The 243,471-nt window shown below is 39.8% G+C and overlaps 13 protein-coding genes across 27 annotated transcripts; 7 read left to right on the top strand and 6 right to left on the bottom strand.

Moving 5' to 3' along the window:
- The first annotated feature begins 29,990 nt into the window (after positions 1–29,990).
- On the top strand, positions 29,991–51,954 carry cabp7b (calcium binding protein 7b). The gene is made up of 5 exons (XM_063480656.1): positions 29,991–30,251; positions 50,736–50,879; positions 50,966–51,078; positions 51,375–51,522; positions 51,619–51,954. Exons 1-5 carry the CDS (start codon positions 30,143–30,145, stop codon positions 51,744–51,746), a joined length of 642 nt encoding a protein of 213 aa, XP_063336726.1. The 5' UTR covers positions 29,991–30,142; the 3' UTR covers positions 51,747–51,954.
- A 4,059-nt stretch (positions 51,955–56,013) lies between these two features.
- On the bottom strand, positions 56,014–62,444 carry zmat5 (zinc finger, matrin-type 5). The gene is made up of 6 exons (XM_063478555.1): positions 62,297–62,444; positions 61,040–61,211; positions 60,848–60,910; positions 60,350–60,430; positions 58,508–58,616; positions 56,014–58,402 (listed from the first exon to the last, which is right to left on the bottom strand). Exons 2-6 carry the CDS (start codon positions 61,164–61,166, stop codon positions 58,255–58,257), a joined length of 528 nt encoding a protein of 175 aa, XP_063334625.1. The 5' UTR covers positions 61,167–61,211; positions 62,297–62,444; the 3' UTR covers positions 56,014–58,254.
- A 19-nt stretch (positions 62,445–62,463) lies between these two features.
- On the top strand, positions 62,464–63,164 carry LOC134630840 (cytochrome b-c1 complex subunit 9). The gene is made up of 2 exons (XM_063478557.1): positions 62,464–62,635; positions 62,822–63,164. Exons 1-2 carry the CDS (start codon positions 62,495–62,497, stop codon positions 62,867–62,869), a joined length of 189 nt encoding a protein of 62 aa, XP_063334627.1. The 5' UTR covers positions 62,464–62,494; the 3' UTR covers positions 62,870–63,164.
- Positions 63,165–65,479: 2,315 nt separating this feature from the next.
- gal3st1b (galactose-3-O-sulfotransferase 1b) lies at positions 65,480–66,834 on the bottom strand. Its single transcript, XM_063480262.1, has 2 exons — positions 66,713–66,834; positions 65,480–66,617 (listed from the first exon to the last, which is right to left on the bottom strand). The coding sequence occupies exons 1-2, from the start codon at positions 66,832–66,834 to the stop codon at positions 65,480–65,482; spliced, it is 1,260 nt and encodes a 419-aa protein (XP_063336332.1).
- Positions 66,835–70,499: 3,665 nt separating this feature from the next.
- On the bottom strand, positions 70,500–82,169 carry prodha (proline dehydrogenase (oxidase) 1a). The gene is made up of 14 exons (XM_063478554.1): positions 81,740–82,169; positions 81,295–81,503; positions 79,582–79,616; positions 77,886–78,035; positions 77,667–77,731; positions 77,191–77,307; positions 76,995–77,074; positions 76,777–76,858; positions 75,503–75,595; positions 75,241–75,387; positions 74,297–74,472; positions 74,113–74,211; positions 73,749–73,837; positions 70,500–72,081 (listed from the first exon to the last, which is right to left on the bottom strand). Exons 1-14 carry the CDS (start codon positions 82,082–82,084, stop codon positions 71,891–71,893), a joined length of 1,878 nt encoding a protein of 625 aa, XP_063334624.1. The 5' UTR covers positions 82,085–82,169; the 3' UTR covers positions 70,500–71,890.
- An 835-nt stretch (positions 82,170–83,004) lies between these two features.
- Positions 83,005–90,770, top strand: srsf9 (serine and arginine rich splicing factor 9). Of its 8 annotated transcripts, none has more exons than XM_063478551.2 (6): positions 83,005–83,641; positions 84,345–84,641; positions 87,873–88,294; positions 88,471–88,640; positions 89,586–89,758; positions 89,847–90,770. In XM_063478551.2, exons 3-6 carry the CDS (start codon positions 88,137–88,139, stop codon positions 90,069–90,071), a joined length of 726 nt encoding a protein of 241 aa, XP_063334621.1. In that variant the 5' UTR covers positions 83,005–83,641; positions 84,345–84,641; positions 87,873–88,136; the 3' UTR covers positions 90,072–90,770. The 8 variants fall into 8 exon arrangements, with proteins under 8 accessions (XP_063334621.1, XP_063334622.1, XP_063334623.1 ...); XM_063478552.1 differs by having other exon boundaries at positions 84,309–84,641; positions 88,115–88,294; XM_063478553.1 differs by having other exon boundaries at positions 84,309–84,641; positions 88,091–88,294.
- An 863-nt stretch (positions 90,771–91,633) lies between these two features.
- On the bottom strand, positions 91,634–107,423 carry sgsm1b (small G protein signaling modulator 1b). Of its 2 annotated transcripts, XM_063478545.1 has the most exons (25): positions 107,268–107,423; positions 107,125–107,168; positions 104,810–104,885; positions 103,913–104,075; positions 103,587–103,739; positions 103,204–103,271; positions 102,976–103,118; positions 102,749–102,880; positions 102,429–102,553; positions 102,271–102,338; positions 100,695–100,858; positions 100,458–100,587; positions 99,845–99,971; positions 99,698–99,762; positions 99,432–99,577; positions 99,174–99,302; positions 98,910–99,083; positions 98,714–98,779; positions 96,476–97,702; positions 96,264–96,388; positions 96,086–96,168; positions 95,866–95,975; positions 94,572–94,668; positions 94,307–94,474; positions 91,634–94,033 (listed from the first exon to the last, which is right to left on the bottom strand). In XM_063478545.1, the coding sequence occupies exons 1-25, from the start codon at positions 107,272–107,274 to the stop codon at positions 93,945–93,947; spliced, it is 3,879 nt and encodes a 1,292-aa protein (XP_063334615.1). In that variant the 5' UTR covers positions 107,275–107,423; the 3' UTR covers positions 91,634–93,944. The 2 variants fall into 2 exon arrangements, with proteins under 2 accessions (XP_063334615.1, XP_063334614.1); XM_063478544.1 differs by lacking the exon at positions 107,268–107,423 and having other exon boundaries at positions 107,125–107,187.
- Positions 107,424–109,681: 2,258 nt separating this feature from the next.
- git2b (G protein-coupled receptor kinase interacting ArfGAP 2b) lies at positions 109,682–132,355 on the top strand. Of its 5 annotated transcripts, none has more exons than XM_063478540.1 (20): positions 109,682–109,910; positions 110,497–110,630; positions 110,806–110,918; positions 113,146–113,251; positions 114,820–114,906; positions 115,007–115,137; positions 117,266–117,360; positions 117,733–117,778; positions 117,999–118,047; positions 118,163–118,235; positions 118,338–118,435; positions 118,538–118,649; positions 119,095–119,246; positions 119,352–119,504; positions 124,807–125,016; positions 125,172–125,261; positions 125,849–125,931; positions 127,020–127,175; positions 128,579–128,642; positions 129,170–132,355. In XM_063478540.1, exons 1-20 carry the CDS (start codon positions 109,859–109,861, stop codon positions 129,377–129,379), a joined length of 2,214 nt encoding a protein of 737 aa, XP_063334610.1. In that variant the 5' UTR covers positions 109,682–109,858; the 3' UTR covers positions 129,380–132,355. The 5 variants fall into 5 exon arrangements, with proteins under 5 accessions (XP_063334610.1, XP_063334609.1, XP_063334613.1 ...); XM_063478539.1 differs by having other exon boundaries at positions 117,996–118,047; XM_063478542.1 differs by having other exon boundaries at positions 109,892–109,982; positions 117,996–118,047.
- Positions 132,356–132,550: 195 nt separating this feature from the next.
- On the top strand, positions 132,551–136,191 carry LOC134632068 (glycolipid transfer protein-like). Its single transcript, XM_063480655.1, has 5 exons — positions 132,551–132,720; positions 133,152–133,210; positions 133,314–133,447; positions 133,542–133,692; positions 135,558–136,191. Exons 1-5 carry the CDS (start codon positions 132,618–132,620, stop codon positions 135,738–135,740), a joined length of 630 nt encoding a protein of 209 aa, XP_063336725.1. The 5' UTR covers positions 132,551–132,617; the 3' UTR covers positions 135,741–136,191.
- A 1,708-nt stretch (positions 136,192–137,899) lies between these two features.
- LOC134630834 (protein FAM222A) lies at positions 137,900–161,683 on the bottom strand. 3 transcript variants are annotated; one of them, XM_063478536.1, is made up of 3 exons: positions 161,532–161,683; positions 150,387–150,552; positions 137,900–140,499 (listed from the first exon to the last, which is right to left on the bottom strand). In XM_063478536.1, exons 2-3 carry the CDS (start codon positions 150,514–150,516, stop codon positions 139,091–139,093), a joined length of 1,539 nt encoding a protein of 512 aa, XP_063334606.1. In that variant the 5' UTR covers positions 150,517–150,552; positions 161,532–161,683; the 3' UTR covers positions 137,900–139,090. The 3 variants fall into 3 exon arrangements, with proteins under 3 accessions (XP_063334606.1, XP_063334608.1, XP_063334605.1); XM_063478538.1 differs by lacking the exon at positions 161,532–161,683 and adding an exon at positions 160,552–160,857 and having other exon boundaries at positions 150,387–150,555; XM_063478535.1 differs by lacking the exon at positions 161,532–161,683 and adding an exon at positions 160,552–160,857.
- A 9,586-nt stretch (positions 161,684–171,269) lies between these two features.
- cplane1 (ciliogenesis and planar polarity effector 1) lies at positions 171,270–190,407 on the top strand. The gene is made up of 50 exons (XM_063478534.1): positions 171,270–171,357; positions 171,703–171,831; positions 171,913–172,048; positions 172,141–172,260; positions 172,646–172,878; positions 173,000–173,103; positions 173,219–173,375; positions 173,476–173,579; positions 174,082–174,264; positions 174,398–174,647; positions 174,722–174,922; positions 175,033–175,820; positions 175,960–176,150; positions 176,363–176,443; positions 176,529–176,702; positions 177,722–177,889; positions 177,982–178,213; positions 178,354–178,490; positions 178,593–178,810; positions 178,897–179,061; positions 179,350–179,497; positions 179,586–179,695; positions 179,788–179,937; positions 180,035–180,146; positions 180,424–180,736; positions 180,826–181,941; positions 182,240–182,391; positions 182,500–182,573; positions 182,665–182,729; positions 182,885–183,149; positions 183,232–183,558; positions 183,711–184,340; positions 184,430–184,611; positions 184,698–184,776; positions 184,890–184,968; positions 185,307–185,441; positions 185,598–185,654; positions 185,764–185,849; positions 186,223–186,430; positions 186,529–186,794; positions 186,922–187,021; positions 187,222–187,395; positions 187,655–187,697; positions 187,817–187,948; positions 188,039–188,210; positions 188,304–188,359; positions 188,438–188,605; positions 189,271–189,410; positions 189,520–189,776; positions 189,995–190,407. Exons 2-50 carry the CDS (start codon positions 171,751–171,753, stop codon positions 190,139–190,141), a joined length of 9,666 nt encoding a protein of 3,221 aa, XP_063334604.1. The 5' UTR covers positions 171,270–171,357; positions 171,703–171,750; the 3' UTR covers positions 190,142–190,407.
- Positions 190,408–191,167: 760 nt separating this feature from the next.
- On the top strand, positions 191,168–233,753 carry LOC134630831 (WD repeat-containing protein 70). Its single transcript, XM_063478532.1, has 18 exons — positions 191,168–191,232; positions 192,356–192,415; positions 192,531–192,614; positions 192,700–192,799; positions 192,934–193,147; positions 194,301–194,360; positions 194,867–195,000; positions 197,179–197,332; positions 200,759–200,835; positions 207,205–207,379; positions 216,665–216,764; positions 217,226–217,310; positions 217,418–217,556; positions 225,124–225,224; positions 225,420–225,499; positions 228,687–228,803; positions 231,298–231,460; positions 233,045–233,753. The coding sequence occupies exons 1-18, from the start codon at positions 191,208–191,210 to the stop codon at positions 233,127–233,129; spliced, it is 1,953 nt and encodes a 650-aa protein (XP_063334602.1). The 5' UTR covers positions 191,168–191,207; the 3' UTR covers positions 233,130–233,753.
- Positions 233,754–237,392: 3,639 nt separating this feature from the next.
- gdnfa (glial cell derived neurotrophic factor a) lies at positions 237,393–242,873 on the bottom strand. Its single transcript, XM_063478533.1, has 3 exons — positions 242,272–242,873; positions 241,185–241,418; positions 237,393–238,585 (listed from the first exon to the last, which is right to left on the bottom strand). Exons 2-3 carry the CDS (start codon positions 241,390–241,392, stop codon positions 238,020–238,022), a joined length of 774 nt encoding a protein of 257 aa, XP_063334603.1. The 5' UTR covers positions 241,393–241,418; positions 242,272–242,873; the 3' UTR covers positions 237,393–238,019.
- Positions 242,874–243,471: the final 598 nt, after the last annotated feature.

Here is a 243,471-nt window from a genome sequence, read left to right as displayed (position 1 = left end):
TCACTGTTCGTTATCTTGTCCCCCTTTTGTAGTGTTTTTGTAGTGCTGTCCAATCAATCGACTGAAAACATGCCACAACCTACCCTGAAAACAACAGTCTCTAACCAAGATTTATCTGTTTCATGAGACAAAAAAGTGTCTCATGTCTCGAGGAAAATGATCTTAGTGGTGTCTGGATTTATTTTTAAAGTTTCCATTGTATACACTGTTCTTATCGTGCTCTGTACATAGACTTCCTCATAGTGAATGAAAACAATCAGAAGAGATGAGGAAAAAGAACGGCGCTGGCAATATTTTACAGGAAACTCAAATATCATGTCAGGTTATGTGTCACTGGAGACTTGTTATGCACAAGTACTTTGTCACTGGATGAGAAGCTTTGTTTACACACAGTTTATGATATACAGCTGCAAAAGATCACACAAATGCACAGCACTCCCCGCAACCTAATGCCTGTTATCTGCAGGCAACAGCTTGAAAGTTTGATCCCTGCGATTCTGCGTCACATCAAAGAGGAGTAAATAAAGGGAAATCACGGGTGGTGGCTTATTTATTAGATATGTCGTTCTGCAGTGTTTACTGTTCAGTCAAACAGGTGACAGAGAAGGATTTCCTGCACGGTGACAAGAGTGTTCTCCTGACTGTGTCATCCTGCTTTTAGTTTTCTAAGCAAGACTTCAAGGATGGCCCTTCAACTATACAGGAGGAAAATCCACAGTGTGTGTGTGTCTGTGTGTGAGTAGGTAGAAGCACAGCAGGTTCTTTTATACATCAGGTTTCAATCTGGATTAAAAGCCCCCGCTGAAAAAGGACGATGGGTCTTTTTTTTGGCATATTTAATGCGTTTCATGAATAATTTCTCATTTTTCTTTAGGTGAGGAATACTTTTAGATAAAGCACTAAGGGAGAAAAATAAGAAACTTCTTTGTCATCAGAATTAGAAATGCTGTGTTGGCCAAAGCAATTTAGTTTACACTAGATGGGATTTACCTCGGGTAAAGTGAAATCAGTTGGAAGGATGTAATTTTTCACAAACAGCTCACACAGTAGCACACCAACAAAAATACTGGATATTTCTCTGTGTACCTTCTGCATTAAAATGGATAACACGGTTATCACTGAGATAGCTTTCCTGTCTGTATCACAAAGCATTATCTAAAGAAAACCCACATAGGCACATTAAACAAACACAGCTAAAACTCCTTCAGCGTTTGCTCATTAATTCACTTTAGCATCTGATGGTAAGACCAGCGTAACCCACGGTTACAGAAAGAGGCAAATGTGAAATGAAGGGAAGTGCTTTTCTATTAAAGCATGCATGTGTCCCAATAACATTAACTGTTGCCAGTTCTTGCCATAAATAGAAAAAGTAATAGAGAAAAATTTTCATATGTGAAATATTTCTTTTTATATGACCATTTAATGGACAGCTCCACTCTTGTTTCATCTGTCCAAACGACATTGTTCCAGACGTCTTGTGGTTTGTTCAGATCCAACTTTGCAAACCTAAGAAGAAAAGTGGCTTTCTCCTGTCAGCCCTTCCACACAATCTAAACTTGTTTGGTCTTTTTCTAATCATGCTGCCATGAAGTTTAATAGTGAGTCTGAGGTGGAGCTCTTGGGTTTTTTGCAGTTTCTCTGAGTATTGGACAGTCTGACCTTGGGGTGAATTTGCTGGCATGTCCAATCCTAGGAAGACTGGCAGCTGTCTTGAATGTTTTCCACTGGTGAATAATCTTTCTCAGACCTCTCTCAGTGTGGAAATAATTTGGAAATGACCCCATGACCCATTCCAAATTGATGATCAGCAACAACTTCTTCTCTAGGATCATCTCTAAGACGTCTTTGCTCCTTAGCTTTGTGTTAACACCTGAATGCTCCAGACTGGCAAACTGTCAAAACGTCTGTTTTTATAGAGGCGCTCATGCTAGTTGATGATCTGTAATCAGGCACATTTGTTCAGCAGAATCTGGCCGGCTGCTTACGGGACGCTTTCAATTCCTAAGCAATAGGTTTAGTTAGGTTTTAGCATTTGACTATGTTGTTTGTTTATTTGTTTGTTTGCCAGGATTTGTAATATATGGAAGGAAGGGTGGCGATCTAATTTATCACCTAATAATAACAAGCAGATAAATTACCACCCCACCCTGATGTGCTCCTCTAACTCCAGTATGTAGGTAGAAGAGTTGCAAGAAAATTCACCCCATTCTGAGTTGTTATGAAGGGTTAAACTGTGTTTCGTACCCAGCTTTAAAGTTGGGAGTTTGACCATGGACGTTTACAGGGACGGTCACTCTGGATCCTCAAGTGGCCAGTAGAAGAACTGCAGTTTTTTGCTACTTCGAAGTTGGCATGACTTTTTGCGCTCTGAAGGTTGCTTCTTGAATCACATACAGTTTCTCATAGCACGTCTTAAAAGTGTTTGAAAATCTTTTGGGGTTTGGTGTTTTTAAAGGCATTAGATGAGAAAAAAAACATAATAAGAATCCCCAAATGAAATCTAGGCATGAAATCCTTAAGTGCAACGATTACATTTGCACCTAAAGAGCCAATCAGCAGCCAAACTGTTAAATCTATGAGCCAGTCATTTTGTTGCACTGTTTTTATTTAAGCTGTGTGATCTCAAAAAACCCTACTTATTATTGTGTTAAAGCTGTTTTTAGTTTTTAATCAGATTTTGCTGATAATGTCATTCTTTCCAATTTATTCACATTGGGACTTCAAAATAACTGTGCAAATATACACTGAGAGGCATTACCAACATGGCTGCTGAATGGCAAGCCTTGGAGTTTGATGTAGTCCATCATATTCAATAGAAATGGAGTCTGCGGTGGCAGCAAATCAACCCTACAGTACTTGTGCAGATGACAGATGGAGTGCGAGGAGAGGCAGTGACCCCCTCATGTGTTTAGAGGGAAACCACACTGTTGCAGAGGAAAACAGACTTTCTGAAAGACAAGTTTTGATTCAATTAGCCGGCAGAGCAGAGCTGCATTTACTTGGAGAGGGAGTAAAAGAAAGTGACTGTTTTTTTTTTCTTGCTTTGCAGTCCACTCATATTCAGTTTAGTCATTATCTCACCCAAAACTAGTGTGAAATTCATCCATTCAGACAAAAGTTTTGGGGTGTTTTTTTTAAGATACACAGTCTCTGCTGTATTAGACAATGGACTGCACCCACTGGCCCTATTAATTCACCAGTCTAAGGGAGGAACGATAATTATTGTGAGCCTCAAAACAAACTGCACCACACTGCCTCTGTATTGCAGTTAAAGTAAAAGATCGTAATATTTGTGAGGAGATGGTATATTTTCATTGCATATTTTTATTTATTTTCTGGTCAGCTTTGTTGCGATCGTGACTATGCAAAAACTTCCACTGCAAATCTAAAATTTGCTGGACAGGGGGAAGAACATGTTGAATTTTATTGCTCACGTGGCTCACGGGTTATGGCATCGTCCTTGGCGCAGGATGCGCTGTCCAAGTGTCCTTCTAGTTGTTTTTGTTATTTTTAATAGAGGAGCACTCTTTTGAACCTTACATGTCTTTGTTTCATATCACTCACAGAAATGAAACAACTGACCTCAGTCAAGTGTCCTGATGCAAAAACAGGACACTGAACGAATCCTGCTGCATACATGCATTCCACGTAATTGCAACGCACAATCAAAAAGATTAAAAGAGCGGCCACGATCTGGGGAGCCTAATCTCTCCATGTGATGTCTTGGTTCATGTGCATAGGAGAGATTATTAAGACAGTTGCAGTGACAGGCCATATTCATGAGAAGTGGTTTAATAGCCCTAATATATCTAAATCAGACAGCTTCTGTCGGCACATAAATCTTCCCACTTCAACAGGGCAATGCCGTGTCTTAATTGGCAGGGCAGTATGGGGAGAATATAATCACCTGCACATTAGACAATTAAAAAAAAAAAACACGGTCTGTTTGCCTACCACATATGTGGACAGCTAAGTGGCGGAGTGTGTGACTCTTGAGTGATTTGTATTTAAGATAAATACGTAGCAAACGTGGAAATAATGGAAGAACATGTATGGGAGTAAATGGTGCAAAAAAGGCATGAAAAACAAAGAGTTAGTAAAGAGAAAATTAGAGACAGAGAGACAGGTGTAATGACTTATCCAGAATGAAGTTTCACAATTGTTATTCATAGAATTGCATGCTTGGATTAGGAGAGGTGTCTCACTCACATAGCGTTCTCATGGCCTGAAATTGCCACTTAATTCAATGATGGGACAAAGAAATCGGGTCTGATTAGAGGTGGGGAAAAAAGGCTTTTTTGGTAGAGCGTGGCTAGAAGGTGGATGGCATAGGCCTATGGAGCTGATTTCCAAAAGCGATAAACTAATGTTAAAGCTGACGATATAGAGTATATATGTATAATAAATGAGAACAGCAATTAAATCTTGTAGGTTTCACAAGTACTGTTGTGGAAAGCGACTTGAAACACTGACAATACTCAAACCCACATGATGATTTCATGGTTTGCGCCTCTGCCCAGTGAGTCTCCAGGACATCATAATCTATTTCTCAGTGCAGATCCCCTTGAAATAGAAGGACCTGTTATTATCACCTGCTGAACCAAACAAGGCTCAAAATCCTCTGACAGCAAAATCTTAACGCATCTTTAATGATTATACAATTCAGCTTACTCCATATATATGATTGATGTCTTGTTCCTGTAGCCTGCGGTAACAAGCACAGTCTTGAGTGACCGTGTATGTATTGATGTGCACATTAAAGCATTGAAAATGTGCTGTAAAGGTACTGAAATGGCAGTCTTGGCAGCAAAGTATATCAAAAAGGAGTTAACCTTCACTCAGTTCGGCTCATTTGTGCAGATCCAAGCAGTGAAGTGTCCTCTTACAAATAAATCTCAGCTCCAGTCAAACATGGTTTTGCTTCTTTTGATAGGACACAACACGGTGTGTAAACTCTGTGAAGCTCAAACATGACCAGATAATCTTTGCTGACCACGAGTTCTGGCAAAGCATCTGATCCCTCCCTGCGGGTACCCATGGACGCCGTCCTATCAACAACAGTCTTCGTCCAGAGGCGTGATCCTGAGATAACAGACCCACAGGAGAGTAGCGACAATAAGCAGATGAAAGGTCTGGGAGGAGCTGAATAAACACTCAGCTCAATAATATTGAATTTGTTGAACAAACTGCATCTCAGAGAGCTGCTTATTACCTGTGCAGGAGGATCTGCAGATATACTGTACATAAATCAAATCAGTGATTCAATATCCTAACAAGAACAGCACAGCCACTGAAGGTAGTGCTGTTGACATGTCGCCGTTGCCAAGAGATGTCAACACGTGCGTGCCTCTCCGAAACCGCTTTGATACTTTCTCCTGCAACCATGAAATTAAACAAACGAAGGCGAAAAACACTCAGTAGCATTAAAACTTGCCTACAAACATGATAGATTAAAAAAACTAAATAAACTAGGCTTACTCAGTAATTAAAATAAAGAACCAAAACCAGTACTCAAGCAACTTACAGTGACTATGAAGAAGAAAATGCATAACAGCAGAATTTCCAAACATATTTCAGTGCAAAAACAACAAATTAACTGTTGGCATAGAAATGAACACAGAAATTCATCCATGCATAAATGCAAGAATGAATAAACCTTCCCCCCCAAAAAACACATTGTCCCTTCAAGCATTGTCAAAAAGAAACCTCCCAAAGTGATCTGCATATAAATGTGATCAACCAAAGAGCTCATTCAAAGCTGATAGATGTCTGTTCTGTTCATAACGAAGAGCAGCAACATTACACTGCTGCATCTGCTTCACCCGAGTGTCTGCTGACTGCAGCAGCACTGTCGGGATTTCCTTTCCTGTTTCACTGTGGTAATTGAAACTGCAGGTGTGAGGCTCCGTGCACAGGGACTTCATTAGTAAAGAGAGAGGTTTTACCTGACCTATTTTCAGAATACCTGGAGTACAGATTGCTTTTTTTGACATCCCGACTCCTGTTTTGACTTAAAAAAAAGAAGGGTTATTGAATTTATTGCTCGAGCACACACACTTCTTTTAGTCATAACCCAACCTTCAGTCCCAGAGGTCTCCAAAGCCAAGGTCAGTTAGTCTGATGATCGGTATTAATATTTCAGACATCGCCCAATTCCTGCTGCAGCTTTTTGGGAAGAAGAATCCAAATGTCCTGTAATGCTAGCATGATTAATTCATGAAACCGATGTTTGTTTGTGTATTTCACACAAAAAAAAAACATAATGAGGATACGTTCAGAGCTTCAGTGTTCCAGTCAAGCTGAGTGAGACAGCTGTAAATCTTTAAAAAACAAAAACTTCCTGCTGATAGATTCATGCAGACAAGTCCATGGAATTGTCTAGTTTGGAAATCACTTTGCTGTCAGCCGACTGTCCGCTCACTGGAAGATTGTAGGCAGGCATGAGCAGAATATCAAGTTTTGCACAGATGGCTGTAACAGTTTCTGTTAGGGTGGGTACAGTATCTTATAAAGTTATGCTAGGAAACGTTCTACAAATTTAAATTCCCCAAAAGGAGAAGCAGTGAAGAATTTAGCTGGAAAACAGACATCTTTCTCCTCTGCAGGGGAACGGGTTGGTTGAGGATGACCTCTTCTTTGAAGAATAACAGTTATGAAAAAAACCCTCTTAAACTATAGTATGCATAACAGAATAATTTTAAAACAACCCACAGAAAATGAAGCTGCTCACTTGATGAAGATTTAAGCACATATGGTACTTACAGAAAGGTTTTTTTGTGCTTAACTGGGAAGCGTGACTCATTATAGAGAGGCAGGAAATCAGGCATCAAATAAGTGCATATAAGGATACATGGCATTAAACTGCATTTTATGAGCAGAGAGTTGTGTGTGCGACAACTCTTTTCCCATTGTGTCTGCAGGCTTAACAGGATCATGATTACTTTCAGAAGTTACCTCCCAAAATCTCTCCGTCCTATTAAGGGAAAATAGTGAGTTTATATTGATATTCAACACGGAGATGTGCGACAATTATTCTTTTCCAGACAGCAATTGTCAGCTGTGACCAAAGAATAATATTTGAAGCCTGTGAGTTGTTTTGGTAAGCAATGATTGTGATGCTGCTTCGTCTCCAATAAAATTGTCCTGGAGTTGTGTCCGATCCTTAATGAGCCTGGAGGCGGCAACTGGCACAGACGTAATGGGTCATGAAAAGCTTATTTCACTCTGTGTCAACTAGGGAGGCAGATTTTGATTCATCCTAAATCTGCATACCCGATTTACATTTCAAAAGGAGGCAATCCTTTTAATTTCCATGAAATTGGGTGTCTATTAGAGGGTGACTTAAGTACATGGAATACAGGAATCAGTCCAATAGGATTCTTGCTCAGAGGACATCACACATGGGAAATAACCTTACAGATTACTGATGTGTTAACCTCCTCTTGTGTTTTTTTTTTTTAATCACTAATCAACATTACCTTCCAAATCTTCAAACCAACAGATTATCGCAAAAATAAATATTTAAATACTTTGATCCTTGATGCTGTTGATTTTTTAAAGACAACAGCCAGAGGCTTTCTGGTGTACAAGTGAAACCAAACTTTCATCTTTTTCTTATCGATTGTTTTCCAATTTGCACATATTTGTCTTACAAATCATTTTTGAAATTACCCCCAGTGGCTTACTTGCAGTTTTAATCATAGCTCAAGTGTTAATGCGGCTTAACATGATGCAGCTTTTTACTTTTACTTCAAAGTGAAAATTATGTAACTCCTTGTTCTGCTCTAACTGATCTTCCTCTGATGTTTCAGCATAGACAGAAGTATTTTGTGACCTAATTCTCCAAATACACAATTGAGTGGCTTCAAGATGGATCTGTGAATGTAGGTCAACATGCCAGTTTTTGGGTCAGTCCTGCTGTGGGGCTGGACTGAGAGCTGGAGCTGGTGTGTATAGGGAAAGTACACAGCAGCTTTGTGGCTGTATTATTGCGGCGAGACACCCCAGACTATGCAATATTTTTTCAGAATAACATCTCAAAGGAGTTCAGAGTCCATCTATTTCCTGCTATGAGGTCTGAGACAAATTCCTTTCATTTCAAACAAAGGAAATTGATGAGGCTCAGGATCACTAAATCCTGTCTGCACAGAAGCTGCCTTTAATACCTGTGTCCCACAGGCTGGTACCGATGCATTTTCCCTCATAAAATTACCTCTCGCATGAATTTGTCTTTCTTATCTTCAGACAATGTCACCACAAAACTGATCAAAGAGGTCACAAATTTTGTTTTGACTTGCACGTCATCTTGTCTCACCTAAAAGACATTTCTCATCTTCTCTTTTTAGCAAAAATGTTTGAGAAAATTTTTTCTGATCTTTTAGTCAACTAAAGTCAAAGTCAAACAGTTGTTAAACTTTAGCGTGATATTCGCTGAAACATTACCTTTTAAAGTTGCTTTTATGGTAGGTAATTCTCTCTGTGAAGCTTTCGATGCAATATCAAACAGTAATTTGACTTTTTGTGGAAATACAGTATGTTTAGTTTTCTCCTTGCTGTGGAGCCACATGATCAATACTCTCATATTGGTCCCCTGCAAGTCCTTTCACCTGAGAAACCATACAGGTAATTTGTCAACAGTGTAATACCGGAGGGAGGAAATATAGCACTGGTGTTTTTCATTTCTCTTTGATTTGGTTTAGACACAAAAACAGCTTTGCTGTGACCAGATTTGGGGTTCAAATAGTTATTAACATTGTTATAACAGGATTTGATGTGTTCAAAAATAGTTAATAAGGTTGCTTAATGTCGTTGATATAATAATAAATATTAAATCAGTGGTTTCAATTCAGTTCAGTTTTATTTATATAGCACTTTATATTGAAAACTAAAGATCCTGCAGTAATATAGAGAAAATCCCAACAAGCGAGCCCTCTTTAAGCAAGCACTTGGTGACAGTGGGAAGGAAAAACTATCTTTTACCAGGAAGAAACCTCAGAACCAGACTCAGGGTGCGGCAGCAATTTAGGAGGAGGTGATTGGAGAAAAACAGGAATAGAAACATACTGTGGAAGCGAGTCAGAGATTAATAATAACTAATGATTAAATGCAGATTGGTGTGTAAGCAGACGTTTGCGACAGTAATGACAACAACACATCTTGACTATGCTTTAAACCAGAACCGGGTGGAGTGATTTGTCATTCCATCTGTTCACTTCTTGTGTAAAATATGTTTTTTTCCACTGTGATGTCACTCACTGGATAGTCGAGTGAAGCCTCAAGCTGAGCAATTTCTATACAGCTGAAAGTCTTTATGGAACCAGGGATCTCCCCCTGCTGGCCATTAGAAAGACCGCAGGTTTTTGAGACAGGAGCTGCTCTAATAGCAATATCCAAAGTAACAGCGGGACATCTGACCTTCACTCACTTCCATTGCAAATGGCGTGCATGATACTGTTTAAACCATTAAACGAAGGTAATGTGGAAGTGCCTTACACCTGCATTCTTTATGAAAGCCACAAGACAGCAATAGCAGTAGTTGCAAAGGGGCTTCTGGGCTTATAGAAGTCTATGGGGAAACAGGCGTTACCTGACTGGACTTCTGTAAGGTCTGACTGATACTTATATAGAACTTTCTCAATACAGCCCATTCACATTACCACTTTCTTCTATGCTTAGGTGCTGTCTACCAATCACACATTCATTGCCCATGGACATTTGGCATGCAGACTGAAGCAGGCCCTCCTTAACACATCCAGCTTTTTTGCAACCAAGATGGCAACAGTGAAAATGCTGATCTCTAGGCTTCAAAATGGGACTTCAGAAACATCATAAAAGCAGTTATACTGTTACACTTTTATGGTTAAAGCAAACCAAATGACAACAACTAAAAGGATGAGGAGTTATCCTTCTGGAAGTGAAAAAGTAAAGAAAAATATTCATGATAAAATAGCTAATATAACCTTAACTCTGGAGGAGAGACTCTTCAGGCCTTGTGTTATTTCTTTTGTTTACATTGATGTTAAACACTGTTACCAAAATAAATATAGTCTCTGCCATTTGTAGAGCATTTTTTTAGTTGTTGTTGTTGTTGTTGTTGTTGTGTAGGAATGCTGCTCTTGTTCTCTGCATTAGAACATTTATGACATAATTATGATGAAAGCTGGTTTGAGGGACCTTCTGTAGATTCTTCGGCCTAGAGTCCCAACAGACTCTGAAAGTGCCACTGGTGGCATCCACCTTTTATGCTCTCTATAGTATCACTGTAATTTACTGTGATAACTGAAATGAAGCTCTTTCTAGGAAAGGGTCAAATTGTCCAAAAATATTATGTTCTCCCTCCTTTTCCTAATCGATTTTCCTTAGCCTCAGTGGAATATAGGGTTGGGTGATACAGCCTAAAAAGTATATCACAATATTTTACAAGCATTTGCAGAAGCAATGTTTCTAATGATATAGAAAAAAGATATTGAACAACATTTTATTGATGCTTGCAGCTTGGCAGGAAGCAGCATTTATAAGTGTAAGTAAATGAAGGGCATTTTCCACTCTTTTGTTCTAGTGTCATTGATGACATACTCCCTAATTTGAAGAGCGAGTCTATTGAAATAAGGTGACAACAGGAGCAGCATGACAGTGCAACTGCAGTGACAGAGATAAAGCATAAGTCAGTAGCGCTTATATCTATCACACTGTTAAGCACTATTACGGTATTAACAAGCGCTTAATTCATCATTTATATAGAAATACTGTTACACCATGTACAGCTATCACTGCTATTCCATCACTGCTCATAATTATCATAATGTTAGTCATAATTACATATCTGTATTTATAAATGATGAACTAAAGAGCACTTGCCAATATCTTACTAATACAGTAAAAGACATTGTTTTACTTTTATGCAGCTGCTTTTCCACCATGTAACAGTAATTTCCATCCATTTGCTCTTGTTGTTGTGTGCAGTGCAGTTAGAGTGCAGTTAATGAGTGATTCAGCAACGCTTTGCGGAGTCATTTGTTTACTTTTGGGTCAAGCATCACCAGCTGCTAGTATCTAATCCTTCCCAGCCTGGTTGTACTTTTTTCCCTCAAGTGGCAAAACAAGTATGCAGTTTCCATCTTAATTTGGACTAAATTGTACTAAATCATCATCATCATGGTTGATTCCTGCTATATTTAAAGTAAAACTTCCAAAACATGGGTCCCAAAATGTGCAACTTACTCCACCCTAATGCGGTCTTGCTGTGTTTTTAGTGCCCCCAAAGCCTGAAGTCTATCCCAGCTGGCCTGAGTGGAAAATTAATTTCATGACAATCCTAAATGCCAGTAATAAAACAGAAGACACAACTAATGCATACTGAAATATAGCAAACCATAAATGCACTCTGATCAACTACTAAAGCTTGTAACCACAATTTAGCTTGATTTAGAGATTATATATAAATCAATGTTCTCCACACAAGGCAAAAATTTAATGAGATAAGCATATTTTAGCACATGTTATTACATGTGATCTTCTTAGTTCACCTGTGATTTAACAGTGTGCTGATGGAAATTCAAAATACATTTTAGCGAGTTATGGTAATGAAATGTTGGCTTTCATGAAAAGTCAGATGATGCAACGCTTTGAATTGTGGGATAGCATCTCGTCTCCCTTTGTAAAGGATGGTTCAGTGTATCCTGTGGTAAAGGAGGTAATATAGAAAGTACTGAAGCACCTTTCTTTAGTAGCATTTAGAGTTATCAAGCAGGTTTTACTATTACTGCTTCACAGATACTTTCTGATCACTTTACTCATTTAAGAACCTTTTAAAGTAAAACTAAGCGTTTGATCACATCCCAGGTCACCTTAATCCTTAGTAAGTTCTTTGTCTATATATTTTTTTTAAGAAGTCTAGCGTCCTCCATGCTAAATATGAACTACAGACAGTAGCAGGAGGAGACAAATATATAATCTGTCCTTTGATATTTTCCACGATTATATGAGATGTTAATTTCTGGATAATTTCAAGGGTGAAAAAAGGCTCACTGTTTCCTATTTTCAGTTAAATTATCAGTTTTTCAATCTGAACCTTGCATGATTAAAACAAAAGTGCTAAATTAGCTATTAGTAGCTTGTGTTTTCTCATGATGGAAACTATGAATTGGTCTTGCTTGAAGGGCAGCAGAGTGGAGAAGATGTTGGGGAGAGATTGAAAACAATCAAAGGAAAATGAGCCCTGCTTAAATAGGAAATAGAGGTTAACTGGTTTGTAACACAATAAGGCCTTTGTGGAGAATCTAAACAATGTTCTATTTGATTTTCCAATTAAATCTCTTTAACAAAGACGAGCGATGTCGAAACAGAGACAAAGACTGCTGTACGAGATTTTTTTAAAACCCCAAAGTATGCAATTAAAGAGCTAATTTAAGAAAATTAACAGAAAGTCTTTATTTGAAAGGTCATCTGTTGCCCAAAACTAAATTAATGACATTGTTTTCTTCCTCTCTTGCTTTTAAGCTCTCCCTCCTTCAGACATATTCTGAGACAAACCGTCAAAAACACGCCTGAGGACAGAGGAGTCGCAGGTGCTTCTGTTAACATCGGCCAAAGATTCAGGGGGGAAAAAATAAACAAAGACTGACAGTCAGACAATTTGGGAAAAGCAGCTGAAGTCTCACAACACAAAGTCCACAATATTTACACAAATAAGCAATTAAATGGTGCAATTAGGTGGGAAAAACAGGCAAACAGGTGTTTTTAGGGTTGAGGAAAACAAGAGGATGTTGATTATACCATAATAAGCAGATTATTGTTTCCATCAGCCTGTTCACGCACACACTTATGTCTATTAATTTCCACAGCCTTAATAGTATATTTCACAGCTGACAGGGAAAGTTATTAAGTCTGTGTCCTTCAAAGATAGTTTTTGCACTTTTGTCTTTGGGGCAATCTGTTTTAAGAGGACGTGATTACTGACTATGATAAGAGACGAAATTAAATATGGGGAATGTCCTTGTCTGGCCAAACAGCTACGCAAACTCTGGTACTAAGAGCCAGAGGGATCCTTGCAATGTGAAAGGCAATTTAATGATTTATGACTCATTTCTGAGAAGACGATCATTTAATGGCAATAACTCAGAGATGGAAATTTAAAAGCCTTTTAATTGAACGTATCCTGAGGCCGTCTTTGGTTTTGCGAGTTGTTTAAGAAAGGCATTTGATTTAATGTGGCGAGACAGAAGAGGTTTGAGTTTATGTCAACACGAGATAGCGTTTGATGTGTAAAGTACGGCTTTCCTTTCTTATAGCTGAATTAGACAGCAGTTTTAAATTAGCCAGGATGTTCAGAGCTCTTCTCTGGTTAAAGGTGCAGCTTTAATAGAGATTTGCTCCCTTGCTCCAAACTGAATTTATTTCAAAAGAATTAAGGCTGTCTAAGAGAGCAGTGATTTGTCCAAAAAACCCGAAGCTATGTGGTGTGCACACCTCAGTGCACTGCTACTGGCATCACTGCTCATTAATCAAAAACAAGCATCTTAATCTTCTGAACATTTAGGATTTGTTTTTAGCATGTATGCTGACTTCTAGTGACTTTATTAAAATATTTAAATGTGAATGTGCTGGCTCTTTATGGTTAAGACATAACAGCATAAACTGCTCCACAGGTGAGTTTAGTAACAGAAGTAAAGGCCTATGTTGCGTCTGATGTCCCTGAGTCATCTTTTATGTTATTACTTGCTTTCCCTGCTATCACAAGTCAAAAGCCAGTTGTGCTACAGGGCTGTATAGCGAATCCAGTCATGACCAACTGTTCCCTTCAGGGGTCGTCACAGTAGATCATCTGCCTCCATTTCATCCAATCCCTAGAATCCTCTTCTGTCACACAAACCATCTGCATGTCCTCCTTCACTTCATACGTCAACCTTCTTTGTGGTCTTTCTCTTTTTCCTCCGGGCCGGTAGCTCCGTCTTCTTTTGTCCAATATATACACAATCCCTCCTCTCCATATGTCCAAACCATCTTCCTCTCTGAGCTGTCCCTCTGATGTATTCATTTCTAATCCTGTCCCTCCTGGTGACTCCCAAAGATCTTAGCGTGTTCACCTCTGCCAACTCCAGCTCCGCTCCGTGCCTTTCTGTCAGTGCCACCATCTCCAAGCCATACATCACAGTCATGGCCAACTGCTGCTAACATTACTGCTATTAGTTACACCACTGCTATATTTTTAAATTTGTGCTCTCCATGCTCTTTCTCAGTATGTTTGCAGTGTGCTGAAATAAAAAGAGGCCTTCATGAAATGTACTAATACAAAACAGCAGGCATAATACAAAAGGTGTCACTGTTGGAAAAAGATGATTTACATCTGATAATAAAAGATATCATGAATTGTATTATTTTTACCTTAAGTCTTCGTGTGTTTGTTTGCATCATCAGGGCAAAATTTGGTGATGACCTGCAGATATGTATAAGTATTAGAAATGACAAAAAAGTAGTTTGGTGTGCTTGTGGAACATATCTGTGTGTCCATGGACAAATTTTGCCAAAGTATCAAAAGCTTACACAAAATTATAAGTGTGTATTTTAAATCAAAATTAAGCTTTGACATTTTTTTGGTAGATTTCTACTTATAAAGGCTTTATAGGGCAAATGTCCTTACATTACATGTCCTTCTAGCAGCAATGTTTTACCTTCGATCTCTTTCAAGCAGCCTGGCTTCAGTTTAGCCCACTGTGTGAAGAAATGAGCTCAACATGAGTCCAAGTCAACTGGACATTCATAAAAACATTTCAGCTTTCATCTGAGAATCTGATGGGAGTACCAGGTGTTCTGAAGAGTTGGACAATCTCTGTCATCATCTGAGTTATCAAGGTCACCTGGCTCACATGGACCACCTCACTATGGGTTCAATACCTAGTACTCCCCATTAGCTTTTAGAACTGTATAAGCTTCTCAGATGAAAAGTGAAAAACAACATAGGAAAAAGTCCAGTTGCGTTCAACTCAAGTGCCTACCAGTCATGGTAAGGATTTGAACTTGGCTGATTGAAAACTTACACAGAGATTGACTATATTGCCAAAACTATTTACTCACCCATCTAAATCATTGAATTCAGGTTTTCCAATCACTTCCACAGGTGTATAAAATGAAGCACGTAGGCATGCAGGATGCTTCTACAAACATTTGTGAAATGGGTTCCTTCCTGCTAAATATTCTACAGTCAACTGTTAGTGTCATTATAACAAAGTGGAAGCCACTGGGAACAACACAACCTGAGTCATGAAGTGGTAGGCCATGTAAATCACAAAGCGGGGTCAGTATTACATCACCAAGCACAATCGTTGGATGCAATTATGTAAAGCACGCCATCACTGAACTCTAGAGCAGTGGAGATGTGTTCTCTGGAGTCATGAATCATGCTTCCCTATCTGGCAATCCAATGGACAAGTGTGGGTTTAGAGGTTGCCAGGGTAACAGCACTTATCTGACTGCCTTGTGCGAAATGTAAAGTTTGGTAGAGGCGGGATTATCTTGTGTTGTTGTTTTTCAGGAGTTGGGTTCAACCCCTTAGTTCCAGCAAAAGGAACTCTTAGTGCTTCAGCATACCAAGAGATTTTGGACAATTTCATGGTCCTAGTTCTGTGGGAACAGTTTGGAGATGGCCCCTTCCTGTCCCAACATGGCTCCAGTGCACAAAGCAAGGTCTGTAAAGACATGGATGAGCGAATTTGTATGGAAGAACTTGACTGACCTACACAGAGTCCTGACCTCAACACAAAAGAGCACCTTTGGGATGAATTAGCGTGGAGACTGTAAACCAGGCCTTCTCGTCTAACATCAGTGTCTGACCTCACAAATGCGCTTCTGGAAGAATGGTCGGATTGTTCTTTTCTATGCAGATGAGATGTATTTGTTTGCACTGTGCACGTTTACCTTGGGAAAACCAGAGATTGCCCACCTAGAAATGTGTTAACTATGAGAAGGACCTTGTAATGATGGAATATTAGGTGCATTTTAAATTTTATACAGTTACACGAGAAATCATAGTCTAGTTGTACTTCAACAATACTGTAAAAAATATTTTGTGCTTTTGAGCATTACAAACACAACAGTTTCCACAGTCTGCCTCCAGTTCACAGCACCAGTTTGTGCCAATATGTTAGCAATTCCTGAGAAACGCACAAAAAAGAGGAACATGCAAAAATATTGCAAAACTGCCGAATTACATCATCACATCATCCCGTGGTTTTGCATGCTTTTGAAGGAGGAAATTCCCCAAAGTGCTTACGTCCCTAAAAAATTTCAGTTACAGCTTTCTATTTCTATTTACTCAAAAGTGCTGACGTGTGTGCTACATTATCACAAACATTTTGCGAAGAGTAAATGGCTTTCAGTCCATCTTGTAAGAAACTTTCAATCTAATCTTTTTGTTTGAAGTCAGCACAATCTTGCCAATCCCGAATATGTCCTGTCACTCATATAGGAGGTATGCTATAACATATGGGCATTAAAACTGATCCTTGGGACAAATACGCTGGTGCACAGTGGTAAATGTTTTCTTTCACACTTTAAACTCATCAATCTGGAAAAGCATCTTGGTAAACTCTAAATGACCCCCTCGCAGTTGTCTGTTTTATATTTGACATACTGACAAGAAGAAGGCAGTTATCACTGAATCCCTGGGTTCTAGAAACCCTTCAGATTGGATGTAGAGCATCTGCTATGTCATTAAGAAATCCAGCCAGAGGGTTTGCACCATGAAGAAGCAACAGTCCCCTGCAGAGTTTTCAGCATGAACAAAGACAGCTTTGTTTACATTTCTCAATGCTTTATGTCTCTCCTTAAGGCCTAACAAATAGTTTAATAGCTTTTTAAACCTAATTAAAGATTTGCAAAGACAGTGTTAACAAAACAATATTGTTTACATGAGCTACAGTTTTGTAACGTGTATGTACATGGAAAACACACAGAGAAAAATACAGGGACATATTCATTAATTATTGCTGTTTTACCCTTTAAAGGAGACCATAGTTTTACAAAACCACAATATATGTATTTTAACATCTGGTTCACCTTCTTGGCTTTTCCAAGGACAGACGGCAACATCTTGGCTCCTCTCGTGTGATGGTGATTGGCTGTCAGCTGACTCCATACTGCATGGCATGAGGGCATAGTGGAGGACCGAACCGACCCTGTACAAACAACCATCTGTTCTAACGCCTTGCATTGAGACAGCAATGATTCATCAAGATTAAAATCAAGATCTGGTTGTGTCTGGTACCACACCTGACCCAAACAGATACTGTAAAAAAGAAATCTCCCTAAAATTCAGATTATCTTGCGGCTGCCGTTGTAAGATGTATGAATGTATTTTGTGACAGAAAAAAGGCTTAGCCTGCCTATTATTCAAAAAAAGTAAAGAGTAATAGCTTCTTTAAGTCACAGTGAGCTAGCTGATCAGCTGTAGACTAGGAAGTGTGTCCATGCCCAAGGGATTAACAAACATATTGTCTTAATTTTGCCACCAGTGACGGTACAGCTAAGACTGAAGGATGTGAGGAGAAAACAGCTTTATTACTCCACAGCCAAGCGACCCAGAGAACTGTAAAATTGGTCACAGAAATGGTATTGATCCTGCTTTTCAAAGAGCTGTTGTGACCAGACTCATAATGCTCCTGCGTAAATGCTCCCTTTATGCTCCGTCTTTACCCCACTCTGCTGGCGACATGTGATATTATTATTAAGTGTAACAGACAGGAGCTACTGTTGAATTCATTAACATGTTGTAATAGGCAAAAGTCACTTTCAAACTCTATATGGAAAATAAATACTACTTTTTAGGCACTTTATTCACATCAGAAATTTTAAGAGAACCCTTTATTGAGTATTTGAGTAAAAGAGGTGCCTCTGCAAATATGAAAACTTTCTACGATTGAACCTGAGTCACGCAGCTGTAAATGTTTGGGACTGCCCATTCACAGTGCAGGGTGACCTTGTCAGAAACAGGGATGGCCCTTATACAGATCCCCACCTGGCCTGCACTGTAATGGAATGGTAGATGAGGAGGATGAGCCAGTACAACCAGCTTGTGCAGACAATGACTGATCGTCTGGGGAATGTTACCCAACATAATGCATTACCGCAACATAATTGACTTTAGTGCAAGACAAGATCCCCAAGGGCTAACAGTTTAGCCTCAAGGTCACAGATTTGGACAGAAGGTAACGTAGGTACGAGGAAACAAAGTGGACAAAAAGACTAAAGAATAAGCAACAAAGAGATCCATTATCCTCGACCTTGCTTACAGGAGCGTGTATAGAGTGCAGCCCTCCACATCTTACAACACCTATGGATCCTATATAATAAAAGCCTTGCAGGCAAAGACAAGCTTCTCCTTTTCTCCTTCTCTTCTGAGTAATATTTCATTTCTGAGAAATTTAATTACTCTTTACAAGACAGCAGAGAGATTTTGCTTGAGAAAATGCTCAAGTGAAATCCAGAATCTTTTTTGTTCCATTAGGAAATGTAAAACCAAAGCTACTTCTGCTATTTAACGAGGCCTGCTGACTGTCTCTGGCTCCAGTCGCCGGCCAAATGACAGCATATTTAGTGTCATCACCCATCAAGCATCTGTCACTCCGCTGTGCCTCGTATCCTGACTGATGGGCACCCCCTGGTGTATAGTGAACTGTGAGCCATATGACCACCGTGCCCCTATCTGTGGTTAATGACCCGCCAGAAGGCTTCCATGACTGAACAAAGAGCAAAACTTATCAGCATGTCATCCCCAAGAGTCACAAATAATGCAGTTTAAACACACAAACTGGGACTGTGCATAATACCTGCAAACCAATGGGTAAACAATATGATTATTAGAATTCACTGTGCACACTACTGCTGGTGTTTATGTTCATATGCATCGATTATTTCTATTATCCATGACATTTATCTGTGAAAAGAAGGATTAGCAAGCCTGAACTAAACTTTTTCCGGCAGCGAGGTGCAGTCTGGCATTTTATCCTGGGCTCAGACTAACACAATAGATCTTGCAGGAGGATTCATGTATTTATTTATTTATTTATGTTAAGTGAAAGCCACAGAACTATATATTTGTATTCAGAGTATGTGATGAATGTGCACTTAATGTTCACTCTTGGCGATGGTTATTAACTGCCGTTAATGTTTCATTGTTAGGTGCAGCGAATGAAGACGATGGACTTCAAGTGCAGCCACTCAAGTCCAATAACTTGTGCTGCTGGCAAAATGTTTATCGACAGGATAATCTAACGCTGCTTTGTGGAAAGAAGACATTATGCAGAGGCTCAAAATGAAACCGGGGAGGGGTTTTATGAAAAAAGTAATGCTCCAGTTTTATTGGTGTGATATGAAAGTACAAAGCAAACTGAAGGTTTTACAAGAAAGGGGAGAAATGTGTCTTCTGTCATCTGTAAAATGATCTGAAACCTGTAGTCTCTGTTGGATAATTCCTGTATCTGTCCAAGGGTTACAGACGGGAGACTAATCTCCAGTTGGAAATGAAAAGCAGCACAAACCAATTTATTGGGGGTTCGCAGCATGAGATCTTTGTTCATATCAAATGCGAAATAAATAGTTATTCATGTTGTTCCCTCTGTGGGTATAATATCCACTTACTGTATCCATTCTAATAAGCTACATGAAGGGTAAAAGAAAAACAATAATAACTAAAGACAGAGCTTCTTTTCCCTATATATCCTCTCCAGATGTTTCTGAAGAGAGCCATCTTCCACTAGGGCCTCACTATTGAACATGAAGGGCCCTTTAGAACCTTTTTCAACCTGTCAGGCTGTTTTTATCTGCTGGGGTGGCAGTGGCCATGTTCCACTGATTGTGGGATTAAATAGATGGGGTAAGGATTGCAGTCTTGAGATAGCAGCGGCACTATGTCCTCAAGAAACCATGATAAGAGCGGTGCTGTCTGGTGTAGAACTTGAAGGTTCAGTTTAACTGGCAACTTATTTATTTCTTCCTCCCAACAAACTGGCCTGATATAACATGTTGAACGTAGAGGAGAGACAAATACTTGCAGATTTGTGCAGCCAGCATCAGAATATCATTCACCAGCAGTCACAGATATGCAGAACAATCTGATACATTCTTTACATGATTTGGAAGCTTAACTTTTTGAATTCTTTGGGGGTAGAGGGTTGTGGTGTATAGTATTGTCACCTCACAACAAGAAGGCACCGAGTTCAACTTAACCAGCCAGCTAAGGCCTTTCTGTAGAGTTTGGATGTTTTAACTGTGTCTATGTGGGCACTTTCCAGGTACTCTGGCTTCCTCCCACAGTCCAAAGACATGTAGTTAGTGGGGTTGGGTTAACTGTTGATTCTAAATTGTCTGTAGGCATGAACGTGAGTGTGAATAATCTCTCTGTGTTAACCCTGCAACAGACTGGCAACCTGTCCAGGGGGTACCCAGCCTCTCGCCTGATCACAGCTGAGACAGGCAACACCCCGGTTGCAGCCCTAAATTGGAAGGATGGATGGAAATTGTTTGCTGAATGAAAATAAATAACATCTAATTTTATCTGCTAGTGCCAGAAAAATCAAGATATGATTGGAGTACAGACATTCACCTTTAATTTAATCAGATTTAACAAAAAGTTTATAATAACTGTTTAGGAATTATATTTTTATAGTCATAATTATAATATATAATAAGACATTTTTAAACATAAAACTCCCATTTTGGGAGGTTTGAAATTAATTCGACAAATGAATATAATTTTCAATATAAGGACTGTTATTAATACCTGGATGAAAATCTTGTGCAGTCAACGACTGCATGAAAATATTGACAACACCAAATGCTGTTTTTCCTTACTTGAGATGCTGTGCTAGGTCTTTAACTGAAGAGCTTCTCTATTGGGCCGAAAGCAGGTGACCGACTTGGCCATTGAAGAATACCCCATTTCTTTGCTTTGAGAAACTCTTGGGCTGCTTTTCCTGCATGCTTTGAATAATTAGCCATTTGCACTGTGAAGCACGGTGCTGTGGATTTAGAGAGTACTGTTACTTCTATCAGCAGTCACATGGTCATTGATCCCACTCGTAGTCATACATGCCCATCCTATAACACTTCCTCCACCATATCTGGTATGCTTCCTTCTCCATACTTTTCCTCTTCCCATCATCTGGTACAAACTCATCTTGATTTCATCTGTCCACAGAATTTTTCTCAGAGCTGTGCAGGCTCTTTTAGATATTTTCTGGCCAGATTTACTCCCTACCAGTTTGTCAATCTTCTGTATTCACATTCATGAAGGCATCTTTTGGTTGTAAGACCTTAACAATTATATGCCTACCTCCACAGGAGTATTTCTCCTGTTTTTCTTAGAAATTTAAATAAATCTGTCTTCCTGTACTTTTAGTTATTTTCTATGGTCTTGCTGAGCTGGTGTGTGAATCCCTTCTTTTTAAAAATGTACCAGGTTACTGTTTTGGCCACTAATTAGGTTTTTAACCAACTTCAGATGTCGTGTCTGCGTTTTTTGTTTGTTTTTTTGTCATGGAATAATGCAGGAACAAGTCTCAGCTGACCAGGAAACTGCCTGTGAGTCTATTTCAACATTCAGATATTCAACAGATAAAAATAAGGACTGAATACACTTGGTTCAGAATCAGTTTTAGATAAACAAAATATAATCTTTTTTTTTTTTTTAAATCACGTAATCATGTAAAAAAACAAAAACAGAAAAAACATTGTTTATGTGCTAAAAATGGGACTTAACTTGAGTATGTGTAGCCTGAAAGATAATGACTTGCTAAAGTTCTTCTTAGCTTCAGTATCTAAAAAGATTTTGTCTTTTGACTCACTGCACTCTCTGTGCTGGCATGTTGCTGTTTTAGACACAAAGAAAGGATCAGATTCTTTCAGTATAAAAGCATAATAGAAAATCTATTATGAAAAACCTTTAGATTTAGATCTAAAGAAGGAGAGTGAATATTCAACTCTGTCATGTCGGTCAGTTTCTGCTGTCCAGGACCGGCTTAAATAGCTGGTGGACGTTCAAAAATACCAGCAAAAAGTGAAGCAGCATATCAAAATATGTCGAGCAGCTGATGTAGCCACAACATTAAAACTACATATCTAATAGGTGCCGATCTCCTCAGCAGATCCTTTGGGTGATGTGGGGTGGGGCTTCCATCGACTGAGGTTGCTGTGACAGTCTCGGGAGTTTCACGGTCAGATCAAATCCTTGATTTCTTTGTCATGTTCCTCGAGCCATCCCTGAGCATATTTTGCAGTCTGATATTAAGCTGGGGAAGTGCTGCTGCCACATGGGGGCTGTGAGTGGTCTGCAGCAGTGATTAGGTGGTGGTGCATGTCAAGGTAACAAGCAGAACAGAACATTACATGCTAACAAGATGAGCTGTTGTTCCCTTCACCTGTCAGTGGTTTAACTGTTGTTACCCGATCAGTGTATATCTTTTCTTGTGTATTTTTTTGCGCGCTTTTTATTTATGTATAGGCTGACACTTTTGATGTCAGGTCTCTATATGTTTTGTAAAATTAAAGTAAAGAGCACTCCATCTTTGTGTCCAGACTGTTTTAGTTAAAAAATGACTTTCTGTTTGTTTCTGCTAGCCCATAGTTTGACCTTTCCTTGGAGAACTACAGGAAGCCACTAACATCGCAGTCAGCCAATCATAACCAAAAATTTAGGTCTCGCACCGATGCTGACCAATCCAGCACTGTATTGTAAGAGATATTCAGAAAGCTATACAGCAATTGATGTTCTCATTATATTTCAATACATCACTTGAATACGTGATGATGTAAAAATTCAATAAGCAGTCTTACGTGCTCCTCTGGTCCTCATTTAGCCCGCACGCGGTGTGAGATGAAATGAATTACATTGCTACTGGTCATGAAGTTGCCTGATGAATATTTCATCAGGATGCTGAAGAATTCTCACGATTGCTGTTAATGACAAAGTGTGCCATCTGCCACAGCAACAGGTAATTTAAGGAATCCATCATAATCTACAAGCATGAACAGAGAATGTTACAGTAGCAGTGCAAACAGACCACAGACAGCATCCAAACGTCTCAGATGTCTCGTTTCCAAAAACAGAGTCAATTTATTTTCTAAGCTCGGTGTGTTGTTGTGTGGCCTAATGTCTTCTAGTACAAAACATGACTGTATTCAAGGACTGCATGCTGTCAACACGTTTTAATTAAACATGTTATACAGGAGGATGATGTCATAACCTTCCTCAAACAGGCCAGTGCAGTCGACCCTTCGCGTTCCTATAAAAACAGGAGCGTGGTGCAGACTGACCGAATGAAGGACAAATTAGCGCCGGGGAGGCTGACCGTGTCAGAGCTGGCGCTTATGGTGAATGTGAATTGTGATAATGCATTTTACCATCAAATATTCATGAATCACTGCACATTACAACCCGTGGTATATGCCAGTGTCTAATTGCCAATTACACCTGCAGCTCACGGAGCTCGATGTTGAAAAGAATAGGGGGGGTGGGGGGACAACAGTATCATAGTTTTGCTGTGCTTAAAATCACATGACAGAGCATTTTAAAATACTTTTCACAAAGAAAAACAATAGAAAAACATCTTAATGAATACGTTTTGATGGAATCCTCACTGTTAGAAGATAAGGTGACCCGAGACGAATTTAATGGGGAGCACCACATCCATCCAGAAAAAAGGAAAGTGAAGATTAAGAGACGTGTCAGCTCCTCTGACATCATTACGAATATGTTTCCTGGTAATGAAACAAGAAAAACGGGCATCCTTTGTTGCCTGTCTGCTTCCCTTTTATGTATATAACATTAATCTGCAGTAAGATACCAACATTATTGCACTTTTTCTTTGTTTGCTGTAAATGTTTTGATTGGGATTTACCAGGGTCTGTGTCAAAATAACACACCTGAGATTAGACTTGTGGTGTCTTTGTACACAGAGCCAGAAAATACACCAGGTAGTCCATTCATATGAAAAAAAAATGAAAGCAGTGTACCTGTAAAGCCCCTGTGTTTTTAGCTGTGTAACAGTGCTTCTTCAGCCAAAGGGGATGGATGTTCTTATTTATTTGTAAAAATCACATAAATTTGATTTGAAATCTGTGTCTGTGTTCATACTTGAAGACAGCACCCATCCTCTAGCAGTTGCTCTTCCTGTGATTTGTTCATTTTCTGTATTTAAAAGAGGTGTTTCCCGCCTTATTTGAATTCGTGACTGTGGGCTGTGTAAGTAGCACCGACATGATTTAATTCTTCACTGAATAAACAGCCCCCTCCCCACAAAAAAAAGAAAACAAAGGGGGGCAGCGGCTTTCTCTCGTGTACCTCTTGGAGATCGGATGGGATTCTGGTCACACAAAAGCCCGTCATGGTGTGACCTCATCGTTTCCAAAACCAAAGGTTCTGCAGTCAATTACAAAGGCAATCAATAATCGCAAACGAATATTTGACAGCAAGTTGACTTGCTGTAGGTGTCACTGATGAGATTTGTGGGAATTTTTTCTGCATTGTTAGCCTGAAAGATTGAATTTACCATGTAGGGAAAAACTGTTCCGGTTTGTTGATTTTTTTTAAATAACCCATGTTTTTGCTTTAAGATAAATATAAAATCCCATTAAAGTCAACAGACAGACGTCTCCTCAGCACTTAACAGAATTTAACGGTGGACAAAATGTGAATGATTGAATACCAAATAATCAAGCCTGAAAAGTAAAGGCAATGGGGACTACTGCCTGTTATATGTTTTACAATCATCATGAAGATCAATTAAAAAAAGGCCAGCAAACACAAATGTCTCAATTTTAGATCCTCTGGTGTGTTTAGATTTAGAAAATTCATATTTCAAATAATGCTGTCTCATTCTTGACTAATGTGGTGTGAATTCTCGGTTTTATCAAGCTGAAAAAAATGGATGAGTGAACAGTTATGTCATACTACTCAAATCGAGCTTTTGGCAAGAACGTTATGTCGAACATTAAAGTTATATTAAAATTAGATAGAAATCCAATTCAAAACTTATATAGAAGCACATAATAGTACGAAGAAATGTGGACCATCAATCTTGAAGCATAAATGGGCTTATAGCACTTTTCTACTCTAACTGAGACTTTCTACACTTAAGCACCTTGTTTAACATTCATGCACACACTCACATGGATGCATCAGGGGCAACTTGGGGTTCAGTATCTTGGTAAACAACCTGCTCTACCTCCTGAGCCACAGCCACCCAACTGGAATGCTGTGATATTAATATATGACAGTACTCTGTACTATTAACTCATCGTTCACACTCAGAATATGCAAATAAAATTTAGGGATGGCAGTTTTTCTTTAATATAACTCCCAAAACAAATCGGTTTTCCCCACTTTTTTTCATTTGTTCATCAGGTTGCGACTATTAACATGGAAATATCTGCCTGAGCTCAATTAGCCTCGGCATAAGAAATGTTTGAAATACGTCACTCTGTTTTTGTGCAACCGCCTAACTTCCGTTAGACAAGTCTAAGAGAGAAACACACATATTGATAACACGTAATTAAAATGCAATGTAAAATGCAATGTGACCTCGAGATATGTCGACATCTTATCAAGTGTTGGCAGAAGAAATGAATAGGGGAGATATGAAGCCTGTGCCTGGAGAGTGCCACAATAAGATGTATGTGCTTAAATATACATGATTATAATACAGGTGCTGTGTATTTAGTTGATCCTAATGCTAACTGCCATGTTTGTCTGGGACCTTAATCAGGATTGACTGAGGGAATCAGTCCTTGCCATTTAAAATATTCCTCTTCGTAGCGAGGAATACTTCCATCCTGGCTTCCTGGATGTCAGCCCCGTAGGTATGTCTCTTGCCTCCTATTTTTCCATCTGCAGACAACTCCTCCCGTATCCCTGACACTTAATTTATTAATAATGGGACGGATGTCAGGTTAGGTGCTCTCCACCAGTGGAAATGCCCCACTGGCTCGATCTTCCTCTCCAGGCACCCACACGCTGGATGACAACCACTGCTCCCTTTTCTCCCCTCTGAGGCACTTTAGCCTCACATGTCTGCATGGCCATCCACTGCAATGCGCAGTCAACTCTCACAAACCTATTTCACGAAATATTTTACTGTATGTGTGAAGAGAGTGAGAGAGACTGAGGTGCTCCCAGAGATTTTCCAGGTTCCTGCAGAGATTTTAAAAAATGATTAAATAGATAAAACGGTTATCTTTTTAAAACTAGTCGAATCTTAGCATTTTATCATTTGTTGCAATGTTTTACTTTAAATTCAAGAAGCTTTTGTGTGTCTAAGAGCAGCAAATATTACTGAAATGAGTATAAAATGATTGTACTATATGTGTGTGCTGCAGTTCATCACGTGGTTCCACATTTCTAAAATGATTTAGGTGTCAGAAACTGAGCCATCACATATCCCTCATATTGAGTATCAGAACAAAGCCTGTTATTCAGGCTTTACGAAGTTTGCTTGTCTGCACACTGAGGCAGCGGGAGGCTCAGGTGCAGCAGAGAGAGACAATCCCTTCACATTCAGATGGGAATAGACCTGTCAGTCCTGTAAACCCTTGAAGAACCAACCAGTGGAACCACATGCAGCTCTCTCAGCACACGCCACACTTATCTGGTGTGAACCAGGGTGGAAAGATACTAATGCAGGGCGTCATCTTTCAAGATGCAGGCATTCTTGGTGGATAATGATTGTGTTTTCTTGTGTTGTGGATCTGGATGCATCGCACTGAACATTCATAATATTTCAGTGAGTCACACAGCCGGTTCTGAACAACAAATAGAGCTGGGGGGAGGGGTGGTGTTTCTTTGTTTCAGGTTTAAACAATCAAAAATGTGTGCTGCCTGTAGTCCTCTCTGTGTGCTCACTGCCAGGAAGATACTTTGGCCATTAACAAATTCAGATTTCCCCTTAACTCTTTAAAAGGTAGCTTATAGCGTCTAAAAAATGATTGGCCTTAATAAGAGTCTGTCTGTCTATGACTTTCGCTGCTCTTGACTTGCTGTCAGGAGCTTGGGTCATTTTAAATACTGATATAGTGAAACTCAGAGTTTTCAGTCAATAGTTTCATAATTGGGGGAATAAACCCATTTGCTTGCTTTTATTGTTGTCTGCTTCACAAGAATCTCATGGAACATGAGTTAGGCTATTTTATCAGTCCAGCTCTTTGGTCTATATTTTGAATTGCAGAAGGATTGGGAAATCAAAAGATCCTTCTTCAACACAACACCCCAGTACAACACCTGCATTGCTGTGGATGTAATGGCTGAAATGACTGTTTCACACACAGTTTCAAACCACTCCACTACATGCTGATGGTCACGATGAAACCAACAAAACCACATCATCTGCAGAAAGCAGGGATGTTATTCTATGGTTCCAAAACAGAAACCCTCTTCACCTCAGCTACACCTTGGGACCCTGTCCATTAATATAACAAGAGGATTGGAGACTGGCAGAGTCCATCCACTGGAAAAGTGCTTCACCTTGTGCCAAGAGCACAGACACAGTTCTTACTTAGATTATACAAGGCCCATAACAGCAGGCCCAGAACCCCATACTCCTTTATGCACTCCACAGGTGCTGCCAGGGTATTATGAGTTCTTATATTCCACAAAAGCATGTGTAGCCTCAACACGCAAACCTTTCCAGCTGTCCGGAATTACCTCCCTCAGGAGACTGAGTAGTGTGGTTCTCTCTTAAATGCAGCACACCCTTTTTGAAAATGATAACCCCCACCTTTGCCACTCCACAGGCCCCGTCTCAGGAATCCCATCCAAACTGAGCATCTTACAACCAGGGACCTTCTCAACTACTTTGGTGACCACTGCCAGTGTATTTACAAAGTCTTCAGGCTCTGCTCCACAGAGGATGGTCTGGTTGTGTAGGAGTTGCTCAGTGTAGTCAATATCATAACATAGCCTTTATTTATTTATTTATTTGTTTATTTATTTATTTATTTATTTATTTTTAAAAAGCCTCGTTTTCCTTTTCTGAGTCACCAGACTTTGTTGACATCAATTTTAGCTTCTGCAACCGGCAGTTGTTTTCACTCTAAAGGTACCCATCTAGTGCTTCAGGAGACCCCACCCCCCAAAAAACCCAGAAAGCCAACTTCCTCATTCTGTCTGCTAAGCTGCTCTTGAATGCCTACCACTTAACACTTAGCATCTTGTTCAGTCTATCCCCACACAAAAGTAAAGTGCAAAAATGACTGTTTCTTTCATCAGAGACTGTATATAAGCAATGGAAACAGCACCCATTAGACAAAGTCACACGAACTCGAGAACCACCTTGAGCACCCTTGCCACCACTATTTAACTTACTATGTTTATGCTTGCAGATCAGTGACCTGTCACTGTCACAGGTTTCTACATACACTCCGACCTCTTTTTTGTAACACGTGGAGTCGCCTCCTGCTGGCCATTAAAAACCATAGACGTGTATGAGTGTATGGGATTTCACATAGCTCCACTTTTCAGACTAAGAAGTTAGATCCGTGTTTGCTGCAGGTTCAGGCCAGCTTCACAGCTTTAACTCTTTGATCATTTATTTTCTTTCTTTTTGTGCCATTTTAACGCAGGCACTGCCAGCCCATGAGCAAACTGCACAGCTAACTGCGCATTCAACATTTTGGCCTGGGCATAATGCATGCTCCCTCCTGCATGCTCAGTGTAACAGCCCCCAGAAACCACCAGATGAATTAGAGAGTCTTAAAAGTGTTGGTGAAGGGATTTTTTTAACCTTCTGGTCAGCAGCCGCTTCTCCAAATCTTTGCTATACTAAGCAAACCGCCTGCAGGGCGATAGCTTTGTAGTCACTAATGCATAAGCTACTCTCAATGTCTGTTTCTCCAAAAGAAAACTGTTCTTCACTAACGAGCACGGCATTTATTCCAAATTCCCTAGAATATTCTGCATCTCACTAAATTCACGCTTCAATTCTCCCTGATTTTTTTTCACTTGCAGTTTTTCACTTTTTTATTCCCAGGCTCGGTGTAGCGAAAAATGAGAAAAAATGCAAATCACAATAGGCTGACTGGGCTCAAAAGCCACACTTGTTGCTCCATTCTCGCTGTTTTGATCCGTTAGACATGTAGACCTTTATATTGTGTTAGCACTTATACAGACTGCCGGAGCACAAAGAATAAAGATAATCGCATTACAGGCGGGCAGTTTGGAAGCAGTCAGAGGCTGCGCTTTAATGGAGGCGATGGCAGTATGGTGAAAGCGTGCGTGCACGTGTGCGCGCGCTTGTGTGTGTGCTGCTTTGTGAGAACCAATTGAGACTGAAGCAGAGAGCTGGAGAGAGAGGATCACAGCCTTATACACCGTGTCTGTGTCACATGAGAGGGGGTCACCCAGGATTCCCTTCAAGCTGCTCTTCAGGAAAAAAAATGTTACAAGATTTGTTTCCCGCCTCGTTTACCGGATAGGATCAGCTCGGCAGCGCTGCTGCTTTATCTTGTGTTGTCGATTTTTTTTTTAAAGAAGATGCCGAAACGGGGAAGAAAAGTGAGGCAGACTATACCGGGAACAGACTATTTAAAAGATCAAGACTCCTTATAGGAATCAGTAAGAAATATTATAGGTAAATTATCTTTTTAGGGTAGAATTTTTCTCCCATTTCTTTTTACGTGTTTCTTTTCCTCGTTTTAATGCTGTGATGCAGGAGCATTGGAAGAATTGCAAATTAGCCTGTTTATCTCGTTGATTTGGATCTTGACTTTAATATAAGCCAAATATTTGCTCGTTTGAGGCTTTATTTAGGGCTCTAGACATACTGTCGCTTTGCTCAACAGGCTATGAAGTAAAAGTTTTACACGCCAATTTTATTTGCCTTTTCGCCTCGTGTCTTGATCACAACACGCTGCAAGGGGCTGTGCACTGAAACCAACCGCGATTTACAATCTGCATTTTCAGTCGAGGTGATTTTACTCATGTTTTCTGCCCTCGCCGACAATAAGGAAGGTTGAACTCCGCTGAGGGAAGGTTTACCTTGTTTCATTTGCTTGAGTTTCTTTTGCCTAAAAGATCAAGGACAGTAGCAAAGGATCTGTCAAAACTCCGGAGAGCGAGGCTATATGAAGATCGAGACACAGTTGTTGCTTTTCCCTCGCAGAAATGCCAGTGCGTGCTGTGACCACCAGGTTCATGTACAAGGGACTTTGCACTATTCCAGATGTCCTCACCTACCGGACCCCTGTTAACCTGCCTGAGGATGAGGTGGAAGGTGAGGCTTGTTGTTTTTTGCTATCTGTCTGTTTGCTTGCTTTGAGCATGGTTTCAACCAGTGACAGTAACGATAACAGCAGTAACTCCCGAATTTGAAGTTCAGCTGCCAAATCAGGACCCTGGAGAGCTCCAGAGGGTGTGCGCTGTATAACCTTTTCAACAAATCCGACACCAGATCTCTGTGTGTAAGATCTAGATGGTTTATAGTTTTGTGCTGGGGAAAATACTGACAAACTGTATGCTCTTACTTTTTTTCTTGCTTATGATTTTTGGCACAAAATTAAGCTGTAGAAATAGTTAATCGTGTTTTTTCCATTCATACATCAACCAGAAATTTCAATTTATCATCTAATCACAGCGACGGGATATTATATTGTGAGTAAACTGCATGTTTATACACTGCATTTCTCGGCTGTACCCCTGACCTCTATGAGACTCCGTTGCACCTGCTGTTATTTACTCATCCAGCCAAGACTGAGACACAGACTGACGAGTAGAGGGACTCTAAATTTTGTTAAAAGGGAAAGATCCAGGAATGGACAAAAACACTATAATGAATGTCAAACTCATAAATATAAAACTGCAGATTACTTGAAAATCGAAGGCAGACAAAACTCATCAATGAGATTGAACGATGGACTCATTTTGATCCATAAATTGCATCATCTCATCTTTTATGAATTGCATTAACCAGAAAAGAAGAAGAAGAAGAAGAAAAGAAGCTTTCATGCTGTACGGAAAGGGCAAGTGAAAGATTCACTTAAGCATTAAATTCACACTTGCTATTGTAACTGTAGGGCCGAGTTGTTAAAAATGGAGGTTTTGTTTTGCAAAAATGGTCCTCACAATGAGAATGCACACTTGGCAGCGATTTGGAACAAAGCCAGGCAGACTACAATAAAGAGATAAGTCAGATCAGATTTGATATTGCCAAGTCTTTTATGCATAGGGAATTCCATTTCCCCTTTCTTCTGTCTGTAGGTTGCCCGGGCCTCACAAGTGGCTGCCTGCCCTTGCTTCGAGCCACTCATTTGACATTGAAAATCCGCTATCTGCAGACACAATATAAATTAAATTAAAAGATTGACTATGGAAAAGCAAGAATAGAACAACAGCAGTAAAATGTTGGCGGGTGGTGTCATCAACAGCCATGCAGCTTTTCAGGTATTGGGAGAGTCTTTCCAAATTGTAGTTTACTAATTGAGTCATTAAATATTCAGAGTAAGACAGACCACTGAACCATGAATGTATTTACTGCAGGGAGGATTCACTGAGCACGTAATGCACTGCTACGTTTGCATGGCCTCACACCCTAGCAGTGCCCACAGTAAACAAGTAATCTTCCTGTTTTCACCTGCTCCAGTGGCAGGTAAAATGCATTAAAGAGCACTGTAAGTTGATGAGGGAGGCAAGAGAGTTTAAGATGAACCTCTCCTGTTTACCAGCACAGAGCCAGTCCAAGGCTTTGAATCTGCAGCCTCCCACTTACCCTTTATACCACTGCTGCGCCACCTTAACGCACTCTGAGGGAGCTGCAGCACTGCCTAAATGAACCTTTTTGGTCTGCTGCAGTCCAGGGTTTCTGAAAAATCCCCCCTCTCTTCATAGAGGTCCGAAAATCAGACTATAAATGTTGTTTCATCCACAAAATCTTTAATTATATTGGGGCAGAAGTTCCCTGATTGCACAGCTCACGTAATTACTTTCTCTAATCATATTTATGATAATCTTTTTTTTCTTGCAAGGTGCACATATATACTCCAAGTGCAACTGGACATGTTTAGAATGATCCTTGATTCAGTGAGTCTGTCACAGTCAGAAAAACAAACCTGATAAAACACAGATAACATTTTATGCTTCATAAAATGTTATCTCACTGTGCCATGCTGCCAATAACTTACGCAAGCCTCCATTTTGTCTCTACGTGTATCCTAACATCTAAACTCATCATCAAGCTCACAGAAACTATAATAGCAGTAAATCAGTTTTTAGTAGTGAAGAGCATGCAGGCGATGAGTTGTGCAGTTAAATCAATGGGACTTTTTTCTTGGTGACATTGTTTCAGGCACGTGTCGACTGCCACTTTGGAATACACAAAAAAAAAAAAAAAACACAATACAAGGACAAGAGGACCTTGCATCCTGTGCAATGACACGTGCTGCAACATGGACAGTACATAGAACAACCCGTCCCAGACAAACAAGTTAAAGAGTTTCACTTTACCTCCAAGTTTTAGTGTTGATTGATTTTCTCCTGTACCAGTAAACCAGCAGCATAAGAGCTGCAAGATGCATTGTCTAAACAACCCCCCACTCATTAGCTGAAACACAGTGACCCCTACAGTTCAGGCAAGATGGGGAAAAATGTTGTGTAGTGGATCTGCAAAATGGAACTGAGCACTTAGCCTGTGGGGGGAGTTTTATCTGAATCTCTGGTGTAGCCACTAGAAACTCAGGCCAAGACTTTTTGTTTTGTGCGACGGTCTTTGTTTGCGAATGCAGATATATTTTTAAAAAGCTCCAAAAAATAATATTATTCATCTTCACATAATATCCAGTACCTTTGAGATTTTCTACAAATGTGACCTTTTCAGAGGGTTTTAGAAAAAACCCCAAATCTGTTCAAACATCACTCATCTTTAGAACTTTAGAGGGATGTACCAGGGGACTGAAAGTGAAATATCAGATAGCTTGTTCTCTGTTCACAAGTTCTTCATATTCATATGCAGAAAACTGTTAATGATTTGTGGGCATGAGGTGAGATCTGATTTTCCAACAGCTGTTCAGTCACATATTTGAAAAAAGGTGGGCAGCAACAGATTTCAGAGAGGATAAAAAACATCACCCTTTGACCTCCATCCTTCATCTGAGTTTAAAAATGTATAGCTATCAAACACCAGATTTTCCCATTAACAGAACCATCAGTGGTACCACAGAAGCACCATGAACTGCAGTGCCTCTGTTTTTTTCATTGACTAAATATTATGTGCATTAAGGTTATTTTACGACAAGACCTAGGGACCTTAAATGAGGATATAATTTACTATGATGTAAGGAATGACCTAACTTCTTTAAAATATAATGTAAAGTTTAAATTAAGAACAGCTGAAGATGGCATTAACTTAAAACTGAGTCAGATACTACAGAATCACGTGTTGGCTGATTTTATGCTGCAATTGGATGAATATAACCAATAAAATGAAAAAGAAGTTCTAATTATTTCAGTGGTAGAATCAACACTCAACAGAGATTATATATAAATCTTTATAATCCTGTCATCTTAAGACTTTGCCATTTTAAGCTGCCATTTTATTTGGATCACAGTCTTAAGTGCAACATAATGACATCCCTTCCACCCCTCCAACAACCAAACCAGGCAGTAACTGACACTGTTTCTTGAAAACTATACGAGCAAGTAAATGCATCAGTAGGAATGACAACAGTGAGGATTACAGAGACTTGAATGGAGAGGACATCCTCTGGACTGGGTGAAGTTGAGGGAGGCTGATTAGGGGTGGTAGCTCTTAATGGATATGCAGATTCCAGGGAATGTTTTTCGAACAGATGGTTGCCTAGGTGGGCAGAGCCGGCAGCAAGGCTTCCTACCCTTTTCTCTGCCCTTGTGTCACGCACTTGTCATAAAGCCTGATATGAAGCCACACTATTGTAAAAGCAGCCGTACTCCCGCCTCTTAGAAATCAGTGCGCATTTGTATATCTGAGATCTGTAGATCCCTCATGTAAAACTGGATCGGTTTAACTCATGATTAAATCATCTTTTAAAAATCCTAATCTGGGCAATGTGGTGTTGGGTACGCTCTCTGTATCCGTGGAATAAAAAACTGCCTAATTCATCACAAATTATATTTGATAATTAAGCCATTATGTTAATGACATGGCAGCAATCACTATATTTAATCATGTCTCTGAAGAAACCCATGAAACATTTATGTGTGCGTTTATCCTGTAAACACTGTTAGGTGAATGTCTATGTGGACATTATGCAGTGCCAAGTTTCTCTCTATTTAATAAGCACTATATTAAATCCCAGGTCCAGAGCCAAGTGCAGCTCATTATACATGACCGACTGGGATAACCTCTAATGCTCATATTGGAATTGATCCAATTCATAATTACACAAATAAATAAAACACTCAAAAATGTATATTGTATACAGCAGTATGTACATGTACAATACTTAACAAATTTATTAGACCACCTGTCAAAAGAATAAGTAAAGAAAATGTTTGTTTTTTTTAAAAACGCCTATACAATTAAATATTATATTATTATTATTATTATTATTTTTTAGGCAAATAGCAAACTGAATCCATGTTTTTATTCCCAAATTTGAGAAGTTAGAATTAATCAAGTATAAAATTCAAGCGCTAAAACTAATTTGTCTGTTCAGGAATGCACGTAAGTACCTGTAATTTGGCATCTTAATTGAAAATGATAGGGTGATTTACCCTTTTGTCTGCTTTTTTGTATAACGGTAAATTTAAAAATTCATGAATAACAACAGTAATTGTGTTTTAGCATTAAGGAGCTTGCACACACAGGTGGATTAACTATTAAAGCAACATAAAAAATTATTGTATTAATTATCAATGCTGTTAATTTATGGCAGCTGTGGTGTGAGCCTTACATTGAGTGGTGCTCTAATTAATTTGTTAAGCACTGTACATGAGGTAACAGACAGAGTCTGTGGGTCTTTATTGACATTTTATCAGCATTTATGGATTACCAGAATGAAATATACAACATTTTCTGATAATTATGCAAATTATCATTTTATTAAGACATGATCTTGCAATGTCAGTATTAAAATGTCTAAAACACACCCCATAACCCAGAGTAAACTGGTGCTTTAACTACACATGTGCTGGCACAGATAAGACACTCTTTTTATGGCTGAAAACAGCCGTGACTTCCTGCCAGTTAAACTCTTGGAGGTCTCTACGAGCTTGTATCGTTCCTCGGTGCATCACCGACAGAGAATGTGAACAATATTTATAGATCGCAGCCAGCAGGAGAATCCCCCAGACGTCAAGCATTGTAGTGGAGTGCAGGCCTTCTTCCACTTTGTATGCAAAGCTGTTGTCTTTTGTGCTTACAAATGGAGTTCCTTTTTGCTGCAACATTGTAAGCAGGCATTATATGTGTTATGTTGGTTGTGTTACTGTATTGCAGGTGCCTAATTATACACATACAGTGACAGTGGTCAGGACAGAGGCTGGACATGCTCTGTACATATGCAGGTAACGCTTTGTAGTAATTCCATCATTTATAAGCTTTAATGATCATCATTTGCAATACATTAATATACAGAGTTGTATTAAGAAATCATCAAGCCATCTATAAGTTTAAATTAGAACATGACCATGAACAAATTATGACTACATCGTTAATAAGTGATGCATTGTAGGAGCCTCCCTGGCAGGTCACAGATGGTGCAAAGGTTCAGACTGAGGCCAGATCCCACTTGACACAGAACCTATGTGATGAATTTCTTTAACACTGACACGTTACAATCTGCTGGCGTTACATCATTCATAAATTTAATGTAATTTGTAGGTAAATAAGTAAGTCAAATTGTCTTTCTGTAGCACCTTTTAAGATAAGCATCTCAAAGTGCTTCACAAGAAAATGCCAGAATATTAAAAGAAATGTTTTAAAAAGACAAACTGATTTAAAAATAGCACAATCATTTATTGTGCTTATAAGAGACTAACTTAAAAGTAATAGCTCATCAAAAAATAAGCTTTACTCATGACTTATTCATCATTTGTTCACAATAAAATTGTTATAAAGAGACGCTACAGTTAATACTCACATCCGACTTACAAAGAATTCAATGTCTGAATGTTTTATTTTTTTAATCATTTGCTAATAATTTGTTCACGATCACAAATTTCACTTACAACAGATTTGTGTTGGCACTTATCAAACATCCCTAAACATAATGTAAACTGTAGTTCATTGTTAACTAAAGTCTTATGAATGAGTTATAGCTGAACATTATTATCAGGTGTTACACTTGTAAGCAATAAGGTTTAAAAACAATAATCATGAGCTGTGTGTTTAATGTAGCTTTCTGCGTGGTCAAAGATCTGGTCATTAATGTTGCAGCCGGACAGAGAGATTCACAATTTCAAATAACAACACTATCACAAGACGTTAATTATGAAACTGCGTCCTTAATCCCCCTTGTCTGCCGCTAGGCAACAGCCATATTTCATTCACATCATTATACTGAGCTTGGAAATGCTCAAACATTGAGCTAATAAACACTCAACTGGTGGCAAAAATATACTCTCACTGGTCACTTCATTAGGTACATCCTTCTAGTATTGATTTAGACCGCCTTTGGCCTTCAGAACTGTCTTAATTGGTTGAAGCACACCCAATGGCCAGATTGCTTCAAGCTGATAGGATGGCAACAGTAAGTTGCTGTGCTGAACCGTGGAGAAGATGGGCTACAGCAGATCTCCTGTTCCACTACATCCCAAAGGTTATCTATTGGATTGTGATCTAGTGACTGTGGAGGACATTTGAGAACAGTGAACTCATTGTCTTTCAAGAAACCAGTTTGATTTGAGCTTTGTGACATGGTGTGTCAGCCAGCCGGAAGCAGCCATCTGAAGATGGGTACACTGTGCTCGTAAATGGTCATTAACAATACTCAGGTAAGCTGTGGCATTTAAATGATACTCAGATGGTACTAAAGGGCCCATGATGTGCCAAGAAAATATCCCCTACACCATTACACTACCACCAGCAGTTTAAATTATTAATGGAAGGCAGGATGGATTCATACTGAATGTTGCAGACTCATCGGAGCAGGTAGTATTTTTCCAGACTTCTGCTGTCCAGTTTTGGGGAGCGTGTGTGAACTGTAGCCTTGGTTTCTTGTTCTTAGCTGACAGGACTGGTACCCGGTGTAGACTTCTGCTGCTGTAGCCAATCTTCTCCACGGGTCAGCATTCAGAGATGCTGTTCAGCACAGCAACTTACTGTTGCCTTCCTATCAGCTTGAAGCAATCTGGCCATTCTCCTCTCAACTCTGGGATAAACGAGGCATTTTAACTGAAAAATGCCACTCACTGGATATGCTCTCCTGGTTGTGTAGTGCAATGGTTTATACAGTTGCCTAACAAGCAAAAGATTCCCAGTTTAATTAGACGAGGAAATACAAATCCCTTTGGAGTTGCGTCAGGAAGAGTAAAGATCTGCCAAATCAAAACATCCGAAGCTACCCACTGTGGCTCTCTCATGTGACTAAGGGAGCAGTTGAAAGTAGCTTTCACCATAAACCCTAGAGATGGTTGTAGGGAGAAATCCTGGTTGCAGTTTCTGAAGAAACCATGCCACTTTTAAAGTCACTTCATTCACTTTTCTTCCTTGTTTTGTGGGCTCAGACTGAACTTCAGCAGGTTGCCTCTACGTAAATTGATCGAGTTGCTTTCAAGTGATAGACTGATTTGCATTAATCTAATCAGGTACCTAATAAAGTGGCCAGTTAGCATAATAATTCTATGTTGTTGTTAGTAGAATCCTACAGGTCGAGTTAAAGGTCAACGTCAGTCTTAAATAACTTGAAATGGTAAATTTTGTCCTAATATGACCCAGCAATGCATCCATATCACTGGAGGAGAAGTTTGCATATTCTAAACAGTAAAGTTAATCAGTCTGTTTGTTAAAAACTCCACTTTCCTTTTCTGTTATTATGAAAAACATGAGAAAATTAGTAATGACAATGTGTATAAAAACCTGAATATCATTAAACAGCATGGAAAAAGAAGAAAAACAAGATAAGGGCAGAAAATCAACACTTCCCTAACAAAAGACATCAGTTGAAGACAAATCTGTGCTGTCTGTCTGATAAGTTCAAAACAAAAGCTAATAAAGTTAAGCTGTAATTCTCAATAATTTTCCTGAAAGAAACCAGTCACATGTTTTCAACTCAGCCCACAAAGAGCTGCAGGTAGTCATTTTAAGTACTTTTACACAGCAGGAACTCTCATACATGCCGGGCTCGTGCAGGGCATCATCACTGTGTTCGGTGATGGCATGTTTGTGTAAGTGTAACAATACATGCAGGCTACAAATCTGCAGAAGCAAGTAAGTAGATTAAAATGTTGTAGTTTTATAAGGTGATTTGTGTATTAATCCGTCTCACTGCTGTACACTATGGGGTTAGTGCATCTTTTTTGCCACATCACAATTGATCGTTATCATATTTTTGAAGCGCTCAGTTCACACATCAGGACAGATAACAACAGGGGTGTGAGGGTGTCACTCTGTACTCGTTGTGTCCCCTCGACACTTTCTACATGCATCCGCACTGCATGAACTCACATTTTTCTCGTTATTTGCGATAAGCTGGGACAGAGCCAATTAAGGTGTGTAAAAATGAGTATTTAAACTGCTCCTTTGTTTGTGTGCTGGACAATAGAGCAAAGTCTGGAGCTCCCCGAACAAATTAATTCACTGTTTGTTCCCCTGCAAACCCTTAAATCCCAGTTAGGTGCCTGCTAATGTTGGGGGGGGGGTTAGTCACCTGGAATCAGTTGGGGTTTTTTGATTCAATATAATCATGCTCTAAGCAGCTATTAAGATTATTTAGTGATGTTAAAAGTCACATTATTTTGACAGCATTTGTATTATGTGCCGACCTACTTTTGCTCTAATGCATTAGCAGAGCTCTCTCTGGATACTGATTAATATGACTCACATGTAGTATGAGAATGACGGATGTCACGGGTGTCATCATACTATTACTGACATATTCCCATGGGAAGGTGAATTATTTAATGAGTAGATGTGACTCATCTCTCCCACTGATTTCTTTTTTCTTCTTTTTTTACCTTCTAAACTGTTTTCCACCAGAAGTCTTCTTTTAATAAGAAGACTGCGCTCCTCATTTGTTGACCAAAACTTTACTTTTAAGTAGAGCATGTCAATTAGTGCCAGCGACTTTCTCTTGTCACCTCTGGACATGCAATCTGAGGTTGCCGGAGAAAGGTGCCTAATTTAAGATTCCCATTTATTCTGGAAAAGAATCAAGTAACGCCTTTATTTTCATCCCTTTCATCCCAGCAACTGGCTGACACAAAAGGTCCTGTTTGATCCTGACTAACAGGGTGCAATTAGCAGGAAGGCCCGAGTCTCCTTTCTCCTATGCAAATGTAGCCTCTGAATGTGACTGGACACATGTAAATATGCAATTCATCTGGTTTAGACTCACGTAAATTTGACATCTGATATGAGACCTGAGCGTGAGTCTGACACATGAAATGAGCTTTAATAATGTGGTGAGATGGAACATATTGCGAAGTGTGAAGTCATGTTCAAGCAGTGACTTCGGCGCGGTGAAAAGAGGCCGTTGTTATTCTCTTCTGTTCACTTCCTGTGGAGCAAAGAGACTTCTTCATCTACCCCCCGCTGTAACAGCTCTATTATCGTATCGTTCAATGTCATGATCATTACTGAAGGTGAAGAGGGTTGGTTTTTTTTTTTTTTTTTTTGCAGTAAACTGGACAATCACAGTAGGGCTTTCTCAGCGGTGGTAGTGCATGGTCGATACCTTTTCTCGAGGATAACACTGCTTGTGTTTTTTTCTTCTGAAGGCAGCAGTCGCTTCCTCTGAACCTCCAGCATTTACATTATCTCCTCCCATGCATGAGAAGCAATGTGAAAGAGGTATCTTTTAGCTACTCTCTGTCCTGTTATCTTTATTTTTCAATGGGTCCCTTCATCAGTACTTATGGTGTGATGGGTTCACTCAGCTCAAGCACTTAGATGTGACTGAGAGCGCTGAGGAAAGGTTACAGTAACTATAAGCCATCCACACTGCTTGCAGACTAAAGAAGAATTAGCTGATAAAATATAAACGAGGAAATAAATACACAAATCCCAGGCATCTCTTCTCTTTGGAAATCTCGGCAGCAATGACACAGTGGAGGAGTTCCATGCTATCGGTATTATTTAGTAACAAATGGCTGAGCAATTCACCAAACTGAGCTACAGAGCTCAAAGGGAGGCCATCATCAATCAGTTGTTCTCATATAAATATTAGAGGAGGTTTGTTTTCTAGAAAGTGCTAATTTTAACACATGCTGTGCTATGATACACTAACAATAAGGATCATTTATGGTGAGTATTTTTTACTTCACATAGTTGCAGTCTCATTAATTATAATTTAGCTATTAAACATGACAAAATAAAAGATTTACCTTCGAAATATAAAGATCATAAACAACCCCACATCCATAAAATTAGGGATGCTGTTTAACATGTAAATAAAAACAGATTTCATAGACCCATATTTTATTCACAATGTAGCACAGAAAATATATTAAATATTTAAACTGAGAAAATGTACCATTTTAAGAAAAGTATTAGTTGTTTTTTAATTTGATGGCAGCAACATGTCTAAAAATATTTGGTCTGGGGGCAACAAAAGGCTGCACAAGCAACAGTACAAAACATAATCAGCTGGAGTAAATCTTTGCTACTAATTGGGTAATTTGCAACAGGTCAGTAACATGAGTTATTATAAGAAGAGCATCTTAGAGAGGCAGAGCTTCTCAGGTGTAAAGGTGGACAAAGGTTCACTAATCTACAAAATACTGCATCTACAAATTGCTAACGAACTACTGATCAGTGTTCCTCGCTATAAAACTGCAAAGACTTGGAATATAATGTACAGTGTTAAAATCTCCCAATTCTTTTAATCTTTGGGCTGAAGGAAGGACAATACTCGGTGTATAAATGCTCAATCAACAATTATTTATTTCCATACAATTTAACACTTATGTGCACAAACCATCCGGATGGGGAGACATGCATGCAGAGGGTCACAGCAAATCTCAAACTGGTGGAGGGTTACTCAAGCTCTTATAGCCTCTAGTGGCCCCCACCTAGTCGTAAAAGCCTAAACATTCACATTCTTTCTCTCACACGGCGCCTAAGTTATGACCTCGGCTCCTTGTTTTTCTGCTCCCAACAAGGTGGTGGTATGGAATGTGGTCTGTCTCTTCTACTATCAGAACAACAAGGCCTTCTGCACCCAACATTCTCTTCATGATTCAGCAGTATGAAATGTCAAGAAACAGTGTAACACATTCACAGCAGATCAATGGTACAGGATAATACACACCTATCTAACAAATCTAATAATTGTCACATTCTTTTAACTCAGAAGTATAATGGAAACTAAACTACATACACATCACACAATCTAGACTAAGGGCTATAATATGACCTACCACAGTATCATAATTCAACTACTTTGATTACAGATATAAGGTAACATATGATAGCCTAATAATCTCACAACAGTCATAATATCATCAAAAGATTTTGAGAATCTGGAGAAATCTCTGCGTGCAAGGATGAAACTCAGTGTGGGACACCTGTCATCTCTGGGCCTTCAGGTAGCACTGCATTTTAAAAACAGCTCAATCATGCAAAGAAGGAAAAGAAAAAGCCAAGTGTGAAGCAGCAATGACAATCCAGAAAGGCCAGGCTTCTCTGGGCCAAAGCTCATTTAAAATCGACTGAGGAAAAGTGGAAAACTGTTCTGTTGTCAGAGAACTCATTTTTAAAATTCTTTATGGAAAATATGGAGTAAAAAGGAGAAGGACCATCTGGCTTGTTAACAGCACTCAGTAAAAAAGCTTGCATCTCTGATGGTATGTGAGTGCACTAGTGCATATGGAATTGGCACCTGAAATCTGCAACGAGATCGATGCTGAGAGGTATACACAGGTTTTACACCAACATATGCTCCCAAACAGACTAGTATTTTTCAGGGGATGACTATTTCAGCAGGATGATCCTAAATTTCATGCTGGATGGCTTCATAATGCAGGAGACTGAAGTGGACAGCCTGCAGTCCAGACCTTTCAACAACTGAAAACATTTAGCGCAACATGAAATGAAAAAGAAGATCCAGGACTGTTGAGCACTGTTGAACACCAAAAGTCCACCAGCTGGTCTCCTCAGTTCCCAGACATTTATGCACTGTTGTTAAAAGAAGAGAGGATGCTACACAGTAGCAAACATGGCCCTGTCCCAACTTTTTTTTTTTTTTACATTGTTGCCATCAAATTCAAACTGAGCCAAAATGGTACATTTTCTCAGTTTAAACATTTGATATGTCTTTTGCAAAGCACTTCATTCTGTTTATATTCACAGTTTTCATAGATAACCAAGATTTTTTGGAATTGTGGTTGCATTTATACATTTGCAATTCTGCTATCTCTGTCTAATATCTCTTTTTATTTATTTATTTTCTTAATTGTTATGCAAAAAAGTGTCATATTTGGTCATGTTTATCTCCTGCACGCTTTTAAACACATTATGATTTAAGTAAAGGAACCTCAGTGACTTTTCTGACCCTGTCAGCAGCACTGAAAGTCCGCCAATGGACTTCAGTGGGCATGGACCATTTTCAAAGTTTTTATTTATTTATTTTTTTGCTGCACCAGCGACCACCAAGAATGTCTCTGTTAGGCGGTCATAAAGGTCAGCAGGATCTGTCGGCTTTCATGTTCATGTTTTAGCTCTTTTGGAAGGTCAACAGACTTTTAAGCCCTGACCTCAGACCTGGCTAAAGTGACCGGTGTAGACAAACCAGCTGAAGCTTACACAGGTTCTTATATTTAGGGAAAATTTGGAAGTTTTTGGTTAGATAAAAAAGGAGGTAGTGATTTAAGAAAGAAGACAAACATACCTGTTAAATGAATCAAAGGAACCCAGTATAGTTTTATTTATATAGGACCATTTCTTACAGTTATCTCTAAATGCATTATTTTATAAAATAATGCATTTCATCTCAAAAAACCTAAAAAACAACAAAGAATTTTTATTAAAGAACCTGGACCCCATAACTGCAGATCGGGAACATGCTGATCTGCAGAAAGGACAAGGCACAAACAAGAGGAAAGAGAGGACAAAAAGTTAATGACATGCAACAGTCATGCATGTCATTAAGGAGAGGGGCTCTGCAGGATGAGCTGGTAGCAGCAGGGATGGGGTCATCTGATCCAGCTCTAGAAGCAAGCAAGAAAGAATGAAAGAAAGAAACAAATAAACAAACAAAGATTTTTTTAAAAAGATTATGGGGTCCTGGATCAGTAGACTGATAGTTGAAGGTGCTTCCTCCCCTTGAATTTCAGCTTCTAGAAACTGTTCTAGGAACTGCAGTCTGAAAGCAAAGTGCTCTGTTGGGATAATTCATACGATGTGATGTCTTTAAGATACCATTGGGCCTAATCATTGAGGTCTTTGTATGTGAGAAGAAGGATTTTAAATCATCCTGGATGTACAGGGAGCCAATAAAGAGAAGTTAATATTGGAGAAATATGATTTTACTCTCTAGTCCATGTTAGTACTCCCAGCTGAAGGCGTTTCAAAGAGCCACTGGGATGTCCGGCTAATAAAGGTTTACAATAGTGCAGTAACAAAAGCATCACTCTGAGACGACATGTTCCTAATTTTGACAGCATTGCACTTGAGCCAGTGTCATGTGGCTTCTTTTATTTCAATGACATGCTCAGTCACTGGAATAAAATGTAGTGACTGCCGGTGTTAAATATATTGGGACGAAGCCACTAGCTCAAATAACCTACACTAATGCAGATCAACATGCAGATCAACAGGTAAAAAATTATCAGACCTATCAGCCATCGAGGTTACAGTCACCACTATGACCCTGTTGGTCCAACTTGCCGGGAAATTGTCAGTCAGTATTTCTTTTTGCATTAATATGGAACAATTTGATGAAATTGTCACCTTTGCCTCAGTAAATTCAGATGGCTGTTTGCAATAATACCCCTCTATTATATGCTTTTATACTTCTTTCCCTCAAGTGACTCTTTCATCCAACTTTTGTAATAGAAGATGTGTGAAGGCCAATGAGAGTGCTCAAACCAACCAATGACAAATCAACGTTGTTTGTTGACTACTTGACGTGTTTTAGAAATTTGTTGAAGATGGTTTGGCAAACAGTTGGGTTTGCAAGTTTTTGTAACGAAACAGGATCACAAGTTAATGTCATGCTGAGAAAATGAAAGGCTGATTTCTCGAGATAATCACGCAACTGATCACAAGAAAACTAATTCTGCTTTGTCTCTGGGATCTTGGTAGCTATGGAGACGTGTAATTTCACCATCTAATTTACCAGTGAAATTAAGTTTTGCAGCAGCATCACAGAAGTGTACGTGCACATAAAGTTACTGTACAGCAGAGAATAAATAAGTAGGGTCGATCTGAAAGTTTTAACACAACACGGTTTCTGCTCGTGTCAAAACCTTGACTGAAGTGCAGTCTGGAACTGAATAAATGACACTCCATTTTTAAGTTAAACCAGTTGCTCCAGTTTGCTGGATACCATCTGTGCTGGTCAGCATGAACTATACCATGATCAGGAAGGATGGGACACTTAAAACACACTTGATTTAACTTCTATTTATCATTGTTCCCATCAATGATAAATAAGAAAGCACATCAAAGTAGAAGCTGCTGCCTGCTGTGCGTCTCTCAGCAGCACAAATCAATGGACAGCAGCAAGGATGTTCATTTCTTGTCATCTGCATGTGCAAGAAAGAGAATGTTTTACAAATCTACCCTTATTTGTGAAGATAAGCGCACCTTTATGCCAAGAAGCAAAACCACCCTCGCTTTATTAAAGTGAAATTATAATAAATAACCGTCACCCATGAATCACACATCAACAACAGCCTAAATTTATGCATTATCCATGAAGCTAACGATACAGAAAAGGAGAAAATTGTTATTGTTAGTATTTTTAAAGCCTCCTTCGTCCCATCCAGAAAAACAGACAAAAACAAAATGTATAAAGGATCTTTAGGATCTTTTCAGAGGATCTCATGTCACATTATGTGTCATATTCCCCAGGGCATCACAGCAGCTCAGACTTGGTATAAAATGATGAAAATGAGATTTATTATTCCACAATTAGATAAACCGTGCATAACTAGATAAATTAGCTTATCATCATAAGATATCAGAAAAAAAATAACTGAAGGCATGGCTGCTCTCATTTCCTGTAGAGTTAAACAGAAGCAGTTTGTGTTTTGGATTTGGATACAAGTGTGATACACACATATATTCTTCATGAAAAAAGCTGTCCCTTTTTATTTCATTACATATTATTTCTATGCATCACCACTTATTTCCGTGAGCCCTTCTGTTGGCTTTCTTTTAAACTATAACAGCATAACTGCTTTTTCTCTTATCTCATTAAAACCTAATCATTCATGCACAAAACAGACATTTTGTGATTGATTGTACAAATGCTAAAAACTAAGATTCTGGATTTTTTTTAAATTGTTTTTGTTTTAGAGTTTTTGTTATTTTTACATCCAAAAGTAAAATCCCAGCAGGACCTCCCAAATCGGAAAACAGTTTTACTTTATTTGTGATTTGTGTTGTCTTTCCAAGATAATACAATTCTTATTTGTATTGTTCACTCCTTTCTAAATCTGTAGTGCTCATTCAATACATAATTTTTTAAAAATTGATTTAGATGGATTGATAAGTAGGCCAGCACAGAAATACTTTAAAGCTGCTTTCTTTCTAATGGCCACCAGGGGGCAAAAAGACTTCCATTCCCGACTTTTAAAATAAAAACACTTAGCTGAGGGCTTTATGGCTCTGTTACACCAGAGTAAAAACAAGACAGAAACCTCCTTGCAGCTAGAAAATTTGGTGGATGAATTAAACTTTTTAGCTTTCAGAGACCGATTTTGAAAGTAGTTGTGGCAACCAAGTTGTTGCTCAGAGGTTGAGTGTGCAGCACCCCCAGCCTCTGGGTGGGCAATAGCTTGCTTCCAAATAATCCCAACTGGGAATGGATTCTTCCTCAAACAGATTGGTGAAGGTTTGACAGTAATTACCATCTAATTTATAAATGCAGATGGATTGCTGACAGGTTGCAATCAATCTGAGTCCATCTGCACTGATTAGCTCAACTCATCTGCATCATAGTTAAGTTAGTTTAAGTTTGTATTTATTGTGATTTTCATGGTATGTACATGGCAATAGATTTGCAGTTTCCATCACAGGTAATCAGTTTATTGTTATATTCAGATCACATGTAAATGCCAACTTGACCCATTCAATAGGAGACTGACAGCAAATGACTGACGTGGTTTGGGGACTATTAATGGGTCTCAACCTTCAGAGCAAACATTTAAAGGTCGTGGCCATGGTCTCCAAATGCTATTTTCACCATCATGACTTGCCTGATGACTTTGGACTCAATAGCTACTTTCAGATCTTGTTGAATATTGAATATAAAAACCATTTCGTAAAAAGAAAGATCGATAAGTCTCAGCAGATCTGTTTTCAAAACACTAAGATGGCGAACAGTGGATGGCACCAAAGTGGCTATCTTTTATAATGTATGAGGTCATTCTTAAAAAACTAAACACCTTGACCCTTTGTTTACATTTGATTCGGCTCATAACGGTCTTCGTGTCTGAATAAATGTAACAATAAACAGTCAGACATTTACATAATGTCTTGTGCCACGTTCATTCATTCACATGGCAATTTATTCTATATATACAGAAGTTTATCGATCAAACACAAACACCACTGGATGCATCTGGGCTCCAGTGTTGCCCAGGGACACTTCAACTTCTAGTCTAGATTGATCCACTGACACATTTCACAGCATTTTAGGAGCCACGTTACTGTTGCTGCTTTGAGCAATAACCTATTTCACACCAATATTAATAATTTGCTTGATAATATTGCTTTCAAATTGTTTTCCTCCACTCTCATATTGCAGAATTAACTAAAAATATTCTGTCATACAGACAGAATATAAATATATAAATAAAAATCAGTGATTCAAAGATTTTCACGACCTGGCTTCAGACAGCCGAGTGGGTGCACCCTCACAGCAGTGCAAGGTTACAGATATTCTGATTAAGGACTCAAAGTAGACACCTGAGTCTGCTGAATGTTTTCCACACTTTGAGTAAAAATTCAGTTCCATCACTTTGCTATTGTTGTATTGTGTGTTTACCCTGTGCGTATTTGTTTATTTGCAAGTGAACATTTTCCCACGGATGTGTAACATGCAATGTTAGTACGAACGTCTCACAATGGGGTGCTTAAAGTACTTTATCATGCCCAGTGTGACACACAGGAGCTGGATACAGTACTGTCAGTGATCATGTTACAATGACTTTTGTTGAGACTTTGTCTTACCACATCAATAAGGTTGTAGTACTTCCTTCTGCAAAATGAGCTTGACCATGTGTGTTAAGATGTCAATATTGATTGGACAAACGTCCAATCTCTGTTAACTTTAAAAAGGACAGCCTTTATCAGAAGTAAATCTACACATTCAGCTACATAAATAAGCCAATCAATTATGTTGGCGATATCAATAGATGAGGGAGAAAAAAAAATAGTGAAGCGCTTTAGCCTGTGGAGGATCAAATCTTGACAAACAACATTTACATGTTAAAAAATGCAAATTATAATCAAATTTTTCAACAAAGTAAACACATACTTGTGTCCCTCATGATTCCATCTGTGTATTTTTTTTTTTTCAGATAAATATTCACTCCTCAGTGTGTGAAACAATCTGTAGTCCAGCCACTGCTCAGCTGGCTAAGAGAATTCATTATTTGTCACTGGCATCAGAGGTCACAACACTGAATCTGGGCCGGTGCTCGGGGAAGATAACAAAACTCAAGCAGTGCTGCTGGGTGTAATTTAGACAAATATGTTGTGTCTGATGTGTCAAGGTATGGCACAGACAGTGTCACTTGTCCAGGAGGACCTCAATTTACGTTCCAAAGACTTTGTCTTGTAGTGCTTTATTTTATTTTATTTTTTTAAAGAGGATTATACACTGCCACTATAACCACAATTTGCAAGCTATCACTTAAAAACTGCTCTCATTCATGTGCACAAGATGGATAGCTAGTACTCGTCCTCGTGTGGGCTTGCATGCTAATTGTGGTTGCCAAGTCACATAAACGCATGCAAATTGGTTTTCTACATCATATAAGCACTCAGCGTAATCACATGCTTTACATATGAACAGTTCATCCAAGCCCTTTGGTTTAGAAGCAATTTTCAAGATAAAAGAGTGTATGTTTAGCTTATGCTGGTGTTTGATGAATGTCTAAGTATTCATAGGTTTCTTGTGGATTAGGTGGATGTCTACGTGTTCTGTTAATTCCACCTTTTTATTCTCTGCAGTGTCTCGGGCTATCACTGCTCAGTTATCGGCTAATATCATTGATATATTGATGTAAAAATTATACTTCCAGTTCATTTTGTTTCTTGTTTCATCCAATCAAGCAGTGAGCTGAGCTAGCATCCAATAGTCTTGTATATTTGAGGATCTACATCAAAGAACTACCGGCATTCAGTGCCTTTGAAGTGCAACTGCTCTTTTTCACCACTTCAAACAGAATACGGTGATGCCGAGTGAGGACAGGAGCCAAATGCCAATGTTTATGGATTATTTACCAAAAGTTGCAGTTTTAATTAGAAACACACGAACCTGCTTGCAGTCAGAAGTGATTGTACTATGGCCACAGTAGCAGGTACTGGCTCAGAAGATCACTTACTATGAATGAAGAATAACACTGCATCACAGTGGGAAATCATTTAAATATCTATCACAGGCATAAACTGCTCTGCTTTTATCCTCAACAAACCCTGAAACAAAGCAGATAATAGTTTAGCCAGGAAGACTAGAACATTGCCTTTTTCATTATTTCCCATTCATTATTATTTACCAGAGGATTTAAATTTACATTGTGCACTTACATGTTCAAACACCTCTCTGTTAATGGTTGTGTAGTATTACAGTCTGTCTGAATGCTCAAGCATTAAGGATAGCTTTTGAAGCACTATCTACAAAACCATTAGCACTTGGAGCCAAAGCACTGGCTCAAACTAAATGCTTTACATTTATAGAATAATTTCTGCAAAGCTTCACTCAGATACCTCACTTCAGGCAACACTTTTAACACTACCTAGCTACAATATTGCAATATGATGTGAAGGATAAACAACTTTTCTCCTTATTTGTATTAATAGTGTGTTTTATGCAGATGGATTTTTCTGTGTACACAGTTGTTTACTTGCTTAAAAAAAAAAAAAAAATGTCCTGCACACAGATGAGCCACAACCAGTTGTCTTTTGCATTTATACACACTAACTCATTGGGTGGTTAGTGCTTCATGCGCTTATTAAAATGATAGTTTGTAGGTAATTATGGAGGCAGTTATATTTTACAAGAGCGTAATGAGTTTTGCAGCAATTTTATGCTTTTGCAACATGTAAACTGTTTTGCAGATTTGAAGAAGGGTTTTGTTGGTGGTCATTTTAAATTTAGGCATTTTAAATGAAGAAAGAAAGACTGCAGTACATGATGCTAAAACACTCATCTCCTCTTTTTTTCTCTCACTGGGATGCTGAAACTTTTAATATTGCTCCCGTCATGTTCTGTGGGCTGAAATTTTAAAATGCAGCGTTTCTGTCTCAGTATATTCTACTGAAACAATCAAACTACACTCTCATAAAAAGTGTACACTAAAGGTCTATTTCTGTCTTTGCAGTTCCGATCTATATGTACATCTTTAAGGGCAAAAGTTTGTATGCTTCAGTGCAATGTAAGGATCACATTTGCACCTCTTCTTCTTTTTAAGGTGCATCATTAGGAGACAGCTGGCCAAAAAGAAATTAGGCAATTTACTCTTAGATTTAAAGTTTCTGCTGTTTGGTTTAAATCAGATAAAAGTAATTTGGTGTATTCTGACTTGTTTAACTCGTGTATACCAGCAGCGTGGTGCAGTAGGGCAGCACTGTTGCCTCACAGCTAGAAGGTTCTGGGTGTCTTTTCCCTGTGCCTGGTGGTCAGAACATTCACAAGCAACTCGCGTTTCTCTTTTTAGATAGCATGCTTAACGTTATCATTTAAAATCAATTGATAATTAGTTGTACTGTTTCAAAAGGTTGTAGCTTTCTGTATTAGACATTTCCTGTATTAGACTTCCCTTGTCACACATTTTACCCACACATTTACCGAACTGAGTTTATTCTGGAGTCAGCATTTGGAGGAGCAGCATCGTTTCTGTAGGATTTATTCAAAAAATAAATGAATATTTTTACTATTGTGAAATATTTTGGCTCATGGAATAAAGAAACTGGGAGAAAAAAAAGTTGCTTTCACTCTTCAAACACTCAATATTCAGCTATGCCTCCTCTTTCTCAAAACACAAACATCTAAGACAGAGGGATTATAGCCTTTTGAGCTGTGACCCACAGCAGCTGTTTGAAGCTGCTTTTACTTTAAACTCTAAAAATAAACACCCTTTACTCGCCGACGCTGAAACCAACATGTTAAAAAACCGTCAGTTCAACGATAGCCCTCCAGTAACATGTTCGTTCTGTGTGCCTTCTTCCACTTCGCAGAGATCCGTGAGGCTTTCAAAGTATTTGACAGAGATGGGAATGGCTTTATCTCTAAGCAGGAGCTGGGGATGGCCATGCGCTCACTGGGCTACATGCCCAATGAGGTGGAGCTGGAGGTTATCATCCAAAGACTTGACATGGATGGTGGGTCTCTCTTGCTCTCTCTGCTGCAATTATTCCAACATGTGAGCTGCGTTAATGACTCGTCAATGTTTCGCTTGTTTCATCAGGCGATGGCCAGGTTGGCTTTGAAGAGTTTGTCACATTACTTGGTCCTAAACTCTCTGCTGCTGGAATGCCTGACAAGTTCAACGGAGCAGACTTTGACTCAGTGTTTTGGAAGGTATGCACTGTCCCATAATCCCCACCAATAAAGTTTAATCTAGTCATTTGAATATCAAGCCCTCACAAACTACACTCCAGTCAGATAACTGCATCACATTTTGTGGACACCGGTATCCCCATTCCTTACAATCAGGAGTATAATCAAATTAATTACTCTAATATCTGATTTCTATAAAATATTTATACACTGCTGTTTATTGCTGACCTGCAATTTATGTGCATCACTGAAGGGCATCAAGGCAGAAGTTCTTCCTCTGCTAATTAGACCTCTCCTGGTGTTTTCTGTTTTCCCAGTGCGACATGCAGAAGCTGACTGTGGATGAGCTGAAGAGATTGCTTTATGATACTTTCCGTGACCACCTCACTATGAAAGACATTGAGAACATCATCATGACTGAGGAGAACCACCTGAACAGTCCAGAGTCCCATGTGGACATTGATAGTATGTCTTATAATATAATTTTTATAGTATATCATACATTTCTAAAGCTCCGCCGACGCAATTTTGTTCTCTCTCTTCTTCCCTTTCTTTCCGCAGCAAGCCCAACACAACAGGAAAAACACACTTGTGTGCGTAAAAGCCTGATTTGTGCCTTCGCTATTGCATTTATCATCAGCGTCATGCTCATCGCAGCGAATCAAATGCTCCGCAGAGGGATGAAGTAAATACGCGATGCCTGCTGGTAACAAACAGATTTACAGACAGACAGGGAAAATGCAAATGTTAACCAAAATACTTTATCATTTTGGGTTTTATTCACAGCTGACACCCTCGATGATGCAATCATAGCGTCGCTCTGATATGGATAAAATGATGTCATGCAGTGGTTCTGTGTGACCACTAATCGTAGTACAGACAATAGAGTGAAAGGTATTTCAAGGGCTGATTGTTATCCAAAACAAGTCACATCTCATTCATTAAGATTGCTGATGTTTGCTAAGATTAGACAGAAAATCAGGCTCCAATACTCCAACATTTCAGAGTGCAGCAAGTGTTGTAACAATAGCTGTGCTTTGTCAGTGCATTTAATGTTGCTCTCAAGAACCCTGCCATTTGGAGTGCACCAAGTAACGACAGCACCAATGATAGTAATAAAGCAATACAAAAGCGGGCCACATACTCCGTAATTTCAAATCGAGCTAAAAACATAAGGACAAATCACTGTGCGCTGCATGCTGTGTCTCTTATGTCTCTGTTTACTGTAGTGTGTCACGACTTTCAACTTGCATCAGGTCTAACAGACTTAACCAGCACCTTCTGCGATCTAAAAATACCAAAAAAGAGCCCCTCAAATTCAAAACACAAAACTGGTTTACTAATGGATGTATCTGTCTGTCTGTCGGTCAGTTAGATTTGATTGGTTCACCCCTTTATCCAGCTTGAAATATTTCCATGAATGTTGCACGTAATTCATGGCACCCATGCTGTGAGATCTAATGAATTTGGCGGTGCCCTGTTTTGTTTTTTCTCTGCTATTTTGTTGATATTTTTGCTCAGTTTTTGTGATAGATGAACCATAAATGAGTGAGCTGCATTAGCATTAGCATGCTGTCACTCTCATTAAGATCATGCTGCCGAGCTAAGGCTAGCATCAGAGTGCTGCTGTACAGTTTCAACAAACTGCTACAATGCCTGAGCTAAAATATTGTCATGTTACATTTATTTTAAGACCAACACAGAGAGTTTCATGAAATCATTCAAACTGTCAGGTTTGTTTCCTGTCCCATCAGTTGCCACAAACCTAAATCATGCATTCACTAACTTGTAGCTTCAGCTTCTAACAAAGACCTGTATTTGAATCAAAATGAAGGCACATTATATTTAAACAAACGGACAAAAAGAAAATGTGAAAGCATCCAAATTTTTGCAGCGAGAAGCATAAACCGGTCAACAAGCACAGCAACTGGATTCACAGCTCAAAAGAGAGGACCTACAGTTGTGATCCACAACCGCATGTTATGTACTCTAGTCAAATTATCAGTGGAAGAAACTCCGACAGGCCTGTTTCAAAAGAAATGTCATACTTTTTTCACAATTAATTATTTTGCTTTAAAGCTCAGAAGCAGCTTTCTTGGCTGAGCAGATTGAGATTGCTTTCTAAAGCAAATTGATTTTGTGTTAGCGGTAATGTGAAACAACTGTAGCTGAAGAATTAAACTTAGAAGTAAACTCTGAATTTAAAGTGTGTCAGAAAAGGAGATCACAAAATTCTTCAAATAAACCAGACAAGAGTGTGTGCGTGGGTTTTATGTAAAAGCTCCAGATACAAAGAGAAATACTGGTATCTTCATGTCCAACCAAACGAATATCCATAGCCTGCCTGCAATACATGCACATGCTGCATGTTTCGAATGTGCGCATCTGTAAGACGCATCAAAGTCATAACAAGGCACTAAAAGACATTTGAGTAGCTGTATGACACGAGCTACCAGCTATAAATAAATCAAAAGAAGTTTAGAATTTAGATAAAACTAAATAATAATTGTATTTATAGCAAATAAGTATGAAGTAATTCAAGCTGCCAACTTGCATGTACATTAGATTAGAAGTAAATGTGTGTTATATGTGCGTGAGATTACTGAAATCTGGTGTAAGTGTTCAAATAATTATGCAATTTGTAAAGTGATCATTGCAAAAAAAAAAAATCGACTTTTTTGTGGATGTGCACAGTATTACAGTTTTTCGCAATTGTTAAGACACGTTTCTTGGCAATTTCTGTCATCTAAAAACACAAAACCCAGTTTATAAACTAAAAAACTGAAAGTTAGACAAGTCTCCTCTGGCAAAAGCTAGCTATATGACTATCATGACTCTGATGAATATGTCACACTAAGAAAAATCCAACTCAATGTTCAGAGCACATATTTTCAGAAAAGGTCAATCTGTCTGTTCTACAACTTGCACAAATGTATACATTCACCGGCCACTTTATTATACACATCTGTTAAACTGTTTCACACAGCTGTCTTATCCGCAAATCACATGGCAGCAGTTCAATACATTTAGGCATGTAGATATGGACAAGACAATCTGCTGTACTGAGCAAGGAAATTTATTTAAGTGACTTTAAACATGGCATTTTTGCTGGTGCCAGATGGGCTACTCAAATGGCCTCCACAGTCACCGGATCTCAACCCAACCAATCATAGCTGTGTATCCCACAAACTTACAGCAACTATGAGATGCTTTCATGTTAATATGGACCAAAATCTCTGAGGAGTGTTTCCAGCACCTTGTTGAATCTGTGCCATGAAAAATTAAAGCAGTTCAGAATGCAAAAGAGGGTCGAACCCTTTACTTGCACTGTGTGACTAATAAAGTGACAATTTCCTGTAAATGCACTGACTATTCAGTAAACAATATTCAAGAATTTGGTGGCAGAGAACATGATGAGTGTGGTTTGAATTCTTTGTCCTGCTCCACTTTCTACTCATAATTACCAGCTGTGCAATCTGACACCGCTTAAACTGAGTAAATAACATAATTAACAGCAAGCCTGAACAATTTTAAGTTGTTTTTAGGAAATGTGCTTAACTTATGCCTCCTGCGGTTTCCGTTAAGCATCACAAGTATATCAGTGTGAAAATCTGAGTGAGAGTGTATTTAGGAGTAAACTAGATCTGCAAATTGCATCTAACTTTGTAAAAGAAAATGTTTTGCCAGGAGAGTGATTCATTTAATACTAGATTTAGAAAACCTTGTGTGTTATCAATTCAGAAAAACTGTAGAATACTAAATACTTTGCAGTATGCTGTGAACAGTAATTTGACATATCATAAAAATGTTGTTTTCTGGTTTTTACACGGACCACCAAAACAACATATTGTTTAAAGTATAACATGGTTATATTTTCTTACTTGGAAAGTAATACATTAAATCTATGTGGATTTATTATGAATGTAAGCATAATGTTTTGTAAAAAAAAAAAAAAAAAAAAAAAAAAAGTAAAAATAATTTTAAAAAGAGGGGAAAAAATTAGGTTTCAGATATAATTTTCCAGTTTGACTGGACATTCAGATAAAATCTTTTGCATGTATTTACGCCATGCACACAACTTTTTTGATTATTTGTCATTTTTCTGAATGTTTTCTTTAACAAAGTAACAAACAATATTCTCTATATTTTTTTCTTCCTCTTTTTACCTTAAAGGTTTATGAAAGCTACATCAGAGTGAAAGTATATACTACTGAGAGTCATACTGGCAATAAAACTGATATTTTTTCCGTATATAGTAGCTGTTTATGTAAAAGAATTTAAAAAACTATTTGTATGACATCACATTACCTCTCCATGAACATATCATGTAAAGTATGGGATTTTATGTGAATGTAAAATATAGTTACTGTGCCAAATCTTAACACGTGTGACAAATATTGTGTCCTATTCTGTAGGTTACTGTGTTTTGATGAAAAGATTTATGTAAATTTTGTCAACAGATTGTTAAAAATGTTCAATTTAAATGTAAATTTAATTTTGACTGTCAAGGTTTTCTGTTCTGTGCCTTTTGTAACTTGGAGTTTTAAAAGCTGCACTTTCATGAAACTGAAGTAAAGACGTAAAAAGATGGAAAATCAATCACATGAATACATGGCTTGAGGGAAAAAATGATACAAGATGTATTTTTAATAGGTGTCATAATAAAATATTAAGTATTTCTGTTTTATCTTTATCACTTCTCTGTTCTTAACACAATATCCTGCTTTGTTTTTATTTTGTTTTTTCTGTAACTGTTACTGCACATGTAGAGGTTACTGCATCAATTATACACTTATGTAAGTGATGTCTATAGATGCATGTAGTCCAATAAAAACAAGTGCATTAAGAAAGCTGTTTGTTTTTTTTAAATTTAAATTTAAAAGATGTAAGAAAAGTAGAAGTAGTTCATAAAAGTAGAGTTATTGTGGAATTTATTCACACAGTAAACTTATAACTTGGAGGGCAACAAGAAAATTAAGAGCAGATCTGGATGATCTGAAAACATCTAAAAATTTATCTCGTTTTCAGCCACTTCACATTCGAGGGAGATCAGTTGCCATGTTTCCTTGTAATCAGCCCCTTTTTCACTGCTTTTTTCTTGGCAAATTGTTTTGTAGCTTGGTCCCGCCAACAACTATCAATAATGTGATTTAGAACAACACAGGAGTGTCCACACTGGATAAGACAAACAGCAATATAGCAAAAGGACTGGAATGTCAATGACATTCAGACATGGTAACCTTTACTGAGGTGAAGCTGTGGGGCGAGAGTTCAACTCTTTTCCAAATCTGAGGTGAGACAAATAACCACCAGTGAGCAAAGGATACCGACTGACATACAGTTACAAGTTCTTAACTTGTTGGACACGATTTTTGTAGTTTTGCCACAGAGGATTATAAGCTAAGAATAAAGATGTGACTGAAGTGCAGTTTCCGCTTTGTTGCATCAGTTAAGGAGTTACAGCCATATTTACATGTAGTTCCTGATATTAAGATGCTTAAAAATAATTGGACAGTTGACTGACCAGGTGAGGCCTGTTCCCATGTAAATTAATAACAAATGAAATGGACATAATATCTGAAGTTTCTTCCAAGTGTTTAATATATGTTTTCACTGTATTTTTTTTTCACTATAAATTGATCAAAGAGATAGCAAAAACTACAAGTGTCCAAATCTACAATCTGATTCATTCTTAAACAGAATAAATAGACTGGTCAGCTCAGCAGCACCAAAAAGGCATAAAAAGATGACAAGAGACAACTAAAGTGCATGATGACAGAATTCTTTCAATGGTTAAGAAAGACAACTTCACAGATGGCAATTTCCCAGGACTGTCAACTCTGTATATCCCAGTCTCCTGCACTCTCCAACATTTGTATTATCGGATGTCATTGAGAATGTTATGTCAAATGTTTCCACACAGCTGTGTTAACTCCTAAGAAACAGTTTAAGTTTACTTGGGTTATTTGTCCCATTGCAATGCAATACTCTGTTTTGTATTTCTTAAGAGTTTCTCACTTGGATGGAACCACTTGCCTTAAGTAAATCCAAAGAAAATGTTTTTTTAATTGACTGTATTTCATTGAAATAACACAAATGACACAAACCAAAGAGGATTCCTTAAAAACAACAATAATGAGACGAGAGCATCTTTGGGTGAAACAAGCCTGATCCACGGAATTCCCACCCAACACCTCAACAGAGTCAAAGGATCTGCAATATCCCTGTGCCAGACACCACAGCACACTGCATAGAGGACCTGTGCAAGGTTAGTGACCTGGACACCTCTGAGTCCAGTCTGCCAACAACACATGTGCATGTTTAACAAGCATACATGTGATGCATAGGGGATGGTCAACCTGCAAACAGCTAGGCAAAAGCAGGATGCCATATCCCTAACCTTGTCACCGCCACCGTTTCCCTAATAGGATCCAGTGGTAGCTTTCAAGCACAAGGGAGACCTACACAATATTAGGCAGGTGTTGTGAAGGATGAGTGACTACTGTACATTTCAGCATAATCTGAGCAAAGAATATTAAATACTTGAGGGTTTAAAAAAAAAACCCAAAGACAATTAGAAATATATTAGTCACAAATCCAAGGGATTTGCACGATGCTTACTAAGAAATAAATTAACGAACTTTCTGACTATTAAAACTTTCATTATAAGATTCAATCCAGTGTTTCACTTCGTCGTTCATATCATTTTGAAAATTAAATTGTGTTTTCTAGTGGCTGGGTTAGTAATAAAAATGAAGTCATGAGATCAAGGAATCCCCCATGATGCAGCACAGAATTAAAACCATGCAAAAAAAAAAAAAAAAAAGGTTTCCATCTGCTCGGCAATCATTCATTCCCTTTGGGCCCACATGATATCAAATGTAACTCCTCAGAGGAGTCTCACTTTAAGGGCACTCTGTGACTTATCAGTGCAAAAACTGCATCAATTACCCCGATGTTGTACAGTTACTGTTCATCTCAGATTTTGTTTTGAAATATATGCAAATACTTTACTCACCTAAGAAAAGTAAATTTATTATTCAAATGAAAAACAGCAACAAACAACAACTGAAATCTTCCTTTCATGCTGAAAATCCTTAAAAAACTAAAATAATATTGGTTTTCTGAACCATTCCTCCCTTTATTAATGTTAGGTATTGGCTTAACAGTCATCTGAACCCCCAAAGTGAATGTCACTCAACCCCACTCAGTGTTCATGTTGACTTTCCACCCGCCTGGAGGAGGGGGTTGAAGCGAGGGCGGTAGGTCAGGAATGGAGAGGAGCTGCTGAAGAATGCCATTTTCTGCTTGACTTTCCTCACTGTCTTCCTCGATTTTTAGATCTCTGCAGAAATAAATAATAGAATAGGTGAATTCATAATCAACAGGAGTAAAATTAGTCATGCGAGCCATGTAGAATGAGTGTTAAAACAAAAACGAAGGTACATACCCTTTACTACCGAGGGCAGCTCTCTTCTTTTCCCTTCTCGAGAGCCATTCTTCTATACTTCGTCCAGGCATAATTCTGTCCTCAGAGTCCTCTCTGTGTTGTCTTTCATCTGAGAAAGAGAAATTGCTCATTCATCTCAGCATATAGTAGTTTACACACTCATCTGTAGGAAATGTGCTCAACAAGTAGTACTTGTCTTTCTTTACTAGCAGTTTCTTTGAACTATTTTTTTCTGAGAATATTTAACTGCTGGTCTTTGTGGTTTCAATTCAGTAACCCCGGTTCTCTGAAAACAGTGAGGCATCTCACAACGGCAAGTGCTTTCTGGCATGGCCAATCACAGAAGCTCCTCCACCACCACATCCAACTAAGTCAAACCAATCACTTCAAGGACATGGGATACCCAACGCCCTTTATGATAGCCCCACCAGACATTCTCAAGGTACTTCTTCTCAGCTTTCAGAGTACCGGGATTACTCTGGTGAATGGACACTCTCTTTCGAACCTTACTCTGTATCTCATAATGGACATTGCAGATCATTCTCAGATTGCATACTCTAAAGTCCATAACACCACAATCCAGGCAGGTGGATAACTCCCACCCCAAAGGTCAGTATACAGCTAAGAGCACACGCTAAGCATCATTGCTCAACTAACAGCTGCACAGATGTCCCACGCATAAATTCCTTTAAAATGAGATAGCACATGAGATATCCAGTCCTAGGGTGAAATGAGCACACAGATACTCAGGAGGTTTCAGTATCTGGGACTCATGTGCCATCACACTAAAGAGCAAGCAATAGGACAGTTTCTCAAATATACCATTGGTCATCATAAAGTAAGTGTATGGAAAGAGTGTGGAATGCTTTCCATACGCTTACATACAAGCTTTCACATTTTACGAAGATCAACCTAAGAAGCTCTAATTCCACCAAGTCTGGTCAGGAGGAAGAATAGCATCCTCCTCATTATCATCTCTGTGGAGATTGATGTAACATCATCCTTATCTTCTCCAAGTTCGTCTTCAGAATTGAGGAGCTGGTTGAAGAAAGTAGGAAATCTTGGTTCTCGAGCATGCCTCCAAGCAAGTGCCAGCTAAGCTTGGTTTGTCACTGGACTTCACCACAGTGTCGGACCATTAGGACCGGCTTTTGAGGCCACTGACCCTCGCAAATGCCACTCCAGCATTGTGCTGCAATGCTCAGAGAAGCATGTTTAACATGCATACATATGATGCATAGGGGATGGGGGTCTTTCCCTGATATGGTGAAGCTACAAGCAGCTAGGCAAAAGCAGGATGCCACATCCCAAACCTTGTCACCACCAGCATTTCACTAATGGATTCCTATCATAGCCCTAACCACTAAAGGTCAGCTTTTACAGCTAGCAAATAGCTACTACCAGACTACCCTGATGGCTGCATCTGTAAACAGTTAGGTGTTCGAGGGCCGCTGACAAGCTCTAAAGATCTTCATGTGGAACAAAACAAGGATGCTGGTATGGAGCCAGGGGCAATTATAAAGGGGACGGACCCTGTTTTCTTGAAGCGATTTATCTGTCTTAGACATGGTGTTAGTGGAACTTCTGTGATTGGTCACACTAGAAGATGCTTTCCACTAATATACAGAGTGAGGTTGAAAAGAGAACACAGCTTTCTGCAACATTATATATTTAACAATTGTAATACAAAGCTAAAAGTTCATGAAAATATAACAATCTTTTTACTTTGATTAGAATAATATCTTTCCATTTGAAATGATCTGTGTATAATGCTTGCTTTGCTTTGGGGTCCTGTAAAGCGTATCACAAGGTAAACAGCACCATCTTCTGGTCACAGCTTACCTTCCACCTGTCTTTTTAAGTTAAATAGCTCTTCTTCTGTCATATGAGAAAATCTGCAGTTGGAGCCAAAATCACAAATTCCTAAAAAACAAAGAGAAAGAAAATCCAAATTTCATTTCATTTTTACTGATACTGAAGCATAAGCGAGATAACAAAGACCAAGCTAATTTGTGAGAAACATGATCTCTCTTTGCTTCACTGTTAGTACTCTCACTGAAACATTTTGGAAGACTTTTCAGGGATCCTTTAGAATAATAAGGAATTAAAATAGTCCTGCCTAGTAGTAACAATGTATTTCAGAAGAAAGAAGAACGTCCTAGAAGATTTCTTTAATATGCTAGATAAAAGATAAACACTGGTCAAAGTGACTCCAAGGTTCCTCACACTGTTACTGTTGGCCATGGTGTTGCAATCTAGAATTAGTGCAAGCAGCACTAAATAAAACAACTTTGCTATTGCTTGTATTTGTCAGTAGAGAATTGCCGGTCATTCTGATACCTTTTTGGAGAAACTTCCTGCAGGGCTTCTTTTCTTGCTCATCATTCAGAATAGCTGCAGAGTCTGTGAAGAGAAAATGCTGGTTATCATACACAGTTTATCACATATTATGAAAAAGCAATGCATAATTTTTCAACCACAGATTTTCATGGATATAAAAACCCTGGTCTCAGAAATACCTGCAACTCTCACCTCTAAAATTGTCAAACCAAGCTTTTTTTGCTCGGTGATGCTGAACACCATTCAGATGCTTTTTTCTGTTATGCATGTTGTCCTGAAAGGACCGGTCACAGTAGTCACAGTAGTACCTCTTCCCCATGGTCAAAGCTGTGTTCAGACTATTGCAATATCACCTTTTAAGCACCTGAAAGACAGTAAATAGTAAACAAAATCAAAACTGTTCTGAAATTACAGAGTAAAAGAATATGTTTGCTAAGTGAATAGTTTCGGTATGATGTAACCATCATACCGTGACTTTAATTAAGAAAACCTACATAATGCAGTAAGGAGCAACTGACCACTGTGCCCACGTCTATTAGATTATAACAAAAATATGAGCAAGTACATATGTAAGAAACCCTGGAGCGGTGTGTGAGTGAAAAGGGTGACAGGTGTAACAGTGAATATGCAAATAGTAGAGGTAGTGGAGGCCAATCATCCAAAGCAACGGACAGTGCACAAGAGAGATGAAGAAGAGAGTGCAGGCAAGTTGAAGTGAATGGAGATGAGTGTCAAGGGTGATTTGTGACCGAAGGATAGCAGCAAGAGTGAAAGGGAAGGTTTACAAGATGGAAGTGAGATCTATGGTTTGGAGTTGGTAGAAAGAAAAAAAAACAGGAGGTAGAGCTGGAGATGCTGAAAATCCTCACTGAGAGTGACTAGAATAGACAGCATTAGAAATGACTACATCAGAGGAACAGCTCAGTTTGGAGACAAAGTTAGAGAGGCAAGGCTGAGATGTTTTGGATATTTGCAAATGGGGGATAGTGGATATTATGGACAAAATATGTTGAATATGTAGCTCGCAGGCATAAGGAAAAGAGGAAAACCAAAGTGGAGATTCATGGATGTCGTGAAGGAGGACATGCAGAGGGTTGGAGGGCAATAATCCGCGGTGGTGATCACTACAGGGAGCAGCCGGAAGAAGAGAACGAGGAAGATTAAGAAGACGTATACAACAAAACGTTCATATAAGTTCACGTGTGTAAGCCAGGGTTAAAAATGCTTGGGGGTAAAAGTCCTTACACGACAAACTGGGACCAGCAGCACATCTACTGGCACAAACACCAGCGACCAATTATTTAGTTGCTATCTGTTTTGTTTTGTTTTGGGGGTTTTTCTGGAGGGTGGGGGGGTCTGAAACTACGAAGCATAATTGAAGAAGCACTGAGACTAAACACGTGCATACTAATCACACTTTCAAACCCAAAACAGCACAGCAAACCATACCTCAAATATGTATCCCTGATGAGATTATAACATGCCGATTACATTCTCGGTGGCGAAGGCTTGTCCTAACAAAAGGTACAAAACACCACCTCGAAAGCTCCTATCGGGTATCTGTTTATTAGCATCCCACAACCAAGCTAAAGCGGAAGTTTCGCCATAGCGCATCCGTTCCTGCGCGGTGAGTACTGAACCGTCGACATGGCGTTGGCTAAGTCTGTCTACAATCTTCTCTTCAGGAGGACATCCACGTTCGCTGTAACCATCATGGTTGGAGCTGTGTTCTTTGAACGAGTATTTGACCAAGGTGGAGATGCGATATTTGAGCAACTGAATCGCGGGGTGAGTGCGTGTTTTGGGCTTTTAAAGCACCTGACCTTGTACGCAGAGGGCGAAGCGGCGCTAGCGTTAGCCTAGCTAACTTGCCCGCTAAGTCGAGCGTTCAGTTCTTTTGACAACTTCTTCGTTTCGAAATGCCCATCAGTTGTCTGAAAACACTAACGTTACATTGCATGTGTTTTATTGCAGAAACTGTGGAAACATATTAAGCACAACTATGAAAACAAAGAAGAATAATGGGACACTGGCTGGGGCTCTATAAGGTTCAATGGCATATGTTGTCACATTTCCATTATCCATTCTTCATGGGCTCCACACCTGAATCAATTCAACATGGACGATGTGCTCAAAGTCATGCCCAGGCTATCGGCGGCTGCCAAAGGACCTACGAGAGCTGACAGACGGTCCAGACCCCGTGAAGATGGAGCAGTGGTTCCTGTCGCTTCGTCTCCTTCCTTGATGTTAATTGTAACGCCTTCATTTTCCTCACTGATTGTAAATTGTTAAATTAAACATGTATTTGTCTAACATACTTCAGTGTCTTGGGTTATCATGTTGAATATCTCTGCAAAATTTCTATGTCCTTTCACCATGTAGTTATTTCTAGTATCTAGGAGAGAACTCATGTTAACTGCATGTTTGCAAACTTTTACAACATGAATGCATATGCACTGACTATTAACTTTATGGGTTAGTGATTTTTGGCATCAGTTCTTATGTCAGGTCCAAAAAAAAGTTGTTTTTCTTCTTTCAACCTGCATTTAACCGGAAAAATGTATTATTGAGGCAGTCTCTTTTGTGTGGGTTACAGAGGCAGCATTAATCAGCATTATTTGATGACAAGAAAAACTGAAGGTCTTGGAAAGAATCAACACAGAAGCACACACAAGGTGTCTGTTTAATGGAAAAAGACGGTTGTCTAGTATGTATTTGCACAATTTGTTGTGTTATTGTGGGGTTTTCAGCCATGAGCTCTTAAGTCATTTGTCAGTGCTTAACAGTTTTGTTATCTCCTCCAATGAACATGCACGTCTTGATGGAGGATGGCACAGATTTTAAACTGAAAAGCTATCCTTTTCCAACCCTCCCATTGTTCCAGGCTTAGGAGCAGCACTAGCCCCCCCTCCCGCAAAGGTCAATGTTTGTGTCTTCCTGGTGAATGAACCCCTATTCAAGTGCACTGTTAAACCTGCATTAAAATGCTGATCACAAGAACAAAACAAAAAGCTGTTAATTCTGTAGTTTTCTTGTGGAAGTTATACAAGAACAGGAAATTTGGGAATTCTATCTATCAGCAATTTGAAGCACTTCTACTTCGTATGCTGTTAAGCAGGGAAAGAAATTGTGCAGAGGGACACACATAGACAAGCACAAAAGGCACCCAGCTAAATGAGGCAAACTGCCACATAACCATAAAACTGGTTTAGCCAATTTACCACTATCGCCACACTCACTGCATTACAATAAAACTGGGTCAAGTACATATAACAAAAATAACAGTCACATCACCAAAAGGTAAATGATTTTCAGGCTGCTAGATTTTATCAGTTACATTCATTGGCTAATACACAGCTATACAGTAGATAATGACTGATACTCAAACACACCTGTCACGAGCTTTCTGTTGTTGGTTATTACAGTTTGCCTGACTACAAACTAAAAGTAGGTGTGAAAAATATTTTAGTAATGGAAAATTTATACTTTAGAAAAAACTTGAATACAGACTCACACAAGATTGTGTGCTAATTAAATAATGTAAGGTAAATATGTTTTTTTTTTTCAGTCCTTGGCAGTTCAAGCAACCTTGCCAAGTCAACAAGTGACAACAAGTAATGGGATGTCGGTGTTGTTTGTATTGTAAAACTTCTTATTTTATCAGTTGTAATAATTAGAAATAATACTTGATCTCATCAAACTTAATAACTAAATGAGCACCCACTCTTAACAAAAAATGGAAACTAAACTAAAACAAAACACAACAACAAAGGCAAAAACACTATTTTAGCTCTGCTGCAAGCACATTTATAAGAAATCATTCTTAAGCAAAAAAGTGATTTATATGTTCACAATGCAGGGAAAGTGCATCTAAGCTCCAGATTCTGACAACGTGCTCTGCATATCACTATCATTCTCAGGGAAACAAACCTGTGCAGAACTTCTCCGTGGACATAAAAAGTGATTACGCTCTTATCCAGACATACATTGTATTACCTGGGCTTAAATGTATCCGGTGTAAGGAGGTCCATGTATCACTGAAGCTTACAGTGTACAGCCATCAAATACATACAGCTGCATGTGAGTCCCAGGCCAGTGGAGGGCACACTATCTCTCCCTCATACTTCCACCAACAAGAATCCAGGTATCGCTCATGACTCACTAATGGCTCGATTACCATGTGCTTAACAAAACACCGATACCAGGGTTAAGAGAGCTGTTACATACCCTGAAACAAATGTACTAGAAAACAAACATATAAACAGGAATGCTGGCTTTGTAGGTAGTCAGCCTGTTTAAGCCTAAACCTAATGTTAAAAAGAAAATGTAAACACATTGCACAGTATTTGTTGAGTATTATTTGAGATACACATAACCAGTGTTTTGGTCTTTCTCTGAATATATTCCATAACACATGCACAAAATGTGACATCACTGTGTTTACAGTTCAAATAGGCATATTTTCATGTGACAATGAAATGGCAATAATAATTTATTTTTAAAACCTGAAAATGTTTACAAATAAATAAGATGAAAACATTTGTTAGGAGATGAGCATCACACACGCACATCCACTATGTTAGTTTTTTTAGTCAGTTCAACTGTTAAAACCAATAGGCTAAGGCTCAGCGGTCAGTAGATGGCATCTTTTAACCAACCCCACAGTCTTGTGAGCCACAGGTTTACACCCAGCTCGGATAAGTATTGTATTTCAGGTGTGAGCATTTTTTCACAGACTGTCCTGAATCTTGGATCAATATCTTTCTTAATGTTGTAACCCAGGATGGAACTCTCTCCAACCGGCTGCCAGGGCAGGAAACGTCTGCTCTGTATCTTCTGCGCTTCAACCGCACCTCCACCTTCAATACAGATGTCCTTCATCTCAGCATTTCTTCTTCTCAGCTCCTCTACCTCCTGCTTCATTCTTTCTCTCCCATATGCCTCAACTCTGGCCCAGAAGGTACCATTAAAATACTGATAGAGTTTCCAGTCTGCCCCATTCCACTGTAGAGCTTTGGCTCTCATCTCACTATCCAAGTGAGACACGGATGAGCTCTTGCGAGCGTTAAGCTTAAAGTACAGGATGTCCTCCATTGTCCAACAGAGCAAATCCTTCAGCAGAATAAGAGACTCTTCGAAATATTCTGCAATGAGGACCAGATGAAAACGTCTTGATAAGTTCTTAATTTCTGTCATGACGCGAGGATCATCAGCCTCGAGGTTGTTATCTAAACCAAAGTCGAAAAAGAGCAGATTTTTTAGATAGAATGAGTTGAAAGCCTCTGGACTGTAGAAGGGCCAAGGGTTGTTCAGAAACTCTGCCAGCTTGTTTTCACCTCTGATCCTCCACGTAAGGGGAACTGCTTTGTGGTAGTAATGGAAGGAAGATTCAAAGAGATCCACCGGGTCACGCAAGATGGTGACGTACACGCTGTCTGGAGGCAGGAGCTTGGACACTTCTTGATAATCAAAGCGCATGTGGTTGCAAACGATGTTGAAACATTCTCCAGGTTTGTAGTCCTTCACCTGGGAGCACAGGAACGGCGATGGGTAGAAGAAGTCATTGCGTCCATCAGGAAATGCAAACCTGAGCTTGTGCTTTTCTCCAAACCTGAAGAGGATATTGAGGATGGTGCTGCTAGCTGTTTTATGCGTCTTCATAAACATGATATTCACTTTGGGTGAGCACTCTTCTGAGTGAGACTGCTTGATCAAACTTTTCTTTTGTAATTTTGCCACACCGAGAGGACACGTGTCTTCTTGGGAGTCGCTGTAAATATATCCAATAAGTCAGTTTACCGAGTTTATCTTATCTTATCTCTTATCTTTTGTGAACAAAATAATGATTTCCTTTGAAATATTTACCTGAGTTTCACTTGGTTTGGGTTTCTTAAGCAGTACAGCGCCACCATGACGTTGGTCAGTAAAACCCATGGAATCAGAACTCGTAACAGAGCCTTGCATTTAGTTGCTTTGATGCCTGACATTATGTGAACCGAGAAGAAACCTGAAAATGAAATCAGAGGTGAGGCGAGTATAGAGGCGAAAGGCAAACACAGCTCTGAATTTACATACTTCATTTGATTTTACTGTTTAACTGCTGCTCTCACAAGCGCCAAACAAATCAATGAACAGCCAATGTACGCATTTGTGGCAGGAACATCTTGCACAAAACCCTACTAATTACCTCCATTTTCATTTTTTATGGCAACAGTAATGAATAACGACTTATAAACATACATGCAATTCATATGTTTTAATCTGTCAAGGGGAAAAGCTTAAAACAATGTCCATATGATAAACAAGGAGGGAGGTACAGACTAAGCAGATAAGAGAGAAAATTGCTGCATCGTTCAAATAAAACATACAGCCCCTTTGTTGACACTATACACATGTTTATGGTTTTACAATTTTCTCTTCAACAAACAGCAGAGAAGAGAAACACAACACTCTTTACTGTAACAGCATCGTGCTCAAAGAAAACATCTCATGTGAAGTGAAAAATGACTGGACATCACGTTTCTATTGCGTTTCTGTTATCGACACGGGAAAGATGCTCACTTCTGATTAGCCAGCTAAACATTCCAGATAAAGGGAGTCAAGTGGTGTCATGTGACTCTGGCTCATTTGTACTGACTAAATATTGCTAGTGATAGCAACCCAGGTATGAGAGTATTTGCTGAGTGTGTGTCACCAAGTAGCAAATAAGTAAGTCGAGTAAAGACTTTCAGCCTGCGTGTAAATGAGACGGTGTTGGAGTTTTTCTAGCAAAACGGAAAGTGAGAGTCTGACTTACCTGAAGATGACAGCATAAGAGGTGTTAGGCTGAGGTTAGGCTCCCTTCTAGACGTTGAAATCGCATTTGTCCATCCTAGAAGTGGTATCTTATTGGCCGCTGGATAAAGAGGAAGAGGAATTCTCCTCCCACAGGGGCAGGTATGCAAAGTAACCTGGACCTGAAGGACACACCTCTGTATAACTGTTGTAATAGGCCATAAAAAACCTATCAAGCTAAAAAGACGTTGCTCTAAAATGTGTTCAATTCATGTGTATATGTACAAGTATATGTTATGATAAATATGTTATGGCTTTGATGATAGTGCATTGATGAAACTTCCAAATATAAGAGGAGGTGCATAACTCATAGTATATATTTTTACTGAATTATAGAAGTGTACTAAACTCTGTGCTAGCTCCAGTCACATTATTACCTCTGCCAGACTTTCTTAAATATTTTTTTTAGTCTGAAACAGACTGTATTAGCCAAATATTATTTAGCAGTTTATAATAAGTAATTGTAGTAATTAGTACTAACTAGTTTAAGTAAATTTCCTGCATTTAACCATCGTATCCAACCAAAGGGAGAAGCTGGTAAAGTCAAAAGTAAACACCTTAATGCTGTTTAAGAGAACTTGTTGGTCCAGTCACATGAGCACTGGTTAAGTCATAAAGCATTTTCTTTTTATATTAAGCTATATATTAAGATTTGTATGTCAAGTCAGTTCTCTGTGACCACATACACATTTTATTAGTACACATGTTATTTACTATCCACAGTTTAGAATATATGTAGCTAGGATATACTGTTTCAAAGCTTGTACAAATGTTCATGGATGCAATTTGAACTCCTGAAAACACAAATCTTACTGGTCATTCATTATGTTTACAGTTACAATATAGAATGTTGGTGTTCAGGTTAGACATGGTACAGTTTGGATATAGCCGTGTGTGCTGGGCTTACTGACTGTTTTTCTTCTGTCCCTAGATACTTGGGCGCAGGTGCTGGCTCAGCTGCTGTTGCAGTTTACTGAATTATCTGTTCCAGTAGGTCACATCAACTTGGCAGAGGGAGCCCACTCCTATGTGGCAACAGCTATGGCTGATGCCACTGACATCAGAATACGTCAGAGGGTGATCCAGAGTATTTCACTAAAAGATAAGAGCAGGGTTGAACCTATACCAGCTTAGACTGGATAAACGTAGGAATGCCTGAGGCAGGAGCTGGATATTAAATAGCTTTTAGGGAGCAAAAGACGATCTTAAAATAGTCATTCGTCTTTTATTTCCACAGGTTTTTAAGGTGACAGATTTTAAAACATTACTTAGTAATGCCCTTATTTGATCCAGCTGTCTTAGCTAATTATAGACTGATTTCTAACCTTCCTGTTATTTCAAAAATGTTTGAAAAGAGTAATTATCAAACAGTTAACTGATCATTTGCATAGCAGTGGTTTATTTGAACAGTTTCAGTCAGGATTTAGACTACATCGCAGTGCAGAAGGTGAAGGTGTGAACATTACAAATAGTTTTCTTATAGTCTCTGACTGTAGACTCATCACTGTGTTTGTCCTGTTAGACCTTAGTGCAGCTACTGTTGTCCACGGTATTTAACTACAGAGATTAGAATGCACCATTGGTATTCAAAGAATTACCATGCAGTGATTTGAATCACATGTCTGATAGATTCAAATTTGTTCATGTAAATGGAGGATCTTGCTCCCACACAAAATTTAGCTCTGAGTTCTGTGCTGGGACCAATACTTTTTTTGGTCTTCACATTATACATGCTTCCCTTAGGAAGTATTTTTAGAAGACATTCATTGCTATGCAGATGACACAGCTTTATCTGCCCATCAACCCAGATGAACTATTTAAAACCACAGGTATATCTTTAAGACATAAAGGTCGGGATGACCTGTAATGACCCGTAATTCAGAAAAAAATGAGGTTATTGCTCATGGTTCTAAAAAAGATCTTTATGTAAAATCTGAAATATCTAATAAATATGTTGTGTAACCCACTCAGAATGGCATTACCTTGGCCTCCAGTAACTGGAATCTTGTGAGAAATCTCAGTGATGTTGAAAACTAGTTCATGCACTGTGATCTCAGAATGTTGGCTTATTTGTGGTCCATAGAGTCTTGAAAAGTAGAATAGAAGGCAAAAGCAACAACTATCCACAACTTCTACTATGGTACCAGCTCCCAGTTTGGATTCGATAGGCAGACCTTCTCTCTTTTTTTAAAATTAGGCTTTAAGCTTTCCTTTTTGATAAAGGTTATAGTTAGGACTGGATCAGGTGACAATAAACCCTTCCTTAATTACACTGCAATAGGCCTAGGCTGCTGAGGAGCTTACCATGATGCACCAAGCACTTTTTTCTTCACCCATCTCTTTCCACTCTCCGTTTACACACCACTATTGTATTTAATCAGCAGTATTTATTAAAAGTTCTGTCTCCCATAGTAGTGTCTTTTGTCCTGTCTCTCTCTCTCTGCTCTCTTCTCTTTCTCCTCAATCCCAACGATCACGGCACATGGCTGCCCCTCCTTAAGCATGGTTCTCCCAGAGGTTTGTTCCTGTTAAAAATGAGGTTTTCCCTCCCAGTGTCACAAAGTGCTTGTTCATAGGGGGTGATCTGAATGTTGGGGTTTCTTTCTAAATTTGTAGGGTCTTTACCTTACACTATAAAGCACCTTAAGCAAACTGCTGTGAATTGGTGCTATAGAAAAAAAGTGATTTGAGAATTGAACTGAATTATGTCAGTCTTTAGGAACACCATAAACATTTGCAGTCTGAATAAGAAAAAGCAAACAAACATTTCTTGTTCTTTTTTTTTTTTACATTATCTATTTTATTTATTTACATATATTTACATAAGTACATAATATCTTGATACAGCAGTGATGAAGTAAAACAAGAAAATAAAAGAGAAGACACAAGTCAACATCTCTCATCAGAACTTGACATCTACATATACAATAAACTGTATAGGTGACAAATTAAAGGTAACACAAATCACTCAAAGATGCTCACAACAACACCTCTTTGTAAAATTCTTCCCTATGATCACAAAAGCCACATGCCATTTCACCTCGCCCACAGCTTATATTATAGTGCAAGTGTTCTTGTAGTACTTGAATGAAAGCTGCCTAAAAACTGCTAAATTATCTACGGCATGACTTTGTAATATTTTGAAACATAGGTCACAACAGTCCCCGTGTTTCTGCTTTGAACATCTGTCACCGTTCATGGATCAGAACATGTCGTCGATTTCACCGATTCTGAAATTTAGACCATCTGGCAGATGTCAACAACTGAAGCATCAAAACATTAATAACTCCTCAAATGGATCACACAGAGTCTCTCTGTTTGCTGTTTGTTTTATCAGAGGCTAAATGAAGGTTTGCTACTGCAAACACGTGCTTCAAAAGACTAGGTAGTTATCTTGCCTGCAGGCATCTGCAGCAATAATTCCATTTGATCTGCCGTTCCTCTTTTGTGGAGTGAACATGAGAGATTGAAACAGGGATCATTTTTCCCGGGAGGCAAAATCTATTGTTTACAATTTTATAGAACTGATTATGATTAAAAACCACAAACACGAATACAGATGTATGCAGTTTTAATATAATTAAAGTTGCTATAATGCAAAGTAATTATGTTTTCATACATAATCCCTAATTAAAAAAAGTTTACCCTTTGGAGTGGTGTACAGTAAGAAAAAAAAATCTGGCTTTTTTAAAATAACCATAAGGCACTTTTATCTTTTAACTCAACACAATACTTAACACAACATGCAAAGAGTACAATTTTTAAAAGCACAGGATGGCTTTTATACACACAAGTAGGCCAACTTTGGCATTCAGACATACTTTCTTATCTTTCACTGAATAAGTCAATGCAGTCTATCAAGGAAGACCACCATTTAGAAATACACACACATTAAGTTATTTTTAAAAAGTTTTTAGATGTATGCTGATTTTAAGAATTATCAAGGCCAGTTTAAAAGTTAAACAAACACTATAATCACATTTTAATGTGATGTAACATCTTCTGCTACAATATTTCAGCACTACTGTATTGCATGAATACTTAAATATTTCAAATATTTGTCAGTAAAGCTGAAAAATAGTCTTTCTTGCTCTGTCATTTAGTGAACCAGGAAAGACAAGTCCCAGCTACAAAGAGCAGCTAACACAGAGGTACACCAAGAAGGGTGGAATGCCTAGAAATATTTTGCATATTGTCTGCAAATGTGATTTAGTAAACAGGCTTGTAGATAATCTGACCAGCCAGCAGTCTGCGCCTCAGCTCCTTCCACAGCAGGCTCCTCTCTCTCTGGGATCCCTTCATGATCCCACGGTTCTCTTGAGCACGGCGGGACAGGTAGGGGATTACTTCATTGACAGGGCCGTACGGAACGTATTTGTAGACTGGAAAACCTGCTTGGCCTGTTTTCAGATAAGAGAAGGAGATTCAGTGTTCACTGTCACCACCATGTGTGAATTTGGTGTCATGACTTGGTGTATAACAGCATGCAGTCGATACATACTGCTTATAATACAAGAATACATTAAGCTAACAATCACGAATGAAGTGAACAAAAAAGGGTACCAAGTTGTATTCACACATGCACTGAAGCCCTGAGCTTTCCAGACAACACCTGACAGAGGTGCATGTGGGAACACAAATGACTCGTGTAGTCAGACTGGACATTAAACGGTCTTAAGTTCACAATCTACGTGATGTCCAACTGTGCCTGTTTCACAATAGTTGAAGTAAGAGTCCTGTGAAATCATGCAAGACCCCAGTTTAAACCAGAATATTTCAAGTTGTGAGCGCACAGATGAGGCAAAGTCCTGTTGTGTGCTTGACTGTTCTGCTAACCAACGTGAGGGAGGGATGGGGAGTGTTAATGTTCAGTGAAAAAAGGTGAAGTAACGAATGGTGCAGAAGAAACTATGAATCAAATTCCTAATAAATCATTTTTAAATTGCAATAAAACTAATAAATTGAGGTTCTGCAGACACTTGACCGCTAACAATCATGGGATAATGTAGGATCAAGTGAATAAGGCCCCAGTCACACTGGCTTAGAGACCATCCTCCCGACTGATTGTGAGTGAAAGCTGGAGGCTGGAGGAAAATAACTGCTACAAGCCGAGCCACACAGGTCTAGAGTGCAGTCAGTGACATTCGTTATTTGCCTGAAAGTGAAGGACTTGTCTAAAAATACTGGCCAGCTGTTTTCCGAGCTGAAGTGAAACTGTAAAATAAAAGCTTTACCTTTTGAAAACTTTTACTTTGAAGGCGAACCTTTTACATTTTTGGTAGGCTTTAACTACCACTCGGCTACTAGTTAGAAAGTGTTAGTAGACATAAATAAAAACCACAGGCAATCCAAGCAATTACTGGAAGGTTTTTAGTGCAGCACCTTTTTTTGCAACCAGTTTTACCCAGTGAGAGCCAGCAACCGGGGACCACTCCCAACCAGCCGGGGAATTTCCCCAGTAACCAGTGGCTGTATCATATCCAATATCATGAACAAATCCTGAGCAGTGTGCCCATGTGCACAGTGTTGTATCACGAAACCGCAATTAAAAAAAAAAAAAAAAAAAAAAAATAGAGGATTAAGTGACACAGAGGTCTGACTCCTCTTTTAGTGAGTTTCTCAGATATAGATATCTCCTTTGTATTGAGGGTTTAATCATCTGCAAAATCAAACAAATGACTTAAACAGCAACAGTCTAAAAATATAAAGTTGAAGCAGCTGTTAAAGAAACTGGATGATAAATGTTATGTTCTGTTTGTACAATGATTAATATCATTCACAGGAAAAAGAGTAGCATTAAACTTCTCCTCAGACTAATATGACAGGACTAGCGTGACATTTTCTAACACCAAGTGAAGGGCACTGGCAACACAAGGTGTTTGCTGTCAACATGACCTCAGACAATTCCTAAGGTCAGTGATTGCCTGGATATTGTAGCATTGACATCACTGGGAACAACACATCAGTGGTACGTCTTTGACCACATGACCACACGCCTACATGACATGTACCTCGGTGATTTCGCAACATGCAGTTTACTTTAGTATTAGTGCTGAGTGTAACATACCTAGTGGGAAGCTGATCTGGTCACACATCCCCAGCAGCTGTCCAAAGTAAACTTTATTCTCAGTGGGTGACAGGCCCATTTCATTCATCCTGGAAAAACAAAAAAAAGAAAAAACAGAGAAACGCATTTTAAAGAACTGTTACATAATCAGAGGTGGAACATGGTATCCCACCACTCTCTGTTAACCCTATAGCTGCTTTGGAGGCTTTACAAAGAATATTTCACTTTGAGCAGTTATACAAGTATGAGTTCAGACTGTTAGGGTTAATCCTTCAGGACTGAAAGCTTTAGGGTATTTGTACATGCTCAAACTAAATCTGAGTTTTGTCTCTGTACATGTAAAGTGCTCAAGGACAAAACGTACTTATCGAGGGTGAACTTCACTGTGTCCTCATTGTGAGTTGCAACCATGACATTTGCTTTCCTGCTGTGTTCAATCTCCTCCAGCACATACTCCAAACACCTAAACAAACAGCGGAGCAGATGGTTAGGATTTATGCAATTTCTAGCAGAATCACCAAGCGGCTTGATAAAAATTCAACACTTACTTATGATACATCCTGTTAGTGGCCTCATAGTCTGGGTTTATTGGATCCTCATATCCAATTTCCTTTGCTCTGGCTCTCTCTTGGTACATGTAGGCTCCGCGAACGAGTTTGGCACCAAAGTACCAACCCTCCCGCCGAGACAGCTCAACATCCAAGGTCACGTTGTCGTAGGTTTCCTAAACGCCATTGACAACAGAAACGTAAAAGGGTATCCAAACTTACCATAAGTTATGCTAAACAATTATGCTAAACAGTCATCCAGGTCACGGTAGTCCAATAAGCTTGGAAAGAAAGGTATTTCTCAGACCTTGTTTCATGTGATGAGGCTCATGATTAATAATAATAATCTTAAGTGACAATCCACACTAGGGATTACAGAACTGGCACTCTCCAATATTTGGTTTTAGGAATGAAGAATCCGCTTGGATGAGAGTTAAAACATTTTCATGAAGTACAAACATTTTTCTGGTGATACCTCGGTCCAGGCTAAGGACTTAAGGAGATTATGTATTTCTGAGGTTGTGGATTCTAAGCTGTTGAAGTTGTTCCCACTGGACTTAAGATCTGTGGACACTGCTTAAGACCCACCCGTTCAAATGTGCTTTTATTTAGTAACTGTTTTATCTACGCCTTTTCATCTTATTATACTGTGAAGCAGTTTGCAGATTTTGATCTTGGATGCTGTGATATAAATACATTTCACCTCCTTACTTACTGACAGACACACTGATGTGCCACAGTTTGGAAAGCACTCTGGCAAAGAAACTTCCTGTTTCTTATAAAACATTGCTTTAACTAATAAAACATTTAAAGAAATACTGCAAAATAAAAACACTATCGGTAAACTCAGTGTGCTTCGATAGGTTAGTAAGTAGCAACAATCATCACAACACACACTAGTTTATCAGTCGAGTTCAGCTTCAATGAAAAAACTGCAGTTTCACCTTGAGGTAACACTGGTAGGTGTTGAAAATGACTGGCTTTTCTCTGTTGAATTTCCTCTGCATTTCCAGGGTCAGGCGACTGATAGCTGGTTGGAAGTACGTCTGCTCGGCATCCACCATTAGCCTCACCCCGTTCTCTACAGCATGCTGTAGTGCACAAAAATAATTAGAGAGTAAAATATAAAGCACCATATGAAACCGTGTCCTATCCCTTCAGTGTTGCCCACACTATTTGCAGGTACAGGTTGCTTAGTGTCCTCACCTTGGCCAGAATATCCACTCTCTGCAGCATTCTCTTCATCTGCCTCTCTTCTTCTTCTGTAAATATATTCAGCAAAGGCTCCAGATGGCCGGTCTATGCAACCAAAACAGAAAAATATTTACTCAACTTTATGATTAATATAATGCCATTAAGTTGTGACTGGCAGGAAAGAGTTCAACATCAGTGACAGAAACATTTCGTTCATTTGTCAGCTGCCCTCAGTTATACTGGCTACATGGCTAATGTGAAATGAGCACTTCCCAAATCAAGTCCCAAAACATGCTATTCTAATGCATTAAAATGTTTTTCTTACTTGTGGTGGGAAGGCATAATGTTCCCCGAGGTAGGCAATTTAACTTGTTGCTACAAAGCGATGAAGACAAGGTGAGAAACAAAGCTGTTGCTATTGTTGGCACTTCATTTTTCCAGTTTTATTGCTCATAGATGCTGTTTTTAAGTTTACTACACCATAAATTGAATAACATCGCTACAGATAACTCATAAATTAGAAATGCCATGTACAAGAAGCATTTTATCTACTTTAAAAGTTGATAATAGTTAACAGAAAAAGGAAGTCATCTTTTTCATTGGTTTAAAAGCCTCCAAAGTTTGGATTTGTTGGCTTTATAAGCTTCTAAAATGTGGATGGTAATGCTGTGACACAGTGAAAATGCTGCGATAAGACAACAAGTGACCAAAGAAGGAGGCCACAAATGAGAAGAAATAACAAGATTAATAGCAGAACAAGTACAACAAAGTGACAGACATTTGATTGTCGAACACAGTTGTATTTCTGTTACCAACAGTAGACATAAAATAGCATAGATTACCTTTACCAAGTCCATATTATCTTAACTGTAACTAACTTAATGTTCTCCTAAAATCCCACCACAGATTCTTTGCAGTTGACCTGAATTAAACAGGTGATTCTTTTTGGTCCAAAGAGTTTTCATGAAGAATTTTTAGTAAGGCCAATAAAGGTTTTGAACAAAAAGTAGTAGGGAAGGCATTAAGGCAAAGGGTGCTTTATGTTTGCGTTCAGTCAAGCATGATAATCTTTTCCACTTCAGTGGAAATGGCTGAACAAACATGGAGTGCCTGGTAACAGCTTTTCTGTGTATTGCACAGGGAATAAGAAACAGCGAAGAGATGAAGCGATACCTGTGATCATTCAAACCAAACAGCTTTTAACCTCTGAGTTGCCACAGCTGAAATCCAGTTGTTTTTTTTCTACCCCCTCCAAACCACTAAAACGTCATGTGATGATGACTCACCTGAAGGTTTGGCACCATAAGCAGATTGGAAATCTTTGTTGTGTCATTTATTAAACTGTTCCAGTCCAACAGATCAATTGTTCTAGAAGTAAGACATGAGAATATAAAGCCAAAAAAGAAGAAGCTGAATAAAGGTAAAACTAGAAATAACTTGGATGAAGAATTATTCAGGCGCAGTTAAAGGAGATTAATTGTGAACAAATGAATGGCTGCCCTACCCAGACAGGCCCAGCTTCTCTCCAGTAAACCAATTCTCTATGTCATCTTTGGCTCCAACACCCAGCTCAGTCATACTTTCCTACAATGAAAGTACACCTCAGTTCATTATTGATAACCATAAAGGTTGGAACACCTTAAAAATAACTAAAAAAAAATGACATGTAGACATCATTTGAGCATAAACTTGCATATCACCTTGAGCTGCTCCAGCTCCAGTTTCTGTTCCAAAACCGTCATTTGAGATTTTCCCTGTTGTGCTGCGAGGAAGTTAAAAAACCGTCTCCATTTAACCAGGACTTCGGAAAACTGGAGCTGTTTGAACAGAGGGCAACATATTAATTATCAAGTAACAGCAATAGTTTTATCCTAGGGTTTGTAATGGGGTTAACTGACCACAAGAGTAGCTTGTTTACGGAAAAAAAAAAATCACACAGTTTAACTATCTTTTAATCTTTGACACTGAGATGTAAAAACTACTTTTTTTACTGATCAAAACTTTGAAGTGATCAAGTAAAAAAATAACAAAAAAACAAAACCCGATTTCCTCCTGTAATCAGACTAGTTCTTTTGCTACATTTCTTTGCTAAATTAAGGTCATTTAAGACTCAAGTCTAAACCCTGTGACACTAAGTTTCAGTTAACAATGAACGAATGAAAAACGTTAATCTTACAAGGAACTGTGGACGACCCAGTGCAGTCATTTTGATAGCAGAAAATCCATCATTAGAAGCTCCACCTGAAAGGAAACAACAAACCTCATGTCACTTTTTTTTAATTAGATTTTTTTCTTTAAATAAATAATCTACTTTGTTAAATTACTTTTTAAGTATTTATGTTTTACACTATTACACTATTAAAATGAACCCAAACTGTGCTGTTGTACTACTTACCAGAAGCTTTAATGCAGTTTATGAATGTCTCCATTTGCATATCACATTTGGCCTCATCTGCATAGAAGTAGGTTCGTGCACTGATAACTCCCCCGCGCCTGTCTCCAAACTGACGATGGGCCTTGTACTTCTTCTCACGATGATCCGCACCTGAAGTGAGATGCAACTTTAGTGGCTTGTTGCATGAAAAAAAAACCCTCAAGTTCACCAAGATTTTGATATCCCGACGATTAATAATCAATTCACAGACAAAGGAGATTTAGAGCCTAAACAGTACTGTGTAACTATAATGGTCTATCAAAGCTATCCAGTGCATATTTTGTCCTATATGTGCAAATAAGAACAAGATTTTTGAGGGAATTTAGGACTGTTGTTATTATATAGCTCATGATATAGTCTGTGGAGCACATGTAGCAGTGGAGCATCACAGATATAGAGAATGCAGTGCAGAGAAAAGTGGTGTCTTCTTGATAACTTGCTAACAAATTTGTGAAATAGATTCTGAAAACATGGCTGACCAATAACCAATGACCATTTTCCCTTGCTCATAATGTCTGTATGTACCCAATCTCTTCCTTAACAGGTGGCCCAATCTGAACGAAACTTTGCATGAACATCGTCACACATGCAACAATTAATAACAACTATATGTATTTTTAAAAATGCCTTAATAAAATGATAAATTTGTTCAAGTTATCAATATATATTTAATTAGGAATTTGAAAAAGCACTTGCAGCCTTGCAAAATCCACCCATAGGGCTAGACAATGTAAGTCTAACACACACATACTTACATATAAAAATAATATTGACCAAAAATTAGAAATCATGATTTCTTTACTCTTGCATCAGTGACTGTCCCCAAAGAAATCAGCTTTATTCGGGACCTAGATAGCATGCAAGATAACTCTTGCATAAAATCCTGGAGGTGCATGCGTTTTATTTTTAAGCTTTGAGGATGATGTAACTGTAATTGAGACAAATGTGTTTGTGAAATCAGAGGGAGGAAAAGGAGGTAGTGGAAAATCAGCGATGGTCGTTGGAGAGCTCTGACAAATCCGAGAGCCCTGAAGCAACACGATGGCTATAATGCTGCCTTAACTGATTGCATTTGATTTAAAAGGAGCCGTTTTACTGCTATCATTTATCCTACAACATGAATGGATTATCATCAGAAGGAATTCCATCCTAAAGGGGTGCATTTTTTAGTTTGTTACAATTACTGAGAACACAATAGATATCAAAAACAAGCTTTACTTTATTCATTTAAAACTAACCACTCTGATTGCAAATCAATGTGCATGTAACACATTAGCACTTTTAATTCAGCTCCCACAAAGACTGATTTGAAGTAAGTATAAAATAAGTTTATCTCAGAGTGATCGCCAACAGGTAAATGATACACAAACACATTAAATATCAACCCCTTAAACACTACCCAGCTTCAACCCGCAGTGTCTGTTGAACTTGACATTTCAGGCCCCACAAGATCCAGTTATAACCAGTAACATCCTGACTAGACTACGTGGATGCATAACTATGCATACTAAAACACCGAACAGCTGAAGCAGCTGACTAGTCAGCAGCTCAGCCTTGTCAGCTTACTCCACAGCAGTTCTTTAGTCAGAAACGTATGCAAAATAAAATAATAAATAAAATAAAGTTTGTTAGTTTTGTTTTTTACTGACACACATACCTGGACTTTCTTTCTCTGCCTCAGAAACACATGAACTGTAAAAAAAAGGGAAATGTCATTAGAACAGTACAAAAATAAGGCAACAGCAAATTTGTCTCATCTCTGTTTCTTTCAGTCAGTTCAATAACAGCTTTTATAACACAGCACACTATTCAGTAATAAGACAGTATACAATGAATAGTGGAAAGTCTGAAGGGTTTCAAAAGGATAGAAGGCTGCATGATGATAAAAGAAACTGTTTTGTTTTTTTAACAAGTCACAATGAAATCTTATGCAACCGTGACGATGACCTGCTTTTCAAGTTATGTTGCGACGTGAGAGACGCATTGGGGAACAAAGGCAAATAATCAAGGTGAACTAAAACTTAACTAAAAACTAAAACTTGATTTGAAAGAACATTTTAGTTACCCAAAATAAAAATCAAAACTATATTTTTGATTTTATTTTTTTTAAATTAACTAACAGAATTTTTTTTTTTTAGAACTTGTAAAAGAAAAAACGTACAGAAGAAATATCCTTAGTGTTAGTATCTGTTAGTTAGCATGATGAGGCATCATTGGTCTTTATCAGCAAAAGCAGTTTAGTTCTTCGTGTGTCTGTTTGTGCATGTTGGGATAGTCCTAAGTAGAACACTTTGGTTTTTTTCCATAACAGAATATTGTGTAACACTTGCTAGTGTGCCTCAATGTGCCTCCTGAAAGCAACTCTCATGGCAACCCATGAGGCCTTTCAATGATGCCCATCCCATCTCTGAAAAACTGGCTCAACCAATCAGAGCAGGGAGGCCTGTCTTAGAGAGCCAATAGCGGGCAAGCACTGTTGAACTGCCTGAGAATAACACAAACAAATTAGGTTTTGATTTTAAAGCATTAAATGTTATGGCTCACACTGCTTTGATAAGAAGCCTAACAGAAGCCGTCTGTGAGGTGATAAGATAAGAGGACACTGATATCAAAGTGCAGCCCAGTGGAATAGTTTTGACACTCAAGTAGGACACATAACTTGAACTTAAGTGATAATTTCCAGAGGGACAACTTAGTACAGAGACACAGGCAATGCTTAACCATGAGCATTTCAAATATCACAACTACGTTTTTTGATATGTGCATATGGTTAGTTAATGTGCCGAAGAGAAGAGGCAAAATGAGAGGAGAGGCTCTATAACATGAGCTATATGCATGGAGACATAGACCTAAATACTTCTGTGGAAACTAACAGTCAAATTACTCACTTAATTCACTATTAAAGATATCAATACAAATCAGGTAATACTGCACGTACTACAGTTTCTCAGTCTTTTAATGTACTTGTTGTACTAACACTGCTACAATATCCATTACTGTGATTTTTTCAGTCCTGGAGCTGCTCTTCCTAGTGTGCGGCTCCTATTACAGCCACACATGGAGACAAGTAATGGAGAGGATCTCTCTTCCACAGTTTTCTGATTTCTCTGGGTTTTTATGTGGTGCAGTGGTGCAGTTACACACTTGAAGATCCCATGTGATGTTGTGCCATACAAAATAAACTTGACTCAGCTGGGTTTTATGGATTTAGTGAGCTGGACAACCCTGGGTATGCAGCTCACTAAATCTCATCTGGCACACACATATATATAAAGGTTTATCTTATCTCTTATCTTATATGGCATTTGCAAAGTTATGCGCACCACAGTCCTTAAGGAGAAATCAGCCTACGTGTGTATTTGCTACTCACTCCATCTCCTTCTTCTCCGCTTCCTCTTGTGTCAGGTCTTCTTCCACACTGTAGTCCAAAACCGCCCCCACACCAAAGGCCTCATTTTTCCGAATTAACGGTTTGATGGAGTTGTGGTCTTCCCCGGCCACAAACTGCCCATAGAAGGTCATCTTCATCAGCTTCTCAAACATCCACTGTCCAAGCAGCTTCCTGCTCAGATCCATCAGCTGAAAATATGACAGGGACAAGAAAAACAACAGGTTACTCTGCCTGAGTGGTTTACAGCCCCTTTTACATTTTCACCTCGACGAGCCAAAAGCGGAAACACACTCACAGCCCGCCAACGCGGAGAGTTCATTGAGCTTTGGTGAAGCGGTGTACCGGTTTGGTGCTGATCTGGACGCACGTGTGTGTAGGGTTAACAGAGGACGTGTTATCGGGCCGATCAGTCCCGTCAACTCACCTCTTTGTTCTTGTCAACCAGGATGTCAAACGTACACAGCTTGAAGACCAACAGACTCCGGAGCAGCTCAATGTTACCTTTGCTCTTATAGGCTTCCTGTGTGTTTTCGAAGTCGATATGGGTTTTACTCAGCGGAGCTTTGGTAGCTTTTCTAGTCTGGCTGATGAGTTCAACCGGCGCAGCCTCTACCACGGAGCAGCCATTCATTTGCTGCTGCTGCTCCTTCTCCTCTCGAGTTTTGGTGGATGTGACTGTTGAGCGGCATCTCGCAGGCGAAATCCGCAGTTTTCGGATGCTGCCGGAGTTTGCCCTGACCAAGGGTGCTACAAACTTAGTGTACGACATGCCTTCTTCGCCTTTCTAAGCGGCAGCTGCACGCAGACTGAGACCTGCAGACTTCTTTGCCGATTGGATATTTGGAGCGTTGCGTAATGAGCGCGCTCTGGTATGTCAGAATCGGGAGGTGGTGCCCTGTCGAGCCTCACTTGTTACATCACGTCCCCGATAGGCATCACGCGAGAACCACGGGCCTCATTCCAGTGAAAAACCTGAAACACTCCCCCGTCGTGTAGTAGGAGAAGCAGATGGTTTAAGAGAAGCAGGAGGCCTTATACTGAGGGTAATAGTTATTTGATCCAGTGCTAAATTTGTGAACAGTCTCTCATTATTTGGCCATTTGATTTTAATGCAGAGAGACAGAATATAACGCAAAAATCCAGAAAACAAAGACATTACATAAAAGTTGATTTGCATGTCATTCAGTGAAATAAGTATTTGATCGCCTACCACCCAGTCAGGATTTTGGTTCCCACAGATTGTTTGTGTGTCCAAATGGGACAGAGATTACAGTCAATCAATCAATTGTAGCTACTCAATTCAATTTATTTTATTCATTTATTTACTTACTATTTATTTACTACTGGAGAACTTGTAATGTGCATAAAGCACACCTGCCAAAAAACTCTGTTTCTTCCATTACAACTGCTCAACCAATCAGCTGTCATAGCTGTCAAAGGATGTCAGGGCAAAATTGTAGACCTGCACAAGGCTGGAGTGGGCTATAAAACCATTAGCAAGATGTTTAGTGATAAGGTGACATCTGTTGGTGCGATTATTTGGAAATGGCAATGATATAAAATGGTCACCAGTCACCCTCATTCTGGAGCTCGATGCAAGATCTTGCTTCATGGGGTGAGTATGATTATGATGGTGCATCAGACCAAAACTACATGGGAGGAGCTTGTTAATCATCTGAAGGCAGTTGTGACCATGGTCACTGATAATACTATTGGTAACACTCTACGCTGGATGGGATGATATCTTGCAGTGCCAGCAAGGTCCCCCTGCAGAACAAGGCACATGTGCAGGTCAGTGAACATCTTAAGGAGTCAGAGAAGGCTTGGGAGAAAGTGCTGCGGTCAGATGAAACCGAACTTAACTCAGCCCACCGTGTTTGGAGGAAGAGAAATGCTAAGTATGACCCAAAGAAAAACATCCCCACAGTGAAGGATGGAGGTGGAAACATACTGTTTTTCTGCTAAGGATTACAGGATGACTTTGCTGCATGGAGGGGGCCACTGGAGGGGCGGGCATGTACCATAAAATCTTACATGAAAAAAAAATCTCCTTCTCTCAGTCAGCATGACAATGATTAAAAACATACTTCCAAGGCAATGGAGACATGCTTAAAGTAGAAGAACAGTAAGGTCATCGAGGGGCTAGCCAGCCTAAATCCTGTAGAAAATCTGTGGAGGACGCTGAAGCTTCAAGTTGCCAAACAGCTGCCAAGAAACCTAAATGTTTCTGTAAAGAGAAGTCAACCAAAATCCCTCCTGAGATGTGTGCAGATGTGGTGACCAGCTATAAGAAACGCTTTATCTCCGTGCTTAGCAACACCACCAGGTACTTGTGTTTTCTTGAAGATCAAATATTTATTTCACTCTGTGATGTGCAAATCAATTTATAGCTTTTATGTAACGTGAAATTTTTTCTAGATTTTAAGTTGATATTCTCTCTCTCTCTCTATTAAAATTAAATTAATAATGAACTTTTAATTCAAAGGATAGAAATGAGAACTAGTTTGTATTACAAAACAAAGCAGTCAGTGTTCTCAATTTTAGTCCCTCTCAGTTTGGTATAGAAGCTTATTTGTTTTGTTTTTTTGTTGGGTTTTTTTTTTTTTTGGTCATCTCAAAACTTGACTTTATAACTCAAAATTAGGGTTAGGGGCAAAATTGTTTATTTTATTTTCCTTTTCTTGTTTGTTTGTTTGTTTTACTAAGTCTCAAACTAACTATAAGCCCTAAACCCAATTTTGAGTTATTAAGTTAAAATGTCAAAATAATAAACTAAAAACTTTTTTTCCAGATGGCGAATAAACTAATTCAGCCAAGGGAAAAAAATATGAAGAAACCACAAATTGCTGGTGTAAAGTAGTTTGGAGACTGTACTGCAGTAGTTTTTTTTTGTCTTTTGTTTTTTCTTAAGCGGCACGTTTTCTTCAGACTAAGTCAAGTGCATATTCACATTTTTTTTTCTGCCACTCTTGACTTCCTGTGTACTACCACAGCTCCTGTCTTGGCACTCTATCATATATTTCCTCTAGGTCCACAAAGACACCGTGCATGTGTTCTTCCAATCTTCTCTCTACTGCTCCAATAACCCTCTCAAAGCAAACATCGCATTGTAACGCTCGCCTGCTGCTCACTGATCATCACCACAACTTCTCCCAGCAGCAGGGGGCAGCAATGATGTAACAGTGGCTACTGTCTACCGGAAATGAAAAGCTGTAGAAGAAGAACGCAGTCATCTCCCGTAAATGTGCTAACTTACGCGGAAGCAGCAGAGTGTGCTAACTGGTTGCATTAATTCTACAAACAGGCACATTTACCTGCTCTAAAAGGTAATCAGAGACATTTATTAATTTAAGTATTTTTTTACCACATGCATTTATTATGCGCTCTCTGAAAGCGACACATATTAGCAAATTGTAGCCGACTCAGAGTCTTTTTAGCCTGACTAGCTGATCGACCTTACGTTACCAACAAAGGGACTGCGCTGGTTTCGCAATTGCTGGTGTGCAAATTATAAGCTAGGGGTTAGTTTCTAGATATAAAGGTCAAGTTGAATGGGTCGACTGAAGAGGCCGTGTTACAAGACTTAAAAAAAACAAAAGAAAGAAAGGAAAATACCTGAACTGCTTTTAATGTAAGCAAACCCTCGTTTACGGCCGCCTGTTGCTAACAATAGCTATGACTACTTTAGCAGTAGCCACTGTGATATTTTAGGGCAAAGCCAAATTTGAATGGCTGGTACGAATCTGGACTATAGTTTCAAAGCGGTAATGCTAACCAGGAGCTCTCGAATTTTAGGTTAAATTGAGGTCAGATCGCAGTTGTTCAGCTATGGGACGGTAAACAGGTTTGGTAGGTTCAGCAACTGCTCGATTAAACGGGGTTTTCAAGGCCCCGGAAACGCCTTCAAGTCCAGGTAAACGTATAGGGTACGGAAAACACCTGTTAGCAGCTGTATGACAGCCACCAAAACACCGTTTTTATGAATATTACATTTTGTTTCAATATGCTGGGTTTGTATATAAATTTTATGCGGCAGCTTTCAAAATGATCACCAGCCTAAATGTCTTTGAGTTTACAGAAAAATGTAATAGTAGTGTCAGTCTGGAATAATGCGCATTGGACGGCGACAGTCTCATGATAATATTGCGATATTTCAAAGTAATTTTGTAATAATTATGTTTGTGATAGTATGGGGAAAAATACAGCACTTATTGGTGTGATAGCAACAATCTGAATTTTTAGCCTTCTTCTATGAGCTGCCGTCATAGATCGCAGACTACATGATTCAAACTGTGAGTCTATTGCCACAAGGTGCCAGCAGCAGCACTGCAATAGACTAGTTGTTACACAGTATATGTCAAATGTAAGACCAAAAGCCGGTGGAGTGGTGCTTTCCTGAGGAAGTTGAAGTGAAAAGATAGCATAACTGCTTAATTCTTTGGTTTAACAATAACTAAACGAACTTAACATTGTCGCTCTTCAGGACTCTTTGGAGTGTTGTAACCTAATAAAATAGATACTGAGCTTTTTAACTAGTTTCATCCACCATTTATTTTGCATGTCATATGGAGTGCAACTAGTGAGTGCTCCATATGTGTCTTTATCACGTACCTTCATAGCATGGTTGTAGTCGCTGAGCTGCATTTAGCTGGAACAGTTTTCGTATGTGTTTTCCATATTGTTGTGCTGCTTTGGAGGTCTGCCCTCCCAACTAAGCGTCAAACAATTTTCATATTATTGGCTCCCTTTTTTTACAAGTAGAAATGTAAGAAAGTTGCACTGCCCATCATTTCTTTATATTTTGCTTTGAGCTAGACTTCCTTGTAATTTTTAAAGTGGTCTTGAGAAATAGTCCTCAAGGTTTTCTGAAAGTCAGTGTTTTTCTTTGAATAGTGTTATGTCTATGGATAACAATACACTTAACAAAGAACCAGTTTTAAATTGTATTTTTGACACTTTATTACTTCAGCATGTCATTAAAACACAGGTGTTCCCATTTCTTCTGTTGAATTCATGAAAAACACCAACAATAACACAGTTTGACAGACATGAAATAGTATCTAGGCACCAACAAAGTGATTACCAAAGAGCTCTTAGTTGAAGTTTGTGCATGGTGTTCAGTGTGTCCATTTAAAAAAAGAGAGAGAGGAAACTGGAGGGCCAAAGAAGTGGCAACTCTTACCCCCACCAAAAAAAAAAAAATGTCTACAGGATCTGAAGGTCATGTCTTCAAGAAATCCATCCATCAAAGAACTGTGTCAGACCTGAAAGATACATCTGGACCTTCAGGTGATCCATGTACTGTTCACTGAAGGTTCAACAGAAATGGTCTCAGTGGAAGGATGGCTGTCAAGAAGCCATTCTTATACAGGGGAAAGGAGAAAGAGGGGAGAAAGAGGTTGAGGAATGTCAAATTACACAAGAACTGGATTAAAAATCAGTAGCAACAGGTCTTCTGGAGCAAGGAATCCAAATTTGAAGTTTTTGGTTCAAAGGAGGAGGTCACAATACAACAACAGTAAGTGTCTGTAGCCATCTGTAAAACATAGTGGAGGCTCTGTCATGGTTTGCAGCTGTATTTCAGCCAGTGGTGTTGGCTGGAGTTCTTTGAAAAATTTGTGAAATGATGAACACAGAAAATAACGTAAAATCAGAAAACAGCTGATTGGCAGTGGCTTCATTTTTGAGTATGACACTGATAACAAACACACTGCCAATGCAGTAAAAACATACCTGGACAGAAAAACACAGTGGCCTCTCCAGAGCCTGGACTTCAACATTATTGAAGAAGTATGGGATCATCTTCACAGAGAATGGAATAAATAGCAGCCAACATCCAAAGAAGAGCTTTGAATGTCCTTCAAGAAGCCTAGAGAACTATTCCTGAAGACTACTTTAAGAAAATACAAGAAAACATGCCTCAGAGAGTTCGGGCTGTGTTCAAGAATAAAGTTGGGCATATCAAATATTGACTTTCAAGATCATTAGAATTCTACAGACATTTTTGCCTTGAATACGGTTTTAAAATTTCCATTTAGGTTTGCACATATTTCCTATTTTCCAAGGAAAAATATAAAGACATTTTTTAAAAGGCTTTGCAAAATAAATTTTTTTAGTACATACAGAATTACATGCTAGCTTAATCCACATAAAAAGGAATTCACCAGTTGTAATTAGTGGAACAGCTGTCACATAGGAGTTATAGCAGGTCATCCACCAGTTGGAAGGTTGGTGGTTTGATCCTTGACTCCTCCATTCAGCATGTTGATATGTCCTTGGACAATTAACCAAACCCTAGGTTGTCCCCAGTGTATCTACTGGACTGTGAGTCTGTTTTTGTTAAAACAAAAAGGTTAAAGGCATAGAAAAGATTGTTTTTGCAGTAAAAAGCAGAGTAGAAAAACATGTAAGCACCAGTTCATTTACCATTTACACAGCCAGGTAATTGTTAGTACCTTTTTACATTTTTTCCCACAGTATGCTTATAATCTCAGTTTAAAGAGAACAGATCTGTAATCATTGAGATGGTTGGACATTCATTACACTGTGTTTTAAAGTTTTCAGGCTTGGATCCGAAGTCCTGTGCCATTTTTTTTTTCTTGAGCCCATCATTTACTGCTATCACGGCTTCATCCCTTCTTTAAAGCTTTATTCTTGTGTAAATTAAGGAATTGTCTGCGGATGGACTAAGTTTTGGATTGGGACTAGGAATAGGATTAAGGACCACTTCCACAGCTATTTGTGAAAGCAAGAAGTGATCTCTAAAAGTCTGCAGGTGCTCCCCCTTCTTTTGTGTCAGCAGTGTCGCCTACTCAGCCAACATGTCTGATGGCCGGATCTATGTGGGGAATCTTCCCATGGATGTCCAGGAGAGAGACATTGAGGATCTCTTCTACAAATATGGAAAAATTCGTGAAATAGAATTGAAGAACAATAGAGGCACTATCCCTTTTGCCTTCGTCCGATTTGAAGACCCACGGTGAGTTTTGCGGATGGTTTTTGGCAACTCGAATCACACTCCTCCTTGTTGGACACCATAAATTTTGTGGTATATCGTCTCCAGTGACTGCCGGCAGGGAATGGATGGAGACAAGATATCCAACCTTTGTCCGCTAGGCGTACTTTGGTAAGGAGTTCTTTGCTCTCTTCTCTTAGGGATGCAGATGATGCGGTCTATGGAAGGAATGGATATGGATATGGGGACTCCAAGCTGCGTGTGGAGTATCCCCGTTCTAAACCTGGCCCAATGGGAGGTGGTGGAGGAGCACCTAGAGGAAGGTTTGGACCCCCAACTCGAAGATCTGAATTCCGGGTCATAGTGTCTGGTAGGTGGACGCCATGAGTCGTAGCCAATTAATATTTCTCTCTCATTCGGTACGGCCTGGAAATCAAGGGGACTGGTAGGAAAGTGGACATAGGAGTCTTAGGCAGATAACTTTCTCCCATTCGCATGCCGGACTGGAGAACAAGGGGACTGGTAGCTGGACGTCATGAGTCGTAGGCAGATCATTCTCTCTTTCTCATGGCGGACTGGAGGACAAGGGGACTAGTTGAGGACGTCATGAGTCATAGGCAGATATGTTTCTCTCTCTCATGGCGGATTGGAGGTCAAAGGGACTAAGTGGATGAGGTCATGAAAATCAAAACAGTAAAGTGAAACCGGTCATGTTGGCTGATTAACCCCAAACACCGGCTATAGTGACTGGTAGGTGTCATTTTGTCATTGTGTGTCATTAATTATGTTATGTGCTTTGTCAAATGTTTCTGTAGTTCACCTAAAACACTGGGTGGAGAAGTGGGTAGACTTATCAGTCAGGAGACTTGAAAAAGTCAATTAGTTTTTTCCTACTGGTTATAAGGATGACTGACCATCTGAGTATTTTCAGCTGTGGGTTTGGCATTAAGTAACTGCTGTGCATGGAAAGTGTTAATGATTAAAGACAGTGTAAATTAACACTTCGTGCTGAATAGGTAACACCAGGTTAGTCTTAGCTTTATAGTGTTTTAACATTAACCAGTTTGTGTCATTCCTGGCATTTGTAGCAATTTAAAGGCAGGGGAAATGCAAAGTCTTCCACTTCTCCATCTTCTTTAGGTTTCAAGAGGTGTAAAGGTCAGACTTTATACAAGTAATGAATTAAAGAAAGAGTTGCACTTTGGAGAAATAATGAAACCCTTTCCTGCTAAGAGTTTAGGTTTTAAGTGTCAGGTAAATTTAAGCAGGGAAGTATATTTTGTCCACACCATCATTTAGTCTTTTCCTGTTCCAGGATTGCCACCATCTGGAAGCTGGCAGGATCTGAAGGATCACATGCGGGAAGCAGGAGATGTCTGTTTTGCAGATGTGCAGCGTGATGGAGAGGGCGTAGTGGAATTTCTCCGTAGAGAGGACATGGAGTATGCACTGCGTAGATTGGATGGGACAGAGTTCCGTTCACATCAGGTTAGTGTTAGTGATGGTGAGATTTAATCGTTCCTCTGATGATAAACTGCAGCTGATGTCGTGTACTTCTTTTGTTATTTCTTGTTAGGGGGAGACTGCTTATATCCGCGTGTATGAGGAAAGAGGTACTCCCAACTGGGATCGATCACGATCCCGTTCCCGATCCAGAGGTCGCTATTCTCCTTACTATAACAGAAGATCTCCCCCTGCGCGCTACCAGTCGCCCCCACGCCATGCTATGTCACGGCATAGCCCACCTCCGAGAAGACACCTTCCGCCACACCACAGCCCACCACCTCGTCATTATCGGTAGAAAGTCGCATCATTTAGAGGAATTGGATGATTTTTATTTTTATTTTTTTTTTTGGTTTGTTTTTGTAATTCTACATTTGATTTTTTTTGTTTTTGTTTTGTTTTTTAAAAACCTCAGGCCTCCTCATAGGACACACCATTTTTATTTCTTGATTAAAAACATTCCATGGTCAGGAACCCCTGAACAACCTGCTCCTCCCCACAGTCTTGTTTTTTGGGGGGGGAGTGTTTTTTTGTTTGTTAAACACCCATACATTATCTGGAAACAGAATTATGTGTTAAGTTTTTGTGAGATAACCATTTGACCATTATGTAACATATTGGAGGTTTCTTTTATAAAGAAATTCGGGAGTGTGATGTCAAACATTTAAAACAAAGTACACATTTCTGCAGTCCTGCTTCTTGAATTGACGTAATTTTATTTTTCATGTGTCACATCTTGGTAGCTTTAAGTATGAAAGGGTGCGTTTTCTGTTTGGCCAAACCAAGAACCCATAAAACTAATCAGTATAGTAAAATTAGTGAACCCTTTTAGTGTAACATGTTGACTGTGAGACTTAATTGTCCTTTGGGTTTTTTTGGGTTTTTTCTTTGTACATGTAGGCTGCTGACTGAGGTGGCCTAAATGTAGATTATAATTTGTATGCATCTCTATCGTTTTTTTTTTTCTTTACCAATAAAATGCAAACTTTTACTGTGACAGTTTCTTTTCCATTTATTTTTTTTTCTGTACTTAAAGTGAAGACATTTCCCTTCTTTAATCTGGAGTAATCATTTATATAGAAAAAAAAATATGGAGTAGATTCCAAGAAATCAACAGTTCAAAGGTGAAAAATGGTCTATTCAGCTCTTGCCCAAACTAGAATAATGAACTGGACAACATGAAAAAGACACAGAGGACAACTATTCCTTTTTTTCTTGCAGTTTTATTCCCAGTCACATCTATGCCAGTAGTCTATTTGCTTAGTCGATTAGTTAGTTAGGTTGATAACCTTTAAATAAAGAAAACGTATGCAATATTATGATTATTCCTGAGGTTACTTTATTAGACCTGTGCTTCCAGTGACTAAATCAATGCCGATATTGAAGTAGTTTGGGTTAATGGAGCAAGCTAGACCTCTAATGCAGCTTAACATGCATATAAAAAAGAAAATCCCAGTACCATCTTTTTTCCTCCAAGGATTACGTGACAGTTTTAAGTTGGGTAGTTGAGCAGCTGATCTGACTTTACCTAAAGAGCTTTATTACCTTCCTCCATCCAGAACGTCAGAGCTGGGTCCATTGAGGTGAGCAAACTACGGTTCCATCCAATTATCTGAGTTTTAACTCAAACAAACAAATTAGCAAAAGAGATAGCAAAAACAGGACTGGCCAAACCATCCGGTACACTTATAAAGAAGGAATGTGCTGACTAGGCTCAGCAAAAAGACTGCAGAAGCCAACAGAAGTACATGATGACAGAATTATTTCCCTAGATGAGAAAAACAACATTTAAATAAGTCAAGAAAATTCATGGCAAGGCAGGCGTGGCATTGTCAAGATCTACAATCAATAGATACACTGATCAGTCGGCCCCCCTTTTGCTGACGGCTTGTTGAGTTGTGTACTCCACTAGACCCCTGACGGTATGCCTACTACCTGTAAGCATCTGGGTGTTGTTTTTAGGCAGATTTGAAACAAACTGACCCTATTTCAGACACGCAAATAAGGCACCAGAACAAAGAATCAGGATCAAAAATACGATCTAAAGTGGTTATTATTACAAACAATTTTACACGAGATAATTTGAAGATCAAAGCGGATCTCTTTTAACCAGAAAGAACACGCAGGGCACCTTAAATGCAAAATATAAGATTTTTAATACACAATAAATTAAGTATACTCAGTGACCATTTTAGAGGACAGAAAAAATAAAAATATATTTATTTCCATTGGCATACTTTTAGCTTTTGTTTCATTATAATCAGACCAGGCCCATATACAGACATTGTATTGCATTTAATAAATAAGTACTAGCTTAGTTTTTTTTTTTTTTGTACAGTAAGTCAGTTTCTTCTTAACACATTGTATACTGTAAATCTTCTGACAACAAACAGCAATACACAAACAGCAATACTCAGGCAAGATCATATGTAGACACATTAGCAGTGATATTAAAACACTGGAATTTAAGCCACAGTGAAACAGACGTGTGTGTTTTGGCTATTTTGTAACTGTAAGTGGCACCAATAAATCATATTTTCTGACTTGCCTCTCTTGGTATCGAGCTATATAGAGTATCTTGTGTTTATCTGCCGAGATTTTAAGATATTCACCTTTACACGTTTACTCCCGAGCTCTTAAGTCATTTCTCGTCTTAAGGCTAAACAAATGAAATCCACTATGACTGCAGCAAAAAAATGAACTGACAAAATCATCATTATCTACATGGCTACATACCACTGGCCAGCTACCATTCCTTTAAAAGTAAAAAGCTCATCATCAAGATCACACTTTCCTCATAGCTGAAGTTAGAGCTCTGACATTCTGAGCAGCAGTGAAATAGTGATAATAGTGAAGAGAAATGCCCGGGAAATATTAAACTATTCGCTGCCTTTGGGGGTTTTTGGCATACAGAAACAATTTGGCGCGCTTTAAAGCCATGGCAACCAAGTTCATCAGGGCAAGACGGAGTTTAACTCTGAAAGTGAAAAAGGGAAGTGCAGCGTGTGAAGGAAGCACAAACTGCCACCAGCTAACTACCTCTTTGAAATAACCACCAGCAGAAAAATTACGACCACAATTCTCTATATTGCATGGAAGCTAAATCTGGTAAAGCTGTGCTGCTTTCAATTCAATTCATTTCAATTCAATTCATATAGCGCCAAATCACAACAGCAGTTGCCTCAAGGTACTTTACATGGTAAATTAAAGAAAGACAGTGAGAGGGAAAAACTCCCTTTTAACAGGAAGAAACCTCTGACTGTGGGAAATCCCTTTAACCAGTCTTTATCCTCTGATTTTATGAAAACGATAGCTGACGTGTTCAGCCTGAGCAGCACTGTGTAGTTTAAGGGAAGAAGAAGGAGGTTTTCTATGACAGCATGCAGGAGGAATACTAACTGAGATAAGAGACAACAGTTAAATCATCTTAACTAATGCATAGAGGAGGTGGGAGACAGGAGAGGAGAATATGAGAGCGTGACCAGCTGAAAGAGGAAATTGTGATACAGTATATGGAAACTATGTGCAATTACGAGGTGCTACACAGAATCCAGGTCTGCATATCCTGCAATCTTGTGTGCATCAGAGGCACACACCTATTTAACATCAGATAAGCCAGCCGGTAGAACCCTGCAACGTTTGCAAATCATCCCATGACGCCAGGTACATCACTGAAAAAAACTATTCAAGTGTATCACAAAATGTTTAACCATGGCAGCTACAATTTCAGCTAAGTAAATGACAATACTGAAAATATATTTAAGTGTATACAAGATGCATAACTTAACCTAACGCATTAGGGAGAATATCGATGCAGTGAAGAATTTGGTTGCTGTATCCCTGAAAAAATAGCAAATTTTAAGGCAAAATAAACAACATCCTGAAGCAGTTTCAACAAGGGTACATTCACTAAGTGACCAAAAACACTTTTAAAAATAACTTTACTGGCAATAACTGCATCTCCCAAAAACAGAGAGGAGCAAGTGGTGAGAAGTTGTTTTACAACTACCTTTGAATAACAAGCAGCTTTAATGATCGGTTATCTTGTCGGCGCTTTTCATTTACATCATTTCCTTTTCTGTGGAATATACGACAATAACATGGTTCGGTTGTTATCTCTGAGACAGGTTAGCACAAAAGAATTGTGGGTGTTAACCAGCAGCATCCTGCATCACTTGTTTTCTATGAGCGTCTGCACTTTGTGGACCAAGTCTCGGGCCATCATCAAGACCTGGGGGACGTTGTGTCTCTCGGCCATTTCTGAGAAGAAAAAAATATATTTAAAAAAAATTTACAGATACAATTAGGAACACTGATAATATTTAAGGATTTTGCGTTCCTTTAATATTCAGTAAATACTGATATTTCACAATAAAAGTCACAAAATAAAAAACATTTTTATAGAAATCTCTGCACTTCGCTGTAACCAGCTGCTTAGTTATTTTAATGTAACATTGATTACAAGTGAATACTGGTAAACTTGATTGTTTTCCCTTTAGCATTTCTTCACTCGCTTTTCACTTTATTTCTTACCATTAAAGAACTTGATGATGTCTGTAAAGTCCATGTTATTTTCCAGGATGATGTCTCGATACATCTCCACAAGTGCCAGAGCAATGAAGAGCACAAAGTGCTCAGAGGAGGTGTGCTTGGCTGCCCAGATGGTTTCCCACACAGAGAACACATCATCGTAGACCATTTCTGTTCGGAAAAGACCGACAAATCAGATTATATTTGCTGTCACGAGAAAGTCACGGTCGATTCAAGCAAACAATAAGAGGCCTGCGTTTCGTATCACCTCTCTTGAAGTCAAGAAGAAACCAGCGATAACAGAAGTAGAAGTGGGTATAGTCTCCATTCTGTTGCATCAGTTCAAACAGCTCAGAGTCCAGGATCTGTCATATGTAAGAACAATATAATGTTATCATTATCCTACACCTGTATGCATTCATTGGTTGTTATAATTCAGCCCATACTACACTACTGGATTCCTGCTGCTGTAATAAAATACGGCAATAAGGAACAAAGAAATAACTGGGTAATCTAGAGGAACAGAGAAATCACTTATATTGTGGGTAGTCTAACTAAGTGGTGCAGTGCTGGGAAACAATACTGAAATATATAAAAGTAGTTATAATTATCATCCTGTTTTTATCCAGGTTAAAGTCTCATTTCGATCAAAATGTGTTTTTCAAGAGAGACCTATCCAAGGGGCAGCAGAAGTTACATTAAATACACTGCACAACAATATAATAAGTAAAGAAATAAATACAATTTATATTCACTACAGACAAGGGAACACAAACATTTTACTGCATAATAAGACAGTATTACAACCCATATATCATGTGTATTAATTTCTATTTTACTATACTGTATGAAATAAACATATTTGGTAAATTAATTAATATGGAAAATGTGTTTTAAGCATATTGGTATTTTCACCATAGCTCATAACAGATACAATAGGTTAGAAATCAAACAAGCCTTTTTCATATCTGCAAATCCTGTGATCCGAGGTTCCAAAACTATAACATAATTAAATTAAAACACACAGTGTCAATGAGTATATGGACAATGACACAACTTATAATTTAACCTATTCATCTTACAGCAATGTATTTGAAGTTAAACAAAAACATATGACTGAAAGCATGAGACAAAAACACTTTGCAATCAAAAGACACTGAATCTAAATACAGAGGCTGTAAATCAAGGCTGGTTACGCTTATGCAAAAAGTGTTTACTGATAATGTGACTGCTGATGGAAGTAGCAGTACACGGCCACACTCTGTGATCAGATTTAGCCAATTGATTTGAAAAATCAACAGTGATTGTGTATTGTATAAAATCTATTGGCCTGCTTGTAGACGTAGGTGGACCGATGTAGATGTTATAGCCTTAAAGTATGTATGTAGGATGTATACAGAATTATTCTACTCTCTGACAGTGAGGAAAACCTCTTCTTGTGTGCCTACATTTAAGTATCAGCAGCAAGCTGTAACTCTTCTTAGTAGGCTTAACCATTCAGCAAAATTACACTGTTTATAAAATGTTTATATGATTGTATGTATGGAAAAATATGCACTTACCTGGATAAGTGAGCGCATATTGGCAAAGTGAGAGTCCATGGCACCCCCGTGAGGAAAATTCTGGTTCATCCTCTTCATCAGTTCAGTGAAGCAGCTGAACGCCATGATCTCTGGAGAGCCCCAAACACATTTAACGAATTGTTCATCTAGTAAATTATGTGAAGCTCTGCAAAACCCATATTGGTAAAAAAAAAAATTGCACTTAAAAGGTTTTACCGACCATCATCCAGGATAACTAACAGAGGAGCGAGCAGATCACACATGCCCTGCACATAACCGATATCCAGATGCTGCCAGACGTAACTGCAAAGAGAAATAGATTTTTATTTTTGCGTTTCAACCTTGTGCATTAAAATAAACCTCATATATAGATTATTGGATATAGATTATCCATTTACCTGCACATTATGTTACGCAGCTTCTCCAGATTCTCAGTGGTGAAGTACCAATACGTTCTATCACAACGTCTGACATCTTTGTCAATACGATGCAAATTGATCAAGTACATATCCATTGTTTCTTGCTTCAGGAATAAAAGTAAAGTCAGTTACTGTATGATAACGATTAAAAGACTTCCTTTGAAGTTCTGTTTGCCGTGTGTAACACTTACAGAATAGGTTTGCTCCTCTGAGGACTCATCATATTTGGTGACTCCTCCCACCTCTGCAGATTCTGGTTCAGTGAGCACATTTTCTATCTCGGGCTCCTCTTCTGAAAGGCCCAGATCTGTGCCCTCAGGACTGGTATTACAAGCTGTGTCCAGATGGTGATCTAGGGCAAGATCCTCAGATGCCATTTTCTCTCTTTGTGCCAGGGAGACAGGGGGTGCAGCAAGCCCTGCCAAAGGCCTGGTTTTGATGTCCTCTGAGGTCACGTATGTTATCCCTGCAGGAATGTCCTCCATTTCCAGCGCAGAAGGAGAGTCATCCGAATCGGCTGTGTCTGGAGACTGCCGGGACTGAGACGACAATGAAAGCGATGCTGATTGAAGAGCATTCAGCACTTGTCTGACTGGAGAATTTGAACCAGGTTTCTCGAATGAAATCTCTGTAGCTTTTTTGGTTTCAACAAAGTCGCAGACGGCTGCTTCGACATCCTTTGTTTCTGCGTCTGTGTTTGAGGCCTTGATCACTTTTAATGGGATTTCATGTTCCTTAGAAATCTCTGGCTTTTTTTCATTTAGCGGATTTGCATCTTTTTCTGCTGCAGGCAGACAAGATGACTCCACTTCCAGACTTTTGCTCTTGTTTGGCTGAAGACTTAAAGTCTGCCCAAGCGGAGGTGCTTGGAAATATTCATTATGAATCTCTGTTTCCAGCTTTAGAACATTAGTATTCTCTTTCAAATTAATATCTGTGTCAGTGGCTTTTGAAGCTCCTGACAGCCTGTGCTTCGTTTGATCTTTTTCCTCTACTTCAGCTTTTTGCTCAGCTTCAGATTTCTTCTTTGTCTCCTGAACCACTATGCTTTCTAAAACCGTCTCCCTCTTTCGTGCATCAGCCTCACTCTCAGCTGCAGGGTCCTTTACATCCTCCCCTCCTGATTCACATGTTGTGAGCTGAATCTTTACAGGCTGTGACTCAGCTGTAGGTTCCTCACTGCAGACTTCTAAGTTTTCTGCTGTTTGCTGAGAAACAGCAGACTCAGTTACAGGATGACGGTTGTCTGAATCTGGACGTTGGTTTGACAGATCGTTGGAGGTCGGGTCGGAGGAGGGAAGTTGTGGCTTGTCTGTGGTTCCATTTCCGATGGCCTTGCCTGCACCTCTGTGCTGTGCTTCTTCTTCAGCTCTGGACTCACTCTCAGCCTGATCCACTGTGTCGACCGATTCAAATACCTGGAAGCCAAAGTATTGAACATGTGATAAATTGTAAGCGAGTACTATTGAGATTGAGTGTTTTTAAGAGCACAACAGTGGTTTCCCATGTGTTAGTTTATAAACTGTAAATAAAAATCCCACTCTATGATAAGGCACACTTTAAAAAGCATGAACTGAAAGCTTCATTAATGGTCAATAAATCTCTAATGCATTATAGATCCATTATAAACCACTAATGGTAACAAATTATGGGCTCTCAGGCTGTAGGAAATCCCTTTGACTAGTCTTTATCATTTAAACGAGTGGTAAGTGATTTCTAAACTATCAATAAAGGCTTTTTATAAAGTAGTATGTAAATTACAAACACTTGACATTATTGCTAACAATGTTTTATTACACCACAACGACATGTAGTGATTTCTAATCCTTTGAGCATCCTTACATATGTACAGCAATTACAATAATCTTTTTTTATGTTGCATTATAAACTTGAATTCCTGCCTCCTTTAAATGAAATGAAGGACACTCTGTTGATAAAAGAGCAAGCTTTTTTCTCTACATAGCACAGTGCCACTAAGTCAGTCTGCCAGATGGTTAACTATTTTATCCCTGACTGAAATATCTTACTAACACTATCGCCTACATGATGAAACCTAATGACTTATCCCCCCAGTTTTTTCTTGTTACTGTGACATTGTTTTAGCAACCGTCTGATGGACTGCCATGAAACTTGATACAGACATCCATGCCTTTAATATAGAGCCATTAACTTATTATCTTTTGAAAAACTTAATTCCTTTTACTTCAATTTATCCTCAAATACCTTAAACCAAATGGCAATCCTGCTCAAAAACAGCTTCGCTGCCGTTACTTTCAGCGATTCACAAGGTATGCTTTGGAAAGCAAGAATACAACAGCAAATCATATATAAGTTGTAGTAAGTGGGCTAATGCTTGGGAAAAAATGAAACCCGGTATGGTGTCGTATCAGAAATCATTGCTATGGAGATGATGATGAGAGAGGGACTACCTGTGCACTGCTGGAGTCGCTCTGTGAGTGAGTATTTTGTTGATCTGAGTTGCTACTTAGAGAAGACTGGAGTGAGACAGAGTATCACATGAGACAAAAACAGCAGAACTGTTAGCCAAGTTATTTTCTCACAACTCTTGAAATAGTAGGTGGTAGGTGTTACATAATGTGGATTTTTTTGTTTGTTCAAACTTGCATCTGTACTGATGGTGGAGTCCCGCTGCACGGGTCCCCTTTCCACGCTGGCTCCGGATGAGCATCGGGCGAGTGCCTCGGCGTGTTTCTCTCTCTCCCTCTGACGGACAATGGCCTCGCAACCCTGCCACTCCTTCATAGTCTGCTCGTACATGCACCGCATTTGCTCATCAATCTGAAGCAATAAGCATGTGTAAATAGCTGGCAAAGAATAGATTGGGGCATGAGAATATATCTTTATACTTTGAAAGCACATAAGTAATACCTCCCGCCGGCATTTCTCACTCATGCTGAACTTATAATGCCCTAACAGGAAGGGCCAGACTTCTTTACGGAGTGAAGGGGCCACCCCACCAAAATACACCAGTCTGTGTATCTCCTTTTCCTCATAGGCCTGAAAAGGGAAGTATTTTTACTGTCATGTCAGACTGAAATCGCTCATTAATGAAAGGAGGCATTTCACACAGGAACAAATGACAACTAGGCGTTGTGTGATGGCTTGGTGTTTATGTATAAATCTTACAGAGCTGTCTTTGAGGAAGTTGCTCCAGACCTCCACAGAGAGGCCTCCTCGAGCATCACAGGGTACGCCGGGGTCAACAATCGTGGTGTTGACCAATGCGGAGAGGTGGGTGCGGACTGTGGACAGATGACGACAGTATGCAAGCCCTAGAGGGGAGAGATAAGGCTTCTCATTTTCAACCACTGTAATGAATTATTGATCTGGTGAACAACCCAACCAGAGTGATTCCTAAATTGCAAACACAAAGAAGACGTGATTATACTCACAGCCATAGAACGCACGGGAGATTATCTGGTATTTCATGGTGTCGCAAAGGAGCTTTAAGGGAGCCCTGGTAAAGTGAGAATATTTCAAACTTTGTCAGGTGGAATAATCAGAACGGTGATTTCAGCCTGACCATTGGAAATACTTACCTTTCTTGGTTACAGCCATTAGGCAGAGAGCCATCAGATGAGCCATTCTGTGAGCAGGAGGAGCAGGAGGACTTTCTGGGGGCTGGTTGCCACATATTAACACCCTGATCCATCAGCTCTGGGGCCACTGCACAGCAAAGCGGCTCTTACTACTACTGTTCCTATTATCACAATCAATTAAGCAAGCAAAACCAGGAGCAGCCCTAACTGATTTGGATATTAAGATGAATTTCTGAAAATGATAAGAACTGATAATACATGGTGAAAAACAAACAAACCAAGAGAGAGGATGGAGACGCAGATGTGGCAAACAAATTACTTTATGCCCATGCAAAGACTCCTTATTGTCAATGGGACTTTAATGTGAAATGGAGACATGGACACTAAACAAGGAGGAAAAATATTATGGCTGTAACAGTTTCACATTAGAAAGGACTTAATTACAAAGACCAACACTGAATATATGCCTGGGGGAAACATCAGATTCATCTAAAGTGAACTGTTTGAAGTCAAATGACATATAAAGTAATTAGAACAGTTATAGATATAATCTTTGATGATTCTGTATTGCATTATCTCAGGGAGGCAGAATAGAAAGATTAAAGGCACTAACTGAACTCCATCTGATTGCCAGGAAAGAGGATCCGAAACACATAATCGGTTGCTTCATCGTCTTCCTTATCTGATACAGAATCACATGAACCATGTGGACTTCTCTTTCGCAGTTTGGGGAAAACCTTTCCCTACAAATGGAAATAGTATATGAAGAAAATATATCATAAAAATTGGTAAAGTAAATATTGTTGCATGAAATGTTGAAAAATTATTTGAGCAGAGGTGTCCCATTTACCTTCCCTCTCTGATTCCAGAGTGGCGGGTCTAGCTGCCCATGAGGTAGCAGGCCAGTCTCTAAGCATGTGAGAAACTGGAGCAAATGGCCTCCTTTAGGAAAGTGTAGAGGAGGCCTCTGGATCCCATCCTGGCTCACCAAAACGACTGTGCCTCCACTGTTCACTGGAGGTACCCACACGGAGAAAAGATAAATAACTCGTGAAACTCATGTGACTTTATTTGGGAAATTAAAAACTATATCTGATTTCAATTTTTGCCGATTTTCACTCAGTGCGCCTCTGGACCAGTGCTAGCACAGCTGGGGTTTTTGAGAGCGCTCCAAGTTTTTGAATTGTATTCCATTTTATTTATATAGCAACAAATCACTACAGCAGTCACCTCAAGGCACATTATTGTACGGTATAGACCATACAATATGACAGAGAAAGCCCTAACAATCAGCCAACCCCTTTTGAGCAACAGTGGGAAGGAACAACTCCCTTTCAACAGGAAGAAAGCTCAGGCAGAACCAGACTCAGGGAGGGGGCAGCCATCTGCTGTGGGGGTGATGGGAGAAAGACAGGACAAAAAACACAGTGAAAGAGAGCCAGAGGTGAATAATAACTAATGATTAAACTCAGAGTGGTGTATAAACACATACTGAGTCAAATAAAATGAGTGTATCATGGGAATTCCCAGCAGCCCAGACTCATTGGAGTGCAACTAAGGGAGGATTTAGAGTCACCTGATCCAGCCCTCACTACATGCTTTATCAAAAAGCATTAGGTTTAAACCTAATCTAAAAATTAGAGAGGGTGTCTGTCTCCCAAATCCAAACTGGGAGTTGGTTCCACAGAAGAGCAGCCTGAAAGCTGAAGGCTCTGCCTCCTATTCTACTATAAGTAGAGCTCTACTGCTCTATTGAGGCGATATGACACGATATGGTCTTGTTCTGATTGTGTGCATTTATGCATCTGCTATTTTACTCTGGGCCTCAAATGTGTGCAAAATGAAAACAAAATCCCCTTCTGTGACAAACTCATCAGCCATTTATGTATTACTGATCACTGAAGAGGAGATATGAGTCTCCAAATACAAACCAGCAGTTTTTGCTTGAAGAGCCCACAGTGTTTAAGCCCCATCAGTGGTACATTAGGTCAGAAGTGTGACCGCGAGCATGCTTGGTATTTTTTTAGACATTCACAGGGTTGTGAACCATAACAATCTCCTCCCCGAGGATCATACTGTCATTACAGTTTTATCGTACAATCTGAAGGACAACATTCAGCCTGCCAGCATACCATAGCGCATCTTGCGCAAAGTTTTTTTGCAACACAAATGTCACCTACTACATGCCCTTCTAACTGGGTTTCTCACTGAATTCCCTGCAACTTTGTGCTTTCCCCCTAAATTAAATTCTAATTATATTTTGACACACTGGAAAAGATCAAACATGGCTTCCAGGGAAGAATCTAAAACAAGGGGCTGCACTGCAATGCTGCATAAGGTGACAACTTTGAAGGGGAAACAGGCTAAGTTTAATTTTTAAATGGCACAACTTTGCATTGCATCCAGTACTTTAACAGGTGAGTTACCTTGCTGATGACAGTGGAGATACACAATCTCCTCCAAACGAATTGTCATAGCATAATCCCAGTAAACACTGAGAGAAACACAAATGGATATTGGTCAGTGAATAAACTTTGTAAACACAATATTTAAGTGTCAGTAGATTGGGCTCTTTTTTTCTGACCTTTTTTCAGAGTCCAGCTCCCCAACATTGCCATTCATCAGTTGATTTGGTGTCCACTTCAGGGTCATGAGGTCTGCAGTTTGATGTAGAGAAAGGTAGCCTGGAATGGCCTCCATGTCATCTCTCTGTACACACAAAACAAAATGAACAAATCCCCACATGTGTTAGTGCTGTAGTATTCAGATCAGTTACATATAAACAAATTAACAGGAGGCATCACGTTTCCCACAGAGTAAGCAAGCTTCTCTTAATATTTTCTCTCTCTTAAAATGAGAACTAGTTTTGTATGGTTGTTTTGAAAAGGACAGGAAAATCCATACCGGCTGGACCAGGACATTGTTCTTCCCAAACAGAAGTGTGGCTCTGGAGTTTTGGTGAAGTGATTCAACATATTCCCTCACCCACATAAGAGGGCGATCATCCATGCTACCACTGGACTGTCTCTTCTGGATCTGTTAGGGATTAAGAGAAGAAAAAAAAAACAATCGCATACAGCCTACTGCTGGTTGTTTTTACAAGGAAACATTCAATTTATTGACTGTCTAACCAAGGCAGGTCTTCTGGAGGGGGAATCCTGCCGACAGTGACCGCTGTGAATACGATGCCTCTGTACAAGCTCATCTGCAGATGGATCAGTCCAGAAATGGTCTGCAGTCTTAACCTTGGTGTACTCCAAAGCACAGGGGCCAACTGTAAAACAAGGTTAATGGGCTTAAAGTAGAGATCCGAATAAGTAGCTATATAAACTGACAGCACAGTTAAAAAAAAAAAGTACCCAATAGGGATGCAAGAATCGGTCCATCCACAGGATCCATCAGCATGGCTTCTTTGTCATAGAATGAACTGAAGCACACAATAATAACACAAGTATACACGCGGAAAGACCATAGCGTTAACACCAAGACTGTTTTTTAATTCATCCCCATGTTACTCATTGCATACCACAGCTCTCAATGACTTCTGTGCAAACAGATAATGTATTAATATTACCATAGAGAGGGTACAAATTAGAACACATGAGAGAAAGAAGCCTGAAAACTTTGGTAGTTACGATACATAGAAATCAGCTGCCTATGGCAAAAAACAAAATTGTGGCATTGAAAAGAAAAGACATTCCAAAGCCTCAAAAGGATTAAAAAAATATATAGATAATCCTACCTGCTGTTTTCTACCAAGTACAGGACAATCTTATCTAGGAGCTTTTCCATCAGGGCAGTTCGAATCCACAGGTGTTTCAGCGCTTGAGGAGGAAGGTTAGCCAACTTGGACTGCCGACTGCGGTCAGTACTCAGTGAGGAATTGTTCTGCTTGCTAAAGCAAAAGAAGAAATTTACAGACGATGTCTGCATAGGCTCTTAAAATGTAACAGGATGAAACAGGAATGAAAAATAGCACAAAAGAGTTTATATAAGAGTTTATATATCGATATATATGAAAATAACTATAAGAAAGAGTCTGTGGTCTCCCACAGATAAAAGTTTCACCTGTTTTCAATGAGCTGTTCCAGCTCCTGGACCTTGTGACAGAGCTCCGCAGCAGGGGAAAAGCTTTTTGCCACCTTCATAAAGAGTGCCGCAACCTTATTACTGCACAGCAGGCCTGCAATCCTACGTTTCAATCCATGAAGCACACACGCCTCCACTACAGCTATACAAACACACATAAACATGCAGAGACTTAGCAAATATTTGATTTGTATTTATATAAAACATATAGGTATATAAATATATACATTTTTTATTTCAACTTAATCTAATCCATCTTTTATGGATTTGAAGCGGACATGTTTGTATTTGGCCTAAAGCTTTATTTTTCTCTAAAAAGCACAGTACAACTCCCTTTTGTTAGAGGCCTCAGTGTCATGTTTCTTTTACAGAAACAGGCGAAAAGCAAGCACAGGTAGCTCAAGGAGAAATAGGCTGAAGTCAACACTGCCTACAGTTGCTAGGATATAAGTGTTGAGAATCATATACGCCTCACTCCTTGTTAGTATCAACACCTTTGAAGGTTCATCCTTCTACTTTATTGAATATAAATAGATGTGACTAATGAAAAGAAATCATTAGGAACAGACTGCACAGGACCTTTGGGCACTGTGAGAATGAACTCGTAGGAGGTGATATGGCTTGACAAAAAGTGAAGTCAGCCGTCATTCTGTACTGTAAATGTCAGTATGGATGTGGCGGACGGTACTGTACTATTTAAAACTGAATGTCTTTTATTAGATTAGATACAATACAGAAAACCTATAATACCTTTTTTAGTTGGAGGTAAAGATTATAGCTAAAAGAAAAGACATTGTTCATGTCATCGGCAATAATAACTGAGTAATGGATTGTAATAAAATATCTAATAAAAGCAGACGGTAGAAAAACATTTACCACAGAAGGATATAATATGGCTGCTGTCTGCATGCACAAATTTCCTCGTTACTGCCTCCTCCATAATTTGTTTCACCTAAAGGAGAGAAGTTCACCATCAGATACGTCTTAATCAGTCTGACACAGTTACATAAGGTGATAAAGACAAAACAAGAAGCACAGAAACGAGTGATGTTAGAAAAAGTAATGATGAAGCAGCAGTATGGCAACATAAGACATTTCCTACAAGCAGGTTATAGCCTCCTGCTGATGTACGCTGCCAAAACTACCAAAACTATAGCCTCATCTTCTGCAGTTTATTAAGCCATTGCAAGTGCTGTACAACATCCAACGTGCACTTCAAACTTCAAATGATTTTGCAATGTAAAGCACATGCAATTTCTGATCTCCTCAATTTGTCTGATTTATTGTAAGCAGTAAAAGAAAACCTTCAAGTTTTTGTTTACATTTTCTAGTGATTCCAAAAGGAAATGTTTCTTGATGTTTTCTACTTGCATTCCTAAACACATTCATCCATCCATCTACTTTTTTTTTAGCTTATCCAATTAAGGATTGCAAGTAGCCTGTCTCATGTGTTGTAGGTTGAGAGGCTCTGTGCACCCTGTACACCCTGGACAGGTCGCCAATCGGTCTAAATAATCTAAATATAGCTAAATAATACGTAAATATGTAAATAAATTCACTAACAATTTATTAACACACTATACCAAACTGCAAAGTTTGCAATAAGCACACTTTTACAATATAGCTACAATCAAAGCAGCAGATAAAAAAACGTACATTTTTACCCCATTGTATGAATCAATTTCCAACTTCCCTGTATTATGTTTCCAATAATCAACCTAGTAATAGCACTGTATAAAGTAAACACCCACACCTTAAAGCTATGTTTGTGTCATAAACAGTGATTTACAAGCCAAATGAGAGAAAAGCTTCAGTGACATCATCTGGGGTTGTTTGGTCAGGCTCGACAAAGCCACAGACATTACTGTAAAACTGTGTTTTCAGTTCAAATAACACTTATATACTGACCTTGAACAAAAAAAATCAGTGTTGTTTTCCATTTCACTTTAATAAATGTCATCTTTTTGAACAAGCTTGTTGTCATAGCTGCAATTATGTTCAGGTTAAAAAAGAAAAGAAAGAAACTGAGATGAGCATGATCATGAATACACTTTTTGAGCGCGGCATTTTCTCTGAATGTTTATTGTTTGGTCGTGATCCACAAAGTAGTCACGTCTGCTGCTAAGAAACGTATCATTAAACAATAAAATGCACTAAATTTAAACTGATGCTCAGTGCCCTAGACACATTCTCACATGAAATAAGATGAAAATCACTTCCATGCTTAAATATGATTGTGCTGGAATTCTGCTGAATGTTGACAATTCAGGAGTTATTTATTGCTGCTGCAACCAGACCTCACGACTGTCCTGTCCTTCTCCTTCACATGAGTAAACAACATGAAAGGCACGCTTTGTATTAATTACCCATCTATATAAAGCAAATTGAAACATTAAAATGCAGTTTTGTTTTTGTTTTTCTTAGATTTATATATCACAGCTAAGCCACTCCTTACTGCAGGATCCTGTATCAGTGCCTTAGGTTTTTGAGAGGCAATGAGTCACAGGTGAGGGGGAGAACACACACAGAGTGGGTCTAGAAGTACCCTGCCTGAGTAAAAGCTTCATATTTCTTTGCCTGCATGAGGAATCGTGGAGTCACTGTCCAGTTTATAAGGGTGGTGCATTGTGCTCACTGCTGCTTTCTCTGACTGATTTGCAAATACATTTAAACATATTTATGCTGTCATACCCTATATTATGGCTGCAAGAGAAGCTACTGCAAAAGCACCTATTAAAAACGCCAAATTAAGCAGATGTTTGGGTCACACCTTTAAATTCTGACTAACAGGGTGGTGGGTTGAAAGGAATATGCCAGAAAACAGGCTTAAACAATCTGTGCGTGGCTTCCTGATTGTGGTGGGTTTCTTCCACGATATAAAACCATCAACATCATCAGTATTATCGTCATCATTACCATCACCACCGTCGTCATCACCATCTTACGCCAGTCCACCAGCATTCACAAACAGACCGGTATTCTGCACAGCCCCACCGGCAGCCTAATTGCGTCCAATCACATTATGTAAAATAAACCGTCAGTTTTATCATAAACAGGCCTACGGTGGAGTCAGCCCTGATGAACGATAACCACACACACACACACACACACACACACACACACACACACTGAGCATATAGCGCCCGTAAACATAAAATGTGATGCGCGCAAATGAAATAAAATGCACCAACCTCCTTCTTCACGTTGCGCAGCAGTTTCTGGCGCGTCTCGGCCTCTGCCACGGGAGAAAACATAATGAGTTATGCTGATCAGATGCTGTTTTGGAAATTGATGGTGATGCGCTCACGAAAGAGGGAAATAGCGGCGTCTGTACCTCCCATCGCTCCTGACAGGGTGCAGCGGCTGACACGCACAGCTTTCTGGAGATTGTCTTGACGGTGATTTAGGCAAGGCTGCTTTACAGGGAGAGTCAGTCCGGGATGTACGAGGTGTTCTTAACGACTACATCAAACCTATCTGCTACCTCACCGTGAACCACCACCCCTTTAAAGTCACAGTACCCTGTGCGTTTAATGTACACAACGACACAGTCTCCTCTCCCCCCCGAGGGGAAAAATGCAAGGTGCACTCACAGTCAAAAATGTATCTGTAAAAAAATACAATAAGAAACTTTTCCTAAAATGTTCATTGGCTGATTATTATTCATACGAGGTAATGACTGAGTTGTGGGCAAATGTATCTTTTCAATCCTTTCTTTCCCCTTGCATTGTACAGAATGATCAAGAAAATGATCAATAAGAATGTGCCATCCCATGATATACAATACAATGTTTCCAGTGTTAATTATATTTACTTGCTAAACGTTATTTGTTCTTACATATCATTTCTTGATGACGTTTTAGCATAGGTTTGCAGTACAAATCACACCTCCAAGAGTTGTTAACATTTTCTAGATCATAATATAGAAATACAGAAATGCAAATACAGAATACATATATGGCACAAAAAGTACGGAAATTAAGGAAATTTGTGTTTGTTTGTTTTTTTTTAATTTCTTGGATGGAAAGTCTGATTATGTCCCCCTAAATGGTGCCATAACTGTAAAGGTAAATGCATTTTTGGGTTGAGCACCATAGATAGATAGATAGATAGATAGATAGATAGATAGATAGATAGATAGATAGATAGATAGATAGATAGATAGATAGATAGATAGATAGATAGATAGATAGATAGATGAAAAGGCCAATAGTATGCTGCTTGTGGATGGCCACTTTTGGATCTTGGTGCTTGTGCCTTTTGCTTTGATAACAGCTGTGCACACTGTTGGCATTCTTCCACGGGCCTGTCAGGTGGAGTTTTCCCAGCAGTTTTGGGAGTTCTCACATATGTTGAGTTCCAGCTGGCTTCTTTTTTTTCACTCTGCAGTCTAGCTCATCCTATCTCAAAGGGGCTTAAGTCATGTGATTGTTCACACCACCAACACCATGATCTCACTAAACACAAACCAAGCAGCCATGTACTGCTTCTGATTTGGAAACATCTTAGGCAGCACAAGAACAGAACAGCACAGTATACATACAATGTCACATTTGGACTCATCAGGACAAAGCACAGATTCCAGCTGGTCTGATGTCCATTCCTTGTGTCAGGTTGAAGAACTCTCAGTAGTGATTTCTTTAGCATTCAGCCAAGCCCTATACTTCCTCAAAATGATGTTGAGATGTGCCTATTGTGGCTATTTGAAAAATGTAAAAATGTAAAGTGGGCTGTGGGCTCTGAGCAGAGGAAAGCCATTTCTCTTCTGTTTACTGTGCTCTAATGTAATCCTCTGCAACAGATGTTTTAGTTTGAAGTTTTAGAGAATGAATGCATTTTATTCTATAATCTTTTTGATGATATGCAAAATGTAGTGGCTTTGTGGCTGCCAGATCTATGTACTGGAGTAAAAAAAAAGTTTAATCTAAAAGGAGATGCCAGAAGTAAACAATTAAAAGTGACATAAAGTTCTCTCAATAAATACAGTATAAAATCCAATTTTCAAATGCTTATTTCATTTATTAAGGGAAAAGGGTTTTCAAAACGACCCGACCCTATGTGTAAAAGCAGTTGCCACCAAACCTAATAACTAGCAGTCAAACATGTGCAAAGGTAATTAGACTTTCACATCACTGAGGAGGAATTGTGTCTCACTCTTCTTTGCATAATTGCTTTAATGGAGCCACACCGAAGAGTTTTCTAGGATAAATGGCCTGTTTGGTGTTATGCCAAAGCATCTCAATTTGATCCTTGCACGATGTGTTACTTTTGAGATCTTTTAGCCTACTTTGCCAGACAGTTTCTAATTAATTGAGTTCTTGATACAGCAGGTCTGACAGTAATCAGACCTGGGTGCCTGATTGGTTTCTTTAAAAAAAAAAGAAAAAAAGTCCACCTATATTTGGATATTTTTCTTAAATAAAACCACCACCACCAAAAGTGGATTTTGTATCTTGATGATCTGAAAGATGTAAGTGTGACAAGTAAATAAATAAATACAATTATTCAATTAAACAAATCTGCACTGTACACTGTATTTATTTTATTCATACCGAACAGTGAATTTCCACTTTTGTTAATTTCAGTGGCAGGCCAGTGTGACTTTTATTGTGTCCAGTGTGACAATTTCCCTTTATCGCGTTAGTCTCTTGGTGGTGGTGCTTTCTACACTCTGTAGGGCCTTTAGAAGCCACTGAAGGAAACAAGGAAGGAAGCAGCCTATGAGGCGCGGAGGAGGCTGTGTGAGTGTTGGAATGGGTCACGGCTTTGTTCAACAGTAGGAGGGGAGGGCTGACGGCTACAGTCGCTAAAAGTGTAAAATACAATCAGCCGGGCGAACTATCCTGTCATATCTTTGTGTAACTGTGTTGCAACGTAACTTCCAGATATTTGTTTCTCCTGGACTCGAAGGATTTCGTCTAAGGGATGTCAAAGCGAGTGCGAAGCAGAGAGGTCTGCGCTGATTGCAGTGCTCCGGGTACGATGCCAGACAAGCTAGCTGTAACGTTAGCTACCCAGCTAACCAGCTAGCCCCCACTATAAGTTATCGGTGTGTCTTGTTAGCCTGCCTAGTTACTGCTTCTGTACTAACAATTAGCATTTAGCTGAATTGCTAATTGTAGCGGTTTTATTTTTTCTTGTGGAAACGTTAGGTGTTTTTTTCTTCCTCTTTTTTTTCCCCTTTTTTTGAAGGCGTGCCTGTGTAATCACATTAACCTGTCTTATTCTGAACTAGTTGCTTGACTGCATTGGTTGTCGGGTTACAGTAAGGTTAGTGGTGCGTTAAAGGCAGTATTATTTAATTTCTTAAATAAGACTGCTCAGAAGACAGCGCTAACTTGCTGATAATCAGTAATGCCGCACAGTGGGTATTAATGCTTGTGAAAACGTTTCTTGATTATGTCAAAGACTTGAGGGTGGGATACAGCAGTCATGTGTTACTGCAAGTCAGCGAATATCTTCGTCTGGTTAGAGGGAGTTACTGCTCTGGGTTAAGGCTGTCTGTTACGTTATTCATCAAATATTAGACTCATGGGTTAAAAAGCACTGTATCTGTATCGTAGAACCTCGCTGGGCCTCTGTTAACAGGGGTGTGTTGATCTGCGATGAGTGCTGCAGCATCCATCGAGGTCTTGGGAGACACAGCTCTCAAGTCCGACATCTGACTCATTCTCCGTGGCCACACTCACAGCTGCAGGTGGGGAAGCGGGGACACGATCTCCATAAATCAAACGCAAAGATGCAAATGAGTACAGTCTGTTCTGCATAATGCAATATGTAAATATATAAGAGGACCATGTATGACTAGGAATCCCCAAAGTAAACGTATTTTCTGCCTGTTCTAAAAATGTTAATGTGCTTTCTTGTTTCAGATGGTTCAAACACTGTATGGCAATGGAGCTAATTCCATATGGGAGCACAGTCTTCTGGATCCTTCCTCTTCAGTGAGTGGGAAACGCAAAGCCAACCCACAGGACAGAGTGCAGTAAGTTTTATTTGATTTTATTATTTTTTTAATATGTCATTGCTGGTTTTTGGTATACTTGATTGCACTTTGATATAAAACTGTATTGGCAAAATTGATTTTCTTTGCTAAGGTCATTAAACATGCCTAATCAGCCTGCTCTACCATGAACGTCACTCACGGATAGTCAGTCTTAACTTACTTGGAGAACTTACTTGATCAGCTGGCAAGCAGGTTAGAAAATAAATATATCTGCAGTGCGGTCTAGCTGATCAGCTACATGATCATGCAAGACTCTGAATTTTAGAAGAGTACCTCCTTTAAAGGTAATGCTTTTTGCGAGGAGTGTTTCCCATCCTTTAGAAGTCATAATACAACAAAAACAAAATCTGCGAAGCAAAGAGATTTGATGTAGTAAAGCCTGTTATAAACACCATGTCAGTCTGCTGTGGAGCTTGGGGAGTAAAGATAAACAGTCAGCCACATGTAAGCACAGCAGTGCTGTGTCTGACCTGCACACTTGGAGCAAGCGCTTTCACAACTTCTTCTCAAATGCAATTTCTGAGATGGACGCTATCTTATAAGGTTTCCACCACAACCACTTTCCCCGAGAAACATTTTAAGGATCTTGGGTGCTCAGCAGTTTAAACTGGAAACAGGCTAAATTTAGTTCCTTAAGGTGTAGTTTGAAATGTTTAGTTCCAGGTGTTTTAAAACCACTGGAACTGTGGGGGAATTCTGCTGGGACGAATGCTGCTTAGTGGTTAATTACAGACAATTCAACTGCTTTAAATTCTGTTCAACTTCATTCACAACATATGGATTTACGTTGTTTTTGGGATTAAGAAAGTTAGGGTATTTTTACTATAACTATTCTTTTGTATTTGCGTATATATTTTGTATTAAAACGTGCAATGACAGATACACTGGAGTTTGGATGTGACTTAAATTGCACCCCTAAGATTCTTGGCTTACGTGAAAGCCAGACAAATCTAGCCTTGTGGCGGTATGGTGGTTTACATGACTGATACGTTTCTCTGCCATCAATTAGGCATGCACCGATACCGATACTGGTATCGGTATCGGGGCCGATACTGTAAAATGTGTGTGTACTCATACTTGTAAAAGTTAACCGATACCATGAACCGATACCAACTTAGGGTTGCTGGTCATTCCTGTTGTAATCTTTTAGATTGGCCACTAGGGGGACATGCCGTGCTAAGGCACAGGATTAGGCGAGTGAGACTGGCGGCTCCAGATAAAAAAGAGAAACTGGAGGCTGCTGTAGCTAGGCTAAACAAAATGTCAGCAGTGTGGACCAGAACAGCCAACTTTAAATCAGGTTTTGGAAAAGCAACGAAAAATGTAAAGAGAAAATCCACAGGCAGTTAAAATAACAGAGGCTCTGACTCATTTTATTGCTCTGGATGACCAGCCACTGTCGGTTGTGGAAAACATAGGATCGCACTGTCTTCTCAGCATACTCGAGCCGCGATATGAAATTCCCAGCCGCCCATACATCAGGGAGATAATGGTGCCAAAACTTTCTGAAGAGGTAAAGACAAGCAGTGTGTGCGCGATGTCAGTCCTCGGTTTAACGGCACAGTGGACTGATGAGGAGTTTGTTCGTCAATGCCAAATACTTTCGTTATTTTGTTTGTTTGTTTACAATATGGACACTCTGCAATAATTTAAGTTTATTTTATTCTCAAACCTAATTTGTATTTATTTTATTCCAAACAGAAGTGTTTATTTATTATTCTGAAAGCTGGAGACAGTGCCCAATAGTTCAGTGATATTTTGTTGAATTACAATGTGGACACTCCGCAATAATTTAACAGAAGTGCTTATTTTTTACTTGAAATTTTATTTTTGTGGTCATTTTTATTAAGATTTTATTTTTTATCGGCAGAGAATAAAATGAAACCTGTCTTCCAATTCATTGCGTGTGTGTGTGTGTGTGTGTGTGGTAAAAGTATCGGTTTTTGTACTCTGTATCGGCAAGTAGTCAGATCCAAGTATCGGTATCGTATTGGTTTGAAAAAATTGGTATCGTTGCATCCCTACCATCAATGTAATGCTGCACATACAAATCTGCAGTCCATTATTTAATGTTTCCAATTTAAGTGTTAGCTTCTCGTCAGTGTGTGTCTTAATCATAAACAAAGATAAACAGTGATGTGCTCACTTGAAAACATGTAATTAATGTCCACATTTTGAGATTGTGAGAGTCTCTTGTTGTTTCCAGTCCTAATAAGACAGAGTTCATCAAGGCAAAATATCAGATGCTGGCGTATGTACATCGGATGCCTTGTCGGGAGGATGACAGTGTGACTGCAAAAGACCTCAGCAAGGTGACAATTTTCTCTGTTGTTTCATTTAAACGTTCCTCTTGTAACACTATTAGACGTTCAAAAAAAAAGAGGATCTTTGAGACTTTATTGTATTACAGCAAGTGCTTGATTTTAATGTTGATATCTGACCAGTTCCTGCAAAATCCAGTCATGAGTTTCCTCAAACTTAACCTGGGCTACTAATATTATGTAGCCCCTCCCCAATGTCACCAAACAGGGCATGGACATGGGGGTATCCTGTGGAGGAAGTTGTCCTCCTGTGGATTGTGAGGGATTGTCGGGTGGGGTCTGTGTAGGTCAAACCTATTCTGGTGCATCCTGTGGATGATTGATTGGATTAGGTTCTGGGGAATGGCAGGCAGAAGGCAGAGGAGTGTACTATAAAGCAACATTAATGGCTTAGGGGACTATGTGAAGATTAAAATCAGAGTTTTCTGTGTCCATGTTTTTTACCTGGATTATTAACCATGGTAACTTATGCTGAACACCTAACCGGGTCGGGAACAGGGTATGTTCTGAGTCTTAATTTAAAATCATCTGGAAGTGCCACGTTTTCAGTGATTCTTTTATTTATAGCATGTTTTAAGTCCTATGTAGATTCTGTGCTGGTGGCATACTTTTTATATGTGCAGCTTGTTAAGCCATAACTTACTAAAATTACTGAATGAAGTGCTAACTCTGTGCGTCACATTGTCCTGGGAATGTGCATGTATTGATTTGTTGACGCAGAAAATGTTTTAATGTTGTTCTACTTGATTGTAATCTGCTTCTAAGTCTCTTTTACTCTGCGGGAATTCAGCAACTAGAACACAGAACACACACCAAGAACACCTGTTCAGTCAATAAAATAAATTTCACTTTCCATGTCGCCTTTATTAGGCTGTGGGATGGTAAGATTTGTTGTTAAAATGTATCCAGATTAAAGCACAGAGAGCGCACTCGGCAATAAAAAAACAAAACAAAACACTAAATTGAATTAAAATGTTTGTATTATCACTCTGTGTACTAAATGCTAGATTAAGAATTTTTTTTCCTGCATTAATTTCTTGCCTGATTTGCAATAGTGTTGCATTTTACTGATGCAGTTTTTATGTCCTTTATAGACTTTTAATTACCCTTTTATATGACCTGTAAAACGCCACTTTTTATGTGACCGTGAACAGAGCCTGAAGCAGACACTCTGCTTAAAAGAGGAAGCTGGTAACCACCACTGTGATATCCGTGATCTTCAACTGGGGTTTGAATGGTTTTTGAGACCGCTCAGCCAAAAAAAACCTGGCTGTGTTGAACTTTTTGTAGAATGGCGTTTCGTTAAATGTCTTGGGCTGCTGCTGTCCTTGGGCTGTTCCTGAAATTTTTTATAGTGTGCAGGGACTGTTGTGCTGCCGGGGAGGCACCTTGTATGGCGATGCGGCTGGTCGTGATGTGTATATGTATATCTCAACAGAGTACTGCATTAAAAAGAAATAACCTGTCACCACAGTTATAAGAAGGCCTAAAGCCAACACAGTGTCTTCATAATCAGCTGTAACTGATTTTAAACAAGGTTCTTGTTAAATGTCTTTCAGCAACTTCATTCCAGTGTCCGTACTGGGAACCTGGAGACCTGCCTTAGACTCTTATCTTTAGGAGCTCAGGCTAACTTCTTTCATCCAGTAAGTTTGGGGGAATAAGCAGAAAGTTGATTTGGAAGTGGGCGTGATAATACTAATGATTAACCACTGTTTTTTTTTTTTTTTCCCCTTCAAATTTTAGGAGAAGGGAAACACCCCACTACACATAGCAGCAAAAGCAGGTCAAATATTACAAGCGGAACTATTGGCAGTTTATGGAGCTGATCCTGGAGCGCTGGACTCGAGTGGGAAGACCCCCATTGATTATGCAAGGTAATGTATAGCCTGTATTTTTATTTTAACACCTTCAAATGTTCTGATAAAAGGTTTGGGGTTTTGTTTTGTTTTGTTTTTTTTAGGTGAGAGCAGTAGAAATGTTATATTGACACTTGATGATGTTAATACCACAAGATAAATTTAGAAGTTTCACTTTTAAGTGGCATTCTGCTTTCAAGCATTTAAGTGGATCATATGTTGTAGTCAAGCAAATTCAGGAGCCTTGTTCATTTTCTGCATGTTGGGAAAATGACTTCAGGCATATGTCTTGTATAGAAAACACAGCAAGCTGCGAAACAGTATTTGACGTTGTAAAGTTGGGATTCCTATGTGTAACTGGTAGTGCAGCTGCAAGCATCACCTTAAGAGATGCAGTCCAGCTCATTAGTGGCTGTGATACAGGAAATGATGCACAACATGCAGATATAAAAATACACAGGAAAAAAAAATAGCTGTGCTCTAGCTTTACATGTTGTATCTTGTGGAAATGTTAGCCTGATACTTAAACAGCAAGTGACAGAAAGTAGCCAGCAATACACAGCAGAAAAGGACAAACACAGCTAAGCTGGAAATGGAGGGGAGGGGGGAATATTGTCACCCGCTGAAATGGCTAAAATATTTAACATGCCTTTTACAATGCTAAACAAAAAGTGGCTTTATGTCCGAATCTGACTAATTCAATGGAACGAGCAAGGCAGAAGAGAAAGGAGGAATTCAGTTGTGCAGTGAGCTGATGACTCAGCTTGTTTAGTTTATAGTAAGTTTCAATTTAGCTCAAGTTTTAAAAAAAAAAATTGTCCGTGTGGACCTTGATATTTATCTTCAGTCTCATCCGCTCTGTTATCATTTCCTCAGCCAGATCAAACTGGAATCTAACCAAAATCTACATTTGATTTTGAAATATAATTATTGATGTGTAAACTGACAGCGAAGACAACAGATAAGACTATGGAAGCTTGTTTCCAACACTGGGGGAAAAAATATTGGTTTGAACTTTACTAACTCAAAAACAACCTTTTAAAAGGGTTTATTAACTTGAAGCTATCAAATAATAACCTGTAATTTTGACTTTCAGATGGCAAAAAAAAAGTGGCAGAAAGAGGCTTCCATAAAAGACGGGGTCATTTAAGGTGGGACTTAAAGGGGACTTTAGTCATTTGCAGTGCAAAAGATACTGGAATGTTTTAGACTTCTATTTACAAATGGTCCTCAGCAAGATTAAAAGTGTCAGGGTGCATTAAAATGAAATGCAGTCGGCACACATTGAGAAAATCTCACTTTTAAGTTCATTTAGTCCACAATTTTGAATCTAAAGGTCATTTAAGACTCATCTTCACTCAGAAATACTCACACTAACTCCAACATAATACCAGTGGTGTGAGGCATTTTTACATTAGTTTAACAGATTACAACATGTTGTTGTTATTCCCTGATCTATGATTACTACAGTAACATTGCCTTAATAGTTCAGTGCAGACTAACTGGCAGACAATCTGGTGGCTGTCACAGAGCTTACAGGTTTTAGTTGAAGGAGATTTATCAATGACTCTACTATTACACTGATGACTGATTAGCAAAACAGTTACGTTTACATAGTGTAAGAAGACAAGATAACGCATAGATGAGATGATTAGACTTAATGTGCTCTGCTGTGTGGTTTGATATTGTCTGTATGAATGAGGAAATTAAATAGCGTGTCTGACTGCTGGTTAAAGCGTGGGAGGTGAAACGTCACAGAAGACCTCAGTTTGTTGAGGAAAGCCTGCCAATGAGCAAGTTACTTTCAGAGAGTCTGTTACCCTGGTAACTCACTCAGTTTAAGGTAACGCTCCTCATTGAACGTTTACTGAACCCGTCCCCACAGCCTGCAGAAACCGACAAGCAGAACGTGTTATTTGTGATGGTTTTCATCAAATTGAATGTTGTAGTGCTGTAATAATTTTTTTTTTTTGTTGTGAAACAAAATTATTTTGAAAATCATTCCAAATAGTGGAATAGTATGGGAGTACATCATTTAAAATCTGATGTTGACATTGTAAGGCATTGTAAGGTACCTGAGATATTTTTAGCTGTAGTTCTTTAGCATATTTCTGAAACTTGACCTTTTTATTCCTTACCTCTGCAGACAAGCTGGGCATCAGGAGTTGGCAGAGAGACTAGTGGAGATCCAGTATGAACTCACTGACCGGCTAACATTTTACCTTTGTGGACGAAGACCAGGTAAATGCAGTAAATCAGTCAAGCACAGCTGCAGCTTTGCATTAGAGGAATGTATTCAATAGCTTTAAAATGGCTTTCAATCATTTTTATGCAAGTAAAATGAGTTTAACAACATAAACTTTTAAAAAATAACTGGAAAAAAAATACAATACGATACAAAATTGGAAAGATAAAACAAATTACAATAAAATTAAATCATATATGATTTAAAAAATTAAACAGATTACATACATATCACCAACTTTATAAATCACCCCTTCCAACTTTGTGCTATCCTCACCACACTAGTGGGCCAGTCCCTGCCAAAAAACCTCCAACAACTTTTGATTGTGAAAATATTTGAAACGTTATCTCTTCATTGTTGTGCTACAGATCACAGAAATGGGCAACACTTCATCATTCCTCAGATGGCAGACAGGTAAATGTTAAAGCTTTTAATTTGAAAAAAATTGAGATCTGGTAATGGGTTAATGTGAGTTTCCGTTGATATACGTTAACCATCTTATTTTTCTTGTGCTGCACTGGATGGATAAGAAATAAGTAAGTTTCTCATTTTTGCCACGAGGCACTGTTCTTGTGAGTGTGGAGCCTTTTTCTGCAGGATAAATAAACTTTGTTAATTTCTCCGTTTAAAGCAGCCTGGATTTGTCAGAGTTTGCAAAAGCTGCAAAGAAGAAGCTGCAGTCGGTAAGACGTTTTTACATGGGATTTGTTTCCCGTGACATTTACAATGTAGCCTCTTCTTCATCTGCTGATTATTCTTTAAGAAACAGAAGTGCTAATTCTGCTTACTTTGCCGTAGCTAAGCAACCATCAGTTTGAAGAGCTGGCCATGGATGTTTATGATGAAGTCGACAGAAGAGAAACGGATGCAGGTTGAATTACAAGAACTGTTTTACAAAAAAAAAAAAAATCACACCATCTATAAAGCTCTTTTACCTTTTATTTAAACATTATGTGCGTCTTGCTTTTTTCAGTGTGGCTGGCCACTCAGAACCACAGCACGCTGGTAACAGACACCACAGTTGTGCCTTTTCTGCCTGTCAATCCTGAGTACTCATCTACCAGAAACCAGGCAAGTGCTGGCACCTTATGTCCTCATGTTAAAACTTCAGTTCTTTGTGTGCGACTAGTAGATTTGGTAAATGGTTTGGTTTTAATCTATTTGCTTTCTCAGGGTCGTCAGAAATTGGCAAGGTTTAGATCTCACGAATTTACCACACTGGTCATCGATATTCTAACAGATGCTAAGCGACGGCAGTGGGGTAATTCCTGTGAAAGTCCCAAAGGTAGGACATGATTATTTTCCACTTGTAGCACTTGTTAAATTCCCCTGCTAATCTACTTTTGTTTTTTGGGCTATATTAAGTTTGTAAATGTCCTGCTTAGCATATGAACAGAAGAACATTTTAAAAAGTAGCAAGCAGTGGGGGGAACCTAAATTTGTTGGCCTATAATAAGATGCAGAAAGTGTTTTCTTTGTAGTTCAATGTGGAGCGAAATATAGACAACGCTACGGTACACAGGCAACAATTAAAGTTTCAACCATGTGTGAAAAGGGGCTTAATAATGTCCTGCATGCTGCAACTCACAGAAAACCAAGAAAAATTGTAGGAGGTCACTATAAAGAATGCTGGGTGTTGGATTCAATCAATAAAAAGGGATTGAAACAGCTGCCTGTAGCCAGCACTGCTGTTTGATCCCTAGTCCTTTGATCTTCGGCTCTGCTTTCAGATAATGTGGAGCTGATCCTTCAGGGAATAGACGGTCACCACAACAGTGAGGGCCAGGATAATGACCAGCCAGATTACGACAGTGTGGCATCAGATGAAGATCCGGTCCAAGAGGCAACATGTGGAGACAGCTGCAATGATGGAAGGACCAAGGTTAATGTCTCTTGAAGCCTGTTATTCCATTGCTTACTGTAGGCTTTACTTGTAATACAGATCAAATGAATCTCATCTTATGTCCGTATGCATGTTTCACTGCAGAGCTCAGAGTCTTCTGATCTGTCTGATGGACCAATCACAGTGCAAGAATTTATGGAGGTGAAGAGCGCCCTCACTGCATCAGAAGCCAAAATACAACAGCTTCTGAAAGTCAACTGTCACCTTAGTGAAGAGCTACGTTTGATGCAGAGCAAGGTTAGTTAAGACGCAAAAGTTGAGGTCACTTTATGTGTTACACTTTATGTCTGTGAAGGTTCTCAGTCATCCAGGTCATCGTAGTCTAAGGAGCTTGGAAAGAAAAGCGTCTGGACTTCTTTAAGTTGCTTGAAGACGTTTCACCTCTCATCCGAGAAGCTTCTTCAGTTCTAAGGTCAAATGGCCGAGAGTCCCAGATTTAAACCCAGTGGGAGTATCCCCCCAAAGAGGGACAAAGGACCCCCTGGTGATCCTCTAATCACATGAGCCAAGGTGTGAAAGCGGGTGTGGGACCTAATCAGCCAGGGTTTCGGGTGAGCTCATTGTTAAACCTGGCCCCACCCTATCATGTGAATTCCTGAGGTCAGATGGCCCAGGATGTGAGTGGGCGTTAAGGCGTCTGGGAAGGGATCTCAAAACTGGATTATAGATGGCAGACAGTTGGTGTCGTAAACCACCGCCTCTGTTCAAAGATGGTCGCTCACAGTGGACATAGATGGCCTCTTTCACTCCTCTTTCAAACCATCTGTCCTCTCTGTCCAAAATGAGAACATTGGCATCCTCGAAAGAGTGACCTTTATCCTTAAGATGCAGATGGACTGCTGAGTCTTGTCCTGTGGAGGTGGCTCTTCTATGTTGTGCCATGCGCTTGTGAAATGGCTGTTTGGTCTCTCCAATGTAGAGGTCTGGGCATTCCTCGCTGCACTGTACAGCATACACCACGTTGTTAAGTCTGTGTTTTGGAGTTTTGTCTTTCGGGTGAACCAGTTTCTGTCTAAGTGTGTTGCTGGGTCTGAAGTACACTGGGATGTCGTGCTTGGAGAAAACTCTCCTGAGTTTCTCTGATACACCAGCTACATAGGGGATGACAACTTTGTTGCGTCTGTCTTTCTTATCCTCCCTCGCTGGTGTCTGATCTTCTTTTCTGTGCATCTTTGCTGACTTCATGAACGCCCAGTTAGGATAACCGCATGTTTTGAGTGCTTCCTTTACGTGTGTGTGTTCCTTCTTTTTTCCCTCAGGCTTAGAGGGAACATGTTCTGCTCGGTGGTGTAGGGTCCTGATTACTCCAAGTTTGTGTTCCAGAGGGTGATGGGAGTCAAAGAGGAGGTACTGGTCTGTGTGTGTGGGCTTCCGGTAAACTTCAATGTTGAGGTTGCCGTTTTCTTCAATGTGCACAGCGCAGTCCAGGAAGGGCAAGCAGTTGTCCTTTGTGTCTTCCCTGGTGAACTTGATGTTTTTATCCACGGCGTTAATGTGCGTAGTGAAGGATTCCACTTCTTGTGTTTTGATTTTGACCCAGGTGTCGTCTACATATCTGTACCAGTGGCTGGGTACTCTCCCTTTAAAAGAGCCAAGAGCCTTTCTTTCCACTTCCTCCATGTAAAGGCTGGCTACAATAGGTGACACGGGGGAGCCCATGGCACGGCCATGTTTTTGTCTGTAGAAACCCTCGTTGTACTTGAAATATGTAGTGGTGAGGCAGAGGTCTAACAGTGTGCAGATCTGATCGGGTGTGAAGTTGGTCCTGTCCTCCAAGGCGCTGTCTTCTTGTAGTCGTTTTCTGACAGTCTCCACTGCCTCCGTGGTGGGTATGCAAGTGAAGAGAGAGACTACATCAAAGGACACCATGGTTTCATCTGGGTCCAGGGTAAGTTTCTGGACCTTGTCGGTGAAGTCCGTGGAGTTCTTGATGTGGTGTGGGGTGTTCCCCACCAGAGGTGCAAGGATGGTAGCAAGGTGTTTCGCAATGTTGTAAGTGGCTGAGTTTATGCTACTGACTATGGGTCTGAGAGGGACCCCTTCCTTGTGGATCTTAGGAAGTCCATAAATGCAGGGTATGGCATCCCCTGGATAAAGGCGGTGATATGTGAGGCGGTCGATGATTTTGTCCCTTTCAAGGTCTTGAAGGCAAGATTTTGTGTCACATCGTCTCTGGTGTTTCTTGTTCTGGTTATAAATTGCATAATAACGTTGCTATTTAAACATAACACCCATTAGCTTAATCCTTAAAATGTGTTTAACGCGTAATCTTAGTATAACCCAACTCAGGGTGTATAGATGAGATGTATCACTGTCTTTACCCTAAAATGCTTTCTTGACTCTACACAGTCTTAAATGGTTTAACTATATATATATGTATGTATGTATGTATGTGTATGCATGTATGTATGTATGTGTATATATATGCATGTATGTATGTGTGTGTATATATATGCATGTATGTATGTGTGTGTATATATATGCATGTATGTATGTGTGTGTATATATATGCATGTATGTATGTGTGTGTATATATATGCATGTATGTATGTGTGTGTATATATATGCATGTATGTATGTGTGTGTATATATATGCATGTACAGTGGCTTGCAAAAGTATTCGGCCCCCTTGAACTTTCCCACATTTTGTCACATTACAGCCACAAACATGAATCAATTTTATTGGAATTCCACGTGAAAGACCAATACAAAGTGGTGTACACGTGAGAAATGGAACGAAAATCATACATGATTCCAAACATTTTTTACAAATAAATAACTGCAAAGTGGGGTGTGCGTAATTATTCAGCCCCCTGAGTCAATACTTTGTAGAACCACCTTTTGCTGCAATTACAGTTGCCAGTCTTTTAGGGTATGTCTCTACCAGCTTTGCACATCTACAGACTGAAATCCTTGCCCATTCTTCTTTGCAAAACAGCTCCAGCTCAGTCAGATTAGATGGACAGCGTTTGTGAACAGCAGTTTTCAGATCTTGCCACAGATTCTTGATTGGATTTAGACACCAGACAGGTCAGGGATAAAGTTATTGAGAAATTTAAAGCAGGCTTAGGCTACAAAAAGATTTCCCAAGCCTTGAACATCCCACGGAGCACTGTTCGAGCGATCATTCAGAAATGGAAGGAGTATGGCACAACTGTAAACCTACCAAGACAAGGCCGTCCACCTAAACTCACAGGCCGAACAAGGAGAGCGCTGATCAGAAATGCGGCCAAGAGGCCCATGGTGACTCTGGACGAGCTGCAGAGATCTACAGCTCAGGTGGGGGAATCTGTCCATAGGACAACTATTAGTCGTGCACTGCACAAAGTTGGCCTTTATGGAAGAGTAGCAAGAAGAAAGCCATTGTTAACAGAAAACCATAAGAAGTCCCGTTTGCAGTTTGCCACAAGCCATGTGGGGGACACAGCAAACATGTGGAAGAAGGTGCTCTGGTCAGATGAGACCAAAATGGAACTTTTTGGCCAAAATGCAAAACGCTATGTGTGGTGGAAAACTAACACTGCACATCACTCTGAACACACCATCCCCGCTGTCAAATATGGTGGTGGCAGCATCATGCTCTGGGGGTGCTTCTCTTCAGCAGGGACAGGGAAGCTGGTCAGAGTTGATGGGAAGCTGGATGGAGCCAAATACAGGGCAATCTTGGAAGAAAACCTCTTGGAGTCTGCAAAAGACTTGAGACTGGGGCGGAGGTTCACCTTCCAGCAGGACAACGACCCTAAACATAAAGCCAGGGCAACAATGGAATGGTTTAAAACAAAACATATCCATGTGTTAGAATGGCCCAGTCAAAGTCCAGATCTAAATCCAATCGAGAATCTGTGGCAAGATCTGAAAACTGCTGTTCACAAACGCTGTCCATCTAATCTGACTGAGCTGGAGCTGTTTTGCAAAGAAGAATGGGCAAGGATTTCAGTCTGTAGATGTGCAAAGCTGGTAGAGACATACCCTAAAAGACTGGCAGCTGTAATTGCAGCAAAAGGTGGTTTTACAAAGTATTGACTCAGGGGGCTGAATAATTACGCACACCCCACTTTGCAGTTATTTATTTGTAAAAAATGTTTGGAATCATGTATGATTTTCGTTCCACTTCTCAAGTGTACACCACTTTGTATTGGTCTTTCACGTGGAATTCCAATAAAATTGATTCATGTTTGTGGCTGTAATGTGACAAAATGTGGGAAAGTTCAAGGGGGCCGAATACTTTTTCAAGCCACTGTATGTATGTGTGTGTATATATATGCATGTATGTATGTGTGTGTGTATATATGCATGTATGTATGTGTGTGTGTATATATGCATGTATGTATGTGTGTGTGTATATTTCAAATCGCAAAGCAGTATTTTATGTTATAGATGTTTGTGATGTAAACTCAAATCCTATGTCAGATCTTAAAAGGCAAGCCACAGAGGACATTTTGCTCCATAGCATAAATCTGCAATGATTATTTAGGAACCACCTAAATGCAGAAAAATAACTGGAGTTAGCTTTTTTCCATTACACAAATGTCAGCAAGTTAGGTTCCTGACTTGTAGACCCACAACCCACAACTGTCTAATTTATACTATTTATTTCAGGCATGCCGCATCACTCACTTCCTCATATCTTGGTATTTCGAAAGTCCCTCTTTTCCCCGGTGGTATTCAAACATGCACATTTTTACAGTTCTACGTGTTTTGGGAAATAATCGTGTGTACTTTTCCCTTCTCTCTGGCAGAAAAGTAGCTAGGCAGAGCCGAACAAAAAGCCTGTGGATGTAGAGACTGAAGTGCAACAAAATCAGTCAACAAAGGCGCTTTTTTTTTTTTTTTTTTAAGAGAAAATATACATTCAAGTTCTTACAATACTGATTGATAATAGGAAAAACAGTTTCTCTATTACTGCATTTTCTGATGTAATTTGTGTTATATGTTACATCAGTCATTGTTGCACTCAGAAACATAAACTAAAGCAAAGGACAAAATTGTAGACAACCCAGTTTTTATGTGGTCTGTACCCCTTGTGCTTCATCAGAATCCCAGGTTTATTTTATTGATGCCTCTCAACTTTACGTCGGGTATGTCTGGTATTTTTAAATGTTGACTTGATATGCTTATTGATATGCTTATTTTTACATAGTAATACCTACTTTTTGTTTCTTGAAGCTGTTTTTTTTTTTCCAGAGTGTAAGCACTGTTTGTGTAAATAAGGGCAACCCCCTCTGTGGCACTTTATCAGGGGGTGTCGCACTTCAAGATGTGTGGTGTTTTTTTTGTTTGTTTGTTTGTTTGTTTTTGTTTTTTCAACATACATTGTCAGCATTTCATTTGTCAAGGAAGCAAGCCTTTTGTTGTTTGAAGGACCTTGAGCAGAAACAGGAACAAAACAGAGATGAAGATAAGATGAACCTTATCCGAATAGCTTCCCACCTGGAGGCCTAGCTGTAATCTATTCTATTATTGATGCCGCGCCCGGCTTTTGTGTGGAGATCAGCTCACAGTTAAGAGTCAAATTGAAAGATGTTTTTGTTCTCTACAGCTGAATTCCCTGCAGACTGAAAACACAACACTGCGATGGCAAACCCCCAGCGGACAGCAACACCCCCAGGGCCTCTTTGGTCGACAGCAACCTCGCGGAGGCCGCGCCAGGTCCATGTATGAGACGGGCTCTACTCCAAGGCAGTACCCCCACCGAGTCGACACGGCTCGGCATGACGATGGAGTCATTTTACAACCCTTCCCTACCAATGTAAGCACAGAAGTACCACTGTTTTCATTCTTACCATTTACCAAAGTGGTGATGCCTTGCTTGGGGCTGGTGTTTTTTTGTTTTTTTAATTCATTAATTCATTCATTCATTGCATCTCAATAGAGTATGCTCAACTTGGTTTGACCCCTTTCTAGATTGGTAGGGGTCCTTTGGGGACGGCTGCTTCCTCCCTTCCTACCTTCCCCTCTTCCCTCTCCTGGTCGTGGGATGAGAGATCTCGAAGGGTTAAGTACTGAAAATTCCCGCGGCTCAGAGGCAGCCCCAGGGGATGGTGAAAACTGTCCTCTTTGACCCCACAGTCTTCTCTCTCCTGACCTGTGTCTATAAACTGCCTTTTCTCAGCATCTCCTGCCTGCATGCATGCACTGCAGTGCCTCTGCTACAGTTCAGTTTCTGAACAACCCCAGCTTCTCATTGTCAAAAGTGCTGACATGTTGCATCAGAGATGGCTGCTTGAATAATCCGACAGCTGAATCCAGTATATGTGAAAGATGTATAACGGATCACCACATTGTGCTTTTTAGGGATAACTTTCCGATAAAACAGAGGACAGTTGACACCTTCGCGTCTACTAATCGCATCCTGGGCAGTGCAGCTGTGCTCCGCCACGTGAACTGATTGTATCGTTTCTGCCTTTTTTTTTCTCTTCACAGTGAGATGTCTTAATAATAATGAGATCACAGGTTTGATTTCAGAATTGCATGTTTCTAATTTCTGTGCGGCCACATTTGCTGCTGTGATAATAACTTTGTCTAATCACATACAGTATATACTGTGTTTGATTGACTGTTGTCCTCTGACATTCCTACAGGGCTGTAGTCTGGAAGGACAGAGCACAGTGCTGGAGAATGACTATGACACTACACCCAATCACTCTGAAATGGAGGAGAGTGGGTAAGATCTTCTTCTGTTAACTGTTGATTTTAAAGACTAAAACACAATTTTCTCTGTATAGGTTTAAAATGAAGGCCACTTTGATCACAAATATAAAACATCAAAGAAGCCCCTTTGCAAGATTTGCTTACTCTCTCCTGAAAGAAGTGCACGCATCACATTTTTTTAATATACCAACTGCAAAAGGAACAAGTTATGAGTTAAGGTTAAAAAAAAAAAGGATAAGCCTTTCCCCCTGTTTCTTGTCTCGAGACATGACAGTATTGATGGAGCGGAAGCTTACAAAGTTAAAGGTCACATGAATGGAGAACGGGAAGCCAGATGTGGATTAGTTTTGACAGGTGTTTAGGAAAAAAACGGCTTTGAGCCGTACAGCCTGCCTGCACGGTTCAATGAAATAATGTACAGTTTCCAAAAATATTTTGACATATAAGCCAAATTCTAACATTTATGAATTTAGATAAGATTAACCTTATTTTAAAGAACAAATAGGAGTAAATCTAATGAAGTAAGGGTATACCACTTACTTGTTAAGAAATGCTCTACTAGTCTCTTGAGAAGCAGCTGCCCAATGGAAAATGGGAGATTAGGAGCAACTGAACTTTCAAAATAAGAGCAAGGGGATGTTCCACTAATAAAGCCATTGCATTATTCCCCCCAATTATGAAAAAATGGCATTAAATTGCAGGATGTGTAGTACCAGTCAAAAGCTTCACCGTTCAAGCGAAATCTGTCGGGAAACACTGCACCCACCTACTGGCTTCACTACAGATCACAGTTATTTAGAACATTGTCCTCTGTAATTTATCGTCCTTTAGCTTTTAGAAGCCTGACCCTGACTTTAGCCTGAAGTCAACCAGTTTCTGTAAAAAGCTGTTTCTTTCACAAAGTAGAGTTTTTCTTTTATCCAAACTCCACCCAACAGGTACTTTGAGGTCAACTCTCTGTGTGATACTTTTTGTTTTCATCTTGATTTCATTATCCTCTTCAAAAGATCCACCTTTGTTGTATAATTCATTGTTTGGTGGGTTCTTTACGTAACACTCCTGTAAGAAGATCAGTTGTCAGTTCTCTGTTTTTACTTGTAGCAGCCCTCTTGCTGCCTCTGAAGCAGCCCACCAGGAGGAGGAGGGCGAGGAGGATGCCACCCTGCCTTGCACAGAGGACGTCATCTGTAAGACGGAGCAGATCACTAAGAACATCCAGGAGCTTCTGAGAGCTGCCCAGGAGACCAAACATGAAAGGTATTGAGCAGTTATATGAATAACACGTAATGTGATATTTATACAAAATGAGCCAAGTTATATTTCAAAAACATCTGAAATTTCTAGCTATTCAAAATAAAATCTTTTCACCCGTTGCACTGTGAACCTCAGTTTTTCCATCGTCTGGCTCAGATTCCATGCTTGTATTTCTGTCATTCTGCCTGATTTGTTTAAGAGCTGACTTTGCCCAGGTGCTTTTAGGTCAGTGGTTTTCAAAAGTTGTGTATAGGGCCTTGGCCTGGATGATGCCAGCTTGCATCCTAAGGAACTAAAAGTCTCCTTATTTTCACCTGAGTTGCAGAGTGAATACAGTTACTCACATATTGGTGAAAACCAAGCAGGACTCTGATTTTCAGCCCTGTTTAGGATCCCTCTGTGTGAGTCTACCAAGTGTGGGTCTTAGGTCTGTCAATGCAGCTAACAGGAAACAAACAGCACATGATCTTATTTTCCCCTGTGGCTTGCCAAGTCCACAGTAGTTACTTGTTTATTAATAAGTTCTTTATTATTTTACTGTAGTTTTTTTTTTTTTTTAACTGTTCCACACTGCTACCTGTTTTCCTTTTTGTAGGTTATTGCTTACATCGTCCTACTTTTTCTTTTGTGTAAATATCTTGAGATTAACAATGTTTCCCATCTAGCTCCAGGGATATGAGCAGCTACGTGGTTAAATGCTGCTGAACTTGTGTGTCGCTTCTAGAAGCACTAGCCTGTACTAAAATAACAGTTCATATTTTATTAATGAACTAGAGCCATTGTCTCTCTGGGATGGGAAGTTGTAAATAGGAACAGTGGAAAGTATAACGCACAACAGCCGTGTGAGCCAGCACGATTCTGCTCGACTAAACTGGCATACAACCTCTCAACTGAAGAAGTGTGTAAACAAACAAGGACAGGCTGCTGGTACTAGCATGTTAGCACTGCCTACGTTAGTCATGTGGGTGCACGACAATCAGACATTATATGTGTGTACACATTTGAGTGACATAAAAAAAATTTGATTTGATTATTGAAAAATGTTTCATTCAAATGGCTTTAAAAGATAAATTACATACATCAACTGTTTCAGTCTGTTCACATTTTTAAAACGTTGTGCTGCTGATCAAGGCAGCAGATTTTAAAATGGTGTTAAATAAATGTCCTTCATGGTGTGGCCCTGCACAGAAATGCCATTCACTGCTTTCATAGAACAGAAAGGTGCCAAGTTCTGTTTTTAAATGACCGCTTATTCTGTATTTATTTACTGTACAACTTTGAAAACAGTTGAATGAAATCCTAAATAGCCAAATACTATTACACCCCGTTGCTCTTTTTGATCGTTTTGAGAAAGGTTTGTGGAAAAAAATTTACCCATTCATCCTTTTTGTCTCCTCCTACTGCAGCTTTCTGCCTTGCTCTGAAAAAATCTGCATGGCTGTGACAGAGATGGCTGCCCTGTTTCCCAAGGTAAGATGACTCCATTCCAGCAGCTCAGTGTCCAATGGAACAATTTGCTTTGTCTGACAACAGCTGAAGGCAGTTTTTTTTACACATGAACTCCTGAAAATGTCAGGAGAATAAGGTCGGGACATTGTCAGAAGCGGCACTTTATCACATGTAGCACGCAACAGGATATAATCTTTATTAAGCCAAATACTCTTTGAGGGTGTTGCTTGAGTGAAACTCGCTATATTCTCACATCAGACGGACTTTGTAATAGAGACCCAACAGAGTAAAGAGTGCTTAATGTCTGATCCGACCAGATCTGACATTTTGTTCTCATAGCTTGGCTGGATGTGTGAAAGCAGCTTAAAATTATTTGTCCAGATAGGTGGCACCTGCTTGTTCCATTGCTTGTATTGGATCTTGTTTTACCATCTCAATATTTACCTTGTGGTAGTCGCATAGAAATCCAGTGCCTGCCTAGCACATAAAGTGATTACGAACGCTTTCATCTCCTCGCCTTATCAAATCTCCTTCCCTCCTCCCTTCAGAGGCCGTCCTCAGAGACAGTGCGAGGGTCTCTGTGTCTGCTGACTTCAAGCGCTAGCCGGCTCCACGGAGAGTGCCAGAAGGCCGCAGAACACAACCTCAGTCCGTCAGACATCCAGCTGGTCACTCAGCAGGTCATTCAGTGCGCCTATGACATAGCCAAAGCTGCCAAACAACTTGTTACTGTGACAACCAAAGAAAACAACAACTAATTAAAGTCCAAAGACACTCCCAATGCGCCAAACATACAGCATATAAATGATATTAATCAATGGTTTCCTTTTTTCCCCCCATATTAATCAGTGTAAGCTTTTGTGTACATTCCTAGAGGTGGAGAAAAAAAATATAACATGCAAAATCATAGCTCAATCAAAAACTTTATTTATTTTGTTGTTTTTATACCATGGTAATGAAAAAGTATATATATATATATATATATATATATATATATATATACATATATATATACATATACATATACACACACAGGGGGGAAAAACTACTTGTTCTTTACCTCACAGATTGAATCTATTCAGTTTCCAGAAGTGCAGTGTTGCCTGTGTATATAAAAGCAATTAGAACAAACAGTTTTGCATTATCCGTTTCCTTCTAGAGGACACCATCAGTCATTAGCTGTGCTCACTGAGGTCCGCTTTCTGGTACTCATAGACGATCAAAAGTCTTACCTAGCAGCAATGATCAGAACAGATGAGCTACTCCAATCACAATGTTTGTTTTGTCTTGTTTTTCTTTAAGAGACAGTTACAGTGTTCATTGTTCTTGAATCGTTGTGGTGTTGCTTGCTTAAAGTTCAATTGTTTGTTCAGTAAGCCAACTGTGATTATAAAAGCAGCTTCAGTGTATCGAGCACCGTGTGAGTGTCCAGACTTTCAGTCCATCCAGCAACTCCAGCAGTTTCAGTCCGTCTGCTGGTTGAAAAAGTGTTTATAAGTAAAGTATCAATAGTTTTTGGGGTTTTTTTCTTTTTTGAGTTATAATGTTACAGCCATACTTAAGATGTTCTGTGTGTGTGTGCGTGTGTGAGCGTTGGCCTCAGTGGCCTGTGTGAAATCCATTTTGAATCAGTTTTACTAGCGTTATGCAAATATGTAAGATGTATGTATCCATGTAATTCTTTATCAGAATAATCCAAATGCTATTCTATTTATAAACTGTATGTCATACCTCTAAGAAAATATCAATGTTTATTTTCATAAGCTTTGGTTTAACACGATGCTCGTCGCAGGCTAACATTTTTGTTCTGAGGTCTGGGACGTCTCAGCCGGCAGTTAGTTATAGGAAACGTGTGGTCTGTTTATTTTAGTGTGGTGTTTTAACTCCAGTATTTTAGACGCTTCATGTGGTCGAGTATGTACCGCCTACGGCTTACAGCCAATGATAATGTAATTGTACCCTCAGTTCTAGAATAGTTGTTGTAGAACACGGGTCTAATGTGACACTCGCTGTGAGCCAGATGTGTTTGAACCAGGGGTGGAAGGAAAACTGGAATACGCTGCACGACAAGTGGACGGCAGGGTTGTGCTCTTATTGCAGGGTCCTTACTGTGCAATTTAAAGTGTAATGTAATTGGTGCTAGATAAAGGAAAAAAACAAATTAATTTATCACTGCTCAATTTCCTTAAAGAGGACTACCTGTTAGAATGTGTTAAGAGAAAATCTAAAGCGCCTGTTTAACTGTAACCACAGCAGTATGAACATGCACATTCATTTCTATCTAAAACTGCTTTCTTAGGTGGCTGGGTGAGGATTAAAAAGACACTTAGAACTATCCTTAAAACGTCTTCAGTGCACATGAGTATACTGTTCATTTCTGGTTAGTTGCTTAAGTCTTCTTAGATGTGTTTTTGACAGAATATTAAACTATTTGTCAAGGTCTGCATACTGTTTTTTTCTTTAAAAATAGTTTTCACTTGCATCACATGATCTAGAAGCTTGTTCATGTCACAGAGATCAGTTTTTTAAAAATGTTTTATTACTGTTTTCTAAGTCTTTTTGGTCTGGTCTTGGTGGTCTGGTGAGAGTGATTACTTACATTTAGCTTTATTCTACCATTGTACTGCATCCTTGTTATTTTCTCCTTAAGGTTGCAAAGCAGGGGTGTCAAACTGTGGGCCACTTAAAGGTCCTAAAGTACACATTTAATAAACTTTTCAATTATAACAGTGATGATGAGCAGTTGGAGATGGCTCAAGAAACTGGTCTTGCTACTTTTTAGTAGCAGGTAGTTCAGTGTGTTGACAGATTTTTACACCAGATCCTGTTCCTGATGCAACCCCTAAGGGTTTTAGGTCTCTTCCCAGGATTGAACTTGAGATCTTTTGGTTATTAGGTGACTGTGTAAACCTCAACACTCAGAAAAATAGGTGCAAGTTTAACAGTACGTGTCCGTTTTTCTACATTATAAAGAACTGAAACCCATCAGCAAAACTGCTCTCTGGTCTTAAACTTTAAGAAATAAATGCATAATTAAAGAAGCACTGACGGCTCATTATCCAGACTCATTTCCAGAAAATGTGCCAGTTTTAGTAAGGACTGTAAAAATGGGGAATGTTATTCCATTAAACTGTTATTTAATGGGATACTAAATATTTAAAAAAAATGTTTTCGTATTACTTGGTGTAGCTTGGCAGGCCACGAATGATATCCGTGTTAGAAATAAAGCTTTAAAACGTATAAAAATACTGTTAAAAGTTTGCATTTTTCTGCCCTCCTGGACTCAATTGGACCCTTTGGCGGGCTGTTCTGCCCTCTGTAACCTATGTTTGACACCTGTGTCTTAAAGGAAGACTAGGTTTTACTGAATAGCATGGTCTGGTCTCACCTGGTCTGGTAATAGAGCATTATGTAAAGTATACAGGTGGTTACAGCAAACCTAAGAAGGCTGTCTTTTAGAAAATAAATACCACTGCCATTCATCTCTTAAAAACCAGCTATAGTACCTCTGTGAACAAAATGTAACGCAAAAAGCAATTTAAGTAGCATATAAATACTTTTTAGACTGCTATTTTTAAAAGCACATAAACTAAATGACTTTATAATGTTATAATGCACGTATTCAGTTACTTCCACCCTGGAGTCAAACCCGTCATTTAACTCCCTGTAACTTGGAGCCTGCCCTACCTGTGGTTCACATCAATCCCTGCCTTAGGTATAATAAAGTCATTCATACCTCATCTTTTCTCCTCGTCTTATTTCTTTGTGTGTGTGTGTGTGTGTGTGTGTGTGTGTGTGTGTGTGTGTGTGTGTGTTGTGGACATTCACGAGCGTTTTCACCACGCTCGTGAATTATTTCCCACCTGTTGGTGAAGAGCGAAAGTGGCCGGTTGCGCTTCCCCACCCATCATAAGAACATAGTTCCGGGTTCTTCTTAGCCGAGAGCTGCTCGCTGCCGTTGCTCTTCTCTATTCGCCACGCTCATAAGGAAGGATCATGTCGCTTTTAATGGAAAATCAGTTCGGTGAACTGCCCCCTGACAAGGCGATCGACACGAAGACATTCCTGGACACTGTCTCTCATATCCCTGCGTTTTTTGGTGAGTGCAACTCCATCTGAAGTCATACAAAAGCACGTAAGGTGACTTTGCGACTTCCCTCGCGTCGCTACGGTGTCAGCCTTCGTACTTGGCTGACTTTTTTTTATTTAACTACCTCGTCTGACCACCTGAGCTTGGTTTCCACGTCGGGACGTGGTTATTTCACTTCAGAAATTGAGGTGTCGGGTCACGGGGACCATGTCAACCAGCTGCGACCGTTTCGCCTATAGAGAAACTCTTTGTTGACTCTGTGAACAGAGCACACATTGCCCTCATTGTGACTTAACTGAAACTGTGCATTCACGGCATTTTTTTTTAGCCCTCTCTTTGTAAACAGCTGATTGGCATTCATCCCCTCCTCTGAGCCGGGGACATGTCAACTCATTCATATTTTATTTGCCCTGCTCTCAAATGTCTCGTTTCTTTTTCAGACTGCTTAGGATCAAAAGTGTTTTCAATCATCAAATCAGACATTAACGGCAATATAACGGTAAGATGCAGGCGGGCATATCTATTTGTGTTACTGTAAGGGATTTAAATTAGAGACGGGTGCAGCTCCGACATGCAAACTGAACTCAAATGTGCATTTTTAGAAAATTAGAGCGGTATATGTCACTAATCCCGCAAAGTACACCACCCTGGAGGACATTCTGGTGGCAGAGCGAGAAGCCCATGGAGCAGAGTGGCCTAAAATTGGAGCAACGTTAGCTCTGATGTGGCTGAAGAGGTAAGGTCCTCCTGAACTCAGAGTTGTGTCATATTGTCTGTTCAACTTTCGTCTAGTGAAATGAATGTCTTTATATACTCCGTTTCTCCTGCAGGGGTCTCTGTTTCATCCAGATTCTGCTCCAGAGTTTGGCAGACGGGGACAGAGATGAGAACAACCCCAACCTCATTCGGGTTAATGTCACAAAAGCCTATGAGCAGGCACTGAAGCGATACCACGGCTGGATTGTTCAAAAGATTTTTAATGTGAGTAACACGTGGAAGAAATTCATTGTTTGTTGTTGTGACACAACACAGAGACCACCCCAACCGCACCCAGACTGATAAGAATCAAGAACTGGTTTCAGATTGTGCAGTCCACTGGAATCGCCTCATGCTGGCGTGTTTTTCTCTACACTGCATAAAAATGCTTTCAGATTCATTACAACTGCGTTTCACTTTGAAGCGTTGTAACCTCAGGTGCCTCACCTTATGAGGCTCTTGAGCCCATCCCTATGTTGTAGTCCCACATTCTGCAAGTGTCCCAAATCTTGTCGCCAGCACTACATCCAAGAGGGAAAAATTGCAGTTAAGCTGTGGAGGTGATGGAACCTACCACAAAAAAAAGGAAATGCAGTTGGGGAAACTACTTCTAACAGATGATGTTAGCAACTATGAGAATATGGCTGAAGTCTCATGTAACATTTTTAACTTATTGGTATAAGAAGGGATGTCAAACTCAGTCTACATTGTGGGCCACATACAGCCCTTTGTGATTTACATGCTTAATCCATGAGATGTTTTGTTATGAGGGAAAAGAAGAACAATTTCAATAGGAAGTCTCAATTTTTCTACATGATGGAGAATTGCTGCTGTAGTACATGACAGAAGTCTGTCAGCATGACTCCCTGGGCTCAAATTGTAATAAATAAATGTGTAGAATTACAGAAAAAGTTCAGTTAGCTCATTGCCCAGACGGCTCTGTAATTATAAAACTGAGAATTGACAGAAAATTACCTTGTTTTGTTTTTATTGTAGACCCACTGTAAAATCATACATTTCCATAGTAGATAGTGTAACCTTCTGTCATTTCATTGTATCTATTACTTAATTACTTTTGCATAACATGAATGGCCATGGTAGAGGTCTTTATCATTAGGAAAATCTGTCAAACTGAGTTAAAGTTTAAAATCTATGCCCTAATTTACATTTCCAAAGCCGTCCAATGTGCCCTTATTCACAAGCGGTCTCTAAACTGGGTGGGATCGTATGTATGTTTTAACAAAATGCCTCAGTTTTTTAAATTATAAAGAATTGAAAAATCCGTCTGCAAAGCTTTTGGGGCGTACACTGAAAGAAATAAATGCATAATTTTTTTTTTAAAAAGCACTGACAGGTGGTGAATTGGACTTTGCACTGCAATAAAAAAAACCCCAAAAAACAACTTTAGGTAATTTCTGACCTCCATGCCTTATGTTTGACACCCCTGGTATAGGTGATACAGTATAAGTATAGGGAATACAGGAGTATACAAATATTAGATCAACTTTCCACTTCCTCTAACCTCCTTTGTCTTTTTATTGCATGTACTTTGCAAGGTAGTTAAGAAAGTGGCATTCAAATAAAATACAGCTGTTGCCAAACCCGTAACCTACAAACCTTTGAGTGTTTATTTAGTTTGGCAATGTCAAAATGTGTGTAATGTGTCCCACACAAACACTCTTTGCCCCACAAATTGTTGTTACACTCTGGTCACCTTACTTGCAGCCCCCCTTTTTTTCTCTATGTTGTTCTGACATTGTGTGGAGATTCAGATAAAATGGGTGCATAGGTCTATTCTTCTACACAGAAAATTGATTAGGGATCAATAAAGGATAAACAATGAGACTCATAAGCAGGCTCAATAATGGCATTTGTACCAACATAATCTTATCAATATTGTCTCCTAAGCTGATAAGGCTTTTGGTCCTGGGTTAATAGATTATATCAAAAGACAATCCACAGCAAAGCACTTTCATTACATGCTATATAATGTTGCATACATACACCCATATCTTCATAGTTTTCATTAAAATCCATTTAACCTTTCAGTAAAACCAGCTTCTCCATCTTTTTTCGTTTTTGTTTCGTAGGCTGCGTTACTTGCAGCTCCCTACAGATCAAACTTTCTGAAGGCTCTGTCGAAAGGAGAGGAAGTGAAAGAGGAGGACTGTCTGGCAAACGTGCGTCAGTTCCTGGTTAATTACACAGCCACTATAGATGCCATCTACGAGATGTACACAAATCTAAACGCCGAGCTGGACTACACCGTTTGATGTCCCGGCACATGGCTGGACCGGACGCGCAGGAGTATCCTGCATCACTCTCAGGTTTCGCAGACGTCCAGTTGTTTTTATTAGGACTGGGTTTTTTTGTGTGTGTCCCTCCTTGGGTGGTATTTATTACTTTGATGATGCAGTAATCATTACGAGCACTGTGAATTTGCTCTCAAGATGATGCCTTAATAAAATGAAGTTTAAAGTCTTTTTTTGTTTGTTGTTGTTATTTTATTTCAACTTACTACTGCAGCTTTTTATTTTAATTTTTGGGTGGGTTACTGCTTTAACAGACTTCTTCACCTTTAACTTTAGTTCCCGTCCATGTCTTACATTCAAATGTTCTCCACCTCCATCCATGAGCCTGGGAAATTATATATTTTACCATCCCATATTATTAGGTTTTTAAATTTCCGGATTTCAGAGTGCCTTGGTGTCACTGAACGAATGTTTTGAAAATATTAAATATAATAAGAATATATATATTTAATATTCTATCTATAAGTTCACCTGTAAAGAAAAGCTAGTAGAAGTTTTTTTTTTCTTTTTAAATCCGTCTAAGGGCTTGGAGTTTGTGCTGTTATTGTTCAGCAGTAGGGTGTGACATGTGTAAGCTTTGTTTGCATTGTTGTGTGACCTGTTGTGTGAACCTGTAGTTCTAATTACGTGTCAACTGCTTTAAAACTTTTTTTTTTTTTTTGTTAATGTCTGAAGCTGTTTTTCATTTTATGTCATACAGCCAAGTCATGGTTCATGTGTACGTTGACTCATTTATTCACCAGAGGCGTGTTTTCTAACTGAATACTTTATATGGTGTTTGTTTTAGAAGAATCATCTGTGATCATATTTCTTAAAACTGACTCAAAATTAAATTCAGTTCACGAATCTTACACTAGGTGGCGATATCTGCTTGCTTTTCCCCTCTCCTTCTCGAGCGTGGCTCTGTACAACTACAGCATGCAAAACTGATTAAAAAATGGTTAAATGCTGCATGTAATAAATAAAGCCGTAGTTTGGGAAAACGGCTTTGTGAAAGAGCTCTTAGTGGCTTTAAAGTTGGCTTTTAGTCAGTTTATTTTTTTATTTTTTTATACAGAAGTAAATCAGAGAGGATTCACTTCCTCGTGCATCCTAATCCTCCAAATCAACCATCCTCTTCCTCTCCTTAGTCTAACTTATCTGAAGTGTTTCCCAGAGGCCAGAGTGGCTCTGGTTCCTCTCCCAGAGGAGCCCAGCCTGAGTTAATCGTCTCCGAGCGAGAGAAGCATGTCTGTAATCCTGTCGGTTTATCAGCAGCACTGCCTGATAGGATGGAAAAGCTCCAAGTAAAGACAGGACACAACAGACTAAAGACCGGAAATAATTTATGACAGCGATTCAATGACAAAGCCACTGACCTTTTACCGCTGACATATTTGTTATGCGCAATGAGGTCATCATTTGAATACTGCAGTTTTATTCCTAACAGGGCGTCTAATGTCATTATTCACACCATCTAGGTTATTTGTTTTATAATGGCCTGCTTAAAGTGGCTGTGCATTTCGTGTCTGGATCGCAGCTAGAAGCGTCCAATTTAGGAGGACAAATGAACCAAAATAAGGAGCGCAGGCAGGCACATCATCGAACATTAGCAATTCAATAGCTGGGGGAACGGCCAGCCTATTTCTCAATAATGTGAACAACAATATTCACGTGAATATGTCTTCAAGGAAGCATGTATTTTTCATATCAAAATGTAATATCTGCAGGAATAGGCCTGCACATTTTCACTTACGTATTTTGAAGTATTCATTGGCTTCTGCCTCAAGCATGAGCCATCCATCTGGACTAACATCATTCAGTGATAACAAAATTAGCGCTTTCGGCTTGCATCATTTATAAAGGAGCCAGTCCAATCTTTTCCAGCTAAGGATTGACTTACATCATATAATAAAACTGAAATCTTTGGGTGAAAAGATGGATCTTAATGGAACGAGTTAAAAAAATAAAATAAAAAGAGAGCGACTCGCCTTGTGCTTAAGCTTTAAATCCCTTTGCAATAAAGCCAGAAAAAAAATCTCGTCTTCCTACAACTGCTTTATCATTCATGAATATAATAAAGACCGCAAGTTTGCCAGATAATGGCTATTAATAGGTAATAAGACAGTACTCGCTGGGTTTAGAAAATTTAATTTACTTGACAATCCTTATTAAGAAGAAGCAAAAAAGGGTGAGGGATTAGGGTCGTACATTGCAAAATGTAGTTATTTCATCAACATAATTCATGGAGAGCGCTCACATATTCATATATAATAATTGCACTTTATAAGAGAGACAGTTTGCCATATAAATCAAGGGGGAGGGGGGCGGGGACATAAATAAATTGGATTACAGAACCAGTGCAGACACACAAAGAACTACTCAGTCACACATTTCAAACCATCGGAGATAATATAGCCCTACAAAGAAGACACTGTAAATGATTCAGGCGGCCTGCTGCTCTACGTAGCACTTCCGTTATACACAGGGCGTCGTGAGAACAGTGTCGGGACTTTATGTCATTCAAGGAAAAATGTTCACACAAGCTTTTGAAATTCAAAAACAGTTTAAAAAAATACAACCAAGGGCATATCTTGCTTGGCCTGAATGCCACAGTGTTGATTTGGATATGCAACAGTCCTTAAAAGCCGAGCTGAGCATGACTAGGTTAAATCAGTATAGGTGTTTAAATTACACAAGTTTGTCTGTGATTGTAACAAAAAAAGTATGTTGGTTAGATGTATATATATTCACATTTGAATGGTGAAAGTATTTCCCCATGCAGCATCTAGGAGAGTTGCATCGTACTGAGAAAGCTGGGGCAGTGCGTATGTCCATTAAAGGAAAGCCAGGAGAAGGAAACCAAAACAAAAATCCACGAGAAATCAACAGACAACCAAGAAGATTGGTTAAAAGTGATTTTTGAGGAGAATTCTTGCTCTCAAATAACTAATAAGAAAAAACCCCATAAAACAAATACAGTATATTCACAAAAAGGCTTACCAGAGATCATTAACCGGATTCAAGTAAAAGTTTTCAGAAGGTTACCGATGATTATGTCATGTAAAAATGCAAATAAGTGCTCGGCATCACGTGAACGACAGTAATCATGTCCGATGGCCATTTAAAGATATAAAAATACAACGTGGAAAGTCCATAGAATAAACCTGTATTTTAAAGTCATGATTATCATTTTACCTTTTTTTCTTTTCCAGGCTTGTGAGACAAAGCCTTCTACAAATAAAGTACATGCACAAACTAAAAGGCATGTCTCTCACTCACAGACACCTCTGCGGTCTATAAAAGGTTTGTCGCTTCCCTGTCCTTCCGTCTTATCTGTAGACGGGGAGCTGGATGTGGGCTTGCTGTTGGTGCTCCATGAGCGGAGGCATCCCCATGGCTTCATACCCACGGCCCAGCATGCGCTCTTTGATGCAGGGAGGGTGGATCTCACTGATGAGGCACTCCAGAGACTGCAGGCTGCTGCTAAGCACTGCAGCGTGGCACAGGCTAGAACTAGACAGTCCACAACAGAGGTTTTGGTCTGTGCTGTAGGCCTGGGTATGAGGAGGGGGAGGGGGAAGAGGAAGAGGAGGGTGAAGCTGTGCCTGGTGATGTTGTGGGTTGTGGTGGTTGTGAAGATGGGGATGGGGATGGGGATGAGGATGGGAGAGACCCACATCTCTAGGCCTGGCTGCACATGTACCCGTTGTCAGCACCTGATAGGGATAACAGTCACTGTTAGGGGTAGCCACGACGCTGTCCCACAGAGGAGCGAAGTACTGTCCGACAGACACCTCCCCCTGTACGCTAGCGCTGACTCGCTCCTGCCCGACGCCCACTCTGCCAGGATGCGGCCTATACGGCAGCTGCGAGGAGCGGGCCAAAGGGAGGCAAGTTTCAGGAGAATGGCCAACCCCAGCCTCTGCTGCTCTGTGGCCCTGAGCACTACTACTCACACCGTACATCCTCACTGCTCCCTGCTGATAGGGCTGCTGCTGTTGCATTTGAGCTTTGTGCTGCCACACAGTGTAGTCTCCTTTGTCCAAGTATCCAGCTTTGGCTCTGTCTGCGCTCTGTGTCGGTAGCACCGCTCCCGCGAAAGCCAGACTGCTCTGGGGAGGCACTCCCAGGACAAAGTCTGAGTCTGAATGTGCCACCGCAGCCACGGCCTGCAGCGAGGGGCTGGCTCGGGCCTCTCCCCCCAGCTGCGGTGCCTGGCTGTGAGGAACTCTGCTCATCTGCCTCATCAAGCTTTGAACCTCTGCCAGCTCAGACTGGGGGGGCAGGCTCTGATCTCCAGAGGCTATTCCAACGTTAGAACAAAGTGTCTCGATCGGTGCATCGGGGGGCTTGCATGAGTTTACGCGATAGGCTTTATGCCCGTTTCTGATGGTGTAGCCATTATTCAGAGGATTATTATATGGTGCCACAGAAGCCTGGCTGTTTACATGTTTAGTCCTTCTGCCCTCTGAGGTTTTCACCACACCTTTGACCACCACAGAGGCTTTGACAATGGCCAACAAACCTTGGTAGCCTCCCGAATATGGATGCGAATAGGGGCTGTAGCGTTGACCAGTGGTGTCCAAGCCGTTTACTGTTTTGCTGAGCTGTTTGTGTTGCGGCACCCGCACATCCGACGGGAAGATTTTGATGGACAGCGGGCTGTTGGCAGTTTTCTGCGCAAAAGCATCCAACTCTGCAGGAGAGGGGTACCGAGAAATCATGGAGGACGGCTCCCCTGAGAAGAAAGCAGAAGACAGAAACGGTGATTAGCTTAGAAAATGAGCCCCTTGTGTCTTTCTTTTTTCTTCTTTTTCCCTCTTAAAATCTCAAACCGGTTTTATTACACACCTCCAGGATTTTTTTTTTAAACTTAGGCTCAGTTCAACTCACAATTAGTTTATCCTGGGAAAAGAAGAAACAGGAAAAAGCAAAGGGTCTAATTTCACAGTAGTACAAAATCTATAAAAACAGCAGCTAGCACTAAATGCGGGATGATCCTGATATAGTAAACTCTGACAAATAAGCAATACCTTTTTTAATTGTTGCTTTTTAAAAATTTGATCAAAATGAATCTTGGTAATTGGAGCACACCTTAGCAGAAGCAGAAGCCTCATCTAATAAAGAGTACCTAAGCAATTTACCAACATAATTACTCAAGTATCACCATGTCCTGCCCGTGAAATGCCGTTCCACTTTATGCCTTCGTAAACTTGGACCTAATCTATGCAAAAGCCTGCAGCCTAAACTGTGACGGAAAACTTGACGCAGATGGACAAAGAAAAAAATCGTCGAGGGCGCAGATGATTGAATTGTGTGCGGGAAAGCAGACGGGACAAACTAAGATTGGATTTAAACACTATTATTCAGGCAATTTCATGGCTGCTTAACTCCTAGTGACTAAGGTGGGGAAAAGGCACCCCATTTAAAAACAATAAATCACCGTGTAGAAATTACCGCCACCTTTCGGAGTGACACTTTTATGGAATTTCTGACATAAAAAGAAAAGCTGCTGAAATTAACCCAGATCGCAGCGTAAGTCGGAGGAAATCACAGCAGGCAAAAGAACAAAGCTGTAATCTGCAATAAAGAGTGAAAAGGGAAAAAAAACAGAAAAAAACCCTCAACAAAAAAAACAAAACACTTCATTTCATTTTCAATAACAAATCCAATTCCAGCTATGCAGGGGAGCGCTCGCTCGTCGTTCCCATTTGAAATTGATTTGGGAGTTCATTTCATTTCAGGCCTACAGTGAGCCTCCCGACTGTGAAAATGAGTCAATCTACAAGATCCATCTCATGAAAGAAATAAATTGGGTGTTTAAAATGGAGGAAAGAGGCAAGGTGGAGTGTTCAATCCATCCAACAATCTCCCAGCGGAGCAGAAGGAGCAGGCACCACGGTGCCAGGAGCATGAATGAATTCTGGGGAGAAATAAAACAAAAGCAAAAACACTGCTTATTATGTATCGCGGTGCAGCGCTGCTATAGAAAACAATGACAGCTGGGATGTTGGAGAGGTGTTTGTATTGTATACAACATCAAGATGGGAGCTATCCCTTCTCTGGTTTCCCATAATACTGCTCGGGGCGGGGGGGGGATTGGGGGGGTATCGAGGAAAAACCAGCTGCAATAACAATTTCTGGCAAATGAATAAAAAAATAAGATAAATATTCATGACTACAAAGCATAAGAAGAAGAGGATCATATCCACCTGAAAGGAGCTTTAGATGATTAGATGCGATGACACATTTAAAAGCGTAATAACCGCTTGCATCACCACAGCACAAAAATTCCCCCCCCCCCCTCTTTTTTTTGTTCCCTGCCTTTGATAACGGCGCTCAGTTAAGCAAAGATGGATGATTTAGCAAAACAAATCAAAGACAGACATTTTAGCCGTTTCTGGTTGAGTAAAATGTCAGTGCTAAGCCCCAGCATGCTGTGATTGGCTTGCTGTTCCACAAACACTTCAAACACTCTGAATGCTAACACGTCTTCACGGGGTGTCTGATATTGTTAGTCCAGAGATTACAGCCCTGTCAGAGCTATGGAGACACAACACAGCTGCACTTCCCACTGCGGCTGCCTTAATGTTGCCACTATGGAAACCCTCATTTGCAAATAGGCACTCTGCATTCACATATTTATCATCTGAGGACCACTACTGTGTGACACAGGCATAAAAAAGGATCAGTTTAGATTTCAAAAAACGAAACAAAAAAAACCCAACCGCTGGATAATGTGAAGTTACAAGTGTGATCAAAAACAGCATGAGCGGCATTAAATTTGCTCGAAATTACAACCACAGGTACTTGTTTCAATCTTGAAGGCTTTACCTCCAGTCGACAGCGTTTGATGGCAGTGAAGTGAGCGCCACAAGGGTTGGCTTCCCCCAAAGCGTGTGTTAGTTGTAATGAAAGTAATGCAGTAACTCTTTCCTCGCAAAACACATAAGCTTTCCTGCGAGCACACCCAAACCAAATTAAAAAGTGCAGTTCATCAGTTGCAGTGCGAAAGCTGACATTTTCTCTCCAGTTGCCAATTAGACAATAGCCTACTGTGCCGGCTGCCACCTTATCCAAATGCTCAACATATGCATATTATTAGAGTGAAAACCGTCGGCCTGCAGAAAGCGCTGCCTCCACTGCGATCCGCAGGTAGGAAAAGGTCATTTGCACACTCCGAGATTAGGTTTGAACTTTACTGTGAGAAGTTACAAGGCAAAGCAGACTGTGTACCTCGCAGTACGTGCTCCTTTCCTCCTTTAGTCTGAAAACAAGCAAACAAAAAGTAAAAAAATAAAATACAATAAAAACGAAGCCAGCTATTAATTCTGATTTATTTGCTTCCAGTGTTAAGCCACAGGGATTGTATTCAGAGCATTTAAACTGCAGCACATGAGCATACGAGGCAGGAAAACCTCATTATTTTCATTCTGCAGATAAGAATGTGTGAGATAAAACTGCTGCACACTTTTAACCCAACAATGAGTTCATCTACTCTAATCTTTCCCTGCTGCAATTATGGGATCATGCATGCTGATCTTACAGTAAGTTTGTATTAATGCAGGCTTATATTTTTAGCACATTCATTGTCAGTTTTTACGCTATAAGCAATATTATACAGGCGTGAACTGTAGGAAGACTGGAGCCATTTTCCCACATGAACTTTGAGTGTCGCTAGGGTCAAGTCGGTACACTGTGTGCCACTGCCCTTTATCACATATAGCACACAGCAGGGGACAGTCTCCTTCAGACAGGCTCAGTACTGGAAATTCTCAGCTTGGATTAAGTGAGAGTGACACACATAATGACCGCTCTCTTGCTGTGAATTCAGTGGACAGCTACATGCACTTTTCACAGGTTAAAGGGCGTCTAACGCGCTAAAACTCCAACAGATAATGCCATGAGTCCAGATCATGTCGATAAACAGCTTGAAAGTAAAGCATACATTGTCATTCACAGCTTATTTGAGTGGATCCAGTGTGGAGGGGTGGGGTTAATTTCTCAAGACGTCAATCTCATAGGTCACAAGGCTTTTAAGATAGGAGATCAGATAGCACTGAAAAGGATATGAAGCAGAAGCATCTGAGAAGAAAACAGTTTTCCCTTGAAGTGGGCGCTCAGTGAGGGTGACAACCACTGCTCAGCTGTGAAGGATTATGAGCAAAAGAGGATTCAAAATGAGGCCGGGGGGGGCTTGTCTATTTAATTTGAAACCAGATTTTTAAAAAAGCAGGATTTAAAACCATCTCTTTACCTTTTTTTTACCAAAGTGTACATTGCTTTACTGTGAAAAGGCACTGTATCCACACAATTAAATTCAGTGGTATAAAATAAAGACACGAAGTGAAAACAAATACGAGGCTGTTCGCATGACAACAAGGAAATGGCAGCTATGTGCTGTGAGGTAAGGCATGGCAGAGAGATAATTAGCAGTCTGACCTTAAGCACTTAATCACCCTGAACCTGCAGACAGCACGCTGTTTCTCTCCTCAGCCCTGACAGCGAGCAGCAGCAGAAGTAGAAGCAGCTCAGAAAATACCATCAGCCACTTTTCCGCAAGCAGCCTTGACCAAAGCCATCACGCAGTGCTTAAACAAGCTTTGACCTTTTAGCATTTCCACCGCTTGCTTTTTAGACGGGACTGATTGAATCGAGCTTGTTTATGTGAGGCACACTGGACTGTGATGTGTGGTGCTGCTAAAAACCATGATGATACATTTAGTGGCTCCTCCGGTCGGGATTTGGCGTTTTCTTTTGGTTGAAAGGGGTTCGACACATTTAACACGCCAGTTTCAATGGGTGCTGTTATGGCACCCATTGAAACTGGCACACTTTCACAGGAAACAACTAATCCTGATTTCCTGCTTCCACGCAGGGGACATGCTTGGAAAGAAAGAGCTCAGGGTGAGGGGCAATCATAAACGCTCAATCACCACTACGCCTGATTGTGCGAGTGTGTGTGTGTTTGTGGCTTCAGGACAGAGATTTCATTAATATTAGCATAAAAATAATCTGGAGGGATAAACCATTTTTAATCATACAGTGTTATGTCGATGTATACATACGTATGGGTCTTTCATAACCTTTTTCCACCCACACGCAATCCCACTCGACGCTTTCTGCCACTTTAAAACAGGCTAATCTTTTTCCCGTGGTCACACTTGAAGCCATTTCCCCCAGATTAGAGCAGGGACCTCATTGTTTTGGAGCACTTTGAGTTAATCACTAATTTATGGGCAAAACAAGCCCCAGAGGCAGGGCTGAAACAGGAGTTGGACAGGCTCATTGAGTTTCCAAAACCACGGCTTCCAACCATTTCATGCCCAGAGGGAGAACATAAGGAAACAATTACAATGGTTGCTAGATACGATTCCCAAATGAGATAAAACTAAAACAAAAAAAATTTCCATTTCATTGTTATTATCCATACATGTTGGCAGAACTGCCAGACCAAAAAAACTAAACAAAACAAAAAAAACCCCACAGGCCTTTGATGTTAGGCTAAAGACTTATCTTGAACACTTTTGTGTGATAACATGTTTACGAGTGTCAAATCCTCAGCAGGAACATGGCACTGAGAACTGGCAGTTAATTACAGAACAGCGCTTCTCAGCAGGCATAAATACTTGTTTACCACACCAATAATCCTGATATTTAAAATACCTTAATAACTAGGGACGAAGCTCAGAAATTCAAGAATGCTTTTAAAAGCCATCCCTCTGTTACCATGACAACCTCCTCCGTGCACTCACTTGGCCCAGTAAGTCCAGTCATTAGAACCATGTAATTAATTGCTCCTGCCTTCATTCATCTGTTTAAGACGAGCCTCTGCAATCGACTATCTGCCTGTTAGAGCGAACGGCTAGCCTAGCAGCTGCGAGGCCACAAACGGAAGATAACTTTATGGCTTTTATTTGTCTTTTTGGTATTTTATTTTACATTATTTACATGATTAGAACCCAATTATATCCTGGTGTGATTGATTATTTCAGTTAATTCCCAGCTTCCAATTTTATTATAAAGCAGACCTACGCCATGCTTTTATTGTGACTCAGAGTAGCTGCGTGATTCAAAGTTCCAGAAAATTCTCATTTGTCTTGTGTCTCCATTCATCTTCTGTGTATAAGCAGTAATAATATCAGTAATATAGTACTGTACAGAAGTCTTGATTCACCCCTCATGTCTTTATATTTCATAAAAGTGTTATTTTTCAAGGGAAATGTGAAATAAGTGCAACACTTTATTGAAATACATTCAAACATGCTTGAAGGTCAGTAATACTCGGAATGACCGCCTTTATTCTTCAGCACAGCCTGAACTCTCTTATTCGGCTTTCTTGTCATTTCTTGAAGCCGTCTTCGGGAATAGTTCTCCGGGCTTTGTTGAAGGACAATCAAAGCTCTTCTTTGGATGTTAGTTTCCTTTTGTTCTGTTCTCTGTCAAGATGATCCTACACTGCTTTTTTTCCCTATCCTGGCATGCTTTTAGTAGCAAAGTGCCTTAAGATACAATTTAAAACTGGTTCTTTGCCAAGCTGTTTTTTTTGTAGACACAACACTGGTTCTTCCTTTTTATGCTTAAATGATTCATAGGTAACTGTTAAGTGGCTTAACAGCATATAAAAACATCGCTCTGAAAATGATCAGATACAAGGACTGGACTGAAAATAACTGAGAAAGCAGCTGATGTCTAAAGTAAAATTTTGAAAGACCTTCAGAAAGCCCAGAGAACTATTGCTGAACGCCACTTCAGCAAAATATAAAGAAATGAGAATTGGCTAAAGACTTTTGCACACTACTGTATCTCTTTAAGGATCCCCTCTCTAAAAGCCCATTTCCTTCTTATTGGCTTTTGCAAATAGAACCCTATACTTTTCAATCTCAGGCTCTTGCTGTGCCTGAGATGAGCATATAAGGACATATGTACAGAGTCGACATCAATTCAACACAAGAGTAGAAAAAAAAAACATTTGAAATTAAGCATTTGGAGCAGCCTGAAGCCTTAGCTTTAGGTTCATAGTGATTATGTGTACTTTATTTTTTGAAACTGCGAATAATCAAAGCATACATAAGGAAATGCATAACAGATCAGCTTTACACACACTGACTGAACTCAGTTTAAAGTTGGAGTGATTAATAAAGAGGGCATTAAAAAGATAGGGTCAAAACAATCAAACATTCACAATAAAGTTTTAAAGTTGTTCTAAAGTCACCAGCAGAGTTATTTCAGGTGCCCCCAGTTCAAGAAAAAAAAAGACATCCCATTCATTTTCCCTACAGATAATCTTTGGGGACTCAAAGCTGGCTCACCTCTACTGTAGTTAGAGTTGATTCACTGTCTCAAAAACTAACAACAGTGCAGAGACGTTTTAACTCCAACTGCAATGGTGAAAGAGAAAACGCTGCCTGTGATTTGCTTCTTCTTCTTCACAGCGATAGCGACTAAAGCTTTTATTGTAGTGTTTAAAGCCACTCGCCATGCCCAACAGAGCTTCAGATTTGAGTGCTAATTCTCTGCGCTTCACATCGCAGCGAGGCACAGGAAAACGCTGACACCGTATGCTCTTAAATCTCACTCACACTAACCTCTCTATTCACAGGCTTCTTTGGTAAACACAAAAATAAAAACACTCAGACACTCATTCGCCTCATTTTCACGAGCCTCGCTCTTTCCACGTCAGTGCTCCCTGGATGAAGGGTAGGTACTCACAGAACAGAGTAACCTCAGGGTTTAACACTTGGTTATGTGTGCTCGAGGAGGCTCTGGCCAAATAATTCCTTGCACCAGTGTCATTCCTCATTTGTTTCTATGCCGCTTGCCCGGCTTGGGCAAAGTTTCCCCCTCTCAAAGGCGGGCCGAGTGCAGGCCGGCAGCGTGGGAAAAAAAGCATTTCCAGCCCCGGCTTTCAAGCTGAGATAACAGCGAACATCACAGCTCTCATTTCCTCTCATCACATAATTCCTAACAGTCGTTTCTCAGAAATCTTTCGTGTTGGTTTGCGTGGCCGGGAGCTCTAATGGCCCCGCACCTTCCATTTATCGATGGCTAAAAATGAAAATGGCTTTCAAAAGCACAGCAGTGGCTTAATACTGTCCCCCTTTTAACTTGATCCAACGACTCATTTAACGAAGAAGCCCAGACCACACAGACTGAGCTCCCATCAGCAGTTTATTCCCTGTGGCTGCGCTTGAAATGTCAGGCTACAGCTGGAGGGTGCTGCACCACGCACAGTGCAGTGCATAAAACTGAAGGGGGGTAGAGGGGGGTGGGTGGAGGCCCTGCAGGTAAACAGGATGAGAAAATGCATCCCTGTTTCTGCCTGAGGCAAACCAGGCCCTTCTGTTCCAACATTTAGCAGACAAGCGCTCCACTGATTCCCAATTAATATTTAATAACAGAAAAGACAAAGGGGTATTTCACCTGGGGAAATGAGGGATGAGTAGATGGAGGGAATGAATTTTTAGCATTTCAAATTTGAATATGGTTGGATACACACTGCTTGGCTACAAGTAAATAAGGAAGACATAATAATTAACTGCGCAGTCTGTGACACCACAGATTTCACTTATTTTGGCTGATTGGAGCTTGTATTGTAACTGTATACAATGCACTTAATTGACATGCCCCCCCCATCCTGTTAGTCTCGTTTCACTTTTTATGGTACTTTTAACTGCCTGGAGTTTGGTGACCTCATTAGACTCACAGCATGACTCTATAGAAGGTCAACCTGAGGAAATCTAATTATCAGAAATAAATGAGAACAAGACGCATACGAATGCACAAGAGCATGCAAACAAAGAAAACTGGTAACATAATCAGTCAGATAAGCTAAGAAACAACTGGGAAACACTCACTGGCCATTTAATTAGGTACACTTGCTAGTACTGTGTTGGACCCAGAAATGCCTTAACTCTTCAAGGCATGGGTTTAAGTAGGTGCTGGAAACAGTCCCAGAGATTTTGGTCCATATTGACATGACGGCATCACACAGTTTCTGCAGAAGTGTCTGGCTGCACGTCCATGGTGCAAATCTCCCATTCAGCCACATGCCAAATGTGCTCTACTGGATTCGGATCTGGTGACTGCGGAGACCATTTGAGGACTGTCAGCTTAGTGTCAGTTCAAGAAACCAGTCTGAGGTGATTTGAGCTTCATGATGTGGTGCGTTATCCTGCTGGAGGCAACCATCAGAAAATGGGCAAACTGTGGTTATAAAGGGTTTGACATGGTCAGCAACGATACTCAGCTACGCTGTGATGCTTAAACAATGCTCAGTTTGTAATCAGAGTGAAGTCCCCCCCCCCCTTAAATCAAACAAAAGTGGTGTCAAACAGGGAGGGGGGGCAACTTCACTCCAATCAGTGTGCCAAGAAAATACCGCCTACAACATTACAGCACCACCAGCAGCCCGAACCACTGATACAAGCCATCCATCCATCCTTTCATGTTATTTACATTAGACTCTGACCTTACCATCTGATTGTCACAGCAAAATCAAGACTCATCAGACCAGTGCAGTTTCTGTGCAGAACTGTAGCCTCAATTTCCTGTTTTTAATCAACAGAAGTGAATGAAGTGGTGTTTTGCTGCTGTAGCCAATCTGCTTCAAAGTTTCATGTGTTGTGCATTCAGAGATGTTCTTCTGTAAACCTTGGCTATTTTATTTATCGTTACCCTCCTGTCAGCTCGAAGCAGCCTGGCTGTTCTCTTCTGACCTCTGAGATCAACAAAATATATTTTCACCCAGAAAACTGCAGCACACCATTTAATTTCCTCTTCTGGACCATCCTCTGTAAACCCCAGAGACGGCTGTGTGGGAAAATCCCAGCAGATCAGCAGTTTCTGAAATACATCAGACCAACAACTATATATTAAAAGTCACTTAAATCACCTTTCTACCTATTCTGATGCTCGGTTTGAACTTCAGCAGGTCATCTTGACCACGTTGCTGCGATGCGATTACCTGATTAGATATTTGCAGTTGAACAGGTGTATCTAAGAAAGTGGGCGGGTAATGAGAAACAGACAACAGAGCAAAAGTAGGCTTTGCAGGTAGGATGAACCAGTGGAAGCGAGTTGGACAACTACACAAAGAGCATGAAAGCAGAGTAAACTACATAAAGAAAATAATAATCATCTCATTTAATCAGTTAATTGAAAGAAATCTAATCATAAATTCCACTCCCAAAGATTCAACACTCAACCTTACAGCACATGCAGTGCAATCATTCAAAATGAAGGTCAAACAACACCCACACACGAAGCACCTTCTGCACAGTGTGAGCATCATTAGTAACTCTGTATGGGCGATTTGAGTCACTCTGTAATTTCACTTTGTCCACTCTGACCTGCATGCATTTGCACTGCATGAGCACGCTGATTACAAGCTTTTACAATTAGCAGACATTATCATCAAGTAGCCCATTACTTTAATTCAAAATACTCCACAGTACCTGGAATCTCAGCGAGTGCTGCTGAAAACAACCACGTGTGATCTTTACGAGCACTTTGAGCCAACAAGGTCAAGTAGAACATGACTTTTTTTTTTTTTTTACTCCCAGTGTGTCATGAAAAACAGATACTTTATGACAAAATGTCTTAAATGTGTTCAATAGGACTCACCTTTGTGGGTGCATGACTGCAGCGGTGGTACCGGCAGCAGCAATGGCGGCGGCGGAACATCGAGGCTTTTGGGTGTGCAGGCCAAATGCTGCGACGAGAAGTTTTGCCGTCTCTGGATACAGGCCAGCATGATAGTTCACTAGGGCTGCGCACAGCCTGGGTAAACCTGCTAGAACAAGACAAAAAAAAAAAAAAAAGAAATCACATGATTTTACACTTTGGTTAACACTGATAGACAAAACCACACAGACATATCAGCAAGTTTTAGAGACTGCACAGTTAACTAAACGCTAACTCGCCTCTATCCACAATGAAAATGTTAATGTGGGGATGTTTAGCAGGTATACTAACATCCGCTAATTAAGGCATCAAAGTACAATCAAGATCAGAAGGAATGTCATTAAAATAACCATCTACCATCAACATTTCTTTGAATAACCACTGTTAACTTCACAGTCCCTTCAGACTTTACAGGAGACTGAATCAGCTCCAATGCAGCCAATTGGATGGCTCTGGAAAATGTGAAGGGTGGCATCAATTTTTAACTTTTAACTATATTTTCATAAGTTTTACAGCTTTTCCTACTAATACAAACCTTCCCAATGGCCATTCATAAGTATTAGATTTCTGTAATTTTACACATTTATTACATACAATTTAAGACTAAAGAGTTGTGCTGACAGATATCTTTCATTTACTCCACCAGCATGCAGAAGAACTGACACGCACTGTTGAAATTTCACTAATTTTTCTTATATTAAAATATCTCAGGGATTAAATGTCTAGTTACATTTCTGTACACCGACAGACGAGGGAGTTTCACTGGTCGGGCCAACAGAAGATCAAAGTAGCTCTATGTGGCCCGCGATGTAAAATAAGTTTGACGTCCCTGCTTTAGAGCACTGGTTCTCAAACTGTGGAGCACAGAGCCTTGAAGTCCAGGGGTAAATTGTAAAGACAAATAACGAAACGAGTCTTTATTTAACTAAAATTCTACTTGGATTCTTTGCTGATTGATAAAAAGTGTGGCATGTGACCCTTTTTTCCAGCATCTGAAGCAAGGCATACCAGAAAAACCACTTGAGAACCACTGCTTTAGAGGGTTAAAGTCACATTCACCCAGAAGATGTTGAGAAATATCTGTAGTTACTGAAAAATCAGACCTGCTCAGCATAAAGATTCGGTCTCTGACCACCAACAGCTATCTGTTCCAAAATTCAAGCTAATCTTCAAAATAGATATATGTATTTTTTTTACAGCAGATGGCTGCCTTATTTGTGCCTGTGGAGCTAAATGTAATCACTGGGTTTCCTTCACTAGGGAAGATGAACAGTTGTGTGTAGTTTTGTGGCATCCCATCTATCAAATAGATGGGCTAATTATTCCTTCGATTATCCACAGTGATTTTTTTAACTTCAAATTATAAGCATCAGGCATTGCTGATGGAAGCAAACTGCAAAGCTTCCTCGTGGACATTAAAATCCAATAGGAGTGTTCTTTGTAAAGTGCAGATCTAAATTTCTGCAACCACTCGGATCCTTTTACCATATTAAAATTCAGCTGCCCCTCGATGAAATGCAGAGACTGTAAATTTAAGAAAGTAATATAATTTAATGATGACTCCATCTCCTTCCTCTGCTTAGTTGTTATGATGGCTCCTTCCCGTTATCAACCTTGCTTTCTGCCTGTTGTGATCACAGATCATTTACAAACCCTCCTGTAGCCTCGGGCCGCATGTTTCAATTTCTAACCGGCTCTGAGACCTTGGTTTCTTGTTCTATAAATTTATGACCGTATTGATCAGCAGAGAAAGCCAAAAGCAGCTCGCTCCCTAAAATAGGCTGCGCTGTTTGCAGTGTTAAGTACTGTCAGAGGAGATGAGAGCCTGTGTCTGAACAAGACTCGCCAAAGCCATAGCCACAGCTGTGCTGATTGAAGCAATCACTCTAAAAAGAGCGAGCTGCGCTTTGAGGAAATATTTCAGCGATAATCGCATTTGACATTCTGTTTGATTATCTGAAAGAGTCAGCAACTCTGAATGCCAGCGTTGCAAAACTAAGAAAAAAAGAAACCTCAGGCTATCGTGCACTACGTATTGCTGTATTTGTATCAGGTAGCCCATCTCAAAGACAGACAACTGCTGTCAGTTCAAAATGCCGCAGAACTATTGGTATTAATAGTTAATCAATCTGGTGATTACAAATTGAAACACTGTATTTTTCTTAGATGTGCAGTAGTCCCCAAAATGGCTACTACGAGCCTGCAGCATGTAGCTTTCAGATTGCCCTTTTTTTTTTTTTAGTTTTAAGGTTCTTCTGGATTTTTGTTTTGATTTCTGCCTCAGGGTCTGGAGGGCAGCTAAAGCAAGTCAACCACATAACAGCATGTTCAGCAATGGGCTGCAGAAACATGATTACCTTCGCCTCAAAAGGAAGAAGACGGAGTGGATCTTATGTTACTCAGGTGCCAAAAAGAAAAAAAGATTCCCCCACTCCCTTCCTCCACTCAACATCTGTCCCTCGGTGACAAGCTCACTTCAAACTGCTCAGCGCAACCTGCCTCATCTGAACACACACATCTGAAGAGCTAAAAGCCTCGGTATGCCTGGATTCCATTTTGAAAATAATAGCAATTTCACAACAACCCCTCCATTACTACACATTTGTCAAGAGGGAGATACTAAAAAGGCAGAAGGAACACAAGAGAGAAAATGCATGTCTGGAGAAATCCCTTCACAAGCAGAAAATGAGACATGAATTTGGAATACCTTCCATTACTCCCATAATTTGCAGCTGGAAGAAAATGCATCAAGCAGGGCACTATATGAGCGAGACTGGTATTTTTTATTTAAGTAGTCTTTAGGACTTGTTCTCCAGGCATTCTGGAGGTCTTTCAATTTTTTTCTTTGGACACTGTCTGCTTTTTAGTCTTTGTTTCTGACCATTTGCAGAGTAACATTGCTTTCTTGTTCATTAAGCCACTTCAGAATGACCTTTGAATTATTCGAGCACAAAAAAGGCACTCAAAGGATGAACCAGTGTTGTTTTTACACATAACAGGCAACTTAGCAAAGAACCAATTTTAAACTCTTTTGTTAGGTGCTTTCTTATTAGCAGCCTGTTAGTTGACTCTACAAAAATGATAACACATAAAATAAATAGTATTTTTGCATATCTACAGCAGATGAACAGTATCTGAAAGTCATTAAGAAATAGGTAAAAGATCCTGCAAAGACCTGACACAGGACCTGAGAGATACATCTGACCCGACAGTTGATCCATCTACTGTTCACCAAAGCCTCATCAGAAATGTTCTCAGTGGAAGGATGGCTGTCAAGAAGCCATTCTTAAAGGGAAACAGGGAGAAACAGCTGAAGTATGCCAAATGACACAAGAAGTGGACTGAAAATCAGTGACATCAGATCTTATAGACTGATCTGTCCAAATTTTTAATTTTTAGTTCAAACTGACACTGGGGATGTCAGAAGAAATCTACAGCCCTCTGCAAAACATGGTGGAGGCTCTATCATGGTTTGGGCTGCAATTCAGCCACTCATGGCCAGAGCTCTTGTCAAAACTGATGGAATTATGAACAAAGACAAGTACTTTCAAATATTAATCCAACATGCAGTACCATTTAGAAAGCATCTGATTGGCAACAGCTTCATTTTTAAGCAATGACAATGATCTCAAACACTGCCAATGCACTAAAAGTATACTGCATAGAAAAAAGCAGTGCGAAATCATCTTTACACTGAACGCAACAAAAGGCAGCCAACAGCCAACAAGAGATATGAATGTGCTTCAAGAAGCCTGGAGAACTATTCCTTAAAGAAATGACAAGAAAGCTTGCCTAAGAGAGTTCAGGCTGTGTGAAGAATAAAGGAGGTCGTACTATTACATACATACTATTATATTGACTTTTAAGCTGTTTTTTCCTGCACGTATTTCCCATTTTCCTAGAAAAATATAAAGAAATGAGGTGTGAATTAAGCAATATGTGCGACACTCTGCTCCATAATCTACAGTATTTATGCATTCAGATATAAGCTACTCGAGCATTTAGGTCTTCTGACTCTCAGGCGACATCCATGCAAGTGATAAGCAATGTCGTGTGGCCCACTGAGGACCTGACAGGGAGATAAAGGCCTTGTTTTTGCAGTCCATCTAACTGTCCCCCATGGTGCTCTGATAAGGATATGTTGGCGGACAAAGTCATTTTTCAAGCCTTTCCCCTTTGTCCCTGTCATACTGTAAAATGCTTCATATTATAATGTGACGTCTGTCAGCACAAGGCATTTTGGGAGATGATGAGGTCAGGTGAACTTCAGTATGGTTGTTTAATTTAACAGACAGTTTGCAGATGATTTAAACTGAATTATTAAGGCATCTTGTTATTCTTGAGATGACTACCACCAAAGCAGCACCATTTATATCCTGACAATGCACCGATTATAAATTCATTCCCTGAGATAATAAGGTTTGGTATGCATGATAACCTAGACAATGCTACTGCATTATAAAGCACATAAAAAGGCTTGTGTTCTTGCTTTACCTGTTTGGATGTATAAAGCAGCTGCACAAGAACATCCATCAAAGGAGGAAAAAGCCCTAAATTATACACAGGCTCAGACAAGAGCATCTGCCTGACCTTCTGGAGTCTTTTATGATTTTGCACAGCATTAAGGGTCAGAGCTGAGATAGAGGCAAATTGCACAAAGAGCCTCCTTCTCAACTAATGTCAAATGCACAAATACACCATGCACACTGGTTCCATGCACTCACGCTGCCACATTTACACTCACACCTCCCTAACCGAACCATCTCAGCTACCGTTAGCAGTTCTCAGGATCCTCTGTAAATAATTAGATGATAATGAAAAAGACGAGCACCCTTTTCACTCTGCCAGTGGATTAGCACGGGTGCTATGCTAATACCTTTCCTTCTACTCAGAAACTGCAGGCAAGCAAAAGGCAAAGAGAGAGAACAAAAACCCAGAAAAGAAGGTTAAATGAGAATAAATAAATGACTAACAAAGAGCAATTAGTTATTACAAAAGAGAAAAAGCAGTGTCTCACTTTGAATAAAAATGACAGGGTCCATGAATAACAATCCACTTATTGTATAATTAATTGTATATTATGTATGGCTTTCAGAGGCACTGCAGGAACCTGTCTAAGTAATGGAGACCAGACAAACCTCACATAGAGACAGAATTAGACAGCAGTGTTGCTGCAGCTGCTGAATTCATCTCCACGCACACGCACGCACACGCACACGCACACACACACACACACACACACACACACACACACACACACACAGATCATCCGTCCCCAATCCCTTCATACATTTTTAATAGAATCTATTACTTCTGGATTAGCCGATAAGAGCTGGCCTGGTTAAATTCTATAATAGTTTACATAATTGGTATCAGAATAGCATACAAAAGAGAGCCATACTTCTCTTTTCACATTTAGTGTAGAGAAAGCAAAAAATAAATAAATAAATAAAGGAGAAAGGAAACAAAGGTTCATGTACGGGATAGCCAAACAACCCGAAGTCACTCTGCTTTAGTAGCAAGAACACTTTGGGCCTGCGGCTGATAACAATGAGCCTCATTAGCACCAAGATTAGTTCCTGTAAAAGGCTTTACAACAGTGTAAGAACGCATTTCCTACAACTTATTTATGCAAGCACAAACTTTATGCAATTTATCATGTATAATATTCCGGCAGATGAGCATTCAGTTGGATGTAACTTATGCAGCATTATTAGCCAGGTCAATAAGTCACTGGGAAAATATGATTAATATTAAAATGTGAGCTATAGACATGTTTACAGCCTTTACCCATTCATGTATCTGCAGTTATTTTTCCAGTCCTGGAGGTTGCTGTGTGCCCTCTACTTTCTTATGTAAATCACTTTTTCCTTCTAAACACAGACATTTTGTTTTTTTTGCAAATCCCACAATCATACAATTCAAATGACCAAATTTTAACCCCCCTTCCCCTAATAGCGACAACATTTTTTGAGCACAAGTTGACATTTCTAACTTCCAGAGATGTGTCTGACTGATACAAGATTTTTAGGATAGATACCAAATACGGATATAGCTCTTATTTACTTTTAAAATATTTTATTTAACAGGCATAACTGTCACGAATGACAATAGATTAACCAGCTAATATTAAATAGCTAACATTGGCCCACGGCCAAATTGCAGAATCCTGAATTGAAATCTATGGAAGAGATCTGCAACAGCAAAGATGGTGGTAGAAGTGTAATTTACAGGGTAAAAAAACAAACAGTTAATTCAACTTTTTAAAACTACATTTCAGGGCAAAGCAATCAAACTTTTCAAGCTTTGTTTTTCAGATTTCACTGGGTGATTTTTATGTGTAGTTTGTATATATGTCCTGGGACCAGTGAAACTGCCGGTCAACAAATGACCAGACCTAGTCCATGGTAGGCTCGAGGTTCTTGAAGGACTTTGATATAGAAACCAACGATCTGTGAGAGTCACAGTTTTTCTCAAACAATTAATCATTTACTTTTGTGTTAATATAGGTCATTTCTACGAGTCTGTATTTAATCTACACGACACAACCTATACATGTGTAGAATTTTGCTTTTATGGTCAGCTTTCATTTGTGCAAGCATGAAATGCTAGTATTAGGGAAAAAAGGTAAAAAGAAAAAAAGAGGTCTAAATACTAAATTACTATTTGGAAAACAGTAATTCTGACATTTTATACATAAAGATGCGAAGCACAAATTCAGCCATGAATCTAAACCTTTTTAAACAGCCTTGTTTTTTGAGCAGGAAGCCTTGGGCTGACCCAAAATGGTCTATGTGCACACACAGTGCCAAGGTAAAAGAAACACACTGCACACTGAGTAAAGTCTGGCCAATGCCAAAGCAGCATTAGAGGCTAAACAGAGCTTTATCTTATCTTTATCCCAGTATGCACACTTGAGACACACTGTCAAAGAGCTATGGGTATGCAGCCTGGCCTTTAGAAAACCCTGACTTCAAAGATAACAGATCGTGAATGAGAGTGAGCTGTAGGTTTTGTGGAGAGATAAGCTCTTTTGTCAGTAGATGAAGACTATTATTTTAACATGACATCTGTTTGCCAAACCGTGGACAGGCAGAATTGTTTTTGGTCTTCCAATTCCATGACAAAAAAGATAAAAATGAGTTTATGTTAGACAAACAATCTTCTCCCAAGTCCTGTCTCCTGGCTTCTTAGCTTACTGCTAAATTGTAAAGGGTCACTGATTCCTTCAAGCCATTAAAATTTGGGGACAAACAAACAACTCATTAAAAACTGTGGAGAAAATGCTGCCTGTATGGTTCTTATGCGGGAGATGAACCTAATGAGAAGCTTTCTGCCATGCATCACAGAAACATTAAAATGGTCTATGAGAAAAGAGTCTTTGATCTTTGGTTCAACTTATAAAGACATCATCTCACCGCCTTTCTTTAGCCTTTCTTTAGCCTTTCTTTAGCCTTTCTTTTCAGACTAAATGATGACGCATCAGTTCAAATTTGGCTTTACATTAATCAAAAATAATTACCAAGTAGCAGTATGTAGACAAAACAATAACGACCTTAGGAGGGCCGGTTCCCTCCTCCCTAACCTCAGGAGGCCCGGTCCTTAACCTTCAACCCACAGCCCACGTCTCACTAAGCCTTCATCCTGTTAGAATTAAAAGACCAATTAGACAAATTTCAAAAGATGACAGGCTGCTCATAATTACACCTGACATCTCCTAGAAGATAAAGAGCTGATTACAAAGGGTGCACAGGAGAAATTGCTAAGCAACAAAACCACTGACATTATCCCAGTGAAATGGACAAGTTGAGTGCACAGAAGACAGATGACAAACCAAATGAAACAAAATTAAATAGCACCAAGTAAAGTGCCGGGCCAGCATGTGCCACCAAAACAGCCTCGGTGCACCTTGGCATTGATTCTTCCAATTCTTCCAAGTCTGATGGTTGTGCAAAGTGCTTACAGTCCATAACGTCCCACAGGTATTTCAGTGTTTTGAAATCAGGTGACTGCTAAGGCTATAAAATAGTTTCTGGATCAGAAGCCAGTCTGGAAATGGGTTAAATCTGAACTCCTTCTAATAACCAGCAGGGGGCGACTCTTCTGATAGAAGACAGCAATTAATGTGCGGCCTACAAAAAAATAGCCCCAATTTTCACTTCATTTATGGCTTCAGTAAGCACTTTCCTTATGCGTTTATCACCCCAGCCATTACTTTAAGTCTTACTGGATACAACACAGTGTTCAATTTGTAAAGCATGGGCTTATTTTGAGTAGAAAAGACAATAAAGACAGGGCATTGTAGGGTGTGGCTACTCTTTACTGGAAACACAAAGAAGAGGACAAAAATCCCATCCACATCACAACGGGACCACTGGATCCCCTTACTGTAGAGGAGAAGGGATCAGGTTTTGTTTGTCACCATCCATATATTTTCCAAGTCATCTGCTTCATGTTATCATTCCACATCCTAACCATGGACTGATACACCACAGAAAATTTGCTGTACCCTGAAAAGTCAGTCAATGGATGACATAGCAGAAAAAAAGGACATGACCTTAATTAGTCCTTGCACTTGCCTGAGTAATAATCTTTCAAGAAAAGGTCATTCTCCTAGCGAGCAGCTCCTTCCATTCAGTAATTCGGTAGGCCTGGAGATTGAGCCAGCCTGAGGAAATTTCACAATAAATCAGAGCTCAGCTTCGCTCCTGAGAAAGCAAAAGGAAGCAGGCAGCCAAATGACAAATCCCTTTTCCCTCACAGAGCTGGAATTACTGCTGGGGTGTGAGATGTGAGATCAGAGGGAAACCCCCATGGGGGTTACCTGCACACTGACTGCTCGTGATACAATGCAAATTAAAAGCCTCTCGAGCAAGTTCGGACTCGGTCAACACATATTTCAAACATGCAAACACAATGTGAACATGTAATTACAGCTAGTTAGCTGAAAGTAAGATTTCAGAGTGAAAAGAAAAGCAATGGAAATGAGCAGGCGGCAATATTTTCAATACACTCTGACATTATAATAAATCAAAGGCCAGAAAGTCATGATTTAAATATGTTTATAGGAAAGCCATAAGGAAGAAAAACGACCCAGAAAAGCCTATTAAACTAAACCCAGGGGAGTTGGCATATATTTCTCTTTTGCTCCGGAAACAGCCAGAAGAAAAAGAAGATGATAATAAAACACCAAATTGCTGGCTTTTCTTCTCTGCCTCTGGTGCTAAGCTGTGACATCCCATCTCTCTGGGTAATAAAGGATCTGGCCCAAGCAGGAAAAGCATGCAGGGTAGAATTTCACACCTGGCCAATAATCTTTAGGAACTCTGCTGCGGCTAACCTTCAACCTCGGCTGCCACCGGTGCAGTGAGGTGCGATGATCCCACCTCCGGCTTCTAGACAATAGAAATGGAAACCTTCTGAGGCAGCCCTGAATGACCGATAATATACTTCAAAGCACTTCCCCTATCCACTGAGATGCTGACATATAAAGCGCCTTTCAAAGCCTTCATCCCATTCATGGATGTGCAGACTGATATTTACTTACACCATAACGCCTCTATAGGAAAAAAAAGACTAAAAATTAAAAAATGTTTCGTGTTCGTGTATTGAAATAAAATAAAAATCACGTGCCTCCTATATTTTCTACAATTACTCGTTAAATACATGTTAGGAGCTAGTAAATACTATATATTATTGTTTAAGACGAAAACAAATGAGCGACCTCCACTCTGATGAATGCACACTGGCCAATAGATATGATATACAGCTATAATGATATACAGTAAGGGCGAGACGCTCCTATCCTATTAGTGCGCACTGGGCATCTTTCACCAATTCAGCGCTGTCAACCTAAAATCAATGCTGGCATTACACGCTGAAGCACCCGTACGAACCTTATTTCCTTTCTCACTCCGTTATTGTTAAATACTACACACACACACACACACACACAGCCATAATTAGAGGCAGTCTGACTGGCACAAATGCATGGCAAACAAAATTATTGAAAAAAACTAAAAAAACAAACATTTCACAGGAGTCCCCACAGAGGAGATTAAACATTATTATAGAGGAAAAAGGGGAAACGTGATCGATGTCTTACAGAGTTTTGTCTTATCATAAGGCTTGTTTATCTTTGGTTCGCCACGGCTGATTGGTTGTTCTCCTGCTCGGAAGGCGTATTTCCTCTGCAAAAGCAATCTCGCCACAGAATTCGCGATGAGCGCCTGAAACCCCCGGGAGGAATATCCATTGATAAAGCTGGCTCCGTTAACTGCACTTCCTCGACATATTCGCCGCTGGTGTGGGAGATAATTTCACCGATTAGGTTTTCCTTGCCATCGCTTGCGTATCATCTCAGCAAGCCTAACCGAGCCGTGTGAACCACGGAGAGTGATGTCGGAATGAAAATGAGTCCTCTGCACTGTTGAAACCGGCTCCGGGCCAATCAATCAAAGCTTCATTTGAATATTCCCACGGCTCGGCCAATCGTGCGCGAGAGAGGGCGGCCGCTGTCGTGATCCCAAACCAGTCAAAGGAAGCACGTTCCCGTTTAGCGGAAAGATTTAAAGGGGAAGAGCGTCCCGTGTGTTGGCCCAGAACAAATGTAAGTTTTCGGTCTTTACACAAGCACATCTGATCGATCAAGAGAGCTACACACCAGGATTCCAGATGGGGGTTTTTTTCTGCAGCTTATCCAGTTAGCAGTGCTTAATCAACCCTTAATTAGATTAGGTGTTCAGGAGGAGAACTGCAAGTAGGTGTCCTCTGTCCAAAAGCTATATATTATACACCTAGACTGTTACTCACGTGCCATCTATATGGTGGTGGTTTAGAAACTGACAACCTACTGGGTTTTCCACACACAGCTATCACTAGGGTTTACAGAGAATAGTCTGAAAAAGAGAAACTATCCTGTGGTATTCCTATGTGGCAGTTCTCTGGATGAAAATGCCTTTTGACGTTACAAGTCAAGGAAAAGACTGATTCAAGCTGGTAGGAAGGCAATAATAACTCAAAGATTCACTTGTTACAACCACAGCATATGCAGAAGACCATCGCTGAAATCACAATGCATCAAACCTTGAAGGAGATAGGCTCCATCTGGAAGCAGAAGACCACACGGGGTGCCACTCCTGTCAGCCAAGAACTTGATGTGGACAACATGAAAGCATGGATCCATCCTGCTTTGAATTAATAGTTCAGGCTGCTGTTGGTGGTGTAATAGTGTGGGGGGGATACTTTCCCGACACACTTTATGCTCCTTGGTATCATCTGGGCATCATTTAAAAGTCACAGGTGAAACAACTGTATGGTAGGCTCTTTTTGTACTTACCAACATGTTGTACTGGAGCAAATACAGCATCTCACATTCTGTCTGTCTGTCTGTCACTCACTCACTCACTCACTCACTCACGTCTCACTCGCTCACTCACTCACTCACTCTATTTTCTTCAGCTAGACTATCACAAACCCAGAACACATTCAGCCTTGCTAAAGTAACATAAACGCAACTGTAATGTATCTAATGAACAAATGAGAGCAGCCCTTTCACCACAGATCGTCACAAACTGACTGGAAGGGTCATTGTATAACAAAACACCCCCACCCTCTTCTAGGGTCCAGAGGGGGTAGGTGGGTGGGGGTTACTCCTGATTAGTGTACTTATCTTCTGCTTCCAGCCATCAGAAGATGAGTACACAACCTAGTACTAGTGAGGTTGTGTATCGAGTAAAGTGTGTATGTGTCCAAAAGATTATAAAGTGAGTGTATAATGAGCTTATTATTACAAAGTCATTGTTCTGTCATTATTGTTGTTAGTTTGTAAAGCTATTGTAGGCTATTTGAATAAGACAAAACTACTTTAGGGTGTAGGGGAATTTCTAATGAATGCCACACACAATACTTTTTTATACATCTGAAACTGTTCAGTAACTTTAAGGTAAACAGAAAATACCCTTTATTTAACACTGTCAGGTAATGACTGAGAGACAACAAATACACTGTAAAATATGGGAGAATATCACAAACTGTAACCTTAAAAAAAGTCAGGACTCATCAGTTCAGAGATAAAAGCCTGTTTTCAACATAAGCTCATGACAATCTACAACACATCAAAGAAGGCGCATTTAAAATGCACAGGAATACATTTCCAATGCAAATAATCAGATTAATGTACCTGAAGCATTAGCAAACTAATTTTACTACTATTGCTACTACTACTACAACAAAGGTTGAGACAACTACAGCTGAGTTGTCTCAGGAGCTTGGAAAGAAAAGCATCTGGACTCTCGCAGCTGAGTTATTTTGCATTTTCACTGGGACTGTCTGGACTGATGGCTCATATTTTTTTTAACTGTTAGTGAGGAGGAATTTACTTTTTGTTTTGTTTTTGTTTTTTTAATACCAGTTGTATTTGTCAGTGTAAGAAGATTTTAGTTCGCTATGACTGCTGGAATGGAAAAGTTGAAAGGTAACGCTCGAGTGGTGCATTCTTTTCCTAAAATGCTGCCAATAGCTACATTTAAAAAGCTGGGATTAACACAGTTTACTGCGCTGAATGAAGCCATCGTTATTGCAGTAATTCAACACCAGCAGAACTGTAAGTTTATTTGAAACCAGTTAATCTAGATCTTGAAATGCAAATATAGATGTTGTAGGAAGTGGAATAACAGTGTGTGCCAGACTGTGTTTCTGCTTTATGTTATACATTTTGCTCCCTGAGGTAGACACATTTAAAATTAGAGCATTTATCAATATAATAGCCTTGTTTCTTGTTACCCTTAAGGACATGAGGTATATGACATATTCAGATAGAAATGACAATCTATGCTTGACTACTCACCCAGCCTAAATCTAATGATAGTGCCCAGTGGCTGCCACAATGAACATGCTGTAAGTCTAATGACATGACTGCATGAGGTGATTGCATTATAGAGGGGAGGTAAATGTACCTGTGCATTTTTATGTGTGTATGCAAGTGTGCTTGTTTTAAGTATCTAGAGATTGTGTCAAACAATATAAGCCTTTTACAGTGATATAACATAGTAGGAAATGTACATGTGTAAGGGATTAAAGTAGGAGTTTAATATTATTTAGCTGTCTCACTTTCAGGGCCTTGGAGTTGCACATCATGGCTCAGTGTCACTTTTTCACTGCTCACTGCAACATACAGGAAGGAGGGATTTTAAATGTCTTTATTACCACGTCTTTTTTGTAATGTGGCAAGGAAAATGTCAGGAGTGTTTCACCGTAAGTGCGTCTGATGAGTGAACAACGTATTTTAAAGAAACAGTTATAGGCTCGGGGTGCTGGGCTACCCCCCATGATGCAACGAGTACCTCTTCTCCTGTGAATTATATACCACATCTGCATGTCATTAAAAATGTTCCTCTTTCTTCCATAGTCTGTGCTTTGTCCTTGTCTCTTTATGTTCTCTTCTGTTAAAGGGAGTTCTTTCCCACTGTTACCTGGAGCTTGCTCAAATAAGGTTGTCTAACTTTTGGGGGTCATCTCTCTAATAATGAAAGGTCTTTTGCTTGTAATATAAAACACCTTAAGACCCCTGTTACTTTGAATTCGGTGCCATAATGCACTAAAAATCAATTTTTTTTTTTTTTTTTTTTTTTTTCTTTTGTTCACCAGAGTATAAAGAGATTGTTGTTTGATTTGGGGTTATAGCAAATAACACTGAATTAAAGACTAAACAAGCACACCCACACAAGAAAAAAAAGAAGAAGAAAGTTAAACAAAAATTGTGCACATTAAAGTCATTATCTTGGTACATTACATGTATACTTCACAGGATATTTAAAGTTGTTCCAAAACTACAATATTTTTGTTGAAGCTAGCAAAGAACAAGAAGTAATGCAATGAGCATGTAGAGTCTTCTACCCATTAATCAAATTTTTCATGTCTTCCTGTGATCTTAACTTTCTAGCTTTCATGTCTTAAGTGTTAATGTTTTGGTCATGCTTCCAATTAGTCCTTTGTGTATGTACAGTCCTCTCCTTCCCTTTTTCCTTTGTTAGATCCTGCTAATGAATCCTCTCAGTTGTTTTTCATGTGTCAATCTCCTCATTCTGGAATTTCTGCTTTTTGTACTTTTCTATGTTTACAGTTTTGGTTGGCTGGATAGATGGATGGATGGAGCTGTCAGTAAAGGCAATAGTTGGTTTACTTCACGTCACGTTTTTCACCTCATTGTCTGCATCCCACCTGCAAAGGCTCAGAGCCCCCACAAGTGGAGCCTGTCGCAAGCAGTAATCTAGGCGATGATTAAGTTATCATTTTGAAACATACCATCTGTTGGTGGGCCACAGGTAGATGCCTTCGTCCATTTTTCCAGGTTTAAATTCATTATTATCCCATGCTAGGCTATAACCAGAAACTGAAGAAATGGTACACTAGATAATAATAATATTAATATCTAATGGATCAGGTGTTTCCTCACTCAGCTTTTTAATATTTGCAGAGTACATGTGTCTGTCAAGTCTTAGTTCAGGAATAAGTTAAGATGATTCAGTGTCGACCCATGCTGGGGTTGGCTTTAGGGAGAAGTAATACATTATAGTCTGCAGCTGTGCAGCCCAATAGTACCACTGAAAAACACTGTAATTTGCCAGGTATAGCAATGTCAGTTGTAGCCTGTTTCATCTATCATTTCACAATAAAATTGTCACACAAATGCCAAAATGTAGTAAAGGAGGAAAATGGCAAGAACAAAGATTTGGACCAGGTACAACAATTTTGGAGGGGTATTAATTTCAGGTACTATTAATCTTTCAAACTCAAAGGTAGGATCATAACTTTTTTCAACAATTTTACAAATGCTAAACAGGTAAATATGTTTAAATATGGAAACGTAAGCGATGGATCTGCCCCTTATATTTGTTTAACAAAATGAAAGAAAATTTAGAATAATCAAGAATACCTCGAACAGCATCTTCAAATAGAGCTATGCAATGTGTGCATCTGACCAGTCTTAACAGCAAAGATATTCGTGTGTGTACCAGAAATATTCTTGTGTGCCACAGCAACATAACAATGGGTTCTGTGGCTAGTTTAAACAATAAGGGTGGCAAAGCTACTAAGCTACTAATATTAAATGCTTGTGAAATAACATTGTTATTCAGAGCATCAAGCAGGGCTATCTACAGTATCCTTTTCTACATCTACTGAGAGTAAAGTTCTATCTTCTCCATCTGTTGTATTTGTGCAGTACGTTATATTAAGAGGCTTGAAAGGCTTGCCTCTTTTAAACAAATGCATTTTGATCGGAGTCAGCAATGCCTACAAGAACACACTCTAATCTTTGTGCACAAGCTGGCACTATGAATCTACAATGTCACGAACATTTCAAATTCTTTTCTTTTCCATCCATTTTCTTATTTGCTTATCCAATATGGGGTCATGGGGGTGCTGGAGCCTATCCCAGTTGTCCCGGGATGAAATGTGGGGGTGCATCTTGTACAGTTCACCAGTCTATTGCAGGGATAACAGAGCACTTACACCTGTGGCCAATTTAGAATAACCAACCCGAGAACATCCAGATTTCACAGAGATGCCAAGCAAGTTGGTAGATTCAAATCGAGGACCTTCTTTTTGTGAGTCATCAATGCTAACCACTGCAGAAGTGTGCCACTGCTCGTCACCGTGACAAGCATTATACTTTCATGTATACAAGCCCAGGAACGATTTTGAAGACTACTGGAGGAAAACTTTAGCAACTATTTAGAGACATTGCCGTTTTGTAACTTTGTTGTTTTTAGTGTGAACATACAATATTTTAACTAAGTGGCTGTTGGGTACAGTCATACTTTTATATTATTACCACCAACAAATCCTGTCACATTTGACCTCTGATCTCTTCTTCAAGGTCAGTAGATTGAACTGAAAGTCAAAGTGATAATAATGCTATAGAGAGCTATTTAAAACTATGTTTCTTTCTACAATTGTTTGTATTAACAACATTTATAATATATACCACCCCATCCTATATGAGTCAACAGTTTCCGAATGTCTTTGACATTGCTGCCAGTAACTTCTAATGGTGAGGCCTCTAAAGACTACAGAAAGTCCTGGCCAAGAAATAGTCCTGATCTTAAGCTCCAGTTAAACCACAGCTTGTTATATTTACACATCCATTTATCTGAAAATGAGATATAAAGTTAATAAAGGCTACCCAATTTCCTTGTATGCCTTTCCTGCAAGCTTTAAGGAACTGACTTTCTGCAAGTATTTTACCCAATATGTCAAAGTCTGCCATGATCCAACACAGATTTTTCAGTGTTTTCATCTCCAGAAGTCGAATAAGATGCCAAAGACCCTATAGATCTATATATAAATTTGTCAATACTTAACACACTCCTGCACTCAGCACTGTATACACTAATCAATCAATTCAAATCATATTCACTGCAAATTAAAGCCTTTCTAAACATGCCATTTGTTATTTCCTAAGAAAGATATACACCATGACCAAGATTTAGAGCAGACATACTCTGACCTGCTGTTACGGCAGGAATATTGAATTGTTTCTTGACAGCTGCCGGAGTGTCATTTTTCAGTATGAATGAGGCCTGCAGATGGGAAATGAGGTTACCATGCCAACTGATGTCCCTGTTTTGAGCAGTGAATTTATAGATGGGAAATAGTTTTCTAGTTAATCACAGGCCGCTAAATTGAAAATCCACTTTTAGTACGTGCTAAAGACGCAAACGATGTTTCTCTGTAGCTAAACATGGGATCCTGATCCTGAAGTTGGCCCCATAACTGCTTGCAAAAGGATCATCCAGAAATCCTAACCCATTATCCACCACCAGCGTGCTTTCTTAAGAGAGCATAATTATAGAGTAGATGTACATTACTCTATTCATAAACCATTTTCTATAATCTAGCAGTCTGGATATAGTGTATATTTGCCTACTTTATAACAGCCTTTGACAGATTTAAAAAACACTCTACTAAACATTGTTGGAGGCAAAGCACATCTCCATATGGCCTCCACCAGTAAGACAGAGCACCATGAAGCGTTTACTAATGGCTCAAAGAATTTATCCAGCCGCCAAACTCCAACAGATCCCAACTCAATCAAGTATTCATGAGAAGGACCTAAGCTAGTGAGAGGGGTAGAACGCCCACCCCACCAACCCCACACACCCTTCCCAACCCTTACCTAACTCAAGCCTAAGACTGACGTCTGATGTGACTCCAAAACCTAAAAGCAGAAAATGAGAGTCAAAATATGTGACTCCCGGCAAGAGCAAGAAGAGAAAGATGTTTCAGAGACAGTGGTAACTCAGTGAAAAAGTACAGCAGTTTTGAAAAGTACATTTTATTGTCAGGTGTTTTTGTTTGCCCACTGAAGCTATCCTTAAGCTGACTAAGTAAATGACAGAAGTAGTCTGCCCACCTCCATTAGCAAACCACAGCATCAAAGCTTTGCTACAGGTTTGCACTGCGCTGAGAATTTATGTAACAGGAAGTTTCCTGCACTGTTTACTGTTGCTGTCATTACTTGTTCTCATCCTTTTCATGGTTACACTCTTTGTTTACTACTGTCTACTGCTGAATTCATCCAGGAGGGGGTTATAAGCTGGTGGACTCCTTGTGCCAGTCTCAAACACAGATAAATGGGAGGGTTAAAACCGGTGTCAAATCAAATACGTGGATCCATCCGCAGGGGTGACCTGCTGGGAAATAAGGCAGCATCTAAAAGGACCTTTAAACTGTTGAATTCTTCCAAAAGACAAACATTTCCTGCCACAGTAAACATAGCTGAGTGGTTAGATGCTAGATTTCTTCTCTGAAGTAAGTCTGTGCAAGAAAAACAGTGTACCACAGTCTTGCTCGAGAAAGTCAGCGCGATGGATTAATTTAGACACATGACTATTTTGGTTTATTTGCACCATAGTCAAAGTCTATTTTGGTAAAATTAGCCCCTAGTGAAAGACACCCACAGAGATCCTGTGTCAATGCCCAGACTGGTCAGAGTGAAGATACAGAAGAGATCTGCACATTATTAATATTGTGGATGATCACTTAAATCTATCTTACCAGAATATTCTTGAGTTATCCCATGACTGGATGCATTATGAACCGTTTCACTGAATGATGACTCACGCCAGGACTAAAGATGAATTAATATGAATTTAATTACACCGACTCCCCTTTAATATCTTTAAAAAAAAAACCCTAATTGTTCCTGATGGAAATGGAGTTTTGTTTTGTTCTACCTCCATTTATCCTTTTCTATTTACTGCTAAAATTATCACTGTCATTGTAGTTAGAATAATTTTCTTTCCTTTTGATTTAATCCAGATCACCCAGTCTGACCCATGAAATTGACTGGTTTCTGTATAGGCAATGGGGAAGTGTGACATTAACATTGTTGTATACTGATGTTGTATTTTTATGTGTTGGCTCCAAGACAGTGGTGATGTTAAGAACTACTTGGGACACAAATATACAAATATGTATCTATGTACAGTATTCTAATGTTTGTAACCATACAGACATCTGCTGAAATCACAGTATCTAAACTAAAGAGGCTGGATAGCATCAATCATGTACATCACTGTTCTCTGTACACTCATCCCTCTATGTCCACAGACTTTCCCACTGGTTGTTTTTTATATACCACAGAATCAGAATCAGAATAAGGAAAAAAAAGTTTTTAAATATGTTGCCCTCTACGGAAGGAGAAGTGGTTTGTCTGAGGGAGTTTATGCCCATTTTAAAGGAGGAAAACAGTTATGTTATAATGTATGCTTTTGTTGTTTTGTTCACTTTCTTATAACATTAACAAATATAGCTGTCATGTGTGCCAGTTGTATTTGTTTATTTAGTTATATTTATTAAAATCTCTGCTGCCTTCTCACTTTAAATAAAGCTTTTCAATCTCAGTGAGATTTTTACCTGATTAAATAAACAGACGTAAAATTATTAAAGGCATGAAACTGCAAGCACACCCCAAACAAAAAGGCCTTATTGAAGAATAAACAGAAAGATTAAAGTGAAACCTTATAGGTGGTTAGATTTTATCTTCACACTATGATCTCATAGGGATGAGACTATAATATGGTAGGCTTGCTCTGCTGACATGATGAACTGGCTAAAATAGAACTGCTTTTGGTTAGTTTGTTGAACTCGTATTCTGTTTTGGCCATGTCATCGTGTCATTATAGGATGTCAAGCTCTTCCTCTTAAGACAGTCCTCATCATAGCAGAATGAGCCTGGCAGTGACAGTAATAAAGAGCTCCATCTGTGCCTGGCAGGCAGAGGCAAATGAACCAATTAAGGTCTGGTGAAGTCTCCTCTTTCACCTACTGGCAATGGCAGCCATCATCCACGTCGTGATGAAAAGGAGAGAGTGCAAGGGTAATTAAATACCAGCAGGGGCCGCGGGGCAAACCTAATAACTCTCTGTAACAAGCCAATAAGAGACTTATTGCTTAAGGGCAACCCAAAGCACGTTAATAGTGAAGATGATCACTTACCGCACATAAACATTCAGATGGGTTGTTGTTCCTAAAAGAAAATTGACCTTGTCGAAGATATCTGCAACAGCGAAGGGACAAAGTACAAAAGGCCTTTTATGCTTCTGTTTATTTGCCACAGTGCTCACGTTGACTCGAGTCAAGCTCCTCATGTTAACTCAAAAATGCTTTTCTGTGCTCAGAAGAATTAATTCTTATTGCAGCAGGTCGCCATCTGCTGGCATTAGAATGCTTTTACAGCCCTTTTCTATTTTTTTGTATCCTGCAATAAGCATATAGCAGTCATTGTATTTGTGCATTTGGAGCAATACACTGATGTTTAAAGAAAAAGTGCAATTATTGTCAGTACTATTAGTGTTATTTATCACTGAATTTTAATTTACTATGGCACTGTCAATATAAAAAGTCCATTCCTTAAATTTTATGCCAACCCAATTTACAACCGGCCTTGTTTATTGCTCTCATACCCATCCCTAGTGCCCATTAGTCCTTTCCCCCGTCACCTAATATGCACAAACACAACCAAAAAGCAAGGAAACAAAAGAAAAAACATTCTTTTGTTTTCAGTTTTGATATTGCAGGTACTAGACATCTCAAATGTCAAGTAGGACATAGATTTATTCTAATTTTGTATTTTTTCCATATTTTCAAGTTGTGTTTTGTACTTGGTTTAATTTCAGTATTGGCCAGAGTAAATTTTGTCATTTCACTTTATTAATTCATTTGTAATATTCTTCAATTCAGTTCAATTCGACTCAATTTTATTTAGACCAAATTATAACAGCAATCACCTGAAAGGTTATTTATATTGTAAGGTAAAGAGCCTGACCGAGTATATCAGATGGACAGCTTAGGTTGAGCAGTTTGGAAAGAAAGTCATGAGGCAAGCTTAAGATGGTCTGGTCTTGTTTTATGTCAGCTAATTAAAACGCATTTTTATTCTTTTTTTTAGTTTAGGTTGACTTCACTGTAATAATTTTGGAAGTTAACCCCTTTTGTTTGTTTGTTTTTTAAGCATTATTCCGCACGACAGAGTGGTAACAAAATGTCCCTCCAATGTTCAGGCTGCAGTGCTTTAGTATAAAAAAATACAACATTTGGCATGACCACGAGCCAGAAAGTCATATAAACGTCATAACGAATGGAAGAGAGGAAATTTACAATATGTTCAGCTTCCAGGGTTGACATGAAGCTGTATATCTTTCACGAGCAAAATAACAGCTGTGAGGATTTGGGACCCACAGAGTTAAAAACATGGAGGGAGCGGAGAGCTCAAGAGCTGCCGTCACGTTCCTACGGCAACGCGCAGAAGCTTCCTCCCGGAGGATCATGGGAAGCAATTCTGGCTACTGAAGCGGAGGGAGTTTCGAAATATTTCGTGATTATATACGGTATAAATTCCAAATAGGTAAGTTATAATAACATTCTCACCATCGCTTAGTCTGAAGATAACCAGTGAATATAGCCAATGTACTTTAAATATTCAGGTTAGGCTTTTTAGGGACTTTGTCTCTGCGCACTAAACAGAACCAGCTAGGCTGCTAACGCTATTTTTTTCCATGTTAATCATACCGTTAACTACAGTAATATTTCCCCCCGTCTTTGTTGTTGTTGCTGTTGGTTTTAAGCAAAGTTCATTTTAGCTCACAATATAATGAATACATTTGCAGTGAGCACGTTATTTATCGTATCGTATCGCACAGAGATTTAAGAGTACGTCTAGAAAAATACACTGTCTGTGTTGCCGTTACAGTTTCCTGAATGCACAGTCACAAGGAAGCACTGATGCTGTCTTTCAAACATGGAGCTGAAGTTGGAAGTTGTTCTGTCATCCAGCATCAAACGGAAGAAACCATGGCCGCGCTTCTGCTGGCTTGGGCAGGTGAGGGGAATTCATTTTTACGAAAATACATTTCTATAAAAATACAAAATATGATTACAAGCATCTGTCCTTGCTCTTCAGGAGAAGGAATCTGTGTTTCTGTTGGATGACAAGAGGATCAGTGAAATTAACATGGTGTCTGGTCGTACCAAGAAGAGAACTCCTAAACTCCATCCTTTGCTCAACAATGTTGTGACAATGGCTTCATCGCAAAACGGTGAGCTTAGTATGTCAACTCGAAGCAAAAATAATGTATTTAGCTCTGATTATTGGCTAAGACATTTATCTTGTTCTTGGCTTTTGTTCCAGGTATGTGGCTTTGTGGTCTTTTGGTCTCTGGAGAAGTGTTTCTGTGGAACCGGGATAAAGATTTGTTGAAGACTGCTGCAGGAGTCCCAGAAGTAGTTCAGATAATTACTTCTTTTCAGGGTATGTATGTATTTTATAAAGACATCTAGAGGCAAAATAGTTTGACTTGTGTAGTATTTGAAAGTTTTCAATAAATTGAATAAATCAGTTGTGGGGCCTATATATGCATCACTTTAAATATCTTGTCTATACTGAACAAAGTATTGCTTTAACTTTGGAATATTTCCTTTTAATTTATCATTGCACTGCTTCATTGCACTGCATGAATATCTTAGTTTTACTTATCCTAACTATTCTAGCCACCTAACTTATTCTAACTAATTATTCTATTTGTATAGATTTCACACACACACACACACACACACACACACACACACACACACACACACATATATATATGTAGTGAACATCTGTAACAAAATTATCCGATCCAATATTTTCAAAGGGAATTCCACAAGGCTGTCCCTCCAGATTTCCAGTGATGGGACACGTGTGCTACTGGTGGCCATAACTGGGCAAGTTTTCCTGTGGGAATGTATAGACGTGAAGGATTTGACAGGATTGCGAGATGGTCCAGTCAAAGGACACTGGGCTCAGATAAAGTCCCTAGACGACACTATCCTGCCTTCTTCCCAAGACAAAGAAGCATCCCAGCACACGATTTTTGTTAAGACAGAGGTCTGGTTTCTAAACAGAATCCATATTTGTGCCATATTTAAGTCAACAAAAGCATTTTAAAGACCTCATTTCTCATTGTCTAGAGACCTTATATGTTTTTTTTGTCCTCCAAATACCTCAGGTTATGGGTGATAGCTGCTTATCCGCCTTTGTTTTCACATCTGGAAAGAAGCTTGTTATCACTTGCCTTAAGATTAAATGGAAAGAAGGTCACATGAAATCAGGGTAAGTGAACACATTACTGTAACAGTAAGACTCTCCTTGAGTAAATATAATTAGAAACATTTAAATATATAGTAAACATATAGAACTAAAAGGACTATTTTTTTTTTCCTTTTAGTTCTGTGGGATACAGGATACAGTGGGCCACTAAGACATATCCCATGTCTCGTCTCACTCCACCCTGCCAACCAGTGAAGTCCAGAGGAGCTTTGGTGCCAGCCTTCTCACCAGACGGCCAACTGTTAGCCATTGTTCTGAACCAGAGGAAACCTAAGGTGAGCATGTAGCTTCTTTCTTTTTTCACGTCTACATTTTTTTAGGTCCGTTGATCAGTAGAGACATAAATCAAAACGTGTGTTGCCTGTTGGAATTTAGGCTACACAGGTCCTCTTTGTGAGCATGCAGAATTTTGTCTCGATATCAAGTGGCCTCGGAGGATGTGGAAGTAAGAAAATGGAGATCCCCTCCAAATACATAAGGTCAGTGTGTACAAGTAAAAATTATTTGCACTGTGCGACAGTCATCCAGTTAAATTTGCGAGAAAACTTCTATTTAAGACTCATTACTAGATTGTACAGTATTTACAAGAAATAAACAGCATTGCATGATCCCTTTCCAGCATCCCAGGAAGAGAAATCAACTATATATGTACAAATGTGTCAAAATTGCCAAGAAGTGCAATCAAGACTGCCAGTACTACTAAATGGTGTGATGTATCACACAAGGCTCTCTGTGGTTGAAAGTATTTTGGGATCTCTGTTGGAATGATTGGTCCTCTTATCTCATCCCTGAGTCTGCTCCCGTGTGAGGTTTTCTCATGTTAAAATAGCATTATTTGTCATCTCTAAGTGTTTATGAAACGGGAGTTTATTTATAACATTATGTAGCCTTCACCATAATATGTAAAGTCACTTGTTAGGGATGATTTGGTGCTATATATGTAAAAATGAGCTGAAACTAATTGCATTTCTTCTCTTTCAGGTCCTATTGGGTGGGCAGTGTCAGTTGGTCCCCTGGAGGCCTTTTCTTCGCCTGTGTTTTGAAGCGAGGCTCTCTTCTTATGCTGGCTCGCCTTGGGGGTCTGCTCACTTTAACAAGCTCTGGTTGCAATGTCGACTTTGGACCTGCACACTTCCTACCCCTGCACCCTCTTGTCACTTACCGGTATACTTTATTTAAAGGCTGTCGTGCTTGTCACTTACTACTCCATTTGAGAAGTTGTTGATTGGTTTGAGCATATGTTCCCTTTCTTTATTTTGTTCTAATTTCTGTGCTGATATTATGTTTCTCTATGAAGTCCACCCATGTCTACAAGGAATGGGGAAGCCTCTTTGTCCAGCTCCAGTTTGTCTGTGCGGGACGTGATGAGACAGCGGTATTCTGTGACCTGGCATCCACGACTGTTGTATCTCATTGTGTCTGATGGTTACATGGCCACAGTGATGAGGGTGTTAGACAGGCCTTCTCCTGCCCTGTTACTAAAAACACTTCTGAAGGACACAAGAAAAGATCTTGAGAAGACCAGCCGAATGTTGGATGAATCACAGGTAATTAGCCCAGGACTTTTAGAAAATTATTAGTACTCTAAGCATTACAATTTACTTATATTTGTTATTTCTAGAGTCATGTAAAGGCATGGTTGGACACGGTATCCTGCTTGAATCTGGACCTCAGCCTGGATGTATTCAGTCCCACTAGTACATGTCGACCCAAGACCACAGGCTCTTTCATTTCAGCAGCCACAAATGGATCCACTTTGCCTCAATTTCTGCTGGACCAGCAGACACTGGGTGGCACAAAGGAGCTTCTTGAAAACATACAAGTCAGTCACATATTATTAGAGAGAAATTTCTTGTTTTAGTCTGGGTAACACTGATTTATAATGTGTCCTGACTGTTTTAATCTGCTGTTTGTGTGTGTGTGGCTTCCTAGGCTGTCTTTGAAGATGACTCTGATCTAGATGGACTTCCTGCCGGTTCTCATGTGGAGGATGGTGGTCGTTTGGAGTTTGCATCAATGTTTGACACGATCCATGCCCTAGAGACACACGCTGACACCGCATTTGTTACTGGCCAAGATTATGAAACTGACTCTGTTAAAATGGAGAGGGAGACTCTTCTTCACCGTAAACTTGGGAAGATCCAGAGTAGACTGTTGACTGCGTGGGCCTTTGGCATCTCTCTTGGAAATGCAGTGGAACACAGAGCTCCTCTGCTGAGGCGCACCCTCCACTTTGTGGTTCGATTTGCTGCTTTACTCCATTTGGTACCCAACTCTGTCATCCATACAGGAAGAATGAATACCTCGCCATTTACTTGCCTCTCACAGCTCATAAAGACCCTTTTTTCTTTCCTTTCCTGGGATACTGTTCACTCAGATGGGCCCAGCTGCTTAGGGCTGATGGTGGAGTTTACGAAACAGATAATATGCCTTATTCTAAACCCTCATCCTGACTCCAAACACATGAGCCAATGCCTTATATCATCTGAAAGTCTATCCAGAGTCATGCTTATATTGCAGCTTATCTGTGATTCTCTTGACCACACTTACTGCTTGCAGCAAGAATCTGACTGGCCCTCTATTGAGAAGCAATCTGCTTCACGTCCACCGCAGCTCTCGCCTTCAGATATATACCATGTGCCTCAGTTACAGGATGAGAAAGAGGAGAAATCAATTTTTGTACCTCAAGCTCAACCTGTTCCTCAGCGACCGTCCAGCAGGTTGGAACAGACTTTTTCTCTACATCAGTGATTATAAGCAAAGCTTAGCTTTAGCCACTAAATTTCATGTCGTCCCCTGAATATAAGGCTTTATCAAAGTCTTACAGAATTTGATTTTATTGTTTTTTGTTTGGGGCAGATTGTTGGGAGTGTGGCAGCTGGTGTACAGGGTCACCCAGCAGTATAAAGAAGAACTAAAAAGATTTAAAGGCTGTGATGGCTGGGACGAGGAAGATCAGCATTTGTCTGTCATCATGTCCCAGATTCAGACAGCACTGCAGGGTATTGGAGAAAGACTAGAAGAGGGCACTGCACTGCTGAGTTATCCAGGTATGGAGCAGGATGGATAACTACAGTATTTTTTCAAACGTAACTCTGATGCCAGATACAGAAAGTGAAAAAACCCAAAAAGAAACAAAAAGTTATTTTTTTAACCAAATATAACAGTTACGCTTTATGCATTAAAAGACAAAATAAGCAGTCACAGAAGTAGTGCATCTTTTGTGGGTGTTTAACTAAAAGTTTGTCCTTTGTTGCACTAGGTGAACATCTTTTCCTGTGTGGCTTATACCCGGAAAGTGCAGATGTGTGGCGGTTACAGATTTGTCAAGAGAGTGACAAAAGTAAGAACAAGTATATTTCAGGTTTTACATTAGACTGCATAGTCACAGTCAGTTTAAAATAGTCATTATATGCCTCTCTTGTTAGGTTGTGATCGTAGTGTCTTTCAGCAGACACGGCTTTGTCTGGCTCTCCTGTATAGTCTGCTATCACAGTACCAACTAAAAGAAGCACAGCAGCTGGGGGACCACATGTCTCAGCTGATACTGTACAGGGCTCGACAGGAGAAGGACAGCGTGACCTCCAAAACCTCATCTTTGAGTAAGTTTCCAGAATCAAGATGTTAAGTAATTAAAGCCATTGTTGGAAACTTACTAATAAATCCTTTGCAGTTAGGCTTGTTTGTTTTTAACAGGGATAGTGCTCATTATTTAACAATGGAAATGTGATATTTGGAGGCAAAAGATCAGTTCACTAGATTAGAAAATCCAAGAACAGAACAGAGGAAACGTCGCAAAATGTGCTGCTAAACTGTTGTAATGCAAGCAATTACAACAAATGGTTTTAAACAACAGATGACCCAGAAGAGACATTATCTGATAAACAGACCAAAGGAAAATGAGGAAAAACAAGGCAGTAACTATATGTGATAGCAGGTCTTATTACATTTAACAAAGTTTTAGGGCAGTAGTGTACTTTTTTGTTCTTGATGTGATCTATCACACAGTTACTGCAGATTGTTCTGTGACCATATTCTGCTGCATGCAGTACATCATTTTATATTACCTCACGCTTTAAAGCATGCAGGGTGCACATAAAAAGAGTCATTAGCATGAAATACTTTGATTCGACATTCACATACATCTCTCTGTCTACAAGACCAGGCTTTAAAAGCTGCTTTAAAGCAGAGTTTACTGTCTGCCTTTATGTCTCATAGATAGGCAGTAGGTTACAGTCTCTCAGAATAACTTTAAAAAGCACAATTTGACCACAGTGGAAATCAAATGTGTTTATATGAGTTCTATATGAAAACCAGCTGCCAGCTGGAGAAATAGAAGGGTGGCAAGACAGGAAAATTGAACACATTTTCAGACTGTTTCTCTATAAAGACATTGATAGTGTTACTGTACACATGAAGTTTCATGAAAACTTTATTTTCATACATTTCTGAGGGGAGTATTAATGTCAGATAATAGTGGGAAAACTGATTTCATCTGACTATCTGACATATAGTTTAGACAAACCATAATTCTAATTTACTAGTTATATGCAGAGATCAAGTAACCAAATCACTGTAAATAGAAGATGTTATTTATTATCTCTGCCTTTACACCCTGCAGTAGATTCTCTTCCTTGCCCATGGCTCCCGATGGACCTTCACAATGACGCTGCCTTTGCGGTGGTTCAGACACTGGGGAGATTCATGGCCTCTTACTTCACCAACCAGCCGCTCTTCATCCTGCCCCCTCACAATGTCGCAGTTCTGCCTCCACTACATCTACCTCATGGTGTGTTGACAACTTACTCATCAGTTAAAAATGTATTATGATTTATTCATAACATGTATTGTTGTATCATTTGGTAATATGTCTTTCCTCAGCCCCTAGTGTTGAGCGTGTGGTGTCGTTGTGCCAAGAGGGGGTGGCTCGTGCAGTTCGACAGCAGCATCTTTCAGAAGTATGGACTGTGGACTATGCTCAGGACCTGCTCCTGATAGGGGGTCTACTTCCTGAGTCTGTTTGGTTAGCTTATCATCTGGGGGACTGGAAAACAGCAGTGTCTCTGAGCCTGGCGTACACCAGTTACTGCACCAACCATTTTGACTTCACTCGGTCAGTTTGAAAACGTATAACAAGCAGGCTGATGTTTTTAGAATATCATATATTAAACTGCATAAGCGGAAGAGGATGGATGGATGGATGGACTTCAATATTTGTGTATTTTTTTTTCCCTGTGACATGTTTTATGACAGGCTCAGGAGGAGAGAGCTCCACCTGCCAGCAGTTTTAGAACCAGAAAGCATTTTTCAGGCTGAGTTGGAGTCTTTTCTGGGCAACAAGACTGCCTCCCAAGATTGCATTGATAAAGATGCTGACAAGAGCTTATCAGGTTAGTGAGACCTGACTTCTATGAGATGATCCCAGTGCACATGAAACCTTTTAACCTTGCTATCTGTGCTATTGTTTTGTCTTTGCGTGGTTGTTTTTTAAGATCCTTTGGAAGGAGAAGACTGGGACTTGTTACAGATCTCCATACAGGAGATTCTGAAAGCTTCAGTCATTGCAGGACTGAATGTTTTATCTTCACCTTTGTCTGCCTTACTGGACAAAGCCAAAGAACTGTGTTCTTCCCTACCTACCTTGGTGCCCAGTGGACTGTATCTTCCCTCCCCACCTCTCTACTGTCCACAGCCTTCTCCCAACACACAGGTGCATTAATAGAAGATCAGTGTTTACATATGGTACATTCACAGGATAATTGTCTACTAAATGTTGTGCGTGTGTCTCATGATTAGGATCAAATAGGGACAGAGGGGCAGTTTGCAGAAATCACATGTCGACACAAAGTCTCTATGGATCTTCAAAGATTAGTGTTGCTCCTAAGATCTGGCCGGTGTTGCCGTCCTGCTGCTCAGTGGTACATCAGCTCTCTGCGCCGTGCCAGACACCTGCTACACAAGGTATTTCTTTGCTTAAGGAAGGGCTTAAAATGCTGCTAAAAGAAGTGGGATATTCTAGTTTGAATGAATGATTTAGATAATTAAAAAAAAAACCCCAAAATTTCTTGTTTACAATTTTGTATTACGAGTGTGTTCTAAAAGACACATGAAAATGCTTTTTGTCTCACTGCCTACCCTTTTCTTTTTTTAATAGATCTTCATTGGTTTGTTATGCATATGGACAAAATAATGTGGTCGATCATGTCCTGTGGAATAGGTGGTGGTAAACATTTTCCTATCTTTAATCAGATCAAGAAGAAGTATTCTTATCGATCCGCTGCTGAAGAGGAAAAGGCTTTCCCGGATGGATTGATGAAGTTCATCACTCGTAGTGGTTTTTTCAGAAGGGGGCCGAATAATGATGGTCACCTGGACTCTGACATCATTCAGACTATGAGTAAGATGCTGCTTACTGTAAATTGTGGATATAATTGGTGATGATCTAGTTTCAGGTGATATGTATTAACCATATTTCTGCTATAAAGTTGTTTTCAGGGAGCTGTGTGCTCTATGCTGGATGCTTCATGTCAGAGACCAGCTCTCAATATGTTGCAGGAGGTATCAGGCTGCCAGAGAGCATGTTACAGATGAAAAGGTAAATTTTTTTTGAGTGTGAATGTGCAATTTATTCTTTATTCTTTAGCCACTGATGCCTTCTAAATGCTCCTGTATATTTATGCTCCTTAGTTTTCTGGAGATTCTGAAGTGAATTCCGCCTGTGTTGATGCTCTCCTTTGGGCCTGTCGACTTCTGCCTTTCTCACGCTTCCTTAGTGCTGATGAAATTCTTCAAGACATACTGCTCAGCCTCATGTCTGAACTACCTCCTGTGTCTCTGGTGACAATCCCTTGTCTAATTATACATGGTATCTTATGATGAAAGACACTCTAGTGACTACATTTTTCATTCTTTGGATTGTCTTCTTTTTTCTTAGGTTGCAGACACACTTGTAAAAGCCTTCCCAGAGGAGAAAGAGTCTGTCAGAGTCCCTTTGAGAGAAAAGTATAACTCGCTGTTGGAGAGGCTGAGGCAGTGCAATGTGCTTGGTACAGACCCCACTTTTTGTTTGCAAGTTGCTTTGAAGTGCTGTGCAATACTTAAATAAATTAATAGCTTTTGGCTTTAATCCTTCTTTTAAAATTTTAAATGCATAGAAGGCAGTGAAAGCCTTCATCTTATATTTTAAAAGGCCAGATGTGATGCCCGTATAATAACTTATTATGGTCTTTAAAACAAGTCATAATAGTAGTGTTTGAGCTTTGATTTCTGTGGAAAACACGTGATCACTGGATGCTGATTCTCTGTGCAATATCTGATTCCTAGATGGGAAAAAAGAAGAAGGCAACGAGCTCATGGTGATTCTCATTCAAGACAAACACAGGCAAAGGAGGAAACATCTGGCACGACTAGAAAGGCACTTGGCTCCCCCTGTGCTCAATCTGTGGGAGAAAGAGGATGAAGAGGAGGATGATCAGGAACATGGGATGACTATGTTAGGGCAGCTGTCATTGGGTACAAGTCTGAGTACCAGCACCATAACTGACTGTGGGTTCCCATCAATGCGAATTGATGGAGACACAACAGATGATACATCTGGGGCAGTCTCTCCTGAACAGTATTCTAGAGCTATGACCAGGTAGGCAGTGTGAAATACTATCACTGCCATTATTCTGTGGTGTTGTGTGTCTTATTTGTATCTTATTTTGCATTATGTGATTGTTTCAGAGTCAAAAGAAAGGAGAAAGAAAGAGAAAATGAAAAGAAGACTGCTGTTAAGATTGAAAGCGTAATTCAAGAGGAGAGTAACCAAGGCAGTGCCAAGAAAATAAAGGAGCCCTCCCCACCAGTGGTTGGGACCTGGGAGTTTGAGCTGGAGGATGAGGAGTACTTGAGTTTCCTGGAGCTATTCCTCAGCTACGTGCTAGAGAAGGATAGTACCGATGGTGGGGACTCGAGCAGTGAACTACCTTTGTTTAAGGGCTACTGCTCTGAGCTGAGGAAGAAGGAGTTGCATTCTCTCACCTTTGACGTGCTCACCACCATACATCGTCGTCAAAGAGATGGGCTTAATCCAGCAAGAAAACACCCAGGCCATGATCCACCTGTATTCAGAGCTGGTTATTGCTACAGACCTGTAAAACATGGCACAACACCTGAACTGCAAACTTCCTCTGTCTGGAATGAAACCCCCATAACCAGGTCTAACCCTTCTGCCAGTTCTCATCCTGGACTGAGAATAGGGCAGCAAAAAGGTTTGTTTGGCCTCCGACAGCAAAGCAGTGTGCCTTTAGACCAAAGAGTGATGGGAGGGCTCTCTGGTAGTGAAAGTAGGCCTATTCAAAGTGCCTTAACCACTGCACAGCACTCAGATAACATATTTAGTCCTTCAGTGTCTGTGGAAGCTGTAACTGAATTGCAGCAGGGCTTGGATACTCAATTGGAATCTAAGTTTCCAGAACTGGGCAGGCTGCTGGAGTGGATGGTTCGCTGGGCTGACAAAAGGGCGCTAATGGGGCATCATGGTAGACTAAAGAAAGATAAAGGAGGAAAAGTTGGACAAAGAGCAGATGAAGGTGTAGTGATTCGTGTCAAAGCCTCAGCACCTGCCATCCTTACTTCCCTCAATTTGCTGGAGCGCAGGTACACCGCTCAACTTGGGATGGACTGCTTTAGCGCCCACTTCCGAGTCCCAGAAATGGAATGGACAGTAGCCCCTGTGCTGCAGTCTGAGGTGGAAAGTAAGCTAGAAAGAGAGAGCAGTGTTGACACAGGCTACCCCGGATCAGCTAACACCCCTGTCACTGGTCTAGATCACATCCTACAGCAAGGAGAACTATCCATGTGAGTGCCCAATATTTTATTTACAGTCATAAATTTCTATATTAAACAAACTAGACTGACACACATTCAGAGGATGTCTTTATCGAGCCAGTATGTACTTGCCAGTCAGTTTATTTTGGATTATAGGTGGCCAAATGAAATCTAGTCTTTGATAGATAAGTCTTGATCAGTTTATAAAACTGGGTTGTGTTTAGTTATTGCCTCCTGTCTTACTTTTTCCTACATGTTGCTGTTCTGTTGGTCCTCTGTGCCATTTAGCTGCCTCTCCAGTGAGTCGTTCTTATTTTCTTCCTTGCAGTGGTTCTCATATAGATGAACCAGAAGAGCTGAAGAGTCACCAGAGTCCTCTCCCTGCTGTCCAGAATCAGCTGACTTTTGATGCACTACACAGACCGTCAAGTCCAATACAGCCATCTCTCGATGACTTAGATGTTACACCTGAAAAAGACTGTATGATGCTATGTTATACTGCAACATGAAGGCTGCCATAACACAGTTTTTTGTTAGTTTGTTTTTTTTTAAAGAGAAAATACTAATTGATTTATATTATATTTCTAGGCAAACACAGTGACAGTGAGGGCTTGGATGTGTTGTCTTCTGGTTCCAGTGGAAAAAGCTTCACACCTGACACAGTTAGTATTCTCTGTTAGCATTCCCAGTATTCATCTCTATCATCGTGACTGTCAAAGACAATATGATTGTTGTTGTTTTTTTCGTTTTCAGAGTTTAAATCTTGCAGACCTAGACTGCTCAGAAAAAGCTGGTAATATGTCCAGTTCCACCTCTGTGTAAGTTATTATACCTATATATAATGGTGACACTGTTTTCTCAGAGGAGAACATTTAATTTGTTCAGTAATGCATGATTCTCAGACTTTTCTAAAATTTATTTGTATCTCTGCAAATCTAAGCATGCAAAATTATTGGTGAAATTTCCTGTACAGTCATGCTGGAAGCGTACAAGAACCTCCACACCCAGAGCCTCCTGCTCCTTCCATTATACAGTCTGAGGCTACAGTCCAGGCAGAAACTTCTGATTCAGCTGGCATGCCACCCCCCAAACCATCTGTAGCTCCTTCAAACTTTCATCCACAAAGCTCCACAGCTAGTGGAGCCACTGCATATTCTCCAAACTCCAATCAGCCGTCAACCACCCACATTCCACCAATGAGAGAACGTCTGGGTGAAGACTTATTCAGGCTGGTTCAGGTAAAAATGGGACCAACCAAAAGGGAAGGATTGGATTCAAAAGATTAACACTGAACTGAGCATATTTGTCCTTTCATTGCAGCATATCAACTACATGAGTCTGAGAGAGGTTTTGGGAGTTACATTTGCCAACCTACAACTTGCCCAGCAGAGTGCTTCTTTGACCCACCCAGACATGAATTCCTCAGACCCTAATGTGCCATCATCTTCCACTACCAGGTTCGTTCCTGAACCAAGCGCCTTACCCAATCAAGCTACCGTCTCTGTGCCACATCCAGTACAGGCATATTCAGGATCCAAGAATACCCAGTTCATTCACACCCATACATGCAGACCTCCAGACCAGCCTGCCAATCAACAGACACAGACAAAAGCTCTGCTGTCTAGTACAACCAGTGTAAATTTTCAGGTAAGATAAGATAAGATAAACCATTATATTTATTTATCCTAAAAACAGAGAAATTCCTTAATTTTAGAAACATTTTAATAGATTGCTTTTCTGTGTGAATAATGCTTGCAACACAGTGAAACCAAGTTTGAAATAAGTCCTTGTTTCTTCAGGAAATGCAGCCACTGTCCGTCCAGGCGGACTCGGCAGACGTTCAGCTGTTTGAGAGCAGGAAGTTAATCCCCTCCTCTGAGGGCCTTCTCACCACCACAGACACTGTTCACAGCAATCCTGTGTTGCAGCCTTGTAATGGTAGCAACCAAAATGACTCTGTTCCACAGGTTTTGGGCCTGAAGTTACCCCAGCAGAATGCCCCGCAGTGTTTTCTGGCCCAAAACCCCCAAGCATTGCACACTTTAAATCCTGCAACCTCAAAATTTGATCAGAAAAAGTTTAAGCACAGTGACCAAACCACCTTAAAGAAAGCAGACGGGTCTTCAGTTCCAAAAAGACAGCTGAATTTTAATCCTCCACACAATCCTACTCCCAGAAACTCTCAAAATCAGATTTGGCCATCGGAGCAGTCCAGAGGTCAAGAGTTCTCCCTACTCCCTCCCGCTTTTCCAGCTCACACACCTGCAGCACTGCAGGGCCTTCGCCTTCTGCATGTACAGTCTGTTTCTTTAAGCAACATCACCTTCCCCAGATTGCCTTCTTCTCCCAGACATCCTCCTTTGATTGTAGCTCCAATTAGAGAAGCACCTGCGATCAAGCTTCTGCATATTAAATCTGAACCAAAAATGGTAAGCAGTGCTTCACAAACGTCCTGATTTTCACATTTGGTACCACTGTATCTTGTGTTATAGCTTATTGATGGATGCCTGTCCCACAGAAGTTACCCTTGGAGACTGCTTCAACCCATGTAACTCGTCTCTTTTCCATGGAAGATTTGACTAACTTGGTGAAGAGAAACCCGAATGCTGAAGAGGCTCGGCTGCAGTTACTTAGAGTAGACCCATCTGCTGAAACAACTAGAAGAGACCTCACTTCTTCCACCTCTATCTCCAGCAAGAGGCAAACACATAATAGTTTTATATTAAGTGGTTTCCCCCTTTTTTTGGTCACTATTTTACTTCTATATCATTTTGTGTCATTTCTAGGCTGAAGAGGAGAGAGGGGAAGGCCAGAAAAACTGAGGTCACGTTCAGACCAAATGACTCTATCATTCCTACACATGAGGTAGAATGATATTAATTCCAAAAAATTTTTTGTGCTTAATAGATATTAAGTTACAACACACTCACCATATGTTTGCTTCATTATTATGTTTTTACGTATGTTTATATATTTAGCCAGCTGAACTTCCTGTGAGTGAAGAGCCTGCAGCTGCCAAAGACATTATCCCTGAACAGGATATTCCCATTCTTCCTGGTTGGTCTTAAATGCACAACACTCGATATTTACAGCGATAAACACACATTGCATTCTTTACTGTATGTTAGTAGGTTTTGGTACTGTTGATTTTCCAGTTTCAGAATATTAAAGCACCTCTGTAGATGCCAGGAGCCACAAAATGTATGCTTTCTTTTTGAAATCGCGGAGAAGTAATACTGTTTTAAAAATCTCTTCTGAACTAGCAGTAATTATTCAGACTCTTTAAAAATTTCCTCAGAAATAAGAACAAGGAGATAAGGACATTCTTGATGAGACAATATCATATATTATGTCCCATTTGCAGTTCTATTGATCTACTTCTTGTTAACTCCTAGAATCTTTTGACTCTTCACTGACTGGTCAGAGATTATTGGACAGAGTTATGTCCACTTCAGCTGAGCTCCATGTCTTTGCTTCCACATGTAAACGGCCCCCAGAGTGCCATGATGCTTCCACTAACACAGATCCAGGTGAGTTAAAGTTAAAGTGTAGATGCAATGGTTTTACATGGTTGTAAAGTTACTACACAGCTTACATTTTTATTCATAAGAAATAATTAGCATAAACAGTTAAAGAAAAACTTGAATTATAGCTATAAATCTTAGCATTTATTCTTCTTCTTTCAGGTTATACTCCCAAGCTTGTGGATAAAGCTGTATCTGTCCAGGCTGGCAGCCCTAAATGTAAGTCTCTTTGAATTTGCAGGGTCAGTGATAACAGTCTGATTATTTATTTATTATATGATACAACTGAGAATATCTGTGTGTGTGTATGTTTGTGTTCTCCACCTAGCAAAAAATTCTGGGGATTTCCGGGTGTGCAGTGAAGTCACTATTCAGAACACCAAGGAGCCAAGACAGGAGGAAGAGAAAGTTTTGGTAAGATCCTTGGAATACATGCTGGATTCACCAAATAAAGGAGCATTACAATTTTTAGCTACAGTAAATTGTGCTTTTGGATTGTACAGCTATATTTGAATACATCAGTATATTTTTTAACCTGCTGTTTCATGTCAAAATAGCTGCTGTGAAAGAAGGGTCTGTTATTACCTGGATGCACTGAATATATTCAGCATAGATGCTCCTTTAACGCCTGTCATATAATCAATAAATAAAAGTATGCAGGTCTTTTCATGCAGTCACTATAATGTATTAAGTTCATATGATTTATGCACACTTTTACCCCTTTTATTATATTTCATCAGGAGGTTGCTTAAAGTATCTTTTTTTGTTTGTTTGTTTGTTTTTTCAGGATGTGGGCAGCCGCCAGTTCATAAGTGTCTTAGATCTAGAGGAAAGGAGGCACCGTCAGGATCTTCCATTCATCCACCCTTCTTCACCTACATCTGCTCAGCTTCATGTTCTTGCAACCTCTGTTATCAGGGGTGATGATGTCGGTGCCGTTCCGCAACCGTCACTCACAATTCCAGAGAATCTCCTGAAACCCACGACTCAACCAGGTCTTTATAAGTTTTATAGAGTTCTGTCTACTGAAAATTGTCGTGCCACTGTTAAAGCACACCACTGCTATTCTTCCAAATATCTTTGTATATTTTAGATATTCCCGAGGAGTCCCCTTCAGTCAGCCACATTGAACCCAGCAGGGTTTCCGAGAGAAACACTCCACTAAACAGCGAGACGGTTGATTTGTCTGACTCTGAGATCCTTCAGGCTATAAAGACCCAGAGCTCTGAACCACCCAGAGTCTCCTCTTCATCTCCTATAGTCAGGTTCTCCTCTTGCCTCTCAGAGCTGGATTCCAAGTTGGCTGCTCTACAGAACATTGCAGATCATTTGGAGAAGGACTTCTCAAACTCCAGGATGGTAGAAAATGTTTTGTACTTATACTACTTGTATTTTTAATGTCACCCAAGTTTACAAATTGAATTCTACAGCTGACATGCTTATGTTATAGGTAATTTCTTGGTTATTCTGTTGTGTCTTCGTGTAGCTGGTTAACACTATTGAAAAGCTCAAGCCAGAGAAGGTCCCTTATGTGAAGACGACCACAGCAGTAAAGAAAACTGTCAGACTCGCTGTCCCTAAGAAAGGTGCTTCCTAAAATGTATTCATCTGTAGTGAAATCATCTGCATTATTAGTTCATCTCAAAAAATGAGTTACAGTATATAATGAAAACGTTATTTTTGTAATATATTTAAAATATAAGATATTACATTGTGTGTCATTGTTTCTTACATAATTGTTTTAATTCTGTTCAAATGCTGATATCAGTTATATATTGTCTAACAGCATGGGCGCCTGATGTGGACATTTTACCTGAACTGAGTGAATCCCAAGAAGATGATGAAAGTCAAGAAGAGGAGTTTGTGTTTGATTCCAGTCCTGAAAGAACAACGTCTTTTCATTATTCCACTTCTCCTCACGGTCACAGAGCTGGTCTGTCCCACCTAAACAGCCCACCAAGTAATCGCGCAATTAATTAAAAAAAAAAAAACATCACTAATGACAACAAATATATTTAACAGCAGGCTGATTTATAATAACACTTACTAGCTGTCTCACCAAAATTAGCTGAACTTGGGTATAATAATGTTTATTTTTCTCTAATAGAGGACTACTGTACCATTTGACCTGATTGTGAATCTGTCTTTATAGATGGAGGACATGCTGTACTAGCATACGTGGTTATTTAAGTCATAATTCTTGTATGTTTTATCTACAGGAATGGAAGCTCAGTTAAATGAAACATTCAGGATATCTCATGTGTAAGTTGAAGTTGGTGTACTGATCTTATAACTTATCATTTCTGCTGTTGATTTGCTTGCCTGTTTTCCCATTTCTCTTGAATATTAAAATATTCTGCCCTCTACCTGTCAATGTCTAGATCAGCAGATGAGAATCTGGGTCAGACTGAGCTATCCGATACAGCAGAAATCTTAGACGAGTTGATAAGAGAAGGCTATTTATCTCAGACTGACTTGGATTTGTCCACCTCACAGACTCCACACCGTAGCAGGTATAGTGACTACTAAAAATGAGTGCTGCTCAAATGGTGACTTAAACAAGTGTGATTTTTCTCTGAGCTGTTAAATATGTCCCACGGCAGGCAGGACCAACTGCAGAGTAGCTCCATGTCGCAGAATCGTGCAGAGGATGAGAGAAGAGAGCTGAGGATGTGGATGAGAAGAAGACAGAGGGAAAGACTGGCTGCTTATCAAAAACACAGAGAGACCCTGAGAGAGAGGGAGCACAAACCTTTCTCTTCTTCAGCAGCAGTGGTGAGATTCAGTCGCCTTTTCATTGGGGTTTCTATCACATGCTGTGTATTTTGAAATATCCCATTCACTTTGTTACTTTTTTGTTCTCTTCAGTATTCAGCAACCAAAAATAGAACGACCAGTTCGAGAAGCAGAGAGAAAAAAGAAAAGTATGTATTTTATTTACTTAATCGTTGGCTTAAAGAAATGCGTCTGCCTGTGCAAACCTATTTCTCTTGATTTATTAGGGCCCTGCTTCTTGAGCAGTACAACAAGAGGACCCATGAGGCTTTTTCTTTGGTCAGTGACTTTCTTGCCTCTCCTGCATCCACATTAAGCTCGTCAAGGCCTGAAGGACCTCAGGTGGCCTCCGCCACACACTCTTCCTTTGCTCCTCCCTCAGGCAGCACTCACAGGTATCGTCTGTGACAGTAATTCGACCAGGAACCAGACTCATTAAAGAATAATTGTTCCCACGAATCTTCTAAGAATGTTGAACACGTTCCTTGTTAACTTTTTTTTTAAAGATTATATACAGTGACAAGGAAAACTATGTGAACCCATGGACTTTATTTTCAGAAGGTCCAAAGCCTAAGTAGAATAAGGCTGCTTCTGTTATGATGCCATGAATTTATCATCATCATACGAGTGCATTAACAGTTCATCTATAGAAGTGCACCAAGGTTGTTCTCTCATTTGCTTCTGTGTCTTCGTGCCAGGATGTTGAGGTCAGGGCTGTCGACTACCTCTGTCGTATATTCAGAGACACTTTGTTGAAAACAAACTCTTGTGTTTCAGCTATAAGCAGTCACCAGCATTATAGCTGAAATGCATTTGTCATCCTCATCAATAAATAATAGTTGGTGTAATTATCGGTGAGAGCTGTTATTCTAGTTGTTTTGACATTTATTAAGAGATGAGTGCACAGTTACCTTTTGTGGCCTTTTTTCTAGTTACAGAATGAATTCAAAACTTTTGCAGAGTATCCAAGACGTGTACCTACAGAGACGGTGTATTAAAAAAATAAACAAAAAAAGAATTGAGGCTTTATATAGTAATGGAGTTAATTTCTCTGTCCTAGAGTTTACAGCGATATCAATAATAAAAGAAGTCTGAAACCCCAGTCAGGACAAACCCCAGCCAGCCTTCGCCCACAGTTTGCTGAAGTGCAGGTACGGCCTTCTGACGATTACCACAGGAGACTGGGACTACACCGACCAGGTACTGTAATGAAATATATTGGTATTAAATGGATGCTTAAACTGTAAAAAAGAAAAATGTTTAGGTTGTGTGATTAATTTTTATTTATTTGTTTATTTATTTGTTTCAGTGACCTTTTTGCCAAAGGACCGCTTGTCTCAGGTGACTAAACGTGGTATGCTCAAGAGCCCAAGTAAACTTCCTGCAGCGAGCCACAGTAAGGAACAGCATGATTGGTACCAGAGAAAGACGGAAGTGAACAGAAGTTCTTCAGAAGGAACTGCAGTAAGAAGAGGGATCCTGAGGGAGCAGACAAGGCCGGAAGAACGAGAAGAGATGGACCGATCAGGGTTCGATAGGCTGCAGGAGGAGTTGCAGTCTAACATAGTAAGAACCTCACTCAATGCCACCTATTTTCCAGATGCTATAGATGGAAAATAAACTCTGAGTCACTCTTATGATCACTCAGTGCTTGAATTAAAAACTGTAATTGCTAATTAGTTTAAGTAAACCAAACAGCAATTTTAATGTTTCTGTGTAACTAAAGGGAAAACAGATGATGTGATTTTGTGTTAAAATGTATTTTTATTTGAATATTTTCTCAGGCTTTGGCAGGGCTTTTGGATGAGCATGGTGATGCTTCCAGATCAGAGATGGAGTGGCTGGATAATCTCTCTGAGAGTGGAAGCAGCAACCTGAGCAAAATAGACTGGGAAGCTATTGAGAGGATGGCGGCTGGAGAGGAAGTCTGAGTGTCTCCAGGAAAACAAAAATGGTGCCATGTAGACACTTAAATAGCTTAAAATATTGCTGGAAAAATGAAATGTGCTGCATTTGTATGTACCTATTGCATATACTGTAAATCCAAAGTGTTTTTAACTGTGATGAAAATAATAAATAAGTAATAATAATAAAACAATAAATTACATATGATGTAATCAGTTTTGTAGCATAATAGGCTTGTGTCATTTTTGTGTATGTGTGAAACTTTCTACATTTGTACTTTTTTGTACATACTTCACTTCCTTAATAATAAATATTTTGAGGCCGTTCTTCTCTCCTTTGCTCAACTTCCATTTATAGTGTTATGTTCATGTCTGCGATCCTCTCTAATTCAACCACTTTGAAGGGTTTTTGAACGGCCTGTTTAAGCTGAAGCATCTCAGTCTGATTTGAGTCCAGACATTTTTTGTTTGAGGTGGACTTGCTATGTGTTTCGGATCACTGTCCAGCATAACCCAAGTGAGCATGAGCTTCAGGCTATGAATAATGGCCAGACATTCTCCTTCATAATTTTCTGGTAGAGAGCAGAATTCATGTTTCCATTAATTACAGCTTCGTCCAGGCCCTGAAGCAGCTTTTTATGAATGGTGTGTTTTTTATTTCAGATGCAACAGGACTTAAATCTTCCAAAAAGTTCAGCTTTTGTCTCATCAGTCCACAGAATATTTTCCCAAAAGTGTTGGGCATTATCAACATAGGTTTTTTTTTTTTTTTTAAAGCAAATGTGAGATGAGCCTTTAACGAGCGGTGACTTTCTTCTCCTAAAGCTTATTTTACAATGGATCCACAAAAATGCACCCTAAATAAATCCAGTGTTTGCAATGAATTCAAACAGAAGAATTGTGAGCTCCTCTGTTTCATCGATGCTTTGTTCTGAGCTAAATATTATTACTTTATATCTTATTGGCTTGGACAACTTATTGGTTTATCAAAACAAGGTCATACCGAAGCACACCAGCAGCGGCGCTGTGAGCCGCACAGCAGACGTACAACGAGAACGTCCGGAGGTCAAAGGTAACGTTCGTTTTTGAAAACATGGATTCCAAAAGAGGAGATGAAGGTAGGAACTTTTTGCCTTTGTCTATCTGTAAACCGGACACTGTGTTAATTTTAAACATGAATGACCACTTACAATAAACTCTGTCCTGAGTTCTTAGTGAAATTAATTTAGTAACACTACATGAGAAGAAATGGACAACGTTGCTCTTTTTGTTAGCTTATTTGTTAGCTTAACTAATGTTTTCTATAATGTGAGATCTGTTTCCCATAGCATAGTTTGAAACGCCGAGTTCACACATTTATTTACCCCCATTTTATCCCTTTTGATCTTATCCTTGTTACCCTTTAAAAGGGGAAAGACGAACAGCTACTGCTAGTTGTAAATCTTTTGTGTAAGCTGAAATGAGGACAGCATACGTATTTTCATATTGTAATACATTTGAAGTGGATTAAACACACTTATCTGAAGCCTACATATAAATCCCGGAATGAATTCCATGCCATTATGGAAATTGGTTGTTGTGTCGGTATCAGTATTTCTTGGACATGATTATTTGCTTGTTAGCTTTCACAGCCCCATAGTCCGTAGTTTATGTAGAGTTATATCCCAGTTTAAATAAAATAATTGTACCTTAACCAGTCTTTAATTCTGGGACAGATTTTAAGGGATATTGACATATGAACTGACATTGTTTACATGTCTTACATCATGATAAATGATTGATTGAAATACTGTACATTGCTGGAACATTCAAAGTAAACATAGGAGGATACCTCTGTTCATCCGTGTGTACGCTGCTAGTGTGGAGTATTAAACAAAGCATAAATAATAGAGTTAGAGATGCTCTCTCAACATATATGTCTTTCATAGCCATATAATGGTTGATGCACTATATGGATAAAACCACTGAGTTACCTGGACATTACACCTACAGGAACAGTGGCTCAGGAGTTAGTTGTGGAGTCTACTAATTGGGAGGTCTGTGTAACCCCAGTATTTTTCCTGGTCTGCCTAATCTCACTGAAACACGTGATGTTGAAGCTCTTCTTTGCTCTACAGAGGAAAAACAGAAACCCTCCCAAATTGAATTACTTTTCATTTTTAAGCATTCTGAAGCAATCTGAAAAGGAAATTGTCACTATGGAGTCAAACACTGTAAACAAGGCACTGACCTCTTTTACAGCAACAGGCAAGACGAGTGACGATGGAGACATTGCATCTGTCATGGGATTCTCTGGGTTTGGTATGTGTAGTCCAGCACACTTGTCAGAAAATATAAACGTAAAAAAATTATTCTCTGATAAAGTGACAATTTGAGTTGTTGCAGTCATACATCAAGTTTTATTTTTACCTTCCAGGTAAGAAAGCCCGCACATTTGATCTTGATGCCATTTTTGAGCAGACCCGGCGAACAGCCATTGAGAGGAGTCAGCGTGTGTTTGGTAAGTGTTTCATCACTGGCAATGTGATAACCCTGCTTAGTAGTCATGATGAGTTTAAATGCATTTGGAATCATTGCGTCCTTAGAGGAGCGTCAGAAGGAGATAGAGATGGAGGAGGAAGGGGAAAGCTCCAAGTCAGTCAAACCGTCAGTCCAGAGTCAGAGAGAAAAAGCTGCTTCCTCCAGGTAGGGAGGCATTTATGAGGTTTTATCCTTAACTGACTGTTACATCTGTTCTGGCTTCCAGTTTGTCTACTTGAGTGTACAATATGTTTTGCTTTGTCTGACAAAGCTTATTTATTTATTTTTATCATTTTTAGAGTCCAGAAGAGCGACAGCAGCAGTGACAGTGGCTCAGATTCTGATTCAGACTCAGAGCTTATCGGGCCACCGGTGCCTCCTCAGCATGCAGCTCAGCAGGGTGATGATGATGAGCTCGTAGGGCCACCTCTTCCACCAGGTTACACAGGCAGCACGGCTCACAGTGATGATGACGATGATGAAGAAGGAGAGGCACAAGATGACGACGATGATGTATGTCTGAATTATGCAATCTCTTAGTAGGCTGTGAATTACAGCATACTACATATATCTGATTACACTTAGTCTGTCTAAAATGTTGACTTTCTTCTTGCTCATTAAGAAAACAAGATTTTCTCAGTAAATGTTGGGGCATGGTGGTATGTTAGTAGTCCATAGGTGTTATACAGTGCTTTGCAGATCCATGTTTACATGGTGTAGCTGTGTACTGTGAGTTACCCTTCTTTGTGCATGCGCTCTTCGTTATTTAGCTTGCCATGAATTATCTAAGAGTTAAAAACTATGAAGATGTTGATTTTTTTTAAGCTGCTCTTCCTCTTTGGTGTGAACTCTGCTCTTGTTTCTCTTCCTGTACAAGATAACTTTTCAGCCAATCAGCTCTCTCCTTATACGTGGCACAATTGCCACTAGGCCATGAGCTGCTGGATTTTTGGATTTCCGCGTTGGTTACATTCCCTTAACCTAGTCTCTGTTAAGAACTACTATTTTATTATCATTGCAGGATAATAAAAGTAAATAAAAATAAACAATGAATAGCTATTTGAACAGTGAAATAGCATGCACAGTTACAGGACCCAGATACTGAAGAATGGAATGGACTGGCTTTTTCCACAGTGCTTTTACATTGATACTGACCACTCAAAGCTCTTTTCACTATAAGCCAATTTATAGTGTGATTTTCCTACTGTGACAGATCACAATCTCGACATATAAAGCCAACGTTGTGTTCTGTGTTTAAGGTTTTTAAAAAAAATCCAACCACAAGATGGCAGCAGGAGAAAAGATTAACGTTGTTAGTGTTGCACTGTACACGATGAAAGGTGAACATTTTGCCTATTTTCTTAGTTGCGCTTTTTTCATTTGTTTTCTTTACATTACCAAAAGGACAATGACACCTAAAAATATCTGAATTTTTAATTAGAAGCATTTTTAGAATGTGTGTATTGCTTTTTACAGGAAAGTACTATCTACACAATATCTCAGATTCTAACCATTTACAAATATGACTTCTGTCGTTAAATGTCTTAGACTCACAACCTTTTAATGTAAAAATATCATACATATTGCTGCACTTTGATCAACTGAGATAATATAGACTTGTGTTGTTTTGCCTTTTCCTCACATTCATGTCAACTTTCTGTCCCAGAATCCAGTGAAAAAAATTCCAGACACTCATGAGATCACGCTGCAGCATGGCACTAAAACGGTAAGGCTTTCGCCTCTAACACCCAGCCAGTAATTAGAGCTGGTGACAACTCTATTCTCAGTTGACATTGAATAAAATTCTATTTTTATCACAAGCTTGTAAACAGTACAACTTTTGCTTATATTACGCGCACACACAAAAACATCTGGTTTCGGAGGCCTCTCATTGGATTTTCAGTTAACATTTATCTCACTGATTTTAGCCAAAAGAGCGGCTGTGAGGCTGTTACTTTTCTAGCTGTGAGAAAAGGGATGATTTTTTTTCTGCTTTTGTTTAGTCTGGTATCCAGATCTAGCACTTTTTCAGTTTTTAAACAGTTTAGTTCTAAATAATTGAAGAATAAACTTAAAATATTTGGGTTGTATTTATTTCTGTGCCTTTTAACAAAGCCAACATGACTGTATTGTTAAAGATTTCTAGTATTATAACTAGTAATCAGCAGCGGCTTGATTTTTGAGTTGTATAGGCTCATAAGTTGTCTCTTGGTTTTCAAACTGCTTCCTCAGGTGTCGGCTCTTGGCTTGGACCCCTCTGGAGCCCGCCTGGTGTCTGGTGGATATGATTATGATGTTCGATTCTGGGATTTTGCTGGGATGGACCAGGCTCTGCAGGCCTTCAGATCTCTGCAGCCCTGCGAGTGGTACTGAGAACATCAACACACTTTGTTAGAGTGAATTGTTAAATGTTTGTCATTTTTATGCTTACCATCCCTACGAAAGGAATTTCACTGTCCCCCTCCCCAGATTCTCGAGGTTCTGGGTGGGGGACTGTAGTCTTTTATTACAGGCAACATCCTTGTGAAGGTCTTTTTTGATGTAAGCTTCCTGCCCAGCAGGAGGTCTCACACACACACACACACACACACACATGTCTGGTTTGCTATCCTCGTGGGGACATCCCATTGACATAATGCTTTCCCTAGCCCCTTACCCTAACCCTAACCATTAAAAATGAATGCCTAACCCTAACCCTTACCCTAAACCTAACCATAACCTAATTGTAACCCTGACAGTAAAACTGCATTTTGAGTGTGAAAATTGCTTTCAACCCCGAGGGGACCTGGATTTTGGTCCCCACGGTGCAGAAAGTCCCCACCAGGATAGTAAAAGTCAGATTTTGGTCCCCACCAGGATAGTACGAACCCGTACACACACACACACACACACACACACACACACACACACACACACACACACACATGTCTGGTTTGCTATCTTCGTGGGGACATCCCATTGACATAATGCTTTCCCTAGCCCCTTACCCTAACCCTAACCATTAAAAATGAATGCCTAACCCTAACCCTTACCCTAAACCTAACCATAACCTAATTGTAACCCTGACAGTAAAACCGCATTTTGAGTGTGAAAATTGCTTTCAACCCCGAGGGGACCTGGATTTTGGTCCCCACGGTGCAGAAAGTCCCCACCAGGATAGTAAAAGTCAGATTTTGGTCCCCACCAGGATAGTACGAACCCGTACACACACACACACACACACACACACACACACACACACACACACACACACACACACACACATTCTTACTTACATACAGAAGTTCACACATATACATATAATGCCTTAGAACTATGTGGGCGTTGCTTTGCTGTGTTTTGTGTGAACTGTCTCTCAATAAAAGGCAGCAAGAGGAGGCCGGATTTGGGGTCATTTTCGTGCTGGACACAGATGAGGCCTCCCTTGCGCAAGTAATCGATCGAACGCTGTTGCCTTGTTTTCTTTCATGATGAATAAGTCTCTAGAACTAGCGGGGTTTGTGGGAACAGACCCAACACACTTCCTTAACACGTGTCCAATAATTAATTTCATGTAAACATCCACTACACTGACTGCATCTCCATGTGCCAGAGTGTATACACTTTCACAAACACACACACACACACGTCGCCAAACCTCATGCTAACTCTGCGACATCCTCTGTTTTCATGCAAAATGAGCCTTTTGAGAGCAGATGGTTAAGATATGTGTCTGTTTGTGTGTTTGCATGTGTGTTTACTCCGTGTTTAACTAAAGCCATCATCAAAGATCAAATTCTTTTTTGCTTTTGGGAATCAGTGGGCTGAGCTGGAGCAGGTTTCCCCTTATTAACGCTACATTTAATTTGATTACAGTGTGATCTAGGAGTCTGTTTGGTTTACTAACAAGCCGGGCTTCATATAGAAAGTTGTTGAAGCTTCCTCGGCCTGGGAACTAGATGAATCTGAGGGCTCATGTTTCATTTGCTCTGACAGAAAGCATCTGGCTGATCTCACATTCAAACAGATTTCCACCTGGTCTTGCCCTTGCTCGACCAATCAGAAGCGTTTATCTAAAACGGGGTGGGTTATTTTCAGTGAATACTGTAGTATGTTTACATTTTTCCAGTGCTGATTGCTACCTCTCGCTTTGCTTTGCTCTAACTGTTTGTAGGGTTTGCCCTTTGATAATGCTCCAAGCAGAACTGAGAGGTTCCAGACTAATAAGCATTTGCACATTAACCTCGCAATGTCAGCACCCTGCCCCTATTTTTAAAACATCAGTTTTTATCAGTGGATAATTTTCTCTGTGAAAGCTTTGTTTTTTATACTTTAAAAACACTTTATTAGAAATATTATGCTGTTGTTATAGTTGGGTGTCTTTGTTTATTGTTGTAGGCCAGTCATACAAATAATCAGGTACATCAGATGTTGAGATGTTTTGTTCGTATAGCTGCAAGTATCTGGTGTTTATTTGTGCCTGAAAAAGTGAAGAATTAAAAGCTTCTTATATAAGAATGTTTTAGTGAAGCAGTCTTTGTTGTGCTGTTTTTGTGTCTCCTCAGCCATCAGATCAAGGCCCTGCAGTACAGCATCACCGGTGATGTCATGTTGGTGGTTTCGGGCAATGCACAGGCCAAGGTGTTGGACCGTGATGGCTTCAGTGTCATGGAGTGTGTGAAAGGAGACCAGTACATTGTGGATATGGCTAACACAAAGGTATGCCAAACTGCTGACTGTCAGTTTCTACAATAAAATCTAACGAAACAATAACAATGCGCTCTAAGAGGATCAGACGAGTGGCAATGAAGCCAAGAACACACGAGTTTACTAGAAATGTCAGTAATAATCGCTCACTGCAGTCAAACGCCACACGTTATGCCAAAAAGTTACTCCATTGTTACAGTTTCCACATCTGCTTTAGTCTGAGTCATGAAAAATTTGTTCTTCAGAAAATATAAATAAAAAGAAAGTGCTGCGTGGCTCTGTAAATGACATAAAACAGGTGCTCATCAGTACAGCGAAACAACTCAATAAGTGCAAGTCTAACCAAGAGATTTCCTGAGGCACTCTCTTGGTTAGAATTATAAAAATATTTAATAGACATGATAAAATTATAAAATAGTTGGAGCAAGCGACCTACATGTATCCACTAAAAAGTTTTCATCACACCCTGATAATGAAGAAAAACAACTCCCTGTCTGTTGTTTTATCGCATTTGTAAGCATGCACAATCACTGTGTCAGTCTGGTTATTATTATAGATGTTTACGATACATTTTGCTATCATTTCACTGCCCCCTTGATTTTCTCTTTGAAGCCAGATTGTAATACTGCAGATGTGACTGATCATCTAACAGCCCATATTTTCTACCCATTCCAACTTTTGTGATGCCGAAGTATTCTGAGATTTCAGCATTTATCTTGGAGAGTAAAATCACAGCTAATCATAGTAAAATCTTATTAAAAAATATGGTACAAGTTGTAATACTCTAGAATGTTGCAGGTATTCGTGTTTTCATTTCTATAGCAACTGCGGTCTACCCAGGATTCACTGCTAATTCCAAACATGCAGCGGATGATCTGTTCTCCTGCGCTGTGGGTTGACCCTGCCAGTGCATAATGGTAGCAATGTGTAGTTGGTTTTGTTTTTGTATGTGGGGATAACGATGTGTGTGCTGTGTGAAGCCAGCGGCACTCAGGAAGAGAGGAACACATGCTTTCAGGACTGTCGCAGTTCATTTCTTGCATATACCTGAATCTACAAAGAACGATCCTAATTGAGTGTCCATGTTTGGATTTTACTGTGTTTAAGAAAGGCCATATTGGTAGTCAATGAGCATATGTGCCTGCTGCACTGCATTTAGACATGGTTTATACCACCCATATGAATTACTTGAAGTGAAGGCCCATTGATCGCAAATAGTGTTTTCCTTGATGTCCTACATTCTTGTCCTGCACGGTCACATCTGGTGCTGATGGGGGAGTTTGGTTCAGTGAAAATACGTTTTGGACGGGTGACGGTGTCCCAGTCAATTAGCTGTGTCTTATGTGATAATTAAGTCCTTGCTTTTATTCTGTCTCTGTTGAGAAAAACTAATTTCCTTCCTAACTAACCCCACTGTGTGCAGAGATTTGTCACACGCAGGCCTGCACTGTATGTACATGCAGTATGATCACATGGTATTGCTTCTGTCTCGCTGAATATGTATTGCTGTCAGTGATACTTCTCTGAATAAATGAATAAATACTATAGACAAGACAAATTTCCATCAGCAGGTGAAAATAATTTTCGTACTAGTTCCAATTTTTGCACAAACTATTCTTCTTATTCTTTCAGTATTCCCAAATGTAAACGCTAACACAGACACTTTTCTGACCTAGAGGAAATTGTGATAATAAAAAACTGGGCTTGCCCATCCGTTCTTGTCTGTTTGTCATTATAATTCTTTGCGCTTACTTCTGTTATCGATATCTGCTGTTTTTTAGTCTTTGGCAAGTTGTTGTCGTGAACCTGAGAAGCATAATGCATTTACTAGAGAAGAGTAATTTTCCATTGTTTTCTGATGATTACACCAGAATTAGGAAAAAATGTTTCATTAAATTAAAAGAATTGCATTTTTTTTTCTAATTTAAGGAGAAACCTTAAAGTCCTAAGAGATGCGTTCATTTACTTGGCAACTGGATTCCATGCAAGCAAGCAGTGCCTTGCCAGTTTAATCCAGTTCTGGTTTGGTTTGGGTTTCGAAAGAATCAATACACGTGATACATATGCTTTAAGTAACATAGATGAGTTTGAGATTATTGTCCTAACTCTCAATGCCAGTGGTAAGTTCTCCTCCAGTTAGCTGCTTGAAAATATTACCTTCCCCATACTTGAGTAACCACAGACCCTACACCTTGCAGGTGAGAGCTTCTTGCATGACACTAAGGTATCCCATTAAACCCTGTGAAAAAGCAGATTTTTTTCTTCCTTTACATGAAAAGTTTTCTTTTAATTCTGGGATGACATTTGCGCTAATTAAAAAACAAAGACATTGTTTTCAGTGATGCATTATGCTTTGAACACTTAGAGAAGGATGAATCAGATTTTTTTTTACAGGAAGCTAGTGCCTTTTTCACGCTCATGCAAAGCTGTTTTGAAGGTTCCTGTTATTGCACAGAGGAGGGAATTAGTGAGGGGCTTCACGGACCATTTGTACTTTCCTGATCATATAGCGAGTGCATATTTGACCATAAAATTTAACAGCTTAGCAATTTGTAGTTCTTTTTAGTCATAAAACAGCAGGTCATATGCAATTATTCTTAATCAGTTATTAATATGGTATGTTGTTAAAGTATTTGACAGTGAACAGACAGGCCCTCTTCCTGATCCACACATACCAATGCCATTTGGTCAGCTTCTGCTCATGCAAGGCTCTGCTTTCTTGAGCGTCCTGTCAAATAGCAGTATGTCTTGTCTGAAGCCCCTTCGCAGCACACTGAAGTGTTCCACTCTGACCTGGCAGCCAGGGAGGCCTCTCTCTGGGTTATACTGCTTTGAAGTTATTTGTTATGAGTAATTCTCCACATGACTCTCCAGCAGAGGAAATGTGTAGAAGTTACAAAGAGCAAAGAGCTCACTGTTTTAAACTGTAACACAGCCAGCTCCAGGGCCTCTGAGTTCACTAGCACAGTTGTAAAGTGATGCTTATGTCGAGGAAATCCGAACGTTAATGTAATGTAAAGTCAATGTATTACAGTGTAACCTAATTAAGGATATGGATAAAGGACTCACATTTGTAATACACAGTGCTGGAAAATTCACCATCAGATTAATTATCTGGTGACCTTTTGTGTTGCAAGTTTTGCCAAAATGGAAAAACAACAGCTGTCTTTACTCTTTATTTGTGCGCAAGATTACGAAATATGTCTTAATCTCCTTTCAAGTTTCTAACAGCACATGCTAGCTACTATTTCTGTGGCTTGCCCTTGAATATAAAGTGTTTAAAAACTGCTGTGAAGAAAAGGAAACTCTCAATATCTGCTGCGCACTGGATCCAAAATAAATAAAGTCACTGGAAGCCAGCCACAGGGTACTGGGTCATTTTAGTGCTTGTTAAAAGTGTGCGTTTGTTTATTTTCACTTTATGCTTTTTTTTTTCAGGGCCACACAGCTATGCTTAATTGTGGGTGCTGGCATCCCAAGATTAAAGAAGAGTTCATGACCTGCTCCAATGATGGGTAAGTTTTAACCAAGCATTGTAAGCTGTGAGTTAAAGGCAGAAGCCTCCACGCCCCCGTTGTCTTTCTCGCGCTGTTACATTGCACATGTTGTGGATCCAGTTGTTAAGCTTCACAGTGAGCCGTCTTGATTTTTAGGGAGGAGAAAACAGAAATGGCTTTTAGATGGGCCTAATCTCTTTGTGACTCACCAAGCATGTGTATTTTGTATAGTGAGTTTTAATCTTGGCTGATTTTATCTCTTTAAATGAAAACAAGCCTCTGGTCTTTCTAAACAATAACTGTCTAAAAGATTTTCTGGAGAAATGGTTACTTTCCTGTACACTTCATTTACAGGCATAACAAGGAGTCTCTGTTTTACAAACCAGCATGTGCCATTTATAGTAATAATCATTGAGAAAGTCCCCTAGGAAATTGAAGAGTATGCAGTCAGTGAGAAATACCCTTTCTCATCTTCAGAGCACTGCTGATAGCACAGTGACACCCATCATACATAGGCCACACCTCTTTGATACGAAATTAATGTCCAGCATTATATTTAGTAATTCTTACTGTCGGATTTTCAAAGTAATGCTCTCACCGAACAGACTTTTCTTTGCTCTCATCCCCTCCGTCACCAGCAGGGAGTCCTCTAATCCAGACTATGCCTCTGAAGATTGTAGCATGGCCTCATAGCTGTGTGTTTGCACATGGCATATTTATGCTGGATGTTGTCCAAATGGAGCCCTTTATTTGTATGCAGTGATTTAGACCAGATCAACCGCTGTCATACACAGATATTTATATTGTTTGCTTCAGACCGCAGAGTTTTAACAGTCAGCGACATCCTTAAATCAGCACTAAACCTGTAGAAGCTGTAATTCTTTGTCCTGTGTATAGGTGTGCGGGAACATTTGTAAGGCAAAGAGTATGACTAAGCTACAGCACATTGATGAGTCTAAGAGAGTGTGACAGACAGCAGTAGAGAAACCTAGGGCTATCATCATTAAGGAGAAACAAGGGCCCAGCTTTGCGGGCAGCCCGCAGCCCAGTGTTTACCAGTGTTACTGCTCCCCCAGATGTGGAGGTTGGTTTAATTAGCTCTCATTGAGGCTCTGGAAATCCTCCCCTGGCACGTTAGCATTGGGTGTTGCTCCTGGCCAGCTAACAGGAGAGCAGCAGAGAGGAGCGCACAGGGAGCCATTCATAGGCAGAGGGGCTGCATGCGGGAGAGGTTCAGAGCAGCAGACCCAGTCGGTGTGGCAAGCTGAGTCTCAGAGATGTGGCAAAGACAGAAAAGAGGAGGGGGGCTGGCTATGTTGATTTACAGGTGGAGGAGGTTGTTCCTGGTTACATTTTCCCATGTTGTGCATGCACTTGATTGTGTTGGTAATGTGCTTTGCAACTTGGTGCAGAATTTCACTTTATTGGTGGACACACTGTCCCTGAACCTACAATGTTTTCAATCAAAAATCCCTTTTTGTTGCTTCGGAGCAAACTGCATATTACTACAAGTCCTAAACAGATAACTTTAAGCACACAAGGTTTGCAGAAGAATGATTAAAATTGCGATATGTGTGATATGTTGCTTAAACTACAGTTGCCACCATAACGTAAATATTAATAATATATATTTGTGGGGGTTGTTGCTTGACTCAGGCTATAATAATTTGGAAGGCTGTCCCTTCATATTAGTTCCTTTCGTTTGCTTACTTTTAATTTATGTGGGTTTACTCAGTGATTTACAACATCACAGATGGTTTGTCGAGGATCTTACTGTCTATGGATCTTTCTACATTAATGAGACTGTTCTGTTGCCATGAAGGTGTGAAACACACAGTACCATCACTGAAACCTTATAGACAACTATGCTTTTCAGCATGGATTATTAATGCTTCAGTTATTAAGGACAGTCTTCCTCCTTTTCTTTGTCTCACCATCCACTCCATTCACTTTAGTGAATAAGTATGGATTCTGCACAGGGGCCAGGCGGTAGTCAGTGGACGTCTTGAGAATGGGCCAGCAGTTGGCCAGTAGTACGAGAGGCTGTCAGCTGCTGTCTGTCTGCTTCAATATTAGATGCAACATCCAGGCTTTTCCAGGTCTTTCTGCCTAGTTAGAGGCTCTTTGTTGTGTTTATTTGAATAGGTTATTAAGCATGATCACTGGACCGCCCAGCTTCTTAATTAAAGATCCCCCAGTAGTGTGGAATCTCATTCATTAAGGGCTACCTCCCAGCGCCTTGAATGATTTCATTAACCCATACTTTTTTTTTCCCCTCCTGGGAGGAAGTGGATGAGAGGGGAAGCACTGATAATGTAGCAGCAGGGTGTTCTCAGAAACTGTGGCTTGAATAGGGCTTCAGTAGAACTGTGCGAATCGAGTCAGTCAGTGTTGCGCTGTGTGTGTGTGTCAACATTTCACATTCTTCTGTCATTCTGTTTGAGAGCGTGCAGTTGTAAAATGAAACAGTGTTTTCCAACAGTATTCATGTTTGATCCTAAGGAACAAACAGCACAAGTATGAAGCAACTTTAACTGAGTCTGAGTCTTTGGTGAATGTTTGAAAGCCACGGATTTTATTTCCAAGAAAGTGAAAGCAATACTTGCTGGGTTAACTCTCAGTGGAAGTATTTCTTTGGCAGGGCTGATCTTGAAGTAGTAAAAAAGTTAAAATATAGCTGTGACTTGGTGTATATTAGGAGCTTTATTTTTTTTTAACTTCTAAAGCACCAACTCTTTAACACTTAACTAACCACATTGCATAAAACAGTTTACCAAGTATAACACTGGAAAGATTTGTGTTGTTGTTTTGAAGGATAGGACATTGGTGATTCTTGGCTTTACGTACGTAGTTTTATAGTGCCTCGGAGAATGTTAAAAATCCATGTTATGTTCCTTTTTTTGCGACTGAAATTTCAGCCAGTGGAGCACAGAGGACAGGACAAATGGCGACGTTCTAATTGGGCCCACATGTTACTTCTGTCGAGTCTTGAAGCACACTTGAGCATGTGTACACACAAATACACACAATTTGAGGAATGTTTCCAGGAGGTTTGAATGCCAGGGATTCCCTTCGCGCTGGCCTGCTGTCAGGGCTGCAGCTGGACTTGGATGTGTAGCTGTATACAAGGAGACCCAGAGGACAACATGGCAGGGCCTTTTACTGCTGACAAATTGTTTGTCTTTGTCATGTGCTCAAACTAAACATTTGATTTGAAATGTGTCATACTAGAGAGCATCGACAAACACAAAGTCACACAAAGCAAATTTGTGATTTAACGCACGGATAAATTGTGGTAGTAATTCATCTTGTTTTGCGAGAATGGTACTTTTGGTTAGGCTTTGTGTAAGGCTGTACTTCTGTCTCTCACTCTCTCTGCTTTTGTCTGCTGTGAGCGCTAATTGATCATTTCTAGCACTCGGATCTTGTCGAATTAGCAAGTCAGTTGCTTTTCAGTGCCCTTGGTAATGGTTTACTTTCAATTTTAAAGGAAAGGAGAGTTAAATGGATGATATATGAGGAATGACTCCTCAAAGTGTGGGTGAGCATGTTGGGGCGATTCACTGAACTGGACGGGTTCATCCACAGTCCAGTACATCTCCAACTCTTTCCCACCTTACATTGCAAGTGTTCCATATTCTGCCCACGAATGCACATACCATAGCTTTAAGGAGTGCATTAATCCTTTTTGTTCAATTTAGAGCCATGGTTGAATTTTTGACTGACAGTAGCCTCTAGTTTTTTACTGTGAGATCTGTGAAATACAGTGTTTGTTTCTTTTGTCAGCGAACTGGGCCGCAACTTATCACACCTTTGCTTGATTAAATCTGGAAACCTGCCTTGACTCAAGCTCAAGAGATATTTTTCTAGGCGTTTTGCCTTTTGTAGTGTATGGTCTCACCTGCCTTGCTAGTGAGCAGAAACAATGTTGTGAAAATGTTGTGAAGTTTTGTGAATGAGTCTCTCACTGTACCCACAGCCCATCTGTGCCACAATGGCCACAATCTTCCTTCTTTTGATTCATTGCTTGGGTACAATTGTGTGCATGCCTCCTAAATCCCTCTGTTATCTTCTTTAGCTGTGATGGAAGATGGAGCATCTTCCCTCCTAATCCTCCTTTCTCATAACAGAGCCCCAGTTAGTCAGTCAACCAGGAAACAGGCAATTCAGCCTATCACTGGAATTCGACCAATAAACAACCTTATACAAGACGAACACTCTTCTTTTCCGTCTCTCTTCTTCATCCCGTAATCTGGAAAGGTGATCCTAGCAGCCGTCACCCCCACTGGGCCTATAACCTGATGTACAGATAAAACCTGGGGCCTAGGGAGCTGTCACTCCTCAGTTGATGTGTCAACGACTGTGCTACCTCGTAAAGTGCACATGCATGACTGAGGTTGAATGGGTCTCATTTTATTGCATTCACCCCTCTGTCTGTAAAGCGTTTGTGCAAGAAAAGGGGGCTGCTGATTGAAGGGAAAACAGGCCTTTGAGAAATGGGAAATGACAATGCTATTACCTGCTAATGTTTTTTTGTTCATGCTGTGTATCATTTTTTTAATATATACCTGTTGTCCCCCTCCCCCAACCATCCAAAAAATAAAAATAAAGAAATCAAACTTAAGACTGATGTTAACTAAAATTATTTTAAGCTTTGGTCCTTTAATGGGGGATAGAATAATTTTAAAACTAAAATGAACCCCTTTAGATAGCCCACAGTTTCCCACAAGCATCTTACTCCCGACAAGTGACTGTGTGCAGTCTTTCCCCATCACTTACGCTCTGCTCAGCACTGGTGGGCTCCAACCTCTCTGCTCTATCCCTCTGACAGCCAGCAATGCCATGTTTTGGAAAGAGTTTCTTACGATAAATACCATTCCAGGTTTTGTGTGGTACATGAAAGGTCATGTTGTCTTTGTTGGCTTGACACTCGCCCACAGTCTCCTGTAAACAGAATTGAGATGTCTGTGTGAGGCAGCAGGTGGACCAATATGTCACTGAGTTTGTGGCTATCACTCTTTATCCCTCACTCACACACATACACATGGAAATCTGCTGTGTAAACAGCTTACTGTACAGTGCAGAAGCCTTCAGTTTGCATTGGAAAATATGATTTTATACATGTGGCCTTTGCACTTTTTTCCCAGCAGGATTTTTTCTTTTCTGTGATTTAACAGCTTTCGTGTTATGTGGATTTAAACACAACTATGCATCAGAGTTTTATTTGACCCTTGCAGGTTTTCACTCAAACCATATGTCTTCAGCTGGCATTTGTATCACATTGTTAGACTTATCCAAACACAGTTGAGTGTGTGTGTCTGTGATTTTGTAGCCGGCCACAGTGGAATCCTTCCCTGGCTGTTAGTAGCAGCCCTGCCTGTATGTTTATACTCCCCTGCTGACCCCGTGACCCAGAGGTCAAGATACCCACTAAAGCAGGCAGTGGGTTCACAGACACATTTGGATGAACCGTGTCTGTCACGAATGTTGGTGGGAGCATGTGAGGTGCTGGCTAGGCTTGTCGATGTGTACTAACACCCTTCCAATAAATAAATGTGGGAGGTGAAGTCTGTCTCATCACTGGTGGGCACCTGAGTTAGTGCTGTTATCATTTTTTTGCCGTCTTTACTTTATCAGTCTGAGATGATGCAGAGCTAGATAAAGGAGAAAGGCAGATAAAAGCATCATTTAAACTCTATATTTATTTGCAATGTACAAAAAAATTTAAGTATTAAAACTGCATTTTTGTTGCATTCTTTTAGATGAATGCTTATTTTGAATTTTAAGCTAGCAACATTTGTCATAATGCAGTTTTAGTGGATAAATCAATCAATAAATAAGTATATCCTCTGTATGACAGCATATGTAGCTCCAAAGCATGAATACATCGTACAGCATTAACGGTGCCTTCACAGAAAGTTTCAAACCCATTTTTGGTTTCGATCCAACAAAGAACTGTAAAGTGTTACACAGACTGACCTGTATCCATGAGGGCTTATTGTTTTACTCTCATTTTATGATGTTTTGGAATCAAATCTCTCATTTGTATTTTACGACGGGTCTGCATTCAAACCCCCACTCTCAGTGCTCCAGGTTGTGTAATGTGTTCAACAGATGTAGGAAAGAGAATCAGGATTTCATGGACGCTTCAGACGTACCTGTCAGACTGATCTACTGTTGTGCTCTTTGCAAAACTTCTCACCCAGCGTCACAGAGCTGCCTGACCTAAAGTTTCACGAAATGACAGGGGACACTGTATCGCCACAGTTCTGATTTATTATGGTGGATGCAGGTGTTAAAGACCAAATATGTTGTGAGAGACGGACGTTTTTTGAGTGATTCATGACAACCGTGTTAGGATAAATTAAATTATCTGTCTGTTCACAGCACTGTACGCACATGGGACCTTAATTCAGAGAAGAAGCACAAGTCTGTGTTCAAGCCTCGCTCCTTCCAGGGTAAGAAGGTCATCCCCACATGCTGCACCTACAGCCGCGACGGAAAGCTCATCGCAGCGGGCTGCCAAGATGGCACCATCCAGATCTGGGACAGAAACCTCAGTGTGAGTTTTAAAACACAAACGCATGCCAACCGCCGGCAATGTGCAGTGGATTGTAAACATTGGATGTCTGTTTTGTTATGGGCTCAGGTACAGAGTCATGAGACTCAGGTCACAGGCCAGAGAGGTCAGAGGTCGGCAAATCGCTAAGCCCAAAGAATTTAAAATGCTTTTGTCTAAACTGGAAGTAGCCCAGTCTGAAATATTGATGTGATCAAATATTTGATCTGATGTTGATACTGGGGGAAAAGCCAGCACATGTTATGACCCCCCTAGAGCCACTCCCCTAGCATGGCTTGAAAGAGCTACTTACGTAACAGAATTAACTGATGGTTAATGATTGAGGTGAGTTACATGAAAGTTGCTGGGAGGCCCAATCACAATTTCCCCCTGCACATTTTCCATTTAATTAGGTAATTAGGCAATTAAGTGATCAAAGTGTACATTCCTTTCCTCAAGATTCACATCGTTGAGGTAATAGTTGATCTTGGCTTCTGGCAAGCAGTGCGCTCACTTATTTGGCTCTTTTCATTTGAGTTATTTGACAAATCAACACTGTTGATAAAAATGACTTCCATTCAGGGTTGAGGAAGCATGACGTCCATCAGATCTTTTGGTGACTCGAAAGTTTTGTTTCACCGATCCTTACTCCGTAACACATTCTTCAATGTCTTCTTACTAATTTGCTTCATCTTTTCTCCTTCATGACTGTCCCAGTGATGTGATGTCAGTGTCTGGGCTCCAAATGCTGCTGTTTCCTGTTTATTGGCGACAAGGCATATCTGACAGTTTATTGTTCTTCTCATTAGTCACACAAAACATTTACCTCCATGAATGGATGGAAAGATGAGAAAGGGGAAAAAGAGTTTAGTGGACCTACAGCAATCAATTTAGCAGGCATCATTGCATTCTGGGAGATTATAGGTTGATGTTTTGTCATCAGAGAGTCCTTAAACGCTGAAAACGTACATTTTAGGATTGAACATAAAATTGAATAAGGATTATTCATTATGCTTCTATTAAACATATACACTGCTTAATAGAAGCCAGTTTAAGGACAGTTTTTGACTATTTGTCGGTATAAGTCTAATTTTAACTATCTGAAGAATAATAAGTTATTTTTCAGTACATTTCTTCTCTAATTCTTTTGTTCCACTTCATATCCTTTCATCTGTTCAGCTCTATCTGTGGTCAGGGGTGAATGCTTTTGTTATTTTGTGTGAGAACAGAAATAGTAATAGTAAGCTGTAGTGAGTGAGTTGGAACAGACTGATTGGGCATAAAGGCTTATCCAGATTAGGGAAATGGGAAGTAGTCGTCATGTTAATTAATCCAACAACCGGCTTCATAATCAAATACAGTGTAGTTTGTATGATTTTTTTGTGTGGCTCTAACGGCTTTCCTATTGTAAGTCTTTGCTTCTATGAACCCCACTTTATATAGACTCTCTTCTCTGCTCCAGTCACCCATCATCCCACCCCTGTGCTGCTCACAGCAGCATGCTTTTTGCAATTGGGTTAAAGCTCTCAAAATTTATTACCCCTCCTTCTCCAAGCTAAATATTTACCCTGCATCCCATAGCAGCTTACAATAGTCATGGCTGTTTCCTGACCACTGGAGCCTGTCCTCTCTGAATGGCTCAAGAATTTAGTTGGTGCCCTCTGCCCTAATCAGCAACCTGTGCTGCTGACTCGAATTTAGCCACAAGCCTAAAAAGGAGTTGACCTCCCGATGCTTTTATTGCTGCTCCCTCCCCCCGCTTTTAAATGAGGCCTATCTGCTGTTGTATTGCCACTATTACTCATGGCAAGAATATGCAGGCAGATCAATCATGATCAATCTCATACATGACCTTGATCTATGGCTCAGTCTGAAGAGAAGCTATTGAGAGTGACACATCGCGCTCTTGAACCCTGACATGAGTTGATTGATCCTGCGATGGGAGTCAAGTAGGTCTCGTTCGGTGGACTGCCACAGAGGGTGATTGCATGTTCATTCCCTGACCAAAGGGGTCGGTGCCAGGATTGCAAGACTGCATTTAAATGGTTGCCAGGTAATGTGCACTTTGTGATACTGGGTGCATTGATGGTCCAGGTTTTTTGCTCCAAAACATTACCACAGAGACCTGAGGAATGTCATGGCGTCATAGGTGAACTTACATGTTTCCAGACTTCAAAGTAGGACCCCAAAAGAGGTGGTTTTGAAAAACTACACAGTGCAGAGTATTACAGTTAGGTGGTGAATCAGATATGCAAGAAAAAAGAAAAAAAAATCTGCCACACTTTCAAGCTTTTGAATAAGAGCAATCAGTAAGTGTTAAGCTGGTCCTGCTGTGTCTTACTTTGATCTTATATTGCTTTTGATATAAAAGTAATTAAGAGTCCAGACTCAATTTCATTCTATTAATCACTCTTATAAAACTGTTTTTTCTGTCTAGAAGTGGATTTCGGTTTGGTAAGCATAGGAGTTGAACATAGCTGAAATTAGTTTTCCACTTGATCTGAAATAGAGGTATTAATTGAAAAGAAAGATATTCAGAGGTAGTTCATTATTGACTTCATTATGAATTACATGTGTGAGAACATTGACTTACTTAATGATTAGTAAGTCAAGGTTTTTGTCTTGCCAGAGACATCAAATATACTGATGAGATCCTCAAACTAGGAAAAGACCTTTAAAAATTCATAGCATAGATCAGGTTTTTGTATGGGAAGTTAATATATTTACAAGCAGCATTAATCTTGACAACAGATTTTGAGGTTGTTTTAGTCATAGTTTGTTTTTTTACTAAAATGCCATTTAGTTTTATTCATAATTTAAGCATCTGAATTTTTTTCATTTTATTAGGCTAAATGTCATAAGATTGCAGTAGACTAAATCTAAAGTTGATTCAGTTGATCAAAATATAGAGTGTAAACATTTTTTTTTTTACCTGTGAGACCTGCTTCGTGTGAAATGTGTCCATATGTCCACCCCTCTCTTCCTCCAAAGTGTTAACATTTTGTTGTGTTTTCATTAGAAACAGGGAGTACAGTAAATAGTTGTACTGTTTCCTGGGGACAGATTAAATGTGCTCATCTAACCTTACCATAGAAGGACATCGCTTCTGATTGGATCACTTCCAAATACGTCCCACCTTTCTACACAATTTAATTCGTTTCGATTGGATCTCGTCTCTCCAGCATGCCTCTCGTTTTTGCTCGTTGATGAAAGTGTTAACACCTTTCATCATAGCTTTTTTTAAACTTGTGCATTAGCTTTTATTTAGTTATCGTCTTGCTTTCACCAGAAAAAAAATTGTCATTAATAAAACTGTGATGAAAATTATTGGTCAACGAAATTAGCACTGATTACAAGTGAAGGTATTAAAATGCCACTGAATAGCTTACTGCCATGAACCTCTCAGTGCAGGGTCCTCTAGAAGTTCGATTGACGCACCTTCAGAACATAGTATTTTCACTGTAAAGTAGTAAATCCAGTGGGTGCTAAAAGATAAATTAGGAAAGGCGATCAGAACCTCTTAAAGTCAACTCATGTTTCTAAATGATCTAGGATTTGACAACTCGTGAGAGCATCTAAAAATGAATAAATCCACCAAGCACTCTAGAGACATCATAATCATAAACATTTATGACATCTTAGTCATATCTTAGTACCGTCATTTTGACTTGCTCATTGTTTTTCTCATTGCCACACACTTTGATTCTCTGTCTGACTATGCTGTATATGGGACCTCTCATAGGCTGTGTATCGACGATTAGACATGTCTGAAAAGTGAAACCACTGTGGTAGCGCCTTAAACCTGCATTCTTTCTAATACCCAGCAGGAGGCAACTCTTCTAATTGGAAAAAAAAGAAATCCCCATTATAGAGAAGCCTATAGCTTATTTTGTTCTCTGAATTTATGACCCTAGTGTCACTCGCTTTTAGATTACTGTCAGATCCACCCCTTGCTCATCACGTAAGTTTTCAAAACATCAAGACTATCTCCGTCTTATACATACAGTCTATAGGTCCACTAAAAGATGTTAGAGAAGTGTTTTACAGGAAAGCAATGCCAACGCTATCATTATTGTGTCCTTTTTTGACCTTGAACAGGACTTGGAAGAAAAGAGAAGCATGTGCAAAATATTCCTGCCATCTATAGCCTTTTGTAACTGAGACATAGAGGAATACAGTTACTTTACCATAGCGAACATTTGGATTATCTAGAACCTCTTCGCCACCACCACTTGTTGATTTCCATGAAAGATCAGAGCAGCTGTTAGGACTGTGGTTTGGCCACTCGATCCTCAGGGAGTAACAGAGGTCAGAATGAGATGTGAAACTAACTGAACACTGTTCATCAAGTCTTTCAGGTGTGCTGTTGTAAAAGTATGAAAGGAGCTGAGATAAAGAACCCTGCAGTATTTATGTAATGCTCTGATAGCGTGATTTGGAACAGTTGGCGCTGCGGTAGATTGTTATCATAGTCTGCTCAGGATGAAACCCAATGCTGTGTTCCTTCAGCTATGTATCAGCTCGTGCTGCCGAATGTGTGTGCGCATACATGCATGCATATATGGAAGACTTTCATAATTTACTGGATGCTGTTTATAAAAATACGCACATTAGCTTTCTGAAAAAAATCTTAATCATTTAGCTTCGTGCCTGCTGGCTGGAGAAGAGGCTACAGCTTACAGAGGATGTCACAAGGCACGAGTGAAGTTTCAAACAGTGTACGAGAATCTGGTTTCACAGGCCGGCTGTGTAGATTAGCACAGGAAGCAAACGCAATGGCATCTGCTAATGCCAGCCAACATCAGGACAGTAAATAAATACTCAAGCTTTCACAACAGCAGTATATGATCTAGAAATAGCTGACGGGGGTGTATGTTTGCAGTATGCATCTAGAACAACCACAAACTACCTATTAAAGGTGCTGCTTTTCCCCAGTTTCTGTATAAACTATTTATTAAAAAAAACCCGTCTGTCTTGTATTTATACCCATTTAGCATCTTTTTCTCAGTTTTTTCCTTTTCCTTTTTTGGCAATTTACTCCAGATTCAGGCAAGGGTTTTCCTATCTGCTGTCTGGTTGTTTGTTTGGATGACAAAAGGAAGTGCTGAAACGTATTTTCGGTTCAAAGAAAACACACAGACAAAGGTATAATGTAACAAAAGGACATAAAAGGGGTCAAAACACAGCGTGTGCTTACAGCAGATGGTGTTCATCTTAGAAAGAAAGATGTCAGATGAAAAGAAGAAAAAAAACCACATCGCGGAGTGATTCATCACAGGTTGAACAAGTACTCATAACTTTTCTTATTAGTCGAGCTGACGAAAACTGCGGCTGTGCATTCTGAGGTCACGGAACAGGTTGATTCAGATGGGAAAAAAAGCACATCTGTGCAGTTCTTTCGAGGGGTTATGTAAAGCAGATTTCATCACCTTCCCCTTGCTGAATATTTATGTTGTAATATTTACATGTTTCAATGCCATTTGTTCTCACCCTGAGACTGCACCGCTTATGCACATTTTCCTGCAAACTCTAAAAAGGAGCCTCAGTTCATATCTGCTCTGCTGGCTAATTTTATGGTGTGCAACTGAGCAACATGCTAAGACAAGATAATTACAAGAAAATGGTTCATGAGCAAAAGCCTCCTGTTCATAGTGTCCTGACTCCACCCAGTTGGTGGTTACCATGCATAGAATGGGTGCAGAGTTACATGAATGCATGTTTGGATACGCCCCTATTGCCCATTTGCAAAGCTCAGTAGTCACAATGGTCATTGCAAGTGATTGCAGGATTAAAATGGGGTCTTCCAAGGGCTACGCATATTATATGTTATGTTTTATCTGCTACTTATTAGCACTGAAATAGCTTGCTTAAGATTAAAAAAATCTAGTTTCTGTATTAAATTGACCTCTTGGCTTCGGGTTTTCCACCAAGTCAATTTTGGTGCAGTAAAAAATGAATAGGCAGATATTTGTAAGATAATTGTGGAGAAAAATGGAAATAAGTCAGAGGCAATCTATGAGTAAAATGATGATGGGGAGCAGAAAATTATTCCAGGAGAAACTACAGAGACTAAATGGCCGAGGCCTGAAGAAGTGTAATCCACGTTATCTACAGTCCAAGGTAACAGTGTTATCTGTCTCGTGCAAGTTAATAACTTCCCTCCACTTACTTTGGAAGTGAAGTATGGCCTCGTTTCCTTCTGTTATCGCCAGGGCACATCACTCATTCACCTCACGCTCCACTTTCTCCTGCAGTTTTTGCCAGCTTTTCTCTATATTTCTGCCTTATCTGTCTTCCACACTGTGTGCTCACTTCAAATTCCTTATCCGTCTCTTTTTTTGGTCTAAAGCCTGCGTTGCTGCAATTCTCTTTCCACTGATTTATTTGCATTCCGTTTGGGATTAATGAAAGTGGAGCTGTATAAACCAAGGTTATGTTTGTTTGAGTGTTAGCAAGCCTACTTCCCAGACTGTTGCTTCATCAGCATCTATTAATGATCGATCTTTGAAATCTGACTGTTCGCAGGTAAAATGACGGCGCTGGGAAGTAAACGGGGGGAAGCAGAGAGAAGGGATGGTTACTAGGGGCAAGCAGTCTGGATATCCCCATGAGCTCTTGGATTTTTACATAATGCCTAGTTGATTGATTTGGAAAATGATTAGATGAACCAGCAATGGAAAAAAAACATCTCTAGACGAAAATCTACAATTCTATTAATCTCTTGCTCTTTTTGCACTCAGGAAGTGCAAGAAATGGTACAGGCGTGTTGGGAACCACTATTTATACAGGGTAGACGTTTGAATTGGCTGGAAATCATCAGGAATAATCATTTAAATCTTATTATCTGTCTTTACCGTGCAGACTACAAAGATAAGTCCATTCACTCTTTCTTTTCTCACCTCTATACCATGACCTCGAATGAAATGCCATTTAGCCTTCTTAGCTTTCACTGATACATGCTCGTCATCACAGCCAAGATGAGTAGGATCACGTTCTCATTCTGTATATAGCAACATCCCAAGGAAATGTTCACAAGGGCAGAACTTTACTCACAATTTAGTGAAAACGCTGCCTCAAGGTTGTAATTTGCGATGTGCAATTTACCCCTATGTTTTCATTGCAGCTGCTTTTGCCCTGTAGCCAGTTGGGATGTAATCTGTACCAACTCTGTTTTAGAATTGCACATACCCATTTAGCAAAATAACAGTTATTTTCAAAAGTCAACTAATATGCTGATTCAGTAAAAACAAAAATCAAACCCAAAAAAGTATTCAGTTTACATTCACACGGGACAAAAGAAATCTTCACATTTGAGCATGAAGTACAGTTTCTAAATTCCTGGCAAATAAAAATGATTTTTGACATTTTTCTGTCTTAAACTGGAAAATTATATGACAGGAGGCAGTGGCTATCCCTGTTGCCTCACAGCAAGAAGGTCCTGGGTTTGAATCCAGTCTGGGGTGGACTTTCCCGTGTGGATCTCTCTATGTCTCTGTGGGTTTTCTCCCACAGTCCAAAGACATACATGGGATTAGGTTAATTGATGAGTCTAAACTGACTGCAGGTGTGAACATGGGTGTGATTGGTTGCCTGTCTGTGTGTGATAGATTGACAACCTGGCCAGGGTGTACCCGGCTTCTTACCCAATGGAAAATTATTACTGAATAACAGTTATTATGCTAGTCAGCACTGAGGTATTTAATGATAATGGGTAAAATCGAGGGTAATTACGCTTAAGTTAGACCTATGATAATAAACCTTTTCATTTTAAATGCAGAGAGTCTTATGCCAACCAGTTACTGGAATCAGCTGTGCATATGTAGACCTTGTTTTCCATTAGCTTGAAACTATAACTGTGTGTCATGAGCATTTCATGGCAGTGTGTAATCACTGGCGGTGGCAGAGATGAAGCAGGCTGATCATCCCAGTCTCTTACTGACTGGGATGAGGTGGAGTTGAGGCGGGATGCACAAAGGGCAGAATGACATAAGCGCAATGGCATTTAAAGCACATGTAACAGAGGCTGATTGGCTCACAGAAGGCAGGCAAGAAAATGATTGGGCCAAAGTGATGACTGCAGAGCTGAGATTGATATAAACAGTTGATTAGCCCGAGCACCCAGGAATACTGGAACCAAACTGAACATAGATCTCTCTTAATGAACATAAGCTTTTTAAAATGATAAGGATTTTTAAAAAAATATTATTGCAAAGTGTCAATGTATAAGTAGAAATTAAGGGCTCAGAAACAGAACCTTATGGAAATACATATTTTAGTGGCACCAGAGCCCATTAATATTTCACAATTTCTGTGCCAAATTATTTCCTCAAATAATAATAATTAAAAAAAGAACCAAATTGAACAGAACGTATTTTATTAAATTAATACTTAATACTTAATCACCACACTTTGAAGAGTATGAAAAATAATCTTGTTCACTCCACTAGCTGCTACTGTCATCTATGCTTGTTGCACATGTTGTCGAGAAGTGGAATTGTTGATATTGTGCATTGCTAGTTGTTGTTACTGGGTGACAATTGTGGCAAACCACTCGTTCAAAGATGGCTAATATACCGAAGAGTGACCCCTGGCAGTGATAGTGTGTCTCTCGCCTGTTGCAGGCTACTAAACTGTGCGCAGTAAGAGCATTACAATACCATTTCAGGTAGGAAAAAATCAAAATGCCATCTGTCAGGCAGGGACTTAAAAACTTGCCAAGATAAATGTCTGTGGTCTTGCTGAAAAGAGTGGAGAGTGCGGTGTCTTGTTGGTATTTCATAGGCTCTAAGAGGGCTTTATAGTTAAATATATAATTTGGTGCTCATAGTGCAAATGGGAACCGTGTGTTGTTTGGAAAACACAGGGAATGAAAAGGTCTTTTTGTTACTACAGCGAAACTAAAATGTCTTACTACTGAAGCAGAGCAGTGGCAGTTCTACGCAGTGGTTTATCAAGAGGTTGTAATAACTCTTTTTAACACTGATGATTAATATTGACCGAAAAAACGTTGTGTTTATGGAAAAACTACTTATCAAGACTTATCGCATTTTTTTCTAGCTGTTGCTTTGTCTGTGATGTTTATGTGATAAATATTAACATGTTTAACATTTTTGTCCAGTTCTTTCTATTTGTGTCACTTGCAAAACAAACAGAAGTGAACTGGGATCTTTAGATAGGATCTGTATCATGCAGTTGTAATATACATCATTATGAAACCATAAACCTGCACCATGGCTTGTAGAAAGTGATGTCGCTAATGCGTTGCTTTTTCTTTTTCCGTCTTTCTAGGTTCATACAAAGTTCCACTGTCGGCAAGCCCACACCCCAGGATCGGACACCTCGTGCCTCAGCTTTTCTTATGATGGCACGATGCTTGCTTCACGTGGAGGTAAAAAAAAAAAACAGAACATTAAATAAAGTTTTTAAAAAAAGCCTTACCCTTATCTGCCAAGCTTAACAGCCACAATTTGAAGTTCTGGTCATCAGTACCCAAGCTAAGAGGGTCCGTTTTAAGGTCAAAGATCACTGTTGGAAAGCAGTGGCTTTTCAGTCTGAGTATACAAATAAGCATGGATCATTAACAGCAACACCCTGCAGACTTAGCTTGGTATGTAATCTGGAGAAGAGATGTCTAGCACAAAGGTAAACTGGAATAACTCTGCATAAGAGACCTTCGCTTCACATTATTCTGTAATGTAAATGAAAAATAACTCATACAGCCTCGTTCTATGTTAAGGAGGATGCGCTGCACTATAGTAAAGTAAATAACCTTCAAGAAAGTTTTGTCTGGGGTGACTCACAATTTACAGTTTGCCTTTTGTCCCCAACTGTTATTTTTTTCCCCCCTAGGCGATGACACTCTCAAGATGTGGGATATACGCAACTTCAGGAAGCCAGTGAATGGAGTTAGTGGTCTGACCAACTACTTTTCCATGTGAGAGTCTTAACTGTCATCTTAATTATAATCTGCCTGTTTGTTGCTGTAAGTGCTTACATATGCATTATTACCCAATAATGCTTGTCTGTAACTTTCCCTGTTAGGACCGACTGCTGTTTTAGCCCAGATGACAAGCTTCTGGTGACGGGGACGTCGGTGAAGAAAGATGAAGGAAATGGGAAGCTGGTTTTCTTTGACCGCATTTCGTTTCAGAGGGTCTACGAAATAGATGTCACCAACGCAGTAAGTTCTGCCTCAAATCCCCAACAACCACAGCAACAAGATGTTTTCCAGCTCGTTGATATGATATGTTAGTTACAAACAAAACAGTGACCTTGAACACTTAACGAGCAGTGGAAAAGATGATGAATACACAATGACACATAATGAAATCAATATGACAGTCATTCCTTTTCAACATAAGTGGTTTGCGCTCAAGCAAAACTGAAGCATTTAAAATGTTTTGAAAACACAACAGCAGTAGTCTAAGGACTCATTTAAAGATCTGTTTAACCCAATGCATTCCACTGCTTTTTTTATGATTTCAGCTTGAAATGTGCGTTGCAGAATTTGAGCTAAACTCAATAAACAACTCTACAAAACTGCCTTAAATTATCATTTGAGCTAAAGAATGACTTTCTGCAGATAAAGAAATGTGGGTTTGGTTTTTTTCTTTTTCTCTATCTAATAAGTAGCACAGTTGTCTGGCAGTGACTAGACATTTTCCTCTGTAAATCACTGTGTGTGAGCAGAATTCATCTGTAAACAAAGTATAATATAGCATCATTGAGGTAAGAAAAAGAAATCAGAGCTCTATGAGCTGAGTTTTGAAGGACAATAAAGGCAAGTTAAAGGTAAAAGTGGGGCAATGTGACCTTTCCTTACTGCAATATTCCCACAACCCTTTTGGCAGGACAGCTATTGACACTTTTATGCGCACTGCCTTTGAGTTATATTTGAAATTTAATTATCTAAAAACACAATCCGCACGTCCCATTCCCACATACAGAGTACTCTGTCAGACACATGAGCATACTCTGTACTTTTACACTAATCCCGCTTTCTCAGAAATCCATTTGGTGAGGGCAACCAGCCATAGGTGCTGAAATGATTTGCAGAGGTGCTTTCTACAGTAGAAAGCACTTTTTTGCTGCTTCCTGCTCCTCCGCCTCTTTCTCTCAATCTTCAGACCCTTTTCAGAGATTTAATGGTGTCTATCTATAGACATAACATTGAGTCCTGACTGAAACTAATGCTTTCTAACTCAGTTTCCTCAGCTAAGGCATGCTCCTTTCACATAGGCCATTGAATGAACATGTTCGAGAGTAGGGGAAAGAGAAAAGACTGTGTGTGTGTGTGTGTGTGTGTGTGTGTGTGTCCTCCAACCCTGCCAACCAGCTGCTGTTATCTTGCAAAACTTGGCACAGCATTCACACTAAGTGCACACCCCACTGCTCAGCTGCACTAACTGAGGGGAGTGGAAAAATGGTCAGTTTTTTAATTAAACCTGAAATTAAACATTATTCATTCCTGTTTTATAATTGCAATTTAGCTGTCTTAAATAAAATGACTGAGTTTAAATCTAAGCTTTCAGGTGTCCATACACTTGGTAACTTTTGTCATATTGTCCATGTTGTCGACACAAAATGAATTCTCTGATTTCTCTGTTGGTTACAATGTTGCCAAAAAAGAAGAACAGCTTGTTTTAACATCGTGATACCCCCTCACTGTCAACTGATTGACACACCAATACCATGAAGTGTATGTACCAAGATACCTACCAAGTTTTCCATTATTGTTTATGAAATAGTTTCTCAAATTCAAAGCCACATTTCCTCTCTGCGTGAGTGGTCTTGCTTTTTTAAAAGTCTTCTGCTCTCCAAATAGCTAGGGCTTCTGATTGGTGACAGTTAGAAGACGACACTCCACAAACCTGACAGGACTAAACGCTGACGCCACTGAGTACACTTGACCTCTGAGTGTGTAATGATAATGCTGTCACTCAGAAACGGTGGCATTATTAATCTGCAAACACCATAATCCACATATTTTATGTGTAGTTCTCAGTCATTTAGACAAAGCAGTTAAAGTTGTGTCTTTTATTTAAGTATTTGAAAAGCCTCACAAACACTTACACACTTGTGGTTATAACATTTGCTCTCACTTTAACTATAGGTAGCATTAAAACAAAAGACCTCAGACGCTTTGGGTCAAAGAGTCTGTGCAGAACTTAACAGCCCTCCTCCTTTGCATCACTCTGTGGACGTTTGTCTTCTCTTTCCCTTTACTGAAGAGGGTAAACATTTGGAAGTGATTTTTCCATTGGCCTTTCACTTGCTCCACCATCTGCCATTCGAAGAATCTCTGGAAGTGTCAGCTCAGTTTCACTTAAAGGATGGCAAAATACCTCTTCCTGTCTTTTCACACTGTGAGCCGTACAGAAATCCAGTAGATTTCCCACAAAATCCAGCCTAATGCCACAGAAAAAAAGATTTTAGATTAAGGAATGATGCAGGCTGCAAGTCGTCTTGGCAGTGGTTTTATTTGTGTTAATTGTGCTAAACTCCCAAAATTTACAACCCCATTTGCAAAATAGTTTGGACACACTGTGAAATGTAAATGAAAACAGAATGCAATGATACAATCCACCAAAGCCCTATTTTTAAACCAAATAAAGGCAACATATCAAATAGTTGCCAAATTTTATTACACTTTTTATTTTTATACCAGCTGCATGTTTCAAAAAAGTCTTAAATAAAACAAAATAAGAATGAAAGTTGTGTAATGCTAGAACAATAAACAGCATTCAGTTAAAAGGGGCTCTGTTTTTACGAGTAAAGAATTTTTCTGTGGGATGGATTGAGTAGATTTCAATGGATGTCTCATTAGAAACATGGCATGGCTTTGTAACAGAAGTCACTGCACGGGCTCGTGGGTGCTTATCATTGAAAAAAGTCTGTCACCGTCTCCACAAATGTGAGTTAAAATTCTACCACAGACAAAAACCTTATATGAACAAGAACCAGCAATCCTGTTGTCTTCTTTGGGTCTGACTACTTTGACTAATGTCTTTTCCCTCCAAAAGGAACTTAATCCTGATATGGATTCTGTCTCAACCTGATTTATTTGCTTTTATATGTCCTAAAACCCCTCAGTTTGTTGGCCCACAGGGACACAGAAATAAAGTAAGAAACAAAGAAATGTTTGTGTTTAAGAATCATAAATTCTTCTAAAACACGATTTAAAAGCGTGGTTGGTTGCAGGAGGAATGATTAATAGACTGTGTCTAGCTTAGACCATTTTTTTTCTTGTGTTGAGTTGATAAACTTCTTCACCCCACCCGCTGACCAACAACACAGCAGTTCAAGTATAAATCGGTCACCCACACCTGCTCGTATCAGTAAGTTAATTCGATTTTCTAAAGTAATTTTGATGTGTGAATTTAGTTTTGTGCAGCAGATCAGTTATCTCCAGCATGCACTCGGTGAACCTGATGAATGTGCTATTTACTATGTTTACATCAGCCGTCAGCTCTCGGATGGCTCCAGAATTTAAGTGCAGTCTTTATAAAGTGGCGTACCAAGCAGGCGAGTGAAAGGAAGGGCCACCAATCATTTCTAACTAAACAGTCTACATAACCCCAGACCTGGATTCTGGGGTGCGCTCAGGAGCAGAGGCTGTTTCAGGCTTGTTTGGTAAATATTTCAGACACGCTTAAGCTTATCTTAGTCCATCAGATGGCTCAGAAACCAGGTGAGATCCTGTTTACTAAAAAAGCATCAAGCTTTTGACTGCATTTCAAATGGAGGCTGAACTCTGCATCTCTTATGCACTTTCTGTAAATCTCTGTTTGTGTGTGTGCATACTTCTGTGTGCCGATTGTCATTTTATCTATATATGCACATTTAATCCCAACTACATATGTGCACCATAAATACTTTATATAATGACATTTCCTGCTGTGGGAAAATCCATCTGAGGACGTTTGCTGTATGGAACTTTTTTCTTCTGTTATGTCTCTACTGTTGCTGTGTAGTAAATTATATTAATCATGTTTTGATACGTCACTCAAATCACAAATTTAATTCACGTTATTCACGTGGAATTGGCCATATATTATTGATACTCCACAAGCAGAATCACAATGGCAAAGTGCAGACCTCCACCATGCCAATAGTCCACTTTCCAATGATACCTGAGATTGTAAACACAATGATGATGATTGGTTGTGCTTCCATCCATCCATTTCCTGCAACTTAGCTGGGCGCAACAGTCTAATGCTGCCATCCAACTAGTAAAAACAGTGCTTGGTCACTGTGGCACAGCCAAAATTATTGTATCCGTGTGCTGTCTGTGACAACTTCGTGAAAATCGCAAATATGTCTGCTGCAACTCTGTCGTCTACATTCACATTAAACTGAAATTTACACTGGCTATTTGCATTCAAAGTCCAGCCAGAACCTCAGAGAGTAAAATTGTAAATTCAGAAACTCCTCAATAAATGGTAATGTACTTGCAGTTTAATTGCAGAATGACATAGGCACCTGGTAACGTTTTTATATAGGAATATGACCAGAATACAACCAGTTGATTTTAGTCCCTTATTGGAAAGAGACTCATCACAGAGTTGTTGAGCTCATCAACGCAGACTGCCCAAGGCTGCAATGTGCTGGCACTCTGTGTTTTCAAGTTACGCAGATCTTCACCAGTTTGTCTGAAAGTGAGTGCCGTCAGTCCAAGTTGGACTGCATTTGCTTGGAGACAGGTTGCCTCCTATCAGGTGCCCTGTGCATTCACCTTGCAGTCGAAAGTGGTCACCCAAAGATTGAAGGTGCTGCAACATCAAACTCTGGGCAAACACAGATTTTTTTGCCCTCTAGTCTAAAGAAGGTTGCTGTCTTATCTCTGCTTTAGTGTGAGTGAGCCATAAGCATAGATAATATAGACCTCAGTCTCCCTAGGCAACGTGGCTGGGGAGACTCTAGCAACTTAATGGTGACATTGAGGTGTTTCCAAGCTAGCAGAAAGATGAAATCTCTTCAGCATACCCAGAACATACACAGATGCCCAAACCAATCTCTCCTGGCTTTATTCAGTGTGGAGTATTGGCTGCTCTGCCTTACACCTCTTCCAAATGACTGAGCTCCTAATAGATAATGTGAGGAATAGTCTAGCATATTTGGGTAAAGATTGGAAAAAAATTAGAGATTTTGGTAGAAACTTTAAATTTTGTTGCAAAGTCTAATATAGCAAGAATTAGACGTTAAATGGTGCTTTGAATTCTGCTTGATCAGTGCTTCATTTCTGGAAATCGAGCACCTTTTAAAGTAAGATGCATAAATACATCTCCAAACCTCCAGCGCTGAATAGCTGTACACTGTTTAAAGTGCAGACACCAACATTTAATTTTCTTCTTTCCTTTAGCTACAAAAACAAAACCTCTGAAGTGAGCTGTTCTTCTTTTACAGCTCACTGAAAGTCAGCAGTTCTCTTTACCATACCTTTAAAGGGGACTTTTGACACTTACCTGTGTCCTGTGTTTTCTCTTACCAAGCGTATCTTGGAAGTCAGCATAGAGTTCCAGTCAGGTAGTTTGTGCTATTTGTAGACTTCTTGGAGAGTAGCCCTCTTACTGTGTAGCGGAGTTGCTTAAACTAGCATTCTTCTCTCTTTTTTCCCTCTGCTGCGTTCATTTAACCATGATAACTCAGTCTTTCAGAAGCAGTGCACATTTGGATCCACTCACCAGCAGCCAAACAAGAACTACAACTGACTGTTATGTCTCATTAGTGCCTTATTTCATAATCGGCATATATATTGGCCAAGTGGCTGTTGTTATGTTTATCCATAGTCAGTCTTCGTTATTTTAATCTGATGGAACGTAGAAGCATGTTACTGAAGAACTGACTGATTAAAGTTTCCTCTCTCATAATGTGATGTAATTTTGTGGACATGAAGTGTAAACAGGGGTTCCTGGAGTATAAACATGCTTCTCTGAATATCTGGAAAGCAGTCTGGACTGGACTGAGCTGTGCTTGGCTGTGGACTTTTCGGTGGGTGCAGCTGGGATTGGCTCCGCTGACCTAGGTCGTTTTAGGCTGCTCAGGTTTTTATGTTAGATTTGCTCCACTGTTAACACAGTTATTTTCAGAGGTATCAACAAGCATATTTTGCTTGGTTGTTTGTTTTTTTTAACTTCACTAGGTAGCTGTTCTGGCCTCTTTGTCACTCATCCTGTTACATTGGCTTTTCTGAGTGCGTGCTTTGACAGGACCTGTGAAGTGTAATAGAATGTCTGCATTTCTCTGCATGACTGTCTTTTGTTGCTTTAGCAACTTTAATAGGCCAATTAATTACACATTTAAACTGAAACAAATCCACAGTTTGTGAAATTATAATTCATGCACGCTGGTATGTGTTGGGACACGCATCTATCCCAGACCAAATAGTTTCAGTGCTGGATGAGTGTGTGTGTGAGACTAGGTGAATGAGCCAGTGTATGTATTGCACATGTATTTGTATTGGAATTATCAACTCAAATTATGCATCTCCCATCGTATGAAAAGAGTATGCGAGGCGTGTGTTCGGCACGTTCTGTTTCAAGCATTTTTCTAGATCCTTCAATTAATTACAGCTGGCTCATCTGGTTGAGCAGATTAACCCTCGTCTGTCTCATGAGTGACACACCACTGAGCTACTGGCTTGATGGTGCAAATATGTATGAGGCGTGAGTAAAACGCCTCATATTTCGGTGATTTTAATTTACCGAAAGCACAGATAGTCTTAATTGTGTGTTTGGAAAATGGGTCAGCGTAAAGCAATTTTATTCTTTCATGCTGTGAAAGAATATCTTGGTTTATAGAACACTTGTAGACTCTTTATAGTTTTCATATGAAAGAGCTAGCCGTGTTTTCCTCTATGTACATTTATGTACAAGTACTCCCCTGTCTGTTCTTTTGTGTGCATGTACGTGCTTGTGTATGAATGATCACATGTGTGCTATTGAGACGCCTTCCTCTGGTATCCTGGTGGGAAGCTGAACAGCTGGGCGTTAAGCAGCTTTCACTCTCACAGAATCCCAGGACATCCCAGTCATAGTCCTACCTACCCCCATCCAATGCTTCTGTCCCAGACCCCATCAGATTGCCTTCTCTGTTCCATATAAAGACATACCAAATGCCTGTACAACTACAGGACATACAGACCACAAGCTTATCCACAGATAAAGTGTGTGTTAACAATAGCCCAGAATTAACCACTGAAGGCTGTGATGATCTAATAATGTGTGCAAAGAAAGCAGGGACAACTGCAGGGGGTTTCGAGTTCTCTGCTGTAACTTGCATATCACAGAATGAACAGAGTCTTCGTCATTATGACTACATTTCTTACTCTGCCCCTGTTTTGTCTGTATTTTTCTTTCTCTCTCTCAGACACACACACACAACCAAACCTCTGGATAAATGTGGTCACATTTGCGTATTGGCACTGGGCCATCTGTCACACACAGACTGAGGGATCCAGCCCTCATCCCAACAACCAAATATAGTCAACTAGAGCAGCAGAGCACGCTGGGACTGATCCCCTCTGTATCACAACCAACCTGGGTCACACACACTCACAATACTCAGGACAATAAAATAGGATTGTTACCTTTGTTAGCTGAGGAGCAAAAATGTGCCTGGAAGTCTGGCATCTAAACTGATGCAGACCTCTGTTTGAAAGTATAACCTCCTCACACATACAGCCTTGGGTTACTGTAGAAAAGTGCTTAAGTGAATTATTTTGTTTTTGTCTCTTGCTTGTATTTCAGAGTGTTGTCCGCTGCCTGTGGCACCCCAAACTTAACCAGATAATGGTGGGAACTGGAAATGGGCTGGTTAAGGTGTATTATGACCCCGTTAAAAGTCACAGGTATGTTCGGTTTAGACCTTTTACAGATAAATCTCTCACTTTTGCCTTATCTGAAGTATGTTGTGAAATTCTCAGATGAGACTTATTTAAATAACAAGTAATTCTGATATTTCTAACCATAAATCTGGAGCGCACAGGATCATAAACTTATTCTATGAAATATTTTTAAATAGCACCATGTATAACTCTTTCCAGGGGGGCTAAGCTGTGCGTAGTGAAGAGTAAGCGCAAAGAGAAACATGCAGAGGCTCTTACACAAGACTACATCATCACACGTAAGTTTCTCTACACACAAGTGTAGAAAACACATTTTCCAAATAATAACGTGTGTGTTATTAATTTTCACCATCCATCCATGTTCTTCTGCTTATCCAATTCTGGGTCACAGTTGGGCTAGAGTCTATCCCATCAAGGGTACACCTTGGATGGGCTTGTCCCAGGGCTTGTTCACTCACCTTTTAATGCAAATCATAAATGTTCATCGTGACATATATTCAACAAGGTGTTGGAAGCATTCCTCAGAGATTTTGGTCCATATTGACATGACAGCATTGCACAGTGGCTGCAGATTTATCGGCTGCACATGGACGATGTGAATCTCCCGTTGCATCGCATTCTAAAGGTGCTCTGTTGAATTGAGATATGAAAACTGTGGAGGCCATTTGAGTGCAGTGAACTCAGATGTTCAAGAAACAATCTGAGCTGATTTGAGGTTTGTGACACGGTGTGTTATCCGGCTGGAAGCAGCCAGCAGATGATGGGTACACTGTGATCATAAAAGGATCGACATAGTCAGCAAAAATACTGAGGTAGGGTGTTGCATTTAAACGATGCACAATCGTGACTAAGGGACCTAAAATTTCCCAAAGTAATATCCCCCTTACCATTGTACCACCACCAGCCTGAACCTTTGATACCAGGCAGGATGGATCCATGCTTTCTTGTTGGTTAAATCAAATTCTAAGTCGGCTATCTGAATTTCAGAGCATAAATTAAGACTCATCAGACCAGCAACATTTCTCCAATACTCTGTTGTCTAATTGTGATGAGCCTTTGTGCATTGTGGCCTCGGTTTCCTAGCTGGCAGAGCTCACACTGTGGTCTTGTACTGCTTCAAGGTTCGATTGTGTGTTCAGGGATGCTCTTCTGTATACCTCGGTTGTAAGAAGTGCTTATTGGGGTTATTGTTTCCTTCCTATCAGCTTAAAGTGTTCTGGCCAGTCTCTTCCACCTCTGACATCAGTAAAGCATTTTCACCCAGAGAACTGGTGCTCACTCATTTTTTTTTCTTTTTTTCAGACCATTATCTGTAAACCCTAGAAATCGTAGTGTGAAAAAATATAGTAGATCAGTAGTTTCTGAAATACTCAGCTGATTAGATATTTGCGTTAATGAGCAGTTGAGGAGATGTAAGTAGCAAAGTGGCCAGTGAGTTTATACCGCTTTTATCATGTCAACCTCAAGTCACAGACTATCTGCTAATCTGCTTCATACAGTAAGGCAGTGGGATTTAAACAGGACAAAAGAAGTATCACCAAAACAATGCCAACCATCTTCCAAATGTGACGTGACAAGCAGAGCATGTTTCTTTTCAGACAGAGAGAACTAAAATGCCAGTCCTGGTTTACATCCTACATCCGCTCTGGCTTCTCTTTCTGTCTCTCTCTCAGACAGACACGCATACACAAATATTCAGACACGCTTTATCTCATGACGGGTGGAGGCTTTGTGAGGAATTAGTGAGTGTTCAGGGTGTTCATTAGCAGATGGAGTTGGGTGTGGAGTATTGAATATAAAGCCGGAGGGGCACTGTGCCACGCGATGGCCATGTGGTCTTCTGTTATGCAGGATCACGCTAGGGACAACCTCCTCTCCCACCCCCGCTGGCGTGATCCGCTGCTGGTCTAACCACACACACAAACACTACCTGTCATGCTGTCATATCACCAACACACGAGGTTGTCATCTGTTGGGTGCGTGCCTCTCACTCCTGTGGCCCCAGACTGAAGTCATAGACCTAGAGGACCGTGACAGCTGCCGACTCGGCGTCGCTGATTGGCTTCTAGGACCCCATTCAAATGCCATTTATTGTTTGGGCTACCTTTTCAAATGCATCATGTGATTTCATTGCCATGCCAACAGGGTGTGAAGTAGACAGGCATTTGACTGCCAAAAGTGGTGAGTGACGCACTTGATGCCCTGGCATTGGAAAATTAGAAGGCACAGGAAGCAAGTGATGGCCCATTGAGAAAAGCGAGGGAATCTGTTAACAGTAACCTTTTTGCTTAATGTAGCATGGCGCAGAAGAATTAACACTGACGGGACTCCCGAATGGAAAATCACTTTATCTAACTCTTTACTAGAGTGTCACCTTGTAACCCCTGAGGATAAGAGCAAAGCATACACACTTTCTAACACAAACTGGCTTGTTCACACAGACACACACACACATCACACACTTTTGAGGGCACCAGTTCACTCATGCACTCATGAGTTTAAGTACTGGAGGCCCTTGTTGTGATGGTGTGCACAAAGGTGTGAAAAGCAGTAGAGTGATTGTCTGAATTGAAACTTGTATTGAATATTCTGGTGTGCATTACAGCAGAAGAAGAACACAATAGGTGGGACGCTGCTGGGGGTCACCTGGGGCCTTGTTTATGAACTATAAGTGGTCAAAATTCTTGAGGGTCGTCCTTGTAGATAATGTTCAATTTCAGAAGGAAGCGCACCAAACCAAATAAAATAAACAATTATAGCAATAATTTAATTTAAAAACCTGAGTACTTTTTGGAATAGGAGGTTGTTTTGCTGCCCAATGCAGTCATCTAGTTCATTGCTTGAGATTTGTGAAGCCTCTATATGGACTTGTACATAACTAATGATGTCAGACATTTGTATTTAGCTCAAAAATCAAGCGTGTAAGTCTGTAAAGTTGAACATGTGGTCACCATCTGTGCACCTGGTGTCCTTCTGAGCACAGTCCATGTGTTCACCAAAACCCCCCACAAATCTATCCAAAAATGTATTTAAATGCAGCTAGTGACATATTTACACAGTGTGTTCTCCAGATCTGTGGAGATATTTGACAAACTCTGGTGATTGTTTTATCAGTTAATATAGGCGACATGAAAAATCTGTATATTCAACATTACTTTTGAGGAACGTGATGCATCCTGACTCAGAGAACAGCTGATATGCTGGTTTGGCGATAAAGTAGATTTTAGATCTAAGGAAATAATTTGTGTACAAGTGCCTGTTTTTGCATGTATGCTGTGTATCTTATGCCAACAGTGCAGCAGGTGAAATTGTGAAATGTGTTAATTTTCTTTCTGTTTCTGTTTCTGTCTGTACTTTTTAAGGACAATTTCCTCTGTGCCTTGACTGCTTATTTATGTGGCAGTGTTGTGCTGGTCTTAGTTACCTAAGCAACTGATTGTCCTTGTTTACTCTGTGCGTCTCCAGCTCATGCCTTACCCATGTTCAGAGAGGCCCGACAGCGGAGTACACGCAAACAGCTGGAGAAGGACAGACTTGATCCAAAGAAATCCCACAAACCCGAGCCTCCGGTGTCTGGACCAGGTAACATGCTCTTTTCTTCTTCTTTTTTTTTTCTTTTTTTTGTTGTTGTTGTCTGTTTTTAAAATTAGTAATGCAAAAACCAAAAAGTTAAGTGAACAAGAAGAAAACGAAAGGACCAAAGGTGACATGAAAAGTGATGTGAAACAAGTTAAACAAGATTAGATTAATCAGGTTTGGCTGCAATTCAGCGGCTGTTTTTGTTTTGGATGTGAGTCATGTTCGTAACTGGACACCTACAAGATTTGGTGCAAGGCAGATGTGCAAACCCGTAATTGTTGATATGCTCGGTATTATGCAATCCAGCTGATGTCGAGCTGTAACAGTCTCTCAGAGATTTACTCTTGCCTCATATTTTTTAAAGACGCCTTTTAACACACTTCTACAAAATACTACACCTAAAAATAATAATAGGTACCGTTGTGAGCCGTGTTTCAATATGGCAAAGGGCCAGACAGTGTTTCCTGTATCACAGTATCCAGCTGGCTCACCGTCTCTTCACTACCACTGTTTTTTCACTTAATCCCTCAGCACAATGTACTTGCAACAATGTAATGGTTCCACAGTGGGGATTTTTTTTAAGTTCAAAAGACATGTTTAAGCCATTTGGAAGTTTAGGCCAATCACAACAGGTCTACCTTATGCTGCACATGAGGCCAATCAAATGTTTTGGATTCAAGGAAATAATTGTTTTTCAATATATACCAAATAGTATATAAGTCGTTTAACTCTTATAGAGGCTTATAAATAGTAAACACAAACTTTGCTTAAAGATAACAAATAGAAAAAAAAATAAAAATAAAATATATGTGTGTGTGTGTGTGTGTGTGTGTGTGTGTGTGTGTGTGTGTGTGTGTGTGTGTGTGTGTGTGTGTGTGTGTGTGTACGGGTTCGTACTATCCTGGTGGGGACCAAAATCTGACTTTTACTATCCTGGTGGGGACTTTCTGCACCGTGGGGACCAAAATCCAGGTCCCCTTGGGGTTGAAAGCAATTTTCACACTCAAAATGCGGTTTTACTGTCAGGGTTACAATTAGGTTATGGTTAGGTTTAGGGTAAGGGTTAGGGTTAGGCATTCATTTTTAATGGTTAGGGTTAGGGTAAGGGGCTAGGGAAAGCATTATGTCAATGGGATGTCCCCACGACGATAGCAAACCAGACATGTGTGTGTGTGTGTGTGTGTGTGTGTAAAATAAATGAAACAAATAAAAGTGTCAATGAGGTTGAGAAAAAGACACAAGTGTGAACTGAACAGTCTGCGAATCAAAATGAAGATCCACTTCATGAAAAGGTGGGATGTTTGATAGCAGGTCCTGGGTTTTTAGATTACAGACGAACTTTATATTGTTTGTTTTTTGTGAAAAATGACTTTGGATAACTGCAAGGTAACGTTTGGTGGTTGGCCGGATGCTTACAAGCAATGGAAAGAGGTGCCTCTCAATCCCCAAACAAACCTATGGCCCAGCTTCAGCAGGAAATCCCTACATGTTTTAAGTATGCGTGCATGTGTGTGTATCATATCCTTGATCCTTTAAGATGTCCTCTCTGGAAAGCAGGAAGATTTTCCCCCCCAAAAGTTCCATTAAGTGCAGTCAAATCCAGCCAACTGCATACGGATGCTGCAGCAAAGAGCCGAGCTTGTATGCGCTGCTTTGTGGAGGGACTAAAAATTAAATATGTGACAACCCAATAATTGAAGAAAGCGTAATGTTCCCATTATGTTTTAAAGTAGTAAGAGAGTCACATCTATATTTTTAAACAGCCAACTGGAACATCCTCTCTCTTAAAGCCTCATGTCACAAACTAGATTTTCTTAAACCTGAAAACAAAGCTAAGTGGAGGTTTGGAAGTCTAGTTTCCTCCCAGATCACATGAATTTAAGTATCGAGAAAGGTTACGCGTTTTTTCCCACTGATGCCAAAAATTAATTACCTAACCCACAAATTTCATCACTTTCCAACATCTCATATTGTACTATAGATTAATATGTAGTACATCAATATGAGTAAATAAATCTCACACGTCTGGGATGTTCCTGTGACGCAGTGGGAAGTCGCCAAAGTTGAAAAATGTAAAATCCCGGTTTTCAGAACTTCAGCTCATTAGCTAGTTAAGAGGTCTAATATCCACTGGTGACAAAAGGACACTCATCATAGCCTTACATCTGCTGTTTGCCCATTATGATGATGTCAGCTCATGTTCCTGTCTATTAAGGTGGGGTTAAGTGAATGAGGCCCCAGTAACACGGGCCTAGAGACCGGTCCGCAACCATCCGGGAACGATTGGCAGCAACCTCTTTGTGAGTGTTTTGGTTGAGGTGGATTGCTGCGTTTGCACGGACATGCTGATTTACTGCCAACTATTCAAAGTAACACTTTACTGATGTTTAGGATTCGCTGAACTCTTAGAAGATGCACAGTTTCAGTAATTTACACGTAGTTTTGTATGTCTATGAGTCTCAGCTGGATCTAATCCACTAACTGTGTGCACTGACAGGCCGAGGAGGCAGAGTCGCAGCTCACGGTGGCACGTTGTCGTCATTCATTGTGAAGAACATCGCATTAGATAAAACGGACGACAGTAACCCGCGAGAGGCCATCCTGCGTCATGCCAAGGAAGCATCAGAGAACCCTTATTGGATTGCTCCAGCATACACAGAGTAAGAGAAAAATGCATGAATAATTCACACACTGTGTCCATGTGACGGTTTCTGTCCTGCTCACCCACCCACCCCCTCTCATTATCAGACAGTGTAAGATGAGTGTGTCTGCTTTTTGGTACTGTGAGGTGTCACACAGGTAGGTTTCTTCTTACTGGTGTGACACATAAATGTTTAAAAAGCTGTACTGTTTCACGCACTCGAAACTGCAGAGCAGAGAGCAACAGACAGTTTTAGATCACTATCAGGATCCGACAGCTATGTAAGCGTGGAACAAATCTGAGCCAAATCAAACAGTCTGTCTTTCAGACTGCAGGCAAACAAGCTCGGGTTAAATTTAGTATCCTAGTGATACACAGTGTAGTAGGTAAATCAGATGAAGTACGTTAGCCTGGCTGCTCACACAGTGGGCTACTTTTCACCGTTACAGCTCTCTGTGGGTTTAAACATTCAGTTAATGCTTAGAGGTGTTGCAAGCAGCTATAGATTTTTTTGTTGCAATTATGCATGTTTATTTGAAAGGTACAAAAACAAGCACTCAGAGTGAAGAGCTTTTGCATTAAAATACACAACAGCAAAGAAAAAAATGACTCAATAGTATGCACACACCATAGCTCAGTGTAACTTAAAATGTTCTTGTTTTTGAAAGTAAAGCACATTGTTTAAAACAAAATGGGAATAATCAGAAATCTGACAGCATTTAATGGAATTATGTCTCATAAATCTGATATTTGTTTTAGGAGAAAATCTACCTGGTCCCAACGTCACCAGACATTCATGTGTATTTTTTAAATCTGATGATCACCTTCAAATAAACTTTTATTTTCATTCTTGTCAGAGTGTTTTTTGGTCTAAGAATTTTAGATTACTCTCTGAGGTAAACTGCAAAAACCCTCCAACTGTGTGTATTTATCTTCACACACCTGCGTAGTCTGGATGCTACTTAATAAAGCTGCCGTGTTGGCCGTGATAAACTTGTCTTGTTGCTCAGTGGTGCACAACGACATGCCAGTGTCTTTTTTTATGGCGGTCTGCGATGATAGTTGTACACTTTGTGCATGAATGTTTCAGTTTTTTTGGATATTTTTTGCACGACTTTACCTTCATTTCTTAGAACACAGAAGAAATTTTACTAAAAAGTCACAAAGGCTGACGTTCCAGGTACTCAACGAGCCAAAGTCGTCACAGGAGGTTTTTTTTTTTTTTTTTAAATCACGTGCGCTGACATGATCAGTTAGTCATTTATCATAATCATAAAGTTGCAGAGACTCTGGCCAACAGATCACAGGAGTGACAGTTGCTAAATAGACTCTGCTTTAAAAGTCATTCAAAACATTTCAGGTTAGTTTAATGTTTTAGTGTTGTGAAACTTTTCATCTGGAAAGTTTCAGTTTACAGCCTAAATTTCAGTAAGCCATGTTTATTCTATATAGAATAAAACTCTACTCCAGTGCACTAAAAATTTAACTTTCTCCATTACTTCGCATTTGCTCTTCTGATTTTCTTTGTTCGTACGTTTCATTGTTTTGCTCTGAAGACGTTTAAAGAAGCAGTTAAATCATTTCTCTTTGTTAATCCCTTTAGGACCCAGCCAGAGCCCGTGTTTGCAGAGGAATCAGAGGATGAGGAGCCCGACCAAGAGCCAGAATGGAAGAAACGCAAAATCTGAGAGACTTCAGTGTCAATTCATTTTATACAGGACAGCTGACAGGGTGGGCAATTAGTCGCAAGACAGAATTATTGTTGAGAACTCAGCAAAGGAGCATCAATTATGTTCCTAAATTGTACAGTATCTGCCCCCCTGACAACGCTGTGAAGCCTTTATGTGTATTTATGTGCACTCTTCTGTGTTAAGGGGAAACCCATAAATCAGAAAGGATTTTATCATAAATATCATTTTCTTTAGGCTTATGTTCCTCTCACTGCAATTCATAAAGTTCATAAACAGTGGAAAAACTTGGCTTTTTACGTCTGTTTAGATTGTATGTACTTTATTTTCATCGCTCCCATTGTCCTCTCACCCCACATCTCCAGCGTTTGCTAATGCCTCGTAAATCGGCTCCAGATTTTGCGGTCTAGAGCTGTTTGTCATTACGAAGAACAGTTTGCCACTTTGTACAAAGTAAATTACTAAGAAGTACAAAAAAAATCCATCCAAATTTACTTTGAGATGTTTTAAAGGCTTTAACGTTTCTGAAGATGGACTTTTTTGGTGGGTTGCGACAAAACTTTATCCAATCATCTGTTTATTTTAATTTAAATTTTTTTTACACCCTCAATCCCACCTAACACCTTAATAAAAGACTTGCATCCAAATGTCAAATTGTATATTTTAGCCAAAGTGAAATGGGTTTAAGAGCTGATTAAAGGGAGATCTTTGCCAGATACCTTTTCTGTGCGGCTGTGGATGTAAAATACACGGCACACAGTCTTATGCTTTAAAAACAAAAAAATCCCAAACCTGTTTTCACTGGTTTCATACAAAAAAACATAATTGCAAGTACAACAGTGTTTATTATGTAAACCATCGTTATGTTGAAAAGGTAAATTTCAGCAGTATCCAACCACATGTTAAACGCAGTATATGGAAGTTTACTTGGTATGCATCCCACATACACATTTCATTTCCAGCGCTGAGCTGAGAGTCTTTCTCAAACAGCTGTTCTCAAGGTGAATGATGAACCTCTACAGTGGGATTCCTTAATTTCATTGTGCTTCACAGAGGTCCTGTTTCCCTGTGCATTCATACCTTTTTCTTTTCTTTAGCAATCCTTTGATTGACCTGGGTAGTGTCTAAAATCCTTCAACTGACAGAGAAAAACCACAACATACAGAGTTAATGAAAGCCATGTTTGTGTTCTGTGTACTTTGCATCTCTCTGGAATGCATCGCCTGCCTACAACGCACTGGCTTTCAAATGTATCTAGTTTGTAACAAGATTAGCCTGCATAATGACAAACAGGAGCCCCGCAATACGCGACCTGTCCACGGTGTGCCCCGCCTCGCAACCTATGGCAGCTGGGATAGACTTCAGCCCCAACCCCTAAGGCCCTGAATTGGACAATAAAATGAATGAGTGAATGTCAAAAATGTAAATTCTTTCCTCAGTAGCGTTGTAATTTCTTGTAAACTAATACTACACCTTTTTTATCCAGATCTGGCTTTTGGTTCATCTTTTTACCAAGTGGCTTAGAAAGGGCTATAAATGTAGAGCAATGTGTCCTAACTAAAATTATAAGAAGACAAATAAAATGTCTCTGTGTGTCCTGGCAAGCATCCTGTGGCCATGAAATGAAACTGAAGAACCAGAAGAAGAAACATGGATGGACTGAAACAGTGAGTGATGTATTTAAAAGCATCTAGAGAGGATACTGGCTTCGTGGGGAGAGGCTGACGTCAAGCTCTTCAATAGCAGAGTCCTCAGTCAGCAGCGGGAGGTGGGGAGTGATTGCAGTTTGATTCAAGTGGGACGGTTGATCAGTCCGTCACTGTGTGAAAAAGCGTCTGGCACGTGAAAAGGAGAAGCTCTGTGTGGGCCTAAAGGTAGAACCTTTTATAGGCCTATAAAAGACTAAGCTCGCTCTCAAATTCAAACATTTTTTTTTAATTACAGTACCATTAGTGAATATCTGGGGGGATGAATCTCTCTATTTATATTCCTGGTCAATTCAAATATTTCACAGACCTCGTTTTCATTGGAGCATCTTTCTGCTTAAGCAATGAGACTGAAGACAACCTCTTTTCTGCACTTAAAGGTAAAGAGGTGACCTTCAGGTTTGTTAAACAGCAACTAACCAGTTGTCCATTTAGGTTCACATTAACCAGGCCGAGCAAAGGGATTAGAAGGTGCCATCAGGTATGCATTGTGTGCACTCCTTGCGTCTGTGTCATGACTCACTATCTGTGCCTCTGCCACCTTCTCGTCAGCATTTACATATCTTCTCTGCACAGTGGAAACAGACTCGAACAACTTGATACACAGTCGGTGGTACTTTACTGCTGGCTTTTGTTTACTGTACGACCCCTGGGCTCCCGTTCAAGAATTCAGAACAGAAGGGGGATGCCACACTGCGGAGGCCATCTCTCAAAACATCCTCGCATTTCCCCCCATTTAACCCAAATTTTTCACCCTCAATTTTGCTTGATGCCTGTGTAAACATTACCCTGCAAATTAGAACCATCTGGCACCGGTGGATCATTGTCGTACATGGCACAATACCAGGAGACGTTTTCATTTAATAGAAACAAGTTTAATTCTGTAAAAAGTTATAAAATGAATATTGTACAAAAATAAAGTTTGCCCAGAGCTTTGGTTCTGTAACACACAACAAGTGAGACGACATGACAGTTTGTTTTTTCTTTTCCACAGAGGTGATAGCGGAGTGATAACAAATGTAGTCCTTTTCTTCTAAAATTAACACTGAGGATTCCTTCGCATCTTTACACTTTTGCATCAAAACCGGGGTACTAATCACCGATGAGACGAGTGGCCGCAGTTCACACTCTTTAATGTATGGTGTGGAATTGTAGCTAGGCGCTCTGGAGGCTTCTGGGAAGCCTCCACATTCCCATCTGGGAAGGCTTATGCACGAATCAGTTGTTAAAGGGGAAGATGATCCAACTGATGAGGTATGCTGTGATAAAAGCTAGACTTTTTTCCCTCTCTGTGTAGTATTTGGCCTAAATTCAGCTTGATGCATTGGATTTGTTCTGTGTGGGAGGATTACACAGTAAAGCTGGCCTGCTTGCTGATGGGTGGGCACAGATACCTTGGTCCCTAATCCGTGTTAACATCAAGACCTACTCGAGGGCTCTCTTTGTTCCACTTAAAACTACCCCCTTAACAGGGCACACAAACGAGACAGTCTCGTTTGTGACTCGAGAGTCTCCTTTCCTTAATGTATATTTCTTCCTAAACTTTGGGGACAAGTGGCTGGACGGGTTATTACACCGAAAAAGCCCACTGAGCCGACCAATCATTTGCTCAGTAATTCCAAAACATACTCCTTTGTTGAGTCCTTTGAGATATTCATATCAGTTGTGTGATGACATCCACTACAGCAGCTAGATCTTCCTTAAACTGCCTTTGCCGGTGGGGATATTTGGTTAAGACTCATGTTAGAGGATCACTTTCAAATCCCCTTTGAGGACGAAAAAAAAAAAAAGACCTGTCTGTCACTGCTCAGACAGAAACACGGCCAGCCCCATGAACTTTAAAGCCTACTGGGACGGTTATCGCTGCAAAGCCTTTTGCTCAGATTTGGTGCGAGGCCAGGGCGAGGTTTCAGGTAACGCGCGCTGACAGGCAGAAATAGCAGCTTCTGTACTGTGTGACTCAAAGGATGGATCGTCAAAGGCACCTGCAGATCCTCGCGAGACCACACCGCTCTCGTGTCGACTGCAGATTGAAATTAAAAGTCGTTATGGCTTATGGCTGGAGTGACGCCGAGTCTGTCCTGGATTGTTGATTTTAAAAAAACAACACACACACACTTTATAAACAAACAGCAGCAAAGAATTATTTGCTTCCGCGTAAACATAGTGTTCTTAAAGGATGCTTTGAATGGGAGGCTGTACCCGGGTGACGTTTTCTCCCTGTCTTAGTGTGGTCACATTAGTGATAACGAGGTGAACTACTCAAAATGCAACAACAGATCAGCTCTATTTAAAAAAAAGAAAAAAAAAAAAAAAGAAATCTTCTATTGGTCCCCTCCTCTGCTTCTCTATCTTTCCTTAACGGCTAACAATGATCATTTGGATCTGCTTGAGAAAGCCTGGAATCTAAGTGACATAAATAAGCTTTGGGATCGTGGGAGTGTTTTAACAGGTCTGAGTCAGCTTGCATGGTTTTACTTGAGAAAATGCTCTACTTTGGCATTATCCAGGACAAACAAAGCTTTAAATAAATAAAAAAAGACATTTTTTTAATAAAATGGATTGAAATAAATAACAATAAGTTAATTCCATCTTAATAAATATACCTCTGACACACGTATATACTATATGTATGCATATAGGTTGGGTTTTATGTAGATGTGTTGCACAAAAAAAGAAGAAAAAAAGTCTTTGCTTAACTCCGATGGGGTTCCTTGGCTCTGAATGTAAATGCCAACATCCAGGCTGGAAGTGTTTCGATTGCAACTGAAGCTCGTCAAATCTCTGGATTCATCTACAGTCTAAAGAGCCAGCTGTGGAAAAAACAAAACAACTGATGTTTCTTCTACTCTCACCCTTTTTAGATAGCACAGTTGGCAAATCTGAAAGTGTAACAGTATTTAATCTTCTGCAAACTGGTGCACACCTGATACATTTTGTTTTGCACGTGTTTGAACAGTCGAGTATCGGATAAACGCACAGTTTCCTTTCAAGCGGCTGTTCCAGTGTCTTTCAGGCGGTCTCAGTACACCTACCTGCTCCTCCTTTGATGACTACTGACAAAAACAACAACAACAAAAAGGAGACAAACACTCCCAATTTGACCTTGTGTACACATGTCCCTCTCCAGCACGAGCTTGTAAAGGATATCCTTAGTCTGCTACATGCCGCTCATGTGACTTCTTTAAACACACCCACACTTCCGGGCAGAATGCTTCTTCAGCGTGTGATACACCACATTGTCGTCCAAAAAAGACAGGTCGTCGTCAAACGCGATCGGCCGGCAGCAGGTGCGAGAGGGTGTATCCTTGTCCAGCTTTTTGTTGTGCGTGAGGTTGTTCAGGATCTTGTCGTAGTTGGTCTCTGCCTCAATACAGGGGCCGCTACAGTACCGGAAGATCAGCTCCTCTTTAGTCTGATAGCCCAGCCCCAAATCCGTCACATTGAGGTGAACTTCCTTTAGCAAGCACCCCCGCGTCTGCACAGATATACTCTCTTTCTCCTTCCCTTTCTCACCTCGTCCTCTTTTGCCATTTCTACTCCCCCCTCGGCCCCTATTCCGCCTCCTGTCGCCGTGTCCTCTGCCCTCCTCTCTCGCGCCTCCTGTGTTTGCCGCTCCTCTCTTTCTCTGCTCCTTCTTTCCCCTGGAACCGCCGCTGGTTTCCGAAGATCTCCGGAGTCTGCCAATGGTAGCCTCAATAAAATCCATTACGTCATCAAACTGATCTGGATAGGGACCTCCAATGTCATCTGGAAGATACAGAAGGGAGAGATCTGCTTATAAAGCTGCTTTTAAAAAGCTCATATCCAGGCTCCCGCTGACACTAAACAGTTTTCTGACATGTCAGCTCTACGATCATCAACTATATTGTAATTAATAATTTACTGTTTTGAAAGACTGCATGAGCAGATAAGATAAAATTTGATAGATCGTTGTGGGAATAGGAACACATCAACCACAGTGATAGTACATGACATTTAAAACATTGCACAACTAACAAAAGGACACACACACATGCGCACATTTACTGTAAGTAAGACATTATCTTACTTACAATCTCATCATTTTAGAATGAGACAGTCCAATCCAAACTTTGCCTGCTGGCACCTCCAAAAAGGTGCTTGCCAAGAAACTGTTCAGGCATTAGCCCTAAATAGTAATAGACATATGAAAATAGTATCTCTATTGTCATCTAACTATGTACAGGAAGCACAATATTCGAATTTTCAGATGTGAAAAAATAACACAACACTATCCGAATGTAGACTGTTTTTTTTAGACAATGCACAGAAATACTGGCATATGTGCTGCTCAGACGCTCAAGAAGAAGTCTTGAGTGGAGGAATGCAGAGCAGTCCAGTCCAGAGCAGTTCAGACATAGGTTTACAGGTGCCCTGTTTTAACCTCTTCCATGATGGCTGCTGTGTGATGAGTTGGAGGCTGAAGGTCAGAGGTTGTTGTCAATTTCATTTTCAGGTTTTTTTCAGTCAGAGATGGGAGGAAAAAAATATAGGCATGCAAGGGCAGACTTGACCTCGGATAAATAATGCGGTTACCCCACTGCCATGCAGCCCTGAGTCGTTAAAGGTTAACTCTACAGCTTAAGTTAATCCAGCAGGCTTTCACACAGGAACCGACTGTATTGATACAGTAGGCACAGGCCAATTACACCACCTAGAGAGATGCATTTAAATCTCGGACGGATGTAATTTTAGAACGCCTAGACTTCAAAGGCTGAATAAGAGGAAATCATATGCTTTGACTCATTCAGATGAGGCAGATTGCAGTCTGCTCAAAACTGAAAACATGCACTAGCACAGCTCTCTGCCATCTGCTGCGAGGAGTGATGAGGACTGACTGAAAGGCTTGGATGCTCCAGTGTTACATGTTGATTCTATTACAGAGTAACGTCTCTCCTAGTTGAGTGCCTGCAGCTCCAGAAACAGTGAAGTGTGCATAAAGATAATGAAGACATATTGCTCTCAAATGAAGAGCTCAAGTCAGCGTGGGTGTGTCACCAAGAGGTCAGGCCGGCGGCGTGTGATGCCTGGCAGGTAGTGTGGTGTGTAACAGCCTTTAAACTGCAGTATCTCCTATCGCTCCTCTTTTACCTATTTGTCTGGCAGAGCGCAGGCCATCTGATCTGCCTGAGCTTCAGAGCCTGTTGAGCCACAAATCTAATATATCAGGTGAGCTAGGGCCAATCTGTTTAGACACACCTACCCTTTGATTTAGACAAACCCCACCATCTCAGATGACAGGCAGGCTGGCTACAGTTTACACCTGCTAATCGACTGGACTAGCAGCAACAAATGAGGGGATTCGCTGGGCAAACCTTGCCGGAGTTTTACAGAGTTAACAGTTAAGAAGTTTGCTTTTTAAAAATCACTGAACACAACAATAAGATCAGATCTAACCGCTGATTTTCTGGTGTCTGCAGCTTCTAGAACTTAAATGAAAAAGAAACAAGCTTTTTATCTTTACAAACCAAAAAGACCCATTCCCTCTTTGGATCTCCATTGTTGCTTACAGTATCTGAGCATAGTTAATGTACTTGGGTTACACAGCAGATCAGTGATGTAACCCCGGCCCAAACAAAATATGAGGTGGCAGGACAAACACTTGTCCGAATGTTCCATTCCTTATCTAGTTCTTGGCCGTGTTTCACGTCTGCGTGAAGATGTTACAGTGTCACGTTGATCCAAACAAAATAAATTCCTGCCCACTGTCGCTGTTAAAATGAGCATAAACACAGAACTCTCAGTCGGTGCTTCAAACTTTCCGGTGTTGTCTGTCGAAAATCCTCGTGACCTGGTACGCGGTGGTTCTCTAAACCACACCATAATTTCTGAGCTTTGGCAGATGGGTAAAGGTTGTGGGTCTCTAAACCGCAGAGAGGCAGAGGTGAATATAAACAAAGGGAGAAGGGGTAGTGTTGAGAATGACCCCATGTTTGGGATTGGAGCTGTTCACACTCTTATTCTTCCTGCTGGATTGTTTTGACATTCGTATGATGCAACCCAAAGTGCCAATAAAACGCAAATTAAGATCTTCCGTCTGATAACTTGCCTGTCTGACAGCCTTATCAATATGGGACTCTCCACTGTGGGCTCAGCATATTGCCTCGCTTATCACTGCGTGTGCTGTTTCCCAAGTGTAATTAGTCAAGGAAGACCAAAATTACATATGCATCAAATCAACAGGGTAATATGCCTGGATTATATAATGGTTAATTGCATATTATTACATTGACATTGCCTTGGACAAACAGTACATCTCTTATGTGACACCCATACAGCCTAATTACAAATTCAAGACAGACTACACATCTTACAAAAACATACTTACACTGATTCTCCTTTGAGATCTCCTGCAGTCGGTGGTCTTCACGCTCAAACGATGGCGCTTCGTCCTCCAAAGAAGGCAAGGGCACAGAATCACTATAGCTGCTGGGGAAATAAGTCCTCTTGGCTGGCTGAGTGTTTTGGTAGAGAGGCCTTGTAGCAACAGAGCTCAGGAGCAACAAACACATGGCCAAAACATCCCATAACTTCATCTTAGACTCAGTTCCTATGAAGAAAGCTGCAAAAAAAAAAAAAAAAAAACAACAGGATAATATTTTATTTTAAATCAAAACAAACTGATGGGTATAAAAATGGGCAGAGTGAATGTGAGCCTCCTCTAGTTTGTAATGAAGTCAGCAAAGTGTCTGAAACACTACTGTTGTGGCCAGACCTACCCTGACTCATTCTTTATTAATAACTGTGTCATCATGTCAAGCAGCTTTGATCCTCAGTTTTTTTCTGTGCATGTGCCGTGAACGTGAATATCAGAGTGAAGCTGCCAGAAAATGTTGATTCACATTTTTTTAAAACAAAATATATGAGCATATTGTACCGTAAAAGAGCAAAAATCCACAAAAGACCACAAATGAAAGCTAAAAATAACAATGCAAGAATGCGCAAATCTGTGCGTAAAAGTACTGTTTTAAATGCGTGATTAAGTAGAAAGCTACTGATGGCAGATTGGTTGTATTTATTCACGCTGCGTTAAAATCAGCCAAGCTCTTACTACTTGTGAGAGACGGGGAGGGTGCGCCTCACAGGAAAAAAAATGCGCTGCTTAAAGCACGCACCGAAGCATTTTGGCAACGATTGCCTAAATAGTAGTGTGAATTGGCCAGATGGCGAACCCCAAAGCTTACGTGACTCTGTCTAATGGCATGTTGAGTCTGCAGCAAAACTAAACAGTTATGCATAGATAAATACTGGCTCAGACATACAATACAAAAGTTCTACTGTCTTTATACGTGTGAAAGTCCCGTCGTTCACAGTCACTATTTGTTTTTTATCTAAATGCGCACAGACAATCCGAAACTATAGGCAGTATTTGGTGTGACACTCTGAAATGAGAAAATAAAAAAAGACTTACTTACCTTAAATATGGCCCATGCAGACCTGAAACTAGCTCGGCTTTTAGTGGTAAAAATCCAAACAGAAAACGCCACTCATTTGATGTTCCCAGCTGATTCCGCTGCGTGAATCATTTCAACAACCCCAGCACGAAAATTTCCTTCAAGCGAGTTCAATTTCAGTTTGTGTCCAAGCGGGAGAAAAAAGGCTGCAGTAACGCACCAGCTATGTTTTTCATATTCGGACTCAGCACACCGACCATCCACGCGTCTTTTCACACTTCAGAGTCCAAAGGTAGGTGCTGAACAGAGCGGACCAAGTGCCACTGCGCCTTGGGGGTACAGTTGCTGCCGCTGATTAATTGGATGCTACGTTTCCACGTTGGAAATCCGAGAGATAGCCACCATCTCCAACTGAAAGGAGTCCAATGAAGACATCAGTGTCTCCAGCACACGAGCACGGCGCTAAAAAGTGCGCAATATGTTTGCCAGAGTGCCTGATCGTGTAGTCCGACTTTTGATATAACAGCCAAGAACCTCTCATATCCAGAAACTGCGTTAAAATGTCATAATCGCCAACATTTTATACAAATCTCGTCAATGTAAACAAGAAGCCCGGCGGTATTTATTCTCCATATTCTGCAGGTCAGCTGGTGTCTATGAACCTCCTCGAAGGGTGTCCACACGCATTGTCTTCATATTGGACTGAGGCACGACAGATGTTTGCGCATAACAACGCGCCGGGCGCAGAGAGCAGTTTGGAGAGATTTATAGTTAAGTGCGCTCTGACGTTTGGGGGCAGTTGGTGTCCGCCCCTCTTTTATAGATCCCTGCAAGAGCAAACAGTGGTCCACATATCTCTCCAAACCACCCCTGGAGCCGTGTTTGGAGGAGCGCGGTTTTCAGATGTCTTGGGGATTATGTCACACATCCTGATGTCCCCGGGTTAGATTTCAGTAAGCGGAATGCGATTTGGAGATGTTCTGTTGCGATCCATGTTTCTAACCTGATCTCCTCACTCTGTGCGCCTCGGCGTCAAGTTCCGTCTCACGGCTACAGCACGTCTCAAATGTGAGGTTACTATCTCACTTGTTATTTACTAGAACGAAATTGTAAATACCAGCAGACACTTAGCCCATGCACCTATTCGCAATTTCTCGAACTTCAAAACTTGTTACACAGAAATTACATTCACAGGTTAACAAATTGGAGCATTTTGTCATT

Source organism: Pelmatolapia mariae, linkage group LG7, assembly GCF_036321145.2.
Source record: "Pelmatolapia mariae isolate MD_Pm_ZW linkage group LG7, Pm_UMD_F_2, whole genome shotgun sequence".
NCBI classification, from domain to species: domain Eukaryota; kingdom Metazoa; phylum Chordata; class Actinopteri; order Cichliformes; family Cichlidae; genus Pelmatolapia; species Pelmatolapia mariae.
Note: the sequence above shows the minus strand (reverse complement) of the source record. Positions and strands in the feature narration are given on the sequence as shown.

Bases quoted from the DNA above. Each gene is read 5' to 3' on its own strand.
- prodha (XM_063478554.1), bottom strand. From the start codon at position 82,084: ATGTCGTACACTAAGTTTGTAGCACCCTTGGTCAGGGCAAACTCCGGC. The intron at 79,617-81,294 runs GTGAGTAGCAAA...TTTTTTTTACAG, and splicing joins GCGGAGAAGAAGGAGATGGA to TTCATGTGTTTCTGAGGCAG. The intron at 75,388-75,502 runs GTGAGGACACTA...TGTGCACTACAG, and splicing joins GAGTGGATATTCTGGCCAAG to CATGCTGTAGAGAACGGGGT.
- git2b (XM_063478539.1), top strand. From the start codon at position 109,859: ATGTCAAAGCGAGTGCGAAGCAGAGAGGTCTGCGCTGATTGCAGTGCT. The intron at 110,631-110,805 runs GTGGGGAAGCGG...TTCTTGTTTCAG, and splicing joins GGCCACACTCACAGCTGCAG to ATGGTTCAAACACTGTATGG. The intron at 117,361-117,732 runs GTAAATGCAGTA...GTTGTGCTACAG, and splicing joins CCTTTGTGGACGAAGACCAG to ATCACAGAAATGGGCAACAC.
- zmat5 (XM_063478555.1), bottom strand. From the start codon at position 61,166: ATGGGGAAGAGGTACTACTGTGACTACTGTGACCGGTCCTTTCAGGAC. The intron at 60,911-61,039 runs GTGAGAGTTGCA...TTCTCTTCACAG, and splicing joins TTGGTTTGACAATTTTAGAG to ACTCTGCAGCTATTCTGAAT. The intron at 60,431-60,847 runs GTATCAGAATGA...TTTGTTTTTTAG, and splicing joins CAGGAAGTTTCTCCAAAAAG to GAATTTGTGATTTTGGCTCC.
- gal3st1b (XM_063480262.1), bottom strand. From the start codon at position 66,834: ATGTCAGGCATCAAAGCAACTAAATGCAAGGCTCTGTTACGAGTTCTG. The intron at 66,618-66,712 runs GTAAATATTTCA...ATATATTTACAG, and splicing joins CCAAACCAAGTGAAACTCAG to CGACTCCCAAGAAGACACGT.
- cplane1 (XM_063478534.1), top strand. From the start codon at position 171,751: ATGGAGCTGAAGTTGGAAGTTGTTCTGTCATCCAGCATCAAACGGAAG. The intron at 178,811-178,896 runs GTGCATTAATAG...TCTCATGATTAG, and splicing joins AGCCTTCTCCCAACACACAG to GATCAAATAGGGACAGAGGG. The intron at 182,392-182,499 runs GTATGATGCTAT...TTATATTTCTAG, and splicing joins TGTTACACCTGAAAAAGACT to GCAAACACAGTGACAGTGAG.
- gdnfa (XM_063478533.1), bottom strand. From the start codon at position 241,392: ATGAAGTTATGGGATGTTTTGGCCATGTGTTTGTTGCTCCTGAGCTCT. The intron at 238,586-241,184 runs GTAAGTATGTTT...TGTATCTTCCAG, and splicing joins GATCTCAAAGGAGAATCAGT to ATGACATTGGAGGTCCCTAT.
- sgsm1b (XM_063478544.1), bottom strand. From the start codon at position 107,187: ATGTTTTCTCCCGTGGCAGAGGCCGAGACGCGCCAGAAACTGCTGCGC. The intron at 102,339-102,428 runs GTCAGAAAAAAA...TGTTTCTCTCAG, and splicing joins GAGCTGGACTCTGAAAAAAG to TGTTTACTGGGATTATGCTA. The intron at 99,972-100,457 runs GTTAGTGCCTTT...TTTGCTGTGCAG, and splicing joins TGGCAATCAGATGGAGTTCA to TGGCCCCAGAGCTGATGGAT.
- LOC134630834 (XM_063478536.1), bottom strand. From the start codon at position 150,516: ATGCTGGCCTGTATCCAGAGACGGCAAAACTTCTCGTCGCAGCATTTG. The intron at 140,500-150,386 runs GTGAGTCCTATT...CTTTCTTCTCAG, and splicing joins GCAGTCATGCACCCACAAAG to GGGAGCCGTCCTCCATGATT.
- LOC134632068 (XM_063480655.1), top strand. From the start codon at position 132,618: ATGTCGCTTTTAATGGAAAATCAGTTCGGTGAACTGCCCCCTGACAAG. The intron at 132,721-133,151 runs GTGAGTGCAACT...TTTCTTTTTCAG, and splicing joins TCATATCCCTGCGTTTTTTG to ACTGCTTAGGATCAAAAGTG. The intron at 133,211-133,313 runs GTAAGATGCAGG...GTGCATTTTTAG, and splicing joins ACATTAACGGCAATATAACG to AAAATTAGAGCGGTATATGT.
- srsf9 (XM_063478546.1), top strand. From the start codon at position 83,577: ATGTGTGCAGATGTGGTGACCAGCTATAAGAAACGCTTTATCTCCGTG. The intron at 83,642-88,090 runs GTACTTGTGTTT...AAAAGTCTGCAG, and splicing joins GTGCTTAGCAACACCACCAG to GTGCTCCCCCTTCTTTTGTG. The intron at 89,759-89,846 runs GTTAGTGTTAGT...ATTTCTTGTTAG, and splicing joins CAGAGTTCCGTTCACATCAG to GGGGAGACTGCTTATATCCG.
- cabp7b (XM_063480656.1), top strand. From the start codon at position 30,143: ATGCCAGTGCGTGCTGTGACCACCAGGTTCATGTACAAGGGACTTTGC. The intron at 50,880-50,965 runs GTGGGTCTCTCT...TTGTTTCATCAG, and splicing joins CCAAAGACTTGACATGGATG to GCGATGGCCAGGTTGGCTTT. The intron at 51,523-51,618 runs GTATGTCTTATA...TTCTTTCCGCAG, and splicing joins GTCCCATGTGGACATTGATA to CAAGCCCAACACAACAGGAA.
- LOC134630840 (XM_063478557.1), top strand. From the start codon at position 62,495: ATGGCGTTGGCTAAGTCTGTCTACAATCTTCTCTTCAGGAGGACATCC. The intron at 62,636-62,821 runs GTGAGTGCGTGT...GTTTTATTGCAG, and splicing joins TTGAGCAACTGAATCGCGGG to AAACTGTGGAAACATATTAA.
- LOC134630831 (XM_063478532.1), top strand. From the start codon at position 191,208: ATGGATTCCAAAAGAGGAGATGAAG. The intron at 197,333-200,758 runs GTATGCCAAACT...TTTTTTTTTCAG, and splicing joins TGGATATGGCTAACACAAAG to GGCCACACAGCTATGCTTAA. The intron at 216,765-217,225 runs GTAAAAAAAAAA...TTTCCCCCCTAG, and splicing joins GATGCTTGCTTCACGTGGAG to GCGATGACACTCTCAAGATG.